The sequence below is a fragment of the Salmo salar genome, chromosome 26 (genome assembly GCF_965601325.2).
Source record: "Salmo salar chromosome 26, fSalSal1, whole genome shotgun sequence".
In the NCBI taxonomy this organism is placed as follows: domain Eukaryota; kingdom Metazoa; phylum Chordata; class Actinopteri; order Salmoniformes; family Salmonidae; genus Salmo; species Salmo salar.
Window position 1 is genome coordinate 4,192,477 of NC_138316.1, and position 288,358 is coordinate 4,480,834.

Consider the following 288,358-nt stretch of genomic DNA (forward strand, 5'->3'; position numbering starts at 1 on the left):
CTAAATGACTTAAATGTAATGTAAATGATAATGTAACCACCTGAGCCACTGCCTGTTCACCTCGCTACCATCCAGAAGGTGAGGTCAGTACAAGTGCATCAAAGCTGGGACCAAGAGACTGCAAAATAGCTTCTATCTCAAGGCCATCAGACTGTTAAACAGCCATCACTAACAAAGAGGCTGCTGTCTACAAACATACTTAAAATCATTGGCCACTTTAATGAATGATACAGTTATTTATAAGTGAAATAATCTGTCTGTAAACAATTGTTGGAAAAATTACTTGTGTCATGCACAAAGTAGACGTCCTAACAGACTTGCCAAAACTGTAGTTCGTTAACAAGAAATTTGTGGAGTGGTTGAAAAACGAGTTTTAATGACTCCAACCTAAGTGTATGTAAACTTCCGACTTCAACTGTATGTATGTGAAAAAATAACCACAGCTGTAAAAGGTTAAATAATTGTAAAAAAAAAAATCTAAGGGGAAGAATTCAGAGAAAAAAATAAAAGCTGTATCTTTCATCAGAGAGGTAAAGGAACCCAACCCAAGGACACTGAGATATTGAACTGAAGACCTATAACTGGAAATATGAATATAAAATCAGTGCAGTGGCGCGAATAAGTTATATTTCAGATGGTGTCAACGTCATTTAATTTTCATGCATTTTGGAGTTGAATGTCTTTTTAAAAAGTCACCAGAAGTGACCTTGTCACAGTTATGCTATCAAACAATCTGACCTGACCCGACTCAAACTCCTCCAGCAAAGAAACCCCCCCAACCCTATCTATGCCTCACCACTGCTGAAAACACTGAAGATCATAGGCCTATTCATGCTTTATAACCTTGTATTTTTACATAAAATAATAAATATAAACAAGATCAAATTTCAATTTGTAATTGTTGTAGGAAGAAACTAAGTTTGTTTAAGAGCTCTTGATCATTTAATTGAGACAAACATTATGTTTTCCTGTAAACACCACATTCTGCTGATTGCACTTTTAAGACAGTCCCTTAGCCACGAGTGCATAATTCTCCCCTATTGAAACCAACTTAAAGGGGAATGGAAACACGAGAGGTGTTTTCGAAATACTCATACTAACCGCACTAACCATGCTATTTGTGACAGGTATTGAGTATATCGTATGCTTATTGGTCATAGTATGGATATAGTATGTCGGATGTCGTACTAAATTCGGCAAAATATGAAGTTTACATGCAGAGGACACTATTTCCGTACTTTAGGGCCCATAATGCACTTCTTCAGGAAATGGGCGTGGCTTCACATCGTTTCGAGATTTGAAGAAAATGGTCGAAAATATGCATTCGAAGTACAACGAGAGCGGATACAAATTCATTGCCTTAATTATGACGAATGTTAAGGAAATGTTGAGCAATAGTAATGACTTTTCAAATAAGTTACCTTACACGTTATATTTGCTGACAATTTGTTAGCTATGCTGTCCTTACGAAACACATAGCATATCATTACAGCAGTATGTACCGGTATGTTGTTAGTTAGCTACCTAACGTTAGTTGGCTACTTATACATCAAACTTGCCAGTATATTAACTATAGGATATCTAACTAACTACCCAACGTTTATTGACTTGATTATTCCTGTCATGCTTAGCTTAATGTTATAGTCGTTGTGCGTTCTCAATGGACATTCGGGTGCTTTCATAAATTTGTTCTGGCTATCTACTCCAAATTCAGAGTGTACCAGAGCGCAGAATAATGAATTTATGATCGCTCAACACCCATTGAATATGGCCGGTGTCAGTAAATGTGGCAAAAAAGCGTAATTAAATTGTTGCTAGCAGCACAGTTAGTCACCAACGCTCTGGATAACATGAAAACTGCCTTACCAGCTCTGCTAGGGCGAGTAAAATGGTCAGAGTGGTCTCATTTGTGTCTGAACATAGCTAGCTAGCAAGCTAGCCAACGTTAACTTGAGTGCTTGACTGCAGTTGTAAGGTCAGAACGCTCAGATCAACCCAACTCCTCGCCTGAGCGTCCAATGTGCTCTTCGAGAGCGAAACGCACTGAATTTACAAACAGACAATCTGACAATGCTCTGAATTTACTAGCGCACTCTGGCACTCCAGATTGAATTTGAAGCTAGCTAGCTAACGAAGCTAGCTAGCTAACGAAGAACAACAAAGAATATCTAGTTAACAGAAGAAAAGAAAGAGAAAATCAGGACAGAAGATAAAAAGGATATCAAAGTGAAATAGTTCTCTAAAGACACAGGAGACAATAATACAAGAAACAACACTTCTGTAGCTTGTCAACTATGTGTCTGTCTATCCCTGTTCTCTCCTCTCTGCACAGGCCATACAAACGCTTCACACCGCGTGGCCGCTGCCACTCTAACCTGGTGGTCCCAGCGCGCACGACCCACGTGGAGTTCCAGGTCTCCGGCAGCCTCTGGAACTGCCGGTCTGCAGCCAACAAGGCTGAGTTCATCTCAGCCTATGCTACCCTCCAGTCCCTAGACTTCCTGGCGCTGACGGAAACATGGATTACCACAGATAACACTGCTACTCCTACTGCTCTCTCTTCGTCTGCCCACGTGTTCTCGCATACCCCTAGAGCATCGAGCCAGCGGGGTGGTGGCACTGGAATCCTCATCTCTCCCAAGTGGACATTCTCTCTTTCTCCCCTGACCCATCTGTCTATCTCCTCATTTGAATTCCATGCTGTCACAGTTACCAGCCCTTTCAAGCTTAACATCCTTATCATTTATCGCCCTCCAGGTTCCCTTGGAGAGTTCATCAATGAGCTTGACGCCTTGATAAGTTCCTTTCCTGAGGATGGCTCACCTCTCACAGTTCTGGGTGACTTTAACCTCCCCACGTCTACCTTTGACTCATTCCTCTCTGCCTCCTTCTTTCCACTCCTCTCCTCTTTTGACCTCACCCTCTCACCTTCCCCCCCTACTCACAAGGCAGGCAATACGCTTGACCTCATCTTTACTAGATGCTGTTCTTCCACTAATCTCATTGCAACTCCCCTCCAAATCTCCGACCACTACCTTGTATCCTTTTCCCTCTTGCTCTCATCCAACACTTCTCACTCTGCCCCTACTCGGATGGTATTGCGCCGTCCCAACCTTCGCTCTCTCTCTCCCGCTACTCTGTCCTCTTCCATCCTATCATCTCTTCCCTCTGCTCAAACCTTCTCCAACCTATCTCCTGATTCTGCCTCCTCAACCCTCCTCTCCTCCCTTTCTGCATCCTTTGATTTTCTCTGTCCCCTATCCTCCAGACCGGCTCGGTCCTCCCCTCCTGCTCCGTGGCTCGACGACTCACTACGAGCTCACAGAACAAGGCTCCGGGCAGCCGAGCGGAAATGGAGGAAAACTCACCTCCCTGCGGACCTGGCATCCTTTCACTCACTCCTCTCTACATTCTCCTCTTCTGTCTCTGCTGCTAAAGCCACTTTCTACCACTCTAAATTCCAAGCATCTGCCTCTAACCCTAGGAAGCTCTTTGCTACCTTCTCCTCCCTCCTGAATCCTCCTCCCCCTCCCCCCCCCCCTCCTCCCTCTCTGCGGATGACTTCGTCAACCATTTTGAAAAGAAGGTTGACGATATCCGATCCTCGTTTGCTAAGTCAAACGACACCGCTGGTCCTGCTCACACTGCCCTACCCTGTGCTTTGACCTCTTTCTCCCCTCTCTCTCCAGATGAAATCTCGCGTCTTGTGACGGCCGGCCGCCCAACAACCTGCCCACTTGACCCTATCCCCTCCTCTCTTCTCCAGACCATTTCCGGAGACCTTCTCCCCTTCCTCACCTCGCTCATCAACTCATCCTTGACCGCTGGCTACGTCCCTTCCGTCTTCAAGAGAGCGAGAGTTGCACCCCTTCTGAAAAAACCTACACTCGATCCCTCCGATGTCAACAACTACAGACCAGTATCCCTTCTTTCTTTTCTCTCCAAAACTCTTGAACGTGCCGTCCTTGGCCAGCTCTCCTGCTATCTCTCTCAGAATGACCTTCTTGATCCTAATCAGTCAGGTTTCAAGACTGGGCATTCAACTGAGACTGCTCTTCTCTGTGTCACGGAGGCTCTCCGCACTGCTAAAGCTAACTCTCTCTCCTCTGCTCTCATCCTTCTAGACCTATCTGCTGCCTTTGATACTGTGAACCATCAGATCCTCCTCTCCACCCTCTCCGAGTTGGGCATCTCCGGCGCGGCCCACGCTTGGATTGCGTCCTACCTGACAGGTCGCTCCTACCAGGTGGCGTGGCGAGAATCTGTCTCCGCACCATGCGCTCTCACCACTGGTGTCCCCCAGGGCTCTGTTCTAGGCCCTCTCCTATTCTCGCTATACACCAAGTCACTTGGCTCTGTCATATCCTCACATGGTCTCTCCTATCATTGCTATGCAGACGACACACAATTAATCTTCTCCTTTCCCCCTTCTGATAACCAGGCGGCGAATCGCATCTCTGCATGTCTGTCAGACATATCAGTGTGGATGACGGATCACCAGCTCAAGCTGAACCTCGGCAAGACGGAGCTGCTCTTCCTCCCGGGGAAGGACTGCCCGTTCCATGATCTCGCCATCACGGTTGACAACTCCCTTTTATCCTCCTCCCAGAGTGCTAAGAACCTTGGCGTGATCCTGGACAACACCCTGTCGTTCTCCACTAACATCAAGGCGGTGACCCGATCCTGTAGGTTCATGCTCTACAACATTCGCAGAGTACGACCCTGCCTCACACAGGAAGTGGCGCAGGTCCTAATCCAGGCACTTGTCATCTCCCGTCTGGATTACTGCAACTCGCTGTTGGCTGGGCTCCCTGCCTGTGCCATTAAACCCCTACAACTCATCCAGAACGCCGCAGCCCGTCTGGTGTTCAACCTTCCCAAGTTCTCTCACGTCACCCCGCTCCTCCGCTCTCTCCACTGGCTTCCAGTTGAAGCTCGCATCCGCTACAAGACCATGGTGATTGCCTACGGAGCTGTGAAGGGAACGGCACCTCCATACCTTCAGGCTCTGATCAGGCCCTACACCCAAACAAGGGCACTGCGTTCATCCACCACTGGCCTGCTGGCCCCCCTACCTCTGAGGAAGCACAGTTCCCGCTCAGCCCAGTCAAAACTGTTTGCTGCTCTGGCACCCCAATGGTGGAACAAGCTCCCTCACGACGCCAGGACAGCGGAGTCAATCACCACCTTCCGGAGACACCTGAAACCCCACCTCTTTAAGGAATACCTAGGATAGGATAAAGTAATCCTTCTAACCCCCCCCCTTAAAAGATTTAGATGCACTATTGTAAAGTGGTTATTCCACTGGATATCATAAGGTGAATGCACCATTTTGTAAGTCGCTCTGGATAAGAGCGTCTGCTAAATGACTTAAATGTAAAATGTAAATGTAAATTTAAGGACACACCCGAAGTTGTAAAATGTCTAACTAGTCATGTGTTATGCTAACTAGCTAGCAAGAGGTTGCATAGCAACAGCATCAACTTCGGGTAGACAGGCTAAAAGCTAGTACGATCAACTGAAAGCATACTGTGAATTGAATATATAGTATGCTTATTGGTCATAGTATGGATATAATTAGTATGTCAAAAGTTCCCGGATGTTGTACTAAATTCGCCAAAATACAAAGTACACATGCACTGTACACTATTTCCGTACTTTTAGGGCCCATATTGCAATTCTTCAGAAAATGAACGTTGCTTCACAACTTTTTCAGATTTGAGAAAATGGTGGAAAATATACAGCCTAAGTCCGGCGAATTCATTGCTTTAACTAATTATTACAAATGTTTAGAAAAATGTTGAGCAATGTAATAAAGTAATGACTTTTCAAATAAGATACTGGCTGACAATTTATTAGCTATGCTATCCTTACGAACTGCATAGCATTACAGCAGTATGTACCGGTATGTTAGCTAGTTACCTAACGTTAGTTGGCTACTAATACATCGAACTTGCCAGGCAGTATATTAACTATATGCTATCTTAACTACACAACGTTTATTGACTTAATTATTCACATCATTCTTAGCTAAGTGGTATAGCCGTTGTGCATTTCAGAGCACTCTCGCGCAGAATTACTAAAGCTCAACACTCGTAGAATATGGCCGGTGTGAGTAAATTTAGGCAAAAAAAAGATGAATTAAATTGTTGCCAGCAGTACAGTTACAGTCACCAATGCTCTGGATAACATGAAAACAGCCTAACCAGCTATGCTGGGGCAAGTAAAATGGTCAGAGTGAGGTGTTCTCTCATTTGTGTTTGGAAGTAGCTAGCCAACGTTAACCAGTTAGCTTGGGTGTTTGACTGCCATTGAATGCTCGGATCAACCCTACTCCTCGGCCAGAGCGTCCAGTATGCTCTAGAACACACCCAAAATCATAAAATGTCTAGCTAGTCATTTGTTATGCTAACAAGCTAGCAAGATGCTGCATAGCAACAACATCAACTTCCGGTAGACAGGCAAGCTCTAGTATGCTCAAGTGGAATGATACTGTTCATTTACAGTGTACTAAAATGAACTAATAATATATAGTATGTAGTATGTACTCATTAAGTGTGTAGTATACAGTATGTTAGTATGGGTATTCAAACACAGCTTAGGATTTAGAATGCCAGCTAACTGTAACAGTAAATCGCCATATTGGCATTGTTGCGTCACTGGCACGAGAGACAATTTTGGAACTCCCAAAAATGGCTGAATTTACCGAGTAGCTCCAAGTTTGAGAATGAGTTTATTACAGAGAATGAAATAATGTTAGTTAGGGAGCCAATAAACCTAATGAAGCCGTTTATGTTTGAGCCGATCGTTGCCCTAGATCAAAGAGTTCGTTCTCATAGCATTAACAACGCTGAAACATCTCAGCTAGAGGGTCGGTGTGAGTGGGGATGCTGCCAGATAATGGCTAGAGTACGAGTGTGTGTGTTGTAGAGAGATGGTGGGGATACAGCACAAAATCCCAGGGGATGGTGGCTGTACTACATCCAGTCAGAGGTGTCTGTCTGGATGGCAATGTACAGTTGAAGTCGTAAGTTTATATACACCTTAGCCAAATACATTTAAACTCAGTTTTTCACAATTCCTGACATTTAGTCCTAGTAAAAATTCCCTGTCTTAAGTCAGTTAAGATCACCACTTTATTTTATGAATGTGAAATGCCAGAATAATAGTAGAGAGAATGATTTATTTCAGCTTTTATTTATTTCATCACATTCCCAGTGGGTCAGAAGTTTACATACACTTAATTAGTATTTGGTATCATTGCCTTTAAATTTTTTTAAAGGCAATGATACCGCGTTGCAAACACTCTACCAACTGAGCCACAGGGAAGCTTATGTAAAAATAGTATTAGTTAGCTTGTCCACTATAACAACATGTTAAGCGTAACCAGATAAACTTGCTTTGAAGATAAAACGACTTTCAACTCGCACTCATCCTGTGTCCCTGTCGCTAGACTAGTGACTTCACCTAGCTTTGGCTGCCATCTATTGGAAGGAATGATAATTACACTGGGCAGCTAGTTGGCAGAGTCAAAGTAGACTTTAATAATAATTGCCATTTATCAGACGCCTTTATCTAAAGGGAACTGGGTACATGGTAGTGGAAACAGATCCTAGAAACAGGATTACAATTTTTATATCATGGATGGCCCTGTCTATAGCCCTGTCTATGAATTTGAGAGTGGTTACATTTCTCCAGCTCCGTCCCTCAACTTTTTAACAAAAGAGGAGCAGGGAGAGACTTTGTTATTGTTTCTACTGCTGATTGCCACTTTAAGAAGTTAAGATGCAGATTAAATACACACCAAAATATGTTACATATACTATATAAATGTCCCATCACTTAGACAGTTAGTGAATACACAGCATCCAGCACAGCAAACAATCAATCAATCAGTCAAATGTATTTTACAAAAGCCCTTTTTACATCAAAATAATAACTACAGTGGTTATAGAGGGTGCAACAGTTCAACACCTCAGGAGCAAATGTCAGTTGGCTTTTCATAGCTGAGCATTCATAGGTTGAGAGAGAGAGTTGAAACAACAGGACTGGGACAAGGTAGCACATCCGTTGAAACGGGTAAAAAAATCTGTGGAAAAACATTTCCACTCTGATTCCCTTTATGGATGGGTGTATCTTTGAATTTGCTGTTGAATGGCCTGCTCCTTCTCCATTTTTGGAACACAAGCCCGCTCCCCCAAAGTGATCGATAGTATGTATATCTTGGCTCGCACTGTTCACACAGCGGGTTATGGTCTTCCCTGATCTCACTCTCCGTCAGCTCCATCTGTGGCGTGTAGGGGTAGGACTCAGTTGTATACTGATGGTCGTGAGCGCTTTAGTGATGGACCTCTTTTCCACCACAGCACAGGAACACTCTGGCACCCAGGGGCCAGTTCGGCATGCTGTACTAACCGTTCTTTCCTATTGGTAAAAAAAAACACTTCAGATGCAATTAGCTAGTTACCTTCAACTAGAGTTGCAACAAAGTTGTCCAGTGTCTAACGCTAGCCTAGTCAACAACAGTCATGACGTTACTTCAGGCTCCATTGCATTGAATCGCGTCGCCTCCTCCATTCAGTCGCTTTTGCTTGACTCCGAAGTTAGAGATGTTGATGATGGTCAGTTGGTAACCCCTACATCATAACCCTCAACATTGTAAATGGAGAAAGAAGGCTTCAACGTAGGCCTATGACTCCTTTCCATTCGGAAACTCCCGGTTGCCACATCGAAAGCGCCCTTCATCGTGAAGTCTACCTCCGCAAAGGGCTGTCTGCAGATCCTGCTAGCTCGAGCTGGCACGTTCTTCTTCTTCAGAACATGGAGCCACTTCTTCAAAAGTTGTGGGTTCTTGGGCAGCCGATGATAGCTTCCCAAGGGATTATTTTGGAGCCAGTTCATACAGCCTGGTGCAATACAATTCATATTTGAGTTACTACTTGTTGTTGCCATCTTCGTTGTCCTCACCTGACCTCACTTTTTTCAATTCACTCTCATACTAACATACTGTATACTACATACTTAATGAGTATATACTATTAGTTCATTATAGTATACTGTAAACAAATGGTATCCTTTCAGTTGAGTGTACTAGTGCTTTCCCTGTCTACCAGAAGTTGATGCTGTTGCTATTCGACTTCTTGCTAGCTTGTTAGTATAGCTAACAAAAGACTAGCTAGACATCTTACGACTTCATTAACAATGTCCATTGATAACGCACAACGACTATATCACTTAGCTAAGTTAAGAATGATGTGAATAATCAAGTCTATAAATGTTGTGTAGTTAGATAGCATATAGTTAATATACTGGCAAGTTCGATGTACTATTAGCCAACTGACATTAGGTAGCTAGCTAGCATACCGGTACTTACAAGAAACTGCTGTAATGATATGCTATGTGGTTCATAATGTTAGCGTAGCTATCAAATTGTCAGCCAACATAACGTGTAACGTAACTTATTTGAAAAGAAAATTACTTTATTACATTGCTCAACATTTTCTTAACATTAGTTAAAGCAATGAATTTGTATCCACTCTTATCGGACTTCGGCTGCATATTTTCCACCATTTTCTGACAATCCTCACAGGTCACTCACAGATGGTATGTAGGCTGGTTGATGGAACCTGCAGGCCTGTTTGAGGGACAACTGGACAGAACATATAAGGACTAAGACTTTAGCTACCACCCACCCACCCTTTACACTTCCTGTTAGGCATGATGTTTTCAAAGTGTGTCTTCATGTTTCTCATTTTGTGTGGTATTATCTCTCTCTCTCTTTCTCTCCAGGATACATTAGGGGAAGTTGTTTTGCTGTTGCCACCAATCCCATGCTGCCAGGCTGCCAAGTAAATTACTTTATCCCCCTCATACTAAACTTTGCTCGCTCTTCGTCAACTGCCCTTTGATTAAATCAGTTTAATTCAATGTTTAAATTTGCTTCAAGTGTGGTTTTTACTGAAAGTTGACAGCTAGCACTTGTATGGAGGGATGTGGGTGTGGGGGGAGAGAATGGATAGATGGGTGTAGATGGGTTTGGTTGAAGAAACTCCCTCTCCCCTACTTCCCATCCTTCTCTTGATAAGTAATACAAGTGAATGTAATTGCTGCATTTTACCTGTGATCCAAAATCAAATCAATTTGAATATTTTATAAGTTACATAGCTAAGACAAAATTAGATTTCATGATATTACTTTGTCTTTACACATCTATTCACTACTGGCCAAATGCAGTCACCATTCACATCATATAGCATTTACTATTTTTAGGTCTGTTTGAAAAATGTAAGATAAAAGGTGGCTGTATTATGCTTATGTATGTGTTGGTACTGTATGTACAATAAAGTATAGAATATTCTTAAATCTGACATGGGTTGAAGTTACCATTATTAATCCTATGTCAAGTATGGCCACTAGATGGCAGTAATATGCTACCACCTTCAAAGAGAATGGAGTTAGTAGGTTGCTTCTGGATGACTTGGTTCTTCCTATTCTTGACCCTACCAACCAGCCATGGAGGCATGTCACTCACCGTGGAAGTCGAAAGCAGCGGCCTTTGGCAATTGGAGCCTCATTGGAGATAGTAAGCCCGGACCGGATCCAGGGCTTCGCCGCCCTGGATCCAGAGGTTCCGGTGCCTTCGTCTTCTGTTCTGTCTCCATCTCCTTGTGTTCAGATCTTCAGAGCTCCCCCACATTGGAACATCAGCCACGATGGATTCTACGACTGGCTCAGAAATCCCTACCATTGTGTTGCTGAGTTGTCATAGTGCTGCTGCAAATGTAAATTGTCCCAGGGGCACTGGCAGTTATAATGTAAGTAACCTATTTTATGTCCCTCTGACTCCCCTGAATAGCTCTGTCATTCCTACAGCTATTGTATGCAGTAATCATGCACCTATGAACCTGAGTTATACTGTTAGCAATGAGGCGGTTTTCCCTCTCTGAAACTCACTTACATAATACCTTTGATAATACAGTGGTAGGAATACATGGTTTCAACATCTTTAGAAGAGACAGGAATGCCAATGGTGGAGGTGTTGCCGTGTATGTTCAGAGTCATATTCCTGTAAAGTTCAAAGAGGAGCTCATGTCAAATGCAAAGTAATATGGCTACAGGTTAACCTGCCTTACATAAAGCCCATTCTTGTGGGAAGCTGCCATAGACCACCAAGTGCGAACAGTCAGTATCTGGATAATATGTGTGATATACGTTTGATAATGTATGTGATATCAACAGAGAGGTATATTATCTGGATGATCTAAATATTGACTGGTTTTCATCAAGCTGCACACTCAAGGAAAAGCTTAAACTGTAACCAGTGCCTGCAACCTAGTTCAGGTTATCAGCCAACCTACCTGTTTACAAAAAGTACAGGAATGACATCATCAACATGTATTGATCACATCTTTACTAATGCTGCAGAAATTTGTTTTGAAAGCAGTATCCAAATCCATCAGATGTAGTGATCACAATATAGTAGCCATATCTAGGAAAACCAAAGTTCCAAAGGTCTGGGCCTATTATAGTGTATAAGAGGTCATAGAATACGTTTTGTAGTGATTCCTATGTTGTTGATGTAAAGAATATGTGTTGGTCCATGGTGTGTAATGACGAGCAACCAGACGATGCACTTGACACATTTATGAAATTGTTTATCCCAGTTACTATTAAGCATGCACCCATTTAGAAAATGATTGAATGTATGGTTAAGAGGGATGAGTTGAGAGGGATGCAGCAAAAGAGATGTTAAGTAGGTCTGGCTATACAACCGATTGGCAAACGTACTGCAACTTGAGAAATCATGTGACTAAACTGAATAAAAAGAAGAAACTACACTATGAAACAAAAATAAATGACATAAAGAATGATTGTAAAAAGCTTTGGAGCAACTTAAATTAAATTTTGGGTAAAAAGGCAAATTCTGCTCCATCATTCACTGAATCAGGTGGCTCATTCATCACAAAACCAACTGATATTGCCAACTACTTTAATTATATTTTCATTGCCAGCAACGAACATTGACACTACACATCCAAGTATATTTGACAAAATTATGAAAGACAAGTGTTGTAATTTTGAACCCCGTAAAGGAAGAGGTGAAAAAACTATTGTTGTCCATCATCAATGACAAGCCACCGAGGTCTGACAACTTGGATGGAAAATTACCAAGGATAATAGCGGACGATATTGCCACTCCTATTTGCCATATCTTCAATTTAACCCTACTAGAAAGTGTGTGCCCTCAGACCTGGAGGGAAGAAAAAGTTATTCCCCTGAATGGGGAAAAAGTTATTCCCCATTCAGCCTGTTATCAACCCTTAGTAAACTTTTGGAAAAAATGGTGTTTGACCTTATGCAAAGCTATTTTACAGTACACAAATTGACAACAGACTTTCAGTACGCTTATAGAGAAGGACATTCAACAAGCATAGCACGCACACAAATGACTGATGATTGGATGAGAGAAATTGATAATGAAAAGATTGTAGGGGCTATTTTGTTAGACCTCAGTGTGGCTTTTGACATTATCGATCATAGTCTGCTGCTGGAAAAATGTATGTGTTATGGCTTTACACCACCTGCTATATTATGGATAAAAAGTTACCTGTCTAACAGAACACAGAGGGTGTTCTTTAATGGAAGCCTCTTAAACATAATCCAGGTAGAAGCAGGAATTCCCCAGGGCAGCTGTCTAGGCCCCTTACTTTTTATAATCTTTACTAACGATATGCCACTGGCTTTGAGTAAAGCCAGTGTGTCTATGTATGCTGATGACTCAACACTATACACGTCAGCTACCACAATGACTGAAATGACAGCAACACTTAACAAAGAGCTGCAGTTAGTTTCAGAATGGGTGGCAAGGAATAAATTAGTCCTAAATATTTCTAAAACTAAAAGCATTGTATTTGGGACAAATCATTTACTAAACCCTAAACCTCAACTAAATTTTGTAATGAATAATGTGGAAATTGAGCAAGTTGAGGAGACTAAACTGCTTGGAGTAAACCTGATTGTAAACTGTCATGGTCAAAACATATTGATACAACAGTAGCTAGGATGGGGAGAAGTCTGTCTGTAATAAAGCTCTGCTCTGCATTCTTAACAGCACTATCAACAAGGCAGATCCTACAGGCCCTAGTTTTGTCACACCTGGACTACTGTTCAGTTGTGTGGTCAGGTGCCACAAACTTAGGAAAATTTCAATTGGTTCAGAACAGGGCAGCACAGCTGGCCCTTGGATGTACACAGAGAGCTGACATGAATAATATGCATGTCAATCTCTCCTGGCTTAAAGTGGAGGAGAGATTGACTTCATCACTACTTGTATTTGTGAGAGGTATTGACATTTTGAATTCACTGAGCTGTCTGTTTGAACTCCTGGCACACAGCTCGGACACCCATGCATACCCCACAAGACATGCCACCAGAGGTCTCTTCACAGGCCCCCAAGTCCAGTACAGACTATGGGAGGCCCACAGTACTAAATAGAGCCATGACTACATGGAACTCTATACCACACCAAGTAACTCATGCAAGCAGTAAAATTATATTAAAAAACAGATAAAAATAGACCTTATGGAACAACGGGGACTGTGAAGCAACACAAACATAGACACATGCATACAACACACGATAACATATGCACTATACACACACGTTATAGATATGTGGTAGTAGAGTAAGCGCCTGAGGGCACACACTTAAGCTGTGAAGTCAGTTATGAATGTATTGTAATGTTTTTAAAATGTATAACTGTCTTAATTTTGCTGGACCCCAGGAAGAGTAGCTTCTGCCTTTGCAGCAGCTATTGGGGATCTATAATAAATACAAATACAAATATCTAGTATCCATCAAAGCAACATTCACAATGCAATTTCAGGGAATTTCACAAATTTTGACATTTGCACAGTACTTGAATTGTAGTGGCCTCTAGTGAATAGATGTGTAAAGACTAGATGTGTAAAGTAATCATGAATTCTCATTTTGTCTTAGCTTGTAACTTATAAAATATTCAATTTGATTTCATTTTGGATCACAGGTAAAATGCAGCAATTACAGGAATCATTTAAATTCTGTTAGAGAGATGCAGTATTTAAACACACAGGTAACAAGTATATAGCATGATGATGTGGACAACCATTCACAGGCAAACAATTTGAAAGTGTCTAGGGGTCATCTATAAGTAATACCACACGACGTGAGCGAAATGTAGAGACACACCTTGAGAGTGTCAAGCCTAACAGGAAGTGTAAAGAAGGGGCTTTCCTTGAAGGACGGGGAAGGAGAGGAGGGTGGTAGCTAAAGTCTTAGAGTTCTTATATGTTCTGTCCAGTTGTCCCTCAAACAGGCCTGCAGGTGCCATTAACCAGCCTACATACCATCTGTGAGTGAACTGTGAGGATTGTCAAGAGAGAGACAGACAGACAGAGAGAGAGAGAGAGAGAAAAAGAAAGTTAACTACTGATTTGTGATTGTTTATTCCACTTCCTTTGGAAATGTTAATATATGTTTCCCATGCCAATAAGGCCCTTTGTGTGTGTGTGTGTGTGTGTGTGGTGTGTGTGTGTGTGTGTGTGTGTGTGTGTGTGTGTGTGTGTGTGTGTGTGTGTGTGTGTGTGTGTGTGTGTGTGTGTGTGTGTGTGTGTGTGTGTGTGTGTGTGTGTGTGTGTGTGTGTGTGTAATTGTTTAACTATTCTTGTGGGGACCGGCAGTCCCCACAAGAATAGTAAACAAACAAAAGGTTGAAAACTGAGGACATTTTGTTTGTCCCCACAAGGTCAAATGCTATTTCTAGGGGGCTTAGGGTTAAGGTTAGAATTAGTGTTAGGGTTAGAATTAGGTTTATTGTTAGGAGCTAGGGTTAGTTTTAGGGTTAAGTTTAGTGTTAAGGTTAGGTTTTGGGGTTAGTTTTAGGAAAAATAGTATATTGAATGGGACTGAATTTTGTGTCCCCACAACATTAGTTGTACAATACTGTGTGTGTGTGTGTGTGTGTGTGTGTGTGTGTGTGTGTGTGTGTGTGTGTGTGTGTGTGTGTGTGTGTGTGTGTGTGTGTGTGTGTGTGTGTGTGTGTGTGTGTGTTTGAGAGAGAGCGTGTGTGAGAGTGTGTGCGAGAGTGTGTGTGAGAGAGTGTGTGTGAGTGAGGATAAGGATTTGTACATTGCTAGTGTACTGGCGATTTCCTATGAACTGCCACTGGCACAGGAGAGAGCTGTCCATAACACATCCCCAAATATCAGCTTTCCAAACGTTACTCTTTTGGGGTGAAGTTCCCATTCATAAAAAGCTCCAAAACTCATGTTCCTATACAAAAGGTGCAGAGAGATGCATTCTATAAGCTATATCTGTGATATGGTAAGAACTTGACGTGCTCTCCTCTCACCTGTGCTAACCCTTCCTGATCACCTGTGCTACCTATATATATATACACGCAACCAGTGACCCAGGACCCCAACATATAGGGCCATCTAGTGTATAAAACAAGTAAAAATAACCTTTGACAGACAACATGTACACAACTCATAAACAGGCCAAAATGGCTCCTACAGCTAGACATGACCGCCTTGTTGACCTGATAGCCAGTAAGGTGAGACAAGTAGTCTCACCAACAACACTCATGCATAAACACATAAGGGGAATGTTGATGATGTGTTTTCCTGTGTGCCAAATACGCCAGATGTTATTGTGGGGGAGGCCAGAGGGAGGTGCTCATTTTGGAAGTGAGCTGCTCATTTGACAGCTACATGGAGCAGGCCTTTGCCGAGAAGCTGCTTAAATTCCAGCCCATCGTGGCACGCTTGGACAGCCTCGGGTGTAGGAAGCAAGCTGATGTAGCTGATATTTGGCGGTCTCGGTGCACAAGCTTGCAGTGCGTGGCCTCCAGATTGCGGACAAAAACATTTGGCTAGGTACGGCTGTTTCAGCTGTCGTGGGCAGCCTAGCTGTTTGGAGAAGGTGCTTTCTGTACCCTTGAGTTCCATACGTAAAGGGAGGGACCTTTGAAATGTTTGGGTCCTTTAAAAAATGGATTGGTGGATTCAAATAAATTATTTAAAATGTGTGAGTGTGAGAGAGAGCAAGAGAGGAAAGGGAGAGAGGAGAAAGAGAAAGTGTGTGTTTGTGGGGTGGAAAGAGGGAAATGCAGCAACAGGAAATGTGAATTATTGTGAGGATTACAATTGTTTTACATTTTTGTAAGGGTTGATACAGTTTTAGTTAGGGCAAATGAAGTCTGACATTTTAACTAGTTTCAGGAGAAGACCCAGATGCAGACAGTGTCGAAGTAACAAAAGTTTATTACTAGAACAGGAGCAGAACTGAAAAAGTGTGTGCGAGCAAGGAGGCCTACAAACCTGACTCAGTTACACCAGCTCTGTCAGGAGGAATGGGCCAAAATTCACCCAACTTATTGTAGGAAACTTGTGGAAGGCTACCCGAAACATTTGACCCAAGTTAAACAATTTAAAGGCAATGCTACCAAATACTAATTGAGTGTATGTAAGCTTCTGACCCACTGGGAATGTGATTAAAGAAATAAAAGCTGAAATATATCATTCTCTCTACTATTATTCTGACATTTCACATTCTTAAAATAAAGTGGTGATCCTAACTGACCTAAGACAGGGCATTTTTACTCAGATTAAATGTCAGGAATTGTGAAAAACTGAGTTTAAATGTATTTTGCTCAGGTGTATGTAAACTTCCGATTTCAACTGTATATAGTCTTAATTCATTCCTACTTGGATTTGTGTGTATTCGGTACATGTTGTGTAATTTGTTAGATATTACTTGTTAGATATTACTGCACTGTCCTAGCTAGAAGCACAAGCATTTCGCTACACCCACAATAACATAGCTTAGCACGTGTATGTGACCAATTAAATTTGATTTGATTTGAAAGAGTGGGTGTTCCTAATGTTTTGTACACTCAGTGTACATACTATGTTGTGTGTAATGTACAGTGTTTATTTGTTACATAGGATACAGCAGTACTGTGTGTCTTAGATCATTTCCTTCTCTGGGACATTAAAGCTCAAGTATATGATAAATGAAAGACAAAATGAAAAGTTAATGGAATGTATACATATTTAAATGTCATTTGAAAACATATCAAAATGTATAATCTTTTTCAGGGGGCCCCTTTAACTCTCAGAGAAAACAAACACCCCTTTGATGACATAGGTCTCAGGAGTGCATCCGATGACAGTGCATAGGTTTGCACAGTGATGAATGCAGTTCATTGCTGTCAGTGATCATTGGGATGGGAGAAAATAGGGGGTGCACCCAACAGGGTATAACTACACCGTGGGAGTTTTCCCCCAGAAAAGGTCATGTCGGGCATAAATGCAGAAATAAAAGTGTAGCCAATGTAACAATGCACACCGATAGCCTACCATAATTGTATATTGCCCCTATTTAAATTCCCTCAGTAGGTAAGGCAAAAGTCATCACTGTAGCCTCAACAACACTCTGTAGGGTAGCACCATGGTCTAGCCGGAGGACAACTAGCTTCCGTCCTCTTGGTACATTGACTTCAATACAAAACCTAGGACGCTCTTGGTTCTCACCCCCTTCCATAGACTTACACAGTAATTATGACAACTTCCGGAGGATGTGCTCCAACCTATCAGAGCTCTTGCAGCATGAACTGACATGTTATCCACCCAATCAAAGGATCAGAGAATGAATCTAGTACTGAAAGCATAAGATACAGCTAGCTAGCACTGAAGTGCAGAATATGTGGTGAGTAGTTGAATCAAAGACAGAGGAAGAGAATATTTGATCAGTTTTGATCAAATTAATTTATTCTAAAAATGAAGGAGAAGCAAGAGCGAGAGAGACTTAGCTAGCGAATGCAGATAGCTAGTTTAGCCTACTCAAAACACCCAGCTCAAACAGAGGGATGCTATATTAGCTAGCTGGCTATGACTATCCAACACAACACTGGAACTCTTTCAAGTCAAGGTAAGCTTTTGGTTTTAATAATTTATTCCCACCAGGGCCGGTGTAACCGCTATACTGCTTAGTGACTGTAACATTACTGCATGATTGTAGGGGGTTTACTAACGCATTAGTTCTATTAGCTATGTTGACTAGGACGTTACTTTAGCTAATATGGTGACAACGATGTAGGCTTTGTGTAGGGGTTAGGATATGGTTTGGCTTGGAAAGGTTTTTTCGCCTGGTTACATACTGCTGATGCATTGAAGTCCACAAATGAAGGGAAAACGAGTGAACTGTTTACGTGTCATCAGGGGTGTATTCATTCCGCCGACTCTGTTGAAAAACGTTTCTTAAACGGAAGCAAACGTAAATGAAACGTGGATAAACATATCTGAATTTGTCCAATAGAAACTCTTGTTTGCAACTGTTGGACTAATGATTACACCCTAGATCAGCTACATGCAGGCAAGAGTGTGCAAGGCGGTGTTAAATATGTCGCTGTCTGTCCATGTGTCACTGTCTGTCACCTCAACATTTTCTCTCGACCTGTGTGCAGCAACGTTGTAAACTTTAATTCATAGGCTAGGTTGTAGCAACCTCATGATGGTGTCGTGACGTGACTTTCATTAATGCGATGACTGTTATCAAATCAATTAACTATGTTTAATTGATTATGTGATTAAATTAATCATGTAACAATTAACTCAGTAACTTGGGACAGCACTGGAAAACGTATTTAACGAGTTACTATCTCCCAAATTGAGCTCTTATAAGATATATTCATATCTATAGATAACAGTCACTTATTAATGTCATTTTTTTTAACCTCATATCAGTCTCATTCTGAATGTCATAATATTCTATGAATCTGCACGAACCCTAGTCTACATGATGACTCAGCATACGCAAATTGGCATATTTATTTACTAACTAATGAAATAAATCCACAGAAATACAAACAAACAGGTTGAATTGATCACTAACAGAATGCAATGAAAAGTCCCTAGTGGACTAACCCGATATGACGGCTGGTTACACAATGAAAGGGGTGGGGAAAGAAAGAGCAGGAGAAGGAGAGACAAAGGAATTCCACCAAATTTCACAGTGGGTGCGAGACCTGGAGAGGCCTACAAGCCACTGTGTCTCGCACACACTGTGAAATTTGGTGGAGGATCGGTGATGATCTGGGGTTGCTTCAGCAAGGCTGGAATCTGGAAGAATTGTCTTTGTGAAGGACACATGAATCAAGACACGTACAAGGTTGTCCTGGAAGAAAACGTGCTTCCTTCTTCTCTGACAATGTTCCCCAACTCTGAGGATTGGTTTTTCCAGCAGGACAATGCTCCATGCCACACAGCCAGGTCAATCAAGGTGTGGATGGAGGACCACCAGATCAAGACTCTGTCATGGCCAGCCCAATCTCCAGACCTGAACCCCATTGAAAACCTCTGGAATGTGATCAAGAGGAAGATGGATGGTCACAAGCCGTCAAACAAAGCCGAGCTGCTTGAATTTTTGCGCCAGGAGTGGCATAAAGTCACCCAACATCAATGTGAAAGACTGGTGGAGAGCATGCCAAGACGCATGAAGCTGTGAGTGAAAATCAGGTTAATCATTTTTTTTTTAAATTAATAATAAAAAGTAACACAATAAGAATAACAATAACGAGGCTAGATACAGGGGGCACCGGTACCGAGTCAGTGTGCAGAGGTACAGAATAGTTGAGGTAATCTGTACATGTAGGTGGGGGCGAAGTGACTATGCATAGGTAACAAACAAACAGCAAGTAGCAGCAGTGTACAAGGGGGGGGGGGGTAAATGTAAATTGTCCAGTGGCGATTTTTATGAATTGTGCAGCAGTCTAAACACATTAGTATTGTGTTTAAAAATGAATATGAACTTATATTATTTGCATTATTCAAGGTCTGACAACACTGCATCTTTCTTGATTGTCTTGGAAATTTCTTCCAAATTCCAAATAAACATATTGTCATTTAGAGCATTTATTTGTAGAAAATGACCAGTTGTCATTTTCTGCAAATAAATGCTCTAAATGACAATATGTGTATTTGGAATTTGGAAGAGATGTTGTTAGTAGTTTATAGAATAAAACAAATATGTTAATTTTACCCAAACACATACCTATAAATAGTAAAACCAGAGAAACTGATAATTTTGCAGTGGTCTCTTAATTTTTTCCAGAGCTGTATATTTAGCATCTCTTGAGAAAATATGAATGCCCATGTAATGTGTTATCTTTGACACTATTATGCAAGCAGACAGTATTTCAACCACATAAGAATATGCACCCAAGACAACCTGAAGTCTTATCAGAAACGTGTTTCATAGTTTTCTCAGTGTTTCATTTCCTTAAAACCGGTCATTTTGCTCAGGACTAATCTTTCCTCTGTTTTGGAGATATTGCAACAATTAATCGATATCGAATAAAGATGATTGTTTGAAGAAATGACAAAGTCTCTCTCGCTTGATTAGAATATTCCACGACAGATACAGGATTTTTTGGGTTATTGTAAACGGGATATGATGTTAATACGCGTCAACTCAAAAAACAAAATACTTGAGTATACCAAATAATAACTGGACATTGATGTGCATGAAAACGTGATCAGTGAAAATGTAAGGCAGTCTGGAGGAGGCAAGATCAGATGGGACCATTCTAGCCAATGAGAGGGCAGAGACGTTTGTGAAGCTCAGACACAATGGTTTCCACTAGATAACACAGCCACAAGGTCAAAATTGGCTTTATCATGTACTTTTTGCTTTTCATTGAATTTATAGTTAGGCATGAAGGTTAGCAGTGTGGTTGAGGATAGGGTTAGGGTTAAAATCACATTTTAAGAAGAAACATTTTAGAAATAGGCGGGTTTATAACTTTGTGGCTGTGGTAACTAGAGACGTCCTGACACAACTTCGAAATAAAGTGTTTTATCTCAAAGTTGTTGGGATGTCACTTGTCCTACATATACAGTGGCTTGCAAAAGTATTCACCCCATTGGAATTTTTCCTATTTTGTTGCCTTACAAACTGGAATTAAAATTGATTTTTGGGGGGTTTGTATCATTTGGTTTACACAACATGCCTACCGCTTTGAAGATGCAAAATATTTTTTATTGTGAAACAAACAAGAAATATGTCACGTCCTGACCAGTAAAAGGGGTTGTTTGTTATTGTAGTTTGGTCAGGGCGTGGCAGGGGGAGTTTGTTTTATGTGTTTAGGGGTTTTTTGGTTAATGTTCTATGTTAGTATATTTCTATGTTCGTTCTAGTTTTTCTATTTCTATGTTTGGTTTATTGGGTTGACCTTCAATTGGAGGCAGCTGTTCCTCGTTGCTTCTAATTGAAGGTCCTATTTAGTAGGGGTGTTTTTTCATGGGTTTTTGTGGGCAGTTGTTCCATTTGTAAGCTGTGTGCCTTACAGGACTGTTTTTCATTGTTGTTTTTGTTTAAGTGTTTGTTTTGGTTTTCTTCTAAATAAAGAAGATGAGCATACACATTCCTGCTGCGCCTTGGTCCCATCCTTACGACGAACGTGACAACATTTTTTTACTTGAGCGTGCATAACTATTCAACCCCCCCAAAGTCAATACTTTGTAGAGCCACCTTTTTGCAGCAATTACAGCTGCAAATCTCTTGGGATATGTCTCTATAAGCTTGGCACATCTAACCACTGGGATTTTTGCCCATTCTTCAAGGCAAAACTGCTCCAGCTTCTTCAAGTTGGATGGGTTCCGCTGGTGTACAGCAATCTTTAAGTCATACCACAGATTCTCAATTGGATTGAGGTCTGAGCTTTGACTAGGCCATTCCAAAACATTTCAATGTTTCCTCTTAAACCACCCAAGTGTTGCTTTAGCAGTAGGCTTAGGGTCATTGTCCTGCTGGAAGGTGAACCTCCCTCCCAGTCTCAAATCTCTGGAAGACTGAAGCAGATTTCCCTCTAGAATTTCCCTGTATTTAGCGCCATTCATCATTCCTTCAATTCTGACCAGTTTCACAGTCCCTGCCGATGAAAAACATCCCCACAGCATGATGCTGCCACCACCATGCTTCACTGTGGGGATGGTGTTTTCGGGGTGATGAGAAGTATTGGGTTTGCGTCAGACACAGGATTTTCCTTAATGGCCAAAAAGCTACATTTTAGTCTCATCTGACCAGAGTACCTTCTTCCATATGTTTGGGGAGTCTCCCACATGCCTTTTGGCGAACACCAAATGTTTGCTTATTTCTTTCTTTAAACAATGGCTTTTTTTCTGGCCACTCTTCCATAAAGCCCAGCTATGTGGAGTGTACGGCTTAAACTCCAATCTCTGCTGTGGAGCTTTGCAGCTCCTTCAGGGTTATCTTTGGTCTCTTTGTTGCCTCTCTGATTAATGCCCTCCTTGCCTCGTCTGTGAGTTTTGGTGGGCAGCCCTCTCTTGGCAGGTTTGTTGTGGTGCCATATTCTTTCCATTTTTAATAATGGATTTAATGGTGCTCTGTGGGATGTACAAAGTTTAAGATCTTTTTTTATAACTCATCTATGATCTGTACTTCTCCACAACTTTGTCCCTGATCTGTTTGTAGAGCTCATTGGTCTTCATGGTGCCACTTGCTTGGTGGTGGCCCTTGCGTAGTGGTGTTGCAGACTCTGGGGCCTTTCAGAACAGGTGTATATATACTGAGATCATGTGACACTTAGATTGCACATAGGTGGACTTTATTTAACTAATTATGTGACTTCTGAAGGTAATTGGTTGCAGCAGATCTTATTTAGGGGCTTCACAGCAAAGGGGGTGAATACATATGCACACACCACTTTTCAGTTTGAATTATTTTTGAATTTTTTGAAACAAGTTCTTTTTTCATTTCACTTCACCAATTTGGACTGTTTTGTGTATGTCCATTACATGAAATACAAAAACAAAATCAATTTAAATTACAGGTTATAATGCAACAAAATAGGAAAAACACCAAGGGGGATGAATACTTTTGCAAGGAACTGTATCAGTACACTCATAACAACCTAATCATTACGAAAATTCTATTTGATCAAATAAGCCACAAGAAGCAAATAAGTCATTATATTTTGTGTTAGCCAAATTTGACATTCTGTCGAAGACACTTGGACCTTTTTAAAAAATATTTTCAGTGGTATCGTTGACAAATACACAGCCATAAAGAAAATTTGAATTAAAAACAGGTTCAGCCACTGGTTCAACCGTGATCTGGTAGTGTTACTCCATCTCAAGAATTCCATTTGGCAAATCGCTTGGCATACACATACTCAGGCTGACTGGCTCTCGTTCAGGCAAATTTGAAATAAGTGCACTCAAGCTATCTGGAAGGCCAAAGCTAGTTACTTTATGGAGCAGCTCTCTCTCTGTGGGTCTAACCCCAAGAAGATCTGGAAATGGATAAAGACCTGGAGAATAAACCCTCCTCCTCACAGCTACCCATGTCCCTTAATGTTGATGATGTGGTTGTTACTGACAAGGAGCACATGGCTGAGCTCTTCAATCACAACTTCATTAACCTATCTAGGGTAGGTGGCACCAAATCGTCCCACCTACGTAACAGCCAGTGTAATCCCGTGGCGCGTTATTCAAAAACCTCAAAAATGCAAAAACTTCAATTTTTCAAACATATGACTATTTTACACCATTTTAAAGACAAGACTCTCGTTAATCTAACCACACTGTCCGATTTCAAAAAGGCTTTACAACGAAAGCAAAACATTAGATTATGTCAGCAGAGTACCCAGCCAGAAATAATCAGACACCCATTTTTCAAGCTAGCATATAATGTCACATAAACCCAAACCACAGCTAAATGCAGCACTAACCTTTGATGATCTTCATCAGATGACAACCCTAGGACATTATGTTATACAATACATGCATGTTTTGTTCAATCAAGTTCATATTTATATAAAAAAACAGCTTTTTACATTAGCATGTGACGTTCAGAACTAGCATACCCCCCACAAACTTCCGGGGAATTCGCTAACAATTTACTAAATTACTTACGATAAACGTTCACAAAAAGCATAACAATTATTTTAAGAATTATAGATACAGAACTCCTCTATGCACTCGATATGTCCGATTTTAAAATAGCTTTTCGGATGAAGCACATTTTGCAATATTCTAAGTACATAGCCCGGCATCACAGGGCTAGCTATTTAGACACCCAGCAAGTTTAGCATTCACCATAATCAGATTTACTATAAGAAAAATGGTCTTACCTTTCCTGTTCTTCGTCAGAATGCACTCCCAGGACTTCTACTTCAATAACAAATGTTGGTTTGGTCCCAAATAATCCATCGTTATATCCGAATAGCGGCATTTTGTTCGTGCGTTCCAGAAACTATCCGAAATGGTAAATAACGGTCGCGCGCATGGCGCATTTCGTGACAAAAAAATTCTAAATATTCCTTTACCGTACTTCGAAGCATGTCAACTGCTGTTTCAAATCAATTTTTATGCCATTTTTCTCGTAGAAAAGCGATAATATTCCGACCGGGAATCTCCTTTTCGGCAAACAGAGGAAAAAAGACGGGGGCGGCCAGGTCACACGCCTAAGCCCACAGTCCCTTGATCGGCCACTTGAGAAAGGCGATAATGTGTTTCAGCCTGGTGCTGGGATGACGACATTCAGGTTTTTCCCGGGCTCTGAGCGCCTATGGACAACGTAGGAAGTGTCACGTTAGAGCAGAGATCCTTTGTAAAAGATAGAGATGGCAAAGAAGTTCCAGAAATGGTCAGACAGGCCACTTCCTGTAAAGGAATCTCTCAGGTTTTGACCTGCCATTTGAGTTCTGTTATACTCACAGACACCATTGAAACAGTTTTAGAAACTTTAGGGTGTTTTCTATCCATATATAATAAGTATATGCATATTCTAGTTACTGGGTAGGATTAGTAACCAGATTAAATCGGGTACGTTTTTTATCCAGCCGTGAAAATACTGCCCCCTAGCCCCAACAGGTTAAATAATGAACATGATTAGCGAAATGAAAAACAGGTGTACACAATAAAGACAAAACCAAACGAAGAGTGAAACATCGATCGGTGGCAACTAGTAAGCCGGTGACGTCGACCGCCGAACGCCGCCCGAACAAGGAGAGGGGCCGACTTCGGCGGGAGTCGTGACAATTATATGTTGGTGATGTGATGTGGATAAGCATAACATGTCCACCCTGTTAAGCAAAAATACTAAAGACGCTAATCGAAGTTCGTAATATATTTGTCAAACAATGCAAATTCTTTTTCAAGTGGCAGCCATTATCCTAGCTTCATCACGATCACTTGGAGCATAGTTGCTAATTTTAGCTCAAAATGTCCACCCTGTTATTGTCAACCCTGTTATCCATGTACATGTAACAGGGTGGACATGCACTCAACAGGGTGGACAAATGCATATCTTGTAGTAATGTGTTGCAAAATATGTGTTTTTATTCATAAATTGTATTACATAATTACAGTGTGTATATATAGCATGTATAGTATTTTAATAATTAATAAATATCAATTGAATCCGGTTTTTCTGAAGGAATGGCACCTCTTAGTGCAGCAGAAAGACAGTGGCAATACAGAGAACGACGTAATGCTGACCCAGAAAAAAGGAGAGAGTATCTAGAGAAATAGACGAAGAAATGGAGGAAAGATAAAGAGACAGGGAAGAAGAAGACAATAGCTGAACTCAGTGACGGAGTGTAGTGTGCAGAAAGGAAGCAATGGAGAGATTCCTTTCTAGGGAGTTTTTCCTAGCCACCGTGCTTCTACACCTGTATTGCTTGCTGTTTGGGGTTTTAGGCTGGGTTTCTGTACAGCACTTTGAGATATCAGCTGATGTAAGAAGGGCTTTATAAATAAATGTGATTTGATTTGATGATTCAAAAAGGATACTAAGAGCCAGGGCCAAGGATAGTGCATTTCTGCAGTCCCAAACACCCCCCTCAACTCCTAAAAATCAGCCTTGGCTTTCAAGGTTAGAATACGTGAAACCTCTTAAACCTCCTGGGAATGTAGAGGTTCCTCTGACACAACGAACCTTGGTAGAAGATACAAAAAGACGAAGAGAAGTGCTCCATGATAACCGTGAAGAGGGAGGTCACAAAAACAGAAACTGAACTAGTCAGTCAGTTTCCAGATAGGCTCACCAAATTTAGGCAGCACATCTTTAATATCAAGTGGCAATACAGGGCCTATAGGGCCTATAGGGAGCTTAGTGAGAGTCTGAAGAACAATGAATGCTTGCTGCACATTGATTTCAGCGAAAACTATTCATGCAAATACAGTCAAGAGATCCAGTCCGTGCATTTTGGAGGATCTCACCAGCAGGCCACTCTCCACACTGCAGTGCTCTACACTGCTGCAGACCAACGACCAATTGCTTTTTGCTCCATTTCACCATCACGCAGACATGATTCACCCGCCATTTGGGCCCAACTTGATCCCATTCTTCCTATGTTGAAGCAGAAGTACCCTGAAGTCTGCAGGCTTCATTTCTTTAGTGATGGACCGGCTACACAATACAAGCAAAAAGGGAACTTCTACCAACTTTCCACAGAACCACACAAACAAGGCTTTCAAGAGGTCAACTGGATTTTCTTTGAGTCCAGCCACGGCAAGGCGGCACACGATGGTGTTGGAGAGGCCCTCAAGAGATCTGCAGATAGAGCAGTGCACCATGGAAAGGATATCCCAGATGCACAGGCCCTGTACAATGTCCTAAAGGGTCTCCTCTGTGGAGATGTTCTTTATTACTGAGAGTGATGTTGAGGCAAGAGCAGAGGTAACCCTCCTTCCTCCCCATACACACATACATTTTTATTGTACAGTAGCTGGTTGAGTATCGAAATGTATAAGGTATTTGTTACTCTTTATATCTTATCATATGCTATCTCTTCTCACCTCAGATGCCTGCCATTAAAGGAACAATGAAGTTTCATCAGGTTATCAGTGTCTAACCAGGCCAGATAAAATACAGGGACATTATTTGTCTGTGCAAGAAGGATAGTGGTATGTTGGACTGTCCTTGTTTTCAGCTCAAAGAGGAAACTCTGGGTGACCCTGCAGCATCGAACCAGCTCCCTGCATCTCATGACAAGGCTGACACCATATGGCGACCTGGCACCATTGAACTTAATTACGTAGGGGAGTGGTGTGTTGTCAATTATGACCATGAAGGATACCCTGGCATCATCATGGATGTAGAGGAACATCACATTAAGGTGAAGTGCATGCACCGGAATGGCATCAACAAATTAGTCCAAAGGAAGATATTTGTTGGTACTCTGATGGACAGATAATTTGTCTGATGCCAGAGCCACAGGCTGTTAATAAACACTCTGTGCAGATGGAAAAATCCACCTGGAAGTATGTGGAAGAGCATTTGGGGTGAAAGGGGGGAGAGATGGAAAAAGGGGGAGCGAGAGAGGGGGAGAGGAAGAGAGGGACAGGAATGTGTTTTAATGCTAATTCCAATGATTTCGTACCAGCAATGTATTTTTGTGTTGTTGTTTTTCACAATGAATATGTAACTAAATAGCAGTTCCAGTGTTGTTACTACATGTATTACTATGTAGATGTCTAGTCAGTGTTCAGGGTTTAATTTATGTTCTGTCCCATTATAGCTGTCCACTCTGTTATACATTGGTCCACCCTGTTATCTTGGCATCTTTTTCAAAATAATTAAATTGCATTGTCAAATATCAAGAATTTGTGTAATGTATATTAAAGAGTAAGACACGGCCAACACCACACAATTATAAACTTGGATAAAATATAATTAATAACTGTCTGAATTTAAAACGATAAGGTGCAAATTAGATGAAGTTCTGTAAAACCACACATTGTATACAAAATCTGTTATTTCTTTATAATTTCACCAGAACAAATGGACATGGTTGACAAGGGGACACAATAGCTTTATGAAAATGTATATATTATTAAAATAGTCCAATGAAAGTCATTAAAGACAGTTAAGTGCATGTCTGCTGTTTATAATTATCTAACTCTAAGTGCTGGAGCTTCGCTGACATGTTTTTCTACAAGTCTAATATTTCCCTTTTATAGTACAACATAAAAGGAATACAAATTCTGAAATAAAAATGTTAAATGGTCCAAATGGTACTGTTTTGTGATATTGACACACCTACTGTAGCCCTTATCCTCCACATACAACACCCGTTCTGCCAGTCAGTCACATTCTGTTAAAGGTCCCCAAAGTACACACATCCCTGGGTCGCTCCTCTTTTCAGTTTGCTGCAGTTAGCTACTGGAAAGAGCTGAAATAAACATTTAAACTGGACTGTTTTATCTCAATCTCTTAATTCAAAGACTCAATCATGGACACTATTACTGACAGTTGTGGCTGCTTCGTGTGATGTATTGTTGTCTCTACCTTCTTGCCCTTTGTGCTATTGTCTGTGCTCAATAATGTTTGTACCAAGTTCTGTGCTGCTACCATGATGTGCTGCTGCCATGTTGTGTTTCTACCATGTTGTTGTCATGTTGTGCTGCTACCATGCTGTGTTTTCACATGTTGCTGCCATGCTATGTTGTTGTTTTAGGTCTCTCTGTGTGTAGTGTTGTGGGGTCTCTCTTGTCATGATGTGTGTTTTGTCAAAAACTCCTCGCTTGGTGAGAGAAATAAACGAATAAACGCCACCTGCTGGAAACGACCGATTTTGTGCTCACTCCCTCCTGCTTTGTCTCTTCGTCTATGGCAACATACATTGCTGAGGACTGAGTTGTCCGGTCGAGAGAGCAGGGACCAGAGGGCGTAGAGGAGAGGAGAGGAGAGAGCTCAGGGTTGTGGACAGTGGGTACTGTGCTTTACCGATCGACTGGACTTGTCAGGGGGCGTTTGGAGATCAAACAGCGAAAACAACGAAATAACATCTCTCCTGTTTTCATATACCCGACAATTGTCTGACGGACACATTTCTCTCTGTCGAACTCTCTATGGCGCTTCCGGATGCCGCTTCAACACTGAGTAGTTTTGGTACTGGCAATGTGCATTAATCTCAAGTGAATTAATATTTTTCCTGCTATGTGTAGTTTCACACTGTTGTGAATGTGACAATGCAGTATTTGCCGTGGAATTTCTTTCGGATGAGCTACGGTGAAGAGGCAGAAACACGCCTATTATAGAGGGCAATCACCGCGCCAAACCAACAGAAACAACGTCCAGAATTTGGTCAGAAAACATTTTCCATCTGCTCATCTGCTGATTTGGTTTACCAACAATAACAATGGGGTAAGTTTGTGTAATAGCCTACAATCACATGAATGAGACTGGCTTTGATTGACTAAGCTATTTGGTATTCATCTGTCCAAATCAAATCAAACGGTATTGGTCACATACACATATTTAACAGATGTTATTGCAGGTGTAGCGAAATGCTTGTGTTCCAAGCTCCAGCAGTGCAGTAGTATCTAACAGTTCACAACAATACACACTAATCTAGTAAGTAAAAGAAAGGTATTATGAAATATATACATATTAGGCTGAGCAATGTCGGAGTGGCATTGACTAAAATACAATAGAATAGAATACACTATATACATATGAGATGAGTAAAGCAGTTAGTAAACATTATTTAAACATTCATTCTTCTGGTTTTAATTTACAATGTAAAGGGATTGTTATTTATCTGAGACTTTTATATTACAAATCTGACTTGACAAGCAAAGCATCGCCATGCCTTTGACATGCAATGCAGCAATGATGGCCAAGATCATTCAAAATGTAGTCTACCATAATATTATACTGATAATGTGTTCCAAATTGGTGGAATGCATTTTGTTATCGCTTGTCATGATAAATCTAGATCAGCAGGCTACCTGTTCTATGATAGATATTAGTCACTGTCATAAGTTATTCCGTAACACACCAGTCAGTGGAGGCTGCTGAGCAGAGGATGGCTCATAATAATGTCTGAAACGGCGTTTATGGAATGGCATCGAACATATAGAAACCATGTGTTTGATACCACTCTACTTATTCTGCTCCAGCCATTACCACGAGCCCGTCCTCCCCAATTAAGTTGCCACTAACCTCCTGTGACACCAGTACATAGCAATATATATAGCAATATAATTATATGAGCTATTTGTTGTTATGTAGGGTTAGGGGTGAGGGTTTATGAGAAGGATTATATCTATGGTTAGAAAGTGTCGTCTTAATCCAAGAATGTCTATCAAACATATATCCACTTCTGGTCAGTGAGGACACCAAAAACGACTGTGCCAATCTATACCACCCAGGATTATAGTGTTAATGCTCTGTAAAGTAAATAGCTCTGTGGCTATTGGTTGGGATTGAGATATAATGGTATGGTACAGGCATCAGCACAACTCTCGTATCCACTATTCATATTGGTAAATTACTTGATCTTTCACATTCACATCCTATTCCTAGTCTCCTTCCTTCTCTCCTCATGTTTCCTCACCAGGCATGAGATGTGAATTGAAAGACTAGGGGGACAGCAGAAGGGATAGAGTTAGGCAAGAGAAGGGTAGGGCCTTGGGGTGAAATATCGAGAAATGGGAATGGAACCAGGCTATTCATCCCCCAAAGGAAAGGGAAAGGGGGATACCTAGTCAGTTGTACAACTGAATGCGTCTTCCGCATTTAACCCAACCCCTCTGAATCAGGTTCAGCCACAGTCTGTGATGAAGCACTCGTAATTACACAGAAGGGTCCGTTGTGGTATTTAGCCCTACTATTGTTCACCTATGAGTACGAAGAAATTTGAATGCCAGCCCGTCCCCCCCACGCACACACAGGACACACCAACTCTGCTGGTGACTATGTTTCCGTTACGCAACTGCATCAATGATTTAATTAATCCACAATGGTTTTTATAATGAGATTCAGTCCACGCACGCCCAGGCCCAAATCAATTACATTTTTCTTTATTTCTCAGGATATTTACATGAATTCACGACAGTCACAATGCACTGCACTTCTCAGGACTTGACTGTACTTAACTCCTATATCTGGAGTGTGCTGTATGTGTGTGCGTGTGCATACATGTGTGTGTGATCCTGCTCTGAACCACAGCCAGCTGTGGTACTTCTAATCTAATGATGCTGTAACTGTAACCACGCTTAGCTGTGTGTGTCTCTATTATCTGTGTTGTTTGATTGTACCCATGCTCAGCTGTGAGGGTCATGGGAGCTAGAAGAATGTCAAACTCTCCTCTGTAAGTACAGCAGAAAGAGCTGTCTCTGCCTCTGGCTGTCCTACAGTAATGTTATAATGTAAAGTTCTACGACAAAGTCATATTTCACCCTAAACATTCTGGCACACAACCAAACAACTTGCAGCTATAATAGTAATGGGAGAGGGAGAGAAGATACATGACTGTTGGACAACAACTGAAAGTGAACATAGACACCTTTCCATAAAAAAAAGTGAACATACACAAGTGAACAAACACTTTTTGTTTTTGTTTGACCCACGCAAACGTGATGAAAGACAGGAACCATTTTGCCATGATTTATGTGTACAGTGGATATATACCAATAAATGTGATATTGGAGAATCTCTCTCACTGATTGATTGTACAATGTGTACACACATAATATTATATTATGATTTCAGTGTGTGAGTGTGTAATATGGGGGTTAGATACATGTTTATTTTGTCATTATAAAGAAAATATTTTATTAACAATGGCAACACTGCCATGTTGGTCTGAGCCTTGCGGTTAGAAAACCACAGTAGTGTCAGACTTTAGGCTGTCGCAAATGCAGCTGCCCCGACTTCACTCCTTGACTTTCGTCGACTGTCAGTTGCTTTAGCGTTACCACTCAAACAGACCATTTGTTTGTGAGAATGTGAGTGGGATCAAATTTGGTTTATATTCAAACTTGGGCTGACTAAGCTACCTAGACATTTTCAATCCAAAATTATTAACTGGATAGTTTGCATAGACTGTGAGTATTTTTTTTTATTAGGCCTATAGTTGCATAGGGCAGGACTACACGATGCAAACCTGCATAAAGCAAACTCAGCCCTGTGAGATGTATTGTCCAATCATGTTGCTTTCTCTGTGTCTGTGTGTAGGAAACTCCCCTATTCCTTCTTTAAAATATAATTCATATTAACAGGTACAAGGTTGCTGCAGTTTGACAGAGTTTTCATCCTCCCAAAGGCCAGGACTTTTTCCAGGATTTGTTTTAAAACCATGTGACCTGATTAGAAAAATTCTGGTCCCATCATAGCCCATATTAAACCTTTTTACAACAGATTAATCATGTCATAGCGTATAAGGTCCCGATTTTTACCTGGTTAGATTACAAGATCAGGGAAAACTATGGGCCCCAGAAATGTTTTTACACCAAACCACTCTGGTACCTGTATGAGAGTTAATATTGCTGCAGTGTGTTCAGGTCATACTCTGGGTGTTTCACTGTTTTCCCATATTTTCCCATTTCCCATATCGTGTTTCAGGTTGATCACCAGTGTAATTTGTCAGAGACAGACAGGCAGTTCACTGGGGGTCATGGACAATGTTCCATCTAAGCTGATTGAGACGGTTTGGGATGAGTTGGACCGCAGAGTGAAGGAAAAGCAGACAACTAGTGCTCAGCATATCTGGGAACTTCTTCAAAACTGTTGAAAAAACATTTCAAGTGAAGTTGGTTGAGAGAATGCCATTTTGAACCATTTCATGTGTCTGAAGGTACAAACTCTGCCTTCCCGGCGGACCCAGAGAGCAAATCAAGTGCACTATAGGTCTACCGCTGGCCAATCGGATGGCTCAGATTACCATGTCTGGAGTAACGTAGCAGGCATAAATGAAAGCTACAGCAAAGTTTATACTGTGAGATTTCAAAACTTTTAAAATCATGACTAGAGAGAGACTGTCAACGAATACAGCAAAGAGCTGCTGTTTAAGTTCTTACTCAGCACTGTCAACACTTTGTATTCAACACTTTTATAAGCCAATCTAATGCGCGTTCTTCTTATTTCCACTCAACGCTATAACAAGCACTACAGCAGTAATGAATTAGTATGAAAGTGTGTCGATAGGCTTGCATTGTTGCTATTATTAGCGGCTTGGGTCATTTTTAATATAGAGTAATATTTCACTTTCTCTTTTCACAATCTGCCAACCTCAACCCAATTGAGATGGTTTGGGATGATTTGGAAGGAAAATCAGCCAAAGAGTGCTCAGCATATGTGGGAACTTCTTCAAAACTGTTGAAAAAGCATTCCAGGTGAAGTTGGTTGAGAGAATACCAAGTGTGTAAAGCTGTCATCAAGGCAAAGGGTGACTACTTTGAAGAATCTGAAATATAAAATTAGTTTAACATTTTTTTGGTTACGATATGATTTCATATGTGTTATTTCATAGTTTTGATGTCTTCACTATTATTTACAATGTAGAAAATAGTAAAAAATAAAGAAAAACCTTTGAATGACTAGGTGTTTCCAAACTTTTGACTGGTACTGTATGGATCTGTGCCATTTACTTTGAACTGGAATGTGTTTACAGCATAAGCGGTCAATAGATGCAGCTTATTTTGAGATCAAAGCGAGAGCTGCATGTAGCCACATGTGCACATTTTGTTCATTTCCTTTCCTAGTTAGTGAGTTATTAGCCCAGTTATAGATTCTTTGTAGTCAGCAATAGGGGAGTGATTGCTTTCTACAGGAGCCCAAAACATGTACATTTCTAGACATCTTTGAAAAGCGAGTCAGGTAAAGAGCTTTTTTTTTTGTCGTAAAGGGGCAGTGTTGTATTTTGAGACAGGCATAAATCAGCTAAGTAGCCAATAGGCAGAAGGTAGCATAATTTGTCTGATTCTCTGTAATAATGTTATGGGAATAATAATGCATTTGATTCTGTAAAGTGGTTTCTTGCATCAAACAACACAGCAACATTTTCAGTCATCTCCTTGTCTGAAGAACAAGTGGATAAACAGGTTAATGTCAAGCCCTGCATGTTTTTTGTTGTTGACATTATGGATCATAGTCTGCTGGAAAAGCATATGTGTTATGGATTTACACCCCTTGCTATATTGTGGATAAAGAGTTACTTGTCTAACACAACACAGAGGGTGTTCTTTAATAGAAGCCTCTCAAACATAATCCAGGAAGAATCAGGAATTCCCCAGGGCAGCTGTCCAGGTCCATTACTTTTTTCAATCTTTATTTAACTAGGCAAGTCAGTTAAGAACAAATTCTTATTGACAATGACAGCCTAGGAACAGGGGGTTAATTGCCTTGTTCAGGGGCAGAACAACAGATTTTTACCCTGTCAGCTCGGGGATTTGATCTAGCAACCTTTCAGTTACTGGCCCAACGCGCTAACCACTAGGCTACCTGCCTCACCTTTGACTAAAGCCAGTGTGTCTATGTATGTGCTCAGCATATGTGGGAACTCCTTCAAGACTTTGGGGTGGCAGGTAGCCTAGTGGTTAGAGCGTTGGGCCCGTAACTGAAAGGTTGCTGTATCAAATCCCCGAGCTGACAAGGTAAAATTGTCGTTCTGCCCCTGAACAAGGCAGTTAACTCACTGTTCCTAAAAGACTGTTGGAAAAGCATTCCTCATGAAGCTGGTTGAGAGAATTCCAAGAGTGTGCAAAGCCGTCATCAAGGGTGGTTACTGTGAAAAATCTCAAATATATTTTGATTTGTTTAACACGTTTTTGGTTACTACATGATTCCATATTTTATTTCTTCATTTTGTTGTCTTCACTATTAATCTACAATGCAGAAAATTGTAAAATAAAGAAAACTCTTGAATGAGTAGGTACAGTTGAAGTTAAGTTTTCCTAGGTTGGAGTCATTAAAACTCGTTTTTCAACCACTCCACAAATTTCTTGTTAACAAACAAACTACAGTTTTGGCAAGTTGGTTAGGACATCTACTTTGTGCATGACACAAGTAATGTTTCAAACAATTGTTTACAGACAATTATTTCACTTATAATTCACTGTATAACAATTCCTGTGGGTCAGAAGTTTACATACACTAAGTTGACTGTGCCTTTAAACAGCTTGGACAATTCCAGAAAATGCTGTCATGGCTTTAGAAGCTTCTGATAGGCTAATTGACATCATTTGACTCAATTGAAGGTGTACCTGTGGATGTATTTCAAGGCCTACCTTCAAACTCAGTGCCTCTTTGCTTGACATCATGGGAAAACCAAAATAAATCAGCCAAGACCTCAGAAAAAAATTGTAGACCTCCACAAGTCTGGTTCATCCTTGGGAGCAATTTCCAAACGTCTGAAGGTACCACGTTCATCTGTACAAACAATAGTACGCAAGTATAAACACCATAGGACCACAAAGCCGTCATACCGCTCAGGAAGGAGACGCGTTCTGTCTCCTAGATATGAATGTACTTTGGTGCGAAAAGTGCAAATCAATCCCAGAACAACAGCAAAGGACCTCGTGAAGATGCTGGAGGAAACAGGTACAAAAGAATCTATATCCACAGTAAAATTAGTCCTATATCGACATAAGCTGAAAAGCATTTCAGCAAGGAAGAAGCCAATTCTTCAAAACCGCCATAAAAAAGCCAGACTACGGTTTGCAACTGCAAATGGGGACAAAGATTGTACTTTTTGGAGAAATGTCCTCTGGTCTGATGAAACAAAAATAGAACTGTTTGGCTATAATGACCATTGTCATGTTTGGAGGAAAAAAGGGGAGGCTTGCAAGCCGAAGAACACCATCCCAACCGTGAAGCACAGGGGTGGCAGCATCATGTTGTGGGGGTGCTTTGCTGCAGGAGGGACTGGTGCACTTCACAAAATAGATGGCTTCATGAGGCAGGAAAATTATGTGGATATAGTGAAGCAACATCTCAAGACATCAATCAGGAAGTTAAGGCTTGGTCGCAAATGGGTCTTCCAAATGGACAATGACCCCAAGCATACTTCCAAAGTTGTGGCAAAATGGCTTAAGGACAACAACGTCAAGGTATTGGTGTGAAATAAATCATTCTCTCTACTATTATTTCACATTCTTAAAATAAAGTGGTGATCCTAACTGACCTAAAACAGGGAATTATAACTAGGATTAAATGTCCGGAATTGTGAAACTGAGTTGAAATGTATTTGGCTAAGGTGTATGTAAACTTCCGACTTCAACTGTATGTCCAAACTTTTGACTGGTACTGTATGTGGTAGTGGTGGATTAGGGGCCTGAGGGCCCACAGTGTGTTGTGAAATCTGTGAATGTGTTGTAATCTTTTTAAAATTGTATAGCTGCCTTAATTCTGAAGGACACCAGGAAGAGTAGCTGCTACCTTAGCATAAATAATGCAAACATCGAATTTTCACAACATTTGCGCTCAGCAGACCTGAAATTTGCTCAGTGCCGAAAGTAATTAGAGGGAACATTGGTCATTGACATCTTTATAGTTTTAAGGTAAAGTGACTAGGCATCAGGATATAAGATAAACAATAGCAGCACCGTTTATTTTTATTTAACCTTTATTTTAACAGGGGAAACATATTGAGTCCTCGATCTCTTATTCAAATGTGCCTTCTATATACAATGTAAATATACACATTATTATAAAAATTACAATCATAGGAAGCGCAAATAAAACATCACAAATCACTCAGAACATTCCTCCACAAATAAGTTCCCAATCAATACTACATTTCCAGAACTGCACCAGAACATCAAGATTAAATGTATTTAGAATTTTGTTCCAGCAAGAGTGCAATTCAACTAAAAGCAGATTTACCTAGCTCTATGGAGACCCTAGGAACCTCGAGAGTTAACCCGTTCACAGGATTGGTTAAATCAGTTGTCTATACTTCAAAAGCAAAGATAAGACGGAAGTTTATGATGTAGGGCCTTGTAAACAAAAAGTGAGTCATGTAGAGATCTACGGGTCTTTAGCGAAGTCCAGCCAACCTTTTGACACAGTGATGAGTGTCAAAACTGTCATTTGTAACAAAACGAAGGGCACTATGGCCGATGGCATCCAAAGGTTTAAGAGTAGTAGCAGCTGCACTTTGATAAATAATATCACCATAATCAAGAACCGATAAAAAGGTTGACTAAATAATCTGCTTCCTACTGCTTAGAGAAAGGCACGATCTGTTTTTGGAGAAAAGATTCAAAGTTGAATTTATCTGAAACAACTCACCTATATGTTTTTTAAACGTCAAATCCATATCAATCCAAATGCGTAAGTATTTATATGAGGGCACACGTTCGATTGGAGAACCATCTAATGAGTGAACATATAGTTCATCTGAAACATTCTTACGAGAGTTTGAAAACAACATGTATTTAGTTTCTTGCATAGCTATAAAATCTGACCGTAGTTTTGACACATCCAGATCAACCGTCGGGGCAATAGCATACATAATAAACTCAGCAAAAAAAGAAATGTCCTCTCACTGTCAACTGCGTTTATTTTCAGCAACCTTAACATGTGTAAATATTTCTATGAACATAACAAGATTCAACAACTGAGACAAAAACTGAACAAGTTCCACAGATATGTGACTAACAGAAATGGAATAATGTGTCCCTGAACAAAGGGGGAAGGTCAAAAGTAACAGTCATTATCTGGTGTGGCCATCAGCTACATTAAGTACTACAGTGCATCTACTCATGGGGGAAAAAAAACGTTTTTGGTGCTGACAGAGATGGACGCCTCGCTTCGCGTTCTTAGGAAACTATGCAGTATTTTGTTTTTTTACGTATTATTTCTTACACTGTTACCCCAGGAAATCTTAAGTCTTATTACATACAGCTGGGAGGAACTATTGGATATAAGAGCAACGTCAACTTACCAACATTACGACCAGGAATACGACTTTACCGAAGCGGATCCTCTGTTTGGACCACCACCCAGGACAATGGATCGGATCCCAGTAGGCAACCAAATACAACGGCGCCGCAGACGAAGTGGTCTTCTGGTCAGGCTCCGTATAAGGGCTCATCGCCTACCGCTCCTGAGTATACTACTCGCAAATGTCCAGTCTCTTGACAACAAGGTAGAAAAAATTCATTCTTTGTTTCACGGAAACATCGCTCACTCGGGATACATTATCAGAGTCGGTACAGCCACCCGGTTTCTTCACGCATCATGCCGACAGAAACAAACATCTCTCTGGTAAGAAGAAGGGCGGGGGTGTATGCCTTATGATTAACGAGTCGTGGTGTGATCATAACAACATACAGGAACTCAAGTCCTTTTGTTCACCTGACCTAGAATTCCTTACGATCGAATGCCGACCACATTATCTACCAAGAGAATTCTCTTAGATTATAATCACAGTCGTGTATATCCCCCCCAAGCAGACGCCTCGACGGCCCTGAAAGAACTTCATTGGACTCTATGTAAACTGGAAACCACATATCCTGAGGCTGCATTTATTGTAGCTGGGGATTTTAACAAGGCTAATCTGAAAACAAGGCTCCCTAAATTTTATCAGCATATCGAATGCGCGACCCGGGCTGGTAAAACTCTGGACCATTGCTACTCTAATTTCCGTGACACATACAAAGCCATCCCTCGCCCTCCTTTCAGCAAATCTGACCACGACTCCATTTTGTTGCTCCCAGCCTATAGACAGAAACTAAAACAGGAAACGCCCATGCTCAGGTCTGTTCAACGCAGGTCCGACCAATCGGATTCCACGCTTCAAGATTGCTTCGATCACGTGGACTGGGATATGTTCCGGATAGCATCGGACAATAACATTGATGTATACGCTGATTTGGTGAGCGAGTTTATTAGCAAGTGCATCGGTGATGTGGTACCACAGTGAATATTAAAACCTTCCCCAACTAGAAATCATGGATTGATGGCAGAATTAGTGCAAAACTGAAAGCGCGAACGACTGATTTTAATCATGGTAAGGCGACCGGAAACATAACCGAATACTAACAGTGTAGCTATTCCCTCCGCAAGGCAATAAAACAAGCTAAGCGTCAGTATAGAGACAAAGTAGAGTCGCAATTCAACAGCTCAGACACGAGGCGTATGTGGCAGTGTCTACAGTCAATCACGGACTACAAAAATAAAACCAGCCATGTCGCGGACACCGATGTCTTGCTCCCAGACCAACTAAACAACTTCTTTGCTTGCTTTAAGGACAATACAGTGCCACTGACACGGCTCGCTACCAAAACCTGCGGCCTCTCCTTCACTGCAGCCAACGTGAGTAAAACATTAACACGCGTTAACCCTCGCAAGGCTGCAGGCCCAGACGGCATCCCTAGCCGCGTCCTCAGAGCATGTGCAGACCAGCTGGCTGGTGTGTTTACGGACATAATCAATCAATCCCTATCCCAGTCTGTTGTTCCCACATGCTTCAAGAGGGCCACCATTGTTCCTGTTCCAAAGAAAGCTAAGGTAACTGAGCTAAACGACTATCGTCATCATGAAGTGCTTTGAGAGACTAGTCAAGGATCATATCACCACCCACTCTAATTTGCTTACCGCCCCAATAGGTCCACAGACAACGCAATCACAATCACACTGCCCTAACCCATCTGGACAAGTGGAATACCTATGGAAGAATGCTGTTCATCGACTACAGCTCAGCATTCAACACCATAGTACCCTCCAAACTCGTCATTAAACTCGAGACCCTGGGTCTCGACCCCACCCTGTGCAACTGGGTCCTGGACTTTCTGACGGGCCACCCCCAGGTGGTGAGGGTAGGAAACAACATCTCCACCCCGCTGATCCTCAACACTGGGGCCCCACAAGGGTGCGTTCTCAGCCCTCCTGTACTCCCTGTTCACCCATGACTGCGTGGCCATGTACGCCTCCAACTCAATCATCAAGTTTGCAGACGACACCACAGTGGTAGGCTTGATTACCAACAACGACGAGACAGCCTACAGGGAGGAGGTGAGGGCCCATGGAGTGTGGTGTCAGGAAAATAACCTCACACTCAACGTCAACAAAACAAAGGAGATGATCATGGACTTCAGGAAACAGCAGAGGGAGCACCCCCCTATCCACATCGACGGGACAGTAGTGGAGAAGGTGGAAAGTTTTAAGTTCCTCGGCGTACACATCACGGACAAACTGAAATGGTCCACCCACACAGACAGCGTGGTGAAGAAGGCGCAACAGCCATCAGACTATTAAACAGCCATCACTAACATTGAGTGGCTGCTGCCAACATACAGACTCAATCTCTAGCTACTTTAATAATTAATAATTGGATGTAATAAATGTATCACTAGTCACTTAACCTGTTGGGGGTAGGGGGCAGTATTGACACGGCCGGATAAAAAACGTACCCGATTTAATCTGGTTACTACTCCTGCCCAGTAACTAGAATATGCATATAATTATTGGCTTTGGATAGAAAACACCCTAAAGTTCCTAAAACTGTTTGAATGGTGTCTGTGAGTATAACAGAACTCATATGGCAGGCAAAAACCTGAGAGGATTCTATATGGGAAGTGGCCTGTCTGACAAGTTGTTGTTCATCTGGGCTCTTTTTATTGAAGACTGAGGATCTTTGCTCTAACGTGACACTTCCTAGGGCTCCCATAGGCTCTCAGAGCCCGGGAAAAAGCTGAACGATATCGATGCAGCCTCTGGCTGAAACACATTATCGCTTTTGGCAAGTGGCCGATCAGAGTACTATGGGCTTAGGCGCGTGCCCGAGTCGACCCCATGCTTTATTTTCTTTCGTCTGTTTACCTAAATGCTGATTCCCGGTCGGAATATTATCGCTTTTTTACAAGAAAAATGGCATAAAAATGGATTTTAAACAGCGGTTGACATGCTTCGAAGTACGGTAATGGAATATTTAGACATTTTTTGTCACGAAATGCGCCATGCTCGTAACCCTTATTTACCCTTTCGGATAGTGTCTTGAACGCACGAACAAAACGCCGCTATTTGGATATAACTATGGATTATTTGGGACCAAACCAAGATTTGTTATTGAAGTAGAAGTCCTGGGAGTGCATTCTGACGAAGAACACCAAAGGTAATAACATTTTTCTTATAGTAAATCTGACTGGTGAGTGCTAAACTTGCTGGGTGTCTAAATAGCTAGCCCTGTGATGCCGGGCTATCTACTGAGAATATTGCAAAATGTGCTTTCACCGAAAAGCTATTTTAAAATCGGACATATCGAGTGCATAGAGGAGTTCTGTATCTATAATTCTTAAAATAATTGTTATGCTTTTTGTGAACGTTTATCATGAGTAATTTAGTAAATTCACCGGAAGTTTGCGGGGGGTATGCTAGTTCTGAACGTCACATGCTAATGTAAAAAGCTGTTTTTTGATATAAATATGAACTTGATTGAACAAAACATGCATGTATTGTATAACATAATGTCCTAGGAGTGTCATCTGATGAAGATCATCAAAGGTTAGTGCTGCATTTAGCTGTCTTCTGGGTTTTTGTGACATTATATGCTAGCTTGAAAAATGGGTGTCTGATTATTTCTGGCTGGGTACTCTGCTGACATAATCTAATGTTTTGCTTTCGTTGTAAAGCCTTTTTGAAATCGGACAGTGTGGTTAGATTAACGAGAGTCTTGTCTTTAAAATGGTGTAAAATAGTCATATGTTTGAGAAATTAATAGCAGTAATAGCATAAAAGTAATAGCATTTCTAAGGTATTTGAATAACGCGCCACAGGATTCCACTGGCTGTTATGTAGGTGGGACGATTTCGTCCCGCCGGCCCTAGAGAAGTTAAACAATGCCACTTTATATAATGTTTACATAACCTACATTACTCATCTCATATGTATATACTGTACTCTATACCATCTACTGCATCTTGCCTATGCCGTTTGGCCATCACTCATCCATATATTTATATGTACATATTCTTAATCATTCCTTTACACTTGTGTGTATAAGGTAGTTGTTGTGAAATTGTTAGATTACTTGTTAGATATTACTGCATGCTTGGAACTAGAAGCACCAGCGTTTCGCTACACTCGCATTAGCATCTGCTAACCATGTGTATGTGACAAATAAAATTGTATTTTATTTGATCATGGGCTGCATCAGATTTGCCAGTTCTTGCTGTGAGATGTTACCCACTCTTCCACCAAGGCACCTGCAAGTTCCCGGACATTTCTGGGGGGATTGGCCTGAGCCCTCACCCTCTGATCCAACAGATCCCAGACGTGCTCAATGGGATTGAGATCTGGGCTCTTCGCTGGCCATGGCAGAACACTGACATTCCTGTCTTGCAGGAAATCACGCACAGAATGAGCAGTATGGCTGGTGGCATTGTCATGCTGGAGGGTCATGTCAGGATGAGCCTGTAGGAAGGGTACCACATGAGGGAGGAGGATGTCTTCCCTGTAACTCACAGCGTTGCAATTGCCTGCAATGACAAACAAATGACACACCGCCACAGACCATGACGGACCCTCCACCTCCAAATCGATCCCGCTCCAGAGTACAGGCCTCGGTGTAACGCTCATTCCTTCGACGATAAACCTGAATCCGACCATCACCCCTGGTGAGACAAAACCGCGACTCGTCAGTGAAGAGCACCTTTTGCTTGTCTGGTCCATCGATGGTGGGTTTGTGCCCATAGGCGACGTTGTTGCCGGTGATGTCTGGTGAGGACCTGCCTTACAACAGGCATACAAGCCCTCAGTCCAGCCTCTCTCAGTCTATTGTGGACAGTCTGGGCACTGATGGAGGGATTGTGCGTTCCTGGTGTAACTCGGCAGTCGTTGTTGTTGCATTCCTGTACCTGTCCCGCAGGTGTGATGTTCGGATGTACCGATCCTGTGCAGGTGTTGTTACATGTGGTCTGCCACTGTGTGCATGATCAGCTGTCCGTCCTGTCTCCCTGAAGTGCTGTCTTAGGTGTCTCACAGTACGGACATTGCAATTTATTTCCCTGGCCACTTCTGCAGTTCTCATGCCTCCTTGCAGCAAGCCTAAGGCACATTCACACAGATGAGCAGGGACCCTGGGCATCTTTCTTTTGGTGTTTTTCAGAGTCAGTAGAAAGGCCTCTTTAGTGACCTAAGTTTACATAACTGTGACCTTAATTGCCCTGTTAGTGTCTTAACGACCGTTCCACAGGTACATGTTCATTAATTGTTTATGGTTCATTTAAAAAGTATGGCAAACGTGTTTAAACCCTTTACAATGAAGATCTGTGAAGTTATTTGGTTTTTACAAATTATCATTGAAAGACAACGTCCTGAAAAAGGGACATTTCTTTTTTTGCTGAGTTTAGTACAGTTAAATAGTTAACATACACACATGGATGCAGCGGTCTAAGGCACTGCATCTCAGTGCAAAAGGTGTCGCTACAGTCCCTGGTTCGAATCCAGGCTGTATCAAATCCGGCCGTGATTGGGAGTCCCATAGGGCGGCACACATTTAGCCTAGCGTCTTCCGGGTTTGGCCGGGGTAGGCCGTCATTGTAAATAAGAAGACAAAGGTAACTGAACTAAATTACTAATCGCCCCGTAACACTCACCTCTGTCATCATGAAGTGCTTTGATAGACTAGTCAAGGATCATATCACCTCTACCTTACCTGCCACCCTAGACCTACTTCAATTTGCTTACCGCCCCAATAGATCCACAGACGATGCAATCGCCATCACTCTGCACACTGCCCTATCCCATCTGGACAAGAGGAATACCTATGTAAGAATGCTGTTCATTGACTATAGCTCAGCATTCAACAGCATAGTGCCTTCCGAGCTCATCATTAAACTCGAGGCCCTGGGTCTGAACCCCACGCTGTTTAACTGGGTCCTGGACTTCCTGATGAGTCACCCCCAGGTGGCTCAGGTAGGAAACATCAGCTCCACTCCGCTGATCCTCAACACTTGGGCCCCACAAGGGTGCGTGCTCAGCCCCCTCCTGTACTGCCTGTTCACCCTCGACCCAAGTTTGCAGACTACACAACAGTAGTAGGCTTGATTACCAACGTTGACGAGGCAGCCTACAGGGAGGAGGTGAGGGCTCTGGGAGTGTAGTGCCTTGAAACCAACCTCTCACTCAACGTCAACAAAACAAAGGAGATGATCATGGACTGAAGGAAACAGCAGAGGGTGCACCCCCATATCTACATCGACGGGACTGCAGTGGAGAAGGTGGAAAACTTCAAGTTCCTTGGCGTACACATCACTGACAAACTGAAATGGACCACCCACACAAACAGTGTGGTGAAGAAGACGTTACAGAGACTCTTCAAATTTGGCTTGTCACCTAAAACCCTCACAAAGTTTTACAGATGCACAATTGAAAGCATCCTGTCGGGCTGTATCACTGCCTGGTAACGCAATTGCACCACCCGCAACCGCAAGGCTCTCCAGAGGGCGGTGCGGTCTGCCAAACGCATTACAGTGGGAGAACTACCCACCCTCCAAGACACCTACAGCACCCGTTGTCACAGGAAGGCCAAAAAGATCATCAAGGACCTCGACCACCCGAGCCACTGCCTGTTCACCCGCTATCATCCAGAAGGCGAGGTCAGTGCAGGTTCATCAAAGCTGGGGCCGGGAGACTGAAAAACAGCTTCTATCTTAGGCCATCAGACTGTTAAACAGCCATCACTAAGACATTAGATGCTGCTGCCTATAGGCATAGACTAGAAATCACTGGCCACTTTAAGAAATGGAACACTAGTCACTTTAATAATGTTTACATATCTTGCATTACTCATCTCACATTTATATACTGTATTCTATACTATTCTACTGTATCTTAGTCCGTTCCGCTCTGACATCGCTCGTCCATATATGTATACAGTCTTTATTCATTTCTACATAGATTTGTGTGTATTGGGTATATGTTGTGTAATTTCTTAGATATTTCTTGTTAGATATTACTGCACTGTCGGAGATGGAAGCACAAGCATTTCGCAATAACATCTGCTAATCAGGTGTATGTGACCAATAAAATTTGATTTAGACTCTGTCATTCCTGTAGAGCATCTTCTGTTTCCAAAAGGTGTTGAACTATCTTTAAAAGTTATTCCAACAGAGCTACAATAACTCTTTCGCTCTCGCAGCTCAGTGATGGCACAGGGCCTGAAATAATTGGCTGCTTTTTGGAGTCTTTAGAAGTTGAATCAGTTCTTTAAAATCCAGTTTCAGCAGGTCAGAGCTAGCCCTCCTAATGTAATTTGACCCCACATGGACTATGACAGTGTCAGTCCCCGGCAGCTGTAGTAGAACGATAGGAAACAGCCTAGTAATGTCCTCTACTCATGCACCAGGATAGCACAGGGATTTTTCCCCTGGAACCGAGATTCTCACCATAGAGCTGCTGATGATAATGGCTGGTGAAATGGCAGAGGAAGTCTGGCAGTTCTTGCTCCTTGAACCAGCCACAAAACCCATTGTGGCTGATGGAGGAGCCGGTGCATCAGACACCCTCGAGGTCCAGTAAGAGATCCGAGTGTGAGGCATAGTCCTCCTGGGAATGTGGAGGATCCGAGTCCGAGACAGAATCCCCCTGGGAAGGAATCCGGATAGGTGATGTTGCTGTTCAACAACTGAATTTGGGTCTGACTTCCCAACGCCAAAGAAGCCCAACTCATCACAGGCCGCTTCCCTTCATTTGGCCTATGGCAGGTGACGTGCTTCCATTGTTGGGCAGCAGGATTGGTTACAGTACAATACGCTAAATCCACCAGAAGCCCCAGTCTTGCTCTATCTTCCAGGGGAGTGGGATACTTCTTTGGGGAGGGGTCCCTGGAAGGCATTGGCCATTAAGTCAAGGAGTGTTGACATGGCGGTGACACATTGGTGCGGCATCCAGCCTGTGGTGTAGAGGAGAATGAAAATATCTGTAATTACACCCAATCCTTTTTTATTAAACAAAATAGACTCTACCCTGTTAAACTTAACTTTCTATGACAAACAATTCACTCAAACAAATTTGCGCACTCGCTCTCCTTCCAGTCAAAGAGTGGGGGTGTCCGGTAGCAGGCAGTTCATCCATTCTGAAGATTACTACTTCAATTAGTCGGCAGCACAGGACACCCCCGACCAGGCCCTAATCCCTGACACTCGGAAGAGAAAGAGACGGTAATATAGAGGCCGACTGGCTGGTACCCTGATGAAACTACGGCGACAAGTAAATAATCCGCCTCTACCCTCTGTTCTATTGGCAAATGTATACTGAACAAAATATAAAGCAACATGCAGCAATTTCAAAGATTTTACTGAGTTACAGTTCATATGAGGAAATCAGTCAATTGAAATAAATAAATTAGGCCCTAATCTATGGATTTAACATGACTGCGAATACAGATCTGTTGGTCACAAATACCTTAAAAAAATGGGCCTCACAATAGGTCTCAGGATTTTGTCAGGGTAGTTTCCTTGTTCCTTGTCAATCATTGGCTTATTGGTGAAATCAGCAGTCAGACAATATCTTCTTTAAATAAATCAATTAAACCTTTGTCTATGCAATAGCAGACAGAAGTTGACAATGGAAACACAGCTTGTATGTTTCAGAGTAAGTTCTGCAACCCACCTAAGGGCGCAGCTGATTTTATACATGTGATTTTATACATACGTCAATGTATGTATACAGCAATAAACTGAGGTTACCTTATAAGGTAACCTAGTACAGTAGCTTCTCTGAATTCATTAGCATTGTCCACTGTCACACAAGATCAAAATGTCAAAACCAGAGAGTGGTTACTTTTCTTTATCTAGTTTTGATCTGACTCAGACCTAGCCTGCAAACACACTCTTGTAGCTTAACCACAAAGACTTATGTATATGGCTTGTGCAACGTATAGTGGCAGAGTTTTAGACACATAGCAACAGTATCTATTATAAGGCCTGCTGCAAAACATATGAATCTTAAGGTCTCCTTAATCAATAATGGGGAGTGTCTTTGGGACCCTACCCCCTACAATTTTGTAAAAAAAAATGTGTGCATTCAAATTGCAATCGATAAAATGCAATTGTGTTCATTGTCCGTATCATATGCCTGCCCGTACCATAACTCCGTCACCATGGGGCACGTTGATATTAGCAAACCGCTCACCCTCACGACACCATACACATGGTCTGAGGTTGTGAGGCTGGTTGGACGTACTGCCAAATTCTCTAAAATGACGTTGGAGGTGACTTATGGTAGAGGCATGAACATTCAATTTTCTGGGAACAGCTCTGGAGAACATTCCTGCAGTCAACATGCCAATTGTACGCTCCCTCAAAACTTGAGACATCTGTGGCCCTTTTATTGTACCCAGCAATTATGATTATGCTGTTTAATCAGCTTTTTATATGCCACACATGTCAGGTGGATTGATTTATATTGATAAAGGAGAAATGCTCACTATCAGGGATGTACATAAATTTATGCACAAAATTTGAGAGAAATACGTTTTTTTTGCGTCTGTAAAATTTCTGGGATCTTTTATTTCAGCTCATGAAATATGGGACCAACACTTCATATGTTGTGTTTATATTTTTGTTCAGTGTACAATCACTGGAGAACAAACTGAACTAGCGACGTTCAAGACTATCTTATCAACGGGACCTGAAGAACTGTTATATCTTATGTTTTTCAGAACTTGGCTGGTTTTCTATGCATCGGCAGAACAGAATTGCAGCGTCGGGTAAGCTCAAGGGTGGTGGTGTGTGTATTTGTTAGCAACAGCTGGTGTGCAATTGCTAATATTAATGAGGTTCTGCTCACCTGAGTTAGAATACCTCATGATAAGCTGTAGACCATACTATTTACCAAGAGAGTTTATCTATATTTTTTGAAGCTGTCTATTTACCACCACAAACCTATGCTGGCAATAAGACCTCACACAACAAGCTGTATAGGGCCATAAGCAAACAAGAAAATACTCATCCAGAGATGGTGCTCCTAGTGGCCGGTGATTTTAACGGAAATCCGTCTTACCTAATTTCTACCATCATGTCTCCTGTGCAACTAAAGGGTGAGAAAAAACTATCACCTTTACTCCACATACAGAAACGCATACAAAGCTCTCCCATTTGACAAATCTGACCATAACTATCTTGATTCCTCCTCACAAAAAAAACAAACAGGAAGTACCAGTGGCACACTCAATACAGAAGTGGTCTGATGAAGCGGATGCTAAGCTACAGGACTGTTTCGCTAGCACAGACTGGAAGATGTTCCGGGATCATCCGATGTCATTGAGGAGTTTACAACACCCGTCACCAGCTTCATTAATAAGTTTGTTGACGACGTCGTCCCCAAAGTGACCATACATACTTACATATCCCAACCAGAAGCAGTAGATTACAGGCAACATCCACACTGATTTAACCTGTTAGGGCTAGGGGGCAGCATTTGCACGTCTGGATATTTTTTTTTAATCCGATTTAATCTGGTTACTAATCCTACCCAGTAACTAGAATATGCATATACTTATTATATATGGATAGAAAACACTCTAAAGTTTCTAAAACTGTTTGAATGGTGTCTGTGAGTATAACAGAACTCATTTGGCAGGCAAAACCCTGAGACATTTTCTGACAGGAAGTGGATACCTGATGTGTTGTATTACCTTTAAACCTATCCCATTGAAAAACACAGGGGCTGAGGAATATTTTGGCACTTCCTATTGCTTCCACTAGATGTCACCAGCCTTTACAAAGTGTTTTGAGTCTTCTGGAGGGAGTTCTGACCGAACAAGAGCCATGGAACGATGATGTCCCATTAGACACCTGGCGCGCGAGTTCATGTTGGGTACCCTCGTTCCAATACGTTATAAAAGAGTATGCATTCGTCCACCTTGAATATTATTCATGTTCTGGTTAAAAAAGGCCCTAATGATTTATGCTATACAACGTTTGACATGTTTGAACGAACGTAAATATATTTTTTCCCCTCGTTCATGACGAGAAGTCCGGCTGGCTTAGATCATGTGCTAACAAGACGGAGATTTTTGGACATAAATGATGAGCTTTTTTGAACAAAACTACATTCGTTATGGACCTGTGATACCTGGAAGTGACATTTGATGAAGAGAATCAAAGGTAATGGATTATTTACATAGTATTTTCGATTTTAGATCTCCCCAACATGACGTCTAGTCTGTATCGCAACGCGTATTTTTCTGGGCGCAGTGCTCAGATTATTGCAAAGTGTGATTTCCCAGTAAGGTTATTTTTAAATCTGGCAAGTTGATTGCGTTCAAGAGATGTAAATCTATAATTCTTTAAATGACAATATAATATTTTACCAATGTTTTCTAATTTTAATTATTTAATTTGTGACGCTGACTTGACTGCCGGTTATTGGAGGGAAACGATTTCCTCAACATCAATGCCATAGTAAAACGCTGTTTTTGGATATAAATATGAACTTGATAGAACTAAAAATGCATGCATTGTCTAACATAATGTCCTAGGAGTGTCATCTGATGGAGATTGTAAAAGGTTAGTGCATCATTTTAGCTGGTTTTATGGTTTTGGTGACCCGGTCTTTGAATTGACAAAACATTACACACAACTCTTGTAAATGTACTGTCCTAACATACTCTAAATTTATGCTTTCGCCGTAAAACCTTTTTGAAATCGTAAAACGTGGTTAGATTAAGGAGATGTTTATCTTTCAAAGGGTGTAAAATAGTTGTATGTTTGAAAAATTTGAATTTTGACATTTATTTGGATTCAAATTTGCCGCTCTTGAAATGCACCTGCTGTTGATGGAGTGCACCACGGGTGGCACGCTAGCGTCCCACCTAGCCCATAGAGGTTAAAGGCTAGAGCTGTCCCTCCGACTAACCATCAAACAGGCAAAGCATCAATACAGGAGTAAGATCGAATCCTAATACACCGGCTCTGATGCTTGTTGGATGTGACAGGGCTTGCAAACCATCACAGATTATAAAGGGAAACCGAGCCATGAGCTGCCCAGTGACGTAAGCCTACCAGACGAGCTAAATGTCTTCTATGCTTACTTTAAGGCAAGCAACACTGAACCATGCGTGAGAGCACCAGCTGTTCCGGATGACTGTATGATCATGCTGTCTGTGGCCGATGTAAGAGCTTATCATTTTTTACATTTTAGTCATTTAGCAGACGCTCTTATCCAGAGCAACTTACAGTATTGAATACATACATTTCATTTTTTTTTGTACTGCCCCCCCGTGGGAATCGAACCCACAAGCCTGCGTTGCACACACCATGCTGGCGTTGCAAACACCATGCTCTACCAACTGAGCCACAGGGAAGACTTAAATATATTTTACTCATATATATTTTTCAAACAAAACAAACACATACAAAATACAACATTCATACTCACACAAACGTCAACAACATCACTCCTGCCCAGACCCACCTGTTCTAAGCCCTATTTCCAGTGCCTGCACTACTCTGCGCCACATGTCCTCAAATTTCACAATTTTGTTTCTCTCCGTCGCCAACACTCTTTCAATATTTAGATAATAAAGGATATGGTTTTTCCATTGTCTTAATGATGGAGGATTGGTTGATTTCCAGTTTTTAAAGTATATGTTTTTTCAAGATAATTGACAAAAAGGGTATCGTCCAACCCACTGGGTATCTCACTGCCCCCCCCCCCATATCCCATGACTTGAAATATGCAGACAGATGGATTAAAAGTACATTTCCATTGTAATACTTCTAAAAGACAACTTTCTAACGCCTTCCATAACTTCTGGACTTTATAGTATTCCCAGAAGTCATGGATTATTGAGTCATTGTTAATTTTACATTTAAGACATGACTCATGTTGTTGTGCGGTAGAATTTGTGAATTTGGTCTCTTTTATAGTACATTCGGTACATTAGGTTATACTGGATTAAGAGTATATTTTTGTTACTTGTAATTTCATTAGTTATATTCCAAGATTCCTTCCATCTTGTGCCAATATCAGTTCTTTTTAAAACTTCTTCAGGATCGGTGTCCCGTATGCGGGACTGTTGAGCTAATGTAGGCTAATGTGATTAGCATGTGGTAGTAAGAAACAAACAAAAAAAGTGATATGGGCAGAAAGCTTATTCTTTTTAATCTAACTGCACTGTCCAATTTACAATAGTTATTAGAGTGAAAGAATACCATGCTATTGTTTGAGTAGAGTGCACAATTATGAACCTGAAAATATATGAATAAACCAATTAGGCATATTTGGGCAGTCTTGATACAACATTTTGAATAGATATGCAATACTTCACTGGATCACTCTAAAATGTTGCACATACAGTGCTCCCATCTAGTGGCCAAAGTCAATTGCACCTGGGCTAGAATAATTCATTATGACCTTTCTCTTGCATTTCAAAGATGATGGTACAAAAAAAATAAGAAAAAACTTTATTTTTTTCATTGTATCATCTTTTACCAGATCTAATGTGTTATATTCTCCTACATTCCTTTCACATTTCCACAAACTTCAGTGTTTTCTTTCAAATGGTATCAAGAATATGATTTTGGTGACATTTTAGGCAAAAATTGTAAAAAAGGGTCTGATCGTTATTAAGTCATGGTTCCAATAGTTTATATTGTTTTCCAAGAGGTAGTCAGTTGGATAGGCTCTCTGCAAGGTTTTGTATATTTTACCTATCATATGCATATCATTTTATGACTCAAATAGGATTCCTTCAAGATTTCAAATCGAAATATCGTGATATAAAACTTTTAATTTGCATGTATTTGAAAATATCTACATTTGTCAGTCCAAAATTGCTTTTTAATTCTGTCATGGAAGTACATGTATTTCCTATTACCAAGTCATTTACGGTTATATGCCTTTAGTTTTCTATGTTAACCAATAGGGTTGTGTTTTTAGGGAGTGATATTGATTCTTGTAGAATCCGTTTCATTTTCTTCCATATTGTTATAGTGTTCTTAACTAGGGTTGCAAAGTGTGGGAAACTTTCCGGTAAATTTCTGGAATTTTGCCAGAAATTTTCCGTGGGAAATTAAGCCCTGGAATTTAGGGAATTTTGCTTAAATTCATCAAAAAAGTTAGTTTATAACAGTGAACCTTTTTTTGTGAGATACACATAAGGCAATTCTAGGTCTTGTGGCATATTTTGGTTACCTATCCCCAATTCAATGGAATTGCAACCCTCTGCATGCACAGTGCACTCTTCCATCACATGGAAGAGATCTTGCACACCAATGAGATGCTATTGAGCCCACACTACTACACTGTCTAAGCCAAGGACTACATGCTTTCTGGTAAGTTTTGATGACAATACTGGGTGGGGTGAATATATTTTATATGACATACATTATTTTTGGTTAACTAATAAATAGTAGCCTACAGCAAAGTGTGTTTAAAGCATTTCTAACTTGTTAACAATTTCTGCTAGTTAGTTTTTGATACCATGTACCATTTAGCTTGCTTGAGCCTGCTAACTGAGGAGTGTAAATTCACCTGTTTCCTTACACGTTTACAAAGGAGTTATTTCATCTAACTGCTTAACTATTTATCTGTACATGGAATTGTGTATCTATATGTTTTTGAAAAAATTTTCCCCCCTAATCTTTACAGGAAAATGCCACGGCACTATCTGGATGTGTGGAGACATTTCACTGCAGCTAATGTAGAAGGAAAAGCTGTGTACATTTGCAAATACTGTGCCAAATCATATGTGAAGAATGCAACAAAGATGCAGAATCATCTGGCCAAGTGCATAAAGTTCCCTCAGCGCTCACAACAAGCAACCTCTAATAAAAGTCCCTCTACTTCTATTCGAGGTAAAAATTATGAATCAGACACCTTATCGATAGCAACAGCTCATGGTCCTCCTGGAATCAGAAGTTTTTTGACTCAATGGAGGAACGTAGTCAGAGAAATGCTGATGAATGTCTTGCTCGAGCTTTGTATGCAACTGGTTCACCTCTGATGCTCACAGGCAATGTGTATTGGAAGACATTTCTGAATGTTCTTTGCCCAGCATACACCCCTCCAACCAGACATGCTTTATCTACTCATTTGCTGGATGCAGAGTTCAAGTGAAGGTCAAGCAAATCATAGAGAAAGAAGACTGTATTGCAATCATCTCTGATGGGTGGTCGAATGTTCGTGGGCAAGGAATAATTAACTACATCATCTCCACCCCTCAACCAGTATTCTACAAGAGCACAGACACAAGGGACAACAGACACATCAGTCTCTACATTGCAGATGAGCTGAAGGCAGTCATCAGTGACCTTGGACCACAGAAGGTATTTGAACTGGTGACAGACAATGCTGCGAACATGAAGGCTGCTTGGTCTAAAGTGGAGGAGTCCTACCCTCACACCCATTGGCTGTGCTGCTCATGCATTGAATCTGCTCCTAGGACATCATGGCACAGAAAACAATGGAGCAAAGGAAGTGGTTAGGTATGTGAAGGGTCATCAAGTTATAGCAGAAATCTACATCACCAAGCAAAGTGAGAAGAATAAGAGCACCACATTGAAGCTGCCCAGCAACTCCAGTTGGGGTGGTGTTGTCATCATGTTTGACAGTCTCCTGAAGGGGAAAGAGTCTCTCCAAGAAATGGCCATATCACAGTCTGCTGAAAGGAACTGCCCCATCAAGAGGATCCTCCTGGATGATGTATTTTGGGAGAGAGTGGTAAGCAGCCTGAAACTCCTGAAACTTATAGCAGTAGCCATTGGACGGATTGAGGGAGGCAATGCCACCCTGTCTGATGTTCAGACTCTGCTTGCAGATGTAAGAGAAGAATTCTGTACTGCCCTGCACACTTCACTGTTGCTCCAAGCAGAGGAAACTGGAGTTTTGAAATACATCAAAACGCTTGAAGACTTCTGCCTGAAGCCCATACATGCCGCAGCATACATGTTGGACCCCAAGTATGCTGGAAAGACTATCCTGTCTGGTGCAGAGATAAACAAGTCCTATGGTGTCATCACTACCGTGTCTCACCACCTTGGCCTGGATGAGGGCAAGGTTATTGGCAGTCTGGCGAAGTACACTCCCAAGCAAGGGCTGTGGGATGGAGATGCGATATGGCAGTTGTGCCAACATATCTCATGGTATCTCACTCATCTCAACATATCTCAACATACCTGGTGGAAGGGACTTTGTGGATCTGAGGCTCTTTCCCCTGTTGCCTCCATAATCCTCCAAATCTCACCAACATTAGCCGCCTCAGAGCGCAACTGGTCGTTGTTTGGGAACACACACACCAAAGCACACAACAGGCTGACCAATACAAGGGTTGAAAAATTGGTGGCCATCCTGGCAAATTTGAAGCTTTTTGAGCCTGACAACGAGCTATCCTCATCAAGGTTGGAAAGTGACATTGAAGGTGAGGCCTCAGAGTTTGATGTTCTCAGTCTGATGTTCAAGAGGTGGACATTGAGGAGGTCCAGGGAGAAGACATGGAAGCCTGAGATGAAGACAACCACATCTTTAGTTTCTGGACTATCAATTTACAAATGTATGTTGAAAACTTTTTGGAGATGCGATGGATCATTGGGATCATTCAATATTCCCTTTCTTCTGTTATTCAGGGAAATCATCCCATGTGAAGAGTCAACTCATTTAATTAAAGTTCAATTTGTAACTAAATTGTTTTTTCTATTAGAAGGATTTAATCATTTGCAATTATGTCTACATATGATAAGGTAAAAGGTTTATGTTTCTGTATTCTTATGATATGGTGAATATATCCAATGCAAAAAACTTTTACATTTTAAATGGTATTAATATGAATTTGCATATATATCCATTAATTCCCATATATTCCCGTTAATTCCCACAGAAAGTTTCCACCTCTGAATATTCCCCAAAATGTGCAACCCTATTCTTAACTAAGAAGTTGTTAATGTTCTTAGCTTTTTTTCCAACAATTGTTGGAAATTCCAGTGCATCAGTTTACATATACTAAGTTGACTGTGCCTTTAACCTTTTACGGCTAGGGGTTCATCTAGCGGAACGTTTCGACAACATCCGGTGAAATGGCAGAACACGAAATTCAAAAGAAATTATTAGAAATATTTAACTTTCATACATTCACAAGTGCAATACACCAAATTAAAGCTTAACTTCTTTTTAATCTAGCCACCGTGTCAGATTTCAAAAAGGCTTTACGGCGAAAGCAAACTATGCTATTATCTGAGGACAGCACCCCATCAAACAAACACATGACAATCATAATTCAACCCGCCAGGCGCGACACAAAACTCAGAAATAACGATATAATTCATGCCTTACCTTTGGAGATCTTCTTCTGTTGGCACTCCAATATGTCCCATAAACATCATAAATGGTCCTTTTGTTCGATAAATTCTGTCATTATATCTCCAAAATGTCCATTTATTTGGCGCGTTTGATTCAGAAAAACAGCGGTTCCAACTCACGCAACATGACTACAAAATATCTAATAAGTTACCTGTAATCTTGATCCAAACATTTCAAACAACTTTCCTTATACAACTTTAGGTATTTTTAACGTAAATAATAGATACAATTTAAGATGGGATAAACTGTGTTAAATACCGGACAAAAACAAAGTGGAGTGAGCTTTCAGGTCGCTTGCCCCAACCACAACAGTACACTAAACTCGACCCTCGTTCTGAACAGCCATACTTCTTCATTACTCAAAAGAAAAACATCAACCAATTTATAAGGACTGTTGACATCCAGTGGAAACGATAGGAACTGCAAGCAAGTGCGTTTAGAAATCTAGATCCACATAGAAAACCCATTGAAAACACTGTCACCTCAACAACAAAAAAAGTCCTGAATGGTTTGTCCCCGGGGTTTCGCCTGCCAAATAAGTTCTGTTATACTCACAGACATCATTTGAACAGTTTTAAAAACTTTAGAGTGTTTTCTATCCAAATCTACCAATTATATACGTAGCTTCTGGGCCTGAGTAGCAGGCAGTTTTCTTTGGGCACGCTTTTCATCCAAAATTCCGAATGCTGCTCCCTATCCTAAAAAAGTTAATTTTCTGGACTTTTTCAAGCTGTTTATGTCATGGCTTTAGAAGTTTCTGATAGGCTAACTGCCATCATTTGAGTCAACTGGAGGTGTACCTGTGGATGTATTTCAAGGCCTACCTTCAAACTCAGTGTCCCTTTGCTTGACATCATGGGAAAATCAGAAGATATCAGCCAAGTCCTCAGAAAAAAAATTGTAGACCTCCACAAGTCTGGTTCATCCTTGGGAGCAATTTCCAAATGCCTGAAGGTAGCACATTTGTCTGTATGAACAATAGTACGCAAGTATAAACACCATAGGACCACTCAGCCGTCATACCGCTCAGGAAGGAGACGCGTTCTGTCTCCTGGAGATGAACATACTTTGGTGCAAAAAGTGCAAATCAATCCCAGAACAACAGCAAAGTACTTTATGAAGATGCTGGAGGAAACAGGTACAAAAGTATATATATCCACAGTAAAACAAGTCCTATATCGTCATAACCTGAAAGGCCGCTCAGCAAGGAAGAAACCACTGGTCCAAACCGTCGTAAAAAAGCCAGACTACGGTTTGCAACTGCACATGGGGACGAAGATCGTACTTTTTGGAGAAATGTTCTCTGGTCTGATGAAACAAAAAGATAACTTTTTGGCCACAATGACATCGTTATGTTTGAAGGAAAAAGGGGGAGGCTTGCGAGCCGAAGAACACCATCCCAACCGTGAAGCACGGGGGTGGCAGCAACATGTTGTGGGGGTGCTTTGCTGCAGGAGGGACTGCTGCACTTCACAAAATAGATGGCATCATGAGGGAAGAAAATGATGTGGATATATTCAAGCAACATCTCAAGGCATCAGTCAGGAAGTTAAAGCTTGGTCGCAAATGGGTCTTCCAAATGGACAATGACCCCAAGCATACTTCCAAAATTGTGGCAAAATGGCTTAACTTGTTATGGATAGGGGGCAGTATTTTCACGGCCGGATAAAAAACGTACCCGATTTAATCTGATTATTACTCCTGCCCAGAAACTAGAATATGCATATAATTATTAGCTTTGGATAGAAAACACTCCAAAGTTTCTAAAACGGTTTGAATGGTGTCTGTGAGTATAACAGAACTCATTTGGCAGGCCAAAACCTGAGAAGATTCCAAACAGGAAGCGCCCTCTCTGACTATTTCTTGGCCTTCTTGATCATCTCTATCCAAAACAGGGGATCTCTGCTGTAACGTGACATTTTCTAACGCTCCCATAGGCTCTCAGAAGGCGCCAGAACGTTGAATGATGACTTTGCAGGCCATGGCTGAAAAACAGTAGCGCATTTGGATAGTGGTCGATCTGAGAACAATGAGACTGGGGCGTGCGTGCACGAGAAGTCTTTGAACGAAAACAGGGTTTCCCGGTCGGAATATTATCGCTTTTTTACGAGAAAAATTGCATAAAAATTGATTTTAAACAGCGTTTGACATGCTTCGAAGTACGGTAATGGAATATTTAGAAATATTTTGTCACGAAACTCGCTGGGCGCGTCACCCTTCTTTACCCTTCGGATAGTGTCTTGAACGCACAAACAAAACGCCGCTATTTGGATATAACTATGGATTATTTGGAACCAAACCAACATTTGTTATTGAAGTAGAAGTCCTGGGAGTGCATTCTGACGAAGAACAGCAAAGGTAATCCAATTTTTCTTACAGTAAATCTGAGTTTGGTGAGTACCAAACTTGGTGGGTGTCAAAATAGCTAGCCATGATGGCCGGGCTATCTACTCAGAATATTGCAAAATGTGCTTTCACCAAAAAGCTATTTTAAAATCGGACACCGCGATTGCATAAAGGAGTTCTGTATCTATAATTCTTTAAATAATTGTTATGTTTTTTGTGAACGTTTATCGTGAGTAATTTAGTAAATTCACCGGAAGTGTTCGGTGGGAATGCTAGTTCTGAACGTCACATGCTAATGTAAAAAGCTGGTTTTTGATATAAATATAAACTTGATTGAACAAAACATGCATGTATTGTATAACATAATGTCCTAGGAGTGTCATCTGATGAAGATCATCAAAGGTTAGTGCTGCATTTAGCTGTGGTTTTGTTTTTTGTGACATTATATGCTAGCTTGAAAAATGGGTGTCTGATTATTTCTGGCTGGGTACTCTGCTGACATAATCTAATGTTTTGCTTTCGCTGTAAAGCCTTTTTGAAATCGGACAGTGTGGTTAGATAAAGGAGAATCTTGTCTTTAAAATGGTGTAAAATAGTCATATGTTTGAAAAATGGACGTTTTTGGATTTTCGAGGACTTTGTATTTCGCGCCACGCCTATCATTGGATATTGGAGCAGGTGTTCCGCTAGCGGAACGTCTAGATGTAATTAAGGACAACAAAGTCAAGGTATTGGAGTGGCCATCACAAAGCCCTGTCCTCAATCCTATAGAGAATTTGTGGGCAGAACTGAAATAGTGTGTGCGAGCAAGGACACCTACAAAACTGACTCAATTTCACCAGCTCTGTCTGGAGGAATGGGCCAAAATTCACCCAACTTATTGTGGGAAGCTTGTGGAAGGCTACCCAAAACATTTGGCCCAAGTTAAACAATTTAAAGGCAATGCTACCAAATGCTAATTGAGTGTATGTAAACTGCTGACCAACTGGGAATGTGATGAAAGAAATAAAAGCTGAAATAAATCATTCTCTCTACTATTATTCTGACATTTCACATTTTTTAAATAAAGTGGTGATCCTAACTGACCTAAGACAGGACATTTTTACTAGGATTAAATGTCAGGAATTGTAAAAAACTGAGTTTAAATGTATTTGGCTAAGGTGTATGTAAACTTCCGACTTCAACTGTGGCTTTTGACATTATTTATCATAGTCTGCTGCTGGAAAAACGTATGTGTTATGGCTTCACACCCCCTGCTATAATGTGGATAAAGAGTTACTTGTCTAACAGAACACAGAGGGTATTCTTTAATGGAAGCCTCTCAAACATAATCCAGGTAGAATCAGGAATTCCCCAGGGTAGCTGTTTAGGCCCCTTACTTTTTTTTCCAATCTTTACTATTGACATGCCGCTGGCTTTGAGTAAAGCCAGTGTGTCTATGTATGCGGATGACTCAACACTACCGACATCAGCTACTACAGCAACTGAAATTACTGCAACACTTAACAAAGAGCTGCAGTTAGTTTCGGAATGGGTAGCAAAACTAAAATCATTGTATTTTGGACAAATCATTCCCTAAACCCTAAACCTCAACTACATCTCGTAATGAATAATGTGGAAATTGAGCAAGTTGAGGTGACTTAACTGCTTGGAGCAACCCTAGATTGTAAACTGTCATGGTCAAAACATCTTGATACAACAGATGGGGAGAAGTCTGTTCATAATAAAGCGCAGCTCTGCCTTCTTAACAACACTATCAACAAGGCAAGTCCTACAGGCCCTAGTTTTGTCGCACCTAGACTACTGTTCAGTAGTGTGGTCCGGTGCCACAAAGAGGGACTTAGGAAAATTGCATTTGGCTCAGAACAGGGCAGTACGGCTGGCCCTTTAAAGTACACGGAGAGCTAACATTAATGGCATGCATGTCAATCTCTCATGGCTCAAAGTGGAAGAGAGATTGACTTCATCACTACTTGTTTTTGTAGAAGGTGTTAACAAGCTGAATATACAGAGCTGTCTGTTTAAAATACTTGTACACAGCTCGGACACCCATGGGTACCCCACAAGACATGCCACCAGAGGTCTCTTCACAGTCCCCAAGTCCAGAACGCAGTAAGGGAGGTGCACAGTACGACATAGAGCCATGACTACATGGAACTCTATTCCGCATCAGATTTTAAAAAACAGGTAAAAATACACCTTATGGAACAACGTGGACTGTGATGAGAGACACACAAAGGTAGACGCATGCATACGTATGCATTGTTGTATGGTGGTATCAAAGATTGTGTATTGTATATATGTTGTAGTGTAATAATCTTATATGATGTACTGTTTCATCTTTTGTTTTATATGTAATGTATGTTTGATACCAGGAAGAGTAGCTGCTGCTTTTAATAATAATGGGGATCCCTACAAAATACAAATACATAGAACTGGGAAGTACTGAATTGAGTGATGTGTGTTGTCTTGTGTAAATATGGGGTGCTACTTTGTCTAGAATGTTCAATACAATTATATGGGAAAGCTGTCCATACTTGGTGCTTTTCTTCGCGCAAATGTTTTAAGTGTTGTAATATTTATTTGTTCTATTTTTTTGTCTGGTGATAGCTGCTTCATGATTGTGGAGTCGAAGAAGGCTGTAAGATCAGTCCAATTGTTGTTTAATTCTGATTTATATCGATTTTTTTCATAGAAGCTTTTAAAATTGTCATTAATAGCATTGTTGTTTCTAAATAAAGCATTTGTATCCTTATCTATTAGAATTATAACTGGTTTGGCATGTATTTGTTTTTTTAAGGGCTGTGAGTGAAAGATCATATTTCTGCCTATTTCTGCCTAAGTTCAGAAATGTTATATTCTTCTTTACCTTGGAAAGATTTTTTATGGGCTTTTTCTAAGATGGTGATTTCTTTTTCTTAAATTTTTACTTGTAACTCGTTATTTAATTTTCGCTGAGTATGTGATGTAAAGACGGCGCCGGAGAAGAAGGCTGACGTTTCACGTGTTCCTAAAAATGTTTGTTTATTTATTTTATTTCTTTGTTTCTTTACATTGTTTGTAACTTATTTTTTTTACTTATTTTGTACATAATGTTGCTGCTACCGTCTCTTATGACCGAAAATAACTTCTGGACATCAGAACTGCGATTACTCACCACGAACTGGCAGAATCCTTTTTTTCCTTTAACGAGTCCGACGAGCCCGACGTGAATGACATACTGCTTTCCTGGGACAAGGTCCAAATCCTCGTCATTTGAATGAAGAGAAGGCGGAGAAAAAGGGTCCGGAGAGCGGGCTGCCTTCTAAGAATTCGTAGGCGATTGAATAAACCCCCACAGCCTTCCATTCTGCTAGCAAACGTGCAATGCTTCACGGAGGGTCGTACAACGACATTCTCAACAATCAGCCGGCTGGTTATACGCTGTATCGGCAGGATAGAACAGCGGTGTCTGGTAAGACAAGGGGCGGCAGAATATGTATTTTTGTAAATAACAGCTGGTGCACGATATCTAAGGAAGTCTCGAGGTTTTGCTCATCGGAGGTAGAGTATCTCATGATAAGCTGTGGCCCACACAATCTACTTAGAGAGTTTTCTTCTGAATTTTTCATAGCTGTCTACATACCACCACATACCACCACAATGCTGGCACTAAGACAGCATTGAATGAGCTGTATTCTGCCATAAGCAAAGAGGAAAACACTCACCCAGTGGCGGCACTCCTAAATATAAAATGCACGGTTGCTTTTTTTTGTTCTTTAAAAGGAAGCGGTGGAGTGCCGCCTCTGGGTCTAATCAGAGGCGGCACTAATCAAACGACTACCCAGACTATTTGCATTCCCTGCCCCCTCTTTTACGCCGCTGATACTCTCTGTTGTTATCATCTATGCATAGTCCCTTCAATAACTCTACCTACATGTACATATTACCTCAATTACCTCGACTAACCGGTGCCCCCGCACATTGACTCTGTACCGGTACCCCCCTGTATATACTCTCGCGATTGTTATTTTACTGCTGCTCTTTAATTACTTGTTACTTTTATTTCTTATTCTTATTCATATTTTTTGTATAAACTTCATTGTTGGTTAGGGGCTCGTAAGTAAGCATTTCACTGTAAGGTTGATTTTGATTCCCCTAATGTACGCCTTAAAAGCAACCCATATTATGTTGGGATATGGTGAAGGTTTTTCTTTTTTCATTTATGTATATAATACATTTCGGGTCTTGAAGATGCTCTCTGTTCATTCTCCATATTCTGTCACTAAGTGTATTTTCTATTGGTGTAATTAAGCATGATACCAGAGAATGGTCTGATATCACTATGTCATGGATTCCTGAACCCAGTAAATTGTTGGGTGCATTTTTGGAAATAAAAATGTAGTCAATTCTTGAATAGCTTTTCATTTCCCTTCTATTAAAATGTGTGGTAGTGAGATCGATTCTTTCTTTTGGGATATGAATACAGAGTATGTCCACTTCACCGTCAGACCATTGTATTGGTAAAGTACACGGTAATGTTAAAGTATTCTTTTTTTTTTGTTACAATATGTAATATGCTATCATAGTCTGGTTGTAATCCAGAGAGGTTCGAGAAATGATCTACATCGTCTTAGGTTGTGCAAGGATCCAAATTGCGGATTTAAAAGAAAACATGATTCGTCAGCGTACAATGACATCTTTGTTTTTAAGAGTTGGATTTCTAGCCTGTTATATTATGGTTGGATCTGATTTTAATAGCTAACATTTCAATGGCCATAATAAATAGATATGCCGATAGTGGACAATCTTGTTTCACTCATCTCGACAGTTTAAATAACCTGTCTGATTAGGATGAATAATATTTGATAATACTTTTTCAATTCTATGAGCTATGCATTTTGCTAGAATTTTTGCCTCAAGTTTTTTTTAGGTGGACTGGATCTTTATATTTACCACCTGGGTCCTGTTTCAGTAATAGTGAAATCAGACCTTGCTGAGTATCTGGCAGTCTACCATTTTTATAGGAGTGGTTAAAACATGCTATTACGAAGCATATAACAAATTCAATTCAATTGTATTTGAGTGATGTACTGAGCTGTCCACGCCACCCTCTGTGCCGCCGTGCGATCAAGGGCGTTTTGTTGTGGACCATCCTTAGTGATTTGGACATCGAGGAACTTGAAGCACTCGACCCGCTCCACTGCAGCCCCGTCGATGTGGATGGGGGTGTGCTCACCCCCGTTTCCTGTAGTCCCCGATCAGCTCCTTTATCTTACTGACATTGAGGAAGAGGTTGTTGTCCTGGCTCCTCACTGACCTCCTCTATGTAGGCTTTCTCATCGTTGTGTCTTCATCAAAATTGATGATGGTGTTGGAGTTGTGTGTGGCCGCGCAGTCGTGGGAGTACAGGAGGGGCCTAAGCACACACCCCTGTGGGGCCCATGTGTTAAGGGTCAGCGTGGTGGAGGTGATGTTTGCACACTCACAACTTTGCAGAGGGAGGTTTTCAGTCCCATGGTCCCAAGCTTGGTGATGAGCTTGGAGGGGACTATGGTGTTGAACACTGAGCTGTAAATGAACAGCATTCTCTTTTTTTTTCTTTTTTTTACCCCTTTTTTCTCCACAATTTCGTGGTATCCAATTGGTAGTAGTTACAGTCTTGTCTCATCGCTGCAACTCCCGTACGGACTCGGGAGAGGCGAAGGTCGAGAGCCATGTGTCCTCCGATATACAACCCAACCCAAGCCGCACTGCTTCTTGACACAATGCACATCCAACCCAGAAGCAAGCTGCACCAATGCGTCGGAGGAAACACCATACACCTGGCGACCTGGTCAGCGTGCACTGCGCCCGGCCCGCCACAGGAGTCGCTAGTGCGCGATGAGTCAAGGATATCCCTGCCGGCCAAACCCTCCCTAACCCGGACGACGCTGGGCCAATTGTGCTGCGATAGCCCTGTGTCTGATAGCCCTGTCCTTTGGCCTAGCGCCAAACTCTGTGTTAATCCAGAGCTTTTGATTGGCGAAGCAGCGAACAATGCGTTTACTAATGAAACCAGTGGCTGAGGTGGTTTCCTTGTCCGTGCTATCAGTGGACTCCTCTAAATATCCCAGTCAGTGCTAGCAAAGCAGTCCTGTAGCATAGCCTCTGATTCGAGGACCATTTCTCTATGGAGCGTGTCACGGGTACTTCCTGTTTGAGCTTCTGCTTGCAGACAGGAAGCAGGAGTGTAGAGTTATGATCTGATTTGCTGAAGGGGGACGAGGGAGGGCCTTGTATGCATGCTTGTGGGTAGAATAACAGTGGTATAGGACTTTATGGCCGCTTGTGGCAAAAGAAATGTGTTGATGGAAGTTGGGCATTACATGTCCTAATGATGCTGAATTTAAAATCCCCAGCAACAAGGAAAGCATCCTCCGGGTGCATGGTTTCCTTCTTGTTTATAGCCTTTTAAGTGTCAGGTTCTTTTTTTCTTGTCTTGAGGTGGAATATATACTGCAGTCAAGATAACAGCTGAATACTCTCTCGGGAGCTAGAAGGATCAGTATTTGATAATCACATGTTCCAAGACGGATGAACAATGGGTTGAGACTTCCACTGAGCTTGAGTCAGCACACCATTTGCTGTTGATGAAGAGGCATACCCCTCCCCCTCTCGATTTCTCTGAATCCAATGTCATGTCCACTTAGTGAATGGAGAATCCATCGAGTTGGATAGCCATCTTGCCCGAAAGCCATGTTTCAGAAAAGCAGATAATATTACAGTTTTACGAGAGTAAATTCACGATCGGAGCTCATCTTATTATCAAGTGACTATACATTGGCCAGTAGAATGGAGGGAAGAGGTGGCCAGTTTCCCCTTCGCCTTAATCTCGCCAAGACTCTCCCTCCAGCCTTTTTTTTCACTGCCATTTCCTCTTGGGTAGTTTGAAAATTGGGTTGGAGTTACACAAAGAGCCCAGGGCAGTCAAATTTGAAGTTGAAGCTGGAATTTAGGTTAGTAACTGCCGATCTAATGTTATAAAGTTATTGTTGATCATAATAAATGATAGAGGATACATTTGTGACCAACCGGCTCAATTCGGTTTTATGTAGCAACATTTTATATTGTGTTTTTTACATTGGATAAAATTAGAGAAAATTCTAAATCATACACTACAGTTGAGGAACAACCGGAAAGTAATTCTGCTTTGAAAGTTGATAAACTTGCAACCTCACTTTTGAGAAAATTGCCCTTGAATGTTTTGGTAAACCTACTGGAAAGCTCTTCTTTGTCTACATGGATTCAACATCGTTCACACCCTCTTAAACCTTAACCCCACCTATCTCTTTAAATATTCACATGTAAGGGCATGTACTAAACAACCAAAGATTAAGACTAAAGGCTGGTTCATATTACGGGTGTGTTCGTAAATTCAATCTGGAGTGCTAGAGTGTGCTCAGAGTGTGCTCTGGGCGTTCGTAAACTCAGTGTTGTCAAATCAAAATCAAATCAAATAACATTTTATTTGTCACATGCGCCGAATAAAACAGGTGTAGATCTTGCAGTGAAATGCTTACTTACAAGCCCTAACCAACAATGAAGTAAAAAAAAAAAAAATTGAAAAAAAAACGCCCCCAAAAAACAAGAATAAGAAATAAAAGTAACAAATACAGTGCTTTGAAAAAGTATTTGCCCCCTTCCTGATTTCTTATTTTTTTGCACATTTGTCACACTTAAATGTTTCAGATCATCAAACAAATTTTAATATTACGCAAAGATAACCCAAGTAAACACAAAATGCAGTTTTTAAGTGATAGTTTTATGTATTAAGGGAAAAAAGCTATCCGAACCTTCATGTGACAAAGTAATTGTCCCCCTTTTTTGTTAAATCATGAATTTACTGTGGTTAATCACATTTTTTGGAAAGCTGAGTTCAATTTCACTAGCTACACCCAGGCCTGATTACTGCCAGACCTGTTGAATCAAGAAATCACAATACAACCTGTCTGACAAAGTGAAGTAGGCCAAAAGATCTCAAAAAGCAAGACATCATGCCGCGATCCAAAGAAATTCAGGAACAGATGAGAAACAAAGTAATTGACATCAATCAGTCTGGAAAAAGTTACAAAGCCATTTCTAAAGCTTTGGGACTCCAGCGAACCACGGTGAGAGCCATTGTCCACAAATGGAGAAAATTTGGAACAGTGGTGAACCTTCCCAGGAGTGGCTGGCCTATCAAAATTACCACAAGAGCGCAGCGACGACTCATCCAAGCGGTCACAAAAGAACCCACAACAACATCTAAAGAACTGCAGGCCTCACTTGCCTCCAGTTAAGGTCAGTGTTCATGACTCAACCATAAGAAAGACACTGGGAAAAAATGGCATCCATGGCAGAGTTCCAAGGCGAAAACCACTGCTGACCAAAAAGAACATAAAGGCTTGTCTCACTTTTGTCAAAAAACATCTTGATGATCCCCAAGACTTTTGGGAAAATATTCTGTGGACTGACGAGACAAGTTGAACTTTTTGGAAGGTGTGCGTCCCGTTACATCTGGCGTAAAAGTAACACAGCATTTCAGAAAAATAACATCATACCAACAGTCAAATATGGTGGTGGTAGGGTGATGGTCTGGGGCTGCTTTGCTGCTTCAGGACCTGGACGACTTGCTGTGACTGATGGAACCATGAATTCGGCTCTCTACCAAAAAATCCTGAAGGAGAATGTCCGGCCATCAGTTCGTGACCTCAAGCTGAAGCGCACTTGGGTTGTGCAGCAGGACAATGATTCAAAACACACCAGCAAGTCCGCCTCTGAATGGCTTAAAAAACCCAAAATGAAGGTTTTGGAGTGGCCTAGTCAAAGTCCAGACTTGAATCTGATTGAGATGCTGTGGCGTGACCTTAAAAAGGCGGTTCATGCTCGAAAACCCTCCAATGTGGCTGAATTAAAACAATTCTGCAAAGAGTGGACCAAAATTCCTCCACAGCGATGTGAAAGACTCATTGCCAGTTATCGCAAACGCTTGATTGCAGTTGTTGCTGCTGAGGGTGGCACAACCAGTTATTAGGATTAGGGGGCAATTACTTTGTCACATAGGGCCATGAAGGTTCGGATAGCTTTTTTCCCTTAATAAATAAAATCATCATTTAAAAACTGCATTTTGTGTTTACTTGGGTTATCTTTGTGTAATATTTACATTTGTTTGATAATCTGAAACATTTAAGTGTGACAAATGAGCAAAAAAATAAAAAATCAGGAAGGGGGCAAATACTTTTTCAAAGCACTGTAGTTAAAGAGTAGCAGTAAAATAACAATAGTGAGGCTATATACAGGGGGTACCGGTACAGAGTCAATGTGCGGAGGCACCGGTTAGTTGAGGTAATTGAGGTAATATGTACATGTAGGTAGAGTTATTAAAGTGACTATGCATAGATAATAACAGAGAGTAGCATGGGGAGGGGGTGCAAATAGTCTGGGTTGTAGGGGGGGACAATGCAAATAGTCTGGGTAGCCATTTGATTAGATGTCAGATTGTCCGTTCGTAAATTCAGAGCCTTTCGCTCTCGGAGCATTCAGAGCGCACACTGGACGCTCTGGTTGATCCGAGTGTTCTGACCTCACAACAGCAGTCAAGCACCCAAACTAACTGGCCAGCTACTTCCAGACACAAATGAGAGAACAGCTCACTCTGACCATTTTACTCGCCCTAGCAGAGCTGGTTAGGCTGTTTTTATGTTATCCAGAGCTTTGGTGACTGCAACTGTGCTGCTGGCAAAATTTAATTACGCTTTTTTGCCAACGTTTACTGACACCGGCCATATTCAACGGTGTTGAGATTTTGTAAATTCATCAGTTATTCTGCGCTCTAGCACACTCAGATGAGAGTGCTCTGAAATCAGAGTACATAGCCAGAGCAAATTTACCAGCTACGTCTATCGACAGTTGTTGCAGTGACATCATGAACATTCTATTGAAATGTTTACTTGCATAGTGGAGTCTTTTGTTTAGACATGTAGCTAGCTAGCTAAACAATGAACCACAATCCCAACTCATAACGTTACTACCCCTCATGAATCTGCAGGTAGCTAACCAACCAGGTTCAATGTTCGCTAGCTAATAGTAGGCCATAACTAGCAATACAAATGTATCTGAGATACAAATAATATTACTACACAGATCATACACATAACATTAGCGAGCTAGCCAGCTAACGTTAGCTAGATACCTAACGGTAGGTACACTTTAACTTGAAATGAAAACGACTTTCTGACTGTAGTTTAAATGTGTATTATCTGAAAATGTAGCTAGCTAGACTCTTACCATATACATGGATGGACGCTTCTCCCTTTCTGTCACGGATGCCATGGTTCCCCTTAGCTTGAAGATATAATCCAGAGACAGGTGTTTTATACAATAGCCTTCTGTGTGTTCCTTTTTCCGACTCCTTCTGCATATTTGCAATCAAATGCCAAAATATTCTCCATCTCCTTGGCTATCATACTCTTAATTCCACTGGGCATTCCACTGATTTCAAAACTCAGTCATCCAGAAATTGGAGAGCAACACTTTTGCAGTTCTACAAAGTGATATCTTTCAAAAAAGATGCGTTAGAAAGGACTACCTACACTTACTGACCAGCTCATATTATAGATAGAAGCGGGCTACATGGCAGACCAATCCGAACGCATCTATTGGCATGTCCAGCCCACTCATTATCTCAGCCAATCATAGCTAGTGGGAAGGTACCTGTCTTTTTCTGTGGCTTAATCAACTAGGCTCGAAAATGTAATATTTTATTTGTATTTACAGATGGAAAATATTTATATTTTTAAGGCACATGAAAGTTCATATGTTCCAGAAGGCATTTCCGCCAAAAATGCATTTTCATTTAAAAAAAGTTTACATTCAAATGGCTCTCTTGTGAAGTAGTGACGCACGACATACGACTAGTTTCCTGAAACAAGTCACATTTCGTGCAAAAAGATATACCCACAAAATAGCAAAGTTGGGCCGGAGCTCGTAACAGCAGCCATCTCCTCATCTATCTATCTCACTGTGTTTGTGTGCATGTGTGTGTGTTTATTTACCTTAATTTTATTAAGGTATAAGAAAGTTTATTTACCTGATAAGAAGTCTCTTTTTCAACTTTTATTTTACCTTTATTTTATTTGCCCTGCTCACTAAAAAAACAAGCACAAACAACAGGCAAGTATAGATACATGTAAATATAGACAATATACACATTAAGATACAAAACACAGTTAATTAAAACAAACACATTCTTGATGTGATTGAGTGCTATAAAATCAGCTAACAGAAAGTTGAGGAGAGAGAGATGTATAGAGTTAGCTCCCTTAGCTCCACAAATCCCTGGCTCTGTATATGGTGGTGGTCCCCTCATGAATACATATGAGCAAGCTTTACTAGCTGCTACAGAGGTACAGGTATTCTCAGTTGTGACTACTGATGAGGGATGGAATGGAAACCTGTAGTACACTTAAACAGAGTTAACACTTATACAAAGCCCACTTATCAGGAGTCCAGCCCTGCTTGACTTCGAGCCAGCCCTGCTTATGTCCTCCCCACCTTAACTTTGATTGATTGATTGACAGTATCAATAAATGGATATGAATATGCAGCCTTTTCCGCAAACCCTCTTCAGTCATCGAACACACTAGAGTGTCTCCACCAAAGATAAATACAGTGGGATTATAATGGGAATGAAGTTCCAATCAATCAGTTGCAAATATAGGAACAACTGATTATGGGTTAATGTGTATCAGGGGTGTTAACCGTGTTGAAATCGACACATCTGGCAAGCTAGTTCCCCTTGCAGACATTGCCATTGGATGTTAAAACCACACCTGTAATATACAGTGTCAAGATTATTATTGAACCCGTAGTGCAGTTTTCCTGTGAGTAATCCAATGATGTGATGGACTCCTGAGGACACTGTGTATTTGACAGTGTGTGTGTGTGTGAGGCGGACCCATCTCTCTTATTAATGACCCCTCTCTCTGGTTAAAATAAGAGCCTCTAAGCTCTACTCTGTTAAATGAATAAACAGCTCAGGGGAGAGGAACAACTCCCATAAAGGGATGAGTGAGGGAAGGAGGGAGATGGGGAAGGGGTACAGGGAGAAAGGGAGAGCTCTCTGGTGAATTACCTTTTCACTAGCCTCCTCTCTTCCCATGATAGAGTGAGTGTCGAAGAGTTATCACTTTAGATTGTGTGTAAAAAAAATAAAAGTGTATATAGGCCTAAGTGGCAAAAGTGGAGTTTGCAGAGTACTGTAGAGCTGGGGACGCCACTAACCAAACACAACAGATAAGGGAAATATGTTAGACAGATCGTTTGTCACAAGAATAGTTTCCCAGACAGCAGATGACACTTCTCTATTTGCCTCTGATGCAAATGGCTGTTCAAATGTTTAATACATAATAATAGATCTTATTTGGCAGACACCATTCAGGCGCTCTCAAGGACATCTTACATCAAAAGTAGGCCTACATAAAATCAAGTGTATCAATTAAAATGCAATTTAAATTAAAGGAACGGATTGAACAGCACAGATAAAAAGAGGATGGGGGGGTTGGGTAGAGGATACACATGTGGGAAAGAGGCAAATGTGTGAGGGCCCAAAAAGGTGACACTTTTTTTTTTGCACTGAAACATGCAAAAAAAAATCCCTGATAGGGGGAAATGCAGGTTTTAACTAATTAAACAACGAAGAATAGGATCTACATGATCAGTCTCTGTGTGTAAAATAAAAAGTGGTTAATGTGAACCTAACTCACAGCTAAAAAAAAATTAAGAAAGCAATCCAATGTTATTTTTTGCCTTGCCTTTACTGCAAATGAGAAAGAACAATACACTAAGATTAGGGATGCACCGATATTACATTTTTGGCCGATACCGATAACCAATATTTTCCTTGCCTAAAAAAACGATACCGATACCAATAACCGATATTTAAAATTGTAGCACCCTTTTAAGCATTCTAGTACAGTTAAATAGTTAACACACGAGGCGTCACTACGGTTCGAATCCAGGCTGTATCACATCCGGCCATGATTGGGAGTCCCATAGGGCGGCGCACAACTGGCTCAGTGTCGCCCGGGTTTGGCCCGGAGTAGGCAGTCATTGTAAATAAGAATTTGTTCTTAACTGACTTGCCTAGTTAAATACAGGTTACACACACACCACGCTGACCAAAAAGTAATTTTGTTGGCATTTATGTATGTTCCCATTACCAGTAAAACATAATCAAAACCTGTTTCTTTCACTTACTTGCTGTGCTGTTTCGTTAATTTGTTCAGTCGTTTCATTCTCAACCAGGAGTTCATCATACATGTCAAGCGCACTGTCACTGTCACTGTGTCCGTTTTCATCTTGTCCAACTGTGTATGTTACATTTCACGTAAACCCTGTTTCTTGTCTGCATCGAAGTAGTGGTCTTTGTACCTAGCATCAACCATGCTGGCAATACAGTAAAGAGGCTCAGAGAGAATACCACCGAATTGCCTCGAGTACTTTTGTAAATTAACCCCACGGTCTGTCGGCAGTTTTGTTGAGCAGGTGTTTCAATGCCATGACAGAGGGTATCACGTCTGCTGCAGACGCAGTTGATTAGCTTATTTCTCTGAGTCAGTTGTTCGAATGGCGCTAGGAGTGTGTTCATGTTTCCAAGTTTCAAACATGTTCTCAAATGTCATTGAAATGGCAACAGTGTGAGAACCAGCACATTTTTGAGCATGCAATACGGCTTTCCTCAGTACGAAATTCTCGCCGACCCACTGTGCTGTCAGACTCAGTATGCTCATGTGGCCGACATCGCTGGTCCTCATGTCAGTCGGGAAGCCCATAGCAAGTGTAATGAATTCCATTATCTTGGCATTAATGGATTTCGCCTTTGAGTTGTTTCGCTGAAATTTTCTTACTCTTTCAAATGACTGCTCAATTTCAACTTGTTTGGAAGTGTACGCTTAGTATTTTTCTGCTTTTGTTCTGTGTAGCGCTGTATTTTTCGTGGTGTCACTCAGTCATCTCCTTACGTTAAATACAGTTGAAGTCGGAAGTTTACATACACCTTAGCCAAATACATTTAAACTCAGTTTTCACAATCCCTGACATTTAATCCAAGTAAAAAATAGGATACAGTTATGATCACCACTTTATTTTAAGAATGTGAAATGTCAGAATAATAGTAGAGAGAGTGATTTATTTCAGCTTTTATTTCTTTCATCACATTCCCAGTGGGTCAGAAGTTTACATACACTCAATTAGTATTTGGTAGCATTGCCTTTAAATTGTTTAACTTGGGTCAAACGTTTTGGGCAGCCTTCCACAAGCTTCCCACAATAAGTTGGGTGAGTTTTGGCCCATTTATCCTGACAGAGCTGAGTCAGGTTTTGTAGGCCTCGTTGCTCGCACATGCTTTTTCAGTTCTGCCCACAAATTTTCTATAGGATTGAGGTCAGGGCTTTGTGATGTTGACTCCAATACATTGACTTTGTTGTCCTTAAGCCATTTTGCCACAACTTTTGAAGTATGCTTGGGGTCATTGTCCATTTGGAAGACCCATTTGCGACCAAGCTTCAACTTCCTGACTGATGTCTTGAGATGTTGCTTCATTATATCCACATCATTTTCCTACCTCATGATGCCATCTATTTTGTGAAGTGCACCAGTCCATCCTGCAGAAAAGCACCCCCACAACATGCTGCCATCCCCGTGCATCACGGTTGGGATGGTGCTCTTTGGCTTGCAAGCCTCCCCCTTTTTCCTCCAAACATTACGATGGTTCATTATGGCCAAAAAGTTATATTTTGTTTCTTCAGACTAGAGGACATTTCTCCAAAAAGTTCAATCTTTGTCCCCATGTGCAGTTGCAAACCGTAGTCTGGCTTTTTTTTGGCGGTTTTGGAGCAGTGGCTTCTTCCTTGCTGAGCAGCCTTTCAGGTTATGTTGATATAGGACTCGTTTTCCTGTGGATATAGATACTTTTGTACCTGTTTCCTCCAGCACCTTCACAAGGTCCTTTGCTGTTATTCTGGGATTGTTATGCACTTTTCGCACCAAGGTACGTTCATCTCTAGGAGACAGAACGTCTCTCCTTCCTGAGCGGTATGACGGCTTTGTGGTCCCATGGTGTTTATACTTGCGTGCTATTGTTTGTACAGATTAACGTTGTACCTTCAGGCATTTGGAAATCTTGGCTGATTTCTTTTGGTTTTCCGATGTTGTCAAGCAAAGAGGCACTGAGTTTGAAGGTAGGCCTTGAAATACATCCACAGGTACACCTCCAATTGACTCAAATGATGTCAATTAGCCTATCAGAAGCTTCTAAAGCCATGACATATTTTTCAGGAATTTTCCAAGCTGTTTAAAGGCACAGTCAACTTAGTGTATGTACACTTCTGACTCACTGGAATTGTGATACTGTGATTTATAAGTGAAATAATCTGTCTGTAAACAGTTGTTGGAAAAATTACTTGTCATGCACAAAGTAGATGTCCTAACCAACTTGCCAAAACTATAGTTTGTTAACAAGAAATTTGTGGAGTGGTTGAAAACGAGTTTTAATGACTCCAACCAAAGTGTATGTAAACTTCCGACTTCAACTGTACATATGCACATCGGTTTTACACAACGGCGTTAAACTAGACATTGGGCCGATGCCGATTTTGGCATTGTTTATCTAATATCGCCCGATTCCGATATGCTCACCGATATATTGTGCATCCCTAACTAATATTGCAGTTAGCCATGACAGCCTTTATAATATAATGCTTGTGACCACACACATCTAAATATTGCACTTGGGAAAAAAAACATCTTAAAGCATGAAACAAACAGGCATTCTATTTTTGCTCTATTATAGTGGCCACTATAGATATCGATCAAGTGCACAAGGCTACGTGTGTGCAAAAATAATGTTCACTGAGTAAAAAATTGAATAATCCCCCCTCACTCACACACAAGTGTTACTGTCGAGTTCAACACAACAAAAGCAATATCTTTGGACTACTCTGCACATTATTACATTGTACACTTTCTGCCTGTGGACATCTGTTCTACAATGTGCCTGCAGAGCATGATACCCTTTGTTGGCATAACTGATCTGTTTCAGGCAGAGAGTACACCTGGTATACACCTTTTTATCCACTGTATTGAAAAAGTGAGAAAGAGGGAAAGTGTGTGGTGTTCCTTTCACCTCTATAGTGGCATCCAGCTTAAGCCAGGCCCAGCTCCAGCTACACTTGTTTAACAAGCAACGCTTGAGGGAAAACGTAGAGGGAAAACGTTAGTTCACAGATAGTAGTTAGTTCGTTAGCTAACTATAACTAGTTAACATTTCACACAGATTGCCAGGGTCCAGTAAGCAACTAACGCGTTATAAGTTGAAGAACAGCAAGGAGTCGTATAACGTTACCAGTTAATACTATAGCGAATTGGTTAGGTTACTAACATTAGCTCATCTGATGTTGTAACGTTAGTTGTCTGACTTTAATAGCCAGCCAATTTTCACACCGTAAACTAAATTATTTGATCAGTTAAGTTGGCTAATGCTCAACATTTCTCTGGCTAGCTAACAGATAATTCTATCCAGCTAGCAAGATACTTAACAATGCTAACAATACTTGGTCCACCACACTTTCTCCCTCAATCAATCAATCAATCAATCCAATGTATTTATAAAGTCCTTCTTACATCAGCTGATGTCACCAAGTGCTGTACAGAAACCCAGCCTAAAACCCCAAATATCAAGCAATGCAGGTGTAGAAGCACGGTGGCTAGGAAAAACTCCCTAGAAAGGCCAAACCTAGGAAGAAATCTAGAGAGGAACCAGGCTATGAGGGGTGGCCAGTCCTCTTCTGGCTGTGCCGGGTGGCGATTATAACAGAACATGGCCAAGATGTTCAAATGTTCATAGATGACCAGCAGTGTCAACTAATAATAATCACAGTGGTTGTCGAGGGTGCAACAGGTCAGCACCTCAGGAGTAAATGTCAGTTGGCTTTTCATAGCCGATCATTCAGAGTATTTCTTACCGCTCCTGCTGTCTCTAGAGAGAGCAGGCCTGAGACAGGTAGCACGTCCGGTGAAGAGGTCAGGGTTCCATAGCCGCAGGCAGAACAGTTGAAACTGGAGCAGCAGCACGTCCAGGTGGACTGGGGACAGCAAGGAGTCATCAGGCCAGGTAGTCCTGAGGCATGGTCCTAGGGGCCAGGTCCTCCGAGAGAGCGAAAGAAAGAGAGAAACAAAGAGAGAGAGAGCATACTTAAATGTATATACTCCATATATAACAGGCTGACCCTAGTCCCCCGACTCAAACTACTGCAGCATAAATACGGGGGGCTGAGACAGGAGGGGTCGGGAGACACTGTGGCCCCATCCGATGATGCCCCCGGGCAGGGCCAAACAGGCAGGATATAACCCCACCCACTTTGCCAAATCACAGCCCCCACACCAACCACCAACTTACCATCCTGAGACAAGGCCGAGTATAGCCCACAAAGATCCCCGCCACGTCACAACCCAAGGGGGGGGGGCGCCAACCCAGACAGGAGCATCATGTCATTGACTCAACCCACTCAAGTGACGTACCCCTCCTAGGGACGGCATGGAAGAGCACCAGTAAGCCAGTGACTCAGCCCCTGTAATAGGGTTAGAGGCAGAGAATCCCAGTGGAGAGAGGGGAACAGGCCAGGAAGAGACAGCAAGGGTGGTTCGTTGCTCCAGTGCCTTTCCGTTCACCTTAACACTCCTGGGCCAGACTACACTCAATCATAGGACCTACTGAAGAGATGAGTCTTCAATAAAGACTTAAAGGTCCCTCACCTCAAACTTTCCAAATGCCAGTTGTTTTTCTGTTACAGCTCATGAAGTATGCTTCATCACCTTCTCACCCCCGTCTCCGTGGTAAGGCTTCTTACCTACCTCTTCGTTATCGTTCAGGGGACTGACAAACTGCGTTTCAAATCTCCCGCTGTCTTTCCAGAGCGCACGCTGATGCTGTAACTAACAAATTGGTTGTCTCTTCTCTCTTCAGTCGCGTGCTGCATTCTGTTATGTGAACGCTTTGGCTGAGCCTTGGATATCGCCAGTATTAATCAACATACATACTGTACATCAACACACACGCACACACACGCACACGGGAAAGATCACACTCCACAAGCGATTGGTAGTTTAACCCTGGTGTGTGTGTGTGTGTGTGTGTGGGTGTGTGTGTGTGTGTGTGTGCGTGCTCAGGGCCGGCTCTAGCCTTTTGGGGGCCCTCAGCAAGATTTGGTTTTGGGGCCCCTCACCTCGAACATTTTGTGGCCTCCATTCTGACGGCAGAGAGAAACATTTACATTTTAATGTTCATTTCCTGCAATCTACACATTTTTCCATGGGGCGGAGTGAAATGTTAGCGATTTTATAACAAATTTCATGCAATTCTCTAAATTCTGTCATGGGGTAAAGAGAACTGTTTGCCATTTTAAACCTAATTTCCTACAATTCTATACATTTTGCCATGACTTATGCCATGTTAATATGATATCTGAGTGAGAATGAGTAACAAAATGGATTCGCTCGTAATACCCGGTCGGTTTTCGGCCATGATTACTACAAGTTTAGATAGCTGGCTAGACTAACTACCAATCTAAAAATGACATGGCTAATTGAGTGACTGACATAACAAGAGTATGCACAATGCACAACCACTGATGTATACTGATGCACAACCACTATTCTTACTCTACTCAACTGCAGCGCATGCCTGTGTGACTGGCGCACCTTGTCTCTCTTTCCAGGCACAGGCTGCAGTGTGCATTGTGCTGCCCGGGGTGATGAAGCTACTATCTAATTACAGTAATTAACTTGTTTCTTACTTGTTGTTTCTCTGACTGAAAAGTAATGTTACCGAAATCCCTCATTTGTTAATTGTGTCTTCCCTGTCATGCTCTTTTCACATGACACATGCATGCACCTGTGACTGACCAATAGGGTAGGGTCTGAATGTATGTACATCAATACATTGGTTACAACAACAGCGTTATACCGTTATAATGCGATGCCAAGGATATTATTAAAAAGACATTTCCCAAGGGCTCGGGAGGGAAAGGGAAAGTCAGATGGGTGGAAGTCATTTGACTTAACTGTTGAAACAACGGGAGACTCAACTGGCCATGCCAAGTGCAGAAGATGTGAGACCTTTCTACGTTATGACAATAAGACAACAGGGACTTCTTCTCTGCAGCGCCATTTTGCACAATACTGTGGCGTGACAGCCTCCTCCCCAGGCCAAGCATCTATGTCAGCTTTCATCAACAAAACATGAACCGTCTCAAAGAAAACAAAACAGGCAGTGTCAGTTTATGTTGCAAAGACGTCAGGCCATTCTATACCGTTGAAGGCCCAGGCTTTGAGGAGCTTGCCAGGAGCTTATATATGGGAGCCACTTATGGGAGGGTGGGTGACTCTCACAAAATTGGTATTACTCTTGGTACATTTAGATATTTTTTTTAAGACAACAATGGATAAAATACAATCTCACATTTTTGTCTATGTTAAATTAAACATCTTAACTGTCCAGATGTAATCAGTTTTTAAAACAAATCCAAGACCATCTCATTACCGTAACACAATGTGAACATTTTGCTATTTTTATTACAACAATATTTGATATGACATTCTGATTTTAAGTATGTTTTAATTTAATCAGTTCTCATTACAATAGTATTACACAGTTACGGCGATTATAATCTAAAATGAGTAAATGGGGTGAACGAGGACAATTATCCTTTTTTTGTGTTTTTTTTACCCCCTTTTTCCTGATATCCAATTGGTAGTTACAGTCTTGTCCCATCGCTGCAACTCCCCTACGGACTTGGGAGAGGCGAAGGTCGATAGCCATGCGTCCTCCGAAACACGACCCTGCCAAGCGACACTGCTTCTTGACACACTGCTCGCTTAACCCGAAGCCACCCGCACCAATGTGTCGGAAGGAAACACCATCCAGCTGGCAACTGAGGTCAGCCAGCCCGCCACAAGGAGTCGCTAGAGCGCGATGGGACAAGGAAATCCTGGCCAAATCCTCCCCTAACCCAGACGACGCTGGGCCAATTGTGTGTCACCTCATGGGTCTCCTGGTCACAGCCGGGGTTTGTAGTGATGCCTCAATCATTGCGATGCAGTGCCTTAGATCGCTGCGCCACTCGGGAGACCCCGACAATTATCAAATTTAAACATAATAAAAGAGAAAAGACTAGCTTGTCCTTTGTAGCCCTCTTTGATTTTCTCTTCTTAGTGATGCATTATGGGTCGAAAAATATATTTTAAAAAACTGTACATAGAACTTGAAGAAATTTTACAGTAATGAAAAACACGTACTCGGACAAACGTTTTTTTGTTTAAAATATAACTAGTTTGTAACATGAATACCCTGAAATGATAACTGTAATTGAATATGTACCACTTTAAAACAATATTTAATTGGTTTATGCTAGTTATTTCTTATAAATTAAATGCATATTAAGTCCTACAAAATTGACCCGGACACATTACAGTAACTAGATTTCTTTTTAAATAAAATGTTTACTCACAAAAATAAGATTTAAGCCCCAACAAATTAAAGAGCCAGAAACCAAGCATAGTGAGATTTAATGAGATAGTAAATTATGAAATGTTTTTAGTGGCTATTTAACTGAATTCATCACAGACATGGTCTCAGTTGGTTTCTTGAGCATCACCCGGCTTGTCTGCCACCTCCGTTCTACTTTGCCACAACACCGTCTCTGCCAGGTACAAGAGCATGGCAGAAGACAAAAGAGGGCACATTGGGGATGACTATCAGAAGCTTAGTTATCTGACAACAACATGTCATTTAATTCCTGAAGAGTTCCAGTTAATTGGAAGAAACCTGACCATTGCTGTGTTTCCAGCTGAAGACTCAAAAACTGAGGAGAATATAAGGTGAGTGTTGGTGAAGCTGCTCGTGACAAAGTTTGGCTTCGACGCTATGTCACTGAGCAGAATTGTTTGGGTGACTGACCAGGGCTCCAACATCTTTCCTACAATGGCACCGGAGGAGATGGCTGACGTTGTACGGGCTCTTAAACAAATCTACTATTGTGTGTGTTTTTTGCCTTATTTGTAACTTATTTTGTACATGATGTTTCTTCCACTGTCTCCTATGACCGAAAATAACTTCTGGATATCAGGACAGCGATTACTTTACCATCAGATTTTTTCTTTACAGAGTCGAACGCAAAGGTTTTACTAAAGACACCAGACAAGGCCCAAATCCCTGTCATTCGCATGAAAAAGAGACAGAGATATTGGGGACATAGGTCTGGGTGCCTTGTAAGGATCCGACGGTGAGTGAGTGATCCGCATTTACCATCAGTCCTATTAGCCAATATGCAATCATTGGATAATAAAATGGCTCCGATCAAGACTATCCTACCAACGGGACATTAAAAACTGTAATATCTTATGTTTCACCGTGTCATGGCGGTCTGTGTCTATTTGTAAATAACAGCTGGTGCACAAAATCTAATATTATTAAGGAAGTCTCGAGGTTTTGCTCGCCTGAGGTAGATTATCTCATGATAAGCTGTAGACCACACTATTTACCAAGAGAGTTTACCATCTATATTTTTCGTAGCACCACAAAAAGATGCTGGCACTAAACGAGCCGTATAAGGCCATAAGCAAACAAGAAAATCATCCAGAGGCTTTAATGCAGGGAAACTTAAATCAATTTTACCTCATTTCTACCAGCATGTTACATGTGCAATTAGAGGGGAAAAAAACTCTATACCACCTTTACTCCACACACAGAGACACATACAAAGCTCTCCCTCGCCGTCCAATTGGCAGATCTGACCATAACTATATCCTCCTGATTCCCGCTAACAAGCAAAAACTAAAGCAGGAAGTACCAGTAACTCGCTCAGTAAGGAAGTGGTCAGATGACACAGATGCTAAGCTACAGGACTGTTTTGCTAGCACAGACTGAAATATGTTTCGGGATTCTTCTGATAGCATTGAGGAGTACACCACATCAGTCACTGCTTTCATCAATAAGTGCATTGATGGCATCGTCCGCACAGTGACCGTACGTACATACCCCAACCAGAAGCCATGGATTACAGGCAACATCCGCACTGAGTTAAAGGCTAGAGCTGCCGCTTTCAAGGAGAAGGACTAACCTGGACGCTTATAAGAAATCCCGCTACGCCCTCCGACGAACCATCAAACAAGCAAAGCGTCAATACAGGACTAAGAATGAATCATACTACTCCGGCTCTGACAGTCGTCGGATGTGGCAGGTCTTGCAAACTATTACGGACTATAAAGGGAAGCACAGCCGCGAGCTGCCCAGTGACACGAGCCTACCAGACGAGCTAAATAACTTCTATGTTCGCTTCGAGGCAAGCAACACAAAAGTATGCATGAGAGCATCAGCTGTTCCGGACGACTGTGATCACGCTCTCTACGTAGTTGAATGTGTGTAAGATCTTTAAACAAGGTCGCAGGGCCAGACGGATTACCAGGACCTGTACTGCGAGCATGCGCTGACCAACTGGCAAGTGTCTTCACTGACATTTTCAACCTGTCCCTGACCGAGTCTGTACCATCATGTTTCAAGCAGACCACCATAGTCCCTGTGCCCAAGAACACCAAGGTAACCTGACTAAATGACTACCGACCCGTAGCATTCACATCTGTAGCCATGAAGTGCTTTGAAAGGCTGGTCATGGCTCACATCTACACCATTATCCCAGAAACCCTAGACCCAGTCCAATTTGCATACCGCCCCAACAGATCCACAGATGATGCAATCTCTATTGCACTCCACACAACCTTTTCCCCCCTGGACAAAAGGAACACCTACGTGAGAACGCTATTCATTGACTACAGCTCAGCGTTCAACACCATAGTGCCATAGTGCCCTCAAAGCTCATCACTAAGCTAAGGACCCTGGGATTAAACACTTCCCTCTGCAACTGGATCCTGGACTTCCTGACGGGCCGCTCCCAGGTGGTAAGGGTAGGTAACAACACATCTGCCATGCTGATCATCTACACGGGGGCCCCTGAGGGGTGCGTGCTCAGTCCCCTCCCGTACTCCCTGTTCACCCATGAATGGATGTCCAAACACGACTCCAACACCATCATTAAGTATGCTGACGACACAACAGCGGTAGGCATGATCACCGATAACGACGAGACAGCCTATAGGGAGGAGGTCAGAGACACTGCCAGGATAACAACCTCTCTCTCAACATGATCAAGACAAAGACTATGATTGTGGACTATAGGAAAATGAGGACTGAGCACGCCCCCATTCTCATCAACGGGGCTGTAGTGGAACAGGTTGAGAGCTTCATGTTCCTTGGTGTCCACATCACCAACAAACTATCATGGTCCAAACACACCAAGACAGTCGTGAAGAGGGCACGACAAAGCCTATTCCCCCTCAGGTGACTTGATTTGGCATTGATCCTCAGATCCTCAAAAGGTTCTACAGCTGCACCATCGAGAGCATCCTGACTGGTTGCATCACCTCCTGGTATGGCAATTGCTCGGCCTCCGACCGCAAGGCACTACACAGAGGGTAGTGAGTACGGCCCAGTACATCACTGGGGCCCAAGCTTCCTGCGACCCAGGACCTCTATACCAGGCGGAGTCAGAGGATGGCTCTAAGAATTACCATAGACTCCAGCCACCCTAGTCATAGATTGTTCTTTCTGCTACCGCACAGCAAGAGGTACCGGAGCGCCAAGTCTAGGTCCAAAAGGCTTCTAAACAGCTTCTTCCCCCAAGCCATGAGACTCCTGAACAGCTAATCAAATGGCTACCCGGACTATTTGCATTGTCCCCCCTCAATTACCTCGACTAACCTATGCCCTCGCACATTGATTCTGTACCCGTACCCCCTGTATATATCCTCGTTACTGTTATTTTATTGTTGCTCCTTAATTATTATAATATTTATTTTCTTGATTTAAAAAACTTTTTTTTTTTTACTTACTTATTTTAGTAAATGCTTAACTTATTTTTCTTAATACTGCGTTGTTGGTTAAGGGCTTGTAAATAAGTATTTCACTTTTCGGCGCATGTGACAAATACAGTTTTATTTGATTTGAACCTTTGCCCCAGTCGGAGGTCCTGAGCGCTCTGCAGCAGGTTTTCATCAAGGATCTCTCTGTACTTTTCTGCATTTATCTTTCCCTCGATCCTGACTAGTCTCCCAGTCCCTGCCGCTGAAAAACATCCCCACAGCATGATGCTGTCACCACCATGCTTCACCGTAGGGATGGTGCCAGGTTTCCTCCAGACATGATGCTTGGCATTCAGGCTAATGAGTTCAATCTTGGTTTCATAAGACCAAAGGATCTTCTTCCTCATGGTCTGAGAGCCCTTTAGGTGCCTTTTGGCAAACTCCAAGTGGGCATTCAGGTGCCTTTTACTGAGTAGTGGCTTCCGTCTGGCCTCTCTACCATAAAGGCCTGATTGGTGGAGTGCTGCAGAGATAGTTGTCCTTCTGAAAGTTTAATCTTAACAGAGGAACTCTGGAGCTCTGTCAGAGTGACCATCGGGTTCTTTGTCTCCTCTCTGACCCCGATTGCTTAGTTTGGCCGGGCGGCCAGCTCTAGGAAGAGTCTTGGTGGTTCCAAACTTCTTCCATTTAAGAATGGTGGTGTCCACTGTGTTCTTCAATGCTGCATACATTTTTGGGTACCTTTTCCCAGATCTGTGCCTCGACACAATCCTGTCTCAGAGCTCTACGGACAATTCCTTTGACCTCATGTCTTGGTTTTTGCTCTGATATGCACTGGCAACTGTGTGACCTTATATAGACAGGTGTGTCCAATCAATTGAATTCACCACACGTGTACTCCAATCAAGTTGTAGAAACATCTCAAGGTTGATCAATGGAAATTGGATGCACCTGAGATCAATTTAGAGTCTCCTAGCAAAGGGTCTGAAAACTTATGTAAATAAGGTATCTGTTTTTTTTTATAAATTGCAAACATTTCTAAAAATCTGTTTTTACTTTGTCATTATGGAGTATTGTGTGCAGATTGATGAGGAACATTTTTTTTCATACATTTTCAAATAAAGCTGTAACGTAACAAAATATGGAAAAAGTCAAGGGGTCTGTATACTTTCAGAATACACTCTATATGATATTATATGTAAAATAAAAAAAGAGAAATAAAGAAAATGCACCGTGTTATCCTAATTATTGTGCTAGGGATATATTTTTTATTTAACTTTTATTTAGTCAGGCGAAACCCATTGAGACCAGGGTCTCATTTTCAAAGGTGCCCTAAGCACAGTAATACAATAGTCCAAAATTATCACTCTAACAAAGATAGAAAATATTTTAAAAATGTAAGGTACAACTCATAACAATCTCTTCATTCAATCAAAACATCTGCAACTCTCATTCAACACACTAATACTAGAGTCTTAAACTGCCCTGGCGGCACCAGGGAATCAAGATGCAAGGAGATCTGCAGGCTATTTCAAGAATGGGAGGCATTAGAACTGAAAGTGGATCTACCTAGATCGGTATGGACTATTTTAACCTCGAGAGTTAACCATCCCTGTGAACGGGTTTGGAGTATCATATTTGTTTATTTTAAACAGTGAAATTAGGTAGGTTGGAAGCTTTTTCAGAATAGGGTTGTAAACAAACAGGGAGTATTGAAGTTATGTACGGGACGTTAGTGAGGTCCAGCTGACCCTTTGATACAGGATGCAGTGATGAATATTAAACCTGTCACCTGTGATGAAGGGAAGTGCTATGGAGACTGCAGCCAAAGGTTTTAGAGTGGTGTCTGCTGCATTTTGCTAAAATGGTGTCACCATAGTCCAAAACTAGCAGGAAAGTTGACAAGATCTATTTTAAATCATAGCTATTTAACTAGCTCTTCCGTATGTTTTTTAAACATTAGATCTTCATCAATCCAAACACCCAAATAATGTATTGTGAAATCTGTTGTAAAATGTATTTTACATGTTTTACATTTACATTTTAGTCATTTAGCAGACGCTCTTATCCAGAGCGACTTACAGTAGTGAATGCATACATTTCATTGATATTTTTTGTTGTTTTTGTACTGGCCCCCCGTGGGAATCGAACCCACAACCCTGGTGTTGCACACACCATGCTCTACCAACTGAGCCACAGGGAAGTCAAATTTATTTATATAGCCCTTCTTACATCGGCTGATATTTCAAAGTGCTGTACAGAAACCCAGCCTAAAACCCCAAACAGCAAGCAATGCAGGTGTAGAAGCACGGTGGCTAGGAAAAACTCCCTAGAAAGGCCGAAACCTAGAGAGGAACCAGGCTATGAGGGGTGGCCAGTCCTCTTCTGGCTGTGACTGGTGGAGATTATAACAGCACATGGCCAAGATGTTCAAATGTTCATAAATGACCAGCATGGTCAAATAATAATAATCATAGTCGTTGTCGAGGGTGCAACAAGTCAGTAACACAAGAGTAAGTGTCAGTTGGCTTTTTCATAGCCGATCTTTGAGAGCATCTCTACCGCTCCTGCTGTCTCTAGAGAGTTGAAAACAGCAGGTCTTATTATCATGTATATAACTGCCTTATCTTTTGCTGGACCCTAGGAAGAGTACAGAAGCTACTGGGGATTCATAATAAATACAAATACAAACAATGGAAAAATCTAATAATTTATTATTGAAATAGTATGGGCGACCGAGAAAAACAAATCGGTACAATAATGCAGAGCATCCGGGTCTGGGCAGATAAGATCAAGTTGTTGTTCGTATGTGTTGTTTGTATCTGGTGTATTAAAAAAAGGTCAAATTAAATATTAGAAAAAAATAACTATGTAGAATAGGTTACAATCTAGACCTACTGATAGATAGATGTAGTTCTAACTAATAAATTATCTCTAGGCTAACAGTGATCACTGAAAAGTACATTTTCTGAAGAAAATGTGGTGTGCTTGCTAGCTTGTTTTAAAGTATGTATGGTTATGAAATAAGTTATAGTAGTGGTAGTGTCTGCATTAGCAATGGTGGTGACAGGTTATAGTTGAAAAGGTAGGTAGATGAAAAGATTGATTGGTTGGTTTATAGCTAACAGTACGCTTTAACTTGAAATGAAAACACTTTCTGACAACATTAGAGACATATAATATCTGAAAATGTTGCTAGACTCTTACCCCAATACATGGATGAACTCTACTCCCTCTCTGTCATGGATGCCATGGTTGTCCTTAGTTTGAAGATGTAATCCGGAGACAGGTGTTTTATACAACTGCCATCTGTGGTCTCTTTTCAACTCCCTCCGCATTTGCAATCATACTCTGCTTCCTTGAAATGAAAACACCGTTTGGGTCTTTGCGTGTCAAAAACGATACACGTCACATAACACTATTTGACGCATCAAATAAGCTTGTTTACCAATCAAGACCTGAATATGACTACATGTCACATAATAATTTAACACGTTCATACATTTTTTTATGTAGTTATTACACATTGATTACACTCACTCATATTTCATATGTCACAACGATTCACTGACACGTATGCTATGATGCTGGTAAAGTTTTGTCTCGCGCACCTGCAGCTGCCACACGAGCACAGACACACTTCCCCAAGCTCTGAACAGTGCTGGTCATATAGCTAGCTGATGGATGCAAACAATGTCCTTCCCCAAAATCATAGCAAAATGACAATCTGTTTCAGTATTTATAGTTAGCTAGCTAGCTAGCTATCTAGCTAGGTGTCATTATCTAAAATACCCCTAATTTATAAGACAGTTCTTATTTGACTAATGGGGGTTGGACCCACTTATGTGAAGCTTGCCACAATTAAGGATTAGCCACAGTAGTGGAATTTGCGGTTCACCTTCAAAATAAAAGTCTGTCATTGAAAGTGATGCAAATGAATACAAATAGTGGAATCATGCCATAATGGAATAGATCATGCTAAATGAGGTTGGAATGTTCTTATATAAATTCAACAAAAGACAATCATTTGTTAATTTTACCAAAATCTGTTGAAAAAACACTGGATGTATTAGACTTTAGAATTGCATTTGGGGCATACTTATTTCACTGTACAAACTTACTTATGGATTGTGGATCAATGACATGGGGTATCAGTCTACCCTGTGACACCCAGAGAACATTAGCTTTGTAGCTCTTATTTCGGGACTCTGAAACCACTGTGAATTGAGGCAGATTTATTGTACCAGTCAACCTACTATGTGCATTGAACACTATTCCAGAGGAAAAACAATACAACGTAGATATTTTGGAGCTTGATACTGCTGAGGACTTTGGGAAAAAAGCACTTGGGTACCGAGTAGACTGATACCCCATTTAATTTATCCCCAATACTTAGGTAAGGCTGTACAGTGCAATATGAATGTCAATACACACAATAGGCTGACTGGGGAGGTAACAATGGTTCCAGAGAAGAAGGCTGACATTTTACGTGTCCTCAACAGATTGTGTTTTTTGTTCGTTTCTTTGCGTTGTTTGTAACTTATTTTGTAACTTATTTTGTAGATAATGTTGCCGCTACCGTCTCTTATGACCGAAAATAACTTCTGGACATCAGGACTGCGATTACTCACCACGGAATGGCAGAATTCTTTTTGTCCTTTAACGAGTCTGATGAGCCCGACACGAATGATATACTGCTTTCTCGGGAAGGCCCAGATCCCCGTGAAGAGGAGGTGGAGAAAAAGGGGCCAGAGGGCGGGCTGCCTTCTGAGAATTCGTAGGCGATCGAATAAACCCCCACTTCCTTCTATTCTGCAAGCAAACGTGCAATCTTTGGAGAATAAAATCGATGACCTACGTGGAAGATTAAACTACCAACGGGACATTCAAATCTGTAATATCTTATGCTTCACGGAGTCGTGGCTGAACGACGACACTATCAACATACAGCTGGCTGGTTATACGCTATACCGGCAGGATAGAACAACGGTGTCTGGTAAGACAAGGGGCGGCGGAATATGTATTTTTGTAAATAACAGCTGGTGCACGATATCTAAGGAAGTCTCGAGCTATTGCACATTGACTCTGTACCGGTACCCCCCTGTATATAGTCTTGCTATTGTTATTTTACTGCTGCTCTTTAATTACTTGTTACTATGTATTTCTGTTGGTTAGCGGCTCGTAAGTAAGCATTTCACTATAAGGTCTACACTTGTATTCGGTGCATGTGACTAATAAAATTTGATTTGATTTCCCACAGTCAAAGTCTCGCAATAAGAGCTACGATGCTAATATTTGCATAAACTCTTCACAGTTGTGCTCTGTGGGTGTCACCGAGTAGACTGACAGCCCATTTCATTGCTCCACATTCCAACACTGCAACCTTGTTTAACATGATCTAGCCTAAATATGGCATGATTCCACCAATTGTAACCTTCTTCATCACTTTCAAACGGGGTCTTTTATCTTAAAGGTGAAATGCAAATTCCACTATTGTGGCTAACCCTTATTGTGACTAGCTTCACAACACATAACCCAGTCCGGTCAAGCCATACTAGTCAGATGAAGCTAGCTGGCTGCTTCTAACGTTAGTTTTGGGCAACAGGGTTAAGTACCTGGCTAGCTAGTTATTTCAATAGGAGAACAACAAGTGGCTACCTAGCTAATACTTACTCACATGGATTCCTAAATCATTGCTAAGAATATTGAAAAAGTCTGCAGTTTCCACTGGTTATTGTTTTCAGGCTGGTTGCATTGATGCTAGCTAGGTACCAAGCTAAAGCTAGCTAGCTAATAACATCTGGATCAAAGATATTTGCAAACGTTTTTGATCCTGCTCGTTTGATCCTGATCTAATTTCAAATGCTCACACAGACGTATTCCCATTTGGTGGAACAAATAATGCATTATTATCAACGCAGTATTGTACAGCTTTGACAGTGATCGTAATGGTGGCGCTTGGCTTGTACGTGCAAATTCAGCAAAAACAACATTCTATAATAGAATTGTGTTATTTGACGTGTCAAATGAAAAGCTTATTTGACACGACAACTAGTGTTATTTGACGTGTATCTTTTTTGACACACAAAGACCCAAACAGCGTTCCATAGTGGATTGACTGCATTGTTTGAATGGAATGTTGGCATATTGGCAGTTAATTAGAGAAATTAATGGAATCATTCCTTTAAATCTGTCTGGCTAGCTAGCTAACACATACAGTGCCAATAAATTCTTCACATTCATTGTTTTACACTATCACAGCACTGACAAACCATGGTTGTCCAACTTCCTGACCAACATGGCTGACCTTTGGACCTATATAAGAAGGTTCACGTCAACTCTAGTATTCTAATTCCTAATTCTATGGTCTGACATCAGCAATAAAGGTTTCTACTGACCAGCTGAAAAGTAGGCTACATGCCCCCCTACTGGTCATCCAGGGGCGTTACTTACAGCCTTCTGCGGTTACACTTCCAACCCAGAAGTGGGCTAGAAATCTGTGCCTGTGATTCTTAAAGTAGTGATACAGCTTGTAGGGAATAGATATAACCTTAATGCTTTTGTTTTTCACAGGATCATAGCTATGTAATATACAGTTGAGTCTCGCACAGTTCTTGTTCCATTTAGCTGTCTGTAGTGCAGCCAGCATGTATCTATTTTCATCAACAGCAGCATTTCTCTTGTTCAATTGACCCTTTGCTAAGCCCCACCCCAGAATTTTACACAACCAATCACAGCACTTTATTGGATAGCAACCGTCTCCAACCAAGCTCGTGTCTGATGTCCTCAGACAAGCTCTCTTTTCAATAGCATGGAAGCCAAAGAGGGCTATGGTAAAAACAGAGTTTTCATTTGAAAAATAATTGTTTAAATGGCTAAATAACTGAACAGTGCACCAGGGGTACTTGTGACTGTGATTCCTGAAATGCAGAGCCTGTTGGAGTATTTTTCAAATTCTAAATGATACTTTTGTTAGATTGTTCACTAACTGGTTTGCTATCCATAGTGAAAATATCCTATAGGATTCCATTTTTTATTTTTTTTTAAACATACAAAGATTTTGGAACCTATCCTATAGGATTCTATCTTATAGGATTGCTTCCAAAATCTGATAGGATTTTTCTATTGGATTCTTGTATTGGAATCCTTTTTTTTTTTTACCTCAGATTAGTGATATTAGTATAAACGTTTAAAGTAATCACAATGACGAAATCGATTGCTTAAACAGATAAATATCACTGGTTTTGTCATACAAGCCGGCGGTTTTGGGATTAAGAATTCTACTCTCATTTTCAAACTGAAATAGAGAGGAAAATTTGGGCCGCTCTCTGTATCAAAGTCGCTGACCTCACAACAATACATGGATTTGAGATTCAAAATATCACTCAAATAACAGCCAACACTTGTCACTGTTGATATCTTACGGCGGGTCATGATTCGTTGAAGTTAAATAACAAAGCAACTGATTTGTTTTCTATCCTGTTTCAGCAGCCTCACAAAACTTCTATTCGACATTTTATAATTTAGATGACTGTCTTCAACAAATTCTCTTCTAACCAGTGATATACAAATTATTCACAGATTCACTGTGGCCTTTGAATAATGTTAGTTCAAACAGCACACACACGTTTGCCCCCGCTCTATTGAGATCGATATCAGTGATTAACAAAATAGTGTTACGTTTACCTTTCTGCGTTGGCGACCCACGTGACTTGCAACAAAATACAACAATCCAAAATGCAGCTGGCTGTCTTCTTCAAGTTGTCCTCTAACCAGTGATATACTGTACATATTATTCCCAGATTTGGTGTGTTATGTGTTAAGGTGAATTTGAACAGGACGTGCAACCCCACTCCCCTCTCTCGTTCTATTGATTTCAATATGTGTTGTGTTTCTCTTTCTGTTTTGGCGACCCCCAAATCAAACTGCATCACTCCAAAATGTAGCTGGATGTCATCAGCAGGTTTTGCTCTAATGAGTGATGCAAACAATATTTCCGGTTTCTATGTGGTTTTTGAGTTGTTAATTTCAACAGTTTATACAACCTGATTTCACCCCCTTATCAATATGAGTGATTCATTGCCACTTGTCAAACCCACAGTTGTTGGTGCATATGCAGTTTAAGGTGCGTGTTTAAAATAATACAAGTCATATGACTACTAGGGTGGCACATGTATGTGTAGGTAATACATTTTTATGTTTATGTTTCAATATCTCACAAACTGTTCACTGATTATTGATTTGGACACTTCAAAACTGTGTTTTGACATTGGGCTATTTATCGAAAGTTATTGTCAACAGGAAGCAGCATCATTTTCAACTGATGTTTTAGGGATATGAAATGGACTTTCAACATTATTTTCCAAAAGTAGTCTACATAATTAGGTAAAAACTGCTGAATGAGTCCAAAAACATTTGATTGATTTATTTTGATGATCTTCCAGAATTCATGAAAATGAAAATTTGAAATTGTGTTTTATTACATTGGATAAAGGTAGAGACTCAGAGCTAGAAAATGGTATATCACACACTAAATCAAATCAAAAATCAAATTTATTTTTATATAGCCCTTCGTACATCAGCTGATATTCTCAAAGTGCTGTACAGAAACCCAGCCTAAAACCCCAAACAGCAAGCAAAGCATGTGAAAGAAGCACGGTGGCTAGGAAAAACTCCCTAGGAAAAACTCCCTAGAAAGGCCAAAAACCTAGGAAGAAACCTAGAGAGGAACCAGGCTATGAGGGGTGGCCAGTCCTCTTCTGGCTGTGCAGGGTGGATATTATAACAGAACATGGTCAAAATGTTAAAATGTTAAAATGTTCATAAATGACCAGCATGGTCAAATAATAATAATCATAGTAGTTGTCGAGGGTGCAACAAGCACGTCCGGTGAACAGGTCAGGGTTCCATAGCCGCAGGCAGAACAGTTGAAACTGGAGCAGCAGCACGGCCAGGTGGACTGGGGACAGCAAGGAGTCATCATACCAGGTAGTCCTGAGGCATGGTCCTAGGGCTCAGGTCCTCCGAGAGAAAGACAGAAAGAGAGAAAGAGAGAATTAGAGAGAGCATATTTAAATACACACAGGACACCGGATAAGACAAGAGAAATACTCCAGATGTAACAGACTGACCCTAGCCCCCCGACACATAAACTACTGCAGCATAAATACTGGAGGCTGAGACAGGAGGGATCAGAAGACACTGTGGCCCCATCCGATGATACCCCCGGACAGGGCCACTACAGTTGAGGAACAATGGGAAAGCAAAGTCTGCTTTGAAAGTTGATTAACTTGTAACCTCACTTTTGAGAAAATGGCCCTTAAATGTTTTGGTAAACCTACTGGAGAGCTCTTCTTTGTCTACACCCATTCAGCATCATTCACACCCTCTTAAGCCTAAGCCCCACCCATCTCTTTAAGGATTCAAATGTTGTTGTTTTTTGTTTGTTTATTTCACCTTTATTTAACCAGGTATGCTAGTTGAGAACAAGTTGTCATTTACAACTGCGACCTGGCCAAGGTGAAGCAAAGCAGTGCGACACAAACAACAACACAGAGTTACACATACAGTTGAAGTCAGAAGTCTACATACACTTAGGTTGGAGTCATTTAAAACTAGTTTTTCAACCACTCCACAAATGTCTTGTTAACAAACTATAGTTTTGGCAAGTCGGTTAGGACATCTACGTTGTGCATGACACAAGTAATTTTTCCAGCAATTGTTTACAGACAGATTATAAAAATAAATAAAATTGTACTTCACTTATAATTCACTGTATCACAATTCCAGTGGGTCAGAAGTTTACATACACTAAATTGACTGTGCCTTTAAACAGCTTGGAAAATTCCAGAAAATGATGTCATGGCTTTAGAAGCTTCTGATAGGCTAATTGACATCATTTGAGTTAATTGGAGGTGTACCTGTGGATGTATTTCAAGGCCTACCTTCAAACTCAATGCCTCTTTGCTTGACATCATGGGAAAATCAAAAGAAATCAGCCAAGACCTCAGAAAAAAAATTGTAGACCTCCACAAGTCTGGATCATCTTTGGAAGCAATTTCCAAACCCTTGAAGGTACCACGTTCATCTGTACAAACAATAGTACGCAAGTATAAACACCATGGGACCACGCAGCCGTCATACCGCTCAGGAAGGAGATGCGTTCTGTCTCCTAGAGATGAAAGTACTTTGGTGCAAAAAGTACAAATCAATCCCAGAACAATAGCAAAGGACCTTGTGAAGATGCTGGAGGAAACAGGTACAAAAGTATCTATATCCACAGTAAAACGAGTCCTATATCGACATAACCTGAAAGGCCGCTCAGCAAAGAAGAAGCTACTGCTCCAAAACCGCCATAAAAAAGCCAGACTACGGTTTGCAACTGCACATGGGGACAAAGATCAAACTTTTTGTAGAAATGTCCTTTGGTCTGATGAAACAAAAATGGAACTGTTTGGCCATAATGACCATTGTTATGTTTTGAAGAAAAAGGGGAAGCTTGCAAGCCGAAGAACACCATTTCAACCGTGAAGCAATTTTTAAGTCGCTCTGGATAAGAGCGTCTGCTAAATGACGTAAATGTAAATGTAAGCATGGGGGTGGCAGCATCATGTTGTGGGGGTGCTTTTCTGCAGGAGGGACTGGTGGTGCACTTCACAAAATAGATGGCATCATGAGGAAAGAAAATTATGTGGATATATTGAAGCGACATCTCAAGACATCAGTCAGGAAGTTAAAGCTTGGTCGCAAACGGGTCTTCAAAATGGACAATGAGCCCAAGCATACTTCCAAAGTTGTGGCAAAATGGCTTAAGGACAACAAAGTCAAGGTATTGGAGTCACCATCACAAAGCCCTGACCTCAATCCCATAGAAAATTTGTGGGCAGAACTGAAAAAGTGTGTGCGAGCAAGGAGGCCTACAAAGCTGACTCAGTTACACCAGCTCTGTCAGGAGGAATGGGCCAAAATTCACCCAACTTATTGTGGGAAGCTTGTGGAAGGCTACCCAAAATGTTTGACCCAAGTTAACAATTTAAAGGCAATTCTACCAAATACTAATTGAGTGTATGTAAACGTTTGACCCACTGGGAATGTGATGAAAGAAATAAAAGCTGAAATAAATTGTGATCCTAACTGACCTAAGACAGGGAACTTTTACTAGAATTCAATGTCAGGAATTGTGAAAACTGAGTTTAACCTCTATGGGCTAGGTGGGACGCTTAAAATAGTAGATAATGGCTACATCTCAGAAAGTTTTAAACTGACAGGAGGAGTTAAACAAGGTTGTCCACTGTTGGCATATCTATTTTTTATTGCCATCGAAATGTTAGCTGTTAAAATTAGATCCAACAATAATATTAAGGGATTAGAAATCCGGGCTTAAAAACAAAGGTGTCATTGTACGCTGATGATTCGTGCTTTCATTTAAAACCACAATTAGAATCCCTCCACAGCCTCAAAGAGGATCTAGATACTTTTGCTAATCCCGAAAGAAGGAAATGATCTCACTCCAATAAATGTTCATAGAAAGTTAGCAAAAATAGATAAGATCTTGCAACCATGGAATGGAAAATACCTGTCTATTTGTGGAAAAATCACCCTGATTAATGCTTTAGTCACATCACAGTTTACCTATTCGCTTAAATGTGTTTGGCTAAGGTGTATGTAAAAATCCGACTTCAACTGTAGAATAAACAAACATACAGTCAATAACACAATATAAAAAAAGTATATGTACAGTGTGTGCAAATGAGGTAAGATAAGGGAGGTAAGGCAATAGATAGGCCATAGTGGCGAAATAATGACAATTTATCAATTGAAAGACTGGAGTGATAGATGTGCAGAAGATGATTGTGCAAGTAGAGATACTGGGGTGCAAAGGAGCAACAAAAAAAATAACAGTGTGGGGATGAGGTAGTTGGATGGACTATTTACAGATAGGCTATGTACAGGTGCAGTGACCTGTCAGCTGCTCTGACAGCTGGTGCTTAAAGTTAGTGAGGGAGATATGAGTCTCTGGCTTCAGTGATTTTTGCAATTCATTCCAGTCATTGGCAGCAGAGAACTGGAAGGAAAGGCGGCCAAATGAGGAATTGGCTTTGGGGGTGACCAGTGAAATATACCTGCTGGAGTGCCTGCTATAGGTGGGTGCTGCTATGGTGACCAGTGAGCGGAGATAAGGCGGGGCTTTACCTAGCAAAGTCTTATAGATGACCTGGAGCCAGTGGGTTTGGCGACGAATAAGAAGCGAGGGCCAGCCAACGAGAGGGTGGTATATGGGGCTTCGGTGACAAAACGGATGGCACTGTGTTAGACTGCATCCAATTTGCTGAGTAGAGTGTTGGAGGCTATTTTGTAAATGACATCGCCGAAGTCAAGGATCGGCAGGATAGTCAGTTTTACGAGGGTATGTTTGGCAGCATGAGTGAAGGATGCTTTGTTGCGAAATAGGAAGCCGATTCTAGATTTAATTTTGGATTGGAGATGCTTAATGTGAGTCTGGAAGGAGAGTTTACAGTCTAACCAGACACCGTCCAGAACCTTCCAGAGTAGTGATGCTGGATGGCGGGCAGGTGTGGGCAGTGATCAGTTGAAGAGCATGCATTTAGTTTTATTTGCATTTAAGAGCAGTTAGAGGCCACGGAAGGAGAGTTGTATGGCATTAAAGCTCGTTTGGAGGTTAGTTAACCTCTTGACGGTTGCATAGGATAGGGAGCGCCACAGAGCATTTTGAAAAAAATTTGTGCCCAATTTTAAACGGCCTACTACTCAAACTCAGAAGCTAGGATATGCATATAATTAATACTTGTGGATAGAAAACACCCTAAAGTTTCTAAAACTGTTTGAATGGTGTCTGTGAGTATACCAGAACTCATATGGCAGTCAAAACCCCGAGACAGATCGAAACAGGAAGTGGAATTCTGAATTGCGAACTCAACTTCATCACGTTGCCTATTAATCACACCGTGAGCTATGGTTCATTGAGCACTTCCTATTGCTTCCACTAGATGTCCTCAGTCTTTACAAAATGATTTGAGTCTCCTACTGTGAAAACTGACGAATTGACACGCTGTGGAACGTGGTCACACGGAGAGGGCCATCACCATTATGACGCCGGCGCCCCTGGTTACCCTCCCCTTTCGAAACGTTTTGAAACACAATGCGATCGTCCTCCTCGAATCTTATTGGAGCTCTGGTTGAAAAAGGCCCTAAAGATTTATGTTATACAACGTTTGACATGTTTGAACGAACCTAAATAAGAAAAAAATGCATTTTGTTGAAAGAGTAGCCCCGCGCACGTCTGAACTTTTGGTGCAGCCTTCAGAACGCGCTAACAACAACAAGCTAATGGAACATAAAGGATGAACTTTTTCGAACGAAAATACATTTGTTGTGGACCTGGGATGCCTGGAAGTGCCTAAGGATGAAGATAATCAAAAGTAAGGGATTATTGACAATAGTATACAAGACTAGATTTGATATGCGATTGTTCCAAAATGGCTAGCCTATTGCTATTGCTAGCCTATTGTTCTGAGTATCGCATCCCCTTTTATCGCAAAGTGTGATTACCCAGTAAAGTTATTTTTAAATCTGGCATTACAGGTGCTTTCAAGAGATATTCATCTATAAATGTTAGAATGACAATATTACATTTTAAAAATGTTTTCGAATAGTAATTTAGTAAATTGTAGCGCTGTTTCATCGGATGCATTTGAGGGAAAATAGTTAGTCAACGTTACGCACCGATGTAAAATGCTGTTTTTTTATATAAATATGAACTTTATCGAACAAAAGAATGCATGTATTGTGTAACATGATGTCCTAGGTGTGTCATCTGATGAAGATTGTCAAAGGTTACTGCTGCATTTAGCTGTTTTTTGTCTGAGAAGTAGTTGGTGAACCAGGCGAGGCAGTCATTTGAGAAACAAAGGCTGTTGAGTGTGCCGATAAGAATGTGGTGATTGACAGAGTCGAAAGCCTTGGCCAGGTCGATGAATACAGCTGCACAGTATTGTCTCTTATTGTCTCTTAGTATTGTCTCTTATCGATGGCGGTTATGATATCGTTTAGGACCTTCAGCGTGGCTGAGGTGCACCCATGACCAGCTTGGAAACCAGATTGCATAGTGGAGAATGGTTTGACTTACCTATAATAAGGCACATACAATATATTTAGCAATAACAAAAATAAACATTTCTCATCTGCTATAAGAACAGTTACTAAAAATGAGATTCAAATTGCTACAATTTATCTAGCTAGCTAGACATGCAAAATGTGGCTAACAGTAGTTTCTTAGCTAGCCTGTTGGGGTTAGGGGGCAGTATTTGCACGGCCGGATAAAAAACGTACCCGATTTAATCTGGTTACTACTCCTGCCCAGTAACTAGAATATGCATATAATTGTTTGATTTGGATAGAAAACACCCTAAAGTTTCTAAAACTGTTTGAATGGTGTCTGTGAGTATAACAGAACTCATATGGCAGGCAAAAACCTGAGAAGATTCCTTACAGGAAGTGGCCTGTCTGACAATTTCTTGGGCTTCTTGACTCTCTTTATTGAAAACTGAGGATCTTTGCTGTAACGTGACACTTCCTACGGCTCCCATAGGCTCTCAGAACCCGGGAAAAAGCTGAATGATGTCTTTGCAGCCCCTGGCTGAAAAACATTAGCGCCTTTGGTAAGTGGTCTATCAGAGGACAATGAGACTGAGGTGCGTGCACGAGGCGACCCCATGTTTTTATTTTCTCTGTCTTTGAACTAAAACAACGACTCCCGGTCGGAATATTATCGCTTTTTTACGCGAAAAATGGCATAAAAATTGATTTTAAACAGCGGTTGACATGCTTCGAAGTACGGTAATGGAATATTTAGACATTTTTTTGTCACGAAACACGTCGGGCACGTAACCCTTATTTACCCTTCGGATAGTGTCTTGAACGCACGAACAAAACAGAGGATATTTGAACATAACTATGGATTATTTTGAACCAAACCAACATTTGTTATTGAAGTAGAAGTCCTGGGAGTGCATTCTGACGAAGAACAGCAAAGGTAATAACATTTTTCTTATAGTAAATCTGACTTTGGTGAGGGCTAAACTTGGTGGGTGTCTAAATAGCTAACCCGTGATGGCTGGGCTATCTACTCAGAATATTGCAAAATGTGCTTTCACCGAAAAGCTATTTTAAAATCGGACATAGCGAGTGCATAAAGGAGTTCTGTATCTGTAATTCTTAAAATAATTGTTATGTTTTTTGTGAACGTTTATCGTGAGTAATTTAGTAAATTCACCGGAAGTTTGCGGTGGGTATGCTAGTTCTGAACGTCACATGCTAATGTAAAAAGCTGTTTTCTTATATAAATATGAACTTGATTGAACAAAACATGCATGTATTGTATAACATAATGTCCTAGGATTGTCATCTGATGAAGATCATCAAAGGTTAGTGCTGCATTTAGCTGTGGTTTGGGTTTATGTGACATTATATGCTAGCTTGAAAAATGGGTGTCTGATTATTTCTGGCTGGGTACTCTGCTGACATAATCTAATGTTTTGCTTTCGTTGTAAAGCCTTTTTGAAATCGGACAGTGTGGTTAGATTAACGAGAGTCTTGTCTTTAAAATGGTGTAAAATAGTCATATGTTTGAGAAATTGAAGTAATAGCATTTCTAAGGTATTTGAATAACGCGCCACGGGATTCCACTGGCTGTTGAGTAGGTGGGACGATTTCGTTTTGCTAGCATAAAAATGAGTGCATAAAATGCTGCACAATGATGAAAATATGACTAAAACATTGACAACTTCGTCAGGAGACATAAGGAAATAAATACTGTACTCACAGTTATTGCATTCATGCACAGTGAAGGATAAAACCGTTAGAATGATAATGTTAGAAAGCCAGAGATTCTATGCGCAGCCACAGGCGGCGAGCTGAACTTGTTATTTAACACCGCAAGCCTATGCTAGCTGTGACGTCATCAGTCACTCAGGTTTTCTTAAGAAAAATACGATTCTGATTAGGGTGACAAAATCCTACAAGACTTATCAAAAACATATAGGATCCAATCAGATTACTTTTTATTTCCAATAGGAAAAAAACTAGTTCAATAGGATTCCAATAGGATTCTGATACAGTTGACACAATATCCTATAGGACTGCAAGAATCCTAGAGGATCACTTTTTATTTCCAATAAAAAAAAGTAGTCCAATAGGATTTTGATATAGGATTTCAGTAGAAAAATCATAAATCCTATAGAATATTTTGACACATTTGCCCCTCCCAACAACTGGAATAGGCACATTCAAACAGAAGTGGAGATTTGAAATTTCCGAAATGTCAATTTTCAAAAATATTGCATGCTAGTGATGCTAGCACAGTAAATTAGCTTACTCGCTTCTGAGGAGGAATAGGAATGGTGGTTGTTTTTGAAAAATCTACTCACAGCCAATAAAATGCTTTCACTGGCAGCTGCTGGCAATCTGCACTCCATTCATATGTATTAGATAAGTTTCCAATATGAACTTCCTCAGGCTTTCGAACTTCACATTTACAACCACTGCTTTCCCTCCCTCCCTACCTTCTCTCCTCCTCCCCCTCTCTTTGTTGATTATGTACAGCAGTGGTTATCAACCGGTCGATTGCAGTCAACTGTTCAATCTACCGTAAATTCCGGACTATAAGCCGCAACTTTTTTCCCAGGCTTTGAACCTCGCGGCTTAAACAATGACGCGGCTAATATATGGATTTTTCCCGCTTTCAATTTATTTTCTCCAAAAACAAACATTCTGTGACGTGCTCAGTTTTTTGGCGGCATGAAGCTTTCATTAGACCAATGAAATTGACGAACAGGTTAAGGTCAAACAACTTTTTTGTTTACTGTTTAGATTAAATCGAGCGCTCTCAAACTTCCCATCATTCTGATTACGGTAGTCATTTTGTCACCCTCATCATGGCAAAGACACGGAGAAATGCATATGATGCAGCTTTCAAGTTGAAGGCGATTGATCTGGCTGTTGGAAAAGGAAATAGAGCCGCTGCACGGGAGCTTGGTCTTAATGAGTAGATGATAAGATGTTGGAAACAGCAGCGTGAGGAATTGACTCAGTGCAAAAAGATAACTAAAGCTTACTGCAATTTTTTTTTTTTTTACAAGCCGTGTTTCGTTAAAGCCTATTTATTTTTGTTACAAGCCGTGTTTCGTTAAAGCCTATTTATTTTTGTTACAAGCCGTGTTTCGTTAAAGCATGTGTAAAGTTAATTTGTTTCAATGTACCGGTAGGCACCTGCGGCTTACAGACATGTGCGGCTTATTTATGTTCAAAATAATATATATTTTTTAATTCAGTGGGTGCGGCTTATATTCAGGTGCGCTTAATAGTCCGGAAATTACGGTACGAGGCATTCCAAGTCGATCGCCTAACATTTCTGTAGAAAAGCCGATAAAGCCTTGCACCACTATTTCTTTTAAATTCAAGTGTTTTGCTGGCCATTTGGATAGCTCAAATCACTGTGCCTGCAGCTTCTACGACCCCACAGCCACGTTTGATACTATGTGAGATTTCATAACTTTTCTCTATATTTAGCCTGTTCTCTATATTTAGCCTGTAGCCCCTCTCTCTCTCACCATACCACTGGCATTCCCAAATCAGAGCAGGGAGAGACAGCACTGCCATTCAGAGGAGAAACTGCGTGGGTGTGCACTTGTATAGCCTACATGTATAGGAGGTGCCATTTAGCAGACACTGTTATCCAGAGCGAGTTACAGGAGCAATTAGGTTTAAGTGCCTTGCTCAAGGGCACATTGACAGATTTTTCACCTCGTCGGCTCGGGGATTCAAAACAGCGAACTTTCGGTTACTGGCCCAACGCTCTTAACCACTATGCTACTTGCGGCATGTATTAGTATGTGCAGCATGATTGGTGTGTATGTGGCCTGTATGTGGGTGTAGTAGGTCTGTGTATGTTTATAGGAGGTTTGTGTGTATAAGAAGATAGTGTGTGTGGAGAAGGTGGTGTGTAGGCAGTAAGTGTGTGTGTGTGCGCACATGTGTGCAGGAAGTTAGTCTTCACTCCATCCTGTCAGTCAGTCAGTTGGTGAACTTTAACCACACGCTGCCCTCCCTGTGGTTGTCATGGAAGGCGGTGGCGAGTTGGTGATTCGGTTACCGGGACGATCCCATTCCCCGGACAACAACGGCAACAGTAACTTTGGGTTAGGCGAGTTTGGCCAGACAATGGTGTTAAGGCACAAAGAGGTTCACCACTTCTTCTTGGCCCCCTTCAGGGAGCAGCCGATCTACAGCACGCGGGCCCATGCGTTCCAGATTGACCCCAACACCAAGAAGAACTGGGTGCCCACCAGTAAACACGCTGTCACCGTGTCCTACTTCTATGACAGCACCCGCAACGTTTACCGCATCATCAGCCTCGACGGCACCAAGGTAAAGGCTACTTATAGTGCTTATAACACGTATAACTCTCCTGATATACTGAAACTCCTGTTATGCCTCTATGCTATGGCCACTTGCAGGTATTTTTTTCAAACACTGTGCAGGTCTTTATGGACATTGTTAGAAGTTCCTTTTGGTTGGTTGAGTACAACATAGGAGCTGCACTGTGATATTGCAAAAGCAGTAGGTTTTTCACCTGCTACACTGGAAGCATAACTTTTGTCCAGCATGGGCAGTGTGAGCTACTTCTAGTGTTCTCAATTGTGAGCTGCATGTTGAAATCTTGAAAATAGAACCAGAGTGTAAGTTTACGCTGAGCAGCACGAGCATCTTACAGAGCCGCACTGCTTACACCCAGGTTTCATTGAATTGGAGCGTCTCACACTCTGCAAAAGTTACGTGTCTAGTGTAGCAGGCCAGTAAGTTACATGTGAGACAAGTATCTTTAAAAAGCATAGTAGAAGGGTCATTACTTTTTGTAGGCTGTAGCTCTAAAAATTATTTGGTTCATTGGAAAGCTCTAAAAAAATTCTAAAGACATTAGACACAAGGTGACTGCACCATCATCCAATGCCAAGGGAAAGATAACTAGCACCATTTTAACACATCCAGTTTTGTGGGTTTGTCTAGTGTTATTGGACAATCTAATGTACAAACATGTCAGTGGGTGGACAGCATAGCTAACACTGGCATGATTCAGCCGAGTGCCAGAATCTAGAATGTGTTTTATTCAGCTCATGTGTCAGAGCCAGGAGTGCCCTAATAGGTGTGCGTGAATGTCTTACTGTGTGATAGGGACAGGGTCCATTTTAGGTCTGTACTTGAGTCCACTCTCCTCTCTGGGTATTTTAGTCTTGTGGGTTTGATTTGTTGTAATTTGATCTAATGTGTGTGTTTGCTCCTGTAGGCAATAATCAACAGCACCATCAGCCCCAACATGACCTTCACCAAGACGTCTCAGAAGTTTGGCCAGTGGGCCGACAGCAGAGCTAACACCGTTTATGGCTTGGGCTTCTCTACTGAACACCACCTGACCAAGGTACACACACACACATCTCTTAAAGTGGTTCCCTCTGCGCTTTCTCTCTCTCTTCTTTACTGTTCTTTCTTTGTTCTCGCCGGGTAACTCTTCCACTTTTAGCCCTAATGAGGCACTATGTGTGTGTGTCAGTGTATGTGGGCGGGTGCTTCTTTCCTCTGCAGTATGATTAAGCTATGTCGTGAGCCGGTGGAGGCACACAGCAGCCCTACTCTCAGACAAGACGCATATGCATACATGCACCCACACCCACACACACTCACGCACCCATCCACACACGCACCAGTTGTAAATGAGAACTTGTTCTCAACTGGCCTACCTGGTTAAATAAAGGTGAAATAAATAAAAAAACACACTCACCCACACACACACATATGCACGCACCCACACACACGTGCGCACACACACACACTCGCCCCCACGCACATGCGCACGCACCCACACATATACACACCCACACACACATCCACACACACAGAAAGAATAAGCAGATTAATGATGTTCTTAATCTTATAATCATTAAGGTCTTAATTTCATGATTAGGGATTTTAACATTTGGTATAGATTCTCAATCAATATTCCACTAGTAATCCAGTAGTCTAATGAACCCTCTGAGCACACACTGGTTGTATCAACGTTGTTTCCATGTAATTTCTATGAAATGAAATTGAGCCAGGTGGTAAGGGTAGGTAACAACACATCTATCACGCTGATCTTCAACACGGGGGCCCCTCAGGGGCGCGTGCTCAGTCCCCTTCTGCACTACCTGTTCACTCATGACTGCACGGCCAGGCACTATTCCAGCACAATCATTAAGTTTACAGATTACACAACAGTGTTAGGCCTGATCACCGACTTCGACGAGACAGCCTATAGGGAGGAGGTCAGAGTTCTGGTTGTGTTGTGCCAGGACAACAACCTCTCCCTCAGCATGATCAACACAAAGGAGATGATTGTGGACTACAGGAAAAGGAGGACCGAGCACGCCCCCATTCTCATCGACTTGGCTGTAGTGGAGCAGGTTGAGAGCTTCAAGTTCCTTGGTGTCCACATCACCAGCAAATTAACATGGTCCAAGCACACCAAGACAGTCGTGAAAAGGGCACGACAAAACCTATTCCCCCTCAGGAGACATGGCATGGGTCCTCAGATCCTCAAATGGTTCTACAGCTGCACCATCAAGAGCATCCTGACGGGTTGCATCACTGCCTGGTATGGCAACTGCTCGGCCTCCGACTGTAAGGCACTACAGAGAGTAGTGCGTACAGCCCAGTACATCACTGGGGCCAAGCTTCCTGCCATCCAGGACCTCTATACCAGGCGGTGTCAGAGGAAGGCCCCAAAAAATTGTCAAAGACTCCAGCCACCTAGTCATAGACTGTTCTCTCTGCTACCGCACGGCAAACGGTACCGGAGCAGCACGTCTAGGTCCAAGAGGCTTCTAAACAGCTTCTAACCCCAAGCCATAAGACTCCTGAACATCTAATCAAATAACTACCCAGACTATTTGTATTGCCCCCCCCCCCCCCCCCGTTTACACTGCCGCTACGCTCTGTTATTATCTATGCATAATCACTTTAATAACTCTACCTACAGTACATGTACATATTACCTCAATTACCTTGACTAACCCGGTGCCCCCGTACGTTGACTCTCTACCGGTACCGCCTGTATATAGCCTCGCTACTGTTATTTTACTGCTGCTCTTTAATTATTTGTTACTTTTATTTCTTTTTTTGGTGGTATTTTTCTTAACTGCATTGTTGGTTAAGGGCTTGTAAGTAAGCATTTCACTGTAAGGCCTACACCTGTTGTATTCGGCGCATGTGACAAATACAATTTAATTTGATTTGTTCCCAGTGGGAAGACATAGGTGTCCCTCAACACTACACTAAAACTAGTGAATCCAGTTGGTTTGAGTGGCATGGTGCCACCAGATTTGTGGCTTTGACTCCCAGACTAATGGGACACATACTGTATTACTGAATATAAACTTACTCAATTGTCTTGACATGACTATCATTAATGTCATGACTGCTATTCATCAAATAATTGCCTCTTACATTTAATTAATACTTGATTAAATTAATCATGTAACAATTAACTTATTAGGAATCTGGGGCACCATGGGAAAAATTTATTTAATGAGTTACCATTTCCAAAATTAACTCAAGAATACAGTTGAAGTCGGAAGGTTACATACTGTAACGGGTGTCGTAATGAGTGGACCAAGGTGCAGCGGGAATATGTATACTCATCTTCTTTAATAGTGAAAAGAAGGAAAAACAAACAAAACACGTATACAAAACACAACGAACAACACAAACAGTCCTATCAGGTGCATAGACACTAAACAGGAGACAACTACCCACAATTCCCATTACCAAAACACCCCTATACATAGGACCTTCAATCAGAGGCAACAAGGAACAGCTGCCTCCAATTGAAGGCCAAATCAATAAACTAAACATAGAACTAGAAAGACTAGACTAGAACATAGAAATATACTAACATAGAATATAAACCAAAACCCCAGAACACTCTAATCAAACACCCCTCTACAAAACACATAGCCCAACAAACCCCGAAACACTCTAAACAAATACCCCCTGCCACGTCCTGACCAAACTAATATAACAAATAACCCCTTTACTGGTCAGGACGTGACACATACACCTCAGCCAAATACATTTAAACTCAGTTTTTCACAATTCCTAACATTTAATCCTAGTAAAAATTCCTTGTCTTAGGTCAGTTAGATCACCAGTTTATTTTAAGAATGTGAAATGTCAGAATAATAGTAGCGCGAATGATTTATTTCAGCTTTTATTTCTTTCATCACATCCCCAATGGGTCAGAAGTTTACATACACTCAATTAGTATTTGTTAGCATTGCCTTTAAATTGTTTAACTTGGGTCAAACTTTTCGGGTAGCCTTCCACAAGCTTCCCACAATAAATTGGGTGAATTTTGGCCCATTCCTCCTGACAGAGATGGTGTAACTGAGTCTGGTTTGTAGGCCTCCTTGCTCGCACACGCTTTTTCAGTTCTGCCCACAACGTTTCTATAGGATTGAGGTCAGGGCTTTGTGATGGCCACTCCAATACCTTGACTTTGTTGTCCTTAAGCCATTTTGCCACAACTTTTGAAGTATGCTTGGGGTCATTGTCCATTTGGAAGACCCATTCGCGACCAAGCTTTAACTTCCTGACTGATGTCTTGAGATGTTGCTTCAATATATGCACATCATTTTCTTTCCTCATGATGCCATCTATTTTGTGAAGTGCACCAGTCCATCCTGCAGTAAAGCACCCCCACAACATGATTCTGACACCCCCATGCTTCACGGTTGGGATGGTGTTCTTCGGCTTGCAAGCCTCCCCCTTTTTCCTCCAAACATAAAGATGGCCATTATGGCCAAACAGTTTTTTGGTTTTGTTTCTTCAGACCAGAGGACATTTCTCCAAAAAGTACGATCTTTGTCCCCATGTGCAGTTGCAAACCGTAGTCTGGCTTTTTTATGGTGGTTTTGGAGCAGTGGCTTCTTCCTTGCTGAGCGGCCTTTCAGGTTTTGTCGATATAGAATTAGTTTTACTGTGGATATAGATACTTTTGTACCTGTTTCCTCCAGCATCTTCACAAGGTCCTTTGCTGTTGTTCTGGGATTGATTTGCACTTTTCGCACCAAAGTATGTTCATCTCTAGGAGACAGAACGCGTCTCCTTCCTGAGCGGTATGACGGCTGCGTGGTCCCATAATGTGTATACTTGCATCCTATTGTTAGTACAGATGAACGTAGTACCTTAAGGTGTTTGGAAATTGCTCCCAAGGATGAACCAGACTTGTGGAGGTCTACAATTTTTTTCTGAGGTCTTGGCTGATTTCTTTAGATTTCCCCATGATGTCAAACAAAGAGGCACTGAGTTTGAAGCTAGGCCTTGAAATACATCCACAGGTACACCTCTAATTGACTCAAATGATGTCATTTAGCCTATCAGAAGCTTCTAAAGCCATGACATTTTCTGTAATTTTCCAAGCTGTCAACTTAGTGTATGTAAACTTCTCACCCACTTGAATTGTGATACAGTCAATTATAAGTGAAATAATCTGTAAACAATTGTTGGAAAGTTGACTTGTGTCATGCAAAAGTAGATGTCCTAACCGACTTGCCAAAACTGTAGTTTGTTAACAAGAAACTTGTGGAGTGGTTGAAAAATGAGTTTTAATGACTCCAACCTAAGTGTATGTAAACGTCCGACTTCAACTGTATATACTTATCATACCAGTTATCAATTAATAATTTCCTCATATCAGTCGTAGACTCTGTAAATCTGCACAAACCCAGGTCTCACTGATCATTCCATACCACACAAATTGATTTCATTATTTATTTACTAACAAGCTAAATGATAACATAAGATACACATACACACACACGGTATAGGTTATTGATTAGGAACTTAATGCGATGACAACAGGTCCCTAGCGATTCAACACAATATAACGTGTTACACAAGATGGAGATTTAAAGAGAGACAGACAGAGTGAGAGAGAAAGAGAAACACTTGGATACATTTGTAAACTGCACTTACTTTAGCCCTAATACCTTGCCCCGAACTGCCGATCGTATGGGTAAGAAGTGTAATGCATGTATTTACATGTTGAAGGTCTTCGTTGGGTTTCTCTGTTTGGCCCAGGCCTTCGTGGGCCGAGTTCCACTTAGTGAGAGAGGTTCGGCCTTGTTCTTAGGATGGCCATCTCCTTCGTTCTCTGATGTAAATCTCTGATTAGATACAGTACTTAGAACAGCTACTCAACCATGGCATTGATTGTTAAGAGGTTCCTTTGTCTTCTTCAATCTCGTGTTGCATTTCGGTGTCGTGACTAATCGTAGACCTTCTAGTCTGATATGTTCATTCTTAACTCAAATGCTTTATAACCTTGAGTAGAAAGGGGGCATTTCCGTCTTGCTAACACGCTCCCTGTGTTCCCTGGGGCGTAGCTAGTTACTAGGCAATGTATCAGAATTTACTAGGATTCCGTTGGATAACTAAAATCACAGTCTTATCGTCACAAAAACATTCTCTTTAATCTGGATATTTTCTGCACAACATAAAGTATGTCAACATGAGATACACATTATGAAAACCCTTCAAGTTACATTGTTTTCGTTATAACGTCTTCATTTAACTTTTAATGACATCACAAAATAGACATTAATCTTCCACATTCCATCTCTTATCATTACCAAAATTCGGAGGATGAAATAATTGTCCCTGTGTCCATTGTTGGATGTTGTAGTTTTGAGCGGTAAACACTTCATAAGGCAGACAAACATTCCAATCACCCATACTATAGACCAGAAAGGAGTCTGCTGACTTACAAATTACGATTCATGTAAGGTGTCATAACACCCCCACATCAATCCCTCTTCCCCCTGTGGGAGAGAGAGAGCTCTGTAGAGCTGATCCACTGTAACCTGATCCTTTGAATCCTCACAAGAGAGTCATGACACAATGTATGACAAAGCTGTAAGTCACATTGGATCAAAGTGTGACAGAGAACAGCTGGTGACATAATATAAATTAAGCCCCTCCCACAAGGGAGAGAGAGGGAGAGCGAAGCGAGAAAGAGGAGTTTACCCAGTTTGTCTGTGTTTATTTATGTTTCTAATGTTCCTATGATGTTACTATGTCTCTATGCACATGCCTGTGTCCTTGCACTCGCATGGGTTTTACTGTAATGGTTACTGTGCCACTCTCTGGTTGACCTACATCGCTCACATTTCTACTGAGGCATTATGGGTAGGGGCCTCCATTCCATAGCCCAAATGTTGGACGTCAAATCAAATGCCTCACATTTGGTCGCTATTGACAACCTCCTCTACCCTCTTAATACTAACATACTAGTGTGTTTTTTTTTGTGTGTGCACAGGTGTACCCTAAAGTGACAAATATTTTGTATTAGAACTAGAAATTGCGTTCTAGCTCTCTGAGTATGTGACCAGTCTGTCTCTCTCTCCAGTTTGCAGAGAAGTTTGCAGAGTATAAGGAGGCAGCTCGTCAGGCCAAGGGAAAAAGTCAAAATGGAAAGATGGAACTAGCGACCTCTCCCTCTCAGGTACTCACCACTAAAAACACAGCCACTGCTCCCTCTTAGGTACTCACACTAAAAATGCAGCCACTGCTCTCTCTTACAGCAGGCACTCACACTAAAAACCCAGCTACTGCTCCCTCTAAGGTACTCACACTAAAAACACAGCCACTGCTCCCTCTAGGTACTCACACTAAAAAAGTCACAACACTCTCCTGTGGTACTTCATAAGTTAACAGCTGGAAAAAAAGAGAACCATGCAACAAACATATGAACTTGGAAATCCCTGCATTTGTTAGATTATTGTGTTTTCGCTGCATATTTAATTGTCCTCCTTTGAACAGAAATGGAAGAAATTAGGTTGTTTTTAAGACTCAATCCCCAGAGTCCCACCACTTCAAAAACCAGCTAAACACCCTCTCTAGTCCAGGGAAACCCTGCTAGTTTACTACACATTGCATCAGTTTACATCACATCATTACATACACAGAAAACAGGATGCTGATGAACGGTTCCTCCATCCGGTTCCTCCATCCGGTTCCTCCATCCAAAAATGATTTGATGCTGCACTAAATATGTCGTCACAATGGAAATGGACATTTTTGCACATGTATAAGTCTGAGAACAACATTGAGAGTATGATAAGCATAAATTAACCCAACCTTCTTCAATAAGGCCACTTATAAATGTAGATTATGAAATTATACTTTCAATGGGAATGTCCTGAAAGTAATTTCCTACAGTGATTAAGTCTCAGTTATCCCTGTCCATCAGGCCTAAGTGGTGCATGGTTTGAGTGTGTACAATGGCCAGTTTATAACCCCTTAATTGTTTTGTTTCATGTAATTAAAGTGTGTAAATGTTTAGTTTGGTCACATTGGTTTAATTGTTTGGGAAATAAAGATAAACGTTTATCTGCAATTTCTCTGAGCTACAATAAGCTTTGGCAGGCAGAACAGCTCAGTAATGTCCTCTTGGTAATACAGAGCTAGGAGCTTATCACCAGATTCTCCTATCAGTCTCTCTCTATTTGTTTTTTCTTTCCTTTCTTTCCAATTTTCTCTCTCTCACGCCGAACAGAGGAAGAAGATGACTGCTGAATCTCCTCATGAAAAAATGACTTGCTTGCTCTTTGCTAGATAAATCCAGAATCACTGTTCAGCACTTTCAGACGAATGGGTTTATAAGAAGCACTGTAAACAATTCTATAATTATATGTTGATTGATTGCTTGTCATGTATGTAGGAGTCGCCAGCAGGTGAACTCTCTTCACCTCTGACTCCTGTGACTCCTCCCGCCATGGACAACATCAATGGGACAGATGACCCCTGTGACACCACACCCGAGCCCCGTCCTGAACCGTCTCAGAACGCACTGGCCTTCACACACAGGTAACACACACAGGGGTGTTAATAGGGGGTTGTGCTGTGCGTGTGTGTGTTTGTGTGTGTGGGTGTATACACTGAGTTTACGAAATGCTTGCAATGTCAAAATGGCTGAATACAACAGGTATGGACCTTAGAGTGAAATGCTTACTTAAATGCCCTTAACCAACAATGCAGTTTTAAGAAAAATAAGAGTTAATATTTTTTTATTTTTTTAAAATAAGACAAATCGAAAAAGAACAAATAATTAAGGAGCAACAATAAAATAACAGTAGTGAGGCTATATTCAGGGGGTAATGGTACAGAGTCAATGTGCGGGGGCACCAGTTAGTCAAGGTAATTGAGGTTATATGTACATGTAGGTAGAGGTAAAGTGACTATGCATGGATAATAAACAGAGAGTATCAGCAGTGTAAAAATGGGAGTCTGGGGGGGGACAATGCAAATAGTCCAGGTAGCCATTTAATTAGCTGTTATGGCTTGGGGGTAGAAGCTGTTAAGAAGCCGTTTGGACCTAGACTTGGTTCTCAGCTAACCGCTTGTCGTGCGGTAGCAGAGAGAACAGTCTATAACTAGGGTGGCTGGAGTCTGGCAATTTTTTGGGCCTTCCTCTGACACCGCCTGGTATAGAGGTCCTGGGTGGCAGAAAGCTTGGCCTCAGTGATGTACTGGGCCATACGCACTACCCTCTGTAGTGCCTTGCGGTCAGAGGCTGAGCAGTTGCCATACCAGGCGGTGATGTAACCAGTCAGGATGCTCACAATGGTGCAGCTGTAGAAACTTTTGAGGATCTGAGGACCCATGCCAAATCTTTTCAGTCTCCTGAGGGGGAATAGGCGTTGTCGTGCCCTCTTCACGACTGTCTTGGTGTGTTTGGACCATGATAGTTTGTTGGTGATGTGGACACCAAGGAACTTGAAGCTCTCAAGCTGCTCCACTACAGCCCCGTCGATGAGAATGGGGGCGTGCTCACCTGGTCATGGACTGAATCCAGGTGAACATTATGATCCCTTATTGATGTGACCTGTGAAATCCACTTCAATCAGTGTAGATTTAGGTGGAAGAGACAGGTTAAATCAGGATTTTTAAGCCTTGAGAGAATTGAGACATGAATTGTGTATGTGCGCAATTCAGATGATGAATGGGCAAGACAAACGATTTAAGTGCCATTGAACGGGGTATGGTTTAGGTGCAAGGCGCACCGGTTTGAGTGTGTCAAGAACTGCAACGCTGCTGGGTTTTTCACACTCAACAGTTTCCTGTGTGTTTCAAGAATGGTCCACCACCCAAAGGACATCCAACTAACTTGACACAACTGTGAGAAGCATTGGACTTCCACAGGGATGCTGAATGTGTCAGCATCCCTGTGGAGCTCTTTTGACACCTTGTTGAGTCCATGCCCCAATGAATTGAGGCTGTTTTGAGGGATGCAATTCATTATTATGCATAAAGGGTAGATGCTTCCAGTTTGCAGAATAAGACAGGAGTGTGCAAGGCTGTATAGGATAAGGTGTGTGTTTGGGCACTGGGCAGTAGTTGTATATAGTTGGATGGACAGAAAGAGTTTCACTCGGTGTCTGTATGTATGATGGGGTAAGTGTGTGTGTGTGCACATGTATAATTTCAAATCTTGATTTTGTTTAAACTTTATTGTATGAAGACTCCCTTTTTTCTAAATCCCCCTCTATTTGTATCTTTTCTTTCCAGGGAGCAGTATAAAGCCCGTCGGGTCTGCTCTTTCTGATAGCTTGCTATACAGGTTCTGAAATAGGAGCTCTTTCCAGTACCTACCCTACTAACACCAACCTCTATAGCTACTAGAGCACTAACATCTTGACTATAGCACCTCTTTACTGTAGCACACTGATGGAATCACATTCTCAACATCTGTACTTAACTTGAGTTAAGAGAAATCACACTCTCAACATCTGTACTATGACTTCAGTTAAGAGAAATCACACTCTTGCTATCAGACTTATACACCTTTATTATTATTATTATAATTATTATTATTATATCTCCCTCATTTAAAAACAGAGGTCACTAAAAAACTCCTCAACTGTGACTGACCCCTTGAGTGAAAAATACTGATGCCTTGTTTGGTTCTCTTACTATACTGAACAAAAACATAAACAGAACATGCAACAATTTCTAAGATTACAGTTCATATGAGGAAATCAGTCAATTTAAATAAATTCATTAGGCCCTAATCTATGGATTTCACATGACTGGGAATACAGATATGCATCTGTTGGTCACAGATACCTTTAAAATAATAGGGCTCACAATGGGCCTCAGGATCTCAACACAGTATTTTTGTGCATTCAAATTGCAATTGATAAAATGCAATTGCGTTCGTTGTCTGTAGCTTATGCCTGCCCATACCATGACCACACCGCCACCATGGGGCACTCTGTTCACAATGTTGACATCAGCAAACCGCTCGCCCACACAACACCATACACGTACCCTGCGGTTGTAAGGCTGCAGCGACGTTGGAGTTGGCTTATGGTAAAGAAATTAACAATAAATTCTCTGGCAACAGCTCTGGTGGACATTCCTCCAGTCAGCATGCCAATTGTACGATCCCTAAAAACTAGAGACATCTGTGGCATTGTGTTGTGTGACAAAACTGCACATTTTAGAGTGGCCTTTTATTGTCCCCAGCACAAGGTGCACCTATGTAATGACCATGCTGTTTATTCAGGTTCTTGATATGCCACACCTGTCAGGTGGATGGATTATCTTGGCAAAGGGGAAACGTGCTCATTTTATTTCAGCTCATGAAACATGGGACCAACACTTTACATGTTGCATTTATGTTTTTGTTCAGCGTAAATGTTATAGTAATAGATTATGTTATTATATCAAAATGTCTTATTATAACGCTATTATAGCTCCATCTTTATTGCAAAAATAGCTTTTCTAAATAGATTTTAATAAATGATTATTATTCCAGTTGACACTTTCCACAATTTTTCCATTGATCTCTTTGCATTACTTGTAAGAATTATGTTGTTTAGAAATTGAACTTGGTTAGCTGGCCCTGAGAGACTTGTTGTTAATCTGCGTATATTCTTGTGATTTTGTGTCATCTCTTAAAGGACAAATTGTCTTACCTCTCTTGTATTCACATTTTTTTAAACTGGCATGTTGTTTTTATGATGTTATACAGTAGTTTACAGAATGTCAAGATGTGGGGCAAAGAATGCTGCCATCTATACATTTCTGGGTCTATGGTCAGATACTACATATTGATTATGTTCATAGATATTGAATAATGATGACTGAATATTTAATTAAATAGCCCAAGTCCTACCATGCAGGGACTAGTTTTAAGGTTATTCTCCTGAAGGGGTTGATAGAGGATTTATGTAACTCTTGTATAACATATGCAGTGGGAGGTGGGGTAGAGGGAGGGAGAGAAGGAGAGAGGGAGAGCGAGAGCGAGAGAGGTGCAGTGTCTAAGGGTCTGTGTGTGTGTCACTGCAACCTAAACATGAGCTTACTGCAGATACACACACACACACACACACACACCATGCACTACACTACACCAAAATACTGCACCAATAACCAGAATTGATTTGTACTTTTTTATTGCACAATAAAGACAAATAAAACTTTATTTTCAACATAAATAATCAAGAACAATTTTAATGACCACACTAATACAGATTTCAAATACTGTATGTGTAGTCAAGCATCCCAGTAGGGCATTTCTAATATTTTCGAGTACCCACTGGAGACTATTGACATTTCACTGTGTAGAATGAATAACACCTTACTGATATTCAAAAATGATGTATTGCCTGGCCACTAAAAAATCACTATGATTGTGGTTCATATTGATTAAAGTCATCAATCAATTTATAAATGCTTTGTTGATTTTTTCGATTTATCAGTTTGTCTATCACTTAGCTGATATTCAGCAACTGTATTAACCCCCTCTGTAGTGCAGTCAGTTTTGTGAGAATTTGCAGAGGTGCTCTTTAAACACACAAGCACAAACACTTTGGTGCAGATCTGCTGATGCTGCTACTATTGCTGCATGTGTGGGAGTCAGGACTGATTTTTTCACTCATGCAAACACCTGCACACACACACGTGATGTGGTGTTACTTTGTGAACACCAGCTGTTGTTGCTTATTAAGCTGTTGTTAAAAAATACTGTTGTTCACTCAGGGTGTTAAATTGGACAGTGTTACCTAGTGTTGATTTTTCTGTGTTACATTTCTAGTGTTGATTCAGAAGTTTAATTAACACTCATTGGTGTAAAAAAAAAAGTTGGTGTTAATAAGTGTTAAACCAAAACTACGCCCCTCATTATCATATTTCCCAGCATGCTCTTTTGCAGGTTGCTTTAGAAATGTTTTTTTTTTTTTCAATATCTATGTCTATCAAAGACACATAGATATTGAAAAAAAAAAACATTATATAATTAGTATAATAAGAAAAATCCCCATCAAAGTCCATCAGTTTCAGCTAGAGACATCAGTTTACATTGGATGTGTCTCAATCCACCTCATCCGCCGATGTTGCACTTCCACATCTGCAGGGGCAGAGCTAGAGCAGTGTTTGTCAGACCTTGAAACATTGGTCTTCTCCAAACGGTTTGGCCTACAAACTAGTATGACCCCTCTATGGAAAGATGAGACTCTCACGAACAAGATGGTGTTCTCTGTTTTGCACAAGCGTCTTGGGACTAGTCTGAAGTCGGTGCAGCCGATCTGACAAGTTCTGACAAGTTCTGTCTGTAGCATCTGAACTGTTTGGGCTACACATTAATATGACTCCTTTTTGGGGACTATCTATTGTTCCACTATTAGCATTTGTATGGGCTAATGGCAGTAAGGCCACATTTAAATAAATAAAAATATAATTCAAATAGCTAAAGGATCCTTGGTATGACCTTCTTAAAACAATTCCATATAGCTTAGTAGAAGAACCCCCCCCCCCCCCCCCCTACATCTGTTATTTGAACTTAACGCACCCGTTACTGAAATGGTTGTTCCAGTTTAGATGCTTTAGGTAGACTCATATTTACCCGGCAGCAGTGGTGTAAAATATTTAAGTAAAAATACTTTAAAGTAGTACTTAAGTAGATTTTGTGGTATCTCTACTTTACTAATTATATTTTTGACAACTTTTACTTGCGGACTGCAATGCAGACATAGTGTAAAATATATTTTGTTTTGTTTAACACTTTTTTGGTTACTACATGATTCCATATGTGTTATTCATAGCTGTGATGTCTTCACTGTTATTCGAAAATAGTAAAAATAAAGAAAAACTCCATTGTGTCCTCCTCCCAGAGTGCTAAGAGCCTTGGCGTGACCCTGGACAACACCCTGTCGTTCTCCGATAACATCAAGGCGGTGACCCAATCCTGTAGGTTCATGCTCTACAACATTCGCAGAGTACGACCCTGCCTTACACAGGAAGCGGCGCAGGTCCTAATCCAGGCACTTGTCATCTCCCGTCTGGATTACTGCAACTCGCTGTTGGCGGGGCTCCCTGCCTGTGCCATTAAACCCCTACAACTCATCCAGAATGCCGCAGCCCGTCTGGTGTTCAACCTTCCCAAGTTCTCTCACGTCACCCCGCTCCTCCGCACACTCCACTGGCTACCAGTTGAAACTCGCATCTGCTACAAGACCATGGTGCTTGCCTACGGAGCTGTGAGGGGAACGGCACCTCCGTACCTTCAGGCTCTGATCAGTCCCTACACCCAAAGAAGGGCACTGCGTTCATCCACCTCTGGCCTGCTCGCCTCCCTACCTCTGCGGAAGCACAGTTCCCGCTCAGCCCAGTCAAGCTCAGTCAAGTTCCCGCTCAGCCCGACAAGCTCCCTCACGACGCCAGGACAGCGGAGTCAATCACCACCTTCTGGAGACACCTGAAACCCCACCTCTTTAAGGAATACCTGGGATAGGATAAAGTAATCCTTCTAACCCCCCCCCCCCCCCTCCAAAAAATATATAGATGTACTATTGTAAAGTGGTTGTTCCACTGGATATCATAAGGTGAATGCACCAATTTGTAAGTCGCTCTGCATAAGAGCGTCTGCTAATTGACGTAAATGTAAATGTAGGTGGGTCCAAACTTTTGACATGGCACTGTATATGCGGGAATTAAAAATATATTTACATGTACGCTGTTTGTCCAAAATATCTTTATGAAATATATAACTTACACATCACATCATATATGTAAATATATCTTAAAATATACAGTACCAGTCAAAAGTTTGGACACACTTACTCATTTCAGGGTTTTTCTTTATTATACTATTTTCTACATTGTGAAATAATAGTGAAGACATCAAAACTATGAAATGAAACATATGGAATCATGTAGTAACCAAAAAAGTGTTAAACAAATCAAAATATATTTTATATTTGAGATTCTTCAAAGTAGCCACCCTTTGTCTTGATGACAACTTTGCACACTCTTGGAATTCTCTTAACTAGCTTCATGAGTAATGCTTTTCCAACAGTCTTGAAGGAGTTCCCACATATGTGACCGACCTCTGTGATTCGGTCTTATGTAGCATAAGTAGCAAATTTGAAATGGTGTTTTTTACACGCTGGTTAAGTGTGCCTTGAATTCTAAATAAATCACTGACAGTGTCCTCAGTAAAGCACCCCCACACAATCACACCTCCTCCATGCTTCACGGTAGGAACCACACATGCGGACATCATCAGTTCTCCTACTCTGCATCTCACAAAGACATGGCAGTTTGAACCAAAATATCTCAAATTTGTACTCATCAGACCAAAGGACAGATTTCCACCGGTCTAATGTCCATTGCTCATATTTCTTGGCCCAAGCAAGACTCTTCTTCTTATTGGTGCCCTTCAGTAGCAGTTTCTTTGCAGCAATTCGACCACGAAGGCTTGATTCACGCAGTGTCTACTGAACAGTTGATGTTCAATCTGAGGTGCTGTTAACTCTAATGAACTTATCTTCTGCAGCAGAGGTAACTCTGGGTCTTTCTTTCCTGTGGCGTTCCTCATGAGAAACAGTTTCATCGTAGCGCTTGATGGTTTTTGCGACTGCACTTGAAGAAACTTTCAAAGATCATCACATTTTCCTGATTGACTGACCATGTCTTAAAGTAATGATGGACTATCGTTTCTCTTTGCTTATTTGAGCTGTTCTTGCCGTAATATGGACTTGGTCTTTTACCAAATAGGGCTATCTTCTGTATACCACCCCTACCTTGTCACAGCACAACTGATTGGCTCAAACGCATTAAGAAGGAAAGAAATTCCACAAATTAACTTTTAATAAGGCACACCTGTTAATTGAAATGGTAGTTGGTTGAGAGAATGCCAAGAGTGTGCAAAGCTTTCATCAAGGCAAAGGGGTGGCTACTTTGAAGAATCTCAAATATAAAATATATTTAGATTTGTTTAACACCTTTTCAGGTACAACATGATTCTATATGTGTTATATCATGTAGAAAATAGTACACTTAAAGAAAATCCCTTGAATGAGCAGGTGTGTCCAAACGTTAATACAATACAAATATTAATTTGTATTTGAACTGTTTGTCAATATATTAGGCTTTGGCATTGGAAAGTATCGGTGTTAAAAGGGCAACACTTTGAAAAGTGTAAATTCAACACTTTCTGGTGTTTCTCATATAATCACTTCAAAAGTGTTTAGTTGAACAAGCACAGTGTTCTATTTAGCGATCACATTTTGCTGTGTGTGCTGCTTGTTTTCAGACTGTCTTATGGGCCGGTGAAACTCCTGACATTAACTACAGTATAGCTGACAGGGTTCACACTAGTGTGTAGCTGATGGTCTCTCTGTGTTATTTGTATCTGTGATTTATTATTTATTTAACCTTTGTTTATTTAATTTATCCAGATTAGTCTCATTGAAATGTACTCTTTTTCAAGAGTTATGATTTCAAGAACAGCTCCTCATGTACAGTAGATATGTCTGGGTCTGTGTTTACCTGTATTTACCTGTTTGCTCTGCTCAGAATGTGTGTTTACCTTTGCAATCTTCTTTATTCTCACAGTCTGATGATCTTCCCTCTCCGGTGTGGTTTCCGTAGCGACGTTGTCATACACCTAGTTTTGCTTACCACCATTGCTGACATATGTAGGGGGTTGTGTTTGTGTGTCGGTTTGTGGGTAAATGGAGACATTGATGATGTTAATGTGTATGGCCAGGATTCTAACCAAGCTGCATTATAGTGCAGCTGCGCTAGACAGACTGCAATGCGGGTGTTAAAGGGATTTTACGCTTGAGCCACATCCACAGCCTTCACCATGAATGTGAACTCCGCAAACAGGGAACTTTTTAAAATGTAATTGTCGGCTTTCTAGCACAGCTGCGCTTTAGACTGGTTCGGATTGAATCCAGGCCTAGGTTTTGTGTTATAGCGGGTGTAGCTGTGTGTGTGCAAAAGGTGTGTGTAAGCAGAGATTTAAATCATAAATCAGGATGCCATTGGCCAGTTGGATATCTGGATGTCCTTCTGGTGTTATCATGGTGATGCATTACCTGGGTCCAGCAGAGGAAGGTCCATAAAAGGAGAACTTACCTGACCAACTCTCCTGGTAAACAACAACAACATACTTAAATAACCACTTTAAACAGTTACAACTGTCACATTAAACTACACAATTGACGCTCATCTTCTCCACATTACTGCACATCCTTTCTTCTTTGTTGTCAGCTAAAGTAATGGTGTTTTTTCCTGCAAGATATTTTATTTTTACACATATATGTTTTACAATGGTGTTCTTTATTTAGTTATACAGAAAGAGAAAGAAACCCGATCCTTCCCAATTATCTGCCTGTGAGGTGAAAGAGAATAGTACTTTTCTGATTCCTTCAAACAAGAATGCCCTTAATCTCGCCAATTAGATGCTGTATAGTGTCTGACATTCGGTCTGTAGCGTGGAAATCAAGGCTAGAATAGTCTTAACATCTTTGTAAAGTAAGCTTTGATCGCACTCCATGTAGTCGTGGCCAAAAGTTTTGAGAATGACACAAATATTAATTTTCACAAAGTCTGCTGCCTCAGTTTGTATGATGGCAATTGCATATACTCCAGAACGTTTTGAAGAGCGATCAGATGAATTGCAATTAATTGCAAAGTCCCTCTTTGCCATGCAAATGAACTGAATCCCCCAAAAACATGTCCACTGCATTTCAGCCCTGCCACAAAAGGACCAGCTGACATCATGTCAGTGATTCTCTCGTTAACACAGATGTGAGTGTTGACGAGGACAAGGCTGGAGATCACTCTGTCATGCTGATTGAGTTTGAATAACAGACTGGAAGCTTCAAAAGGAGGGTGGTGCTTGGAATCATTGTTCTTCCTCTGTCAACCATGGTTACCTGCAAGGAAACACGTGCCGTCATCATTGCTTTGCACAAAAAGGGCTTCACAGGCAAGGATATTGCTGCCAGTAAGATTGCACCTAAATCAACCATTTATCGGATCATCAAGAACTTCAAAGAGAGCGGTTCAATTGCTGTGAAGAAGGCTTCAGGGCGCCCAAGAAAGTCCAGCAACCGCCAGGACCGTCTCCTGAAGTTGATTCAGCTGCGGGATCGGGCACCACCAGTACAGAGCTTGCTCAGGAATGGCAGCAGGCAGGTGTGAGTGCATCTGCACGCACAGTGAGGCAAAGACTTTTGTAGGATGGCCTGGTGTCAAGAAGGGCAGCAAAGAAGCCACTTCTCTCCAGGAAAAACATCAGGGACAGACTGATATTCTGCAAAAGGTACAGGGATTGGACTGCTGAGGACTGGGGTAAAGTCGTTTTCTCTGATGAATCCCCTTTCCGATTGTTTGGGGCATCCGGAAAAAAACTTGTCTGGAGAAGACAAGGTGAGTGCTACCATCAGTCCTGTGTCATGCCAACAGTAAAGCATCCTGAGACCATTCATGTGTGGGGTTGCTTCTCAGCCAAGGGAGTGGGCTCCCTCACAATATTGCCTAAGAACACAGCCATGAATAAAGAATGGTACCAACACATCCTCCGAGAGAAACTTCTCCCAACTATCCAGGAACAGTTTGGTGACCAACAATGCCTTTTCCAGCATGATGGAGCACCTTGCCATAATGCAAAAGTGATAACTAAGTGGCTCGGGGAACAAAACATCGATATTTTGGGTCCATGGCCAGGAAACTCCCCAGACCTTAATCCCATTGAGAACTTGTGGTCAATCCTCAAGAGGCGGGTGGACAAACAAAAACCCACAAATTCTGACAAACTCCAAGCATTTATTATGCAAGAATGGGCTGCCATCAGTCAGGATGTGGCCCAGAAGTTAATTGACAGCATGCCAGGGCGGATTGCAGAGGTCTTGAAAAAGAAGGGTCAACACTGCAAATATTGACTCTTTGCATCAACTTCATGTAATTGTCAATAAAAGCCTTTGACACTTATGAAATGCTTGTAATTATTCTTCAGTATTCCATAGTAACATCTGACAAAAATATCTAAAGACACTGAAGCAGCAAACTTTGTGGAAATTAGTATTTGTGTCATTCTCAAAACTTTTGGCCACGACTGTAGTTAGTTTTCTCTCCATGGTCTCCTAAACTAGCCCGTTGGGCTGAACGGAGTGATTCCTATAACACTGTAGTGTAGATATTTACGGAGCTCTTTTGCAGTCATCATGGCATTATAAAGGGCTCCGGGCAGCCGAGCGGAAATGGAGGAAAACTCGCCTCCCTGCGGACCTGGCATCCTTTCACTCACTCCTCTCTACATTCTCCTCTTCTGTCTCTGCTGCTAAAGCCACTTTCTACCACTCTAAATTCCAAGCATCTGCCTCTAACCCTAGGAAGCTCTTTGCTACCTTCTCCTCCCTCCTGAATCCTCCTCCCCCCCCCTCCTCCCTCTCTGCGGATGACTTCGTCAACCATTTTGAAAAGAAGGTTGACGATATCCGATCCTCGTTTGCTAAGTCAAACGACACCGCTGGTCCTGCTCACACTGCCCTACCCTGTGCTTTGACCTCTTTCTCCCCTCTCTCTCCAGATGAAATCTCGCGTCTTGTGACGGCCGGCCGCCCAACAACCTGCCCACTTGACCCTATCCCCTCCTCTCTTCTCCAGACCATTTCCGGAGACCTTCTCCCCTTCCTCACCTCGCTCATCAACTCATCCTTGACCGCTGGCTACGTCCCTTCCGTCTTCAAGAGAGCGAGAGTTGCACCCCTTCTGAAAAAACCTACACTCGATCCCTCCGATGTCAACAACTACAGACCAGTATCCCTTCTTTCTTTTCTCTCCAAAACTCTTGAACGTGCCGTCCTTGGCCAGCTCTCCTGCTATCTCTCTCAGAATGACCTTCTTGATCCTAATCAGTCAGGTTTCAAGACTGGGCATTCAACTGAGACTGCGCTTCTCTGTGTCACGGAGGCTCTCCGCACTGCTAAAGCTAACTCTCTCTCCTCTGCTCTCATACTTCTAGACCTATCTGCTGCCTTTGATACTGTGAACCATCAGATCCTCCTCTCCACCCTCTCCGAGTTGGGCATCTCCGGCGCGGCCCACGCTTGGATTGCGTCCTACCTGACAGGTCGCTCCTACAAGGTGGCGTGGCGAGAATCTGTCTCCGCACCATGCGCTCTCACCACTGGTGTCCCCCAGGGCTCTGTTCTAGGCCCTCTCCTATTCTCGCTATACACCAAGTCACTTGGCTCTGTCATATCCTCACATGGTCTCTCCTATCATTGCTATGCAGACGACACACAATTAATCTTCTCCTTTCCCCCTTCTGATAACCAGGCGGCGAATCGCATCTCTGCATGTCTGTCAGACATATCAGTGTGGATGACGGATCACCAGCTCAAGCTGAACCTCGGCAAGACGGAGCTGCTCTTCCTCCCGGGGAAGGACTGCCCATTCCATGATCTCGCCATCACGGTTGACAACTCCCTTGTGTCCTCCTCCCAGAGTGCTAAGAACCTTGGCGTGATCCTGGACAACACCCTGTCGTTCTCCACTAACATCAAGGCGGTGACCCGATCCTGTAGGTTCATGCTCTACAACATTCGCAGAGTACGACCCTGCCTCACACAGGAAGCGGCGCAGGTCCTAATCCAGGCACTTGTCATCTCCCGTCTGGATTACTGCAACTCGCTGTTGGCTGGGCTCCCTGCCTGTGCCATTAAACCCCTACAACTCATCCAGAACGCCGCAGCCCGTCTGGTGTTCAACCTTCCCAAGTTCTCTCACGTCACCCCGCTCCTCCGCTCTCTCCACTGGCTTCCAGTTGAAGCTCGCATCTGCTACAAGACCATGGTGATTGCCTACGGAGCTGTGAAGGGAACGGCACCTCCATACCTTCAGGCTCTGATCAGGCCCTACACCCAAACAAGGGCACTGCGTTCATCCACCACTGGCCTGCTGGCCGCCCTACCTCTGAGGAAGCACAGTTCCCGCTCAGCCCAGTCAAAACTGTTCGCTGCTCTGGCACCCCAATGGTGGAACAAGCTCCCTCACGACGCCAGGACAGCGGAGTCAATCACCACCTTCCGGAGACACCTGAAACCCCACCTCTTTAAGGAATACCTAGGATAGGATAAAGTAATCCCCCCCCTTAAAATATTTAGATGCACTATTGTAAAGTGGTTGTTCCACTGGATATCATGAGGTGAATGCACCATTTTGTAAGTCGCTCTGGATAAGAGCGTCTGCTAAATGACTTAAATGTAAATGTAAATGTAAAGGGATAATGATTATATCATAACTGTGATGCTCAGATGCAAGTGTCAAATAAAGAGTTACAATGGAACTTTTATTAATTTGACAAACTAAACATATTTTCAACAGTGAAGATGTCGGACCCGATTCCCCAGAAAGAATCACAAAACACTTCAGAAGTTCGACTGAGGGACCTTACAGATAATTGTATATATGAGGTACAGAGATGAGGTAGTAATTCAAATATCATATTAACACTATTATTGCACACAGAGTGAGTCCATGCAACTTATTATGTGACTTGTTAAGCAAATTGTTAATCTTGAACTTATTTAGGCTTGTCATGACAAAGGGGTTGAATACTTTTGACTCATGACATTTCAGCTTTTTATTTGTAATTCATTTCTGAAAAGGTCAACAACAACAACAACAAAAATCCACTTTGACAGTATGGGATATTGTGTGTAGGCAAAAAGTTGTAAGAGCTGTAAATACTTTCTGATGCACTGTATGTATGTGTTGTATGGTTATTGTTGTAATTTAGAACTGATTGTGTTCTGTGACATACATTATTGATATTTCTATTTAAAGTGAGTTTAATGTTAACTAGTTGTTCCTATTGGCTTTGGCGGTCTAAATGTTAGTGCCACCGCCTACAGCAATTCATGTTTGCACACATGGTGTCGGCGTGGGTTCAAATCATTCACCACTGCCTTTCTGACACATTCTCTGTCTATCTACCCAACTATCTCTCCTGTGTCCAATAAAATAAAAAATGTATACAGTATATAAAACAACTAGTTGTCCTATTGTTTTGTTCAAATAAATTGGCAGTCCAGAAACATTATACTAATACCTTACCACATAACAGGCTCCACTGTCACAGAATAGCTCTATCTTTAGATTGAAACCTCTAGTAGGGATACAGTCACGCCAAGAACAATGAAATACAATAAAACTTGATTGCCCAACATGGGAATATTTGCTTTGCATTTGCATTCATATAGCAACACAGGCGGAGAGCATGTTTCAGATGATGCTATTCATATGTGAAGGCTAATGTTCTCAGATGTAGGAACAGCTCACTTACCACGCTCTCTCGATGTGTGTTGATGTGTTTTGCTCTCTCTCTGTGTGTGTGTGTCGCTGTCTGCAGAGTAGATGGATCCACTTCACAAGCCAGTGGATTTAAGTAACATAAGATAAGTCTTCCTCATCTTAGAACTGTCAGGTCCTTCTGTTGTGAAAGCTCTCCCTTTCTCTCCTGGTCTCTCCATCTCGTCTGCCTCGCTCTCTCACTTTCTCTCTCTCTCCCTCTCTTTCTTCACCTCATGTTCTCTCTCTCTCTGAGTCTGGTTGAGGCGTGTGAGCGGTTTTTACATTTGTGTGGCTGTGTGTGGAGGTGACAGCCTCACAGTGGGTGTGTGTGGGACGAGGTGTTGTCTCTCTCATCTGCGTCATGCGGTACGCACACACACACTGTGAGGGGGTGGCTGTGTTGTGTAAGAGCCCAAGGCATTGTGGGAGTTAGGAGTGAGAGTTTGCCATTATGGAATACTACATTGTTGTGTGTGTGTGTGTGTGTGTGTGTGTGTGTGTGTGTGTGTGTGTGTGTGTGTGTGTGTGTGTGTGTGTGTGTGTGTGTGTGTGTGTGTGTGTGTGTGTGTGAGAAAGAGAATGTGATTGTGTGTGTGCGTGCATGCCACTAAGGGGACTATGTGTCACAGAGGAGATTTTGCAGAGTGTGTGGGAGAAATTACTCCTATTCAAAAGGACTCTCAACGTTAACCTCTTTGTATTTCACTCTAACAGCTGCATATCCATATGTGCTGAGATACGGGCTGAGTGAGTATTACCTCAAACAGGTGAATCGGGTGAGGAAGATGGACTGTAGAGTGATGTTTGATGTTTTTTTATGTATTATTTCTTACGTTGTTAGCCCAGAAAATCTTAAGTGTTATTACATACAGCCGAGAAGAACTATTCGATATCAGAGCGACGTCAACTTACCAGCACTACGACCAGGAATACGACTTTCCCAAAGCGGATCCTTTGTCCGGACTACCAAGGGCATTTGAACTGATTCCAGAGGCTGACCCACAACAACACCGCCGGAGAAAATGCAGACGGAGTCGTCTTCTGGTCAGACTTCGGAGGCGCACACACCACCCACCGCTTCCGACTATATTATTAGCCAATGTCCAGTCTCTAGATAACAAGGTAGACGAAACTAGGGCAAGGGTTGCTTTCCAGAGACATCAGGGAATGTAACATACTCTGTTTCACGGAAACATGGCCTTCTTGGGATATGCTGTTGGAGTCGGTACAGTCACCTGGATTCTTTGTGTGTTGCGCCGAAAGGAATAAATATATCTCCAGGAAGAAGAAGAAGGGGGTGTATGTTTCATGATTAACGTCTCATGGTGTAATTGTAACAACATACAGGAACTCACTCCTTTTGTTCACCTGACCTAGAATTCCTCACAATAAAGTGCCGACTATATTATCTTCCAAGGGAATTCTCCTCGGTTATTGTCACAGCCGTGTATATCTCCCCTCAAGCTGATAACATGACGGCCCTCAAGGAACTTCACTGGACTTTATGCAAACTGGAAACCATATATCCTGAGGCTGCATTTATTGTGGCTAGGGATTTTAACAAAGCAAATTTGAGAACAAGGCTACCTAAATTCTATCAGCATTTTGACTGTAGCACTCGCACTGGGAAAACACTGGATCACTGCTACTCTAACGTTTGCTCCTCCCTTCCTACAGACAGAAACTCAAACAGGATGTTTGGTCTGATCAATCAGATTGTTTTGATCATGCAGACTGGGACATGTTCCGGGTAGCCTCAGACAATAATATTGATGTATACGCTGATTCAGTGAGGTGAGTTTATAAGGAAGTGTGTTGGAGATGTTTTACCTCCTGTGACTATTAAAACCTACCCTAACCAGAAACCGTGGATAGATGGCAGCATTCGCACAAAACTGAAAGCGCGAACCACCGCATTTAACCATGGAAAGGTGACTGGGAATATGGCCGAATACAAACAGTGTAGTTATTCCCTCCGCAAGGCAATCAAACAAGCGAAATGTCAGAATAGAGACAAAGTGGAGTCGCAATTCAACGGCTCAGACACGAGACGTATGTGGCAGGGTCTACAGACAATCACGGACTACAAATAGAAAACCAGCCACGTCACCGACACCGACGTCTTGCTTCCAGACAAACTTAACACCTACTTTTTTTTTTTTACATTTGTGTGGCTGTGTGTGGAGGTGACAGCCTCACAGTGGGTGTGTGTGGGACGAGGTGTTGTCTCTCTCATCTGCGTCATGCGGTACGCACACACACACACTGTGAGTGGGTGGCTGTGTTGTGTAAGAGCCCAAGGCAATCAAACAAGCAAAATGTCAGAATAGAGACAAAGTGGAGTCGCAATTCAACGGCTCAGACACGAGACGTATGTGGCAGGGTCTACAGACAATCACGGACTACAAAAAGAAAACCAGCCACGTCACCGACACCGACGTCTTGCTTCCAGACAAACTTAACACCTTCTTTTCCCACTTTGCGGATAATACAGTGCCACCGATGCGGACTGTGGGCTCTCCTTCTCCGTGGCGGCCCAGACGGCATCCCTAGCCGTGTCCTCAGAGCATGCGCAGACCAGCTGGCTGGTGTGTTTACGGACATATTCAGTCTCTCCCTAACCAGTCTGCTGTCTCCACATGCTTCAGATTGCCACCATTGCTCCTGTACCCAAGAAGGCAAAGGTAACTGAACTAAATGACTATCGCACCGTAGCACTCACTTCTGTCATCATGAAGTGCTTTGAGAGACTAGTCAAGGATCATAATACCTCCACCTTACCTGTCACCCTAGACCCACTTCAATTTGCTTACCGCCCCAATACGTCCACAGACGATGCAATCGCCATCACACTGCACACTGCCCTATCCCATCTGGACAAGAGGAATACTTGTGTAAGAATGCTGTTCATTGACTATAGCTCAGCATTCAACACTGTAGGTCCCTCCAAGCTCATCATTAGTCTTGAGACCCTGGGTTTGAACCCCGCCCTGTGCAATTGGGTCCTGGACTTCCTGATGGGCTGGCCCCAGGTGGTGAAAGTTGGAAACAACATCTCCACTTCGCTGATCCTCAACACTGGGGCCCCACAAGGGTGCATGCTCAGCCTCCTCCTGTACTTGCTGTTCACCCATGATTGTGTGGCCATGCACGCCTCCAACTCAATCATCTAAGTTGCAGACGATACAAAAGTAGTGGGCTTGATTACGAACAACGACAAAACAACCTACAGGGATGAGGTGAGGGCACTCAGAGTTTGGTTCAGGAAAACAACCTCTCACTCAATGTCAACAAAACAAAGGAGATGATTGTGGACTTCAGGAAACAGCAGAGGGAGCACCCCCCTATCCACATCGACGGGACAGCAGTGGTGAAGATGGAAAGGTTTCAGTTACTCAGTGTACACATCACGGACAAACATCACAGACAGTGTGGTGAAGAAGGAGCAACAGCGCCTCTTCAACCTCAGGAGGCTGAAGAAATTTGGCTTGTCACCTAAAACCCTCACAAACCTTTAGAGAAGCACAATTGAGAGCATCCAGTCGGGCTGTATCACCGCCTGGTACTGCACCGCCCACAACCGCAAGACTCTCCAGAGGGTGGTGTTGTCGGCACAACTCATCACCAGGGAAAACTACCTGCACTCCAGGACACCTACAGCACCCGATGTCACAGGAAGGCCAAAAAGATCATCAAGGACAACAACCACCCGAGCCACTGCCTGTTCACCCCGCTACCATCCAGAAGGCGACGGCAGTAGAATGCATCAAAGCTGGGACTGAGAGACTGAAAAACAGTTTCAATCTCACGGCCATCAGACTGTTAATCAGCCATCACTAACACAGAGTGGCTGCTTTCTACATACAAACTAGAAATTATTGGCCACTCGTCACTTTAATAATGGCAGTTTAATAATGTTTACATATCTTGCATTACTCATCTCATATGTATATTCTGTATTTTATACCATCTATTGCATCTTGCCTATCATCTTTCATTGCTCATCCATATATTTGAATTCTTATTCCATTCCTTTACTTAGATTTGTGTGTGTTAGGTAGATGTTGTGGAATTGTTAGATTACATGTTAGATATTGCTGCACTGTTGGAACTAGAAGCACAAGCATTTCGCTACACTCGCAATAACATCTGCTAACCTGTTAGGGCTAGGGGGCAGTATTTGCACGGCTGGATAAAAAAATGTACCCGATTTAATCTGGTTACTAATCCTACCCAGTAACTAGAATATGCATATACTTATTATATATGGATAGAAAACACCCTAAAGTTTCTAAAACTGTTTTAATGGTGTCTGTGAGTATAACAGAACTCATTTGGCAGGCAAAACCCTGAGATATTTTCTGACAGGAAGTGGATACCTGATGTGTTGTATTACCTTTAAACCTATGCCATTGAAAAACACAGGGGCTGAGGAATATTTTGGCACTTCCTATTGCTTCCACTAGATGCCACCAGCCTTTACAAAGTGTTTTGAGTCTTCTGGAGGGAGATCTGACCGAACAAGAGCCATGGAACGATGATGGCCGATTAGACACCTGGCGCGCGAGTTCATGTTGGGTACCCTCGTTCCAATACGTTATAAAAGAGAATGCATTCGTCCACCTTGAATATTATTAATGTTCTGGTTAAAAAAGGCCCTAATGATTTATGCTATACAACGTTTGACATGTTTGAACGAACGGAAATATATTTTTTCCCCTCGTTCATGATGTGAAGTCCGGCGGGCTTAGATCATGTGCTAACAAGACGGAGATTTTTGGACATAAATGATGAGCTTTTTTGAACAAAACTACATTCGTTATGGACCTGTGATACCTGGAAGTGACATCTGATGAAGAGAATCAAAGGTAATGGATTATTTACATAGTATTTTCGATTTTAGATCTCCCCAACATGACGGCTAGTCTGTATCGCAACGCGTATTTTTCTGGGCGCAGTGCTCAGATTATTGCAAAGTGTGATTTCCCAGTAAGGTTATTTTTAAATCTGGCAAGTTGATTGCGTTCAAGAGATGTAAATCTATAATTCTTTAAATGACAATATAATATTTTACCAATGTTTTCTAATTTTAATTATTTAATTTGTGGTGCTGACTTGACTGCCGGTTATTGGAGGGAAACGATTTCCTCAACATCAATGCCATAGTAAAACGCTGTTTTTGGATATAAATATGAACTTGATAGAAGTAAAAATGCATGCATTGTCTAACATAATGTCCTAGGAGTGTCATCTGATGGAGATTGTAAAAGGTTAGTGCATCATTTTAGCTGGTTTTATGGTTTTGGTGACCCTGTCTTTGAATTGACAAAACATTACACACAACTCTTGTAAATGTACTGTCCTAACATACTCTAAATTTATGCTTTCGCCGTAAAACCTTTTTGAAATCGTAAAACGTGGTTAGATTAAGGAGATGTTTATCTTTCAAAGGATGTAAAATAGTTGTATGTTTGAAAAATTTGAATTTTGACATTTATTTGGATTCAAATTTGCCGCTCTTGAAATGCACCTGCTGTTGATGGAGTGCACCACGGGTGGGACGCTTGCGTCCCACCTAGCCCATAGGGGCTAACCATGTTTATGTGACCAATAAGATTTGATTTGGTTTGGCCAAAAAATACATCCTTGTCACTGTTAAATTAAAATATGGTATATTTGTGATGCCAGCTGTCCTACCAAGGAATTTAGGAATCCTCTGAGCTGGAGCTTGTGTAGCCCAAAAGAGAGTTGTGGAGACCAGAATGAAAGTTTTTCTGTTCAGTCTTCCTTCTCCACCCTCCCTCTCACTCAGATTAAATAAACAAAGTAAAGTATGATGGGGAGTAAGGTGGTGAATGGGTGAGTTGATGAGTGAGGGGAAGCGAACGATGCATAATTATGTACTCACAAGGGGCACTGGTGAGCAGCAACATGTGAATACGTGTTTTCTCGGTGCTCCTATCTAGGGCAAACTATTTACTATTAATACTTCACCAACACCTCCCCTGCCATATTAATTTTGTAACCTTTAATTAGGAATCAAACCCAATTCACTAATTTGGCAATTTTTCCTGAAATTTTTGGCCTTTTCATCGTAAAATGTTGAAAAAACAACAGCCACGAGTCACAAAAGAGCAGGCCTCTGCTAAAGCCTCGGACTCACCGGACACTGACATGGACTCTGACCCCTCCGACCTAGCTAAGGTAATGTCGGTTATCATTAAGTCTGAACAGACTGTGCTGGCTAAGATGGAGTCACTATCCACTGACCTATCCGCACAAATAGCAATACTCGCCAATGAGGTCAACACAAAGATCAACTCCGTTAAAGAAGATTTGGCAAAACAGGACACACGTCTTTATAGCCTGGAGGGTGGCGCAAATACTTACTCTGACAAAGTGGTGACAGTGGAAGGGCAAGTCACACGGCTATCATCAGATGTTGTCAAACTTTCTTCCAAGGTCAAGGACCTTGAGAACAGACAGCACCGGGGGAACAGTCGCCTTTTCGGCGTGAGAGAGGGACTCAAGACCGTTGGCAGATTGCGGCCTAGCCTCTTCGTATCTAAATGGCTACAGGAAATCCTAGGCCTCGATTACGCCCACACCCTTGACCGTGCGCACAGAAGCCTACAGTCCGCACCGAAGAATGGGGAGTCGCCCAGACCCATCATAGTCAAATTCCACTACTTTCAGGAGAAGGATGGTGTCTTTCGTAAGGCATCACGAACAGCTCCCATCACCCACAAAGAGGTCAGCCTTCAACGAGGTGAGGGGGCTCCTAGATCGGGAGTCCAAGTTCGGCATTCTCTACCCAGCAGTGCTAAAGATCAATACTCCCTCCGGCGAGCAGAAGACATTCGTGGACCCACCCAGGGCCAAAGAATACATCGTTGCGCACCTACATCCATCCACAGGACAGACAGTATATGACTAGCTAGCCTTTGTAGGCACATCCTTTGCCCCTGGCCCTAATACACTAGTCATTCTAACGCGACTAGGTACCACCTAACTAGTGAACTCATCTCTTGATGAGAGACGTGCCTCCACCCTGCCAAAAAGGACAATTATTCTTCCAGTAACTTAACGTTATAAACAAGGATGGTATGTATATGGTGACATGTTTTCACAAGGACAATATAGTATTTTGTTGACATGGCAAAATTAGCTTTTACCAACTAGCTGCGGCTGGACAGCCTAGATGGCGCAGTACTAATTAGTCTAGTCGCTACCTAAGACTAGCCACTGAGCTTTATATGTCCATGCCTTAATAGGATACCCTACCAGTATACTGTGGGCATGTTTAACCTCTCTGGGCTAGTGGGACGTCACCGTGGCGCGAAATACAAAAACCTAAAAAATGCAATAATTTAAATGTTTCAAAAATATTTTACACCATTTTACACCATTTTAAAGATAAGACTCTCGTTAATCTAACCACATTGTCCGATTTCAAAAAGACTTTACAGCGAAAGCAAAACATTAGATTATGTTAGGAAAGTACATAGCCCAAAATAATCACACAGCCATTTTCCAAGGAAACATATATGTCACAGAAACCCAAAACACAGCTAAATGAAGCACTAACCTTTGATGATCTTCATCAGATGACACTCCTAGGACATTATGTTATACAATACATGCATGTTTTGTTCAATCAAGTTCATATTTATATCCAAAAACAGCTTTTTACATTGGCGTGTGATGTTCAGAAAATGTATCCCCACCGAAAACTTCCGGTGAGTTTACTAAATTACTCATCATAAACGTTGACAAAATACATAAAATATTTTAAGAATTATAGATACAGAACTCCTTTATGCAATCGCTCTGTCAGATTTTAAAATAGCTTTTCGGCGAAAGCACATTTTGCAATATTCTGAGTACATAGCTCAGCCATCATGGCTAGCTATTTTGACACCCGCCAACTTTGGTGCACACTAAACTCAGAATTAGTATTAGAAAAATTGTATTACCTTTGCTGATCTTCGTCAGAATGCACTCCCAGGACTGCTACTTCCACAAGAAATGTTGTTTTTGTTCCAAATAATCCATAGTTATGTCCAAATACCTCCGTTTTCTTCGTGCGTTCAGGTCACTATCCAAAGGGTAACGCGCGAGCGCATTTCGAGACAAAAAAATTCAAAATGTTCCATTACCGTACTTAGAAGCATGTCAAACGCTGTTTAAAATCAATTTTTATGGTATTTTTCTCGTAAAATAGCGATAATATTCCAACCGAATGAATGAACAATAGTGTATTAATTCAAAGAGGAAAAGAAAAAACAGCGTGGTCTCGTGAACATGCATATCTAATCTCTTAGTCACCAGGCAGACCACTGAGAAACTGAGCTCCTATTATCTGTCCAGTGACAGGAGAATGCTCAAACCACTTTCTGAAGGCTGTTGACAGCCAATGGAAGCCTTAGGAAGTGCAACATCACCCCACAGACACTGTAATTTTGATAGAGAATCAAAAGAAGAACTACAATTCTCAGACTTTCCACTTCCTGCTTGGATTTTTCTCAGGTTTTGCCTGCCATATGAGTTCTGTTATACTCACAGACACCATTCAAACAGTTTTAGAAACTTCAGTGTTTTCTATCAAAATCTACTAATAATATGCATGTTGTAGTTTCTGGGCCAGAGTAGTAACCAGATTAAATTGGGTACGTTTTTCATCCGGCCGTGAAAATACTGCCCCCTACACCCCAACAGGTTAAGTCTTTAAATCCAGACATTGTTTTTCTCCAAGAGACCCATCTCTGGTCCAGTGACCATGATAAACTAAAGAGAGGATGAGTCGACCAAATATTTCAGTCCAGTTTTGGTGCTAGGGCCAGAGGGGCAGCCATCCTTATCAGAAAAGGCAGCCCGTTTGTCTCCTTCAAAGTAATTTAGATACTAATGGCAGATATGTTATAGTGATAGGGAAATGGTTTAACACACAGATTGTTCTGGCTAACCTTTATGGTCCTAATTGGGATGTCGCTCAATTTTTCTCTGACCTCATTGCAACACTTACCGACCTCAACTCTCATAATTTGATATTGGGCGGCAATTTCAATTGTGTATTACATCCAAGTCTAGACAGATCCAGACCGAAGCCCAACAATGTAATTTCCAAATCAGGCGCAGTAGTCAACTAATTTCTAGAACCCTATAATTTGTCTGATCTATGGAGGAGGAGCAATCCCACTGCTAAACAGTACTCCTTTTTTTCACTCCAGTCTACCGCTCATACACTAGGATTTCCTTTTTCCTGCTGGACAATATCATTTTTCCTTTTGTAACTAAAAGCCAATATCTCAGCATCATTATCTCAGACCACAACCCTGACCAGCTGCGTGGCAACTTGACCCACTACTACTATAGTGCCTTTTGTGTAGTGCCTTTCATTAATGTCTTTTTACATATCAACTACATCCCTGGTATGTCTCATTCTACTGTGTGGGAGTTGTTAAAAGCATATCTAAGGGGCCAAATTGTTTCAAACACAGCGTATGACAAAAAACACTGCACTAAACGCTTATCGGCGCTATCTCAACTCATTCCAGATGTGGACAACAGATATGCCTCTACTCCGACTCCTGAACTCTACAATGAGACTGCTACACCAATTGGAATTTGACAATCTTTCCACTAAACAAACGGAGCAGCTTCTGTTTAAGTCGAGGCAGACATTTTATGAACAGTTGTTCATAACTGGTTGTTATCTCATCAGCTTCAACAATTCACTGATAAAATCTGTGTTGCAGCTGATTTAACTTCTACCAATCCCAAAGAAAAAAACAATCAATTTAAGCAATTCTACTCTACTCTTTACTCGCCTGACACATCTCGTATGCATGCATATCTAGACAATCTGGACATTCCCTGTCTCAATTCAGATGAACAAACTAACATTGATGCCTCACTAACTGATGAGGAAGCTACTTGGGCAATACAGTCCATGCAGAGCCATATCAAATAAGCTCCTGGGCCTGATGGCTTCCCTATGGAATTTTATAAAGCATTCTCCTCCAAACTATTCCCTATCCTCATCTCAATGTACAATGAAATCATTTCTAAACAGAAACTGTCCCAGACACTTAACAAAGGCGACTATTTCAGTTTTGCTATAAGCCTCTTGTGCTGCGATTAAAAAAATTGTCACTAAAGTACTCTCGCGCCGTTTAGAGACAGTGATGCCTAATATAATAAACTCTGACCAAACCAGCTTTATCTCAGATAGGCAATCTTTCTATAATATGCGCCGGCTATTTGATATTCTTTATTCTGCCCACTCAACTCGACAGCCAGAGGTTGTCATCTCTCTTGATGCTGAGAAGGCTTTCGAACGGGTTGAGTGGGAATATCTATTTACAGTACTAGAGAGATTTGGGTTTGACCCGTCATTCCTTTCCTGGATTAAGATTTTGTACCCCTCCCCAGTGGCTTCTGTTCACACCAACAATGTTACATCCAGCTACTTCCCTCTCCACAGGGGGGCCAGGCAAGGTTGTTGTTTATCCCCTTTCCTATTTGATATGACTATAGAGCCCTGCGAGCAGAGGAGAGGACTAAGGGAATACGAAGGGGTGCCCTTATATGCAGACGATCTTCTTTTATACATCTCTAACCCTGTGGAGTCTATACCTTATCTCTTGGACATGCTACAAGGTTTTGGAGCTTTCTCTGGTTATAAGTTAAACCTTACGAAAAGTGTGATCCTCCCCATTAACCAGTTAGCAGAAGGTATTGGGTATGCCAATTTCCTGTTTAAGGTGGAGCATCATGTCTTTACTTATTTGGAGATAAAATTCACACGCTCAGTTTAGGCTCTGTTTAAGCATAACTTCAAAATACTCCTGGAGCGCACTAAGCAGGATTTCATAAGGTGGTCATCTCTTCCCATTTCATTAGCAGGTTGCATGAATTATGTCAAGACTGTACTACCTAGATTTTTGTACTTATTCCTAATGATTCCCATTTTTCTGCCAAAGTTGATGTTCAAGCACCTGGACAGCTGCATTTCCAACTTCATTTGGAATAAGTCAAATCCACAAATGAGAAACCTATATCTAGAGAGACCTAAGTCTGCAGGCTGGCTTGGGCCTTCCCAATTTTTTACACTACTACTGGTCCGCAAATATATCTAAATGTGTTAATTGGGTTTCTACGTTTTAAAAGAAGGATGGTCCAACTTGGGCTATTATGGAGTTACAGTCAAGCCTTCCAACTTATCCTGTCTTGTTCCTGTGTTCCCCACTGCCCATGAACCTTGGCACCCATGTTTTGAATACCATTGTCATGAACTCCCTTAAAATCTGGCCCCAATTCCGAAATCACTTTCGCCTTAAACAAGTAAGCTGCTTCTCCCCATCTCTTCCCAGTGTCGCAGATTGACATACAGTGAGGGAAAAAAGTATTTGATCCCCTGCTGATTTCGTACGTTTGCCCACTGACAAAGAAATTATCAGTCTATAATTTTAATGGTAGGTTTATTTGAACAGTGAGTGACAGAATAACAACAAAAAAATCCAGAAAAACGCATGTCAAAAATGTTATAAATTCATTTGCATTTTAATGAGGGAAATAAGTATTTGACCCCCTCTCAATCAGAAAGATTTCTGGCTCCCAGGGGTCTTTTTATACAGGTAACGAGCTGACATTAGGAGCACACTCTTAAAGGGAGTGCTCCTAATCTCAGCTTGTTACCTGTAAAAAAGACACCTGTCCACAGAAGCAATTAATCAATCAGATTCCAAACTCTCCACCATGGCCAAGACCAAAGAGCTCTCCAAGGATGTCAGGGACAAGATTGTAGACCTACACAAGGCTGAAATGGGCTACAAGACCATCACCAAGCAGCTTGGTGAGAAGGTGACAACAGTTGGTGCGATTATTCGCAAATGGAAGAAACACAAAAGAACTGTCAATCTCCCTCGGCCTGGGGCTCCATGCAAGATCTCACCTCGTGGAGTTGCAATGATCATGAGAATGGTGAGGAATCAGCCCAGAACTATACGGGAGGATCTTGTCAATGATCTCAAGGCAGCTGGGACCATAATCAGCAAGAAAACAATTGGTAACACACTACGCCGTGAAGGACTGAAATCCTGCAGCACCCGCAAGGTCCCCCTGCTCAAGAAAGCACATATACATGCCCATCTGAAGTTTGCCAATGAACATCTGAATGATTCAGATGACAACTGGGTGAAAGTGTTGTGGTCAGATGAGACCAAATGGAGCTCTTTGGCATCAACTCAACTCGCCGTGTTTGGAGGAGGAGGAATGCTGCCTATGACCCCAAGAACACCATCCCCACCGTCAAACATGGAGGTGGAAACATTATGCTTTGAGGGTGTTTTTCTGCTAAGGCGACAGGACAACTTCACCGCATCAAAGGGACGATGGATGGGGCCATGTACCATCAAATCTTCGGTGAGAACATCCTTCCCTCAGCCAGGGCATTGAAAATGGGTCGTGGATGGGTATTCCAGCATGACAATGACCCAAAACACACTGCCAAGGCAACAAAGGAGTGGCTCAAGAAGAAGCACATTAAGGTCCTGGAGTGGCCTAGCCAGTCTCCAGACCTTAATCCCATAGAAAATCTGTGGAGGGAGCTGAAGGTTCGAGTTGCCAAACGTCAGCGTCGAAACCTTAATGACTTGGAGAAGATCTGCAAAGAGGAGTGGGACAAAATCCCTCCTGAGATGTGTGCAAACCTGGTGGCCAACTACAAGAAACGTCTGACCTCTGTGATTGCCAACAAGGGTTTTGCCTCCAAGTAATAAGTAATGTTTTGCAGAGGGGTCAAATACTTATTTCCCTCATTAAAATGCAAATCATTTTATAACATTTTTGACATGCGTTATTCTGGATTTTTTTGTTGTTATTCTGTCTCTCTGTCACGTCCTGACCATAGTAGTTGTTATTTTCTATGGTAGAGTAGGTCAGGGCGTGACAGGGGGTGTTTGTCTATGTTTTGTATTTCTATGTTCAGTTTCTAGTTTTGTATTTCTATGTTGGTTTTGTTTGGTATGATCTCCAATTAGAGGCTGCTGGTTGTCGTTGTCTCTAATTGGAGGTCATATTTAAACTGATGTTTGTCCCACCTGTTTTTGTGGGTGATTATTTGTGAGTAGTGTTTGGTTCTCCTCTGCGTCACGGTTTGTTGTTTTTGTAAATTTCAGTTATTTGATGTTTTGCATAGTTTCACGGATTAAATAAATATGTGGAACGAAACACACGGTGCACTTTTGACAGCCGTGACACTCTCACTGTTCAAATAAACCTACCATTACAATTATAGACTGACCATTTCTTTGTTAGTGGGCAAATGTACAAAATCAGCAGAGGATCAAATACTTTTTTCCCCTCACTCTAGCATTCCAGTTCTGGTATAGGAATGGAATGGTGTTTTTTTATGACCTATTTGTTGATAACACATTAGTCTCATTTGATACTGAGGGTTGACCAAAATATTCCCACTTTTTTAGTTACCTGCAAACTCGCAGCTTTGCTAAAAAACATTTCCCTTCATTTCCACTCAAACCAGCACAGTGTCCAGTCGAGAGGTGCTTAGAGCTTAAGCCGCATCTGAAGGGCTCAGTCTCCAGATAATACGACATAATTCAGAATATTAATCCGCCTTCCTGAGCAAATACAACATTTGCATGGGAGCAAGACATGGGTTGCGAGCTACCCGATTATACATGGCAACACAGTATTAAGCGTATCCACACCTCATCATTTTCCATAAGGCATGGGTTCATTCAGTTCAGTTTTTCACCCTCTCCATTACTAAAATGACAGATTGGCAAAAATATATCCAAATATTGACCCCAGGTGTTTTGCAATGCCACCATAGTCCAGCAACTGTGGGACACATGTTTTGCTCATGCCAATCATTGAGTGGCTTCTGGGACCCCATTTTTGAGGCATTCTCACATATTTGTAGTACAACTATTAGCCCCAACCCGTACACCACACATCTGCCTCGCTGCTACCTCACCACACATTTTCCTCGCTGCTAGCTCACCGCCTTGTCCTCTTTCATTGGAAGTCTGCAAAGCCGCCTTTCTTTATGAAATGGGTTAAGGAGGTTGTGTCATCTCTGCCTCTGGAAAAGGTTAAGTACACTGCGCATGGGTCCTGATAAAAGTTCTAGTACTGTTTATATTTTTGTCCTATTTACTTTTCTGTGTTATCCTTGTATGATGCCTTGGGTGGGGTGGATGGATTGGAGGGAGGATGGGCGGGTGGATGGATGGATGGATGGATGGGGGAATGAGGGGTTGGGGTTGTTCTGAAAATCTATAAATAAAGTAAAATAAAATAACAATGTAATCACCAATTGTGGATGAAGAACAGGGCAGGCCATTCACAGTATTGATCTACAATAAAATGGCCCTACATTTCAAGCAAAAAACAACATCAGCAAAGTACTCACCATGTAAGCACAAGCTGACATTAATCCACTATTTTTGACTACTGTCATATGTGACCGACCACCTTGATTCGGTCTTATGTCGCAAAATTTGAAATTGTGATTTTTACTTTGGATAAAAGTAGAGACTCAGAGCTAGAACATGGTATATCATACGCTACAGTTGAGGAACAATGGGAAAGTAATTATGCTTTGAAAGTTGATAAACTTGTAACCCCACTTTCGATAAAATGGTCCTTGAATCTTTTGTACACCTACTGGAAAGCTCTTCTTTGTCTACACCCATTCAGCATCGTTCACACCCTCTTAAACCTCAAGCCAGCAAGCTAACATTCGCTAGCTAGCGAACTGTACACTTTAACTTCCAATTAAATTATTTTCTGACAATATTACAAACGTATAGTATCTGAAAATGTAGCTAGACTCTTACCTGTATATTTGGATGAACGTTTCATGGCAGACTGGAACTATTCAACTCGTTTTGTTTGTAGCTACATCTTATTTGGGAAGCATTGTGTCAAGTCACTCCGGTTCACTCTGACTGTGGTGTGTACAGAAAGTAGCCCATCACTTTTTCCAACCGATCTGTCGAATGCGCCTGCTAAATTCAGGGCATCAATGTTGTTGAGAAAAGTAGTACAATTTTTGTAGTTCTCAATGGCTAACGATATATTTTTCAAAAACGGTGTGGAGAAAGGGCTATCAACACAAACTGAGCAGCTCACATTATAAACAGAAGAATCCTAATTGGCAGACCAATCCAAACTCATCTCCCGGCATGTCCAGGCCATCCATTATCTCAGCCAGCTGAGATAGCTGTAAAGCTAGCTGTAAAGTGGCTGTCTTTTTATGTGGCTAAACCAACTAGGCTCGTAATTTAACATTTTCATTTGTACTTACGGATGGAATACAAATTTGTTTTTAAGGCGCATGTTCTAGAAGACATTTCTGCCCCAAAAAACACATTTTGATAAAATACCTCTCCTGTGAAGTAGTGATGTGCGACATACACCTAGTTTCCTGAAACGAGTCACATATCACACTTACAGTGCATTCGGAAAGTTTTCAGACCCCTTCCCTTTTTCCACATTTTTTTATGGTAGAGCCTTATTCTAAGATTGATTCATTTAATAGTTTTCCTCATCAATCTATCCACAATACCACATAATGACAAAGCGAAAACAGGTTTTTAGAAATGTTTGTACATTTATTCAAAATAAAAAACAGAAATACCTTATTTACATAAGTATTCAGACCATTTGCTATGAGACTTGAAATTGAGCTCAGGTGCATCCTGTTTCCATTGATCATCCTTGAGATGCTTCTACAAGTTGGTTGTAGTACACCTGTGGTAAATTCAATTGACTGAACATGATTTGGAAAGAAACATGCCTGTCCATATAAGATCCCACAGTTGTCAGAGCAAAAACCAAGCCATGAGGTCGAAAGAATTGTCCGTAAAGCTCCGAGACAGGATTATGTCAAGGCACAGATCTGGGGAAGGGTACCAAAAAAATTCTGAAGCATTGAAGGTCCCCAAGAACACAGTGGCCTCCATCATTCTTAAATGGAAGACGTTTGGAACCACCGAGACTCTTCTTATAGCTGGCCGCCTGGCCAAACTGAGCAATCGGGGGAGAAGGGCCTTGGTCAGGGAGATGAAAAAGAACCTGATGGTCAGTCTGACAGAGCTCCAGAGTTCCTCTGTTGAGATGAGAGAACCTTCCAGAAGGACAACCAACTCTACAGCACTCCACCAATCAGGCCTTTATGGTAGAGTGGCCAGACGAAAGACACTTATCAGCAGCAGGGACTGGGAGACGAGTCAGGATTGAGGGAAAGTACAGAGAGATCTTTGATGAAAACCTGCTCCAGAGCACTCAGGACCTCAGGCTGGGTCGAAGGTTCACCTTCCAACAGGACAACAACCACAGGAGTGGCTTCGGGACAAGTCTCTGAATGTCCTTGAGTGGCCCAGCCAGAGCCCGTACTTGAACTCAATCGAACATCTCTGGAGAGACCTGAAAATAGAGGTGCTGCAACGCTCCCCCTCCAACCTGACAGAGCTTGATAGGATTTGCAGAGAAGAATGGGAGAAACTCCCCAAATACAGGCGTACCCAAGAAGACTCAAGGCTGTAATTGCTGCCAAAGTACTGAGTAAAGGGTCTGAAATCTTATGTAAATGTGATATTTCAGTTTTCTTAAACACATATATTTATTAGTTCCAAATAGGGCAATCAACAATTTCAGAAATACTTTTCCCCCCCATACATACCCCCCCAACCCAAAGAGACAAAAACATAATGAACATAAAATCACAGAAAAAAAAATGAAGCCATCACATTTTCAATAATAAAAACACATAAAAAGTATAATATACATTTGCAGATAATGCAGAATACGCTTCAACTATAGCCAATATTCACCTAAAAAATAGAGAATATATAGATTTACAATTCGAAAACTTCTACAATATCAGATCCGAGATATCATGAAACTCTGGGGCTTTCTTTTTCAATACATAAGTACATTTTTTAAGAGCCAGTCTTGACGTTAATTATTTTAACCAATGACCAAGTGAGGGGGAACTGACATACTTCCAGTGGAGAGCAATTTAACATCTAGCTTGTAATAGACAGAGGTCAACAATTTTCTTCTCGTATGTAAAGAGATATTCTCTGGGAAAAGATTTAGGATGCAAAGTTTAGGGATTAGTGGTATTGGGTTAGAGGTAATCTCAGAGATATAGCGCAGGACTGATCTCCAAAACGTTTGTATCTCAGCACATTGATACAAGGTGCCTAAATGTGTGTTACATGTAACACACAGGTCTGAGATATTAGGGTCAAATTTGTGGATCATCCACAGGGGTGATTGATATATGTGACCAACCGGCTCAAATCGGTCTTATGTAGCAACATTTGAAATTATGTTTTTTTTTTACAGTGGATAAAAGTAGAGACTCAGAGCTACAAAATGTTATATCATATACTACAGTTGAGCAACAATGGGAAAGTAATTTTGCTTTGAAAGTTGATAAATTTGTAAACTCACTTTTGACAAAATGTTCTTTGAATCTTTTGGTACTACTACTGGAGAGCTCTCCCTTGTCGACACCCATTCAGCCTCGTTCACAACCTCTTAAGCTTTAGCCCCACCCATCTCTCTAAGGGTTGATCCGAGCATTCTGTACTAACAACTGAAGTCAAGCACCCAAGCTAACTTGCTAGCTACTTCCAGACACAAATGACAGAACAGAACAATTGTATTGCAACAATCTCAGGCGGGTGTTTATTGTCTGTATCTGAGCTCTAGAGCATATCATACCCCAGTCCTCTGCTGAAATATCTTCCTGCATATCTTGCATTTTACATTTTAGTCATTTAGCAGACACTCTTATCCAGAGCGACTTACTGTAGTGAATGCATACATTTGTTACATTTTTGTTTTTCTCCATACTTTTTCCGTACTGGTCCCCCGTGGGAATCGAACCCACAACCCTGGCGTTGCAAACACCATGCTCTACCAACTGAGCCACACGGGACAGAGTTGTCTTTATGAGTAGCTACCATTTTCCCATGTAATAACGTCATTTGACCTCTCCCATAACACATATTACAGGGATGCAAACTAGTCACCTTTTGGCAAAAGCCACTGCTTTGAATCCAAAATAGGTGACCTATGTGATTTGTGTAGATCCGATGAGAAAAGTTTGGGAGGGGAGGGGGCTTTGGAGCAATACTGGCTGTATCCAAGGCTCAGCCAATCATTCACATAACAACAGAATGTAGCGCAGCACGTGACTGAAGAGAGAACCAACTGAAGAGAGAACCAACTTGCTAGTTACAGCATTAGCGCGCTCTGGAAAGACAGCGGAGAGTGGAAAGGCAGCTTGCCAGTTAACTTACAGCAGAGCTTCTCCTGAATGATAACGAAGAGGTAACGTTAGGTGAGAAGCCTGACCACGGAGACGGGGGTGAGAAGGTGATGATACGTACTTCATGAGCTGTACCCGAAAAACAACTGGCATTTGGAAAGTTTGATGTGAGGGAGAAAGTGTTATGGAACAAGTATTGTTAGCATGGTTAAGAATCTTGCTAGCTGGATCGAATTCTCCATTAGCTAGCCAGAGAAATGTTGAGCAACATTAGCCAATTTATCTGATCAGATTATTGACTTTATGAAAATTAGCTGGCTAATAAAGTCAGACAGCTAACGTTAGCTAGCTAACATTACAACATCGGATGAGCTAACATTAGTAACCTAACCAATTCGCTGCAGTATTAACTGGTATACGACTCCTTGCCGTTCCACAAGTTAAAACGCGTTAGTTGCTTACTGGACCCTGGCAATATGTGTGAAATGTTAACTAGTTAGCTAGCTAACGAACTAACCACTATCTGTTAATTAATGTTTTCCCTCTACAGTATGTGGTTAATTTTCAGAATGAGAGAATTAGGTGAAAATGAGTCATTGCTGGTTAAACAAGTGGATTCAGGGATGAAGTGTAATGGAGCTGGAGCTGGGCCTGGCTTAAGCTGGATGCCACTATAGAGGTGAAAGGAACACCACACACTCCCTCTTTCTCACTTTTTCCATACATTGGATGAAAAGGGGTATGCTAGGTGTACTCTCTGCCTGAAAGAGATCAATTACGCCAACAAACGGTATCATGCTCTGCTGGCACATTGTAGAACAGATGTCCACAGGCAGAAAGTGTACAATGTAATAATGTGCAGTGTAGCCCAAAGATATTGCTTTTGTTGTGTTGAATTTGACAGTAACACTTGTGTGTCAGTGAGGGGGGATTATAAAATGTTTTACTCAGTAAACATTATTTTTGCACACATGTAGCCTTGTGCACTTGATCGATGTCTGCTATAGTGGCCACTATAATAGAGCAAAAATAGCATGCCTGTTTGTTTCATTCTATTTCTACTTTAAGACACTCTATTATAAAGGCTGTCATGGCTAACTGCAATATTAGTGTATTGTTTTTTCTCAAGAGTGTCATTTGCTGTAAAGTCTAGGCAAAAAATAACAATGGATTGCTCTCTTTACATTTTTTTGCTGTGACTTAGGTTCACATTAGCCTGTTAGGGCTAGGGGGCAGTATTGACACGGCTGGATAAAAAATGTACCCGATTTAATCTGGTTACTACTCCTGCCCAGTAACTAGAATATGCATATAATTATTGGCTTTGGATAGAAAACACCCTAAAGCTTCTAAAACTGTTTGAATGGTGTCTGTGAGTATAACAGAACTCCTATGGCAGGCCAAAACCTGAGAAGATTTCAAGCAGGAAGTGGCCTGTCTGAGAAGTAGTGTTTCATCTTGGCTCTTTTTATTGAAGACTCAGGATCTGTGCAATAACGTGACACTTCCTACGTCTTCCATAGGGTCTCAGAGCCCGGGAAAAAGTTGAACGATATCGAGGCAGGCTCTGGCTGAAACACTTTATCGCTTTTGGCAAGTGGCCACTCAGAGTACTATGGGCTTAGGCGCGTGCCCGCTTCGACCGAATGCTTTCTTTTCCTATGTCTGTTTATCTAAACGCAGATTCCCGGTCGGAATATTATCGCTTTTTTTATGAGAAAAATGGCATAAAAATTGATTTTAAACAGCGGTTGACATGCTTCGAAGTACGGTAATGGAATATTTAGAATTCTTTTGTCACGAATTGCGCCATGCTCGTCACCCTTATTTAGCCTTTAGGATAGTGTCTAGAACGCACGAACAAAACGCCGCTGTTTGGATATAACGATGGATTATTTTGGACCAAACCAACATTTGTTATTGAAGTAGAAGTCCTGGGAGTGTATTCTGACGAAGACAACAAAGGTAATAACATTTTTCTTATAGTAAATCTGACTTTGATGAGTGCTAAACCTGCTGGGTGTCTAAATAGCTAGCCCTGTGATGCCGGGCTATCTACTGAGAATATTGCAAAACGTGCTTTCACCGAAAAGCTATTTTAAAATCGGACATATCGAGTGCATAGAGGAGTTCTGTATCTATAATTCTTAAAATAATTGTTATGCTTTTTGTGAACGTTTATCATGAGTAATTTAGTAAATTCACCGTCAGTGTTCGGTGGGAATGCTAGTCACATGCTAGTCACATGCTAATGTAAAAAGCTGGTTTTTGATATAAATATGAACTTGATTGAACAAAACATGCATGTATTGTATAACATAATGTCCTAGGGTTGTCATCTGATGAAGATCATCAAAGGTTAGTGCTACATTTAGCTGTGGTTTGGGTTTATGTGACATTATATGCTAGCTTGAAAAATGGGTGTCTGATTATTTCTGGCTGGGTATTCTGCTGACATAATCTAATGTTTTGCTTTCGTTGTAAAGCCTTTTTGAAATCGGACAGTGTGGTTAGATTAACGAGAGTCTTATCTTTAAAATGGTGTAAAATAGTCATATTTTAGAAAAATTGAAGTAATAGCATATCTAAGGATTTGAATAACGCGCCACAGGATTCAACTGGCTGTTGAGTAGGTGGGATGCAAGCGTCCCACCTAGCCCATAGAGGTTAACCACTTTTTATTTTACACACAGAGACTGATCTTGTAGATCATATTCTTTGTTGTTTAATTAGTTAAAACCCCCCCATACATTTCCCCCAGCATGTTTCAGTGCAAATCAAATGTCACCTTTTTACGTCCCTGATATTAAGTTTTCATCCCTGATATTAACAGAGAGTGTTTCAAAAGTGGTCAAAGGAGGTTGAAGGCCAATTGGTTTAGACTGGAAAAAATAAAGCTTCTCAATTTTAAGTATTGGAAAAAATGCTTTTGTGGTAAGTTAAATCTTCACTTTAGTTCTTAAAATGACATGAGCCCCTTTTTCATTGTATAAGTCCATGACTTTAACAATAACTTTTCTTGCCCATTCTTTAAACCCCAAGTCATTGTTACCATGTGTGACATTGTCATTGCCCCAAATTGGTGTAAAACGGGATAATACAGGGGATTCGCCCAGATATGGCTGTACTTTGTGCCAGTTGAAGTCGGAAATTTACATACACCTTAGCCAACTATATTTAAACACAGTTTTTCACAATTCCTGACATTTAATCCTAGTAAAAATTCCCTGTCTTTGGTCAGTTAGGATCACCACTTTATTTTAAGAATGTGAAATGTCAGAATAATAGTAGAGAGAATTATTTATTTCAGCTTTTATTTCTTCCATCACATTGCCAGTGGGTCAGAAGTTTACATACACTCAATTAGTATTTGGGAGCATTTCCTTTAAAATGTTTAACTTGGGTCAAACGTTTCGGGTAGCCTTCCACAAGCTTCCCACAATAAGCTGAGTGAATTTTGGTCCATTCCTCCTGACAAAGCTGGTGTAACTGAGTCAGGTTTGTAGGCCTCCTTGCTCACACACGCTTTTTCAGTTCTTCCCAAAAATGTTCTTGGGGTCATTGTCCATTTGGACGACCCATTTGCGTCCAAGCTTTAACTTCCTGACTGATGTCTTGAGATGTTGCTTCATTATACCCACATCATTTTCCTGCCTCATGATGCCATCTATTTTGTGAAGTACACCAGTCCCTCCTGCAGCAAAGAACCCCCACAACATGAAGCTGCCATCCCCGTGCTTCACGGTTGGGATGGCGTTCTTCGGCTTGCAAGCATCCCCCTTTTTCCTCCAAACATAACGATGGTCATTATGGCCAAACAGTTCTATTTTTGTTTCATCAGACCAGAGGACATTTCTCCAAAAAGTACGATCTTTGTCCCCATGTGCAGTTGCAAACCGTAGTCTGGCTTTTTTTATGGTGGTTTTGCAGCAGTGGCTTCTTCCTTGCTGAGCGGCCTTTCAGGTTATGTCGATATAGGACTCGTTTTACTGTGGATATAGATACTTTTGTTCCTGTTTCCTCCAGCATCTTCACAAGGTCCTTTGCGGTTGTTCTGGGATTGATTTGCACTTTTCGCACCAAAGTACGTTCATCTCTAGGAGACAGAACGCATCTCCATCCTGAGCAATATGATGGCTGCGTGGTCCCATGGTGTTTATACTTGTGTACTATTGTTTGTACAGATGAATGTGGTACCGTCAGGCGTTTTGTAAATTGCTCCCAAGGATGAACCAGACTTGTAGAGGTCTACAATTTTTTTTCTGAGGTCCTGGCTGATTTCTTTTGATTTTCCCATGATGTCAAGCAAAGAGGGAGGCTGCACCCTAACATAAATGGTGGTGGAGCCAAAGGAATTGCTTGAAATAGATAAAGAAATTTGGGCAGAATATTAATCTTGATATTTATTCTACCAATAATAGAGGCAATGATGTCCATCTGTTGATGGATTCTGTTACACTCGTTACCATGGGTTAAGAATTTGTTGAACTCAAGAAGCTAATTTCTGGTCTGATTTTAATACCAAGATATGTGAAACCTTGTTCTGTATTTACAAATGGATGCTGTACAACTGGATTGAGTATCTCTTGCTTGTTGACAAAGGATAGAATATTTGGTTTTATTATCTTTAAACCCAGAAAACAAACCAAAGTTATAAATTAAATTGGAGCGGGAAGAGATAATTCTTTAGATCTGTTAGGAATAAGAGGGTATCAGCATACATGGCCACTCGATGTTCATAATCGGATAGTTTAATTCCATTAATTGACGTGTAGGCCCATATTGCAATGGCAATAGCTTTAAAAAAAATCCTGGTGTAACTATGTAGGCTGAAAGTCGGGAAGCAAGTTCAGGGTGTGAATACATTTAATAAATAAATGAACAAAACACGAAGAGCGCACCAGCATGAAACTGGAACATTGATGACTGGGGAAGAAAGCAAAGGGAGTGACGTATAGGGCAGGTAATCAAGGAGGTGATGGAGTCCAGGTGAGTGTCACTATGCACGTACTGCTGGAAACAGGTGTGCACCATAACGAGCAGCCTGGTGACCTAGAGGCCGGGGAGGGAGCACACGTGACACCTGGACTGGCCGGACATCCTTGTCTCTTGCCCCGAAAAAGCTTAAAAGATTGTGAAATCAAGTTGTTAGTGGCAACCTCTGCAGTGGGGTCGGTATATAATATCTTAGTCCATTTACAGAAGTTCAGAAGAGAAATCGGTCTGTAACTTTCACATTTTTTTGGGGATTTATCAGGCTTCATAATAAGAGTGATTAAAGCACTCCTTAGAGAAAGGATTCAGCATCCATATCCAACAGTGGACCTATAAGTTTGTCCTTAAATATCTTATATCTATTGAGAGCCCATCTGGACCTGCCACTTTACCTCCATTCTTATTGGAAATATCATCAGATATTTCAACAACATCCAATTCCTTTTCCAGATCCAATTTTGTGTCTTCTGAAGAGGGAAAATCAAGACCATCCAAAAATGATGTCTGATTCAGAGATTCAGAGTTGTGAAGTGTGTTGTAGTCGGAAGTTAATGTTTAGTTTATTTCTACAGGATCCACAGATAATTGTCCTTGTAAATTATGAATTGTATTAATAGCTCTGTCTGAATTTAACTTCTTAATGCGCCAGGCCAGCAATATACCAGGTTTTTCACCTTGATCATAGAAGAACTGTTTCAGCCATGTTAATCTGTTTGCAGCCTTTGAGGTGGAAAGTTCTTCACACTGAGCTTTAAGAGCAAATAATTCCTTGTTTACTTCTAATGAGTTATCCAAAAAAGCTTCCCTTTCCAGTTCTCTGATTTTTCTGTCCATCTCTATCATTTTCAGATTTAATTGATTTGATCTCAACTGGTAACTCGTATCATTTTCCCCCTAATATATGCTTTGAAAGCCTCCCATCTAGTACTCGCTGACATTTGGTCAGTGTTCAATGTAAAATAAACATCTATATGCACTCCCAACGTCATGTAAGAAGTCTGGGTCCTGTAACCATCTGGGATGCAAACGCCATCTAGAGGATCCTTTTACTAGTTTTGTATCCATATAGAATAATGACACAGGGGAATGGTCACTCAGAACAATACTATCATATGCACATCCTGCTACTTTGGGAAGCAATGAGCAAGAAACTAAAAAGTAGTCTATACGAGAATATGATTTAAATGTCGACGAGTAACATGAACACTCCCTTTTACTCGGGTTCTGAGTCCTCCAAGGTTCACATAGATTTAAGTCATTAATGAAATGCTGTGTAAAGATCTGTTGGAACAAATATGTAAAGATCTGTTGGAACAAACAAACATAAATCTATCCTAACAGTAAAACACTGAACCCCATTTACTTGTCTCCCTAACCGAGAAAGCCAACGCTTCTTCTTCTCCCACCTCCCCCTAATCGTAGAGTGTAGCCTGGTAGACGACTGATCCATTAAAGGGAGCCGTTTAACCTAAGCGACGCTTAACAAAACAAAGTGTCTCATGCCTTCTCTTGGCCATTTCTCCTCATGAACAAAACAAAAGGCATATCTTGCAAGATGTTATGTGAAATATCACAACAAAAGGCATATCTATTAAGATATGTGAAATAATACGTAGTATTCATTTGAAAAGTAGCAAAGAATAGCTCCACCTAAAACAGTAATGCTAGTTAGTGAAGCCTGACTAATGTTAACGTTACAGTATGGACAGTCCAAAATATCTGTCGATTATCCACAACATATGATCTGCTGCTAGTAGCTACCAAGTAACAAAATGGCCCATACATATAGCGTTAACGTAGTATACCATGGTAAGTTTATAAATCAATAAAGAGCATGAGCTGGCGCACATCCAGAGAAAATGATTTAGTGTAGAGGTGCTGACTAATGGTGAACAAACTGTAAGGTATAAAAACAAAGCGGGTTGCACAATCTATGTATAAACTCCCAGTAATTTATTGGGTAACCACCGATGTTTCGGTGTCACTGTGCCTTCTTCAGGGTAATGTCATGGATGCTTGAACCAGGTTATGTAGACAAAACAGTGCAATTAGTGCAACCAATGACAATGGTGAGGGGTGTGTCATAATTATTAGGTTGATTAGAATGAATTGAGTGGAACTGTTAAAAGACAATAGTTTACAGCATATTGAATATATTAGGCTATTAGTATTAGCATAAGATTAGCATCAATATACAAAATTGTTTAATTACATTTCACATAATATGTGTATATATATATATTATATATTTAATTGTTTACAATTTCATTACATTTTTGTTACATGTAATCTTTTGGTTCAACCATAATGCACAATAAGCATCATCAACAGGGGGGGGGGAACATATTGGGTGTACTGTAGAAATAATATATTGATTTATAAGACTTGTTCATAGAAAATACAATTGAAATATCCTAAAAAAAAAATGTGACAAAGGAGGAGGAATTTGTATACAAAACAAATGTGACTATGTGAATGAATGTCGCCGACAACTATCTAAAGGTGACTCCTATCACAAACTGAATTATAACCCTACCCTACAATTCCAGCATAATATCACATCAACAGTGGAAAGCTGTTTGGAGTCAGGACAAATCACCAACAAAGAATGTGAATTTTAAATGTGTGAAATTTCCTAAGATACCAACCTTTCATACAGTCACTAAAAAACACAAACAAGTGTCTCCTACCCCAGGTAAACCCATTGTAGCAGCAATTGACTCTGTCACGTTCAACATTTCTACATTTGTGGACCACCGCATTAAACCGATGGTTGAGAATATCCCATGTTATATCAAAGACACTAGTCACATGATCTCATTGCTAGAGGGCTTAGCCTCTATGGGCTAGGTGGGACGTCCCACCTACTCAACAGCTAGTGTAATCCCGTGGCGCGATATTCAAATACCTCAAAAATGCAAAAACTTCAATTTTTCAAACATATGACTATTTGACACCATTTTAAAGATGAGACTCTCGTTAATCTAACCACACTGTCCGATTTCAAAAAGGCTTTACAACGAAAGCAAAACATTAGATTATGTCAGGAGAGTACCCAGCCAGAAATAATCAGACACCCATTTTTCAAGCTAGCATATAATGTCACATAAACCCAAACCACAGCTAAATGCAGCACTAACCTTTGATGATCTTCATCAGATGACAACCCTAGGACATTATGTTATACAATACATGCCTGTTTTGTTCAATCAAGTTCATATTTATATCAAAAACCAGCTTTTTACATTAGCATGTGACTAGCATGTGACTAGCATTCCCACCGAACACTGCCAGTGAATTTACTAAATTACTCATGATAAATGTTCACAAAAAACATAACAATTATTTTAAGAATTATAGATACAGAACTCCTCTATGCCCTCGATATGTCCGATTTTAAAATAGCTTTTCGGTGAAAGCACATTTTGCAATATTCTCAGTAGATAGCCCGGCATCACAGGGCTAGCTATTTAGACTCCCAGCAAGTTTAGCACTCACCAAAGTCAGATTTACTATAAGAAAAATGTTATTACCTTTGCTGTTCTTCGTCAGAATGCACTCCCAGGACTTCTACTTCAATAACAAATGTTGGTTTGGTCCCAAATAATCCATTGTTATATCCAAATAGCGGCGTTTTGTTCGTGCGTTCAAGACACTATCCGAAAGGGTAAATAAGGGTGACGAGCATGGCGCATTTCGTGACAAAAAAATTCTAAATATTCCATTACCGTACTTCGAAGCATGTCAACCGCTATTTAAAATCAATTTTCATGCCATTTTTCTCGTAAAAAAGCGATAATATTCCGACCGGGAATCTGCGTTTAGGTAAAAAGAGGAAAGAAAATAAAGCACGGGGTCGACTCGTGCACGCGCCTAAGCCCATAGTACTCTGATCGGCCACTTGCCAAACGCGATAATGTGTTTCAGCCAGAGGCTGCCTCGATATCATTCAGCTTTTTCCCGGGCTCTGAGAGCCTATGGGAGCCGTAGGAAGTGTCACGTTATAGCAAAGATCCTCAGTCTTCAATAAAAAGAGCCAAGATGAACAACAACTTGTCAGTCAGGCCACTTTCTGCATGGAATCTTCTCAGGTTTTGGCCTGCCATATGAGTTCTGTTATACTCACAGACACCATTCAAACAGTTTTAGAAACTTTAGGGTGTTTTCTATCCAAAGCCAATAATTATATGCATATTCTAGTTACTGGGCAGGAGTAGTAACCAGATTAAATCGGGTACGTTTTTTATCCGGACGTGTCAATACTGCCCCCTAGCCCTAACAGGTTAAGAAGGATACCAGAGGGTACCCTGCTGGCCACTTTTGATGTGGCGAACTTGTACACTAGCATCCCACACAATGGAGGCTTGCAGGCTTTGCAACACTACCCTTGCTCCATCCATCCATCTTTCAACTCACTGAACTGGTATTATCCAATAACTACTTCATCTTTTTCCTTCAAATTCGGGGTGTAGCCATGGTCTCCCCTTTGCCTCCAACTATGCGAACCTATATGTGGGACAATTTGAGGAAGCACTCATTTACAAAACAGAGACACACCCCCTACTTTCTAAAATCCTATGGAAGAGATACATAGATGGTGTTTTTGTGCTCTGGGAAGGAAGTCAGCAGTGTCACGATCGTCGTAAGAACTGGACCAAGGTGCAGCGTACGTAGTGTTCCACATCTTTATTATAAAGTGAAACTTCAGTAAATACAAAACAATAAGCGAACAAACGAAACGTGAAGCAAGTGAAGTGCTCACAGGCAACTACACAAAAACAAACCAAGATCCCACAAAACACAGTGGGGAAATGGCTGTCTAAATATGATCCCCAATCAGAGACAACGATAAATGGCTGCCTCTGATTGGGAACCATACCAGGCCAACATAGAAATAAAACAACCTAGATTACCCACCCTAGTCACACCCCGACCTAACCAACATAGAGAATAAGGCGCACTGGAGGCGCACTGGAGGCCTGATGCGTGGGACCGGCACAGGTTGCACCGGACTGGTGACACGCTCTTCAGGGCGAGTGCGAGGAGTTGGCACAGGACGTACTGGGCTGTGGAGGCACACTGGAGACCTGGTGCGTAGGGCCGGCACAAATCGTACCGGAACTATGACACACTTTGCACGGTGAGTGCGGGGAGCTGGCACAGGACGTACTCGGCTGTAGAGGCGCACTGGAGACCTGGTGCGTAGAGCCGGCACACATGGTACCGGACAAATGATACGCACCTCAAGGCAAGTGTGGAGAGCTGGCACAGGACGTACAGGGCTGTGGAGGCGTACTGGAGACCTGGTGCGTGGAGCCGGCACAGTTTTTACCAGACTGCTAGCACGCTCCTCAGGGCGAGTACGGAGAGCTGACTCAGGTGGCATCAAACAGATAACACGCTCCTTTGGGTGAATGTCGTGCATCATACACCAACACAACAACTCTCTCATTTCTCTCTCCTCCAATTTCTCCATCAACTCATTGACGGTCTCTGACTCTCTCCGTACACTCTCCCTCTTCTCCCAGATTGGCTCTGGTTCGCTCCTCGGCTCCGCCGACCACCCCGTGTGACCCCCCCCCCAAAATTTTTTTTTGGGGGGGCTGTCCTTTGGGCTTTCCTTGTGGCCGCGAACCCCGGCGTCGTCGCTGTCCTCCCTTCTCTCCTTGCGTCTGCCGCCAAGGAAGGCGATCCTGTCCTGCCAGGATTTCCTCCCAAGTCCAGGATCCCTTCCCATCCAAAATCTCTTCCCAAGTCCAGGATACTCTCTCCTCCTGGGCACGCTGCTCGGTCCTGTTGTGATGGGATCTTCTGTCACGATCGTCGTAAGAACTGGACTAAGGCGCAGCATACGTAGCGTTCCACATTTTTATTATGAAGTGAAACTTCAGCAAATACAAAACAATAAACGAACAAACGAAACGTGAAGCAAGTGAAGTGCGCACACGCAGCTACACAAAAACAAACCAAGATCCCACAAAACACAGTGGGGAAATGGCTGCCTAAATATGATCCCCAATCAGAGACAACGATAAACGGCTGCCTCTGATTGGGGACCATACCAGGCCAACATAGAAATAAAACAACCTAGACTACCCACCCTAGTCACACCCCGACCTAACCAACATAGAGAATTAAAGGCTCTCTATGGTCAGGGCGTGACAAGCAGGAACTAAATTAATTCCAAACTCTGCTAAACGAGAGCTCTGAATATCTTAAATTCACCATGCAGACTGATGAGAGAAAAATAAACTACCTGGACTTACGGATCCTGAAAGAGAATGATGCATTACATACAGACTTATACACAAAGCCCACAGACCGCAAGACCCTGCTATGTGGAGATAGTATGCATCCTCAAGAATGGTCTACCATATAGCCAGTTATACAGGGTCAAGCTAATCTGTGGCTACCAATCAGATTTTGATAGCAATGCTAAGAAAATGACAGATAAATTAAAAATGAGAGGCTACAAATCCAAAAAACTCGATGTTGCAATGAGGAAAATATCTCAAAAACCAAGAGAGGAATTGCTGAAAACTAAACCAAATAAGAAAAACAATGCATCAGTCTTTTGCACTAAGTACACAAAGTGTTCAGAGAAAATGAAAACAATCCTGAAAAAGCACTGGCATATTCTGCATTCAGACAAACAAATTGCACACCTCTTCAAATAACCCCCACTGGTGGTCTATAAGTGTGGTCGCAATATTCGGGATAGCTTAGTGAGATTTTACCTTCCCCCTGAGCCCACTCAGACTCTCTTGACACCCATTCCAAATGGGAACTACAAATGTGGCTCATGCGCACAGTGCAATAGCACTACAAAAACATCCTGCTTCAGACACCCACATACAGGTTGAAAAATCCCTGTCAGGGGTATCATCTCATGCAAGACAAAGGGAGTAATCTATCTCATCACCTGTTCATGTGGGAAAGCCTACATAGGATAAACAAAAATACAATTAAAACAATGCATAGCTGAACACCGCAGCTCAATCAGGTGTAAGAACACTGACTATCCAGTAGCAGCTCACCATCCCATCTCCTCCCTCAAATACACAGGCATTGAGCATGTTGCTCCACCAAGGAGAGGAGGTAACATCGAGACCCTACTACTACAGAGGGAGGCCTACTGGATATCCTATTTAAAAACATTGACACCTAGTGATCTGAATATTGACTTTGATCTCAGGCCCTTCTTATGAATAATTATATTTTCTATGAACAAGTTTTAGAAGTGAATATATTCTTTCTACAGCTTATCCATGTACACCTAAAATGTTCCCCCTGTTGATGACATGCTTAGTTAAATAAAGGTAAAAAAAAATAAAAAATGATGCTTATTATGCATTATGGTTGAACCAAAAGATTCCATGTAACAAAACAATTATGAAATTAGAAACAATTAAATATATATGTGAAATGTAATTAAACAATAATGTATGTTGAGGCTAATCTTATGCTAATACTAATGATAACAATAGCCTAATATATTCAATATGCTGTAAACTATTGTCTTTTAACAGTTCCACTCAATTCATTGTAATCAACCTAATAATTAAGACACACCCCTCACTATTGTCATTGGTTCCACTAATTGCACTGTTTTGTCTACAGAACCTGGTTCAAGCATTCATGACATTACCCTGAAGAAGGCACATTGATGCCGAAACGTTGATGGTTTACCCAATAAATTACTGGGAGTTTATACATAGAGTGTGCGACTCTCTTTGATTTTATAGCTTAAAGTTTATAAACCCAAAAAACAGGTTACGTGAGAAAAAGAGATACCATTGAATATGTGCTACGTCATTACCCAAAGTCCCTTTGCACATAATGTTGATGTCAGGCTTGCACGTGAGTGTCAATCATTTTAGCCCAAGGATATGATCGAAACTTAAGTCTTCATATAAAGTCCTCCGGATGCTACTCGGTGGTGCAGGATGAATGAATAAGGCCCCGCTATCTTAAGGCTGGTTCACTGGCTAAATAAGTGAGGTAACGTTAGCCATTTCGAGTCCGTTGACATGGAGCTAAACATCTTCGCTGGCATTTTACAGTATTTTATGTAATCCAATGGAAGAGAATTATCAGCATAACAAAAATAAACTTAAACATGACATCAACGTTCAATGAACAGCTATCTCGCCTGTCATATAGAAGAAACTGAGCTAACTGATGTGCACATACAGGCTACAAATAATATAAGGAAACTTTGAGTGGGCTAGCCCACCATATTATTAACTTTACTGTTATGCTAGCTGTACCACAGTAGCAGCAAGTAAATTAGCTAATGTTCGTTAGCTTGCCAACAGTCACATAATCCAAGGTGGTTTAATTCTCCGTACTCCAGAGTGGTGCTAAACTTCACAGCGGAAACATGACTAGGAAGAAGATTCACATTGTATGCCACGGATGAACGCCTCGGCTTGAGAGGGAGATTCAAACTTGTGTGACCGTCCATTGTAAGTCAGACATAGTTTAGCTGGGAAGGCAATTCCATAGGCAATGTTGAGGGACATGAGCTGGCGTTTGACTCCGTCATAGCCTTTTCTTTTTTTGGTGCAGGTCTGCGGTAATGTCAGGGAAGAACATTATCTCTTGGTCCCCGTACATCACCTTGCCCTTAGCCCTGGCTTTCCACATCACTCTGACTTTGTCTTGAAAGTTGAGAAACTTCATGGTAAGGACTCGAGGAGAGGGGTGGTTTCTCGGGCCAGTAGGAGCCGGAAGCCGATGGGCTCTTTCAATGTACAGGGGGTCCGGAAAGTTGTCCGGCCCCAATGCCTCGGGAAGCCATCTCTCGAGTAGGCTTGAAGGTCACATTTAACCTCACTAATCCTCGTTAGGACACCTTTGACTTGGAAAAATCGGCCCTCATGGCAGAGATTGCTTCCAAAGCCCCTTGGTTCTGGTTTAGGTCGTCGACATCGTTGGTAGTCATGTCGGACTCGTGGTGTCAGGAGCATGCAGGGCTAACTGGGTTACAAGGATTTAAAATAAGAGATTAAAATAATTTAAAAGAAGTTTAGCCGAAATGATCAAGAGAGCAGTAAAACCACTTCCGCTCAGTTCAACGCCATAACCACCCACTTGGCACTTTTAATGATGTTTGGACTACTGATGTTTTCATCATCTGATTATCATCTGGGTATTTTTTTTGTTGTTATAAAAAGAAGCTGTTACTGCACTCCACAATGAACAATTTGTTGAACACATACATTTTTTGTTTTTACATGTAGCCTACAGTAACATAAACTAATAAAAATGCTATTGTGTTATTATATTTTTTTTTTAACGTATTCTAATGTCAAATCAAATTTTATTTGTCACATTTTTGTATTTATTTAACTAGGCAAGTCAGTTAAGAACAAATTCTTATTTACATTGATGGCTTATCCCGGACAAACCCTAACCCGGACGACACTGGTCCAATTGTGCACCGCCCTATGGGACTCCCAATCACGGCCGGTTGTGATACAGCCTGCAATTGAACCAGGGTCTGTACTGACGCCTCTAGCACTGAGATGCGGTGCCTTAGACCACTGCGCCACTTATAAGCTCTTAACCAACAATGCAGTTCAAGAAATAGAGTTAAGAAAATATTTTCTAAGTAAAAAAATCTAATCAAATCAAAAAGTAACACATGAAAATGACATAACAATAACGAGGCTATATACATGTTACCTAAAACCAAGTGATTCTTTTTTTCCCCTAGCATATATGAAATTAATTAATTACACTGTTAGAATGTTGTGGTCAGAAAGAAGGAGGGTCCCTTGAGGCCCAGATGTTCTAGTGTTAAATGCCTTGCAGTAAAAATTTTAACAAATCCTTGGTTCTCTATAGAACTTTCAGATCTTGTTATGATGATAAATCAGGCCTTGGCCAAAAATAGAAGAACGGATTGTAGTTGATTGGCAGCTTTTCAGGCAATTGAGAAATACACTGAACATAAATATAGACGCAACATGTAATGTGTTAGTTCCATGTTTCATGAGCTGAAATAAAAGATCCCATAAATGTTCCATACGCACATAAAGCTTATTTCTCGCAAATTTTGTGCACGAATTTGTTTACATCCCTGTTAGTGAGCATTTCTCCTTTGTCAAGATAATCCATCCACCTGACAGGTGTGGCATATCAAGAAGCTGATTAAACAGAATGATCATTACACAGGTGCATCTTGTGCTGTGGACAATAAAAGGCCACTAAAATGTGCAGTTTTGTCACAACACAATGCCGCTGATGTCTCAAGTTTTGAGGGAGCGTGCAATTGGAATGCTGACTGCAGAAATGTCCACCAGAGCTGTTGCCAGATTATTGAATGTTAATTTCTCTACCATGAGCCACCTTCAACGTCATTTTAGAGAATTTGGCAGTGCGTCCAACCGGCATCACAACCGCAGACCACGTGTATGACGTTGTATGGGCGAGCAGTTTGCTGATTTCAAAGTTGTGAACAGAGTGCCCCATGATGGTGGTGGGGTTATGGTATGGGCAGGCATAAGCCATGGACAATGAACACAATTGCATTTGATCAATGTTGAATGGACAGAGATCCCGTGATGAGATCCTGAGGCCCATTGTAGTACCATCCATCCGCTGACATCACCTCATGTTTCAGCATGATAATGCACAGCCCCATTCCTGGAAGCTGAAAGTGTCCCAGTTCTTCCATGGCCTACATACTCACCAGACATGTCACCCATTGAGCATGTTTGGGATGCACTGGATAGACGTGTACGACAGCTTGTTCCAGTTCCTGTCAATATTCAGCAACTTCGCACAGCCATTGAAGAGGAGTGGGACAACATTCCACAGGCCACAATCAACAGCCTTATCAACTCTGTGCGAAGGAGATTTGTCGCGCTGCATGAGGCAAATGGTGCTCACACCAGATACCGACTGGTTTTCTGATCCACGCTCCTACTTTTTTTTAAACAGGTGTATATCTGTATTCCCAGTAATGTGAAATCCACAGATTAGCGCCTAATGAACTGATTTAAATTCACTGATTTCCTTATATGAACTGTAACTCAGTAAAATCTTTAAATTGTTGCATGTTACGGTTATATATATGTTTTTAGACTGCTGGTGAGCTGTCAAAATTTTGGAAAACAGTTAATGCACTGAAGTTGTGTCAGGGTATAACATCTTTCTTACTGCAGCTTTCTGCTCCCCTAATTGTGGAATCATTGACACATATTTTTAATCAGTGTCACGGTTGTCTAAAGGATCGGACCAAAGTGCAGCATGGTTGTAGTTCCACATATTTATTTATTCCGTGAAACGTAGCAATACACAAATAACTTGAATAACAAAAACAACAAACCGTGACGCAGAGAGAAATAAACACTACTCAAAAGATAATCACCCACAAAAACAGGTGGGACAAACCTCAGCTTAAATATGACCTCCAATTAGAGACAATGACAACCAGCTGCCTCTAATTAGAGATCATACCAAACAAAACCAACATAGAAAATAACAACTTACTATGGTCAGGACATGACAATCAGACAATTATTTTGGGTGCTATCCCTAAGGCCTGGAAGGCTGCCCATGTGCTCCCTCTCCACAAAGGTGGTGGCCCCTCTGACATGAACTATCTTGCCTAGCAATTAAAAAAAAATATTTAATCACACTCAGCTTAGATCTTTTCTAGCTTCAAAATGTATTCTAACTGTCCATTAGTCGGGTTTCAGGCCATATCATAGCATTATATCTGCTGCTTATTTGGTGATAAATGAGACTGTAAATTATGTGGACAAAAGGCAGCATTGTGCTGTCCTTTTCATAGATCTGTTGAAGGATTTCGACACTGTTGACCATTTATTAATAATTTGTAGACTGTCTGAAATTGGCCTCAGTCAGGCAGCCTGCATTGGTTTGAAAACTACCTGACAAACAGGACACAATGTGTTTCTTCTGATGGAACGGGACATGGTAGTAGGTGCCAGGTCTCACTGGTTTGTGTCAAGAATGGCAACGCTGCTGGGATTTTCATGCTAAACAGTTTCCCGTGTGCACCAAGAATGGTCCACCACTCAAAGGACATCCAGCCAACTTGACATAACTGTGGGAAGCATTGGAGTCAACATGGGCCAGCATCCCTGTGGAACGCTTTTGACACCTTGTAGAGTCCATGCCCCAATGAGTTTAGGGGGAGTGCAACTCAATATTAGGATGGTGTTCTTAATGTTTGTACACTCAGTGTACAGTACAGTGTACACTTCATGTTTATGTTTGATACAGGGCTCATCTGTAAAAGAGACCTTGGTCTCAGCATGACTAATCTCATCTCCTGATTACAGCGGATTGTCACATAGATGTTACCTTTTCTTCTGTTATTATGAAGTAATCGTGTTAATGTGTCCTCTTTCCCAGCCCCTCCATCAATAAGCACTGGGAGGCAGAGCTATCAGCTCTAAAGGGGAACAATGCTAAGCTAACAGCCGCTCTGCTGGAGTCCACAGCTAACGTCAAACAGTGGAAACAACAACTGGCTGCCTACCAGGAGGAGGCCGAGAGACTACACAAACGGGTGAGGAGGCAGAAGACATGGGAGAGAGATGGGAGATGGGGATGGTGTGTGGAGCATCAATGGTATTTGTTCAGTTTATGTGTGTAACTTATTTCTGATTTATTTTGTCTCTGTGTGTGTGCGTGCATGTGTGTCTAGGTGACTGAGCTAGAGTGCCAGAGCACCCAGACCCCTGAGATCAAATCCCAGAAGACGGAGCTAAACCAGACCATTGAGGAACTGGAAAGCACTCTGAAGGATAAAGAAGAGGTACGTGTGTGACATATTTGGAGACACCTATTTTATTTTATCTTTATTTTAGCAGGGAGTCCCATTGGGACCAAGGCTTCTTTTCCAAGGGAGCTCTGCATGAACACAATTTATAACATTTACAACATTCAAACATTAAACATAATGAGAACATACAATACTACAAGCAATTTAAGAAGCAAACACATTCCCTAACAAAGAGGTCCTCAATTAACAACTTGAACTGCCCTAGAGGCACCAGAGCATCAAGGTACAGAGAGCTCTGCATATCATTCCATACATAGGTTGCAAAAAAACTGAATGCAGATTTACCTATAGTGATCATTGTGACATCTAGCATTAGCCATCCCTCTGATCAGGTCTGGTGACTCGTATGTCTGTAAGGTAAGGCAAAAGTTTGCACAAGAGGGCTTTATAAACAAAGAGAGCAGGGCATTGATCTATGAGACTGGAGATGGCCAACCTACTTTCTGATACAGAATGCAGTGATGTGTACTGAACCTATCGCCTGCATTAAAGCTTGGTGCGCTATGACACACTGGGTCCATTGCCTTCAATACAGTGGAAGCTGCATTCATATAGACGATATCACTATAGTGTAAAGCCGGAATGTCGACTGAACAATTTGTTTTCTACTTTTTAATGAAAGGCATGCCCTATTCCTATAAAGGAAGCCCATTTTAATTCTTAACTTTTAACTAACCCATCAATATGATTTTTGGAAGATAGTTTGTCGACAATCCAGATACCCAGATATTTATAAGCAGGGAAACGTTCGATGCTATATTCACCAATTTTTCACATTTGTGTTTTTTCATCAGAAAATATTTATGGGTACCTTCATCAGTGTGTAAAATATGACTGTTCTCAAATTTGTTTATTCATAGATTTTAGTATTAAAATGGGTTTTGTTGCAAAATGCTATATATTTATTGTTTAGCTGTAATGGAATGTTCGTATCATGTATATTTGACTGTGATATGTGGTTGTCTAACCTAGCGACCTTAAGATGAATGGACTAAGTCACTCTGGATAAGAGCATCTGCTAAGTGAATCAAATGATAAATGTAAATATTTTACATACAGATCTCATGTTACTGTATTGATACGCACACACACACGTAACACACACGCACACCGACACAACACACACACACATACACTCAAACACACATACACACACACTTTTACACTCATCATATGCCGATGCTACTCTGTTCTTTATTTTACTACTATTATTATCTATCATGATGCCTAGTCACTTTACCCTGCCTTTATGTACATATCTACCTCAAATACCTCGTACCCCTGCACATTAATCTGGTACTCCCTGTAGTGCCTTCAGAAAGTATGAATACCTCCTGACTTATTCCACATTTTGTTGTGTTACATTCAAAATGTATTGAATTAATTGTTTTTCTCACCCATCTACACACAATAGCCCATAATGACAAAACAAAAACATGTTTTTGAAATGTTTGCAAATGTATTGAACATGAAATACAGAAATATCTCATTTACATATGTATTCACACCCCGTGAGTCAATACTTTTTAGAAGCACCTTTGGCAGCAATAACAGATGTGAGTCTTTTGGGATAAGTGTCTAAGAGCTTTGCACACCTCAATTGTTCAATATTTGCCCATTTTTCTTTTTAAAATCCTTCAAGTTCTGTCACGTTGATTGTTGATAATTGCTAGACAGCCAGACTTGACATATATTTTCAAGCCGATTTAAGTCAAAACTGTAACTAGGCAATCTCAGGAACATTACATTTTGTCTTGGTAAGAAACTCCAGTGTAGATTTGGCCTTGTGTTTTAGATTATTGTCCTGCTGAAAGGTGAATTTGTCTCCCAGTGTCTGTTGGAAAGCAGACTGAACCAGGTTTTCTCTAGGATTTTGCCTGTGCTTATATCTGTATTCCGTTTCTTTTTATCCTAAAAAACTCCCTAGTCCTTGCCAATGACAAGCGTAACCATAACATGATGCATCCACCACCATGCTTGAAAATATGAAGAGTGGTAATCAGTGATGTGTTGGATTTGCCTCAAACAAAATGCTTTGTATTCAGGACAAAAAGTACATTTCTTTTTCACATGTTTTGCAGTATTACTTAAAACCTCTTGAGGATACCCTAGGATAGGGGGCGCCACAGCGCATTTTGAAAAAAAATCGTTCCCATTTTCAACGGCCTACTAATCAAACTCAGAAGATAGGGCATGCATATACTTATTATATATGGATAGAAAACACTCTAAAGTTTCTAAAACTGTTTGAATGGTGTCTGTGAGTATAACAGAACTCATTTGGCAGGCAAAACCCTGAGACATTTTCTGACAGGAAGTGGATACCTGATGTGTTGTATTGAGTTTAAACCTATCCCATTGAAAAACACAGGGGTTTAGGAATATTTTGGCACTTCCTATTGCTTCCACTAGATGTCGCCAGTCCTTTCACAGTGGTTTGAGCCTTATAGAGTCAAAACTCAGTGAATGACAGGAGTTTGAAATTGGTCACAGGGGATGGGCCATCACCATTATGACGCCGGCGGCCATGTCTGCCCCCACCTTTGGAAACGGTTTTAAAGGCAATGAAATCATCCCCCTCGAATCTTATTGGCTCTCTTGGTGTTAGAGGCCCTGAACATTTATTTTATACAACGTTTGACATGTTTGAACGAACCTACATGCGCGAGGATTGCTTTCAGTATGAAGTGCAGAGCTGCGTTTGGAGAGAGCCATAGGACGCGCTACCAACATCAGGCTAATGGAACGTGAAGTATGGACTTTTTGACCGAAAATACATCTGTTGTGGACCTGGGATGCTTTCTGATGAAGACAACTAAAGGTAGGCGATTATTGACAATATTATTGAAGATGAGATGGTTCATACTGTTGCGTCCAAGATGGCGCCGAGCACTGTATATTAGCTGATTTTCTGAGTATCGCATCTCCTTTTATCGCAAAGTGTGATTACCCAGTAAAGTTAATTTAAAATCTGGTATGACGGGTGTTCTCAAGAGATATTCATCTATAAATGTTAGATTGACAATATACATTTAAAAAATCGTTATAGTATAGCAATTTATTGAAACGTAGCATTGTTTACCGGGACGCTTTTGAGGGGAAATTAGGTAGTCAACGTCAGACAGAGATGTAAAATGCTGTTTTTATATATAAATATGACCTTTATTGAACAAAAGAATGCATGCATTGTATAACATGATGTCCTAGGGGTGCCATCTGATGAAGTTTGTAAAAGGTTAGTGCTACATTTAGCTGTTTATTGATAATATGTGATGGAAGTGGTTGGTCGGAAAATGGCTATGAAGCTGCTTTTTACGATGGACTCATCTAATATAATCTAATGATTTGCTTTTCCTGTAAAACCTTTTTGAAATCGGACGACGTGGGTCGATTCAGGAGAGGTGTATCTATAAAAAAAAAAAATATATATTTTTTATTTTTGTAAAAAATTATGATAATTTTTTAATGCTAATTGGCGATATGATTTTTCGCTGGATTTTGATCCCGCTAACGGGATCAGATGCTCAAGAGGTTTTAAGTGCCTTGTTGCAAACAGGATGCATGTTTTGGAATATGTGTATTTTGTACCGTCTTCCTTCTTTTCACTCTGTCATTAAGGTTAATATTGTGGAGTAACTACCTTAGTTAGTATTGTATTGAGCATTGTGGAGTAACTATCTCTATCCTTAGTTTTCTCATATCAAAACAATTAAACTCTGTTGGTGAAAACCCTGAGCAGTTCCCTTCCTCTCCGGCAATTGAGTTAGGAAGGACAACTGTATCTTTGTAGTGACTGGGTTACCTGATACCCATCCAAAGCCTAGTTAATAACTTCACCATGCTCAAAGGAATATTCAGCGTCCGTTTTTTTTGTTTTTGTTACACATCTACCAATCGTTACCCTTCTTTGCCAGGCATTGAAAAACCTCCCTGGTCATTGTGGTTGAATCTCTGCCTGAAATTCACTACTCGATTGAAGGACTTCACAGATATTTGTATGTGTGGGGTACAGAGGGGAGTAATAGTGGTTAACATAATTCAAAAATCATGTTAACCACTATTATTGAACACGGAATGCATCCATGCAACTAATTATGCGATTTCTTGAGCACATTTTTACTCCTGAATGTATTTAGGTGTGCCAAAACAAAGGGGTTGAATTGACTTAAGACATATCAGCTTTGACATTTTTATATACAGTGGGGGGAAAAAGTATTTGATCCCCTGCTGATTTTGTACGTTTGCCCACTTACAAAGAAATGATCAGTCTATAATTTGAATGGGAGGTTTATTTGAACAGTGAGAGACAGAATAACAAAAAAAAATCCAGAAAAACACATGTCAAAAATGTTATAAAATGATTAATGAGGGAAATAAGTATTTGACCCCTCTGCAAAACATGGCTTAGTACTTGGTGGCAAAACCCTTGTTGGCAATCACAGAGGTCAGACGTTTCTTGGTAACCAGATTAAATCGGGTACGTTTTTTATCCGGCGGTGTAAATACTGCCCCCTAGCCCTAACAGGTTAACCTGTTGGGTCTAGGGGGCAGCATTTGCACGTCTGGATAAAAAAAATGTACCCGATTTAATCTGGTTACTAATCCTACCCAGTAACTAGAATATGCATATACTTATTATATATGGATAGAAAACACTCTAAAGTTTCCAAAACTGTTTGAATGGTGTCTGTGAGTATAACAGAACTCATTTGGCAGGCAAAACCCTGAGACATTTTCTGACAGGAAGTGGATACCTGATGTGTTGTATTGACTTTAAACCTATCCCATTGAAAAACACAGGGGTTTAGGAATATTTTGGCACTTCCTATTGCTTCCACTAGATGTCACCAGCCTTTACAAAGTGTTTTGAGTCTTCTGGAGGGAGATCTGACCGAACAAGAGCCATGGAACGATGATGTCCCATTAGACACCTGGCGTGCGAGTTCATGTTGGGTACCCTCGTTCCAATACGTTATAAAAGAGTATGCATTCGTCCACCTTGAATATTATTCATGTTCTGGTTAAAAAAGGCCCTAATGATTTATGCTATACAACGTTTGACATGTTTGAACGAACGGAAATATATTTTTTCCCCTCGTTCATGACGAGAAGTCCGGCTGGCTTACATCATGTGCTAACGAGACGGAGATTTTTGGACATAAATGATGAGCTTTTTTGAACAAAACTACATTCGTTATGGACCTGTGATACCTGGAAGTGACATCTGATGAAGAGAATCAAAGGTAATGGATTATTTACATAGTATTTTCGATTTTAGATCTCCCCAACATGACGTCTAGTCTGTATCGCAACGCGTATTTTTCTGGGCGCAGTGCTCAGATTATTGCAAAGTGTGATTTCCCAGTAAGGTTATTTTTAAATCTGGCAAGTTGATTGCGTTCAAGAGATGTAAATCTATAATTCTTTAAATGACAATATAATATTTTACCAATGTTTTCTAATTTTAATTATTTAATTTGTGACGCTGACTTGACTGCCGGTTATTGGAGGGAAACGATTTCCTCAACATCAATGCCATAGTAAAACGCTGTTTTTGGATATAAATATGAACTTGATAGAACTAAAAATGCATGCATTGTCTAACATAATGTCCTAGGAGTGTCATCTGATGGAGATTGTAAAAGGTTAGTGCATCATTTTAGCTGGTTTTATGGTTTTGGTGACCCTGTCTTTGACTTGACAAAACATTACACACAACTCTTGTAAATGTACTGTCCTAACATACTCTAAATTTATGCTTTCGCCGTAAAACCTTTTTGAAATCGTAAAACGTGGTTAGATTAAGGAGATGTTTATCTTTCAAATGGTGTAAAATAGTTGTATTTTTGAAAAATTTGAATTTTGACATTTATTTGGATTCAAATTTGCCGCTCTTGAAATGCACCTGCTGTTGATGGAGTGCACCACGGGTGGCACGCTAGCATCCCACCTAGCCCCAAGAGGTGTTAAGAAACACATTCATATACACAACAATACAGAAAAAGCAAAACACAATCATAAAAACCAGACACATTCTTCAGTAAAAAAGGTCCCCTAACAACCGTCTGAAATGCCCTAGAGGCACCAATTCCTTCAATTTTAAAGTGCATTGTAGATCATTCCAGATGCAAAAAAACAAATAGCAGATCTACCCAACTCAGTGGAGATCGAAGGGATCTCTAGAGTTAGCCATCTCTCAGCCTGTGTCCGGTAGCCCGTATATCTATAGGTTAACAATAAGGTAAGGTATGGTAGAAGTTTATGCAAGAGGGCTTTATAGACAAAAAGAGTCCAATGAATCATTCTACGACACTTCGAGGGTCAGCCCACATTCTGATACAAAATGCAATGATGTGTACTGAACCTATCGCCCATAATAAGTTGCAATGAGCTATGATCAACTTTGTCCAATGGCTACAATACAGTGGCAGCTGTATGCATATAGACAATATTGCCATAGGAATGAATGTTGACTGAATTATTTGTTTTCTGCAATAATGGAAGACAGGACCTGTTCCTATAGAGGACGCCTATTTTAATTATTGATTTCTTAACTGATTAATCAACATGCTTTTTGAAAGATAGCTTTTTGAGCAATCCAGATGCCCAGATATTTATAGGTGGGAACACAATCAATAATGGCACCATCCAAAGTACAGTTGAAGTCGGAAGATGACATACACATTAGACAAATACATTTAAACTCAGTTTTTCACAATTCCTGACATTTAATCCTAGTAAAAATTCCCTGTTTTAGTTCATTTAGGACCACCACTTTATTTTAAGAATGTGAAATGTCAGAATAATAGTAGAGAGAATGATTTATTTCAGCTTTTATTTCTTTCATCACATTCCCAGTGGGTCAGAAGTTTACATACACTCAATTAGTATTTGGTACCATTGCCTTTAAATTGTTTAACTTGGGTCAAACGTTTCGGGTAGCCTTCCACAAGCTTCCCACAATAAGTTGGGTGAATTTTTGGCCATTCCTCCTGACAGAGCTGGTTTAACTGAGTCAGGTTTGATGGCCTCCTTGCTCACACACGCTTCTTCAGTTCTGCATACAAATATTAATATTCTATATTGAGGTCAGGGCTTTGTGATGGCCACTCCAATACCTTGACTTTGTTGTCCACAACTTTGGAAGTATGCTTGGGGTCATTGTCCATTTGGAAGACCCATTTGTGACAAAGATTTAACTTCCTGACTGGTGTCTTGAGATGTTGCTTCAATATATCCATGTAATTTTCTTTCCTCATGATGCCATCTATTTTGTGAAGTGCACCAGTCCCTCCTGCAGCAAAGCACCCCCACAACATGATGCTGCCACTCCCGTGCTTCGCGGTTGGGATGGTGTTCTTCGGCTTGCAAGCGTCCCCCTTTTTCCTCCAAACATAACGATGGTCATTATGGCCAAACAGTTCTCCAAAAAGTATGATCTTTGTCCCCATGTGCAGTTGCAAACCTTGGTCTGGCTTTTTTATGGCAGTTTTGGAGCAGTGGCTTCTTCCTTGCCGAGCGGCCTTTCAGGTTATGTCGATATAGGACTCGTTTTACTGTGGATATAGATACTTTTGTACCTGTTTCCTCCATCATCTTCACAAAGTCCTTTGCTGTTGTTCTGGGATTGATTTGCACTTTTCGCACCAAAGTACGTTAATCTCTAGGAGACAGAACGCGTCTCCTTCCTGAGCGGTATGACGGCTGCGTGGTCCCATGGTGTTTATACTTGCGTACTATTGTTTGTACAGATGAACCAGACTTGTGGAGGATGAACCAGACTTGTGGAGGTCTACAATTATTTTTCTGAGGTCTTGGCTGATTTCTTTTGATTTTCCCATGATGTCAAGCAAAGAGGCACTGTGTTTGAAGGTAGGCTTTGAAATACATCAACAGGTACACCTCCAATTGACTCAAATTATGTCAATTAACTTATAAGAAGCATCTAAAGCCATGACATCATTTTCTGGAATTTTCCAAGCTGTTTAAAGGCAGAGTCAATTTGTGTATGTAAACTTCTGACCCACTGAAATTCAATACAGTGAATTTTAAGTGAAAGTAAACAATTTTAAACAATTGTTGGAAAAAAAAATGGTGTCATGCACACAGTAGATGTCCTAACCGACATGCCAAAACTATAGTTTGTTAACAAGAAATGTGTGGAGTGGTTGAAAAAGCGAGTTTTAATGACTAAGTGTATGTAAACTTCCGACCTCAACTGTATGTATGCATGATTTGGAAAATAACATGTACTTGGGTTTACCTGCATTAAGTACCAATTTCAGTTTCACAAAGGCTTTCCGCAGTGCAATAAATGCAGATTAAAGCTCTGACAGAACCTGGTCAGCTGTGGGGGAAATAGCAGGTCAAAGTTTAACTTTTTCATAGATAAAAAAAATTGTGTTCCTATAAATAGTGAAAAGAACTGGCCCAAGAATCGATCCCTTTGTTATGTCCAGAAAACCTGATTTAACACCATCATTAATACACAATGTGGTCTGTTAAATCATTTTCAAACCAGCTACACACAGCCTGCCTGGTGCAGGACAATTGATGAAAGCTTCGGAATAATTACTGAGTGATCCACAGTGTCAAAAGCTTTAGACAGTCAATAAAAAGGGCTGCACAATGTTTATTTTTATCCAAACAATTAAGAACATAATTTAAGACCAAAGAAGTAGCAGAGATAATGCTATGACCTGGTCTGAAACCTGACTGGTGTACATTTAGAATACATTTTGTTGATAAAAAGGATCTAAGTTGAGTATTTAACAAGGATTCTATAATTGTTTCTAGGCAAGAGAGTTTTTGAAAATGGGGCAATAATTATTTAGGTCATATGTGTCACCACCTTTGTGAAGGGGGAGTATATGAGCCGCCTTTCAGACCCTGGGGATGGTACCAGAAGTAATTGTAAGGTTAGAAATGTGTTAAAGATTCTGCATTCAGAGGAGCAGAAAGCTGAAGCAATGGCTCAAGCAAATCAGCCCCAGTGAATTTATTTTCCATCAATCTTGCACAAGGCATCGAGCCCATCAGAAGAAGAAAGCTGTTGAAATTAAAGCAAAGATTCACGAGAAGTTAACGGAACTTCCATCGAGCCAGCTAAAGACTGGGAGAGGGGCAGGCAGTTGTCTGGCTGACCAGGGTCAGTTCCACCATTTATTTCAAATAAAAATACTGCAGAGATAAAATGTTAATTAAAAGCTTCACAAATCTGATTTTCTCAGTAATGATGCCAGAGTCTGACAACTTGCTTAGGCAGGAAAGGAGAAGATTTTCCACGCATCAGTGTATTAACTGTTTTCCAAAATGTTGACGGTTCACCAGCAGAGTCAGAGATAGAACTTAGAAAGTAGCTAGATTTAGCTTTCTTGACTGAGGAAGTGCATCTGTTTCTAAATTGCCTGAAAAACTGCCAATCTGCTACAGAGTAATATTTTCTAGCTTTGGCCCAGGCCATTCATCATAACAAGATCTGAAAGTTTTGTAGAGAACCAAGAGTTTAAAGGGAGCTTGTTTGTCTGCCAGAGTGAAAAAAATAGATAATAAAAATTCTAGAGCTAATTCAGGGTCATGCATGCAGCTGATAGAGGAGAAGTCAGAGGAATAATATCATGAAGAAAAGCTTGTGGGGAACAATGTTTAAAATATCTGTTCATAATTATACGACACAAAATGGCACCTGACCTACTCTGCTATTTTGTGTGTTTTTGTACATAATGTTTCCGCCATCGTTTCCTGTGACCGAAAAAGGCTTCTAGATATGAGAACAGCGATTTGGATAAAGATTTCTCTTTAAATGAGTCGGCGGCGCAGGAAATACTTCTCACCCCGGACCAGGCCCTAATTTCAGAGACTCGGAAAAGGAAGCGATGGCGTAAGAGGCCAACGTGCGGGCACTCTAATGAAACTACGTTGGCTAATAAATTATCCAGCTCTACCCTACGTTCTATTGGCGAACGTACCACTACTGGAGAACAAACTGGACGAGCTCTATTCGAGACTATCCTATCAACGGGAGCTGAAGACCTGTAATATCTTATGTTTCTCGGAGTCCTAGCTGAACAAGGACATGGATAATCTATATCTAGCTGGTTTTTCTATGCATCAGCAGGATCGAACTGCAGCCTTGTGTAAGCTCAAGGGGGGAGGTGCGGGTGTCTTTGTTGACAACAGCTGGTGTGCGATCACTAATATTAAGAGAGTCTCAAGGTTCTGCTCGCCTGAGTTAGAATACCTCATGATAAGCTGTAGACCATGCTATTTACCAAGACAGTTTTCTGTGTTTTTCGTAGCTGTCTATTTACCACCACAAACCGATGCTGGCACTAAGACCACACTCAACGAGCTGTATAGGGTCATCAGCGAACAAGAAAATGCTCATCCAGAGGTGGCGCTCCTAGTGGCTGGGGATTTTAAGGCAGGGAAACTGAAGTCTGTTTTAACAAATTTTACCAGCATGTCACCTGTGCAACTACAGGAGACAGAACTCTAGATCACCTTTACTCCACACACAAAAATGCATACAAAGTTCTCCTTCCATTTATCAATTCTGACCATAATTATATCCTCCTGATTCCTGCTTACAAGCAAAACTAACATTTTGTTGTGTTACAGCCTGAATTTCAACATTTATTACATTGAGATTTACCCCATATTGTCAAAGTGGAATTATGATTTTAGACATTTTTACAAATTAATAAAAAATGAAAAGCTGAAATGTCTTGAGTCAATAACTATTCAACCCCCTTCTTATGGCAAGCCTAAATAACTTCAGGAGTAAAAATGTGTTTAACAAGTCACATAATAAGTTGTATGGACTCACGCCTGCTCCCACTCCCCTCAAGCGAGGCTGCCATTCATTACGCTAACCTGTCACCATCATTACGCGCATCAGCGCTCATTGGACTCGCCTGGACTCCTTCACGTTGTTGATTGCCCCCTCTATATCTGTCTGTTCCTCAGTTTTGTTCCCCGTGTCAGCATTATTGTCGTAATGTCGTTTTGTCCCCCCCGTCCAGATGCTGTTCATGTTTTGTTTGATGTCCGTTTTTGATTAAATGTCCACTCCCTGAACTTGCTTCTCGTCTCCAGCGTCGGTCCTTAGAGAATGCTGACACCACTATTTGAAGCATCAGGAAGTACTTGTTTTTTGTTTTTGGTGGTGATGTCGGGAAAGGGTGCCGCTGCCAATGGAACCGGGGGTGCCTCAGCTGGCTCGTCGGGCTTCCACGCCATAGCTGGCTCGAGAGGTTTCCTTGCCTCGGTTGGCTCGGCAGGCACCCATCTCACATCATGCCTCAGTCTGCCCGTCAGGCTCTCATGCCTCAGTGGGATCGTCAGGCTTTCACGCCTCAGCCGAATCGTTGGGCTCCCACGCCTCAGCCGGCTCGTCAGGCTTCTATGCCTCAGCCGGCTTGTCCAGCACCCATGCCTCGGCCAGCCCGCCAGGCTCACCCAGGTGGGAAGGCTGCGCTTCTCGTCTCCAGTGTCGGTCCTTACACAAAGATCAGGTAGGTTTTTCCAATGCCTCGAAAAGAAGGCTGGTACATAAGTAAAAAATAAAATAAATAAAGACATTGAATATCATGTTGAGCATGGTGAAGTTATTAATCACTACAAAGACACAGGCGTTCTTCCTAACTCAGTTGCCAGAGGGGAAGGACACTGCTCAGTGATTTCACCATGTGGCCAATGGTGACTTTAAAATAGTTACAGAGCTTAATGGCTGTGATAGGACAAAACTGAGGATGGATCAACAACATTGTAGTTACTCCACAATACTAACCTAGATGCCAGAGTGAAAAGAAGGAAGCTTGTACAGACTAAAATATCTTAAAACATGCATCCTGTTTGCAATAAGGCACTAAAGTAAAACTGCAAAAAAATGTGGCAAAGAAATTAACTTTATGTCCTGAATACAAAGTGTTATGTTTGGGGCAAATCCAACACAGCACATCACTGAGTAACACTTCATATTTTCAAGAATGGTGGTGGCTGCTGGAGTTGCTTACCAAGATGACATTGAAAGTTCCTGAGTGGCCGAGTTACAGTGTTGACTTAAATCAGCTTGAAAATCTATGGAAAGACTTGAAAATGTCTGTCTAGCAATGATCAACAACCAACTTGACAGATCTAGAAGAATTTAAAAAGAATAATGGTAAAATATTTTACAAACCAGGTGTGCAAATCTCTTAGAGACGTCTCACAGCTGTAATCACTGCCAAAGACGATTCTAATATGTATTGACTCATGGGTGTGAATACTTATGTAAATTAGATATTTCTGTATTTAATTTCCAATAAATGCACAACAATTTAGATTTTTTATTTCTTCACTTTTTCAGTGTGGGATATTGTGTGTACAGTGCATTCGAAAAGTATTCAGACCACTTGACTTTTTCCACGTTTTGTTACATTACAGCCTTATTCTAAAATTGATTAAATCGTTTTTTTCTCATCAATCTACAGACAATATCCCATAATGACAAAGCAAAACAGGTTTCTATGAATAAAAATAAATAAATATCACATTTACATAAGTATTCAGACCCTTTACTCAGTACTTTCGGCAGCAATTACAGCCTCGAGTCTTCTTGGGTATGACGCTACAAGCTTGGCACACCTGTATTTGTGGAGTTTCTCCCATTCTTCTCTACAGATCCTCTCAAGCTCTGTCAGGTTGGATGGGGAGCGTCGCTGCATAGCTATTTTCAGGTCTCTCCACAGAGAATTTAGATTGGGTTCAAGTCCGAGCTCTGGTTGGGCAACTCAAGGACATTCAGAGACTTGTCCCAAAGCCACTCATGTGTTGTCTTGGCTGTGTGCTTAGGGTTGTTGTCCTGTTCGAAGGTGAACCGTCACCCCAGTCTGAGTTCCTGAACAACCTGGAGCAAGTTTTCATCAAGGATCTATCTGTACTTTGCTCTGTTCATCTTTCCCTTGATCCTGACTAGTCTCCCAGTCCCTTCCCCTGAAAAACATGGTTTTGGCCAGGTGATGAGCAGTGCCTGGTTTCCTCTAGATGTGACTCTTGGCATTCAGGACAAAGAGTTCAACCATGGTTTCATCAGAGCAGAGAATCTTGTTTCTCATGGTCTGAGAGTCCTTTAGGTGCCTTTTGGGCAAACTCCAAACAGGCTGTCATGTGCCTTTTACTGAGGAGTGGCTTCCGTCTGGCCACTGTACCATAAAGGCCTGATTTTTGGAGTGCTGCAGAGATGGTTATCCTTCTGGAAGGTGTGGCGGCTAATTTCTGCATTACCAAATGAGATGAGTTACAAACTTCACACACCAGTCAGAGTTATACTTAAAACTACATCTTTAATAATTAAGATGCTTTTGCAAAAGCCCTTTGACTTTCAATGATGCGCTATCTCTAATGAACCATTGAAAAGTGATTACACAAAAGTACAAAGATCTTTTATAGCCAAGATACATCCCTCTCAACGTACATGACGAACCACAGATACATAGAATGGGTCACAAGGTTAAGTTTTGTATGAAAGATATCTATAAAACATAGAAGACAGCAACTGCTGTGTCAACAGAGTTCATTGTATAGACCAGTGTCTGGTCCTCCTACTCCAAACTGGAACCGTCTCTCAATGGTACGGTATAGAACAACCATTAGCTCATGTCCTCTGGAATGCTCTTTAGGCGTTATTATCAAAAGACATCGTAAATCTCATAGAGGCCCATCCTCAGTAAAACACACACACATACACACACATATATGTAGACAATGTTCCATTCTGTCCTCTTCCCTTTCTGATATTCTGCATAACACCAGAGACATGTAAAAGACAAGCATGACCTCTCCTCTCTCTGGGCCCCAAGTGACTGAGCTCCAGCTGAGGGAAAAGTGCAACTGAAAGACACCAGAGTCCAAAGGGATACATTCTAATGACAATTATCTCACATAAGCATATTATGCAAATAAAACATCTTAATTATCTATGTTACCCAACTAATTCTGATTCATCCGCCACAAAGATTCTCCCACCTCCACAGAAGAAACTCTGGAGCTCCGTCAGAGTGACCATCGGGTTCTTGGTCACCTCCCTGCTTCAGTGCTGCAGAAATGTTTTGGTACCCTTCCCCAGATCTGTGTCTTGACACAATCCTGTCTCGGCGCTCTAAGGACAATTCTTTCGACCTCATGGCTTGGTTTTTGCTCTGACATGCACTGTCAACTGTGGGACTTACATAGACAGGCGTGTGCCTTTCCAAATCATGTCCAATCAATTGAATTTACCACAGGTGGACTCCAATCAAGTTGTAGAAACATCTCAAGGATGTTCAATGGGAGCAGGATGCACCTGAGCTCAATTTCGAGTCTCATAGCAAAGGGTCTGAATACTTATGTAAATAAGGTATTTCTGTTTTTTGTTTTGCAAACATTTCTAAAAACCTGTTTTTGCTTTGTCATTATGTGGTATTGTGTGTAGATTGATGAGGATTTTTTATTTATTTAATCCATTTTAGAATATGGCTGTAACGTAACAAATTGTGGAAAAAGTGAAGGGGTCTGAATACTATCCGAATGTACTGTAGATGTGTGAAAAAAACAATCAATATAATCAATTTTGAATTCAGGCTGTATCACTACAAAATGTGGAATAAGTCAAGGGGTGTAGAAGGCACTCTTTCCTCTGGTACCCCAAAAATATCCCAATGCCGCAGAGCAGTGATTGGGGACATTCCCCTGGGTAAGGTGCCGTTATTCGGAAGGGACGTTAAATGGGTGTCCTGACTCTCTGTGGTCACGAAAGATCCCATGGCACTTATTGTAAGAGTATGGGTGTTAACCCCAGTGTCCTGGCTAAATTCCCAATATGGTCCTCATATCATCATGGCAACCTAAACATCCCCAGTTTCCAATTGGCTCATTCATCCCCCCTCATCTCCCCTGCAACTATTCCCCAGGTCATTGCTGTGATGGAGAATGTGTTCTCAGTCAACTTACCTGGTAAAATAAAAAAGATGACTTAATGAAGGCACTGTATCCCAACCAGAAGCCATGGATTACAGGCAACATCTGCACTGAGCTAAGAGCTTGAGCTTCCGCTTTCAAGGCGGAGAACACTAATTCGGGCGCTTATAAGAAATCCCACTACGACCTCGGAGCCATGAAAACAGTCAACGGCATGTCTTGCAAACTATCACGGATTACAAAAGAAAACCCATCCGCGAGCTGCCCAGTGACGCGAGCTACCAGAAGAGCTAAATGCATTCTATGCTCGCTTCGAGGCAACCAACGCTGAACAATGCATGAGAGCACCAGCTGTTCTGGATGACCTTGGGATCACGCTCTCCATAGCCGATGTAAGACCTTTAAACAGGTCAACATTCACGAACTATCAGGACATGTGCTCAGATTATGCACTGACCAGCTGGCAAGTGTCTTCACTGACATATTAAGCCTCTCCTTGACCCAGTTTCTAATACCTACATGTTTCAAGTAGACAACCATAGTCCCTGTGCCCAAGGACACCATGGTACTGTAACCTGTCTAAATGATTATAGCCCTGTAGCACTCACATCTGTAGCGATAAAATGCTTTGAAAGTCTGGTCATGGCTCACATCAACACAATCATTCCAGACACCCAGTACCCATTCCAATTTGCATACCGTCCAAACAGAACCACAGATTACGCAATCTCTATTTTACTTCACACTGCCCTCTAACACCTGGAGAAAAGGAACACCTATGTCAGAATGCTGTTCATTGACTACAGCACAGCATTCAACACCATAGTGCCCTCCAAGCGCATCACTAAGGTAAGGACCCTGGGACTGAAAACCTCCCTCTGCAACTGGATCTTGGACTTCCTGACGGGCTGCCCACAAGTGGTGAGGGGTAGGCAACATATCCTTTCAACACAGGGGCCCCTCAGGGGTGCATTCTTAGTCTCCTTCTGTACTCCCTGGTCACCCACGACTGTGTGGCCGTGCACGACTCCAACACCATCATTAAGTTTGCTGAGTACACGATGCTGGTAGGCCTGACAGTGTGATGCCAGGACAACAACTTCTCCCCCAATGTCAGCAAGACCAAGGAGCCGATCATGGACTACAGGAAACAGAGGGCCAAGCACGCCCCCATTCACATTGACATGGCTGTAGTGGAGCGGGTCAAGAGCTTCATGTTCCTTGCTGTCCACATCACTTATGATCTATCATGGTCCACACACACCAACGCAGTTGTGAAGAGGGAACGGACAACCCTCTTCCCCTTTGGGAGGCTGAAGAGATTTGGCATGGGCTCTCCAGGACCATCCAGGACCTCTATACAAGGCAGTGTCAGAGGAACTCCGTAAAAATTGCCAAAGACTCCAGCCACCCAAGTCATACACTGTTCTCTCTGCTACCGCACGGCAATCGGCACCGATGCACCAATTCTGGAACCAACAGGACACCTGAACAGCTTCTACCCACAAGCCATAAGACTGCTAAATTATTTAGTTAGTCCAGGTAGCTATTTTGTTAATTATCTATCTGCATTGACCCTTTTTGCACTAACTTTTTTGACTCATCACATACTCTGCTGCTACTGTTTATTATTTATCCTGTTGCCTAGTCATTTTATTCCTAGTTATATGTACATATCTACCTCAATTACCTCGTACCCCTGCACATCAACTCGGTAATGGTACGCCGTGTATATAGCCAAGTTATAGTTACTCATTGTATATTTATTATTAAGTGTTATTACTGTTATATTATTTCTCTATGTTCTTTCTCTCTGCATTGTTGTGAAGGCCCTGTAAGTAAGCATTTCACTGTTAATCTACACTTGTTGTTCACGAAGCATGTGACAAAATAACATTTTATTTCATTTTATATGAGGATCAGTGGTTATCTGTTTAGTATCTCTAATATGCGGTAGGACCGTGATCACTGAGATCATTAGCAAAGACACCACTGGGCAAGTATTTGTGGGGGCTGTTTGGTAGAATTATGTAAATCGGTGATGAGTTGCTAGATTTATTTTTACACTAATCCATGTGGGTTTTGCAATCAGTTGAGTCGTGTTAAAAATCATGACAAATAGTCTTCAAATGGTCAGAGGCCAGATAAACAGATACATGTGTATTTTGGCTTATGGCTACATCTATAACCAAAAGCAAAGATTTTGGGGGGGATAGTGATATTTCGAGAACATGATGTCACAGAAGTTGACTTCACATATATAGCCACCCCTCCCCTTTTTTCAGTCTGTCACACCTGACTATGTTGTAATCAGCAATGTCAATGTCCTTGTCTGGGATTGAGCCATTTAGTCAAGTCTCTGTGAGAACAAACTCCGGGCTCGTGTCATGCACCAGATATGAAATAAATCCATCTTTGACTTCAAACACCGTACGTTGATATGTAACAACCCAATCACTCTATGCGATTTGAAAACAGTGGGTGTGTCCATATTTATGTTATTTGATATAATAGCACTGGACAAGCTTACCATAGTGGGCTTCTTAATTGGGCTAACAGTAACAGAGCTAACAGTGGAATTCAACTTCATGGTCACAAGATTATTACTGACAATACCCCTGGGAATATGGTTATAATGCTGTGAAATTGTGGGAATGGGACGAATTACCTGAGCAGGGGTTATATACAGTGCATTTGGAAAGTTTTCAGACCCCTTGACTTTTCCCACAATTGGTTACGACAGCCTTATTCTAAAATGTATTAAATTGTTTTTTTCCCCTCATCAATCTACACAGAATACCACATAATGACAAAGCAAATACCGGTTTTTAGAAATGCTATTTTCAGGTCTCTCCAGAGATGTTCGATCGGGTTCAAGACCGGTCTCTTGCTGGGCCATTTAAGGACATTCAGAGACTTGTCCCGAAGCCACTCCTGCGTTGCCACTCCACCATGAAGGTCTGATTGTTGGAGTGCTGCAGAGATGGCTGTCCTTCTGGAAGGTTCTCCCATCTCCACAGAGGAACTCTAGACCTCTGTCAGAGTGACCATTGGGTTTTTGGTCACCTCCCTGACCAAGGCCCTTCTCCCTCGATTGCTCAGTTTGGCCGGCGGCCAATTCTAGGAAGAGTCCAAACTCATTCCATTTAAAAATGATGGAGGCCATTGTGTTCTTGGGGACCTTCAATGCTGCAAAAATGTTTAGTACCCTTCCCCAGATCTGTGCCTCGACACGATCCTGTCTCAGAGCTCTATGGACAATTCCTTCGACCTCATGGCTTGGTTTTTCTTTGACATACACTGTTAACTGTGGTACCTTATTTTCAGTGGGCTCCAAAATTACTGCCACCCCTGACTGGCAATGCACAAACAATACTTTCAAAAATATAAACAATGTAATTATAGAGATAAACTCAAAATACCAACATGTGACAAATACTGTACTTTATTAATGTTTCAATGGAACCAACCAAAATCATACAATTATTTAATACAAAATAAATTTAACCTAAATCAAGGTTTCATAATTATTGGCACTCCTCATTTAGTACTCAGTGCAACCACCTCTGGCAAGGATAACAGCATGGAGTCTTTTCTAGTAATGTTTGACAAGGTTAAGGAACACATTTGGAGGGATTTTGGACCATTCCTCTATGCAGATCCTTTCAAGATCCTGGGTTTGCGCTTATCAACTGCCCTCTTCAACTGAGCCCACAGGTTTTCGATTGGATTTAGGTCCGGCGACTGAGATGGCCATGGCAGAACATTGATTTTGTTGTCACAGAACCATTTCTGTGTGGATCTTGAGGTATGTTTTGGGTCATTGTCTTGTTGGAAAGTCCACCTATGGCCAAGTCCCAGCCTTCTGGTAAAGCCTCCTCTTTCCCACAGCAGTAACATGTCTGCTAGGGAGACCTAACAGTAAAGAAACTGGGTCCAATTCTAGATCGACCCCTAGAATTTTTTCAATTTCTTGCAGAACACCAGACCAGTCTCATTGTAATTTAGAACATGACCATAAACAATGTGTTAGGGTGCCTGTATCAGTTTTACATTTAAGACACCGAGGAGAAGAGGAAGAGGGGCTAAAAGTGTGTCTGCGATTTGGGGATATATGCAATCTGTGTATTATTCTTAACTCGATTGCTCTAGTACGATTACATATAGATATTGTTTTTGCATATCTCCAAATGTCCTCCCTCATCTCTTCGTCAATAGTAACAGACAATTATTTCTCCCACACTTGCTTCACCCTCTGTGTGTCAACAGTAAGCATCATAAAACAAACTTACAGATATTTTCCTTTGTGGGAAAAAAAAGCATTCTTTCAATGACAGACACGTCAGGGTTGCCAATTAAGGTGGTGCTCTTCAAAATATAATGTCTTACTGTAGAAAGCGAAAAAAGTCCTGCTTTGGGAGTCGGTATTTCCCAACCATCTGCTCAAATGACCAAAAAATCTTATCAGCAAATAAATAATGTAGTCTACCTATGCCCTGATTAAGCCAAAAGTTAAAGCCAGCATCCAGCAATCCTGGACCAAAATCTGTGTTGTTAAGAATTGGGGTAAGAGCAGAGGTTAGTTTGGACCTTCCCAAAAAACGTTGAACTGATCTCCATACTTTGAGTGTGTTAAGTGTAGTGGGGTTATTGCAGTGATCTTTTACAGACTTGAAACTTCTGAAAAATAAAAGATCCTGAAAGAGGTATTTTGAAAAAGAAGTCTCAATGTCTAACCAAATAGAGGAGTCATCATTTGTGATCCAGTCAGAAATGTGACATAGGTGGGCACACCACTGATAGAACCTAATATTGGGCAGATCCAAGCCACCCATAGAACGTGGCAGCTGCAATATTGCCATCTTAAGTCTTGGCTTGTGTTTACTCCATATAAAGGAACTTAGCCATCCATTTACATCCTTTATTACCTTATTGGGGAGTAATACTGGGATCATTTGGATTGGGTAAAGTAGTCTAGGTAAAATGTTCATTTTCAAGAGGGATAGTCTATCCAACCATGAAATTGGAACAGAGTTCCAGCACACCAGATCCTTATTGCATCAAACAAGGGAACAAAATTGTCTTTGTACGTTTGCTGGAATTTAGGAGTTACAAATATACCCAGATACGTAAAACCTGAGGGAGATCATTTAAAAGGAAAGGGGGTAAAGAATGAAGGTTACCAAGTGGCATAGCCTCTGATTTAGTTAAGTTAATCTTGTAGCCTGAGAATTCACTGAATAATTCAATAATATTAACAAGAGATGTAATTGAAGTCTCGGGACTAGAGATGAATATCACGACATCATCAGCATACAAGCTTATTTTATGGTGAACGTCACCAATGAGCAGGCGTTACTCTGATGGCCTCGGCCAGTGGTTCCAAAGCGAGTGTGAATCGGAGAGGGGACAAGGGTCAGCTCTGTCTGGTACCTCTGAGTATAGAGAAGCTATTTGACCTAAAACTTTAACCCATTTTATAAAGTTGTCCCCTAGACCAAATTTAGTCAGAGCAAAGAATTGTTTTATTTATATTTATTTAACTAGGCAAGACAGTTAAGAACAAATTCTTATTTTCAATGACGGCCTAGGAACAGTGGGTTAACTGCCTTGTTCAGGGGCAGAACGACAGATTTGTACCTTGTCAGCTTGGGGATTCAATCTTGCAACCTTTCGGTTACTAGTCCAACGCTCTAACCAGTAGGCTATGCTGCCGCCCCAATAGGTAAGACCACTCCACACAGTCAAAAGCTTTCTCAGCATCTAGGGAGAGCACAAGACCATCCATAGCACTTTGTTGGTAGGCTTGAATAACATGAAGAAGCCGCCTGACATTGTTACATGACTTGCGGCCCTTAATGAAGCCAGTTTGGTCTCCTTTCATAATTAGTGGCAGTGAGTCCTCTAATCTTGTGGCTAGAATTTTAGAAAGCAATATTCTATCCACATTCAGATGGGAAATGGTTCTGTACGAGGAACAAGACTCTGGGCATTTTCTCTTTTTGAGAATAAGTGATATGTTGGCTTCTCTCAGCGTTTGAGGGAGATGGTCATTTGAAAATTAGTGGTTAAACATATCAAGCAATGGCTCAAGGATCAGGCAATGGAACTCTTTATAGAACTCACTACAGAACCCGTCTGGTCCTGGGGCCCTACCATTTTGCAGATTCTTAATTGCGAGCATTATCTCTTCCTTGGTAATAGGGGCATAAAGGAAATACCTCTGTTCTTAGGAGATAGTAGGGAGCTCAATCTTAGAAAGTAAGTCCTCAATTAATTTGTTGCATTTGTCAGTTCTGAGGCATAAAGATTTGTATAAAATTTCTTAAATTACTCATTTGTCAATTTATTTTCATATAAATGATTGCCATCAGAATCACTAATAGTAGCAATTGACTGAGTCAGCTCTCTTTTTAGCTAGGTACGCCAAATACTTTCCTGGTTTATCTCCATGTTCATAAAGCTTTTGCCTGACAAATCTCATTTTCTTTTCAGCATCCTGTGTTAGGAGAGAGTCCAACGTTGATCTAAGGACTGATATTTCCTTTAATAGGGCAGGAGTGGGAGTTTTAATGTAATCCTTCTCTTTAGTTCCTAATTCACCCTCTAAAGTTTTTTTGCTTTTCACGCTTTTTCCGACTCTTAGTGGCTGTGTATGACATAATCAGACCCCTGACGTACGCTTTACAGGTGTCCCAAAGGAGCGAGGGGTTATCTGTTGATTGAAAGTTAATAGAGAAAAATGCTTTAAACTCTGAAATAAAATATGATGTAAATGTAAGGTCTTTAAGAATGGTTATATTCAACCTCCGATGTCTTGACAGATTGGATGCCCCATTGAGTTTTATGTCCAGGATCACCTCTGCATGATCAGATATGACTATGCTTCCTATCCTAGCGGATAAAACAGACTGCAAAGACGTCCTGGACATGAAAAAGTAATCTATTCTAGTCTGACATCCATGAGGTGCAGAGAAAAAAATGAACTCTCTGTTGGAGGGATGAAAGGTTCTCCAAACATCAGCATACCCCAGATCATCACAAATAGCTTTAAGTGAACTAGCTTGAGGAGAGAGTGACGCTATACCGCTGGGAAACTTGTCAATAAGGGGGTTCAACAAACAATTAAAATCTCTTCCAACCACTGCAGTGTCTGAGTTTAATTCTGAAAAGTCTAGAAATACCTTAGTGAGGAAATAACGGAGGTGGGCAGGGGGAAGTAAATATTCATTATGGAAATGTTCTGCCTTTGTGAAGTACCATTAATTAAAAAAAACGACCAAATTTATCTTTCACACAATTCAACACCTTAACTGGTAGGTTCTTTTTCACAAGAATTGCTACACCTCTACTTCTGGATGTAAATGATGAGAAAAACACTTGACCAAACCCCCCTTGTTGCAATTTCAGATGCTCATTATCATCCAAATGAGTTTCTTGCAACAGAGCAATATCAATATTAATTTTTTTCCAAAAAGACAGTATTGTCTTCCTTTTAATGGGGTTATGGCTCCCTCTAATGTTCCATGTGCATACACACAGTCTGTTACCTGTCATTGCACTTTGACCAACCAATATCCAGACTGAATAATACTATAAAGATGGGGTGGTACCTTTTCCCATGTGTTGAACTCTCCTCAATCTCACCGAGCATAAACAAACGATATGAACCCTGAACCCGAACTATACTAAACCAAAAAATTAAACATGTAAAGTTTTTCCCACTAGCTAACACGCAGGGGATTGCAACTCTCCAATGTAGACTCTTAAGTCCGCATAGCCACTCTATAGCCTCATCCTTTATATATATAGAAATTAAAATCAATAAAAGAAGATTGAGGCTCTTCCACCTAAAACCAAGCCTGGGCACCAATATAGATTCACACATATCTCAGTCTTAGCAAGAAAAATAATAAAGATACGAATATTACTGAACAGGACCACTTGAGAACTCACATCACTGCTTCATGATCAGATTCAAATAAAAAGTTATCCAATGCTGCGGAGGTGCAGCTTAAAGTTATTTAACCGAGAGAGTCAATAAACGCAGAAGCCTCTTCAGGTGTGTAGAGTTTCTTAGGCCATCCGTTGACCATCATCTTCAATGTGGCCGGGTACAGCAGTGTGTAGTCCATCTTCATTCTCTTGAGTCGAGCCTTCACCTCATTAAATGCCTTGCGTCTTTGTACCACCGCTGTGGAGTAATCATTGAAGAATGAGACTCTTGACATTGACTACCGTCAGAACCGATATGTCTGGCCGTATCCATGACGCGTTGCTTGTCGGTGAAGTTGTGGAACTTTATAACCACTGGCCGTGGGCGCTGGTTGGGACTGGGTATCGGTGCTTGAGAGCGATGGGCTCTGTCCAGCTTCACAAGACCAGCCTTAGTGTCCATTTGAAAGGTAGCCAGAACATTTTTACTGAATGTGTCCCTTCAGAATTTTCTGGGAGTCACACAACACAGATATTGCATCTGCGTCCTCGATTATCCAAGTCTTCAATGTGCTCCGCCATTTCGTGCACCTGTTTCTCAAGTGCCTTTATCTTAGTGTCCATTGATGTAGTTGAAGTTTCCACAGTAGCAATTCTTCCTTCCGCCACATCCACACGCTTGACAACCCACTGTAGTTCAGCTGAATGGCCTGCTATTGCTTCCAAGACCATTCCAATCTTAACATCGATCACTTTAGTAATGTTATCCATCATACTTTGAATCACCAGGTCCATTGTGCCTGGATCCACAATGGTGTTAGCTTCGCTAAAGTTAGCTAGCTCCTCCTGCACATCTACAGGGGTGGTGGTTTTTGTCCAGTTTTCAGTAGTTCTGCTGGGCATGTTGTCGGAAATATTTGAGAAATAGCCATCGAGACTCATTGTAGGTTAAACCCTGTGCGGCCTCGGGACGGACATCCAGCGAAAAATCCTATCGCCATTAGCATAACAAAACGTATAAAAACAAAAAAAATCCATTTTTTTTTCAAATTATATCATTTTATAGATACACCTCTCCTGAATCAAACCACGTTGTCCGATTTCAAAAAGGCTTTACAGCAAAAGCAAAACATTAGATTATGTTAGAGGAGTATATCGTAAAAGTAGCCACATAGCCATTTTCCGACCAACCACATGCATCACAAATAACCAAAAAACAGCTAAATGCAGCACTAACCTTTGACAATCTTCATCAGATGACACACCTAGGACATCATGTTACACAATACATTCTTTTGTTCGATAAAGTTCATATTTATATATAAAAACAGCATTTTACATCGGTGCGTAACGTTGACTAACTATTTTCCCTCAAATGCATCCGATGAAACAGCGCTACAATTTACGAAATTACTATTTGAAAACATTTTAAAAATGTAATATTGTCATTCTAAGATTTATAGATGAATATCTCTTGAAAGCACCTGTAAGGCCAGATTTAAAAATAACTTTACTGGGTAATCACACTTTGCGATAAAAGGGGATGCGATACTCAGAACAATAGGCTAGCAATACAGGTCAGCGCCATCTTGGAAAACAATCACATATCAAATCTAGTCTTGTATATTATTGTCAATAATCCCTTACCTTTGATTATCTTCATCCTTAGGCACTTCCAGGAATCCCAGGTCCACAACAAATGTATTTTCGTTCGAAAAAGTTCATCCTTTATGTTCCATTAGCTTGTTGTTGCTAGCGCGTTCTGAAGGCTGCACCAAAAGTTTCCGACGTGCGCGGGGCTACTCTTTCAACAAAATGCATTTTTTTCTTATTTAGGTTCGTTCAAACATGTCAAACGCTGTATAACATAAATCTTTAGGGCCTTTTTCAATCAGAGCTCCAATAAGATTCAAGGGGGACGATTGCATTGTCTTTATAAACGTTTCGAAAGGGGAGGGTAGCCAGGGGCGCCGGCGTCATAATGGTGATGACCCTCTCCGTGTGACCACGTTCCACAGTGTGTCATTCTGTCAGTTTTCACAGTAGGAGACTCAAATCACTTTGTAAAGACTGGGGACATCTAGTGGAAGCAATAGGAAGTGCTCAATGAACCATAGCTCACGGTGTGATTAATAGGCAACGTGATGAAGTTGAGTCCGCAATTCAGAATTCCACTTCCTGTTTCGATCTGTCTCGGGGTTTTGACTGCCATATGAGTTCTGTTATACTCACAGACACCATTCAAACAGTTTTAGAAGCTTTAGGGTGTTTTCTATCCACAAGTATTGATTATATGCATATCCTAGCTTCTGAGTTTGAGTAGTAGGCCGTTTAAAATGGGCAAGAATTGTTTTCAAAATGCGCTGTGGCGCCCCCTATCCTAGGCGACCGTCAAGAGGATAACTTATTTAGCAAATTCTACCACTTTTTCAAGCTAGAAAATGAATATAAAAACAGAAATTAACAAATGCCACGGGAGCTCGCTGAAACACTCTTAATTAAGACGCCATTTTGTCACCACTCCTGACGTTGATTTTTAATTGAATCAATAAATGATTTTGGTGTGTTCCATTGAAACATTAATAAAGTACAGTATTTCTCACATGTTGGTATTTTGAGTTTATCTCTATAATTATATTGTTTATATTTTTTTAAGTATTGTTTGTGCATTGCCAGTCAGGGGTGGCAGTAATTTTGGAGCCCACTGTAGACAGGTGTGTGTCTTTCCAAATCATGCCCAATCAATAGAATTTACCACAGGTGGACTCCAATCAAGTTGTAGAGACATCTCAAGGATGTTCAATGGAAATTTTGAGTTTCATAGCAAAATACTTATGTAAATAAGGTATTTCTATTTTACATGTTTAATACATTTGCAAATTATTATTTTTTTCTCGCTTTGTCAATATGCGGTATTGTATGTAGATTGATGAGGAAAATGTTTTTTTTAATACATTTTATATAAGGTTGTAACGTAACATAATGTGGGAAAAGGGAAGGGGTCTGAATACTTTCCGAATACACTGTATAGCAAATAACAATCTGTAACAATGTGTATCTTGTTTCTCTGAAACTCCCTGTCTCACCCACAGGAAATGGAGCGGTTGAAAGAGGAAGTGGAGAATGCTAACGAGCTGCTAGAGCAGAGACACTCCTTGACACAGAAACTACAGGTGAGTACATTGTACTGACAACAGTTGCTTTAGACTTTTGTATTTGTATTTATTATGGATCCCCATTAGCTGCTGCCAAGGCTGCAATGTTTAACATCAGTAAGCAGCCCATAACGCCCTGGACCAGAGCTAGCCGTAGCTAGTTTAACAAGCTTTGAAAACACATCTTACTTTTTTAAGTTAATAACTCAAATGTGAACTGTACTTAAAATATCCTTATCACTAGCCTTAAAAAAAACGTGAATCTATGCTGCTGCCACATAGGGATGAGGGGTGGATGTGGTAGTGTGCTGTCTATCTATGTGTATACACTAAACTACCCCACATATCATAACAATTCTTCTCTCATTAAAACTCTCTTTACCTATCTTCTGATTTGCACAGTATGTTTTATTTTTAATTAGGGCTCAATTCAATCCGTAGCATGTAAGAGCTGCCTTGTTGCATGATTGCCATACAAAGGCAATTTTACGGCGTTTGCAGAGACTGCATTCACGGTAAACGCTGCGTATGTCGGCTCAATCGAAATATTACCTTTAAATTTCAATCGTATAATGCGGATCTTCAGCACTATGGATTGAATCGAGCCCTTAACCTATATTTAACAGGAGTCCCATTGAGACCAAGGTCTCTTTTGCAAGGGATCCCTGCATCTCAACAATTACACAACAATTACACAATCAAGGCAGTATAGGAGCATATGAAATACAAAATACAAAACACAATCATGAAAAACAATCACATTCCTAGGTAAAGAGGTCTTCAACCAAAAATCTGAATTGCCCAGAGGGCACCAATGCATCCAACTGTAGGGTATTCTGAAGATTGTTCCATAAGTGAGGTGCGAAGAAACTAAAAGCTGTTTGGGTCATTCCACCAATTTAGTACCTTTTGAGAAGTGTATTTTTTTTTAACATTCTGTGATAAAGAGCATATGTTCAACTTCATAAAAAACATGTTTTCCCATCTCAAGATGTTCAATAAAAAATTAAGATCATAAGTGCCTGTTACGTGCCAAATAAAGTAACAGAGTTGACCGTAACAGGGTTGAAGATTTCAGCAATTGAATGCAGGGTTCACAAAAACAATGTAATCATTCAAACATTTCTAGCCTGTCTACCTATGGGTAACAGGGTTGACGTGTTATGCTCAACCCACTCACAAAACATCAGAAAAAGAGAAGAACCAGCCCACCTGCTTTTACACTATGATTTGACTTTTAGCTTCAATTTTTAAAATTAATAGTTTCATATTAAAACGAGAGTTCAGTTCACGTAACAGGGTTGACCTTAAAATTAAGGACAGACGTAAATGAATTACTAACCACATGAAATAAATAATAATCTTCAGAAATGACTTTGTCAAAGCAACAAAATAATTAGTGCTTTAACTTGGAGAAATATTGTGTTTAAGTGAGTTAAAATATTTTATAAGTCACAAATGAGAATTGCACGGAGGGACATATCAAAACTTTTTAGGAAGTCTTTATTCATATAAAAAATCTTGATTTATTGACTCATGTGGTCTATATTAAAAGGCACTTAATTTAATATAACAGGCTTTTAAAAATCAATATTGGTGCATGTCTACTTAAAATATGAAAGGGACGCAAAAGGCACTCTTTTTGTGGAACGACCCTTTTATCTAAATCTGTAGTAACAGACGGAATTTGAAGTATTATCCATCCCTGTGACTGGGTATGGTATCTCGTACTTCCATAAGTTAGTAGTAACAATGTTAAGTAATGCAGGAGTTTTTGCAAAAAGGCTTTATAAATTAACAGGATGCAAAGTTTTCACCTATGCAACATCAAACAGGACTAACCTACTTTATGATAAAGGAAGCAGTGATTAGTGCAAAACCTTTCCCCCATGATAAAAACAAAGTGCACTGTGGTAAACTGCAGTTCATTCAAATGTGAGTTCATTCAACCTTTGATTGGATGGGAAAGACGTAAATTGCTACTGATCTGATTGGTCATCTGTTCATTCTCCCCTGAGCAGCAGCATCATCATCATAGGTTTCTAGGGAGGGTGTTTTTTTTTCTTCACCATAAGCTGGATGGGTTTGTGTTGAAGTCACTGGGAGATTCTCAATTGGTTTTTCTCAACAGCTCCCATCGTCTCCTCCTTTCTCTTCTCGACTACTTTTGGAAAAGGTGCTGATTGAGCACCCCCTAATGGCCATTGCAAAACAGTTTTTAACCAGATATTTAGTAATTTGAATATATTAACTATAGATTTATCTATACATTGTTTCTATTTTTATGTTTCATAATTTCAGATTTTCTTGAATTCAGATAGAGGGTGTTCCTCCCCTTCCTCCAATGACCAGCCTCCTCCGAGTGACACAAAGTGACACACTAATACAGCAGTGTAGTGACAGTGAAGTTTGTTAGATTCAAGTTTCGAATTCCACCACTGCCACCATGTTCCTGCCAACATATTCCGGTTAGAGTGTGTGTCAATACTGAATCTCATTTTTGCACCAAGCAAAAACGAGAAACCACACATTCATGGTTGTAGCCGGTATTATTTCTCACTGTCTCTCTCCCAGAATGACATGACTTGGACTCGAGTTTGATGACTTGAGACTCAACTTGATAGAAAATAAAATAACTTCAAGACTCGACTTTGACTTGAGATTTATGGCTTGAAATTATCTGGCCAGGTTTTGTAACGTTTTGTCACTCATTTTGTGGCACAGAATCTTTGTGGATTACTCTCCACACAGCCAGAGACAGTAAAAATCTGATTGGGTAGTGAAACGCACACTCGGCCCTCTGCTTGGACCAGCAAACTGTCAATCAACACAGGTCGGGTGAGCTAGGGCAGTAAGAAGGTTGCGAGTGTGAAACTGAATTGGAAAAATCCATGTATTTCATACATATTTTAATAGGCTACATATAGCCTACCATTTGTAATTAATATTTATACCTTTGCTTATTCGATCTGGTCACTAAGATAGATATACGGCATTGCACCAAATTCTTGTTTCAAAAACATCTAATCTGTGTTTAAGAACCAAAAAGTTGCACATCTTGACTGTTGACCAATGACCAATCAGCATTGGCGCACAAATGTGGATGCACATATCCAGATTAGTGACCAGAAAGTGCTGTAACGATGATGCTGTGAGTTGAGAAGCAGGTGCAGGTGAAACATTTAATAAAACAACAAACATGAAACAAGACAGCGTAACAGTGGCGAGATTGCATGAAAACAGGAAACAATACCAACTGAGGAATGAACATAAGGGAGGGACATATAAAGGGAGGTAATGATGAAGGTAATGGTGTCTAGGTGTGAATCATGATGATCTGCAGGTACACGTAATGAAGGATGCCAGGTGTGCATGATGATGAATCCCAGGACTGGTGGTTAGTATTCCGGTGTGTTGCACGCCGGAGTAGATGAGACAAGCGCTTTTTTAATATTAATATTATCCATATAAAGTACCATTTAGCAATCTGTATGAAAGCATCTTTGCCACAACAATAGGCTACCTGGTGATTTCATTGATCATTTTTATATTTCAGATAGTCCTAGTAGTTTGGGTGGGTTATAATGTTATACCTCAGTGGTACTGGATATATGTCTAAAGATAGCTGTAACATCGCAGTACCTTCAATACTTATGGGATGACGATGTAACATATTCTGGCAAATTAATTACAATATTTGTGAGGAAGAAAAAGGCTAGAGACAGATCATGCTTCCATCTGATCCTACAACCTCCGCTGCATACAGGTAGGCCATATGTGACCGACTGGCTCGATTTGGTCTTATGTAGCAACATTTGAAATTGTGTTTTTTTACATTGGATAAAGGTAGAGACTCAGAGCTAGAAAATGGTATATCACACACTACAGTTGAGGAACAATGGGAAAGTAAAGTCTGCTTTGAAAGTTGATTAACTTGTAACCTTACTTTTGAGAAAATGTCCCTTGAATGTTTTGGTAAACCTACTGGAGAGCTCTTCTTTGTCTACACCCATTCAGCATCGTTCACACCCTCTTAAGACTTAGCCCCACCCATCTCTTTAAGGATTCAAATGTTGTTTTTTTTACCTTTATTTATCCAGGTAGGCTAGTTGAGAATAAGTTCTCATTTGCAGCTGCGACCTGGCCAAGATAAAGCAAAGCAGTTCGACACATACAACAACACAGAGTTACACATGGAATAAACAAACATAGAGTCAATAATACAGTCGAAAAATCTATAAACAGCATGTGGAAATGAGGTAGGATCAGAGTCGTAGGGCAATAAATAGGCCATGGTGGCAAAGTAATTACAATATAGCAATTAAACACTGGAATGGTAGGGTGTGCAGAAGATGAATATGTAAGTAGAGATACTGGGGTGCAAAGGAGCAAGATAAATAAATAAATACAGTATGGGGATGAGGTAGATTGGATGGGCTATTTACAGATGAACTATGAACAGGTGCAGGGATCTGTGAGCTGCTCTGACAGCTGGTGCTTAAAGCTAGTGAGGGAGGTAAGAGTCTCCAGCTTCAGAGATTTTTGCAGTTTGTTCCAGTCATTGGCAGCAGAGAACTGGAAGGAGAGGCGGCCAAATGAGGAATTGGCTTTGGGGTTGACCAGTGAGATACCTGCTGGAGCGCGTGCTACGGGTGGGTGCTGCTATGGTGACCAGTGAGCTGAGATAAGGTGGGGCTTTACTTAGCAGAGATTTGTAGATGACCTGGAGCCAGTGGGTTTGGCGACGAGTATGAAGCGAGGGCCAGCCAACGAGAGCATACAGGTCGCAGTGGTGGGTAGTATATGGGGCTTTGGTGACAAAACGGATGGCACTGTGACTCAATTTGTTGAGTAGAGTGTTGGAGGCTATTTTGTAAATGACATCGCCGAAGTCGAGGATCGGTAGGATGGTCAGTTTTACGAGGGTATGTTTGGCAGCATGAGTGAAGGTAGCTTTTTGAGAAATAGGAAACCGATTATAGATTTAATTTTGGATTGGAGATGTTTAATGTGAGTCTGGAAGGAGAGTTTACAGTCTAACCAGACACCTAGGTATTTGTAGTTGTCCACATATTCTAAGTCAGAACCGGTTAGAGTAGTGATGCTGGATGGGCGGGCAGATGCGGGCAGCAAACGGTTGAAGAGCATGCATTTAGTTTTACTTGCATTGAAGAGCAGTTGGACGCCACGGAAGAAGAGTTGTATGGCATTGAAGCTCATCTGGAGGTTAGTTAACACAGTGTCCAAAGAAGGGCCAGAGGTATACAGAATAGTGTTGTCTGCGTAGAGGTGGATCAAAGTATCACCAGCAGCGAGAGCGACATCATTGATGTATACAGAGAAGAGAGTCGGCCCGAGAATTGAACCCCGTGGCACCCCCATAGAGACTGCCAGAGGTCCGGACAACAGGCCCTCCAATTTGACACACTGAACTCTATCGGAGAAGTAGTTGGTGAACCAAGCGAGGCAATCATTTGAGAAACCAAGGCTGTTGAGTCTGCCAATAAGAATGTTGTGATTGACAGAGTCAGAAGCCTTAGCCAGGTCGATGAATATGGCTGCACAGTAATGTCTCTTATCGATGGCAGTTATGATATCGTTTAGGACCTTGAGCATGGCTGAGGTGCACCCATGACCAGCTCTGAAACCAGATTGCATAGCGGAGAAGGTACGGTGAGATTCGAAATGGTCGGTAATCTGTTTGTTAACTTGGCTTTCAAAGACCTTAGAAAGGCAGGGTAGAATAGATAAAGGTTTGAAGCAGTTTGGGTCTAGAGTGTCTCCCCCTTTGAAGAGAGGGGATCACCGCAGCAGCTTTCTAATCTATGGGAATCTCAGGCGATATGAAAGAGAGGTTGAACAGGCTAGTAATAGGGGTTGCAACAATTTTGGCAGATAATTTTAGAAAGAGAGGGTTCAGATTGTGTAGCCCGGCTGATTTGTAGGGGTCCAGATTTTGCAGCTCTTTTAGAACATCAGCTATCTGGATTTGGGTGAAGGAGAAGTGAGGGAGGTTTGGGCGAGTTGTTGTGGGGAGCGCAGGGCTGTTGACCGGGGTAGGGGTAGCCAGGTGGAAAGCATGGCCAGCCGTAGAAAAATGCTTATTGAAATTCTCAATTATTGTGGATTTATCGGTAGTGACAGTGTTTCCTAGCCTCAGTGCAGTGGGCAGTTGGGAGGAGGTGCTCTTGTTCTCCATGGACTTTACATTGTCCCAGAACCTTTTAGAGTTAGTACTACAGGATGCAAGTTTCTGTTTGAAAAAGCTAGCCTTAGCTTTCCTAACTGCCTGTGTATATTGGTTCCTAACTTCCCTGAAAAGTTGCATATCACGGGGGCTATTCGATGCTAATGCAGAACGCCACAGGATGCTTTTGTGCTGGTCAAGGGCAGACAGGTCTGGAGTGAACCAAGGGTTATATCTATTCCTGGTTGTAACGTTTTTTAATGGAGCATGCTTATTTAACCCTTTCACACGTACAATCACACGGGGTGTGATTAGAACACTCATTTAGAACACTCATTTAGAACGGCCAGTTTCGAATGACGCAACAATCAACATTTGAGCTGGCCACACTTTTTTCAGAAACTATTTACACAAACACAGTCCTTACAAAGTTATGTCCAGAATGTGAGCAGTTTATTTTTGGATGCAATGTTCAGATATTCACAGAAGTATCTATAGCATAACACAATCATCCTAACCGGAAAAATGTAGGCTACATTTGTCCTAGCGCTGAGGAAAGATTGACGCAACACAAGCGGTCATATTTTCTAACTATCGGCTGACATAAACTACACTATGAATTAGCTAATAGCAATTACTATGTACAATTAATCACATCACGGGTGAGCTCACCGTTGATCAAAATAATTGAGTAAAACACTTTCTAGAAATCGAAAGTAATCCGACGATTAGTTTCAGCGCGCAGCCATGCTTTTTTACCTCACAGAAACCGAAGATAATAAGAGAAGACAAGATGAGTTGTTGAAGGGGTGTGGTCTACCATCATTCACATCCCACATTCACTTCCTGAAGTTCTCAAAAAATGAGTGAACCCTTACTCACCTCATTTTGTTATAGCATCTTTGGTCCGACAGATGATCAAGTGAAACCCAGAATGCATTGTATGTCAACAAACATGGCTCCATACACAAAGCTGGAATTAGCTTAGCTCATCATAATCAGTACAACCTTCAAAACATTATTTTACACACATACTATGCGCCCTTTACAATTTATGCAAAAATCGGAACGCATGATTTATCACGGGTAATTGAAAAACGTAAATAAAATAGTAAATATATCAATAATACCACACAAAACATTTTCTGATAGTGATTTATTGATACAAATTGCGCGTTTAGGCAGTCAATCACGGTAACCTCTCACTCCCACTCTGAGCCATTCAGTGTTGTTGTTTATGTAACAATCACATCCTGGAATGGAGAGAACGTTCGAACATCATGTGCATAAAAAAACTCACGCTGGGGCGACCGTTAGAGATATTTGGAACTCACGCGTGAAAGGGTTAAGATGGTGAGGAAGGCACTTTTAAAGAATAACCAGGCATCCTTTACTGACGGGATGAGGTCAATGTCATTCCAGGATACCCAGGCCAGGTCGATTAGAAAGGCCTGTTCGCTGTAGTGTTATAGGGAGCGTTTGACAGTGATGAGGGGTGGTCGTTTGACCGCAGACCCATTACGGATGCAGGCAATGAGGCAGTGATTGCTGAGATCTTGGTTGAAAACAGCAGAGGTGTATTTGGAGGGCGAGTTAGTTAGGATGATATCTATGAGGGTGCCCGTGTTTACGGATTTGGGGTTGTACCTGGTAGGTTCATTGATCATTTGTGTGAGATTGAGGGCATCAAGCTTAGATTGTAGGATTGCCGGGGAGTTAAGCATGTCCCAGTTTAGGTCATCTAGCAGCAGGAGCTCAGAAGATAGATGGGGGGCAATCAATTCACATATGGTGTCCAGGGCACAGCTGGGGGCAGAGCGTGGTCTATAGGAAGCGGCAACGATGAGAGACTTGTTTCTGGAAAACTGAATCTTTAGAAGTAGAAGCTCGAATTGGTTCGGTACAGACCTGGATAGTAAGACAAAACTCTGCAGGCTATCTCAGCAGTAGATTGCAATGGCCCCCCTTTGGCAGTTCTATCTTGGCGGGAAATGTTAGAGTTAGGGATGGACATTTCATGGTTTTTGGTGGTTTTCCTAAGTCAGGATTCAGACACGCTAAGACACCCGGGTTGGCAGAATGTCTAAAGCAGTGAATAAAGCAAACTTATGTGAGGCCATGTAATGTGAGGCCATGTACTAAACAATCAAAGATTTAAAGACTAAAGGCTGGTTTATAAACTCAGCAAAAAAAGAAACAGCCCTTTTTCAGGAACCTGTCTTTCAAAGATAATTTGTAAAAATCCAAATCATTTCACACTTCACAGATCATACTAAAGGGTTTATACACTGTTTCCCATGCTTGTTCAATGAAGCATAAACAATAAATGAACATGCACCTTTGGAACGGTCGTTAAGACACTAACAGCTGACAGACGGTAGGCAATTAAGGTCACAGTTATGAAAACTTAGGACACTAAAGAGGCCTTTCTACTGACTATGAAAAACACCAAAAGAAAGATGCCCAGGGTTCCTGCTCATCTGCGTGAATGTGCCTTAGGCATGCTGCAAGGATGCATGTGGACTGCAGGGGCAATACATTGCAACGTCTGTACTGTGAGACACCTAAGACAGCGCTACAGGGAGACAGGATGGACAGCTAATGGTCCTCGCAGTGGCAGACCACATGTAACAACACCTGCACAGGATCGTTACATCCGAACATCACACCTGCGGGACAGGTACAGGATGGCAACAACAACTTCCTGAGTTACACCAGGAACGCACAATCCCTCCATCAGTGCTCAGACTGTCCGCAATAGGCTGAGAGAGGCTGAACTGAGGGCTTGTAGGCCTGTTGTAAGGCAGGTCTTCACCAGACATCACTGGCAACAACGTCGCCTATGGGCACAAACCCACCGTCGCTGGACCAGACAGGACTGGCAAAAAGTGCTTTTCACTGACGAGTCGCGGTTTTGTCTCACCAGGGGTGATGGTCGGATTTGCGTTTATCGTCGAAGGAATGAGTGTTACACCGAGGCCTGTACTCTGGAGAGGGATCGATTTGGAGGTGGAGGGTCCGTCATGGTCTGGGGCAGTTTGTCATAGCTTCATCGGACTGAACTTGTTGTCATTGCAGGCAATCTCAACACTGTGTGTTACTGGGAAGACATCCTCCTCCCTCATATGGTACCCTTCCTGCAGGCTCATCCTGACATGACCCTCCAGCATGATAATGCCACCAGCCATACTGCTCGTTCTGTGCACTATTTCCTGCAAGACAGGAATGTCAGTGTTCTGCCATGGCCAGCGAAGAGCCCGGATCTCAATCCCATTGAGCACATCTGGGACCTGTTGAATCGAAGAGTGAGGGCTATGTCCAGAAACTTGCAGGTGCCTTGGTGGAAGAGTCGGGTAACATCTCACAGCAAGGACTGGCAAATCTGGTGCAGCCCATGAGGAGGAGATGCACTGCAGTACTTAATGCAGCTGGTGGCCACAACAGATACTGACTGTAACTTTTGATTTTGACACCCCCCCACCCCCCCTTTGTTCAGGGACACATTACTCAATGTCTGTGGAACTTGTTCAGCTTATGTCTCAGTTGTTGAATCTTGTTATGTTCATACAAATATTTACACATGTTAAGTTTGCTGAAAATAAACGCAGTTGACAGTGAGAGGACGTTTCTTTTTCTTCTGAGTTTAGTTGTTGCATTGAATCACAAAAAATACAGGCTTCATGACTTCAGCAGCCTGGTGGTCCAAAATAGCATAACTAGTGTATTTTAACCTGTTAGGGCTAGGGGGCAGCATTGACACGGCTGGATAAAAAACATACCCGATTTAATCTGGTTACCACTCCTACTCAGTAACTAGAATATGCATATACTTATTACATATGGATAGAAAACACCCTAAATTTTCTAAAACTGTTTGAATGGTGTCTGTGAGTATAACAGAACTCAAATGGCAGGTCAAAACCTGAGAGATTCCTTTACAGGAAGTGGCCTGTCTGACCATTTGTTGAACTTGTTTTCCATCTCTATCATTTACTAAGGATCTCTGCTCTAACGTGACACTTCCCACGTCTTCCATAGGCTCTCAGAGCCCGGGAAAAAACAGAATGTCGTCATTCCAGCCCCAGGCTGAAACACATTATCGCCTTTCTCAAGTGGCCCATCAAGAGACACTAGCTTATGCGCGTGACCCCGACCGCCCCCGCCTTTGGGATTTTTTCCTCTGTTTGCCGAAAAGGAGATTCCCTGTCGGAATATTATCGCTTTTCTACGAGAAAAATGACGTAAAAATTGATTTTAAACAGCGGTTGACATGCTTCGACGTACGGTAATGGAATACTTTGAATTTTATTGTCAGGAATTGCGCCAAGCGCGCGACACTTCTTTACTATTTCGGATAGTGTCTGGAACGCACGAACAAAACGCCGCTATTCGGATATAACGATGGATTATTTTGGACCAAACCAACATTTGTTATTGAAGTAGCTGTCCTGGGTGTGTATTCTGACGAAGACAACAAAAGGTAATGACATTTTTATAATAGTAAATATGATTATGGTGAGTGCTAAACTTGCCGGGTGTCTAAATAGCGAGCCCGTGATGCCTGGGCTATGTACTTAGAATATTGCAAAATGTGCTTTCACCAAAAAGCTATTTTAAAATCGGACATATCGAGTGCATAGAGGAGGTCTGTATCTATAATTCTTAAAATAATTGTTATGCTTTTTGTGAACGTTTATCGTGAGTAATTTAGTAAAATGTTAGCGAATTCCCCGGAAGTTTGCGGGGGGTATGCTAGTTCTGAACGTCACATGCTAATGTAAAAAGCTGGTTTTTGATATAAATATGAACTTGATTGAACAAAACATGCATGTATTGTATAACATAATGTCCTAGGGTTGTCATCTGATGAAGATCATCAAAGGTGAGTGCTGCATTTAGCTGTCTTCTGGGTTTTGGTGACATTATATGCTGGCTTGAAAAATGGGTGTCTGATTATTTCTGGCTTGGTACTCTGCTGACATAATCTAATGTTTTGCTTTCGTTGTAAAGCCTTTTTGAAATCGGACAGTGTGGTTAGATTAACGAGAGTCTTATCTTTAAATGGCTGTAAAATAGTCATATGTTTGAGAAATTGAAGTAATAGGATTTTTAAGGTTTTGAAAATCGCGCCACAGGCTGGCAGTGGCTGTTACGTAGGTGGGACGAATTCGTCCCGCCGGTCCCATAGAGGTTAACGTCTGCTCCAAGTAGCAGGGGTACAGTTTCGAGGCTGGTAACATACACAGGGTGAACGAGCGATACGTCCTTGAACTGTAGTTTCAGCATGAATCTCAATGTGAGAGGCGAGGTAGTCTGAGTGACCCCTCGAAGTGTAGTTTCGCATCGTTCCACTTTTAACCAACGTTTAGTTGGCTTCAAAGCCCTTTTGAGATGATCAAACAATGTTTGAGAGATGAGTGATATTGTCGCACCCGAATCAATTAGCGCATGACAAGTTAAGCAGTCCTCCAGGACTGTTTCCAGGTATGGCCGTTTAGATTCGTGGTTAGTGGACATATTCCCCACAAAGTGGAGTGGTCGTTCGCAACGACGTGATGTGCCATTTCTGTTCAAGGTGGAAGCAGATTGACTTTTCCGATTTTGAGTGGGCTTGGCTTTAACCTGTTAGGGCTAGGGGGCAGTATTGACACAGCTGGATAAAAAACGTACCCGATTTAACCTCTCTGGGCTAGGCGGGACGAATTCGTCCCACCTACGCAACAGCCAGTCTAATCCAGTGGCGCGATTTTCAAAAACCTTAAAAATCCTATTACTTCAATTTCTCAAACATATGACTATTTTACAGCTATTTAAAGACAAGACTCTCGTTAATCTAACCACACTGTCCGATTTCAAAAAGGCTTTACAACGAAAGCAAAACATTAGATTATGTCAGGAGAGTACCCAGCCAGAAATAATCAGACACCCATTTTTCAAGCTAGCATATAATGTCACATAAACCCAAACCACAGCTAAATGCAGCACTCACCTTTGATGATCTTCATCAGATGACAACCCTAGGACATTATGTTATACAATACATGCATGTTTTGTTCAATCAAGTTCATATTTATATCAAAAACCAGCTTTTTACATTAGCATGTGACGTTCAGAACTAGCATACCCCCCGCAAACTTACGGGGAATTCGCTAACATTTTACTAAATTACTCACGATAAACGTTCACAAAAAGCATAACAATTATTTTAAGAATTATAGATACAGACCTCCTCTATGCACTCGATATGTCCGATTTTAAAATAGCTTTTTGGTGAAAGCACATTTTGCAATATTCTAAGTATATAGCCCAGGCATCACGGGCTCGCTATTTAGACATCCGGCAAGTTTAGCACTCACCATAATCATATTTACTATTATAAAAATGTCATTACCTTTTGTTGTCTTCGTCAGAATGCACACCCAGGACGTCTACTTCAATAACAAATGTTGGTTTGGTCCAAAATAATCCATCGTTATATCCGAATAGCGGCGTTTTGTTCGTGCGTTCCAGACACTATCCGAAATAGTAAAGAAGTGTCGCGCGCTTGGCGCAATTCCTGACAATAAAATTCAAAGTATTCAATTGCCGTACGTCGAAGCATGTCAACCGCTGTTTAAAATCAATTTTTACGTCATTTTTCTCGTAGAAAAGCGGTAAAATTCCGACAGGGAATCTCCTTTTCGGCAAACAGAGGAAAAAATCCCAAAGGCGGGGGCGGTCGGGGTCACGCGCATAAGCTAGTGTCTCTTGATGGGCCACTTGAGAAAGGCGATAATGTGTTTCAGCCTGGGGCTGGAATGACGACATTCTCTTTTTTCCCGGGCTATGAGAGCCTATGGACGACGTGGGAAGTGTCACGTTAGAGCAGAGATCCTTAGTAAATGATAGAGATGGCAAAGAAGTTCCAGAAATGGTCAGACAGGCCACTTCCTGTAAAGGAATCTCTCAGGTTTTGACCTGCCATTTGAGTTCTGTTATACTCACAGACACCATTCAAACAGTTTTAGAAAATTTAGGGTGTTTTCTATCCATATGTAATAAGTATATGCATATTCTAGTTACTGAGTAGGAGTGGTAACCAGATTAAATCGGGTATGTTTTTTATCCAGCCGTGTCAATGCTGCCCCCTAGCCCTAACAGGTTAACACCAATAAACCCAACCGTTTAAAAATGAATTTAGTATATGTCAATCTAGCAAACTAGGCAACTAAATGTAGCTTGCTAAACAATGTTTTGCTTCCTTTCTAACTAGTTAGCTAGAGCTTGCTAGCCAGTTCAAATAATGACCATATATAGCTGACAATGTCTTCACTTTAGCTCATTTGTCTTCATTATTACAGGAAAATAAACTCTAAAAACAAGATCATTATTTAGTTAATGGCGAGCCATGACAAAATAAAAGCACGTCATTCTACTAGAGAATTTTAGAACTTGGGCACTGTCTCAATTGCCTAACGTTGGGTCTGTTCGAAAATTTGCTCTGGCTACATACTCCGGTTTCAGAGCATTCTCGTCTGATTGTGCCAGAGTGCAGAATAAATGATACATTTGTGAACGCTCAACACCTGTTGAATATGGCCGGTGTCAGTAAACGTTGGCAAAAAAGCGTAATTAAAATGTTGCCAGCAGCACAGTTACAGTCACCAAAGCTCTGGATAACATGAAAACAGCCTAACCAGCTCTGCTAGGGCGAGTAAAATGGTCAGAGTGAGGTGTTCTCTCAGTTGTGTCTGGAAGTTGCTTGCAAGCTAGCCAACGTTAGCTTGGGCGCTTGACTGCCGTTGTGAAGTCAGAACGCTCGGATCCACCCTACTCATTGGCCAGAGCATCCAGTGTGCGCTCTGCACGCTCCGAGAGCGAAATGCTCTGAATTTACGAACGGACAATCTGACAACGCTCTGAATTTATGAATGCCCAGAGCACACTCTGAGTGCACTCTGGCACTGCAGTTTGAATTTATGAACACACCCATTATATCCTCATTTGACTTTGGTGCAGGTCATGTTCTTCACATTACTGTCTCTGGTAAACACATACTATATCAAATAAAATCTAAGTTTATTTGTCACATACACAGGATACAGAAGGTGTGGTGAAATAGTTACTTGCATAATGGAGTCTTTTGTTCAGACATGTAAGTAGCTAGCTAAACAATGAACCATAATCCCAACTCATAAAGTTACTACCCTGCATGAATCTGCAGGTAGCTAACCAAACAGGTTCAATGTTAGCTAGCTTGCTAACATTAGGCTATAACTAGCAATGCAGTGGCTCTGAGATACGAATAATATTACTACACAGATCATACACGTAACGTTAGTTAGTGAGGCTGCCAGATAATGATAGCTAGCAGGTAGCTTACGGTGCGCTTTAACTTGAAGGTAAAATGACTTTCTTAAATCTATCTGAAAATGTAGCTAGCTAGACTATCTTACCCGTATACATGGTTGGACACTTCTCCCTCTCTGTCACAGATGCCATGGGTGACCTACAGTGGGGGGGAAAAAGTATTTGATCCCCTGCTGCTGATGATGTTCTTGGGGTCATAGGCAGCATTCCTCCTCCTCCAAACATGGCGAGTTGAGTTGATGCCAAAGAGCTCCATTTTGGTCTCATCTGACCACAACACTTTCACCAGTTGTCCTCTGAATCATTCAGATGTTCATTGGCAAACTTCAGACGAGCATGTATATGTATTTTTGAGCAGGGGATCTTGCGGGCGCTGCAGGATTTCAGTCCTTCGCGGCGTAAGGTGTTACCAATTGTTTTCTTGGGGGCTATGGTCCCAGCTGCCTTGAGATCATTGACAAGATCCTCCCGTGTAGTTCTGGGCTGATTCCTCACCGTTCTCATGATCATTACAACTCCACGAGGTGAGATCTTGCATGAAGCTCCAGGCCACTTTAAGAGTGTGCTCCTAATCTCAGCTCATTACCTGTATAAAAGACACCTGGGAGCTAGAAATCTTTCTGATTGAGAGGGTGTCAAATACTTATTTCCCTCATTAAAATGCAAATCAATTTCTAACATTTTTGACATGTGTTTTTCTGGATATTTTTGTTGTTATTCTGTCTCTTACTGTTCAAATAAACCTACCATTAAAATTATAGACTGATCATTTCTTTGTCAGTGGGCAAACATACAAAATCAGCAGGGGATGAAATACTTTTTCCCCCCAGTGTATACAACAGTGTGTTCTCTTTTCGACTCCCTCTGCATATTTGCAATCAAATGGGAGAATTGTAATCATCTCCTTAACTATCATACTGTAATTCCACTGGGCATTCCACTGATTTCAAAACTTGGTCCTCCAGAAAGTGAAGAGCAACTTTTGCAGTTCTACTACGTGATATCTTTCAAAAAAGCGGCGTTAAAAAGGATTACCTACACATACTGTCCAGCTCATATTATAGACAGAAGTTTGCCACATGGCAGACCAATCCAAACTCATCTCTCGGAATGTCCAGCCCATACATTATCTCAGCCAATCATGGCTAGCCGGAAGGTTCCAGTCTTTTTCCGTGGCTAAACCAACTAGGCTCGTATTTTAACAATTGTATTCGTATTTACAGATGGCGTACAAGTTTGTTATTAAGACACATGAAAGTTCACATGTTCCAGAAGGAATTTCTGGCCAAAAACAAAATTTGATTAAATAAAGAAGTTTACATTCAAAATGCCTCTCCTGTGAGGTAGTGATGCGCGACATACCCCTAGTTTTCCGAAATAAGTCACAAATGATCCTGCTTGCTCTGGACTCCAGAGAAGTGACAATGTGATATGATATCCCTAATTGATATTGACTGCTAACATGAATGACTTTCAGCTCAAAATGCAGGTGAAAAACACAGTTTATTTCTGATTCTTGCGTTGTGAAAATCTGTCACCGTTTATGGCTGTAATGACAGCCTACATTTGCGCAGCGATTGTGCACATGTGCATGTGCGTGCACGGGGTCACAAGCTTTGAACCACTCCTTTTTGGTGGTCACGTGTCAAAAAGTTTGAAAACCACTGAACAAATTGCTGATTTGCTGAAATGCTATAGGATCGGGTGCAGCGCAAAAGTGAAATTGTAAGGAGAGAGGACTGCCATAAATTAATATGCATCTGCAGCTCCAAAAAATGTTGGTGATCAAGAATATGAACTGTTTACTTATGAAGCTTGACATTTGGGATTTGTTGTTCAAATTAATTTCATAATCAAAATGTGAAAAGGGCTGTCTTGTAGCCTCAATAATTACAAAAAGATTTGTTGTTAAACAAGTCATATTTTGACCCGTTCTACTTGGGACTCGACTTGAGACTTGGGCCTTGTGACTTGAGACGTGCTCTCTCCCCCCTCTCTTCCCTCCACAGGAGACGGAGTTGCATGGGCGAGTGTTAGAGGAGCAGCTCCTGGGAGCTGAGCAGCGATTGGAAGAAAGTCAGGAAGAGCAGGAGAACTTCAGGAAGAGCCTAAGGACCCTACTGGAGATGCTGGATGGGAAGATATTTGAGCTGACAGAGCTCAGGGACAGCTTGGCCAAGCTCATAGAGGGCAGCTAGATAATCACACACCACCTCCCACTGGCCAAACACTGAATTACACAGAGACACACTGACCCCTACTGGCAGAGTCAGAGAACTACACACACAGATACACCACAGGAGTGACATGGCTCATAGAGGTCCTATAGAGCCCACTGGCTCACAGTGCCCCTTAATGTTAGACATACAGAACAGCACTCTCGCAGGTTAGTGCCCCCTTCTGCCAGACCCATAGAACAATAATATACACTGCTGCCAGACCCACACAACAACATAACCCAGTGCTGATGACATAGAACAGCACCCCTTATTGGCTCCTAGGTGTATTGTAACTATACCATCTCCTTCCAAAATAACCTCCTGCAGCTGCTGCCACACTGCCCTCAGCTGTTGAACACACAGAACAGGTGCCCCATGCTGACTCTCTGAACATATGTCTGAGCAATGACAACCTTTGCAGACTGACAGAACAGCTATCCTTGCTGGTAGACTCACAGGAATACGGCTTTACAGTTAATTCATATACAGTATTCAGTATCTGGCCCATGCAGAAATAAAACCCACAAATCTAGTGTTGCCAGCACCATATTACAACACACTGAGCTATTGAAAACCATAGAACTACAGGAGAGCCCTAAATCAACCACTGAAACCCACAGAGCAGGAGCAGGAGTCATGTCCAACACACAACCACACACCTTGGCCTAGGATTTACAAAGGCTGCTGTAAATTGGAGTACTGTTTACATTGATATTCAAGTCTTCATGAGTATGACTGAACCTTTGCAATATGAAAATAATATACCATACTATCACAAGAGAATCTTCCAGAAGCATTGGTCATGCTTTATTTAGAACTCCAGGTAGCCTAGCGGTTAAGAGCATTTGGCTAGTAACCGAATGGGTATTGGTTAGAATCCCTGAGCCGGCAAGGTGGAAATATCTGCTGTTCTGTCCTTGAGCAAGGCAGTTAAGCCCCAACAAAAACTGCTCCCTGGGTGCAGATGACGCCAATTAAGGCAGCCCCAGCACCTCTCTGTTTCAGAGGTTGGGAAACTGACTCTTGACTGGGAAATGTCTTTATGGTTTATTCCTCACTTCTTATTCCACCAGCCCAACTGGTTTATTCCTCATTTCTTATTCCACCAGCCCAACCCCAGAGACCTGGGGAATGTTCCCTCTAAACTGCGAGCACTTCCTCCAGGACTGCAGCGCAGAAGAAATGCCATGCTGTGCTCAGAGATGCAAGAGATTGTAATTCACTGAGTTCGCCCTATATAGATCAACGTCTTTCCTGTGATCGAATCAACATTATATCAGGCCATTTCCAATGCAACAAACCAAAACAAATCAAACTCTGCAAGATTGAGTCTGTGATTGTGTTGTAGGCAAGACCAGTGCGCAACAGAGTAGAATTATATTGTCGGGTGTAGCCCACAAGCGGTCTTTCAATCACGGAGTGAATGAGCTTTTCAGATGATTTCAGATCAGAGTGCAGAGCCAAGCAAGTGCACATTTGTTGATATTCTTTGCTAATTATTAGACCAGTTATAGATAAGTATAGGTCAGAAATGGGGAGTTACTGCTTCCTACAAGAGCACAAACCTTGTAGGCTACATTTCAAGCACTTGTGGAAAAGCCAGTCAGGTAAAAAGCTTTTGTCTTAATTAAAGGGTCAATGTACTTTGAGTCAGGCTTGAATATGCAAATAAGCCAATAGACAGAGGGGTAGCCTATATTGTCTAATTCTCTGTATGGTAATAATAATTCATTTTATTTTGTGAAATGGTTTCTTCCGTCATACAACACAATGCAATCACCTTTTTGGCCCATGATGTTACAGACCAAGTAAAAAATAATGAATTCATGTCAATGTAAAAACATTTTTAAAAGTCTCATGCAATGTAGGCCTGCATTGAACAACACATATAGGCTACTGTAGGCCATAGAAAACAAAAGCTATTTCCATGTGAAAATGTTATGGGATTTGCTCCATTGGTTGTGTTGGTAGGCCTACATTAAGCTCAAATAGCCACAATAGCCTATTGGCTACTTTCTAAAACTGTAAGGGTACAGCCTCAGTGTTCATTGTAAATGCGTGCTGGAAGTTGCACAGAATTCTCACAATGTTGCTAAGTGCCCCCCAAAATTTGAGGAAACATTGGACCTGGGGTTTGGAGAAAAGTTTCAGAACGTTTCAAGCAGTTCAGAGTTAGCCCTGTTCATTTGAAAGATGTTTAAATGTTTTAAAACCTTACACGTTCTGAATCCACCATTACTTCCTCCTGAACAGAGAACACACTGCTTGAGTGTGTTGGAGTGTGTGTATGTGTCTAGAGAGACACATGCACACAGAGGCCTGTACACACACTGAGCAAAACCAGACATTCTCTAGATGACAGACACTTTAATCGAACAATCAGGTATTCAACTCAGTGGTCTGACTCGGACACCAAGACTGCACCTCAAATGACACTCTATTCCTCATATAGTGCTTTACTTATTAAAATATACATAGAAAGACAGATAGGTAGTTAGGAAGATAGATAGTTGAATAGTTTATTTATGTAACTCTTCAATAAAAAAAGCATAGTATGACATTTATGCATAGGCACTTTAACATTCGAGATTATTATATGGCTCAAAGCATAAATGCCGTATGTGCAAGGAAAGAAGAAAAATGGTACCATTCATGTGTCTACTGCACTTTAAGGCGAATAAGGGGAAGAGATGCACACTAAAAGTCTTTGGTCTCAGAAACACTGCGTACACCCACATGAAAAAATACTATGGTTTACTATAGAATACTACCGTACTTACTATTGAATTCTGTAGTAAACTGTAGAATACTATACCACACACTGTAGTATCCCATTATCATGTGTAGTACTTACTATAGAACCGAGGAGACTGGTGGGAGGGCTATAGGAGGACGGGCTCATTGTAATGGCTGGAATGGTGTAAATGGAACAGAGTCAAACATATGGTTTCCATATGTTTGATGTGTTTGATACCATTTTATTTATTCCATTCCAGCCATTACAATGAGCCAATCCACTTATAGCTCCTCCCACCAGCCTCCTCTGCTATAGAATGTTGTAGTATACTGTAGAATACTATAGTATTATCTGCAAAAAAACACTGTAGTGTATATACTATATAGATCAGGGGTGGGCAACTCCTGTCCTCGGGGGCCTGATTGGTGTCACACTTTTTCTCCATCCAAGCAAACACAGCTGATTAATCAAATTGTATTCTAAACTGAAGATCATGATTAGGTGATTATTGGAGTCAGGTGTGTTAGCTGGGGCAAAACTGTGACACCACCCCTGATATAGATACTACTAATTAAATACTGTAGTATATAATTAGCATATACCTGCCCATTCCCCACCCCCATATCCCAATTTGTGCTACCCATAAGTGAGAAACCTAGATGTCAAGTATGCGTTCACTACAGGGTATGGAAAAGAGCATAAGCGGTGAACTGCCTGCCTGCCTGCCTGCCTGCAGGATCATTTTCTCTTTTAGTATTTCTCCAGTAGGTTTTCTCAAGGAGAAAGCCTTCACTTCCATGTCAAAGATAATAAAACAAAAACGCTATAATAAATACTACAGTAATGTCTGCAGAAACACTACAATAAATACTACAGTATACTACAATTTGCAAAAAACACTACAGTGAATACTATAGTATTGTTATACCATAGTACACTATAGTATTTTTTCATGTGGGCAGTTCTTCACCATGGACCTGGACTGCGATGAATACAAAATAACTGTCCTTAGTTTATATATTTTTTTATATTCAGTATATATTATGTATATTAAATATAAGACATACTGTATAATATAACTTTATACTTGGGCTCGGGTGTAACCAGAAAGTTGGTTAAATCTGCAAAATAATTTTCTGTTGCTTTGCTGTACGTTTTTGGATTACAGAAATCAATATCTTAATTTTGACATGAATGATGTTATACTGTAAATGAAAGGCTTTGTTGAGATAATGCGGAGGATATAAGAATTTGTTTTCCCATTTTGTAACTTATGGTACTTAAGTTAAGTATGAGTGTATTTAAAGCTGTGAGAAAGCTGGCAATATTTTTGATTATTTAAGTAATTTTGAACAAAAGTGAGTATGCTATTTAATAAGACGTACCTCAGGCTTTGGATAATGATGCTAGGGTGTACGGCTGGTGTGTTGAAGCAAATGTGATGAAATATGTGGTTGTGGTGGAGATGAATTTGCCGAATTGTATGGAGAATTGACACTATTTCAAAAGTTTTGTAATCGCCATGTCCATGTTGTAATAATATTACTACAGGAAGGAATCACTGTTTAAGTAAAGTTCTTAAAATAGTTTCTAGACTGACCAGCTTTGCAATGGGACACATTGGTTGAAATGACATCAGGCTGACATATTCTGGTTGATGTATATTTCAGAAAATGTCCAGCCTTTTTCCAGACTTATTCTATTGTTCTTGAAAAAGACATCTTGAGACATTTGGATATCTGATGTAAAAACAGATTTCAACCACAACAATTACATATTTATGACATTGTATGCTCACTGGGTCATGTTGAGAAATATGTTGGGTTTAGATTTCAGGGGTTCCCTGCACTGTCTGTTTCTTTCATTCACAGAACCATGGACATGAGAATGGACTACTGGGAAATTGTTGGGTTTTATTTTTCAAAACAGCTGATGGACTAAACTGTGTAGCTTCTTTTATAAACACATAATAGCTCTCCTTGGTCTGGCTATAACTGCCATGGAGTCAGTTTGTATTTCCCTGGTGGAGGTAGTGATACTGTTTGCAGAAGCATACCTTCATTATACATTGACAAAATTGCACAGAATGTCAGGAAATTCAACACATAAGTAAATACACAAAACACCATGAATGGAATTGTAAAATACTTAAATTAATTAACTAGGGTAAAATAATAAAACATGTCACAATTTATATTTTTCACAGAAAGAGAGGCAACTTCAGTACTCGGTAAACAAGGTTTTATTAAGCTTTGAATACATATGAGAAACAGAGAAAAGGCAAAAAGTTATTTTTTGAAAAACTATTGCTACATAAATGTGTCTGAGAAACCATTAAATGTTCAAATAAAGACATCATTTGATCGTTTTAGTCAATCATATGGATGCATTTCTTGTTGAGATTTGTTTATCATTAATTCTCTAACTGCAATATGTTGCACTTCTGAAGTGACTGACCAATCAAAATCCAGGACCTGTGTGAGAGTCCAGGTGGAGTAGGATGAAGTTGCTCCAAGACACTGATCTATGGTCAGTTTTGTGTTCCCTTCTAATTGTGTATATTCTGATTTGGAAAGGGTAAGCTGATCCCAGATTTGTACCAAAAGTCAAATTTACCCAGAGCTGCGAGTCAAAGGTATACAGTACAGTGTCATGACTTTACTTTCATTAATCTGATTACTGTTATTTATTTCATCCACTAACTATGTTTTGTTACCCTATTAAATTAATCATGTAACAATTAACTCATTAGGATTTGGGGTTGTTTAAAGAGTTACCATCTCCCGAATTAAACTATAAAAGGTATATATCTATTTCGTCGATAAACAGTCATCTTATTAATCATTACTTCTTATCATATCATCATTCTGAACACTCGTAACCTCATGCATCTACAAAACCCCAGCCTTACTCATGATTCAGGATTACACCTATTGGTTTAATTATTTATTTACTAGCTAACTAAAATGAGAAAACAGGATAACATACACACTTAATACCAGAGACAAAGGTCCCTAGCAGACTGACAATATGGTATTTTACCCAACCACATGGAGAGAGAGAAAGAGAGAAAATACACTTATCTTTGAATCATTTCAGAATTATTCTCACATTAATCATATAGTTGGCACACCAACCGCCACCTGTTTGAAATAAGAAATCATGAATGTACACTGCTCAAAAAAATTAAGGGAACACTAAAATAACACATCCTAGATCTGAATGAATGATCTTATTAAATACTTTTTTCTTTACATAGTTGAATGTGCTGACAACAAAATCACACAAAAATAATCAATGGAAATACAATTTATCAACCCATGGAGGTCTGGATTTGGAGTCACACACAAAATTAAAGTGGAAAACCACACTACAGGCTGATCCAACTGTGATGTAATGTCCTTAAAACAAGTCAAAATGAGGCTCAGTTGTGTGTGTGTCCTCCACGTGCCTGTATGACCTCCCTACAACGCCTGGGCATGCTCCTGATGAGGTGGCGGATGGTCTCCTGAGGGATCTCCTCCCAGACCTGGACTAAAGCATCCGCCAACTCCTGGACATGTCCGAGACATGATGTCCCAGATGTGCTCAATTGGATTCAGGTCTGGGGAACGGGCCAGTCCATAGCATCAATGCTTTCCTCTTGCAGGAACTGCTGACACACTCCAGCCACATGAGGTCTAGCATTGTCTTGCATTAAGAGGAACCCAGGGCCAACCGCATCAGCATATGGTCTCACAAGGGGTCTGAGGATCTCATCTCAGTACCTAATGGCAGTCAGGCTACCTCTGGCGAGCACATGGAGGGCTGTGCGGCCCCCCAAAGAAATGCCACCCCACACCATGACTGACCCACCGCCAAACCGGTCATGCTGGAGGATGTTGCAGGCAGCAGAACGTTCTCCATGGCGTCTCCAGACTCTGTCACGTCTGTCACGTGCTCAGTGTGAACCTGCTTTCAACTGTGAAGAGCACAGGGCGCCAGTGGCGAATTTGACAATCTTGGTGTTCTCTGGCAAATGCCTAACATCCTGCACGGTGTTGGGCTGTAAGCACAACCCCCACCTGTGGATGTCGGGCCCTCATACCACCCTCATGGAGTCTGTTTCTGACCGTTTGAGCAGACACATACACATTTGTGGCCTGCTGGAGGTCATTTTGCAGGGCTCTGGCAGTGCTCCTCCTGCTCCTCCTTGCACAAAGGCGGAGGTAGCGGTCCTGCTGCTGGGTTGTTTCCCTCCTACGGCCTCCTCCACGTCTCCTGATGTACTGTCCTGTCTCCTGGTAGCGCCTCCATGCTCTGGAAACTACGCTGACAGACACAGCAAACCTTCTTGCCACAGCTCGCATTGATGTGCCATCCTGGATGAGCTGCACTACCTGAGCCACTTGTGTGGGTTGTAGACTCCGTCTCATGCTACCACTAGAGTGAAAGCACCGCCAGCATTCAAAAGTGACCAAAACATCAGCCAGGAAGCATAGGAACTGAGAAGTGGTCTGTTGTCACCACCTGCAGAACCACTCCTTTATTGGGGGTGTCTTGCTAATTGCCTATAATTTCCACCTGTTGTCTATTCCATTTGCACAACAGCATGTGAAATGTATTGTCAATCAGTGTTGCTTCCTAAGTGGACAGTTTGATTTCACAGAAGTGTGATTGACTTGGAGTTACATTGTGTTGTTTAAGTGTTCCCTTTATTTTTTTGAGCAGTGTATTTACGTGTGGGTGTCCTTCTCCATCGTGTAGTCCTGACCAGAACTACAGAGTTCACTCTGTTCCATTTGCTCCTGAAGCTGCTTATTTGAAGATAAGCCAGCCGTGCCAATGGTTCCAGTGGGGTGATGAGAGTAGTGTACTACAGTGATTTGACAAGGGTAGTAGGATGGTTTGAAGAGTTCGAGATATTTTACTCAGGACAGCTAATCATCTGTACCAGTGATTGTCTGAGAGGGGAGTTTGTCTTCCTCTCGTGTTGATAGTCAGGATTCAGACCACGATGGACATGAGCTGCAGCTTGCCATCTCTCATGTTGAGTTTCAAAGTGCCAACTATTCCAAACGTTTAGCTCCCACTCTGGGCGAAGGGGACGGCTCCGTCTGTCTGACACGCTCTCCGACCTCACTTGGGGCATGGCTACTTACTAATGCACAGTTTATAGGAGATAGATTCTCTTATACCTCCTAAAATCACATTCCTATCTTAATCCAAAATACTTTAAGCATTTGTTATAACTTGACAGATAAAGGGGATATACTTTCCAAGTTACAGTTTTTAATGACATCACAAAATGAAAATCAAATCAAAGTTTATTTGTCATGTGTGCTGAATACAACAGGTGTAGAGTGAAATGCTTACTTACAGGCTCTAACCAACAGTGCAAAAAAGGCATTAGGTGAGCAATAGGTAAGTAAAGAAATAAAAACAACAGTAAAAAGACAGTGAAAAATAACAGTAGCGAGGCTATATACAGGCACCGGTTAGTCGGGCTGATTGAGGTAGTATGTACATGTACATATGGTTACAGTGACTATGCATATATGATTAACAGAGTGTAGCAGTAGCGTAAAAGTGGGGTTGGCTGGTGGTGGGTGGCGGGACACAATGCAGATAGCCCGGTTAGCCAATGTGCGGGCGGGGGCATTATTGTCCAATGATTGCACGTTGGTGAGTAATATTGACGATAATGGCAGCTTTCCCACTCGCCTTCTGTGGATCCTTATGATGCACCCTGCTCTGTGTCCTCTGTACCCGAGTTTCTTCCTCTTGCAAATGACTGTGATGTAATAACTTGCAAATAATGGGTGCTCGGAGAATGTCCTATGCGTCCTGCTTGTTGAAGAAAAAATCTTGGTCTCGTCCGAGGTGAGTGATTGCTGTCCTGATATCCAGAAGCTCTTTTTTGCCATAAGATACGGTTGCAGAAACATTATGTACAAAATAGGTTACAAATAATACGAAAAAACCCACATAATAGCACAATTGGTTGGGTGCCCGTAAAACTGCTGCATTTCTTCCGGTGCCATTTTAGAGACCAATATTACTTTCGTTCTCCATAGCTCCACACTGACCACTCCCCACATTGTTATGCTAGAAATATTGTTCCATTATCCACGTTTGACCGTGTTAGAGTTTCAAAGGGAAAACTGTCTGTGAAACAAAGACATTCCTTTGGTTGATACTAAAGGGGGAGAAAGAGCCTTCTACTTACATTTACGACAGTATGGATGTGTCAAAACCCCCAAACCAGTTCAGTCCTCCCCTCCATTGCCAAGCTGATCTGACCCATTGTGATCCTCACATGACAGTTATGACAGTCCCCGTCTGGTGGGTTCAATCTTGGAAGGATTCTGCAAGTTGCAACCCCCCATAAAAATGACCACGGGATGTCCTGGTTTGTGGATCATAGTAGCAGTCCCCCTCTGTTGGTTTACCCTGGTAGGATTTCTGTAAGCTGCAGACCCCCACAAGAATGGCCACGGGATGTCCTGGTTGTGGATAGTCGTTGTCCAGGTTGGTGGATCTAGGCAGTAACTTAGGCAGACGTTAACAACGCACAACACTCAGGCAATACATCATTACATTTCTTCCCCAAATGAGCGGTGTTCTGTCACTAACTGGTGGTTGTGTGGGGAACATGTTTGTGGCTCTATCACTTCCTAAGTGTCAAAGAAAATGAAACAAAAATGAATAAAAACACAAACAAAAGATATTCAAACTATAGTTACCACACCTTAATCATCTAATGGGATTATATTCTATAGACAGTACCAGTCAAAAGTTTGGACACACCTACTCATTCCAGTGTTTTCCTTTATTTTTTACTATTTTCTACATTGTAGAATAATAGTGAAGACATCAAAACTATGAAATAACATATATGGAATGATGTAGTTACCAAAAAAGTATTAAAACCTCTTACATCTAGACGTTCCGCTAGCGGAACACCTGCTCCAATATCCAATGATAGGCGTGGCGCGAATTACAAATTCCTCAAAAATCCAAAAACTTCAATTTTTCAAACATATGACTATTTTACACCATTTGAAAGACAAGACTCTCCTTTATCTAACCACACTGTCCGATTTCAAAAAGGCTTTACAGCGAAAGCAAAACATTAGATTATGTCAGCAGAGTACCCAGCCAGAAATAATCATACACCCATTTTTCAAGCTAGCATATAATGTCACAAAAACCCAGAAGACAGCTAAATGCAGCACTAACCTTTGATGATCTTCATCAGATGACATGCCTAGGACATTATGTTATACAATACATGCATGTTTTGTTCAATCAAGTTCATATTTATATCAAAAACCAGCTTTTAACATTAGCATGTGACGTTCAGAACTAGCATTCCCACCGAACACTTCCGGTGAATTTACTAAATTACTCACGATAAACGTTCACAAAAAACATAACAATTATTTTAAGAATTATAGATACAGAACTCCTTTATGCAATCGAGGTGTCCGATTTTAAAATAGCTTTTCGGTGAAAGCACATTTTGCAATAATCTGAGTAGATAGCTCGCCATCACAGGCTAGCTATTTTGACAACCACCAAGTTTGACCATCGCCAAACGCAGATTTACTATGAGAAAATTTGGATTACCTTTGCTGTTCTTCGTCAGAATGCACTCCCAGGACTTCTACTTCAATAACAAATGTTGGTTTGGTTCCAAATAATCCATAGTTATATCCAAATAGCGGCGTTTTGTTCGTGCGTTCAAGACACTATCCAATTTCTAAATATTCCATTACCGTACTTCGAAGCATGTCAACTGCTGTTTAAAATCAATTTTTATGCTATTTTTCTCGTAAAAAAGCGATAATATTCCGACCGGGAGTCGTTGTTTTCATTCAAAGACGAAAGAATAAAAACATGGTGTCGCCTCGTGCATGCGCCTCCAGTCTCTGTTCTCTGGTTGACCACTATCTAAATGCGCTAGTGTTTTTCAGCCAGGGCCTGCAAAGACATCATTCAGCTTTTTGCCGCCTTCTGAGAGCCTATGGGAGCCGTAGGAAGTGTCACGTTACAGCAGAGATCCCCTGTTTTGGATAGAGATGATCAAGAAGGCCAAGAAATGGTCAGAGAGGGCGCTTCCTGTTTGGAATCTTCTCAGGTTTTGGCCTGCCAAATGAGTTCTGTTATACTCACAGACACCATTCAAACAGTTTTAGAAACGTTGGAGTGTTTTCTATCCAAAGCTAATAATTATATGCATATTCTAGTTTCTGGGCAGGAGTAATAATCAGATTAAATCGGGTACGTTTTTTATCCGGCCGTGAAAATACTGCCCCCTATCCATAACAGGTAAACAAATCCAAATATATTTTATATTTGAGATTCTTTAAAGTATCCACCCTTTGCCTTGATGATAGCTTTGGAAATTCTTGCCATTCTCTCAACCAGCTTCATGAGGTAGTCACTTGGAATGTATTTCAATTAACAGATTTGCCTTGTTAAATGTTAATTTGTGGAATTTCTTTCCTTAATGGGTTAGAGCCAATCAGTTGTTTTGTGACAAGGTAGGGGTGGTATACATCTTGTGTCTATATACAGAAGATAACCCTATTTGGTCAAAGACCAAGTCCATATTATGGCAAGAACAGCTCAAATAAGCAAAGAGGAACAACAGTCCATCATTACATTAAGACATGAATGTCAGTCAATCCGGAAAATGTCAAGAACTTTGGACATTTCTTCAAGTGCAATCGCAAAAAACATCAAGCGTTATGATGAAACAGTCTCTCATGAGGACCGCCGCAGGAAAGGAAGAGCCCGAGTTACCTCTGCTGCAGAGGATAATTTAGAGTTACCAGCCTCAGAAATTGCAGCCCTAATACATGATTCACAGAGTTCAATAACAGACACATCTCAACATCAACTGTTCAGAGGAGACTGCGTGAATCAGGCCTTCATGGTCGAATTGCTTGTGCCAAGACACACAAGCAATGGACATTAGACAAGTGGAAATCTGTCCTTTGGTCTGATGAGTCCAAGTTTGAGATTTTTGGTTCCAACCACGGTGTCCTTGTGAGACGCAGAATAAAAAGTGAACGAATTATCTTTGCATGTGTGGTTCTCACTGTGAAGCATGGAGGAGGAGGTGTGATGGTTTGGGGGTGTGTTGCTGGTGACACTGTCAGTTATTTATTTAGAATTCAATCCACACTTAACCAGCATGGCTACCACAATATTCTGCACCGATATGCCATCCCATCTAGTTTTCACTTTTTGGGACTATCATTTGTTTTTCAACAGGACATTGACCCAACACACCTCCAGGCCATGTAAGGGCGATTTGACCAAGAAGGAGTGATGGAGTGCTGCATCAGATGACCTGGCCTCGACAATCACCCAACATCAACCCATTTGAGATTGTTTGGGATGAGTTGGACTGCAGAGTGAAGGAAAAGCTGCCAACAAGTGCTCAGTATATGTGGGAACTCCTTCAAGACTGTTGGAAAAGCATTCCAGGTGAAGCTGGTTGAGAGAATGCCAAGAGTGTGCAAAGCTGTCATCAATGCAAAGGGTGGTTACTTTGAAGAGCCTCAAATATAAAATACATTTTGATTTGTTTAACACTTTTTTGGTTACTACATGATTCCATATGTTATTTCTATAATGTAGAAAATAGTAAAAATAAAGAAAAACCCTTGAATGAGTATGTGTGTCCAAACTTTTGACTGGTACTGTACATACATATTCATACAGTGGTTCCTCAATTAAAAGTTTTGAGATTATGCCGCGGGACATTGAGGTAATTTGTGGTTTAGTACATTACCCTGCGTCACGGCTTCATTGCTCTTAACCACTGCAAGGGGGAGTTAGAGCGCTGATTATGCTTTTGTGCACAGTGTGAAACGTTGGTCCTAAGGCACTAATGTGTTTCTACCTGAATGAATGCTGTCACTGAATATAAACCAAATAGAAACTGATAATTATGCACGACTTCACAATTGAATTTGAATTAACTGAATGATGAAGATGAAGAGGAAAGATGTAATAAAGTTATTAAATTAAGAGTTGGTTTAGCCAACGAAAAAGTCAGGAACCTTCCCGCTAACCATGATTGGCTGAGATAATGAGTGGGCTGGACATGCCGAAAGATGAGTTTGTTCTGCGGTGTAGCATCTTGTGTCTATAAAACTAGCTGCTCGTTATGCGTAGATATTCCTTTCTACTGCAGTTTTTTCTAAAGATATAACATTAGCCATGGAGAACTGCAATTATGTTGCTACTGCTCTCTATAACATTGCTTCCCTGAATTTATCAGGTGCTATCGACAAAGGTCAGTGGGAAAAAGTTGTGCTGGACTACTTTCTGGAGGACGATTGTGCCATGCTGACACTCTTTTTTTTTCTTTACTTTTACCCCTTTTCTCCCCAATTTCATGGTATCCAATTGGTAGTTACAGTCTTGTCTCATTGCTGCAACTCCCGTACGGACTCAGGAGAGGCAAAGGTCGAGAGCCATGCGTTCTCTGAAACACGACCCAACCAAGCCACACTGCTTCTTGACACAACGCCCACTTAACCCGGAAGCCAGCCGCACCAATGTGTCGGAGGAAACACTGTACACCTGGCGACCGTGTGCATGCGCCATAAAAAAAATAAGAATGTTTACGTTACAATTCCTCGCCTGTGAACTGGTGACGCGCGACATATGCCTAGTTTCCTGAAACGAGTCACATTTGATCTTAGCGAATCATACAACTGCGAGGCGTCGCACCGTTCATCAGACATATGATGTGCTTGGAGGGAGGTTTGAAGGTAGGTGACTGATTAGACATTTTCTTTTGGAAGGCCATGCATTACCCACCAAACCTTCTGGGCATGGGGCAGAAGTGTCTGGGTAAGATATTAGTCCTTAATTGAATATGCTGGTTAAGTGTGGGTCAATAATCAGCACATAATTGTTGACAGTGGCTGAGTTGTGTTCCATCTCTGTTGTGTTCCATAAACAGCAGAAAACAGCCTCTAGCAGGAGAACTGAGGTGTGTTCAGTCTCCCAGTGATGTGCAATGTTCCAGGCAATATTAGCATCAGTATTTGATTTCCACTAACACGTTTGTCATGAAGCTCTGCTTTGTAACAAGTCGCCGTTGAGTAGCATGTCCATCTTTGTGTGTTTACTGTACAGTGTCAGTTCAAGAACTTCTGATTCCCCAACCCAGTGTCATTGTTTCAGCTGTACAGTAGATCATAGTAACACTTGTGCTGTTTATTTGGATCCCCATTAGCTTATGCAGAAGCATCAGCTACTCTTCCTGGGGTCCACAAAAAAAACACAAAACATGACAAGTAACAAAACATGGAGACACTGACAGACGAGGAAAGTCACACAAATTTTAAATACTTGTGTGTACATGTGGGTAGGGGTAAAAGTGACTAGGCAATCAGGATATATAATAAATTGAGTAGCAGCAACGTATGTTTAATTTTTTTTAATTTCACCTTTATTTAAATAGGCCATTGTGGCGAAGTAATTACAATATTGCAATTAAACATTGGAATGGTAGATGTGCAGAAGAAGAATGTGCAAGTAGAGATACTGGGGTGCAAAGGAGCAAGATAAATAAATAAATACAGTATGAGGTAGGTAGATAGATGGGCTGTTTACAGATGAGCTATGTACAGGTGCAGTGATCTGTGAGCTGCTCTGACAGCTGGTGCTTATAGCTAGTGAGGGAGATATGAGTCTCCAGCTTCAGAGATTTTTGCAGTTCGTTCCAGTCATTGGCAGCAGAGAACTGGAAGGAGAGACGACCAAAGGAGGAATTGGCTTTGGGGTTGACCAGTGAGATATACCTGCTGGAGCGCGTGCTACGAGTCGGTGCTGCTATGGTGACCAGTGAGCTGAGATAAGGTGGGGCTTTACCTAGCAGATACTTCTAGATAACCTGTAGCCAGTGGGTTTGGCGACGAGTATGAAGCGAGGGCCAACCAACGAGAGCGTGCAGGTCGCAATGGTGGGTAGTGTATGGGGCTTTGGTGACAAAACGGATGGCACTGTGATAGACTGCATCCAGTTTGTTGAGTAAAGTGTTGGAGGCTATTTTATAGATGACGTCACCGAAGTTGAGGATCGGTAGGATTGTCAGTTTTACGAGGGTATGTTTGGCAGCATGAGTGAAGGTAGCTTTGTTGCGATATAGGAAACCGATTCTAGATTTAATTTTGGATTGGAGATGCTTAATGTGAGTCTGGAAGGAGAGTTTAGTTGTGAAGTGTGAAAGTGTGTTAGTGTGTGTGTGGCGTCAATATGCATTGTGTGTGTGTGTGTGTGTGTGTGTGTGTGTGTGTGTGTGTGTGTGTGTGTGTGTGTGTGTGTGTGTGTGTGTGTGTGTGTGTGTGTGTGAGAGCGAGTGTCAGTGTAGTATGTGTGAGAGTGTGGGTAGAGTTTACTGAGTGTACATAGAGCGAGTGCAAGGGAGTCAGTGCAAAACAATTAATAAAAAAGTGGGTCAATGTAAATTGTCCAGGTAGCCATTTGATTAACTGTTCATCAGTCTTATGGCTTGAGAGTAGAAGCTGTTCAGGTGCATTTTGGTCCCAGACTTGGCGCTCCAGTGCCGCTTGCCGTGCAATAGCAGAGAGAACAGTCTATGACTTGGGTTGCTGGAGTCTGACCATTTGTTGGGACTTCCTCTGACACCAAGCAGTGATGCAGCCAATCAAGATGCTCTCAGTTGTACAGCTGTAGAACCTTTTGAGGATCTGAGGGCCCATGCCAAATCTTTTCAGCCTCCTAATGGGGAATAGGCATTGCCGTGCCCTCTTCACGACTGTGTTGGTATGTTTGAACCATGATAGGTTCTTAGTGATGTGGACACCGAGGGTCTTGAAGCTCTCTACTTGCTCCACTACAGCCCATCGATGTGAATGGGGATGTTTGGCCCTCCGTTTCCTGTAGTTCACGATAAGCTCCTTTGTCTTGCCCATGTTGAGGGTGAGGTTGTTGTGCTGTCGTCACACTGCCAGGTCTCTGACCTCCTCCCTATAGGCTGTGTCAACGTCGTCGATTAGGCCTACTACCACCCTTGTGCCGTCGGAAAACTTAATGGTGTTGGAGTGGTGCACAGCCACACAGGTGTGGATGAACTGGGAGTACAGGAGGGGATTAAGCACGAACCCCTGAGGGGCCCCCGTGTTGAGGGTCAGCATGGCAGATGTGTTGTTGCCTACCCTCACCACCTGGGGGCGGCCCGTCAGGAAGTCCAGGATCCAATTGCAGAGGGAAGTGTTCAGTCCCAGGGTCCTTAGCTTAGTAATGATCTTGGAGGGCACTATGGTGTTGAAAGCTTAGCTGTAGTCAATGAACAGCATTCTCATGTAGGTGTTCCTTTTGTCCAGGTGGGAAAGGACAGTGTGGAGTGCAATAGAGATTGTGTTCCCTGTGGATCTGTTGGGGCGGTATGTGAATTGGAGTGGGTCCATGGTTTATGGGATGATGGTGTTGATGTGAGCCATGACCAGCATTTGAAAGCATTTCATGGCTCCAGATATAAGTGCTATGGGGGAGGTAGTCATTTGGACTTGGGGACTGTAAAGGTTACATTGGCGTTCTTAGGCACAGGGACTATGGTGGCTTGCTTGAAACATGTAGGTATTACAGACTGGGTCAGAGAGAGGTTGAAAATGTCAGTGAAGACACTTGCCAGCTGGTGTGCGCATGCTCTGAGTATGCGTCGGCCTTGCGGCCTTGTGAATGTTAACCTGTGGTCTTACTCATCTCGGCTACTGAGAGCGTGATCATACAGTCATCCGGAACAGCTGGTGCTCGCCCACATGGTTCAGTATTGCTTGCCTCGACGCGAGTATAGAAGGCGTTTAGCTCATTTGGTACAGTGGTTCCTCATTTGAAAGTTTCATAATACAGTAGTATAGCGTGCGGTATGCTGTGATATCATTCAGAGTGTCGCAGTACTTGCCACTAATGTTAATTTGAATCACCAGAGGACATCGTCGAGCACATTACTCCATCTAGTCTTTTTTATAATAATTTTATTAAGTGTCTATAATCAGCACAATTGCTTTCATTGCGTATTATTAATATTATTTAAATTACATAGTTATGTTTCAGTGATATATTGGGGGGGACAAATCATATTTTTCCCAGGATGGGGGGGTCGTGTCCCCCCCGTCCCCCCCGCGATTTCCGCCCCTGCACCTGACACAAGACTAAAGTTTGACATTTATAACTCAATATCACAGACCTGATTTGCCTGAATGAAAATGCATCAACCCACTACAACACCACTGTAAATGTCTAATAATCCACATAATAATCAATAACAACCTTCCACTGGGTGATGATTTATATACTATATATTCAATAGAAAGATGTATACACAGTATTTGTTCATCAAAATCTTGGTGTTTTCGTTAAAATCAATTTTTATGCCATTTTTCTCATAAAAAAGCGATAATATTCCGACCGGGAATCTGCGTTTAGGTAAACAGACGAAAAAAAATAAAGCATTCGGTCGACTCGGGCACGCGCCTAAGCCCATAGTACTCTGATCGGCCACTTGCCAAAAGCGATAATGTGTTTCAGCCAGAGCCTGCCTCGATATCGTTCAGCTTTTTCCCGGGCTCTGAGAGCCTATGGGAGCCGTAGGAAGTGTCACGTTATTGCAAAGATCCTCAGTCTTCAATAAAAAGAGCCAAGATGAAACACAATTTGTCAGACAGGCCACTTCCTGCATGAAATCTTCTCAGGTTTTTGCCTGCCATATGAGTTCTGTTATACTCACAGACACCATTCAAACCGTTTTAGAAACTTTAGGGTGTTTTCTATCCAAAGCCAATAATTATATGCATATTCTAGTTACTGGGCAGGAGTAGTACCCAGATTAAATCGGGTACGTTTTTTATCCGGCCGTGTCAATACTGCCCCCTAGCCCTAACAGGTTAAAGCAAATGCAATCACGAATGTATCCGACTGTTTTTAATCTTTGCTGTACGATTATTGTATTTGTTGTGCTGTTTACACTGTTTCAAATGGTCTAATACTTTTTTGTAATTAACAGCACGTTTGTTACACATAATTAGCACGCAGCGTTCACTCCTCCTACCCTCCTTTATCTCCTTATTATAACAATTATTTGTATTATTATCATTATAATAATAAGTCATGTGATTATCATTAGTAGGCTTAGTAGACTAGTAGCCTGGTATCAAGCTGAAGGCCTGAGAGTGTGCATTTTATGGTAGCCTATGTATAGCTATAGCTAAATCATCCATTAATACATTTCAAGTCCCTAAAAAGTCAGCAAGTCTATTATCCTGCTTATCAAGGGGCGGATGGCTTCTTTTGTATTCCAATAATATGTTAGGCCGCCGAATGATTTACACCTGGCCCACATATGAGGCATCGCCAGTTGTGAACTCTACAGCATGCTTCAGACAACCATGGTGAATGTGACAACATCAAATTTTGCAATTGTACAACATTTGATAACTATAATTTTCGCCTGACACAATAACTTTGCCCATCTTTAATTTGTGCCTTATATGTTGGCATGCATATCGTTATTTAACTAATTCTGATATTTTGAATTATGTGATCGCATTGCACTGAATCATGCAGTATTATGCCATGTGAAAGCAGAATTTTTATAATATTACCGTTATATCAACACACTCGTCACTCCCGTTCAATTACTATAAATCTCTTTTGCATGCGCTCAAAAGGGATAACTTGAAATAACATATAGGTTAATTAAATAATTGAAAGGAAAATTAGATTTTTTGGGGGGGCCTAGTGGTTATAAGTATTTTAGGCATATCATATGAATTAGGCCTCATGTAAAATTGTCAAAAGCGCAAAAGATACTGTTGCATCTAGGTCGATAATATTTATGGGTTGATCACATAGAAATATCAAAACATTATTTTAACAACTGCAGGGCAATTGCCTGTCTATGGCATAGGAACCACTGACACTAACAGCCTTTTTCTATAATCAAGACATATGCTGATAACTCTTAACTGTTACACGGAACCCAAACCGGCTGCGCACGTGTGCCATCGTGCGCCATTGTGCATAAATGTATTTTGTCCCCCCACACCAAACGCGATCACGACACGCAGGTTAAAATATCAAAACAAGTCTAAATTGTGGCACAAATTGGGGGAAGTCTCTCTTCTCTCGTACTAGAGTCCTGTATCTGGCAAAATAAATCAGCTTGCGGGTGGTCCCGGATTTGAGAAAGAACTTACAGTTGGCATGTGGGCCGACAATTTTCTAAAAATAGAATACTTGTGCCTTACAGCCCATTATACAAACAAAGAGTGGGTGCTCGTGGAAAGGGTGCTATCCACCATGGAGTGGGACAGTTCACAGCTCAACTCCAGAGGCCAGATAATGTGAAAGAGTACTTATGGATCTTGTTGATTTCCTCTATCGTTTCAAAGAGGCCACACTTGCCATGGAGGCAAGCCAGCAGCCTACTCTTCACCTGGTAATTGTGTGGTTCCAAAGGATAAAGCGTCATCTACAGATGGTGTCAGAGGGAAGCCGGTGGTGTCAGAGAGAAGCCAGCTGCGAGCCTGTGACCAGGCACGGTGCTTGACATCCTTTTCCTGTACAGCAATTGGAAGAAATCCGAGTGATGAATGGACTGTTTTTGAAGTTGTTTTAGTAGCTTTATTTGTTGGCTAATATTAGAAGGCACTTTCAAAGTGATTTGAGTTCTCAATGTTCCGCATTGTATTGTGAAAATAAAAGTATATCGTTCTTAATTCATGGCATGGTTTTTAGCCAAATGTTGAATAGACATGCAGACAAATTAATTCATGCAGGAAAAGAGGAATAATAGCCTGCTGTCTGTAGTCACAAAAACTATTAGGCTAAATAAATGGATGTTATTTTGTTGGGTAACGGATCGGCTCTCAGAACTCATAAGAGGCGGCTTCTTTCTTCAATATAATCATTCATTCAGAAGGTTAACCTGTTTAGGATAGGGGGCAGTATTGACACGGCTGGATAAAAAACGTACCCGATTTAATCTGGTTACCACTCCTACCCAGTAACTAGAATATGCATATACTTATTACATATGGTTAGAAAACACCCTAAAGTTTCTAAAACTGTTTGAATGGTGTCTGTGAGTATAACAGAACTCATTTGGCAGGCAAAAACCTGACAAGGTTTCAGGCAGGAAGTGGCCTGTCTGACAAGGTGTCGTTCTTCTTGTCTCTGTTTATTGAAGAGTGAGGATCTTAGCTGTCCCGTGACACTTCCTACGGCTGCCATAGGGTCTCAGAAGGCGGCAAAAAGCTGAATCGTGGCTTTGCAGGCTCTGGCTGAAACAAAGTAGCGCGTTTGGGTAGTGGCTGGTTACAGTACTGTGAGACTCAGGCGCGTGCCCGCGTCGACCGAAAGCTTTGTTTACTTTCCTCAGTTTAGCTAAATGGACATTCCCGGTCTGAATATTATCGCTTTTTTACGAGAAAAATGGCATAAAAATGGATTTTAAACAGCGGTTGACATGCCTCGAAGTACGGTAATGGAATATTTAGATTTTTTTTGTCACGAATTGCGCCATGCGCACGACCCTGATTTACCATTTCAGATAGTGTCTGGGACGCACGAACAAAACGCCGCTATTCGGATATAACGATGGATTATTTTGGACCAAACCAACATTTGTTATTGAAGTAGCAGTCCTGGGAGTGCATTCTGATGAAGACAACAAAAGGTAATCAAACTTTTATAATAGTAAATATGATTATGGTGAGTGCTAAACTTGCCGGGTGTCTAAATAGCTAGCCCGTGATGCCTGGGCTATGTACTTAGAATATGGCAAAATGTGCTTTCACCAAAAAGCTATTTTAAAATCGGACATATCGAGTGCATAGAGGAGGTCTGTATCTATAATTCTTAAAATAATTGTTATGCTTTTTGTGAACGTTTATCGTGAGTAATTTAGTAAAATGTTAGCGAATTCCTCCGGAAGTTTGCGGGGGGTATGCTAGTTCTGAACGTCACATGCTAATGTAAAAAGCTGGTTTTTGATATAGATATGAACTTGATTGAACAAAACATGCATGTATTGTATAACATAATGTCCTAGGGTTGTCATCTGATGAAGATCATCAAAGGTTAGTACTGCATTTAGCTGTCTTCTGGGTTTATGTGACATTATATGCTAGCTTGAAAAATGGGTGTCTGATTATTTCTGGCTTGGTACTCTGCTGACATAATCTAATGTTTTGCTTTCGTTGTAAAGCCTTTTTGAAATCGGACAGTGTGGTTAGATTAACGAGAGTCTTGTCTTTAAATAGCTGTAAAATAGTCATATGTTTGAGAAATTGAAGTAATAGGATTTTTAAGGTTTTGAAAATCGCGCCACAGGCTTCAAGTGGCTGTTACGTAGGTGGGACGAATTCGTCCCGCCTAGCCCATAGACGTTAAACCCATAGGTTTTAGTCCCGCAGTAAATGAAATTAGATTACAATAATACATTATTCTATCATTCATGCTTACGTGTTGCTTGCCTCGAAGTGAGCAGTAAAGGCATTTAGCCCGTCTGATAGGCTTGCGTCATTATGCAGCTTGCGGCTGGGTTTCCCTTTGTAGTCCATAATAGTTTGCAAGCCCTGCCACAGCCGACGAGTGTCAGAGCCGGTGTAGTAGGATTCAATCTTAGTCCTGTATTGACACTTTGCCTGATTGATGGTTCGTCGGAGGGCATAGTGGGATTTCTTTTAAGCTTCCGGGTTAGAGTCCCGCTCCTTGAAAGCAGCAGCTCTACCCTTTAGCTTAGTGCGGATGTTGCCTGTAATCCATGGCTTCTGGTTGGGGTATGTACGTACAGTCACTGTGGGGACAACGTCATCGATGCACTTATTGATGAAGCCAGTGACTGATGTGGTATACTCCTCAAAGCCATCGGAAGAATCCCCGAACATATTCTAGTCTGTGCTAAAAAAAAACAGTCCTGTAGCTTAGCATCCGCGTTATCTGACCACTTCCGTATTGAGCGAGTCACTGATACTTCCTGCTTTAGTTTTTGCTTGTAAGCAGGAATCAGGAGGATAGAATTATGGTCAGTTTTGTCAAATGGAGGGCGAGGGAGAGCTTTGTACGCGTCTCTCTGTGTGGAGTAAAGTTGGTATAGATTGGTTTTTCCTCTGGTTACACATGTGACATGCTGGTAGAAATGTTGCTTGCTTATGGCCTTTTACAGTATGTTGAGTGTGGTCTTAGTGCCAGCGGCGGTTTGTGGTGGTACATTGACAGCTACGAAAAATATAGATAAGCTGTAGACCACACTATCTACCAAGAGAGTTTATCATGAGGTACTCTACCACTGGCGAGCAATACCTCGAGACTATCTTAATATTAGACATTGTGCACCAGCTGTTATTGACAAATAGACACACACCCCCACCCCTCGTCTTACCGGACATAGCTGTTCTGTCCTGCCGATGCACAGAAAACTCAGCCAACTGTATTATCTTTGTCGTCGTTCAGCCATGACTCTGAAACATAAGATATTACAGTTTGTATTGTCCTGTTGGTAGAATAGTCTCGAACAGAGCTCATCCAGTTCATTCTCCAGTAATTGCACGTTGGCTAAAAGAACGGATGGTCGAGGCAGGTTACCCACTCGCCGACGAATTCTCACCTGGCACCCTGATCTCCGCCCCCTGTATTTCCGTATTTTCTTCATGAGAATGACGGGGATTTGGGCCTTGTCTGGGAGCAACATTATATCCTTCGTGTCCAACTCATTAAAGAAAAAATCTTCGTCCAGTTCGAGGTGAGTAATCGCTGTTCTGATATCCAGAAGCTCTTTTCAGTCATAAGTGACGGTAGCATCAACATTATGTACAAAATAAGTTACAAACAATGCGAAAAAAACATACAAAATAGCACAATTGGTTAAGAGCCCGGAAAACGGCAGCCATCACCTCTGGCGCCATTCTTCTTGGATGCTTTGCTAGCAATAGACAAGAAGAAATTTACAGGGGCCGACCAACTGGATTTTATTCTGCTTAAGTGTGCAGCGCCCATTATTGTTGGCTCAAATACCCACATTTTTTATTTAACATTATCAGGAAACATTCCAAAAGTATGGAAATCAGCTCTTGTGCTGCCACTCCATGAGGGTGGGGATAGTAGTGATCATAATAAATATCACCCCATTTCAAGGCTTGTCTAGCTAAGATTCTTGAATCCTTGGAAAATGTTCAAGTTTGCTCTTTTTTATCTGAGAAATGTATTTTGAATGTAAACCAAATCAGGGTTTAGGCCTGGGAATAGCACTATTACAGCAACCACTTTAGTTGTTAAACAATACAATGAAATGTGCTGCTTTGTTTGTGGACCTGGGAAAAGTATTTTCATACTGTTGATCATGTTATTTTATTGAAGTTGTCTGTGATAGGCCTGAGCTCTGACTCCTGTTCATGGTTTCATGATTATCTTAGTGACAGAATTCAGGCCATCATGATTGTCTGAATTTCTTGTATTACATAAAAGTGTACCACGTGGGTCGATTTTGGGACCTGTTATCTTCACTATATATATATATAAAATCAACAATGGTCAATCTGTTAAAATTGGTAAAATTCATCCATATGTTGATGATATTATTATGTATGCTATTGCCCTGACTTTTGATCTGGCAGTGTCAAAACAACAATCAGATTTGATTGCTATGCAGTTATCCCTTTGATGATACAGTGATAGCAATACAAGATTTTAACATTTACAGAAAATACAGAAATGCCAGTGGTGGAAGTGTTGCTGTTTATATTCAGAGCCACATTCGGTTTAAGATTAGAGAAGATCTCATGTTAAATACTGTTGAAGTAATATGGCTACAGGTTCATCTTCCTCACATAAAGCCCATTCTTGTGGGAAGATGCTAAAGACCACCAAGTGCTAACAGTCAGTATCTGGATAACATGTATGAAATGTGATATCAACAGAGAGGTATATTTTCTGTGTGATTTAAATATTAACTGGCTTTCATAAAGCTGCCCACTCAAGAAAAAGCTTCAAACTGTAACCAGTGCCGGCAACCTAGTTCAAGTTATCAGTCAACCTACCAAGGTAGTTACAAACAGCACAGGAATGAAATCATCAACATGTATTGATCACATCTTTACTAATACTGCAGAAATGTGCTTGAAAGCAGTATCCAGATCCATCAGATGTAGTGATCACAACAGTAGCCATATCTAGGAAAACCAAAGTTCTAAAGGCTGGGCCTAATATAGTGTATAAGTGGTCATACAATAAGTTTTGTAGTGATTCCTATGTTGTTGATGTAAAGAATATTTGTTGGTCCGTGGTGTGTTAAGAGGAGCAAACAAGTGTTGCACTTGATACCTTTATGAAATTGCTTATTCCAGTTACTAATAAGCATGCACCCATTAAGAAATTCACTGTAAAAACTGTTAAATCCACATGGATTGATGAGCAATTGAAAAATGTTATGGTTGAGAGGGATGAGGCAAAAAGATTGGCAAATAAGTCTGGCTGCACAACCGATTGGCAAACATACTGCAAATTGAGAAATAATTTGACTAAACTGAATAAAAACAATGTATTTATGGTTGTTTGTTATTTTGTCTTTTATTCATTATGTGTTATTGTTTTTACCATCGAGGACCACTTTGGAAACAAACATTTTAATGAATACTTTCAAGTGATATCCTCTAGGTCCACATTGTACATTTTGTTGTATATGTTGGTTACCCAAAAGAAATAAACTAATTTAAGAATAAACTACACTATGAAACAAAGATAAATGACAAAGAATGATAGTAAAAAGCTTTGGAGCACCTTCAATGAAATATTTTGGGGAAAAAAGCAAACTCAGCTCCATCATTCATTGAATCAGATGGCTCATTCATCACCAAACCGACTGATATTCCCAACTACTTTTATGATTTTTTTCATTGGCAAGATTAGCAAATTTAGGCATGACATGCCAGCAACCAACGCTGACGCTACATATCCAAGTATATCTGACCAAATTATGAAAGACAAGAATTGTAATTTTGAATTTCGTGAAGTTAGTGTGGAAGAGGTGAAAGATAATTGTTGTCTATCCACAATCACAAGCCATCGGGGTCTGACAACTTGGATGGAAAATTACTGAGGATATTAGTGAATGATATTGCCACTCCTATTAGCCATATCTTCAATTGTAAGCCTACTATAAAGTGTTTGCCCTCAGGCCAGGAGGGAAGCTACACAGTAAAATCACAGTCAGTAGTAGTTTACAGTCAGATTATTTCACTTATAATTGACTGTATCACAATTCCAGTGGGTCAGAAGTTAACATACACTAAGCTGACTGTGCCTTTAAACAGCTTGGAAAATTCCAGAAAAGGATGTCATGGCTTTAGAAGCTTCTGATGGGATAATTACATTTTACATTTACATTTTAGTCATATAGCAGACGCTCTTATCCAGAGCGACTTATAGTAGTGAATGCATACATTTCATACAATCATTTTTTTCTGTGCTGGCCCCCGTGGGAATCAAACCCACAACCCTGGTGTTGCAAACACCATGCTCTACCAACTGAGCTACAGGGAAGGCCACATCATTTGAGTCAATTGGAAGTGTACCTGTGGATGTATTTCAAGGCCTACCTTCAAATTCAGTGCCTCCTTGCTTGACATCATGGGAAAATCAAAAGAAACCAGCCAAGATCTGAGAAACAATTGTAGACCTCCACAAGTCTGGTTCATCCTTGGGAGCAATTTCAAACGCCTGAAGGTACACACTCATCTGTACAAACAGTAGAATGCAAGTATAAACACCATGGGACCATGCGGCCGTCATACCACTCAGGAAGTAGACGCATTCTGTCTCCTAGAGATGAACGTACTTTGGTGCGAAGAGTGCAAATCAATCCCAGAACAACAGCAAAGGACCTTGTGAAGATGTTGGAGGAAACAGGTACAACAGTATCTATATCCACAGTAAAACGAGTCCTCTATCGACATAACCTGAAAGGCCGCTCAGCAAGGAATAAGCCACTGCTCCAAAACCGCCATAAAAAGCCAGACTACGGTTTGCAACTGCACATGGGGAGAAAGATCGTACTTTTTGGAGAAATGTCCTCTGGTCTGATGAAACTGTTTGGCCATAATGACCATCGTTATGTTGGGAGGAAAAAGGGGGAGGTTTGCAAGCCGAAGAACACCATCCCAACTGTGAAGCATGGGGGTGGCAGCATCATGTTGTGGGGGTGCTTTGCTGCAGGAGGGACTGGTACACTTCACAAAATAGATGGCATCATGAGGAAAGAAAATGATGTGGATTTGTTGAAGCAAAATCTCAAGACATCAGTCAGGAAGTTAAAGCTTGGTCACAAATGGGTCTTCCAAATGGACAATGACCCCAAGCATACTTCCAAAGTTGTGGAAAATGACTTAAGGACAACAAAGTCAAGGTATTGGAGTGGCCATCACAAAGCCCTGACCTCATCCTATAGAAATTTTGTGGGCAGAACTGAAAAAGTGTGTGCGAGCAAAGAGTCCTACAAACCTGACTCTGTTACACCAGCTCTGTCAGGAGGAGTGGGCCAAAATTCACCCAACTTATTGTGGGATGCTTGTGGAAGGCTACCCGAAACGTTTGACCCAAGTTATACAATTTAAATGCAATGCTACCAAATACTAATTGAGTGTATGTAAACTTCTGACCCACTGGGAATGTGATGAAAGAAATAAAATCTGAAGTAAATCATTCTCTCTACTATTATTCTGACATTTCACATTCTTAAAATAAAGTGGTGATCCTAACTGACCTAAAACAGGGAATTATAACTAGGATTAAATGTCAGGAATTGTGAAAAACTGAGTTTAAATGTATTTGGCTAAAGTGTATGCAAACTTCCGACTTCAACTGTAGATGTTTTTCCCCTTGGAACTGACAGGTTGCTCAACCTTATTCATCGTGTGTAAAGGTGGTGGAATTATGAGGGAATTAAATCAAGGTCAGAATACGACGTATCTGTAGACACACCTCTTCCCAACTTCATTAAAAAAAAATATCCACCCAAAATGAATAGCAGATCAATGGCATGCTATTCTCATGCTTAAATTCAAGGTCAGAATACACGTTGAGAGAAAAGTGCATAAAAAAGGACTTACGTTACATTTTCCATGCAGTTAACTCGGGTCAGAATTCCCCCCTTACAGATCTGGGACACGCCTATATGTACGCTGCTTCATCATTGAAAACTTCAGTGCCCTTCATCATATTTGGTGAATAATTTTATTTGAAAGTTGAAGTATAAGTAATAAGAAAGTTATCGATACAGAAACAAGCAAAATAGTTAAATGTCATCGATGTTCTGGTTTAGTAAAGTGAGTAAACTGAACATCTTTGGTGAAAGAGGTAATGGCAATTCTAGTGTGTGTGTGTGTGTCTGTCTGTGTGCGTATGGGGGGGGGGGGGGGGGGGCTTGCCACAAGGCCTCTGCCTACTCAGAGAGAGAGAAATAAAAAGGAGGAATGCAGAGCGCCTCACAGACTACTATGCTATTACCTAGTCATATGTGTGAGGGAGGAACAACTTCCTGCATTTTTACATAATTTCAGTCAGTCATAACCAGTATTCCTATAGAGAGGCCCCGGTGTAGGCTGTCCTTGTAAGTGAACTGCCCTATGAGTGGGAGAGCTGTTTACATAGTTATGGTAAATTAGGCCAACTTTAAGGTTGGGTGCCATTTTGCTGCCACTGAGTATTTCACTAATGCATATTCTCTACTCTGACTGTCTGACTCACAGTAGTGTGATTTCCAGGAAGATTTGGAGCCCAAGCATAATCTAATTTTTCACTCCAAATCTCCCACCAGCCCAGCCATATTCTGCAATCTGACAGATGGCCAGATACATATCCTCATCACTCTCAAATCTCAAAGGACACACACACACACACACACACACAGAGAGAGAGATCACAAATAAAAGATTATTACTCTAATCTCTCACTTTCTCTGTGTGTGGCGTATGTGTATTGTAGAGTACTCAACCCTATATGGTGTCCACTTCTACTATGTATAATAATGACATATTTACTGTATGATTATCAAAATAAAACATAATTACAAACAGTACACCATCAACATGGGTGATGTCATGCAAAACTGCGCTACGCCACTGGCTACACAATTTTTTTATTTACATTTATAGTAAAAAACGTTCTCTTTTACAAGTGTGCCCTGTTAACATTATTAAAAATCTCAGAGCACTAAACACAACAAAAACATGCAAGCACTCCAACACAGGCAAATACAACAACAAGCATATTCCTCCTTAAGCAAATCCTTAAGCAAATTCATTTAAAGGCACAAGGCGTTTAAGCCTGAGCTCATTTTGCAGCCTATTCCATTGCTGCGGGGCATGAAAATTGAAGGCAGTTTATCCTAGTTCTGAAAGTACTTTTGGTACAGATGAAGTCAGAAGTTTACATACACTTAGGTTGGAGTCATAAAAACTTGTTTTTCAACCACTCCACACATTTCTTGTTAAAGAATAGTTTTGGCAAGTCGGTTAGGACATCTACTGTGTGCATGACACAAGTAATTTTCCCAACAATTGTTTACAGACAGATTGTTTCACTTATAATTCACAGTATTACAAATCCAGTGGGTCAGAAGTTTACATACACTAAGTTGACTGTGCCTTTAAACAGCTTGGAAAATTCCAGAAAATGATGTCATGGCTTTAGAAGCTTCTGATAGGCTAATTGACATCATTTGAGTCAATTGGAGGTGTACCTGTGGATGTATTTCAAGGCCTACCTTCAAACTCAGTGCCTCTTTGCTTGACATCATGGAAAAATCAAAAGAAATGAGCCAAGACCTCTGATTTTTTGGGGGGACCTCCACAAGTCTGGTTCATCCTTGGGAGCAATTTCTAAACACCTGAAGGTACCACATTCATCTGTACAAAAACAATGCAAGTATAAACACCATGGGACCACGCAGCCGTCATACCACTCAGGAAGGAGACGCGTTCTGTCTCCTAGAGATGAACGTACTTTGGTGCAAAAAGTGCAAATCAATCCCAGAACAACAGCAAAGGACCTTGTGAAGATGGAGGAAACGGGTACAAAATTATCTATATCCACAGTAAAACGAGTCCTATATCAACATAACCTGAAAGACCGCTCAGCAAGGAAGAAGCCACTGCTCCAAAACTGCCATAAAAAAGCCAGACTACGGTTTGCAACTGCACATGGGGAGAAAGATAATACTTTTTGGAGAAATGTCCTCTTGTCTGATGAAACAAAAATAACTGTTTGGCCATAATGACCATCGTTATGTTTGGAGGAAAAAGGGTGAGGCTTGCAAGTCGAAGAACACCATCCCAACCGTGAAGTATGGGGGTGGCAGCGTCATGTTGTGGGGGTGCAGTGCTGCAGGAGGGACTGGTGCACTTCACAAAATAGATGGCATCATGAGGAAAGAAAATTATGTGGATATATTGAAGCAACATCTGAAAGACATCAGTCAGGAAGTTAAAGCTTGGTCGCAAATGGGTCTTCCAAATGGACAGTGACCCCAAGCATACTTCCAAAGTTGTGGACAACAAAGTCAAGGTATTGGAGTGGCAGTCACAAAGCCCTGACCTCAATCCTATACAAAATGTGTGGGAAGAACTGAAAAAGCGTGTGTGAGCAAGGAGGCCTACAAACCTGACTCAGTTACACAAGCTCTGTCAGGAGGAATGGGACAAAATTCACCCAACTTATTGTGGGAAGCTTGTGGAAGGCTACCCAAAATGTTTAACCCAAGTAAAACAATTTAAAGGAAATGCTACCAAATACTTAACTTCTGACCCACTGGGAATGTGATGAAAGAAATAAAAGCTGAAATAAATAATTCTCTCTACTATTATTCTGACATTTCACATTCTTAAAATAAAGTGGTGATCCTAACTGAACTAAAACAGGGAATGTTTACTTGGATTAAAATGTCAGGAATTGTGAAAAACTGAGTTTAAATGTATTTGGCTAATGTGTATGTAAACTTCCGTCTTCAACTGTACTAATCCCTTGCCTTTCTCTTAAACTGACCCAGAGACAACAACACATCAAAATGAAATGCTACCTTGAGATTATTCCACATGATAGGGGCCTGGAAGGAAAAGTTAGATTTACCCAACTCTGTGGATACACGTGGAGTCTTCAAAACACTGGTAGCTGCATTCATGTTTATAATATCGGCATAATCTATAACAGGAATTAATGTAGACTGAATTATCTGTTTTCTACTATTTAATGAAAGGCAAGCCATATTCCTATGGAAGAAGCCCAACTTAATTCTTAATTTCTTGACTAACTCGTCAACATGCTTTTTAAAAGATTGCTTTTTGTCAATCCAGATGCTCAGATATTTACAGGCAGGGACACGATCAATCGGGGCACCATCTAACGTACTTATTGCACAAATCATCAGTTACATTATTACATGATTTGGAAAATAACATGTACTTGGTTTTACCAGCATTTGGTACCAACTTCAGGTCAAACAAGGCTTTCTGCAAGGTAGTAAAAGCAAATTGAAGTCAACAGAGCCTGAGCTTCTGTAGGGGCAGTAGTGTATACAACAGTGTCAACAGCGTACAGATGAAAGTTACAGTTTTGTACAGATAGACCAATGCTGTTAATATAAATAGTGAAAGGAACTGGATCAAAAATCGAACCCTGTGGGAAACCTTTTGTTATGTCTAGAAATCCTGATTTAACGCCGTCAGTAAATACACACTGCGTTCTATCTTAAATAATTCTCAAACCAGCTACAAGCAGCCAGATCTAAGCCAATCATAGAGTTTCTGAATAAGTAAGGTGTGATCCACAGTGTTGAAAGCCTTGGACAGGTCAATGAAGTAGGCAGCACAGTGTTTATTTGTATCTGTAAGGTCCCTCAGTTGAGAAGTGAATTTCAAGCACAGATTCAACCACAAAGACCAGGGAGGTTTTTCAGTGCCTCTCAAAGAAGGGCGCCAATTGGTAAATTTGTAAAGAAAATAAAAAAATAAAACAAATGCATGGTGAAGTAATTAATTACTGTCACTACCCAGTCCATCCTAACTCAGTTGCTGGAGAGGAAGGACATTTCTCAGGGATTTCACCAGTGTGCCCCCAGTGATGCATTGGGCAGACCGCACCACCCCCTGGAGAGCCCTGCGGTTACGGGCGGTGCAATTGCCGTACCAGGCGAGATACTGTCCAACAGGATGCTCTCAATTGTGCATCTGTAAAAGTTTGTGAGGGTGTTAGGGGCCAAGACGAATTTCTTCAGCCTCCTGAGGTTGAAAAGGCACTGTTGCGCCTTCTTCACCACACTGTCTGTGTGTGTGGACCATTTCAGATTGTCAGTTATGTGTACGCCGAGGAACTTGAAGCTTTTCACCTTCTCCACTGCGGTCATGTCGATGTGAATAGGGGCTTGCTCTCTCAGTTTTTTCCTGAAGTCCACGATCAGCTCCTTCGTTTTGTTGACATTGAGAGAGAGGTTATTTTCCTGGCACCACTCCACCAGGGCCCTCACCTCCTTCCTGTAGGCTGATTCGTCATTGTTGATAATAAGGCCTACTACAGTTGTGTCGTCTGCAAGCTTGATGATTGAGTTTGAGGCATGCGTGGCCACGCAGTCATGGGTGAACAGTGAGTACAGAAGGGGGCTGAGCACACACCCTTGTGAGACCCCAGTGTTGAGGATCAGCGTAGTGGAGGTGTTGTTTCCTACCATCACCTCCTGGTGCGGCCCGTCAAGATGTCCAGGACCCAGTTGCACAGGGCGGGGTTCAGACCCTGGGCCTCGAGCTTAACCTCTTGCATCTAGATGTTCCGCTAGCGGAACACCTGCTCCAATATCCAATGATAGGCGTGGCGCGAATTACAAATTCCTCAAAAATACAAAAACTTCCATTTTTCAAACATATGACTATTTCAAAGCATTTTAACCTGTTAGGGCTAGGGGGCAGTATTGACACGGCTGGATAAAAAAACATACCCGATTTAATCTGGTTACCACTCCTACCCAGTAACTAGAATATGCATATACTTATTACATATGGATAGAAAACACCCTAAAGTTTCTAAAACTGTTTGAATGGTGTCTGTGAGTATAACAGAACTCAAATGGCAGGTCAAAACCTGAGAGATTCCTTTACAGGAAGTGGCCTGTCTGACCATTTCTTGAACTTCTTTTCCATCTCTATCTTTTACTAAGGATCTCTGCTCTAACGTGACACTTCCCACGTCGTCCATAGGCGTTCAGAGCCCGGGAAAAAACAGAATGTCGTCATTCCAGCCCCAGGCTGAAACACATTATCGCCTTTCTCAAGTGGCCGATCAAGGGACACTGGGCTTATGCGCATGACCCGACCGCCCCCGCCTTTGTGATTTTTTCCTCTGTTTGCCGAAAAGGAGATTCCCTGTCGGAATATTATCGCTTTTCTACGAGAAAAATGGCGTAAAAATTGATTTTAAACAGCGGTTGACATGCTTCGAAGTACGGTAATGGAATATTTAGAATTTTATTGTCACGAATTGCGCCATGCGCGCGACACTTCTTTACCATTTCGGATAGTGTCTGGAACACACGAACAAAACGCTGCTATTCGGATATAACGATGGATTATTTTGGACCAAACCAACATTTGTTATTGAAGTAGCAGTCCTGGGTGTGCATTCTGACGAAGACAACAAAAGGTAATCAAACTTTTATAATAGTAAATATGATTATGGTGAGTGCTAAACTTGCCGGGTGTCTAAATAGCGAGCCCGTGATGCCTGGGCTATGTACTTAGAATATTGCAAAATGTGCTTTCACCAAAAAGCTATTTTAAAATCGGACATATCGAGTGCATAGAGGAGGTCTGTATCTATAATTCTTAAAATAATTGTTATGCTTTTTGTGAACGTTTATCGTGAGTAATTTAGTAAAATGTTAGCGAATTCCCCGGAAGTTTGCGGGGGGGGTATGCTAGTTCTGAACGTCACATGCTAATGTAAAAAGCTGTTTTTTGATATAAATATGAACTTGATTGAACAAAACATGCATGTATTGTATAACATAATGTCCTAAGGTTGTCATCTGATGAAGATCATCAAAGGTGAGTGCTGCATTTAGCTGTCTTCTGGGTTTTGGTGACATTATATGCTGGCTTGAAAAATGGGTGTCTGATTATTTCTGTTTTGGTACTCTGCTGACATAATCTAATGTTTTGCTTTCATGGGAAAGCCTATTTGAAATCAGACAGTGTGGTTAGATTAACGAGAGTCTTGTCTTTAAATAGCGGTAAAATAGTCATATGTTTGAGAAATTGAAGTAATAGGATTTTTAAGGTTTTGAAAATCGCGCCACAGGCTGCAAGTGGCTGTTAGGTAGGTGGGACGAATTCGTCCCGCCTAGCCCAGAGAGGTTAACTGATTGTTGCCCGCACCCTCCCGCCCGACTAGCATCACTACTCTGGATGGTTCTGACTTAAGCTTCCCACCTAGCCCATAGAGTTTAAAAGACAAGACTCTCCTTTATCAGGGTCGTGCGCATGGCGCAATTCGTGACAAAAATTTCTATATATTCCATTACCGTACTTCGAAGCATGTCAACCGCTGTTTAAAATCAATTTTTATGCAATTTATCTCGTAAAAAAGCGATAATATTCCGACCGGGAACTTCCTTTTCGGTAAACAGAGGAAAAAACACAACGACGGGGGCAGCCAGTGCACGCGCCTAAGCCCACAGTCCCTTGATCGGCCACTTGAGAAAGGCGATAATGTGTTTCAGCCTGGGGCTGGAATGACGACATTCAGGTTTTTCCCGGGCTCTGAGAGCCTATTGGAGCCGTGGGAAGTGTCACGTTACCGCAGAGATCCTTTGTAATGGAATGAGATGTCAAAGAAAGACAATAAATGGTCAGACAGGCCACTTCCTGTAAAGGAATCTCTCAGGTTTTGACCTGCCATTTGAGTTCTGTTATACTCACAGACACCATTCAAACAGTTTTAGAAACTTTGGAGTATTTTCTATCCAAAGCCAATAATTATATGCATATTCTAGTTACTGGGCAGGAGTAGTAACCAGATTAAATCGGGTACGTTTTTTATCCAGCCGTGAAAATACTGCGCCCTAGCCATAACAGGTTAATGATGAGCTTGGAGGGTACTATGGTGTTGATTGCTGAGCTATAGTCAATAAACAGCATTCTTACATGGGTATTCCTCTTGTCCAGATGGAATAGGGCAATGGCGATTACATCATCTGTGGATCTATTGGGGCGTTATGCAAATTGATGTGGGTATTGTGTGTCAGGTAAGGTGGAGGTGATATGATCCCTAACTAGCCTCTCAAAGCACTGCATGATGACAGAAGTGAGTGTTTCGGGGCGATAGTCATTTAAATCAGTTACTTTTGCTTTCTTGGGTACAGGAACAATGGTGGCCATCTTGAAGCAAGTGGGGACAGCAGACTGGGATAGGAAGAGATTGAATATGTCCGTAAGCATCCCAGCCAGTTGGTCTGCGCATGCTCTGAGGACGCTGCTAGGAATACCGTCTGGGCCGGCAGCCTTGTGAGGGGTAACATGCTTGAATGTCTTACTCACGTCGGCCACGGAGAACGAGAGCCCACAGTCCTTGGCAGCGGACTGCATCGGTGGCACTGTGTTATCCTCAAAGCGGGCATAGAAAGTGTTTAGCTTATCCGGGAGCAAGACATTGGTGTCCACGATGTGGCTGGTTTTCCCTTTGTAATCCATGATTGTCTGTAGACCCTGCCACATACGTCTCGTGTCAGAACCGTTGAATTGCATCTCCACTTTGTTTGATTGCCATACGGAGGGAATAGTTACACTGTTTGTAATCAACCATATTCCTAGTCACCTTTGTCGTGGACGAATCAGAATTAGTTGGGTAACATAGATAATTAAGATGTTTTATTAGTATAATATGCTTATTTGAGGTACTTGTCATTAGAAAGTGTCCATTGGACTCTGGTGTCTTTTCAGTTGCACGTCTACCTTAGCTGGGGCTCAGACACTTGGGGCCCAGAGAGGGGAGAGGTCAGATTTGTCGTCATGGGAATGTGTCTTTACTTATTCTTAAACCATGTGAAGGGATGGCGTGATTAATGGGGAACCAATGACTTGTCTCCACTATGTCTGAGCAAGTCACTCCTTCCTTTTCTTTATTGTGGGGAGGATTATGGCAGTAAATGGACCCTTGTATGTCCTCTCTTAGATCTCGCACTTATCCTGTGATAATATATGGCCTAGAGGCTCACTCCCCAGTGAGCCTGTCCAGGAGTAGGGTCAAGAGGGGGTTTGCTTGAGATGGGAGTATCTAGAGTTGACAATTGATATATGCCATTGGATGAAATGGTATTTTTGTTCTATACCGTACCAGGGAGGGACGGTTCTAAGGAGACCAGATACTGGGCTATTCAATGAACCAGGTTGACATAGCAGTTACTGTCTGCTGTGTTTTATGGATATCTGTCATACAAAACTTAACCTTTGTGAACTGTTACTAATTATCTGTGGTTTGTCAATGTACATTGAAGGGGGTGTATCGTTGCTATAAAAGATCCCTGTAGCCATTGTGTAATCACCTTCATTCGAGAGAGTGCATTATTGAAGGTCAAGAACTTTTGCAAAAGTATCTTAAGTATTAAAGATGTAGTTTAACTCGGACTGGTGTGTTTGTAACTCTTCTCATTTGGTAATGCAGAAATTAGCCACCACACCTTGCCATAGTTAGATGCGGTGGTTTGCGCTTTCAGTTTTGCACTGCCATCTAGCCACAGTTTTTGGTTTGGGTAAGTTTTCAGAGTCAGTGGAAACAACATCCCCTATACACTTTCTGATGAATTCAGTCATCTGTGTATACATTCGTGTATACGTCAATGTTATTCTCAGAAGCAACCCGCAAACATATCCCAGTCCGCGTGATCAAAACAATCTTGAAGCATGTATTCTGATTGGTCAGACTAGTGTTGAATTGACCTTAGCACGGGTACTTCCTGTTTGAGTCACTGCCTATAGGAAGGGAGGAGTAGAATGGAGTTGTGATCTGATTTACAGAGGGAGGGCAGGTGAGTGCCTTGTAGCCATCCCGGAAGGGAGAGTAACAATGGTAGAGAGTTTTGTAGTGTGAGTACTACATGCAACGTGTTGATAGATATTCAGTAGCTTTTTCCTCAAAGTTGCTTTGTTAAAATTCTCAGCTACAATAAATGCAGCATCGGGATATGCGGTTTTCAGTTTGCACAAAGTCCAGTGTAGTTCCTTGAGGGATGTTTAGGTATCGGCTTGAGGGGGAATATACACAGCTGTGACTATAACCGAAGATAATTCTCTTGGGAGGTAATACGTTCAACATTTGATTGAGATATTCTAGATCGGGTGCAACAAGACACTTAAGTAATACAGCAAAAAATGTGCCAGAAAATTAACTGTTTGTCCTGAATACAAAGCGTTATGGTTGGGCCAAATCCAACACATCACAGAGAACCATTCTTCATATTTTCAAACACGGTGGTGGCTGCATCATATTATGGGTATGCTTATCATCGGCAAGGACTAAGGAGTTTTTTTGGAGAGATAAAAAGAAACGGAATACAGCTATTAGTACCGGCAAAATCCTAGAGGAAAACCTGGTTCAGTCTGCTTTCCAACATACATTTAGAGACAAATTCATTTTTCAGCAGGACAATAACCTAAAACATAAGGCCAAATCTAGACACAAGTTGCTTACCAAGACAATATGAATGTTCCTGAGTGGCCTAGTAACAGGTTTGAGTTACATCGGTTTGAAAATCTATGGCAAGACTTGAAAATGGCTGTCTAGCAATGATCATCTTGACAGAGCTTGAAGAATTTTACAAATAATAAATGGGCAAATATTGTACAATCCAGGTGTGCAAAGCTCTTAAAGACTTACTCAAAAATATTCACAGCTGTAGTTGCCGCCAAAGATGCTCCTACAAAGTATTGACTCGGGTGTGAATACTTATGTAAATTAAATATTTCTGTATAACATTTTCAATAAGTTAGCAAAAATATGTAAACATGTTTTCCCTTTGTCATTGTGAGGTATTGTGTGTAGATGGGTGAGAGAAAAAAATCTATCATCTAATAACATTTTTATTCAGACTAACGCAAAAAAATGTGGAATAAGTCAAGTGGTATAAATACTTTCTGAACGCACTGTAAGTGTAGAAGCTGCTATGTGTATATAGATTATATCCTGGTAATCTAAAACAGACAAATGTAGCCTGAACAATTCATTTTCTACTTTCAAAAGACAGACAGTTTCTAGTTCTGTAAAATACCATTTTGATCTTTAATTTACTAACTCAGCAACATCTGTTTCAAATGACAGCTTATCATCTAGCCAAATACCAATATATTTTTAAGAGAGAACTCATTAGATTTGTGCTCCATTCAGGGTAGTAAATTCAAGGTAATTTAATTTTGAGTTATGGGTCTTAGAAAATAGCATTTATTTTGTTTTCATTTAACTTCGGTAGTGCTTGGAAATCAGACCGTAAATGTGAAAAGGTTTGGTTTACAGATGGTGCTGGGGAGTACAATACTGTATCATCAGCATTACAAATGTATTGTAAAAATATTCATAGTACTTCCAATGTCATTAACATACAGAGTGAACAATAGTGGACCCAAAATCAAACGTTGGGGTTCCCCTTTATGCACTTCAATAAATGTACCTTTATTTTGACAGCACAATTTGCTTCCTGCTGACTAGAGAGAGACAAGATCTGTTTCTGTACAAAAGCCCACTTTAAATCTTAGTTTCTTAACAAGCTTAGTCTTCTGTTTTTTTAAACAATATATCATTGTCAAACCAAATACCAAGGTATTTGTATGCAGGGACTCATTCGATTATAGAACCATCTGATGAGTGAAGGTGCAATCCATCTGAGACAACCTTATGAGAACAACATGTATTTAGTTTTGGCCATATAATGTACGAGTTTTAAATCAGTAAGGGCTTCCTGCACAACTGCAATATCGGTCTCTAGCCTTGTCACAGCCAGGTCAGCAGTCGGGGCAATTGAGCACATAATAGTACCATCAGGATATAGATGAAATTTAAACATTTTAGCAGATTGACCAACAGCATTTATATTAACATTCAAAAGAACAGGTCCAAGTATCGACCCATGTGGAACATCTTTATGTACTTCAAGAAATTCGGACTTAACACCATCAATCACAATGGCCTGAGTTCTGTCACTAAGATAATCATGAAACCATGAACAGGCGTCAGAGCTCAGGCATATCGAGCACAACTTACTCAATAAAATAACATGATCAACTGTATCAAAAGCTTTTGACAGGTCCACAAAGCAGCACATTTCATTTAATCATCCAAAAAGTTGACAATATAATTTACAACCACTGAGGTTGCAGTAACAGTGCTTTACCCTGGTCTATAACCTGATTGATGCACATTTAAAATACAATTCTCAGACAGAAAAGAGCATAGCCAGTGATTCTAGAATCTTAGCTAGGCAAGATAGTTTAGAGATTCAACTGCACATTTGTCACGACTCCTACCGAAGGTGGCTCCCTCCCTGTCCGGGTGGCACTTGGCGGTCGTCATCACCGGCCTACTAGCTGCCACCGATCCCTTTTTCCTTTTCTGTTTGTTTTGTCTAATCAGTATCGCCTGTTTCTTGTTTAGTGTGTTAGTTGGGCTATTTAAGCTGGTAGGCCCACCTGCTCTTTGGGCGGGCTTAACTTATTTTTCCCATTGTGTTTCTGTGTGGCATTCTCCTGTTGTTTTGGGCATTGTATTTTGTGCATGGCACGCTTGTTCAAGGTGTGTAATAAAGCGCCTACCTGTACGTTCTGTCTCCTGCGCCTGACTCCGCACCCACTACGCCCAGACCGTTACAGAAGCTTGCACCACGAGCATGGAGTCAGCAGGAGCAGTGGCCACCCCCCTTCCATCGATGGAGGAGCGCGTCCTCCATCATACCACCATCCTCCATCGGATTGGGTCTGCGATGGACCAGATGATGGAAAGGATGGACAGATGGGAGAGGAGTGGTCTCCCAACTTCACCTCCGGTTCCAGCGACGAGTCCACCTACTCCTCCCCCCGCCGCGTCCGGCGCACTTCGTCTTGCACTGCTGAGGGAGTACGATGGAGCGGCGGCTGGGTGCCAGGGATTTCTACTCCAGCTAGAGTTGTACCTGGCTACCGTGAGGCCGACTCCCTCAGGGGAGGAGAGTGAGCGTCCTCGTCTCCTGCCTGACGGGTCGAGCTCTGGAGTGGGCCAACGCTGTCTGGAATGGCCGAGACTCGGCAAGGGATCACTATCCGGAGTTCACCTGCCGTTTCCGGGCCGTATTCGACCACCCTCTGGAGGGCCGGGCGGCGGGTGAGCGACTATTCCACCTTAGGCAGGAGACGAGGAGCGCGCAGGACTTTGCGCTGGAGTTCCGGACCTTGGCCGCTGGGGCCAGGTGGAATGACAGGGCCCTAATGGACCACTACAGGTGCAGCCTCCGGGAGGACGTCCGCAGGGAGCTAGCGTGTCGGGACGCCACTCTCTCCCTCAACGAACTTATAGACATGTCAATCCGACTGGACAATCTGCTAGCTGCCCGCGGGCGTTCAGAAATCCCGTCTGGGATTCGAGAGGGCAGGCAGAACACTTCTCGGTCACCTCAGGTGAGTCAGCATCAATCTCACCCAGAACCCCCTGTTGGTCTTCCCAGCATAAGGCGCTAGTCGATTCAGGCGCAGCTGGGAACTTTATGGATCGCGGACTTGCCCTCAAGCTGGGAATTCTGCTGGTGCCGATAGATCCCCCCCTTCCCCGTGCACTCCATTAGGGTCAGGGAGGCCACGGTTCCACTGGACATGGTAACGCAGGGGAATCATAGGGAGCGGATTAGTCTCTTCCTTATCGATTCACCTGCGTTTCCAGTGGTGCTGGGGGTTCCCTGGCTGGCCAGTAACAATCCCAGGATTTCGTGGAGACAGGGGGCTCTCCAGGGGTGGTCAGAGGAGTGTTCAGGTAGGTGTATGGGAGTTTCCATTGGTGCCACGTCGGTGGAGAGTCCAGACAAGGTTTCCACTGTGCGCATTCCCCCTGAGTATGCCGATTTGGCTATCGCCTTCTGTAAGAAGAGGGCGACTAAATTACCTCCTCATCGTCAGGGGGATTGTGCGATAAACCTCCAGGGAAACGATGCGCTTCCCAGGAGTCACGTGTACCCATTGTCATAGGAGGAGACGTTGGCTATGGAAACATATGCCACGGAATCTCTGGGACAGGTACATTCGGCCCTCCATTTCACCCATCTCCTCAAGTTTCTTTTTTGTGAAGAAAAGGAGGGAGGTCTGCGTCCGTGCATTGATTACAGAGGTCTCAATTCCATTACAGTGGGGTTCAGTTACCCGCTACCTCTCATCGCTACGGCGGTGGAATCATTTCACGGAGCGCGGTTCTTCACGAAACTGGACCTCAGGAGCGTGTATAATCTGGTGCGTATTCGGGAGGGAGACGAGTGGAAAACCGCGTTTAGTACCACATCGGGCTACTATGAGTACCTCGTCATGCCGTATGGGTTGAAGAATGCTCCAGCCGTCTTTCAATCCTTTGTAGACGAGATTCTCAGGGACCTGCACGGGCAGGGCGTGGTTGTGTATATCGATGATATCTTGATCTATTCCGCCTGTGAGTATAACAGAACTCATATGGCAGTCAAAACCCCGAGACAGATCGAAACAGGAAGTAGAATTCTGAATTGCGAACTCAACTTCATCACGTTGCCTATTAATCACACCGTGAGCTATGGTTCATTGAGCACTTCCTATTGCTTCCACTAGATGTCCCCAGTCTTTACAAAGTGATTTGAGTCTCCTACTGTTAAAACTGAATGAATGAGACGCTGTGGAACGTGGTCACACGGAGAGGGCAATCACCATTATGACGCCGGCGCCCCTGGTTACCCTCCCCTTTCGAAACGTTTTGAAACACAATGCAATCGTCCCCCTCGAATCTTATTGGCTCTCTTGTTGAAAAACGCCCTGAAGATTTATGTTATACAACGTTTGACATGTTTGAACGAACCTAAATGGGAAAAAAATGCATTTTCTCGAAATGGCTGTCCCGCGGCCGACGGAGCATTTGGATCAGCCTTCAGACGCGCTAACAAGAACAAGCTCTTGGAACATAAAGAAGTAATTTTTTCGAACGAAAATACATTTGTTGTGGACCTGGGATTCCTGGAAGTGCTTTCTGATGAAGACAACCAAATGTAAGGGATTATTGACAATAGTATACAAGACTAGATGTCATATGCGATTGTTCCAAGATGGCGCTGACCTGTAACGTTAGCCTATTTTTCTGAGTATTTCATCCCCTTTCATCGCAAAGTATGATTACCCAGTAAAGTTAATTTCAAATCTGGCATTACAGGTGCTTTCAAGAGATATTCATCTATAAATCTTAGAATGACAATATTACATTTTAAAAATGTTTTCGAATAGTAATTTAGTAAATTGTAGCTCTGTTTCATCGGATGCATTTGAGGGAAAATAGTTAGTCAACGTTACACACCGATGTAAAATGCTGTTTTTATATATAAATATGAACTTTATCGAACAAAAGAATGCATGTATTGTGTAACATGATGTCCTAGGTGTGTCATCTGATGAAGATTGTCAAAGGTTAGTGCTGCATTTAGCTGTTTTTTGGTTATTTGTGATGCATGTGGTTGGTCGGAAAATGGCTATGTGGTTACTTTTACGATATACTCCTCTAACATAATCTAATGTTTTGCTTTTGCTGTAAAGCCTTTTTGAAATCGGACAACGTGGTTCGATTCAGGAGAGGTGTATCTATAAAACGATATAATTTGAAAAAAAAAATTATTACATTTTGTTATGCTAATGGCGATAGGATTTTTCGCTGGATGTCCGTTCCGCATACGGGACGGAGGCCACACAGGGGTTAATAAAGCGCCTACCTGTACGTTCTGTCTCCTGCGCCTGACTCCACACCCACTACGCCCAGATCGTTACAACATTCCCGAATGAATCTGCCACAGATGAGGTCAGGATCACAAGAGAGTAGTCTCTTGTGCATTTCCCATGAATCAACAGTAGAGAATGGCATAGCTGACAAGAATGCAGGTAGGTCTGACAGGTTTAGTGGTGAGGTGACAGAAGAAAACTTGTCATTTATAGCATTGGCAGTGTGCTCTCCACATTTGTTACTTCCAACCATTTATGGAGGGAAAGTCACTGACCAAATGCTCTACTGCTTGACTCTCATTGGTTGAATTTTTCTTCCTGGTTGCGTTAGTGACAGAATGAGACTTGGGTGTGTCTACAATATTATGATCACTGAGACCCAAAGGTGACATTGTTGTAGGGGTACTATAAAAGTCCTCTAGGTGGGTAATGACAGTCAAGGATGGCATTTTGTCTAGATGGAATGTTAACAAGTTGTTGTAAAAAGACAAAGTGCTTTCATCTTTAAACGGATAAAACCAATTATTTATGAATTTAAAAAAAGTGACATTCTCTTCTGCTGCCTCATATGAATTTGATCTCAAATCCCAAATGCTTTTGTACAACAGCGAAATGTATATGTGGCAACAACAACAAAAAATCAGTAGGCAACACTTACGGTAGTAAATGGTGATTTGTGTCCCACAAGTCAACGCACAGGGAGGGAAGGGTATGGACCACGTTATTATTTATTATTTTTTAATCCCTTTTTTCTCCCCAATTGGTAGTTACAGTCTTGTCCCATTGCTGCAACTCCACTATAGACTCAGGAGAGGTGAAGGTCAAGAGCTAAGTGTTCTCTGAAACACAACCCTGCCAATTCACACTGCTTCTTGACACATTGCTCGCTTAATCCACAAGCACCAATGTGTCAGAGGAAACACCGCCCAGCTGGCTACCGAAGTCAGCTTGCAGGTATGTGGCCCGCCACAAGAAGTTGCTGGAGCGCGATGGGACAAGGAAATCCTTGCCGGCCATACCCTCCCCTTTCCTGGACGATGCTGGGCCAATTGTGCGCCGCCTCATGGGTCTCCCGGTTATGGCTGGCTGTGACACAGCCTGGGATTGAACCCAGTTCTGTAGTGATGCCTCAAGCACTCCGTTGCAGTGCCTTAGACCGCTGCGCCACTCGGGAGGCCAGTATGCACTGTTTGAAAAGATAAAAAAATATGTAGTTAGCTACAATTTATACTAGGAATAATTGTGGGGTTTGCGCAGCAAGAGCCCCAGCTTAGATATTCAACCTATGACTACTACTACTTCTTCTTCAGCACGCTACTCCTCCAACACCGTTTAAGCTAGAAACGTCGTTCAAACTTTAAAACATGGTCTCACTCGACTTGCTTGTATACAAGATTTTGATATATTTTCAACTTTTTTTCTAAAAACATTCTAAAGCTCCCCATTTTGACATCACTTCCAACTGCCAGTCTCTGCATTTGAAATCATGGAACTTTTGATGAAAATCAGCTAATTTAACCACTACCCCAACAAGTTAGACAAAAAATTAGTGTATGGAATATTTGTCTACGGAGCTTACAGTACAGCTGCATTACCCCATTTTCTTCCAACTTTTTCAAACAACTGCCGTTTTGACCACTAACCCAACAAGTTAGACAAAAATATTCATGAAATCTTCCCCTACCGCACTGCTTGTCAAATCTGAAAACGGATTAGAAATGGTGCGTACAATCTCTAGATAGAGCTGTTTTAGTAACCCATCAACTGCTCTCTTTCTAACTGCAGTAAATCATGTCAGAAGCTAGCAGATGAATTATTTACCAACAACAACTGAAAATATAAAGTTTACTTTCCTTGCTTGAATCTAGCAAAGACGTTTTGTTGGTCAGAGTGCAGTATTTAGTTAATATTAAAGCACAAACGTACTGTATGTTATGTTAGCATGTTTCTCTATTGCTTTAGCCAAAAGGCAGCAGTGTTGCCAAGGCTACTGTTGCCATGCAATGCTAGTTTACCGTTCGCTAAAGAGAAGGGTGGGCTGTACCCCTCTGATTGGAAAGAGAGGATTAGGAATAGCTTCTACCAATAAAAGGTTACAGCTGTTTTTGAGTTTAGAGTGACAAAAAGTGGCATGCTGACATCCAAATGGAGCCATTGCTATGGGTACTCACAGACATAGAGGGCAAAAAATGTGAGGGTGAAGATAGTCACCACAATTACTGCTGATCACAACCACACATATTGACCAAACAACAGCTAAACAGCTAAAGCACACAACTACAGACCACAACCACACAACTACTGACCACAACCACACAACTTATGATAAAACACCTACTGACCATTCAACTGCTGACCACAACCACACAAATTCTGACCGCAACCACACAACTGCTTACAACATCTACTAACCACAACCATACAACTACTGACCACAACACAACTTTTGACCACACAACTACTGACCACTCATCTACTGACCACAACCAAACAACTGCTTACAACATCTAGTAACCACAACCAAACAAATACTGACCACAACAAAACAACTTCTGACCACACAACTACTGACCACTCATCTACTGACCACAACTGCTGACCACAACCACACAATTTCTGACCACAACCACACAATTACAGACCACATGTAGTGACCAGAACCATACAACTACTGACAACAACCACACAACTACTGACCCTGGCCACAACAACTGACCACAACCACACAACTGCTGACCACAACACAACTTTTGACCACACAACTACTGACCACTCATCTACTGACCACAACCAAACAACTGCTTACAACATCTAGTAACCACAACCAAACAAATACTGACCACAACAAAACAACTTCTGACCACACAACTACTGACCACTCATCTACTGACCACAACTGCTGACCACAACCACACAATTTCTGACCACAACCACACAATTACAGACCACATGTAGTGACCAGAACCATACAACTACTGACAACAACCACACAACTACTGACCCTGGCCACAACAACTGACCACAACCACACAACTGCTGACCACAGCTAGTGACCACAAACACACAACTACTGACCACACATCTATCTACTGACAATATCCAAACGTTTGACCAAACCCACACAACTACTGACCAAAACTACTGAACCACACAATTACTTACCACTACTACTGACCACAACTCGTGACCATCGATGGGAATTTAAATAGATTTCACTATTCAAATAATATAATTAAAGTACAACTTTTTAAACTTCTTTCACTACCACAAAAATACTTTGAAAGAGCTTTAGCAAGCCCCACAACTTTACTTGTAAAATGTCAATTTAGTTGCATAATTAAAACCATAACATTGTGGGTTTGTCAACTTTGGCTCCAATGTATTTCCAAAACAATTTTTACATGTTTCTTCTTATCTTATAATAATGATGTTCATAAAACATTTATTTTAGCACATACAGTACAAAGCTTATTTCACATTGTAAATCATAGGATTTATAGTAGTTTTGAGTGTAGTATTACTTCAACTTAGTTAGCAAATTAGCAAACATAAATGGAACTGAATTTGGCTTGCTAGCTAATTAGCTCATTATAAGCCAACTTACCTGTGAAACTTAAAGTCTCATCCACCATCAAACAATAGATTCCAGCCCTCCTGAGTTCTGAAGCTGTTAATTAAACCGAGCTAGCTTGCTATGTGAAAATGTGTGGTTCATAATAATACAAATACATACAAAAATTCCTTCTATGAATCAACCATTTTTGCTGAAAAATCTAAGGATCAATCGCTTGGTGTAGCTACGTTGTCGGAGTCAGTGAGAGTGACCAGATTACATTTTTTTGTTGTAGCCCTAGGACAACTCACCTGATTCAACTCATTGAAGGCTTAATAATTAGTTCACAAGTTGAATCAGGTGTGCTTGTCCGGGACTACGACAAAAATGATGTGCTGTTGGGCATACTCATGGACTATAGTTGGGAAGATGGGAGAAGATGGGTGGGAGACAAGTTTAAAAAGCAGGCATCTTACATCAGTCAGGATGGGAAGAAGGAAGATATGACCATCTTCTGGTAGTTGCAGACTGATAGTCAACTTCAAAATTTTTCTCAAAAGAGGGTCTGATCAAATACGTTTACACTTTAGTTTCCCATGGAATGACCCTTCTGTAAATAAGTAAACACATGTCTGTGTGTGTGTGTTTTGGGGAGGGGAGTACAGTACTGTACCTGCCGTGTATGTCTCTCTCTTTATATCGCCCTCCCTCATTCATTTCTCACCTGTTCCTGGATCTGTTGTTGTTTCTGCCTTCTACCAGTGTCTGTAGGGAGGGCAGAGCAGTCCAGCTCAGCTGCCATCTACTCGGCTCTTTCAGGCCCCCGGGCATAGTCTGACATGGGCACCACCTCAACACCCACAGCCACTCCTACACTGCAGGCTAAGAAGATTAGGTTGTCCACTCCTCTCTTGATTCCTGCACATTGTCTCTCCTTACACCACCACCCCTTGCCCTTATGCCCATTCCTTATTTCTTGTTTTTAATGAAATTGCTTTGAAAGGGGTCAGAGTGACACGTACAATTTTAAGATGGAATTCACCAGTAGGTGCTGTGTAAAGTTTTTATTTGCGGCTGATGCATAGCCTGCTAATATTTGCCTCTGTCTCAGCGCCTAGACTACCACCACCTCACAGCGTTAGTATTTAATGTTAGTATTTGAACCATCCAGTCCTATGTGTAATGCATCGACTTGACTCAGACTCATGGGAATCATTGACCTGTTCATTATTCGTCTCAAAACCCATCCAACTGCATACTCCAAGCATAGCCTCCATCTGTCCTCCCGTGCTTCATAGTGCCTCACTGGTATTGCACCACTAGGTGTCGCTAATACACTACATCCCTCCTCTTCTTAGATGTTTGACTAACCATTATTAACACCACATCTCCAAACTGTAGATCTATCCATTATAATGTAACAAAACATTATCTAGTATTCAAAATAAACTCTCTCTCGTATACAGTATTTAAATATTTTCCAAAACAACATACTGTAATGTCTACTTTTACTTTCTATAAACTACCAACCATAATCCTGGTTACATTTATGGAACTCTTTTGTTGACAATGTTTATTTGACAAGAATTCTTGCCAGAACTTTTCTGTGATGGCTAGGGGTAGACTGCCCTGCCATTGAGACACTGCCGGAGATTATTTTGCCCCATTATGGCAACGTCTATCTAGCATAGTCCTTCAGATGCATAGCTTGTTGTCTGAGTCTTCAGGATCGAGGCTGTAGTTGAAAGGCCTCCTCAGGTGCAGGCACTTGTCTAGGCAGTGTGTCAGGTTCTGCCCGGTCAGTGTCTCTGTCACTTGTGTCTCTGTCACTGTCCATTGTCCTGACTGTGGTTGTATCCACAGTTTTACAAAATAAACATGTCGCATGGCCCTCTTGCTATTCCTTTTCAGGACAACAGAGTACCCCTTCCTGTCCACGACAGTGTATGGCTCTGGTTCGAAAGTAGTTGACAACTTGTTCTGCTTCGGTTGCTGTAGCAGAACCATGTCACTTTGCTGGATTGTGCTTTCAGAATGCTCTCCTAAATCTGTCGGCATTCTGTCGGCCCTTTTCCTTCCTTTCAGCATCAGCAAGCTGAATGGCCTTGTGTGGCTCAGCTCCTGACTGCATGTCGGCTGACAGCTCTGGCAGTGTGGTTCTAATTTTGCGGTTGAACAAAAGTTCAGGTGGGCTGCGGCCTGTGACTGAGTGTGGCGTACTCCTGTAGGCCATAAGAAACGTTTGTAGTTCTGTGCTCCAATCCTTCCCTTCTCATTGAGCAGCGCGGATTGCTTTGACAAGTGTCCTGTTCTCTTTCATCTTCGCCATTGGCCTGAGAACCTGGTCCTTTGTTGACATTTATTCCAGCTCTCGTGGGGTGAATGCACATGGCACTGCGTGTTTGGCTACATAGTAGATGTCGTCCCCGTGGTGTAGAGATGACGGAGGGTTCAGAGTCAACCGTGACAGTGAGTCGGCTGCATTCTGAGGCCCAGGCTTGTATACAACCTTGAATCTGTAAGGCTGTATTCTCAGTGACCATCTCTCCATCCTCGCTGGAAGATTGGATTTTGGAGAATAAATTGAATCTAAGGGCTTGTGGTCAGTTACCATTACCAAGTCTTTGACATAGAGAAACACATAACTTCTCGCACATCCAGACTATGGCGAGGGCCTCTCTTTCAGTCTGAGAATAGCGTTGTGCTACATCTGTGAGAGCACGGCTAGCATAGTACACTGGCCTGTGTGAACCATATTTTTGCTTCTGACTCAAGCTAGCCCCTAACCCCACTGGACTAGCATCCACAATCACTTGTGTCTCTGGATCTTCATTGAAGTAGGCCATGTTGTGTGAACTGGCAAGGGCATTCTTATTTGTCACATGCGCCGAATACAACAGGTTTCACCTTACCGTGAAATGCTTACTTACAGGCCCTTTGTCACGGTTGTCGTTGGTTAAGGAGGACCAAAACGCAGCAGGTATATGTAAGCTCATCTTGAGGTTTATTAACTCCAAAATGAACACCAAAATAACAAACGAAAACGAACGATCAACACACAGTCTGACAAGGCTAAACTCAGAACAATCTCCCACAATTAAACAGACAAACACACCCAACTAATATAGGACTTCCAATCAAAGGCAACACCACACAGCTGCCTTCAATTGGAAGTCCACCCCAATTAACCAAACATAGACATACAACTAACTAGATCAACATAGAAATACGTGAATTTCAAACAGTGCCCAAAAACCCCGGAATACTAAATCAAATGCCCTTACTACAAAAAACACCACCCTGAACCACATAAAACAAATACCCTCTGCCACGTCCTGACCAAACTACAATACCAATTAACCCTTATACTGGCCAGGACGTGACACCCTTAACCAACAATGCAGTTCAAGAAATAGGGGTAAGGCAGTTCTACTGGAAACTTGCCTTTATCTACTATGTATGTGGGAGTGTATAATAATGTGTAACTCTTGCTTCAATGGTGCGAGCCCGCTTTGAGAAGGCTCTGGAGGTGACCCGCTACACCCCTCACTACATTGACCAATCACAGCAGGAGGAGAGGAAGAGGATCAGCAGTGACCCGCAACTGACATCACCAATAATGAGAGGTAGGCTACACCACCAGTCAGACTGTTGCTAGAAAGGTGTGTGCAGATGTGGGTGTTCTTTCTTCATCTCATCTCTTACATGCCCTGATCTCTCATTACCCCTCTCTCTCCCTCCCCTTTCTACCTTTCTCTCTCCCCCTCTTTCCTTCTCTCTCCCAGTGTGAATGCCATGTATAATGATCTTCAAAACACTCTCATGGCCATCAATGAGCAGGACACATTACGCTGGTGGAAGAACACCCACAGACCGGGCATGCACTTACACTGGCCTCAGTTCCATGTGCAACACACACACACACACACACACACACACACACACACACACACACACACACACACACACACACACACACACACACACACACACACACACACACACACACACACACACACACACACACACACACACACACACACTGCCGGCTAATGGAAGTTAATGGGACCTAATGGAGTGTACTGTAAAATGAGATGATGTAGACTTCAGCCATGTGTTATTGTCAGTTAGTCTAATGTAGTGAACAGTGTTACAAGCTAATGTAGCAGACTATATGACAGTAGAGTATGGTCCAACAATGTGAAGAAGCACAGCAAGGCCCAGTAGAGAGGAGTTGAGCATGGCCATGTCTGAATAACTGGTACTTGCATTCTAAATAGTAGGCGTTTCATCCATATCGGGTGAACCATTTAGAAATTACAGAACTTTTTGTATATAGTTGCCCCATTTTAAGGGAGCAAAAGTATTGGGACAAATTCACTTACATGTGTATTAAAGTAGTAAAAGGTTAAGTATTTGGTCCCATATTCATAGCACAATCAAGCACTACATCAAGCACAACATCATGCTTGTGACTCTACAAATTTGTTGGATGCATTTGCTGTTTGTTTTGGTTGTGTTTTAGATTATTTTGTGCACAATAGAAATTAATGGTAAATAACGTATTGTGGCGTGAATAATAATGAGTGAGAAAGTTATAGACGCGAAAATATCATGAGGAATTGAACACTTTTATGATTGAGAGGGAAATCATGTGACTGAACTAAAGAATAAGAAATATAAACTATTCTATGAAACAAAAACAAATTATATAAAGAACTATACTAAAAAGCTTTGGAGCACCTTAAATAACATTTTGGGAAAAAAGGCTAACTCGGCTCCATCATTCATTGAATAAGATTGCTCAATCATCACAAAACCCACTGATATTGCTAATTACTTTAATTATTTTTTAATTGGAAAGATTAGCAAACATTGACACAACACATCCAAGTATATCTGACCAAATAATGAAAGACAAGAATTGTACTTTTGAATTCTGTAAAGTCGGTGTGGAAGAGGTGAAAAAATTGTTGTCTATCAACAATGACAAGCCACCGAGGTCTGACAGTCTGGATGGAAAATTACTCAGGATAATAGAGGACAATATTGCCACTCCTATTTGCCACATCTTCAATTTAAGCCTTCTAGAAAGTGTGTGCCCTCAGGCCCGGAGGGAAGCTAAAGTCATTCCACTCCCAATAATATTAAAGCCCCCTATACTGGCTTAAATAGCTGACCAATCACCCTGTTACCATCCCCAAGTAAGCTTCTGGAAAAATGGTTTTACCAGATACAATGCTATTTCACAGTAAAAAAATTGACAACAGACTTTCAGCATGCTTATAGGGAACGACACTAAACAAGCACAGCACTTACACAAATGACTGATTGGCTGAGAATAATTGATGATAAAATGATTGTGGTGGCTGTCTTGTTAGACTTCAGTGCAGCTTTTAACATTATCGATCATAGTCTGCTGCTGGAAAAACGTATGCGTTATGGCTTTACACCCCTGATATAATGTGGATTAAAAGGGTGTTCTTTAATGAAAGTCTCTCAAACATAATCCTGGTAGAATCAGGAATTCCCCAGGTTAACTGTTTAGGTCCCTTACCTTTTTCAATCTTTACTACCGACATGCCATTGGCTTTGAGTAAAGCCAGTGTGTCTATGTATGCTGATGACTCAACAATATACACGTCAGCTACTACAGAAACTGAAATGACTGCAACACTTTTTATTTTTTTATTTCACCTTTATTTAACCTGTTAGGGCTAGGGGGCAGCATTTGCACGTCTGGATAAAAAAAATGTACCCGATTTAATCTGGTTACTAATCCTACCCAGTAACTAGAATATGCATATACTTATTATATATGGATAGAAAACACTCTAAAGTTTCTAAAACTGTTTGAATGGTGTCTGTGAGTATAACAGAACTCATTTGGCAGGCAAAACCCTGAGACATTTTCTGACAGGAAGTGGATACCTGATGTGTTGTATTACCTTTAAACCTATCCCATTGAAAAACACAGGGGCTGAGGAATATTTTGGCACTTCCTATTGCGTCCACTAGATGTCACCAGCCTTTACAAAGTGTTTTGAGTCTTCTGGAGGGAGATCTGACCGAACAAGAGCCATGGAACAATGATGTCCCATTAGACACCTGGCGCGCGAGTTCATGTTGGGTACCCTCGTTCCAATACGTTATAAAAGAGTATGCATTCGTCCACCTTGAATATTATTCATGTTCTGGTTAAAAAAGGCCCTAATGATTTATGCTATACAACGTTTGACATGTTTGAATGAACGTAAATATATTTTTTCCCGTCGTTCATGACGAGAAGTCCGGCTGGCTTAGATCATGTGCTAACAAGACGGAGATTTTTGGACATAAATGATGAGCTTTTTTGAACAAAACTACATTCGTTATGGACCTGTGATACCTGGAAGTGACATCTGATGAAGAGAATCAAAGGTAATGGATTATTTACATAGTATTTTCGATTTTAGATCTCCCCAACATGACGTCTAGTCTGTATCGCAACGCGTATTTTTCTGGGCGCAGTGCTCAGATTATTGCAAAGTGTGATTTCCCAGTAAGGTTATTTTTAAATCTGGCAAGTTGATTGCGTTCAAGAGATGTAAATCTATAATTCTTTAAATGACAATATAATATTTTACCAATGTTTTCTAATTTTAATTATTTAATTTGTGACGCTGACTTGACTGCCGGTTATTGGAGGGAAACGATTTCCTCAACATCAATGCCATAGTAAAATGCTGTTTTTGGATATAAATATGAACTTGATAGAACTAAAAATGCATGCATTGTCTAACATAATGTCCTAGGAGTGTCATCTGATGGAGATTGTAAAAGGTTAGTGCATCATTTTAGCTGGTTTTATGGTTTTGGTTACCCTGTCTTTGAATTGACAAAACATTACACACAACTCTTGTAAATGTACTGTCCTAACATACTCTAAATTTATGCTTTCGCCGTAAAACCTTTTTGAAATCGTAAAACGTGGTTAGATTAAGGAGATGTTTATCTTTCAAAGGGTGTAAAATAGTTGTATGTTTGAAAAATTTGAATTTTGACATTTATTTGGATTCAAATTTGCCGCTCTTGAAATGCACCTGCTGTTGATGGAGTGCACCACGGGTGGCACGCTAGCGTCCCACCTAGCCCATAGAGGTTAACCAGGTAGGCCAGTTGAGAACAAGTTCTCATTTACAACTGCGACCTGGCTAAGATGTTGGCTTTAGGGATGACCAGTGAAATATACCTGCTGGAGCGCATGCTACGGGTGGGTGTTGCTATGGTGACCAGTGAGCTGAGATAAGGCGCTTTACCTAGCAAAGACTTATAGATGACCTGGAGCCAGTGGGTTTGGCGATGAATATGTAGCGAGGACCAGCCAACGAGAGCATACAGGTCGCAGTGGTGGGTAGTATATGGGGCTATGGTGACAAAACGGATGGCACTATGATAGACTGCATCCAATTTGCTGAGTAGAGTGTTGGAGGCTATTTTGTAAATTACATCGCCAAAGTCAAGGATCGGTAGAATAGTTTTACGGTTTTAAGGGTATGTTTGGCAGCATGAGTGAAGGAGGCTTTGTTGCAAAATAGGAAGCTGATTCTAGATTTAACTTTGGATTGGAGATGCTTAATGTGAGTCTGGAAGAAGAGTTTACAGTCTATTCAGACACCTAGGTATTTATAGTTGTCCACATATTCTAAGTCAGAACCGTCCAGAGTAGTGATGCTAGTCGGGCGGGCACCCCCATAGACTGCCAGAGGTCAGGACAACAGGCCCTCTCATTTGACACACTGAACTCTATCTGAGAAGTAGTTAGTGAACCAGGCGAGGCAGTCATTTGAGAATCCAAGGCTGTTGAGTCTGTTAATAAGTATACGGTGATTGACAGAGTCAAAAGCCTTGGCCAGGTCGATGAAGACGGCTACACAGTACACGAATTACCAGAAGCACACACACACACACACACACACACACACACTAAGGTGTGTTGGACTCCGAGGACAAAGGACAGTGCCAAGGGCCAATGGGAAGTCGACACCACCTGGAGAATGGACCGTCCCTCCACTCATCGACCAGTCAGGAGAGCGGACCTACTAGACTCAACCTACGTCAACACACTGTTATTTCATTGTATAAATTGGATGCACACTATGTATCGGGGCTCTCTTCTGCTAGTTCCCTATGAGCTAAACGAAGGAGTCCGTGCACGCTTTGCCAAATATCTTTGTCTCATAATAAACTGCCTTACTATAAACTGAATCCACCCGGTCCAGCGTCTTGACTTGGTCTCCTTCTCAAGTAACTGATCATCAACACTTACTACTCAATGTAATAAAGTAATGACTTTTCAAATAAGTTACCTTACACACACGTTGGCTGACAATTTGTTAGCTACACTGCCCTTACGAACCACATAGTATATCGTTACAGCAGTATGTACCAGTATGTTAGCTAGCTACCTAACATTAGTAGTTATACATCAAACTTGCCAGTATATTAACTATAGGCTATCTAACTACCCAAGGTTTATTGACATGATTATTCCCATCATTCTTAGTTTAGCTAAATAGTATAGTCGTTGTGCATTCTCAATGGACATTCGGGTGCTTTCGTAAATTCGCTCTGGCTATCTACACCGATTTCTGAGTGTACTGATTTCTGAGTGTACCAGAGCGCAGAATCATTTATTTACGAGCGCCCACCACCCGTTGAATATGGCCGGTGTCAGTAATCGTTGGCAAAAAAAACATAATTAAATTGTTTCCAGCAGTACAGTTACAGTCACCAGCTCTCTGGTTAACACGAAAACTGCCTTACCAGCTCTGCTAGGGTGAGAAAAATGGTCAGAGTGGTCTCATTTGTGTCTGGAAGTAGCTAGCAAGCTAGCCAACGTTAGCTTGGGTGATTGACTGCTGTTGTAAGGCCAGAACACTCAAATCAACCGTACTCCTCGGACCGAACATCCAGTGCGCGCTCCGAATTTACAAACTGACAATCTGACAACACTGAATTCATGAGTGTCACGTTGTACAGCGCCATATTTTCTGTTCCATCCTAACCGAAACCCAGAGTTGTTCATTTTTAATGGAATAGAAACACCATAATATTAATCAAATTAATTAATCAAGTAAGAGTCAAAAGTTTGGACACACCTACTCATTCAAGGGTTTTTCTTTATTTTTATTATTTTCTACATTGTAGAAGAATTGTGAAGACATCAAAACTATGAAATAACACATATGGAATCAAAAAAGTGCTAAACAAATTATTATTCAAAGTAGCCACCATTTGCCTTGATGCCAGATTTGCACACTGTTGGCATTCTCGCAACCAGCTTCATCTGAAATGCTTTTCCAACACTCTTGAAGGAGTTCCCATATATGCTGAGCCCTTGTTGGCTGCTTTTCCTTCACTCTGCGATCCAACTCATCCAAAACCATCTCAATTGGATTGAGGTTGGGTGATTGTGGAGGCAAGGTCATCTGATGCAGCACTCCATCACTCTCCTTCTTGGTCAAATAGCCCTTACACCATCTGGAGGTGGGTTTTGGGTCATTGTCCTGTTGAAAAACAAATTATAGTCCCACTAAGGCAAAGCAGAGGGGATGGCGTATCGCTGCAGAATGCTGTGTTAGCCATGCTGGTTAAGTGTGCCTTGAATTCTAAATAAATCACCGACAGTGTCACCAGCAAAGCACCCCCACACCTCCTCCTCCATGCTTCACGTTGGGAACCACACATGCGAATATCATCCGTTCACCTACTCCGCATCTCACAAAGACACGGCGGTTGGAACCAAAAATCTCAAATTTGGACTCACCAGACCAAAGGACAGATTTACACCGTTCTAGTATCCATTGCTCGTGTTTTTTGGCTTAAGCAAGTCTCTTCTTCTTATTGGTGTCCTTTAGTAGTGGTTTCTTTGCAGCAATTCGACCATGAAGACCTGATTCACGAAGTCTCCTCTGAACAGTTGATGTTGAGATGTGTCTGTTACTTGAACTCTGTGAAGCATTTATTTGGGCTTCAATATGAGGTGCAGTTCGGTGGTGGAAAAAGTACCCAATTGTCATACTTGAGTAAAAGTAAAGATACCTTAATAGAAAAGGACTCAAGTGAAAGTCACCCAGTAATGTCCTACTTGAAAAAGTCTAAAAGTATTTGTTTTTGAATATACTTAAGTATCAAAAGTGAATGTAATTGCTAAAATCTACTTACGTATCAAAAGTGTAAATCATTTCAAATTCCTTATATTAAGCAAACCAGACGGCACCATTTTCTTTAATTCACGGATAGCCAACACTCCGACACTCAGTGTTTAGTGAATCCGCCAGATCAGAGGCAGTAGGAATGACCAGGAATGTTCTCTTGATAAGCATGGGAATTTGACCAGTATTCTGTCCTGCTAAGGATTGAAAATGTACTTTTGGGTGTCAGGAAAAATGAGTAAAAAGTACATATTTTTCTTTAGGAATGTAGTGAAGTAAAAATAAAAGTTGTCAAAAATAGAAATAGTAAAGTACAGATACCCCAGAAAACTTCTTAAGTTGTACTTTCAAGTATTTTTACTTAAATACTTTACACCACTGGTGCAGTTAACTCGAATGACCATATTCTCTGAAGCAGAGGTAACTCTGGGTATTTCTTTCCTGTGTCGGTCCTCATGAGACCCAGTTTCATCATAGAGCTTGATGGTTTTTGCGACTTTACTTGAATAAACTTTCAAAGTTCTTGAAATGTTCCGTATTTACTGACCTTCATGTCTTAAAGTAATGATGGACTGTTGTTTCTCTTTTCCTATTTGAGCTGTTCTTGCCATAATATAGACGTGGTATTTTAGCAAAAAGGGCTATCTTCTGTATACCACCCCTACCTTGTCAATACACAACTGATTGGCTCAAGCGCATTAAGAAGGAAAGAAATTCCACAAATTAAATTTTAAGAATGCACACCTGTTAATTGAAATATCATTCCACATGACTACCTCATGAAGCTGCTTGAATGAATGTCAAGAGTGAGCAAAGCTGTCATCAAGGCAAAGGGTGGCTACTTTGAAGAGTCTCAATTATATAAAATATATTTTGATTTCATTAACACTTTTTTTGCTTACTACATGATTCCATAAGTGTTATTTGATAGTTTTGATGTATTCAGTATTATTCTACAATGTAGAAAATAGTAAAAATAAAGAAAAAGAAAAACCCTTGAATGAGTAAGTGTGTCCAAACTTTTGACTGGTACTGTATGTGGACACTCCTTCAAATTAGCGTATTTGTCACAGCGGTCGATGAAAGGGGACCAAGGCGCAGTGTGTAGAGTGCTCATTCTTACTTTACTTTAAGAGAACACAAACAAAAGAACAACACGACAGCCAACAGTTCCGTAAGGTACTCAGACAAAACGGAAAACAACTACCCACGAATCCCAAAGGAAAACAGGCTGCCTAAGTATGGCTTCCAATCAGAGACAACGAAAGACACCTGCCTCTGATTGGAAACCAAACGCGGCCAAAACATGGAAAACAAGACATAGAAATAGCACACTAGAAAAACCCCATATATAAACAGAAAACAGAAAACCACCCAACACAACCACCTGTCATGCCCTGACCGCTCTACTATGGCAAATTACCTCTTACAAGGGTCAGGATGTGACAGTATTCGGCTATTCCAGCTACACCTGTTGCTGACAGGTGTATAAAATCCAGCACACAGTCATGCAATCACCATAGACAGTGACTTTAAATGTGGCACTGTCATAGGATGCCACCTGTTCTCAAATTTCTGCCCTGCTAGAGCTTCCCCGGTCAACTGTAAGTGCTGTTATTGTGAAGTGGAAACAGCCGCAAAGTGGAAGACCACAGAAGCTCACAGAACGGGACAGCTGAGTACTGAAGCACGTAGCGCTTACAAGTCGTCTGTTATTGATTGCAACACTCACTACCGAGTTCCAAACTGCCTCTGGAAGCAACGCCAGCAGAAGAACTGTTTGTCGAGATTGGTGTGGAAGAACTTGACTGGCCTGCACAGAGCCCTGACTTTAGCCCCATCGAACACCTTTGGGATGAATTGGAACGCTGACTGCGAGCCCAACATCAGTGCCCAACCTCACTAATGCTCTTGTGGCTGAATGGAAGCAAGTCCCCGCAATGTTCCAACATCTAGTGGAAAGACTTCTCAGAAGAGTGGAGGCTGTTATAGCATGAAAGGGGGGACCAACACCATATTAATGCCCATGATTTTAGAATGAGATGTTCAACGAGCAGGTGTCCACATCCTTTTGCTCATGTACTGTATATGTGGTCTTCATCAGACAATTGTAACCTTACTGTAATCTAGATCATCATGGATCATCAATGGTTTTTCATGAGGAAAGTTCATTTGCTATGTGCTCTAACATAATCATTCATGTCACACTTTTTTTTATTAAAGCAATTTTCAATTTTGCTAGAGTAAGACATGTGGTTATCAACAGTAAATAGGCTAGCAGCTGAATTCGATTTTGTTGTTTTGATATCATCAAAACTTTCCAATGTAATTAATCTCGGTTGGTGTTTTGTAAGGATGTGTGCAGTTATAGCAGTTGTCCTGCTAGGGGGAGCCCAGACCAAGTAGTTTAAATTATACAGTCTACAGTCTCAGTCCACTGTTCATTTTTATCCTCAATTCCCCAAACGAAGGGTGACCATGTGAAGAACATTAAATCAGTTGACAGCCTGGAAATGCATTTGGGTTCTGTTACTTCAGATTATACCATTATTGTACCACATATTCAACAACATAAAGTTAGTTTCAGAAACGGTTTTATGGGCGAAATGTTATGGGCTAAAATGTAGGTTATGTTTTGTCCTATAGCCATTTTTATAGTGTTAATTATTTAAACAAGAAATTACCTTTTAATTGGCATTTCTATTTCAGTATTCTCAGGTTACAAAGTAGGACCTGATTTTGAACGATTGACAACACCTGGTGCTCTTTGCTACAGTATGTATGACACATCTCCAGTGATCCTAACGTCAGTGCAGAACTCTCCCAAAGAGCCATGGTAGGAGGTTTTTAAAACAAGACTGCACGTGTTTACACCCACACAGTGAGATACATTTGCCATCAGTGCAAGCAGGTGAGTGCATTGTGCATTTAATTTTAAAACACCTGTCCATTAGGTGTAAATACTACTACCTCCTGCTCAGGCGTTAAAGAGGAATATCTGGTGTGGGTGTAATATACAGTAAAATACTCCTGCTGTTGACTGACTTAATACATTGTGCCTTCATGGGTAATTCTAGAGCAGGCCCCCCTTCAGTCACAGTAAAAGAGCATCAGTTCTGTGTCTGTGAATAATCAATGGGAAGTGAATGTGGCGCCACACTGGAGCCACCACATCTGCATTTGCTACATGAGACACACACACACCTCTAGACTCATCAAGGAGTGACACACCACTGGGGATGAACCTCTGTCACATGGTTTGTTTACTTCAGATTGTGAAAGGTTAACAGACTGTGTGTGTGTAGTAGACACATAAAGGGGGACAGGAGAGAGAGAGAGACACAGACAGACAGACACAGAGAGAAAATGGACCAGTATGGCCTGGTCTCTCCTAGCTCCCTGAGGCAGTGTGAAAACAACCTCTTAGGCTGATGGTTGCTACATTAGTCTCTTAACCAGCCGGTCAATTTACAACTGTTCATTAGGCCGCAGGCCAGAGCCGAGAGGTATGATAGTTCACTCCCTCTCTAATTACCTGAGTGGAGTTGACAATTGTCTCAGAGAGAGATAAAGAGAATTAACATTAAGGGCAGGTGTTAAAAGCCACAGCTGTAATTATCCACTTGTCTTGGACCTGAATAAAAAGCTAGACTTATTATGTAGTGAAGCATGATTTCATCACTGTAGCATTGTTATACAGTGTTATACAGGAAAGTTTTCAGACCTCTTGACTTTTTCCACATTTTGTTATGTTACAGTATTATTCTAAAATGGATTAAATTGTTTTCCCCCCCTCATCAATCTACACACAATATCCTATAATGACAAAGCAAAAACAGGTTTTTAGAACATTTTGCAAATGTATTACAAATAAAAAACTGAAATATCACATTTACATAATTATTTAGAACCTTTACTCAGTACTTTGTTGAAGCACCTTTGGCAGCAATTACAGCCTCGAGTCGTCTTGGGTATGACGCTTCAAGCTTGGCACACCTGCATTTTGTTTTTTTCCCAATTCGTCTCTGCAGATCCTCTCAAGCTGTGTCAGGTTGGATGGGGAGCGTTGCTGCACAGACATTTTCAGGTCTCTCCAGAGATGTTCGATCGGGTTCAAGTCTGGGCTCTGGCTGGTCCACTCAAGGACATTCAGAGACTTGTCCCGAAGCCAGACCTGTGTTGTCTTGGCTGTGTGGTTAGGGTCGTTGTCCTGTTGGAAGGGGAACCTCTGGAGCAGGTTTTCATCAAGGATCTTTCTGTACTTTGCTCCATTCATCTTTCCCTCGATCCTGACTAGTCTCCCAGTCCCTGTCACTGAAAAACATCCCCACAGCATGATGCTGCCACCCCCATGCTTCACCGTAGGGATGGTGCCAGGTTTCCTCCAGACGTGAGGCTTGGCATTCATGCCAAAGTGTTCAATCTTGGTTTCATCAGACCAGAGAATCTTGTTTCTCATGATCTGAGAGTCCTTTAGGTGCCTTTTGGCAAACTCCAAGTGGGCTGTCATGTGCCATTTACTGAGAAGTGGCTTCAGTCTGGCCACTCTACCATAAAGGCCTGATTGGTGGAGTTCTGCAGAGATGGTTGTCCTTCTGGAAGGTTCTCCCATCTCCACTGAGGAACTCAGGAGCTCTGTCAGAGTAACCATTGGGTTCTAGCAAGAGTCTTCGTGGTTCCAAACTTCTTCCATCTAAGAATGATGGAGGCCACTGTGTTCTTGGGGACCTTCAATGCTGCAGAAATGTTTTGGTACCCTTCCCCAGATCTCTGCCTCGTCACAATCTTGTCTCGGAGCTCTGCGGACAATTTCTTCAAACTCATGGCTTGTTTTTTTGCTCTGACATGCACTGTCAACTGTGGGACCTGATATAGACAGGTGTGTGCCTTTCCAAATCAAGTCCAATCAATCGAATTTACCACAGGTAGACTCCAATCAAGATGTAGAAACATCTCAAGGATGATCAATGGAAACAGGATGCACCTGAGCTCAATTTCGAGTCTCATAGCAAAGGGTGTGAATACTTATGTAAATAAAGTATTTCTGTTTTTATTTGTAATACATTTGCAAACATTTCTAAAAACCTGTTTTCGATTTGTCGTTATGGGGTATTTTGTGTAGATTGATGAGGGAAAACATTTATTTAAAACATTTTAGAATAAAAATGTGACGTAACAAAATGTGGAATAAGTCAAGGTGTCTGCATACTTCCCGAAGGCACTGTATATTCTCAATACCCCCAAAAATCTACAGATTTCTCATAATCTTCCTTCATTGGACCACAAATATGTGATTTTAGAAGCTATTAACTGGAGAATGCATGCATAATGCGTGCATGTGTGAGTATGTGTGTATGTGCTGTGTGTCTATGTGAGTGTGTTGCTCATGTGTGTATGCGTGCTGATGGCCAGTCAGAGCAGATTACACACCAACCAGGGAAACAAAGCTCTGTTTTAGGAAGAGTGACTGATTTCACATTTCCATATTAATGAGTTGATTTGTTAAGAGGCAGCGGGACAAGGGGGAGAATAGCTCGGTCTTCATAGGGCATGACACATAAAGAAAGCTGATGCAGGGGAAAAATGGAAATTAAACCTTTTAGCTTAATACATTTGAGGCGTCCACAGCAAAGCCAGTGATTCGCATTTCCATTTGTACCTAAATGATGCGGTGGGTCCATGATGAGGCTGGGTGTTTGTCTCTACACCTTAAAACAAGAGGTTTTGCCACCGACTTTATCATGCATGAAACTTTTTCAGACTTTTCTTTACATAGAAAAGTAACAAAGCGAATGCCCGGCCCACCTGAGGATGTCTTTTTCAGCCATCTCTTTCCTGTGTTCGATGGGTGCAAAATCCACTTGTCTTGCTAGATTGATTGCTTTCATGTGACTCTTCCATACTTTTGCTTGTGCCTGTTGTTTTTTCCCTTACTGTAATGTTATGACTCCGAAAATGTTTGCAACGACTGAAATGGGCTCAACGAAATACATTGTATTGCATCTACTGTATAAGGCCGCTAAAGCTTCTTCTGGGATTTAACACAATATCTCAACACCAGTCAAAAGTTTGGACACACCTACTCATTCAAGAGTTTTTCTTTATTTTCACTGTTTTCTACATTGTAGAATAATAGTAAAGGCGTCAAAACGATGAAATAACACATATGGAATAATGTAGTAAACAAAAAAGTGTTAAACAAATCAAAATATGTTTTATATTTTAGATACTTCAGAGTAGGGTGGGTAACACCTGTTTATGGCGGCTCTAGTGCAGTCCACATAGCCTTATTCTCCAGCAGAGGAGACGGCTCCGGTTCGGGGCGTAATCCTTGCTCCACCCGCTGATCCCTCTGCTTTAGTACCACCGGACCGTGGATCGTTGTCGAAGGAACCGGACTGTAGATCACCGCTGGAGGTTCCGGGCTGCAGGCCGCCGCTGGAGGTTCCCGGCTGTAGGCCGCCACTGGAGGTTCCGGGCTGCAGGCCGTCTCAGGAGGCTCCGGACTGGGGAGTGTCGCTGGAGGCTCCGGACTGGGGAGCGTCGCTGGAGGCTCCGGACTGGGGAGCGTCGCTGGAGGCTCCGGACTGGGGAGCGTCGCTGGAGGCTCCGGACTGCGGAACGTCCGCTGCAGGCTCCGGACTGCGGAACGTCCGCTGCAGGCTCCGGACTGGGGAACGTCCGCTGCAGGCTCCGGACTGGGGAGCGTCGCTGCAGGCTCCGGACTGGGGAGCGTCGCTGCAGGCTCCGAACTGGGGAGCGTCGCTGCAGGCTCCGGACTGGGGAGCGTCAGTGCAGGCTCCGTGCCATGGATCATCGCTACAGGTTCCTCGCCATGGATCATCACTAGAGGCTCCGGGCCATGGATCATCACATGAGGCTTCGTGCCATGGATCATCACTGGAGGCTCCGGGCCATGGATCATCACTGGAGGCCCCGGGACATGGATCATCTCTACAGGCTCCAGGCTATGGATTATCCCTACAGGCTCCGGGCCATGGATTATCTCTGGAGGCTTCATGCCATGGATCATCCCTACAGTCTCCGGGCCATGGATCATCCCTACAGGCTTCTTGCCATGGATTATCCCTACAGGCTCCGGACCATGGATTATCTCTGGAGGCTTCGTGCCATGGATCATCCCTACAGGCTCCGGGCCATGGATCATCACTGGAGCCTTCTTTCGTGGAGCTGGAACAGGTCTCACCGGACTGGGGAGATGCACTGGAGACCGGGTGCACAGAGCTGGCACAGGGTATACTGGACCGTGGAGGCGCACTGGAGGGAGAGTGTGAGGAGCAGGCACAGGATGTACTGGGCTGTGGAGGTGCACTGGAGGGAGAGTGTGACGAACAGGGACATACTCACCACGATAAGCACGGGGAGTTGGCTCAGGTCTCACCCCTGACTCCGCCAATCTACCCGTGTGCCCCCCCCCACATGTTTTTTTTGGGGGGGGCTGCTTCTCGAGCTTCCCTGGCAGGCTTCTATATCTGTCCAATACTTGCCCCCAAGTCCAGTCCATCCTCTCTCGCCACTCCTCCAGAGACCAGGTATCCATCTCCTCCCGAGCACGCTGCTTGATCCAGTTGTGGTGGGTTGTTCTGTAACAACTGTCGTAGAGAGGGGACCAAGGCGCAGCATGTAGAGTGCTCATAGTGAATATTTATTTTAACTCAGAAATCTAAAGACAAAATAACAAACAAACAGCCAACAGTTCTGTCAGGTAACAGATAACTAAACAGAAAATAACTGCCCACAACACAGGTGGAAAAATACCCTACTTAAGTATGATCTCCAATTAGAGACAGTGAGGACCAGCTGCCTCTAATTGGAGATCATACCCCAAAAAACAACATAGAAATAGAAAGCTAGAACTAAACATAGATATTGCAAACATAGAAAAACACAAAGCACCCCCTGTCACGCCCTGACCTACTCTACCATAGAAAATAACATCTTACTATGGTCAGGCCGTGACATTTGGTCAGTCTTTGGTTTGAGGATCATGGAGTGAGCTATGCATGCCTAGTTTGTTAATTTAGCCTAGAAGATGCTCTTATATTCCCATGCCCTAATCACAGTCAACACAAATCTATTTTGTAACAATATCATGGAATAAAATTGAAAAAAAAGAAAATGTGCATATGGGCCTACCTGATGATATGCTGCTGCTGTGTTAAAAATAAATGTATTTTTCTCGAATTCAATGAGGTTCAGATACTTCAGTTGTAACTGGTTCTGCTGCACAATATTTTTTACAGTGGGTAGACAACTTTAGCATTGTTCCAAACTTAGACGATTCTCTTTTTTAACAATAATCTGTATATAAATAAAAACCCATCTGGTGCTGTCCTTGAATGAGTAGGTATGTCCAAACTTTTGAATGCATGATCGATTTTGTATTTCAACTCGTTCAATTTGCGAAGAATGGAATCTGGAAAATCTAACCCTAAACGTTGTTTCAACCAGTCAAATCACGTTTGTATGTATTCCTCAGAGATCCTAGAACGTAACCAGACTTCACTATATCATTAGGGGTGTAGTATATCCTATAGGACACCATATTTGGTCAGAGAGCGACGCCTTCACGGCACGCCGATGATGCGGGCGGTCTTCACTTGAATGACTCTAACTTTGTCAAATAAGCAACAATCGGGGTCAAACAAAGCTAGCTAGATAGCCAATGAGCTGGGCTTTACGGTAGTATCTCGAAACCCTGTATCTGTCGTAAAATGTAACTACTAACCTTGTGCGACAGCATGCCTTTTCCTTTTGGACAAGAATTATAAGAATTTTCAGAGTTATGAAGTTATGAAAACAGGTTGTTTTGCAAATGTTGAACTTTTAATATGGCTACTAATACTGGAAAAGCTAAGTCAAAGTCCAAGTATACAGATTTGACGATATTCTTGCAGAAAAATGTAATATGAATGCAAATGTCTCCTTCACGATTGCCCAAATGTACCTGGGTGACTTCACACTAAATGTCATGTAGTTCGTTCATACTTCAAGTTATCCTTCTGCAACTTTGCACATACACTGCTGCCATCTTGTGGATACCATCGGAATTACAAACAGAGGGATGTCTAGGAACTGGGACCTTTCTGTTGCATTTCAAAGATGGTGGTAGAAAAAGATGGTTGTTTTTTTCTTTGTATTTTCTTTTACCAGATCTATTGTGTTAAATTCTCCTACATTCAATTCACATTTCCACAAACTTCAAAGTGTTTCCTTTCAAATGGTACCAAGAATATGCATATCCTTGCTTCAGGGCCTGAGCTAAAGGCAGTTAGATTTGGGTGTCATTTTAGGCAACATTTTTAAAAAGGGGGCTATCCCTAAGAAGAATGACAGCAACACTTAACAAAGAGCTGCAGTTAGTTTCAGAATGAATGGCAAGGAATATGTTAGTCCTAATACCTAAAAGCATTGTATTTGGGACAAATCTTTCAAATAACCCTAAACCTCAACTAAATATTGTAATGAATAACGTGGTAATTGAGCAAGTTGAGGAGACTAAACTGCATGAAGTAACCCTGAATTGTAAACTGTCATGGTCAAAACATATTGATACAACAGTAGCTATGATGGGGAGAAGTCTGTCCATAATATAGCACTGCTCTGCCTTCTTAACAGCACTATCAACAAGGCAGGTCCTACAGGCCCTAGTTTTGTCACACCTGGACTACTGTTCAGTCGTGTGGTCAGGTGCCAAAAAGAGAGACCTCGGAAAATTGCAATTGGCTCAGAACAGGGCAGCACGGCTGGCCCTTGGATGAACACAGAGTGCTAACATTAATAATATGCATGTCAATCTCTCCTGGCTCAAAGTGGAGGAGAGATTGACTTCATCACTACTTGTATTTGTGAGAGCTATTGAAATGTTGAATGCACCGTGCTGTCTGTTTGAACTACTGGCACACAACTCGGACACCCATGCATACCCCACAAGACATGCCACCAGAGGTCTATGGACTACAGGTCTACAGACTATGGGAGGTGCACAGTACTACATAGAGCCATGACTACATAGAACTCTATTCCACATCAAGTAACTCATGCAAGCAGTAAAATTAGATAAAAAATATATAAATACACTTTATTGAACAACGGGGACTGTGAAGCAACACAAAGATAGGCACAGAAACATGCATACAAACACACGATAACATGCATACTATACACACACGTACACATGGATTTTGTTGTAGATATGTGGTAGTAGAGTAGGGGCCTGAGGGCACAGACTTAATATGTTGTGAAATATTTTGTAAATGTATTGTAATGGTTTTAACAATGTACAGTGGGGGAAAAAAGTATTTGATCTGATCCGTTCTTTGTCTGGGCAAACGTACAAAATCAGCAGGGGATCAAATACTTTTTTCCCCCACTGTACAACTGCCTTAATTCTGCTCGACCCCAGGAATAGTAGTTGCTGCCTTGGTAACTTTTTTCATTGTGTAAAAGTCAGTTGTTTTATTTGGAGCATAGCATACCTATACCTTCTTACAAAGCTAGACCAATTTTGCACGCACGCACACACATACATGACATGCACACAAACACACACACAGACAAACACTCCCGGTGCTTTAACGCCTTTCTGATTGGATTTATTAGAGAATGGATGTTGACTCGGCCACTCGAGAAACCTGGATTGTTTTTGTTCCCAAATTGACAGATGTACAGTAGATGATTGAAAGTGCCTTTTAGGTTGGCTCTCTGCTGTAGATTTAATTTGGCAGGAGGGAGTCCAGCACTCAGCTCTAAGTACACAAAGACAAGTCCCAGATTGATTGACAGACAGAGAGAGAAAAATATGGTAGACTGGTTAGGGTCTGTGGTGCTGAGGAGAGAGGAAGAGATCAAAAGGAACCTGCATGGGTTAAGACTGAGTAAAAACTTTAAAAAAGTGTTAATTGAACAATGTGACGTACTCTCTCTGCCATTTTTCAAATAGTGGAATGTTCCCCCTGTTGCACTTGCCAAACCTCTGAAGTGATTAGACTTATCACTGTTTCAGCCATGGCTGCCATTCGGTTTCCAAATGTTTGACATAAACATGCAAACAGCAGAGGCATGTGCTCGTAAAAAACAACCTTCTAGATATTTAATTTAGAGGCAAAAACAGGTCTTTCTTAGCCAATGAGGCAGGAGGAACTTTAACTTTCACTCAATGGTATGATGATAAAAAACATAAGGCTATAAAGCTGCAGTGGGAGAGAGAATAAAAGAGATAGAGAGAGAGGCTAAGGATGGGGAAAGGGAACAAGGGAGATATTGAGAAAGGGAGAGTGGATGAGAGAGAATGTCTGATGGAGAAAGGGTTGACCAAAGAAGAGAAAGAGATGTAGAGAGAGAGAAAAGAGAGAGGAGGGTGATAAGGTGAGCAGGAGCAAGGGAGAAAGGGGAGAGTGAGAAATAGAGAGGGGGAGACGGGTGAAGTGTTCTGCTACATCTGCAGACTTATCATCCAGCTCTTTAATGGGTTACATCTCATTGGCTGTTTCATGCCACAGTCCATCTCAATCTACAAAAGATATTAAGCCACACAGAACCTATCTTAAAGAAAGGATGAAATTTCAGTTAGGTGGAGCCTGTAACTGTTACTGTTACTGTGTTCAGGTGAGCCTCATAAAACTGTTACACTAGTTTCTAAGATCACATGAACACAGCACTAGGAACCTATTCAATTACAATTATAAACTGGGTGGTTCGAGCCCTGAATGCTGATTGGCTGAAAGCCATGGCATATCAGACAAAACATTTGTTTTTACTGCTCTAATTACATTGGTAACCAGTTTATAAAAGCGATAAGGCACCTCGGGTTTGTAGTATATCGCCAATATACCATGGCTAAGGGCTGTGTCCATGCACTCCGCTTTGTGTCGTGTTTAAGAACTGCCCTTAGCCGTGGTATATTGGCCATTTACCACACCCCCCTGGCCTTATTGCTTAATTACAGAACGGATGGTGTGAATGCTCTGCACCTAATAACAAAAGAGATAGGGAGGGAGGGAGTAAAAGAGAAATAGCTTAATACAGTTTTAATAATCCAAAGCAGTCAGACCAGTGATTCATAGAAAATGCATAATGGTTCATATTTCATTTTTTTGTGTGTGTGTGTGTGTGTGTGTGTGTGTGTGTGTGTGTGTGTGTGTGTGTGTGTGTGTGTACATGCGATTGTATGTGTAAGCCCATTCCCCACAGGGTAATGTTTGTCTGCCCTGCTACCATCTATTCTTATTACGCCTGTGAATATGTTTATCCAAGGATATCAATAATCATAACTAACTATTGGTGAATCACAAAACACCCCTTTGCCCCTACCAACTTGCTCAGAGGGCCCTCCATTGTCATGTGTTGCTGAAAACTCTAAGGGTGACTTCCAGAGTGTGGAAATGGGATCAATAAACCTATCAACTTCGCAACACACTCCTGACTTGAATGATACAATTCATGTTCCACTTTTGAATAATTAAACAAGCATGAAATTCAAATGAACAAATCCCCCCTGTTATTTTACAATATATAAACCTCAGTAACACTTAAACATTTAATTTGGAAGGTATTTCATCTGTTACATGTGACAAGTCTCAAAATCAGACAGAAACAAATGCACGTGGCATACAATTAGGCATACTTGTCCATTGCTATCATGATGGCGCCAGAGGACGTGGCTGCCGTTTTACTGGCTCCTAACCAATTGTGCTATTGTGTGTATTTCTTTCTTGTTATTTGTAACTTATTTTGTACATGATGTTTCTGCCACCGTCTCCTATGACCGAAAGAGCTTCTGGATATTAGGACAGTGATCACTCACCTCGTACTGGATGCGAAGGATTTACTTCAGACGAATTGGACGCAAAGGATTCACTTCAGACACCCTACAAGGCCCAAATCCAGAATAATTCACATGAAGAAGAGACAGAGATATCGGGGACGTATCGGAGAGGTCGGGGTGCCTTGTAAGGATCCGACGGCGAGTGAGTAATCCCCCTCTACCATCAGTCCTATGAGCCAACATGCAATCATTGGATAACAAAATGGATGAGCTCCAATCAAGACTATCTTACCAATGGGATATTAATAACCTCTTACATCTAGATGTTCTGCTAGCGGAACACCTGCTCCAATATCCAATGATAGGCATGGCGCGAAATACAAAGTCCTCGAAAATCCGAAAACGTCCATTTTTCAAACATATGACTATTTTACACCATTTTAAAGACAAGACTCTCCTTTATCTAACCACACTGTCCGATTTCAAAAAGGCTTTACAGCGAAAGCAAAACATTAGATTATGTCAGCAGAGTACCCAGCCAGAAATAATCAGACACCCATTTTTCAAGCTAGCATATAATGTCACAAAAAACAAAGCCACAGCTAAATGCAGCACTAACCTTTGATGATCTTCATCAGATGACACTCCTAGGACATTATGTTATACAATACATGCATGTTTTGTTCAATCAAGTTCATATTTATATCAAAAGCTTTTTATATTAGCATGTGACGTTCAGAACTAGCATTCCCACCGAACACTTCCGGTGAATTTACTAAATTACTCACGATAAACGTTCACAAAAAACATAACAATTATTTTAAGAATTATAGATACAGAACTCCTTTAGGCAATCGCGGTGTCCGATTTTAAAATAGCTTTTCGGTGAAAGCACATTTTGCAATATTCTGAGTAGATAGCCCGGCCATCATGGCTAGCTATTTTGACACCCACCAAGTTTGGTACTCACCAAACTCAGATTTACTATAAGAAAAATTGGATTACCTTTGCTGTTTTTCGTCAGAATACACTCCCAGGACTTCTACTTCAATAACAAATGTTGGTTTGGTTCCAAATAATCCATAGTTATATCAAAATAGCGGCGTTTTGTTTGTGCGTTCAAGACACTATCCGAAGGGTAAAGAAGGGTGACGCGCCCGGCGCATTTCGTGACAAAAAATTTCTAAATATTCCATTACCGTACTTCGAAGCATGTCAAACGCTGTTTAAAATAATATTCCGACCGGGAAACCCTGTTTTCATTCAAAGACTGAAAATAAAAACATGGAGTCTTCTCGTGCACGCGCGCCCCAGTCTCATTGTTCTCAGATCGACCACTATCCAAAGGCGCTACTGTTTTTCAGCCATGGCCTGCAAAGTCATCATTCAACGTTCTGGCGCCTTCTGAGAGCCTATGGGAGCGTTAGAAAATGTCACGTTACAGCAGAGATCCCCTGTTTTGGATAGAGATGATCAAGAAGGCCAAGAAATAGTCAGAGAGGGCGCTTCCTGTTTGGAATCTTCTCAGGTTTTGGCCTGCCAAATGAGTTCTGTTATACTCAGACACCATTCAAACAGTTTTAGAAATTTGGAGTGTTTTTTATCCAAAGCTAATAATTATATGCATATTCTAGTTTCTGGGCAGGAGTAATAATCAGATTAAATCGGGTACGTTTTTAATCCGGCCGTGAAAATACTGCCCCCTATCCATAACAAGTTAAAAACTGTAATATCTTATGTTTCACCGAGTCTTGGCTAAATGACGACATGGATAACATACACTTGGCTGGGTTTACAGTCTATCGGCAAGATAGAACAGCTGCCTCCAGTAAGACAAGGGGTGGTGGTCTGTGTCTATTTGTAAATAACAGTTGATCTATGAAATCGAATATTAAGGAAGTCTCAAGGTTTTGCTCGCCTGAGGTAGAGTATCTCATGGTAAGCTGTAAACAACACTATTTAGCAAGAGTTTTCATCTATATTTTTCGTAGCTTTCTATTTACCACCACACAACGATGCTGGCACTAAGACGGCACTCAACGAGCTGTATAAGGCCATAAGCAAACAAGAAAATGCTCATCCAGAGGCGGCGCTCCTAGAGGCCCGGGGACCTTAAACTTAAATCCGTTTTACCTCATTTCTACTAGCATGTTAAATGTGCAACCAAAGGGGAAAAAAACTCTAGACCACCTTTCTCCACACACAGAGAAGCGTAAAAAGCCCTCAATCGCCCTCCATTTGGCAAATCTGACCATAACTCTATCCTCCTGATTCCTGCTTACAAGCAAAAACAAAAGCAGGAAGTACCAGTGACTCGCTCATTAAGGAAGTGGTCAGATGACGCAGATGCTAAGCTACAGGATTGTTTAGCTAGCAGAGACTGGACTATGTTCCAGGATTCTTCCGATGGCATTGAGGAGTACACCACATCAGTCACTGGCTTCATCAATAAGTGCATCGATGACGTCGTCCCCACAGTGACTGTACGTACATACCCCAACCAGAAGCCATGGATTACAGGCAACATCCTCACTGAGTTAAAGGGTAGAGCTGCCGCTTCAAGGAGTGGGACTCTAACCCGGACGCTTATAAGAAATCCCGCCACGCCCTCCAACGAAACATCAAACAGGCAAATCGGCAAAGACTGAATCGTCCTACACCAGCTCTGACGCTCGTCGGATGTGGCAGGGCTTGCACACTATTACGGACTACAAAGGGAAGAACAGCCGCGAGCTGCCCAGTGACACGAGCCTACCAGATGAGCTAAATAACTTCTATGCTTGCTTCGAGGCAAACAACATTGAAGCATGCATGAGAGCCTCAGCTGTTCTGGACGAATGTGTGATCAAGCTCTCCGTAGCCGATGTGAGTAAGATCTTTAGCCTGTTGGGGGTAGGGGGCAGTATTTGCACGGCCGGATAAAAAACGTACCCGATTTAATCTGGTTATTACTACTGCCCAGAAACTAGAATATGCATATAATTATTGGCTTTGGATAGAAAACACCATAAAGTTTCTAAAACTGTTTGATTGGTGTCTGTGAGTATAACAGAACTCATATGGCAGGCAAAAACCTGAGAAGATTCCTTACATGAAGTGACCTGTCTGACTAGTTCTTGTTCTTCTTGGCTCTCTTTAATGAAAACTGAGGATCTTTGCTGTAACGTGACACTTCCTATGGCTCCCATAGGCTCTCAGAAGGCGGGAAAAAGCTGAATGATGTAATTCCAGCCACTGGCTGAAAAACATTAGCGCTTTTGGTAAGTGCTCTATCAGAGGACAATGGGACGGAGGCACGTGCACGAGTCGACCCCATGTTTTTATTTTCTCTCTCTTTGAACCTAAACACGCTTTCCCGGTCGGAATATTATCGCTTTTTTACGAGAAAAATGGCATAAAATTGATTTTAAACAGCGGTTGACATGCTTCGAAGTACGGTAATGGAATATTTAGAATTTTTTTGTCACGAAATGCGTCGTGCGCGTCACCCTTCTTTACCATTCGGATAGTGTCTTGAACGCACGAACAAAACAGAGGATATTTGAACATAACTATGGATTATTTTGAACCAAACCAACATTTGTTATTGAAGTAGAAGTCCTGGGAGTGCATTCTGACGAAGAACAGCAAAGGTAATAACATTTTTCTTATAGTAAATCTGACTTTGGTGAGGGCTAAACTTGGTGGGTGTCAAAATAGCTAGCCCTGTGATGCCGGGCTATCTACTTAGAATATTGCAAAATGTGCTTTCACCGAAAAGCTATTTTAAAATCGAACATAGCGAGTGCATAGAGGAGTTCTGTATCTATAATTCTTAAAATAATTGTTGTGTTTTTTGTGAACGTTTATCGTGAGTAATTTAGTAAATTCACCGGAAGTTTGCGGGGTATGCTAGTTCTGAACATCACATGCTAATGTAAAAAGTTGTTTTTTGATATAAATATGAACTTGATTGAACAAAACATGCATGTATTGTATAACATAATGTCCTAGGGTTGTCATCTGATGAAGATCATGAAAGGTTAGTGCTGCTTTTAGCTTTGGTTTGGGTTTATGTGACATTATATGCTAGCTTGAAAAATGGGTGTCTGATTATTTCTGGCTGGGTACTCTGCTGACATAATCTAATGTTTTGCTTTCGTTGTAAAGCCTTTTTGAAATCGGACAGTGTGGTTAGATTAACGAGTGTCTTGTCTTTAAAATGGTGTAAAATAGTCATATGTTTGAGAAATTGAAGTAATAGCATTTCTAAGGTATTTGAATAACGCGCCACGGGATTCCACTAGCTGTTACGTAAGTGTGACGAAATCGTCCCACTGGCCCTAGAGAAGTTAAACAGGTCCACATTCACAAGGCCGCAGGGCCAGGCAGATTACCAGGACATGTCCTCCGAGCATGCACTGATCAACATTTTCAACCTGTCCCTGACCGAGTCTGTAATACCAACATGTTTAAAGCCGACCACCATAGTCCCTATGCCCAGGAACATCAATGTAACCTGCCTAAATGACTACCGACCCTTGGCACTTATGTCTGTAGCCATGAAATGCTTTGAAAGGCTGATCATGACTCAAATCAACATCATTATCCCAGAAACCCTAGACCCACTCTTTTACATACCACCGCAACAGATCCACAGATGATGCAATCTCTATTGCACTCCACACTACCCTTTCCCACCTGGACCAAAGGAACACCTACGTGAGAATGCTATTCATTGACTATAGCTCAGCATTCAACACCATAGTGCCCTCAAAACTCATCACTAAGCTAAGGACAATGGCACTGAACAACTCCCTCTGCAACTGCATCCTGCACTTCCTGATGGGCCACCCCCAGGTGGTAAGGGTAGGTAACAACACATCTGCCACACTGATCCACAAGATCCTCAGGAGTGTGTGCTTAGTCCCCTCCTGTACTCCCTGTTCACCCATGACTGCATGGCCAAACACGACTTCAACACCATCATTAAGTTTGCCAATGACACAACAGTGGTTGGCCTGATCACCTACAACGATGAGACAGCTCATAGGGAGGAGGTCAGAGACCTGGCAGTGTGGTGATTATGGACTACAGGAAAAGGAGGACCGAGCACGCCCCAATTCTCATCAATGGGACTGTAGTGGAGCAGGTTGAGAGCTTCAAGTTCCTTGGTGTCCACATCACCAACAAACTATCATGGTCCAAACACACCAAGACAGTTGTGAAGAGGGCCTGACAACACCTTTCAGGAGACTGAAAATATATGTTATTTTTCTATTTTTCTTATTCATTTTATTTTTTACTTCAGTTTATTTTAGTAAATACTTTCTTAACACTTTTTTCCTTGAAACTGCATTCTTGGTTAAGGGCTTGTAAGTAAGCATTTCAATGTAAGGTTGTATTTGGCGTATGTGACAAATATTATTAATACGTACACTGTCCATTTCCTATATGACAATGCACCTAATCTATTGCATATCACAAACTTCATACAGAAAATCACATAGAGCTTCGAAACCCACCTTAAGGACTCGCCTTAACTGGATATCCTTTTTTTCTTCAAAAAACATATTTTTTCTAGAATCACAAATTGTCACTTGTACGATTTCTCGTAAACTCTGATAGATACATTGCTGGTTCTATTTTTCCTTACACCGTAGGTTCATGTACTTTGACGGGCAGCGTTTTCAACCTTTAATTCCAGAAAATGTGTATTATCTCAAAGAGCATTTTTTTTGGGGCCTCAACGCCAGCTCGTTGCTTCCCAAATAGTAAAACTGGCCGCCACTAGGCTCGTCGAGTTTCATACTTGAAGTCTTTTCCATTTCGGAGAAACGGACCCATTTATTTGGCGATAAAGTGTCCATTTGCCATATACCTTCCATCGCTGCCTGGTGGATTCTTCCGGTACGGCAAAAAAACTACAAAAACGAAATCTTATCTCGGAAACCGAGTGTCTTGGAAACTTTATTTCTTGACTTCCTGGAAGACTGGGCCCTAGCGCGCGATTTGAGGCTGTTGGCCTATTTTTAGGGGACCCGCGGACGTCTATTAAGGGGACGCCCAGTAGCCATATGAAATTTCCCATCAACTATATGGCTGATGCCACAGATGTCAGTGCGTATGGCCCAGTGCATCACTGGGGCCGAGCTCCCTGCCATCTAGGATCTCTATACCAGGAGGGCCCTAAAAAGTGTACTGTTTTCTCTGCTACAGCACAGTAAGGAACCAACAGGATCCTGAACAGCTTCTACCCCCAAGCCATAAGACTGCTAAATAGTTAGTTAAATAGCTCCCCGGACTATCTGCATTGACCCTTTTTGCCCAATTCTTGGGGGGACTCATCACATACGCTGCTGCTGCTGTTTATTATCTATCCTGTTGCCTAGTTGCCTAATCAATTTATTCCTAGTGTATGTAGTGTACATATCTACCTCAATTACCTCATACCCCTGCACGTTGACTCGGTACTGGTATCCCGTGAACATAGACAATTTATCGTTACTCATTATGTATTTATTATTAATTGTATTACTTTTCTTTCCTCTCTGCATTGTTGGGAAGGGCACGTAAGCATTTCACTGTTAGTCTACACATGTTGTTTACAAAGCATGTGATGAACACAATTTCATCTGATTTGAATAATACTGTGAAACTGTGAAAATTATGAAAATGCCCTTTTAGTATAACAGCAGATTGAAAGACCTCCTGAAATTTCAGCCTGTTTTACTGAGTTTTGGCCTACCTGGAGACATCACCAGGTGGTAAATTAGTTTATAGACCAATAAGAGAGTTCAAAACCTCTCTGCCAATAACAGCTTTTTTTTGTTTCATGTTGACCATTTTCATTTAAAACAATCACAGTAAGGTACTTAATTGTTACCCAGAAATTATTTCATATTGAAATAACATTTTTAAAAGAGTAATTTATTGTTTCTCTTTATTGATACACATACAGGTCTGCCTGGGGTAGGAAAAGGTCAATATCACCTCACTGTATATTGATATTTAACTCCTGGAAATGCTGGGTTATAGTATTGGGCTATCATGTTTTATTGTGGTTTCCACACAGAATATATGCTTGTCTCTTTAACCAACCTCCTTATGTTGTTTAATGTTTAACATAAGGACATACAGAAAGGGGATGACAGTAATAGGGCTGAGTGGGTATGTGTGGTACGGAGTCTGGAGCGTTACCGCTGCACCAGACTCCGGCAAAGCTCTCTTCTTTTGAAGATGGTAATAATACACACAGTGGTGTAAAAAGTATCCATTGTCATACTTGTGTCGAAGTAAAGATACCTTAATCAAACCTGACACAAGTAAAAGTGAGTCACCCAGTAAAATACTACTTCAGTAAAAGTATAAAGGTATTTGGTTTTAAACATCCTCAAGAATATTTGAGCAATTCATTTTTATTTTGATAGTTAAGTATCAAAATAAAAGTATAAATAATTTCAAATTCCTTATATTAAGCAAACCAGATGGCACCATTTTAGTTTTTATTTATTTATGGATAGCCAGGGGCACACTGCAACACGCAGACATCATTTACAAACAAATCATGTGTGTTTAGTGAGCACCAGATCAGAGGCAGTGGAGATGACCAGGGATGTTCTCTTGATAACTGTGTGAATCTGAACATTTTCCTGTCCTGCTAAGCATTCAAGATGTAATGAGTACTTTTGGGTGTCAAGGAAAATCTATGCAGTAAAGTACATTATTTTCTTTAGGAATGTAGTAAAAGTTGACAAAAATATAAATATTAAAGTAAAGTATAGATACCCCCAAAATGACTTAAGTAGAACTTTAAAGTATTTTTACTTAAGTACTTTACACCCCTGTAAAAATATTTCTCTATTTCTAACCTTTGATTAACATCATTTTAAAGCCGCTGTTGGGGAGATTCTCAATTTGGAAAAAGTCTGTCCCCTCTGCGACTACTCCGCCCTCCTCTCCTCTGTGAGACAGAAACCGATAAGTGGTTTCCCTATGTTGGAGAGTGTCAATTCGTTAATTGGCGAACTGAGAAGTTTTCTCCCGTCCCCGATTGCCTCCTCCGACAGAGAATGCTCTGTTGTTTCCACCATGGAAGAGTTTTGAAATTTGCTACACCTCCTTTGAAACAGCTGCTGTTTTCTCGAAAGAGAAAAGCATGCACACATTTTTAAATTGTATGCTACTTATCATTTTATCTATGAAATATCTAGCACAACGAACAACATTTATTTTTTAACACTTTACACATGTATTTTGGAATGCCACTTCTGTACATGTCAATTGCTTGATGACATGCTAGAGAAGGAGAGTCACATTTCAAGTTCAAGTTTTATTGTCACATGCACAAGTACAGTGAAATCCTTAACTTGCATGCTCTACCATTAGTGCAGTAATCAATATCAAAATATAATAAATAATACAAAAAAGTATATAATAATAATAAATATTATTATCATATTTTTTGTATTATTTATGATTGATATATATATATGTGTGTATTTATTTATTAAAGAAAACACAATAAATAAAAGAGGAGGCTACTGTATTTACAGGGTCAGTGCAAATACCAAATGTATAATGTGCAGGGATACTGGAGTATTTGAGGAAGATATGTAAATGTAGGCGGGGATTAGGAGAAAATGACTGGTTGAAAGATAAATAATAATAATAGTGAACAGTATAGCAGCAGCATAAGTGGTGGGTGGGTGGGTGTGTGCGTGGTGGTGAGAGTGTAAGTGTGTGGGTGTTAGTGTGAGTGTGTGTGCAAGAGTGACAGTGTAGACATAATACGTGGATAAACATGCAAACAGGGCAGAAAATGTAGTGGTAGCAGGAATATTTAAATATGTATGGTAATATGCTGGTGGTAATACTGTACATGCACATGTAAACAGCACTAATAATGACCAGTAGCAGGATAAAATAGATAGGCGCTAAAGGTAAAAACCATCAATTTAAAAAAAAAAATCTTCACGTTTCCTCTCCTCGGCTTCTTTCCTCGATTACCTTTAACCGTTTTTAAAGGAGAAGAGGAGAGGAGTCGAGGAAACCAATTGAGATTCTCCCTAAGAAAAGGAACTCTGTTCTCAACCTCTTTAGCTAGGCTGTTTGAGGTGATTCAAGGTATAATTGTGTAGATTTAAATGTATATTGTAAGAGGCAGCTGCTTGCCTATCATGCTCTCTCCCCTTCTTAATCCTTAACTGTTGAATTAACCCTCAATTACCGCTGTAGGAATAGAGATGAGGGAGGGACGTCTGGGGTCAGTGGTTGAAAAATGGAATTTCAATAGCTAAATGCATCAGTGGTTGTGTCCTGTGTCGCCTGTCCTTTAGGTTGCTTCCCAAATGGCACCGTATTCCCTGTATAGTGCACTACTTTTGACATTAGCCCTATGGGCCTTGGTCAAAAGTAGTGCATTATAAAGGGAATAAGATGCCACTTGGGACGCAGGTAAGATTCAGCCTAATTGACTGACCACAGAACTGCCCGACACTACTGTCGTCACCATGACACCATGGCAATGCTAGAGACGACAGAAGCCCATTCTTTTCTAACCACATTTAGCCTTTACTCTCACACGACCCTTAAAATGAACCATATCCCTGGCCCAAATGGCTCATATAATTGTTCAGCAGACCCTCCATATATATGTGTGGAACAATACTCAGAATTCCTTACAATTAGATATTCTGGTGCCTTTCAGGCATTTTAAATGATTGATTGGAGACTTTTATGTTACAGAATGCGATTGATTTTCAGTGTATTTGGAAAGTATTCAGACCCCTTGACTTTTTCTACATTTTGTTAAGTTACATCCTCATCAAATCTACACAATAACCCATAATGCAAACATTAATTTTTTTGGCAAATTTATTAAAAACAAAAAACAGAAATACCTCATTTACATAAGTATTCAGAGCCTTTGCTATGAGACTCGAAATTGAGCTCAGGTGCATCCTGTTTCCGTGGATCATCCTTGATTGGAGTACACCTGTGGTCAATTCAATCGACTGGACATGATTTGGAAAGGCACACACCTGTCTACGTATATAAGGTCCCACAGTTGACAGTGCATGTCAGAGCAATAACCAAGCCATGAGGTCGAAGGAATTGTCCGTAAATCTCAGAGACAGGATTGGGTCGAGGCAGAGATCTGGGGAAGGGTAACAACACATTTCTGCAGCATTGAGTTCCCCAAGAACACAGTGGCCTCCATCATTCTTAAATGGAAGAAGTTTGGAACCACCAAGACACTGCCTAGAGCCGCCAGGCCAAACTGAGTCATCGGGGAGAAGAGCCTTGCTCAGGGAGGTGATCAAGAACCCGATGGTCAGTCTGACAGCTCCAGAGTTCCTCTGTGTTCCTCTTCCAGAAGGACAACCATCTCCGCAGCACTCCACCAATCAGGCCTTTGTGTTAGAGTGGCCAGACAGAGCTACTCCTCAGGAAAAGGAACATGACAGCCCACTTGGAGTTGGCCCAAAAGGCACCTACAGGACTCTCAGACCATGAGAAACAAGATTCTCTGGTCTGATGAAACCAAGATTGAACTCTTTGGCCTGAGTGCCAAGTGTCACATCTGGAGGAAACCTGGCACCATCCCTACGGTGAAGCATGGTGGTGGCAGTATCATGCTGTGGGGATGTTTTTCAGCAGCAGGGACTGGGAGACTAGTCAGGATGAGGGAATGATGAATGGAGCAAAGTACAGAGAGATCCTTGATGAAAATCTGCTCCAGAGTGTTCAGGACCTCAGACTGGGGCAAAGTTTCACCTTCCAACAGGATAACGACCCTAATCACACAAATCAAATCAAATTTATTTTTATATAGCCCTTCGTACATCAGCTGATATTCTCAAAGTGCTGTACAGAAACCCAGCCTAAAACCCCAAACAGCAAGCAAAGCATGTGAAAGAAGCACGGTGGCTAGGAAAAACTCCCTAGGAAAAACTCCCTAGAAAGGCCAAAAACCTAGGAAGAAACCTAGAGAGGAACCAGGCTATGAGGGGTGGCCAGTCCTCTTCTGGCTGTGCAGGGTGGATATTATAACAGAACATGGTCAAAATGTTAAAATGTTAAAATGTTCATAAATGACCAGCATGGTCAAATAATAATAATCATAGTAGTTGTCGAGGGTGCAACAAGCACGTCCGGTGAACAGGTCAGGGTTCCATAGCCGCAGGCAGAACAGTTGAAACTGGAGCAGCAGCACGGCCAGGTGGACTGGGGACAGCAAGGAGTCATCATACCAGGTAGTCCTGAGGCATGGTCCTAGGGCTCAGGTCCTCCGAGAGAAAGACAGAAAGAGAGAAAGAGAGAATTAGAGAGAGCATATTTAAATACACACAGGACACCGGATAAGACAAGAGAAATACTCCAGATGTAACAGACTGACCCTAGCCCCCCGACACATAAACTACTGCAGCATAAATACTGGAGGCTGAGACAGGAGGGATCAGAAGACACTGTGGCCCCATCCGATGATACCCCCGGACAGGGCCAAACAGGCAGGATATAACCCCACCCACTTTGCCAAAGCACAGCCCCCACACCACTAGAGGGATGTCTCCAACCACCAACTTACCGTCCTAAGACAAGGCCGAGTATAGCCCACAACGATCTCCGCCATGGCACAACCCAAGGGGGGGGGGGGCGCCAACCCAGACAGGAAGACCACGTCAGTGACTCAACCCACTCAAGTGACGCACCCCTCCCATGGACGGCATGGAAGAACACCAGTAGGCCAGTGACTCAGCCTCTGTAAAAGGGTTAGAGGCAGAGAATCCCAGTGGAAAGAGGGGAACCGGCAAGGCAGAGACAGCAAGGGCGGTTCGTTGCTCCAGCCTTTCCGTTCACCTTCACACTCCTGGGCCAGACTATACTTAATCATAGGACCTACTGAAGAGATAAGTCTTCAGTAAAGACTTAAAGGTTGAGACTGAGTCTGCGTCTCTCACATTGGTAGGCAGACCATTCCATAAAAATGGAGCTCTATAGGAGAAAGCCCTACCTCCAGCCGTTTGCTTAGAAATTCTAGGGACAATTAGGAGGCCTGCGTCTTGTGACCGTAGCGTACGTGTAGGTATGTACGGCAGGACCAAATCGGAAAGATAGGTAGGAGCAAGCCCATGTAATGCTTTGTAGGTTAGCAGTAAAACCTTGAAATCAGCCCTTGCCTTAACAGGAAGCCAGTGTAGGGAGGCTAACACTGGAGTAATATGATCAAATTTTTTGGTTCTAGTCAGGATTCTAGCAGCCGTATTTAGCACTAACTGAAGTTTATTTAGTGCTTTATCCGGGTAGCCGGAAAGTAGAGCATTGCAGTAGTCCAGCCTAGAAGTAACAAAAGCATGGATTAATTTTTCTGCGTCATTTTTGGACAGAAAATTTCTGATTTTTGCAATGTTACGTAGATGGAAAAAAGCTGTCCTTGAAACAGTCTTGATATGTTCTTCAAAAGAGAGATCAGGGTCCAGAGTAACGCCGAGGTCCTTCACAGTTTTATTTGAGACGACTGTACAACCATCCAGATTAATTGTCAGATTCAACAGAAGATCTCTTTGTTTCTTGGGACCTAGAACAAGCATCTCTGTTTTGTCCGAGTTTAAAAGTAGAAAGTTTGCAGCCATCCACTTCTTTATGTCTGAAACACAGGCTTCTAGCGAGGGCAATTTTGGGGCTTCACCATGTTTCATTGAAATGTACAGCTGTGTGTCGTCTGCATAGCAGTGAAATTTAACATTATGTTTTCGAATGACATCCCCAAGAGGTAAAATATATAGTGAAAACAATAGTGGTCCTAAAACGGAACCTTGAGGAACACCGAAATTTACAATTGATTTGTCAGAGGACAAACCATTCACAGAGACAAACTGATATCTTTCCGACAGATAAGATCTAAACCAGGCCAGAACTTGTCCATGTAGACCAATTTGGGTTTCCAATCTCTCCAAAAGAATGTGGTGATCGATGGTATCAAAAGCGGCACTAAGATCTAGGAGCACGAGGACAGATGCAGAGCCTCGGTCTGACGTCATTAAAAGGTCATTTACCACCTTCACAAGTGCAGTCTCAGTGCTATGATGGGGTCTAAAACCAGACTGAAGCGTTTCGTATACATTGTTTGTCTTCAGGAAGGCAGTCAGTTGCTGTGCAACAGCTTTTTCTAAAATTTTGGAGAGGAATGGAAGATTCGATATAGGCCGATAGTTTTTTATAATTTCTGGATCAAGATTCGGCTTTTTCAAGAGAGGCTTTATTACTGCCACTTTTAGTGAGCTTGGTACACATCCGGTGGATAGAGAGCCGTTTATTATGTTCAACATAGGAGGGCCAAGCACAGGAAGCAGCTCTTTCAGTAGTTTAGTTGGAATAGGGTCCAGTATGCAGCTTGAGGGTTTGGAGGCCATGATTATTTTCATCATTGCGTCAAGAGATATAGTACTAAAACACTTTAGTATCTCCCTTGATCCTAGGTCCTGGCAGAGTTGTGCAGACTCAGGACAATGGAGCTTTGGAGGAATACCCAGATTTAAAGAGGAGTCTGTAATTTGCTTTCTAATGATCATGATCTTTTCCTCAAAGAAGTTCATAAATTTATTACTGCTGAAGTGAAAGCCATCCTCCATTTGCGAAGGCTGCTTTTTAGTTAGCTTTGCGACAGTATCAAAAAGAAATTTCGGATTGTTCTTATTTTCCTCAATTAAGTTGGAAAAATAGGATGATCGAGCAGCAGTAAGGGCTCTTCGATACTGCACGGTACTGTCTTTCCAAGCTAGTCGGAAGACTTCCAGTTTGGTGTGGCGCCATTTCCGTTCCAATTTTCTGGAAGCTTGCTTCAGAGCTCGTGTATTTTCTGTATACCAGGGAGCTAGTTTCTTATGACAGATGTTTTTAGTTTTTAGGGGTGCAACTGCATCTAGGGTATTGCGCAAGGTTAAATTGAGTTCCTCGGTTAGGTGGTTAACTGATTTTTGTCCTCTGACGTCCTTGGGTAGGCAGAGGCAGTCTGGAAGGGCATCAAGGAATCTTTGGGTTGTCTGAGAATTTATAGCACGACTTTTAATGCTCCTTGGTTGGGGTCTGAGCAGATTATTTGTTGCAATTGCAAACGTAATAAAATGGTGGTCCGATAGTCCAGGATTATGAGGAAAAACATTTAGATCCACAACATTTATTCCATGGGACAAAACTAGGTCCAGAGTATGACTGTGGCAGTGAGTAGGTCCAGAGACATGTTGGACAAAACCCACTGAGTCGATGATGGCTCCGAAAGCCTTTTGGAGTGGGTCTGTGGACTTTTCCATGTGAATGTTAAAGTCACCAAAAATTAGAATATTATCTGCTATGACTACAAGATCCGATAGGAATTCAGGGAACTCAGTGAGGAACACTGCATATGGCCCAGGAGGCCTATAAACAGTAGCTATAAAAAGTGAGTGAGTAGGCTGCATAGATTTCATGACTAGAAGCTCAAAAGACGAAAACGTCATTGTTGTTTTTTTTTTTGTAAATTGAAATTTGCTATCGTAAATGTTAGCAACACCTCCGCCTTTGCCGGATGCACGGGGGGTATGGTCACTAATGTAACCTGGGGGTGAGGCCTCATTTAACACAGTAAATTCATCAGGCTTAAGCCATGTTTCAGTCAGGCCAATCACATCAAGATTATTATCAGTGATTAGTTCATTGACTATAACTGCCTTGGAAGTGAGGGATCTAACATTAAGTAACCCAATTTTGAGATGTGAGGTATCACAATCTCTTTCAATAATGGCAGGAATGGAGGAGGTCTTTATACTAGTGAGATTGCTAAAGCGAACACCGCCATTTTTAATTTTGCCCAACCTAGATCGAGGCACAGACACGGTCTCAATGGGGAAAGCTGAGCTGACTACACTGACTGTGCTAGTGGCAGACTCCACTAAGCTGGCAGGCTGGCTAACAGCCTGCTGCCTGGCCTGCACCCTATTTCATTGTGGAGCTAGAGGAGTTAGAGCCCTGTCTATGTTCGTAGATAAGATGAGAGCACCCCTCCAGCTAGGATGGAGTCCGTCACTCCTCAACAGGCCAGGCTTGGTCCTGTTTGTGGGTGAGTCCCAGAAAGAGGGCCAATTATCTACAAATTCTATCTTTTGGGAGGGGCAGAAAACAGTTTTCAACCAGCGATTGAGTTGTGAGACTCTGCTGTAGAGCTCATCACTCCCCCTAACTGGGAGGGGGCCAGAGACAATTAATCGATGCCGACACATCTTTCTAGCTGATTTACACGCTGAAGCTATGTTGCGCTTGGTGACCTCTGACTGTTTCATCCTAACATCGTTGGTGCCGACGTGGATAACAATATCTCTATACTCTCTACACTCGCCAGTTTTAGCTTTAGCCAGCACCGTCTTTAGATTAGCCTTAACGTCGGTAGCCCTGCCCCCTGGTAAACAGTGTATGATCGCTGGATGATTAGTTTTAAGTCTAATACTGCGGGTAATGGAGTCGCCAATGACTAGGGTTTTCAATTTGTCAGAGCTAATGGTGGGAGCCGTCGGCGTCTCAGACCCCACAACGGGAGGAGTAGAGACCAGAGAAGTCTCGGCCTCCGACTCCGACTCGCTTAATGGGGAGAACCGGTTGAAAGTTTCTGTCGGCTGAATAAGCGACACCGGTTGAGCATTCCTACAGCGTTTCCCTCCAGAAGCCATGAGAAAGATGTCCGGCTGCGGGGACCGTGCGAGGGGGTTTATACTAACGTTACTATCTGTACTTACTGGTGGCACAGACGCTGTTTCATCCTTTCCTACACTGAAATTACCCTTGCCTAACGATCGCGTCTGAAGCTGGGCTTGCAGCACAGCTATCCTTGCCGTAAGGCGATCGTTCTCCTGTATATTATAAGTACAACGACTGCAATTAGAAGGCATCATGTTAATGTTACTTAGCTTCGGCTGTTTGAAGTCCTGACGAACCATGTCCAGATAAAACCTCCGGGGTGAAAAAGTTGAATGAAAAAAGTTGAGTGAGGGAAAAAGTAAAAATATACGGTAATGAAAAAGTAAAAAACCGTCAGGTATCAAAGTAAGATCGGCAACAAAAACGCACAGCAGCGTAAACAAGTCTGCAAGTTGTGACCGGAAACAGGAAACAGGAAAAAACCAAGTCACATTGTCTTAGATGCAGCACGGCCAAGACAACCCAGGAGTGGCTTTCGGGAAAAGTCTCTGAATGTCCTTGAGTGGCCCAGCCAGAGCCCGGACTTGAACCTGATCGAACATCTCTGGAGAGACATGAAAATAGCTGTGCTGTGACGCTCCCCATCCTACCTGACAGAGCTTGAGCGGATCTGCAGAGAAGAATGGGATAAACTCCCCAAATGTAGATGTGCCAAGCTTGAAGCGTCACATCCAAGAAGACTCAAGGCTGTAATCGCTACCAAAGGTGCTTCAACAAAGTGCTGAGTAAACGGTCTGAATACTAAGATTTCCATTTTTTATTGTTAATACATTTGCCAAATTTTTCAAAATACTGTTTTAGTTTGTCATTATGGGTTATTGTGTGAAAATTGATGAAGGGAAAAAAATGATTGAATTGATTTTAAAATAAGTCTGTAACTTAACAAAATGTGGAAAAAGTCAAGGGGTCTGAATACTTTCCGAATGCAGTGTATGTTTAATGTTGTGTATTTGTTTTATTTGTAATGTATGGCTATTGTGTTTTATTTATGAATTGGGTTTGATTTGTAAACGAATACAGAGCTCTCTTGTAAAATTGTTTTCTCTCAATGTGACTCCATGTTTAAATAAAGGTTAAAGAAATACAAAATATTTACTTGAATTTAGTAACTTTGTGATGCTTTTTTTTTAACTGGAAATGACATGCCTCAGCTTTCCTCTCCTGTGTGTCAGTCTATCTGAAGTCTCCAGTGAGACTTTGCACTGTAGTGCATCTAACTCACAGAGCTATTGTCAGAAGGTGAGTGTAGCTGGTGCATGAAGTCAGGCGCAGGAGAGCAAAATGAGTGAGCAACGTACTTTACTCAAAAAATAAAGGCACAAGGTAAACAAATACACTTGACCAATAACCAACGGTAAACAATCACAACTCAGTCTACCCACAGATTGTCAAGAGCATTTAATTAAATGTGTGTTTCAGATTTTTCAGTCAGAAAGTGTCATGTTCTTCTGCACATTTAAACAGTATATTTATATAGAACACTAAGCTGTATATGTATTTTATTGTGTCTCTGGACTGAGAGACACAGGTTTTACGGTCCATGTGTTTGAGTGATAGCTGACCTGCTTTAGTCCAGTGCTTCCATCAACCCCAGCCTCAGTCAATACTGCATCTGTATGCACTTTATTACCAGACACACAGTCACACACACACAGACACACACCCTGACCCTGTCTCTCGCAGCAAGCATTGACAGACAGCCAAACCAGTCTGCATTACAGAAAGAAGGTAGGGAGAGAAACAGATAGGGAGGGAGAGTAAGTCTACAGAAACACCTAAACTCAATCCCAATACCCCCCCCACCCCCCAGCCCTCCCCCTTGTTTTCGAGTGTCCCTCGGTGCGGGAGTTACCCTCGAAAACCATGCAACTACACTGTAAAAACATTGTGCTAGTTCTACTTTTAAAAAATTAAGAAACTATTTAAATCAGCTTTTTAAGTATTTTCAACATGACGTAATCATATTACCTATTGGTGTTTTACAAACACTTATAGTGCCTTCAGAAAGTATCCACACCCCTTGACTTTTTCCACATTTTGTTGTGTTACAGAATGAATTTAAAATTGATTCAATTTACATGTTTCATCACTGGCCTACACAAAACAGCAATTCATTTGGCAAGATTAGCAAATTTAGGCATGACATGCCAGCAACAAATGCTAATACTACACATCCAAGTATAACTGATCAAATTATAAAAGACAAGCATTTTGAATTTTGAATTCTGTAAAGTGAGTATGGAAAAGGTGAAAAGATTATGGCTGTCTATCGACAATGACAAGCCACCGGGGTCTGACAACTTGGATAGAAAATTACAGAGAAAATTACAGACAATATTGCTAGTCCTATTTAGCATATTTTCAATCTAAGCCTACTGGAAAGTATGTGCCTGGAGGGAAGCAGAAGTAAACCCGCTACCCAAGAATAGTAAAGCCCCCTTTACTGGCTCAAATAGCTGACTCATCAGCCTGTTATCAACCTTTAGTAAACTTTTGAAAAAAAAAACGTTTTGACCAGATACAATGCTATTTTACTGTAAACAAATTGACAACAGACTTTCAGCACGCTTATAGGGAAGGACATTCAACAAGCACGGCACTTACACAAATGACTGATGATTGGTAGAGAGAAATTGATGATAAAAAGATTGTGGGAGCTGTTTTGTTAGACTTCAGTGCGGCTTTTGACATTATTGATTATAGTCTGCTGATGGAAATACTTATGTGTTATGGCTTTACACCCCCTTCTATATTGTGGATAAAGAGTTCTGTCTAACAGAACACAGAGGGTATTCTTTAATGGAAGCATCTCCAACATAATCCAGGTTGGATCAGGAATTCCCCAGGGCAGCTGTCTAGAACCCTTACTTTTTTCAATCTTTACTAATGACATGCTTTGAGTAAAGCCAGCGTGTCTACTGTATGTATGCGGATGACTCAACACGATACACGTCAGCTACTACAGTGACTGAAATCTCTGCAACACTTAACAAAGAGCTGCAGTTAGTTTCAGAATAAGTTAGTCCTAAATATTAAGAAAACTAAAAGCATTGTATTTGGGACAAATCATTCACTAAATGCTAAACCTCAACTAAATCTTGCAATAATTAATGTGGAAAGTTGAGGTGACTAAACTGCTTGGAGTAACCCTGGTTTGTAATTTGTCATTGTCAAAACATGTTGATACGACAGTATCTAAGATTGGGAGAAGTCTGTCCATAATAAAGCGTTACTCTGCCTTTTCAACAACCCTATTGACAAAG

The 288,358-nt window shown here is 41.5% G+C and overlaps 1 protein-coding gene and 1 non-coding gene across 4 annotated transcripts; both read left to right on the top strand.

The window, feature by feature from the left end:
* Positions 1-28,675: 28,675 nt before the first annotated feature.
* homer1b (homer scaffold protein 1b) lies at positions 28,676-206,210 on the top strand. Of its 3 annotated transcripts, XM_014174926.3 has the most exons (10): positions 28,676-29,214; positions 47,462-47,509; positions 99,702-99,858; positions 100,775-100,906; positions 106,931-107,026; positions 108,245-108,390; positions 157,883-158,039; positions 158,178-158,288; positions 184,280-184,360; positions 200,888-206,210. In XM_014174926.3, the coding sequence occupies exons 1-10, from the start codon at positions 29,210-29,212 to the stop codon at positions 201,074-201,076; spliced, it is 1,122 nt and encodes a 373-aa protein (XP_014030401.2). In that variant the 5' UTR covers positions 28,676-29,209; the 3' UTR covers positions 201,077-206,210. The 3 variants fall into 3 exon arrangements, with proteins under 3 accessions (XP_014030401.2, XP_014030402.2, XP_014030400.2); XM_014174927.3 differs by lacking the exon at positions 47,462-47,509; XM_014174925.3 differs by lacking the exons at positions 28,676-29,214; positions 47,462-47,509 and having other exon boundaries at positions 99,067-99,858.
* On the top strand, positions 204,569-204,625 carry LOC123730854 (U7 small nuclear RNA). Its single transcript, XR_006762307.1, has one exon. It is a non-coding gene; the product is annotated as a U7 small nuclear RNA (small nuclear RNA).
* Positions 206,211-288,358: the final 82,148 nt, after the last annotated feature.

Excerpts from the sequence above, each read along its gene's own strand:
- homer1b (XM_014174925.3), top strand. The coding sequence starts at position 99,550 with ATGGAAGGCGGTGGCGAGTTGGTGATTCGGTTACCGGGACGATCCCAT. Across the intron at positions 158,289-184,279 it reads CTCTGAAGGATAAAGAAGAG|GAAATGGAGCGGTTGAAAGA; the intron begins GTACGTGTGTGA and ends TCTCACCCACAG. Across the intron at positions 184,361-200,887 it reads CCTTGACACAGAAACTACAG|GAGACGGAGTTGCATGGGCG; the intron begins GTGAGTACATTG and ends TTCCCTCCACAG.